Below are 286,800 nucleotides of genomic sequence, written 5' to 3'. Positions count from 1 at the left end.
AAATTGATATTTTTTCATCTTGTTTTTTTTGTGTTGTGTAATCATGCCCCAAAAACTTAAATCAACATGTTAGATTTATGATGTTAAATGTATTGTTGGCGTAGATCTAAGTGTTTCAGGTTTACGTTTTAAAGTGATTCGAAGTGGGGTTCCGTGGTTTGCTTATTTGTTTACATAGACTAAACTTAGTATTTCCTTGAAACGAATAAATATCATGTAAGAATGTGCGTTCATCACACAATATTATAAACTGTCAAAAACGTTTGTATCATAGATGAGGTGTCAGGAACAATTGGGGTGAGCCTGTTTAACAGATGGAGTCAGGAACTAGTGGGGTAAGCCTGTGTCACAGATGGAGTGTCAGGAACTAGTGGGGTAGGCCTGTGTCACAGCTGGGGTGTCAGGAACTATTGGGGTAAGCCTGTTTAACAGATGGGGTCAGGAACTAGTGGGGTAGGCCTGTGTCACAGATGGAGTGTCAGGAACTATCGGGGTAAGCCTGTTTTCAAATGGAGTCAGGAACCAGTGGGGTAGGCCTGTGTCACAGACGGAGTGTCAGGAACTATTGGGGTAAGTTTGTTTAACAGATGGAGGGTCAGGAGCTAGTGGGGTAAGCCTGTTTAACAGATGGAGTCAGGAACTAGTGGGGTAAGCCTGTGTCACAGTTGGAGTGTCAGGAACTAGTGGGGTAAGCCTGTGTCACAGATGGAGTGTCAGGAACAATTGGGATAGCTTGTGTCACGGATGGAGTGTCAGGAACTATTGGGGTAAGCCTGTTTAACAGATGGAGTCAGGAACTAGTGGGGTAAGCCTGTGTCACAGATGGAGTGTCAGGAACTATTGGGGTAAGCCTGTTTTACAGATGGAGTCAGGAAATAGTGGGGTAGGCCTGTGTCACAGATGGAGTGTCAGGAACTATTTGGGTAAGCCTGTTTTACAGATGGAGTCAGGAACTAGTGGGGTAGGCCTGTGTCACAGACGGAGTGTCAGGAACTATTGGGGTAAGTTTGTTTAACAGATGGAGGGTCAGGAACTAGTGGGGTAAGCCTGTTTAACAGATGGAATGTCAGGAACTAGTGGGGTAAGCCTGTGTCACAGATGGAGTGTCAGGAACTAGTGGGGTAAGCCTGTGTCACAGATGGAGTGTCAGGAACAATTGGGATAGCTTGTGTCACGGATGGAGTGTCAGGAACTATTGGGGTAAGCCTGTGTCACAGATGGAGGGTCAGGAACTAGTGGGGTATGCCTGTGTCACAGATGGAGTGTCAGGAACTATTGGGGTAAGCCTGTTTAACAGATGGGGTCAGGAACTAGTGGGGTAGGCCTGTGTCACAGATGGAGTGTCAGGAACTATTGGGGTAAGCCTGTTTTACAGATGGAATCAGGAACTAGTGGGGTAGGCCTGTGTCACAGATGGAGTCAGGAACTAGTGGGGTAAGCCTGTGTCACAGATGGAGTGTCAGGAACTATTGGGGTAAGCCTGTGTCACAGATGGAATGTCAGGAACTATTGGGGTAAGTCTGTGCCACAGATGGAGTGTCAGGAACTATTGGGGCTAGCCAGTGCCACACATGGAGTGTCATAAACTATTGGAGTAAGCCTGTGTCACAGATGGAGTGTCAGGAACTGTTGAGGTAAGCCTGTGTCACAGATGGAGTGTCAAGAACTGTTGGGGTAAGCTTGTGCCGCAGATGGAGTGTCAGGAACTATTGGAGTAAGCTTGTATCACAGATGGGGTGTCAGGAACTATTGGGGTAAGCCTGTGTCACAGATGGTATGTCAGGAACTGTTTTGGTAAGCCTGTATCACAGATTGGGTGTCAGGAACTATTGGAGTAAGCTTGTATCACAGATGGGGTGTCAGGAACTATTGGGGTAAACCTGTGTAACAGATGGAATGTCAGGAACTGTTGGGGGTAAGCCTTGCCGCAGATGGAGTGTCAGGAACTATTGGAGTAAGCCTGTATCACAGATGGGGTGTCAGGAACTTACTGTTTGAGTAAGTCTTTGGCACAGATGGAGTGTCAGGAACTATTGGAGTAAGCCTGTATCACAGATGGGGTGTCAGGAACTATAGGGATAAGTCTGTGTCACAGGTGGAGTGTCAGGAACTGTTGGGGTAAGCCTGTGTCACAGATGTAGTGTCAGGAACAATAAGGGTAAGCATGTGTCAAAAATGGGGTGTCAGGAACTATTGGAGTAAGCCTGTGTCACAGATGGGGGTGCCTGGAACTGTTGGGGTAGGCCTCTGTCACATATGCAGTGTCTGGAAGTATTGGGGTAAGCCTATGCCACAGATGGAGTGTCAGGAACTATTTGGGTAAGCCTGTGTCACAGATGGAGTGTCAAGGACCATTGTGTAAGTCTGTGTCACAGATTGAGTATCAGGGACCATTGGGGTAAGTCTGTGTCACAAATAGTCATGAACTTTTGGGGTAAACCTGTGTTAGAGATGGTTTATCAGGAACTAATGGGGTAAGCTTTTGCCACAGGTGGAGTGTCAGGAAATATTGGGGTAAGCCTGTGCCACAGATTAAGTGTCAGGACATATTGGGGGTAATCCTGTGCCACAGATGGAATGTCAGGAACTATTGGGGTAAGTCTGTGCCCCAGATGGAGAGTCAGGAACTATTGTGGTAAGTCTGTATCACAGATGGTGTGTCAGGAACTGTTAGGATAAGTCTGTGCCCCAGATGGAGAGTTAGGAACTGTTGGGGTAAGCCTGTGTGACAGATGGAGTGTCAGGAACTATTGGAGTAAGTCTGTGTCACAGATGAAGTGTCAGGATTTATTGGCGTAAGCCTGTATCACAGGAAGAGGGTCAGGAACTGTTGGGATAAGCCTGTGTCACAGACGGAGTGTCAGGAACTATTGGCGTAAGCCTGTATCACAGATGAAATGTCAGGAACTATTGAAGTAAGCCTGTGTCACAGATCAAGTGACTGGAACTCTTGGAGTAAGCCTGTATCACAGATGGAGTGTCAGGAACTATTGGGGTAAGTCTGTGCCACAGATGGAGTGTCAGGAACTATTGGGGCTAGTCAGTGCCACAGATGGAGTGTCATAAACTATTGTAGTAAGCCTGTGTCACAGATGGAGTGTCAGGAACTGTTGAGGTAAGCCTGTGTCACAGATGGAGTGTCAGGAACTGTTGGGGGTAAGCTTGTGCCGCAGATGGAGTGTCAGGAACTATTGGAGTAAGCTTGTATCACAGATGGGGTGTCAGGAACTATTGGGGTAAGCCTGTGCCACAGATGGAATGTCAGGAACTGTTTTTGGTAAGCCTGTATCACAGATTGGGTGTCAGGAACTATTGGGGGTAAGCTTGTATCACAGATGGAATGCCAGGAACTGTTGGGGGTAAGCCTTGCCGCAGATGGAGTGTCAGGAACTATTGGAGTAAGCCTGTGCCACAGATTAAGTGTCAGGACCTATTGGGGGTAATCCTGTGCCACAGATGGAATGTCAGGAACTATTGGGTGTAAACCTGTGTCACAGATGGAATGTCAGTAACTGTTGGGGGTAAGCCTTGCCACAGGTGGAGTGTCAGGAAATATTGGGGTAAGCCTGTGCCACAGATTAAGTGTCAGGACCTATTGGGGGTAATCCTGTGCCACAGATGGAATGTCAGGAACTATTGGGGTAAGTCTGTGCCCCAGATGGAGAGTCAGGAACTGTTGGGGTAAGTCTGTATCACAGATAGGGTGTCAGGAACTGTTAGGATAAGCCTGTGCCCCAGATGGAGAGTCAAGAACTGTTAGGGTAAGCCTGTGTGACAGATGGAGTGTCAGGAACTATTGGAGTAAGTCTGTGTCACAGATGAAGTGTCAGGATTTATTGGAGTAAGCCTGTGTCACAGGTAGAGTGTCAGGAACTGTTGGGATAAGCCTGTGTCACAGATGGAGTGTCAGGAACTATTGGCGTAAGCCTGTATCACAGATGAAATGTCAGGAACTATTGAAGTAAGCCTGTGTCACAGATCAAGTGACTGGAACTCTTGGAGTAAGCCTGTATCACAGATGGAGTGTCAGGAACTATTGGAGTAAGCCTGTATCACAGATGGAATGTCTGGAACTATTGGAGTAAGTCTGTATCACAGATATATTTATAGAAATTGTTAGAGTATGTTGAAGTAAACCTGTGTCACTGATGGTCTTTGAGAAATTGTTGTTGTTAGTCTGTTTCATTGATGACCAGAGGCCAGCTCCTTTTTCTCGATCAATATTAAGTCCCATATAACAGGGTCAAGCTCAGTGTATCAATTGCGTTTTCTCCCTTCCAAGAGGTTTTAACTCTTGAACAAAACCATTATAAACCTATTGTGATAAATTTCTTTTGATTCGTAAATTAGTTTAAGTCAAATAATTTTGGTACTCAAACGTGTAACACGGTCGCTTGAGACGTTTGGTCTAGGTTATGCCGCGTTTGCAGCCGCAGCATGAAAGCATATTGTATGTAATGTTTAATTAATAATGCCAAGTCTGGAGATATGAATGAATTCTATGATATTACGGTAGTATGTAACACAGTTAAGTTGACTGCAGTACATTTCTTTTAATTCCTTTACCATAGAGCATTACAGTAGGTTTCTTTCAGTAAGAATTCTATGTGCATCTAACGCGTTTCAAAAGGAGGCCTAAGAAGAAACCCTGCTGGGTATTTTTCTAGCTTTCGTCTTTAATCATCCACAATTATGTCCAATACAATAATCTGCAGGGTAATGTTTCGAATTTGTGTTTATCCGGATTCGTATACTTCTATGACTCTCTGGTTTTATGGCCATTTGAACTTTCATTATTCGTCAACGATGATGGCGTTGGTGCCATGGAGCTACATTGGCGGTTGTATATTAACTGAGATGATACATGTAACATTTAAATATCGAATATTTGCTAATCAGAAGTTTAATTCAGTAGACCAACGTCCATTTTCTTATATCATACATCTATGCATTTAAATATTTGAAAAATCTAAAATAGGAATGGTTTTGTTTACTTGTTAAATAAAGTCGATCAACAAACCGTCGAATTGTTTTTGTCTTGAATTCTTAGTATAATCTATATACCAGTCCGTATTTGATCGACATATCTTGACTTCCAAAACAGGAAAGGGATAATACTTTGGTTTTGTTAAAAATGACTATCTAGTAAAGATAAGGGGTGAAAATAAGGCTTTAATAAATATGATGAAAGTATAATAAACCAGTATAAAATGGTATACATCATTTATTAACATATATAAGCGTTCATTATTAACAAGCTTTTATAATACCAGTATGGGAGTAGATCTCGGACAGTAGTAAATATCTGACAATCACGATGTTTGCCTTGATTCAAATTTACATACCAAGTGCCTGTTAAAAATCATTCGGAGTTTTGTGATGTATTTTTTGTTTAGAAAAAGTAACACGTTTATCGTATTTGCTAGCATTGTTGTGTCTATTCAACAGACCACTAATGTCTGGTGTCTTGGGACGTCAAGTAAGGATTTTGTTATTTAAAATAACGTCATTTTCAGACACGATCCGAGAACCATTATTGTCAGACCGAAAAATCCATCCTATTGTTCAACCTATTTCCAAATTAAAGAAAACAAGATATGTTCCTTAATTTCAGCCTGTTGAATACGTTTCTTACCAAAAAAGGAGCTGAAGTTTTCTATTTAGAAAAAAAATGTCGAATATCTCTACAGATCAGGTAGATATCTTGAAAACTCTTCAAAAAGTGTCCGAGATCTACTCCCCAACTGGTTTATTTGTGAAAAATACAAGGTAGTGCAGTAAGATATGTAGCAGGTGTTTCCAAAGTCATAAATATTGTTCTTGAAACGAATTAAAGGGTCATGGTCATATAGTTAATGCTGATAAAACGCAAGTTTGTGCTGTTTGTAAACTGTACATACATATTTGACAGAAATGAGCACTTATATCCAGGGGCGTATCTACCTTACGGCAATGTATGCCGTGGCCTTCATATTTTCCCGAAAAATCGAGAACAAAAACGAGTATGAAGACTGTCGCATTCTTATTTATACGACATACACAAAATCCGAAGAGGGTTTGTTCCCAGAATAGCGGAATTCACGAGAACACGGCCTACACAGTGTTTTCACTCACTTTTCAGCAAAGCTACTTCCCTGATGTCTAACTGATAACATTTAACACTGAAGTATTGTATATTTCACCTTGTTTCCAATGGTATACTCCCCCCCCCACCCCTAAAAAAAACAACCTATTTGTTGAAACTGTACATTTTCAAAAGCGCCAAGTATACTAATGTAACAACATAAATTTGCATCTTCAAGCGTTTGTCTAAATTAATCTTAAGATGTACCGTGTTTGCATATGGTTGAACTTAATTATTAAACTTATCAATTAAATTCATATACAGAAACGTACTTTCTCACCGCATTAAGTATGTTCAAACACAAATAATCTGGACAGTTCTTTTTCAGAAATTATGTACAAAAACGCCGTATTTAGACATGTTCAGTTACCTTTGTTCCGCTTGGCCGGTGATCATAACAACGTCTTAAGACTTTTACTAACTTAAGTCAAATTCTTAGAAATATCATAGTCAAATTAAAATATCTTAATTAAACGTTATGCATAAACGATTCAATTTTGTGAAAATTAAATATTTTTGTCATAATCAAGAAAATTGTATCATATGACTAGTGAGAAACTTCAATTAGCATTATTTAGTTAGTATTTAACTTATTAATAAGAGTTTTCATGAAAACCGACACAGCGACTGTTTCAATAAGATCTTAGTTGATTTTAGTCGTAAATTGAAATCATCTTACAGTGTCATAGTTTTATTTCTTTGCCACATATTTGAATGATCGCAACGTTTTATCAGTGTTAAAAATGAACACAAATTTTAGACAGAGGTAAACAAAACAACATCAATGTCATGACGTTCATACCGATGTAAGAATATTGAAGTTACTAGTAAATCTTTTAAATATCTTATTGAAAAAGTGTTTATCAGGATCATTCTCCTGTTGGTTAACCCTTGACCGCGCAAGCATCGGATTGCGCGGTGATGAACGGCCAGTACTTCCGGCAACAGCAGCCGTAAGGGACGCGTATGGGGATAACGCAGGACACCCAATCAACCTTTGGAACATCATCATAGGTAATCTTCAGACATAGAGCACGAACCCGGATATATCTGAAATACAGAGAGAAAACTTGTTTGATCAGTTGCTGAAAATATCTATTATCTATTTATTTCTGTAACTTCACGTTTATTTTCATAAATAAGCAAAAAAGCAAAGTAGTTCATAACTATGATGTTGAACATGTAGCGAGAATGCTTAAACCCTTAACGCCATACGAACTGAACTGTTTACCTTAAGTTCCTCACAAAATTATTCTAAAATGACACTAGGCTTTACTGCTGTGTGTTTGTTTTGAATACTGCATTTGAATTTTTTACGGAGTATATAAATCGACCATTTCTATCACTAACTTCTTACACAAGCGGAGTAATCATGTCTGCGTTTAAAGACTTATTTGGTGAATTGTCCCCCAGTATATAGTTCGTACTTATTATTGGCTCACAAGAAAATTAACAACGTATCATCGTCTTTCTAGTGTGATATTATCCCCACTTTCTTATAATACGTTATCATAAGTTCTCACAGCTAAAAGCAAACTTAGCGCTGAATCACACCTTCATCAAAGCTGAAACGGTTGATTTGATTGATCGAAGAACTACAAACAGAATAACAAAAAATAATCTAACCTGTACTCATCGAAACATCGGAAGCGCAGATCGTTTGGAAACCAGCTGTAGCTGTTGTGGCAGTTTTTGCTACAATAAACATAAACACTATTATGACCAAAGTAGCTCTTAACCGATTAAGGGACAACGCGGTTAAGCTATTAACGAACAAGTATTGGAAGTCAAACATAAAAAAATCATCATCCGACAGGAGCATTACCCCAAATCAAAAGTTTTACGACAATACATCCCCGCATGTTCAAATGATAAAAACATCTAAAATTATTTTCACTTCCTGTTTTGGTTTTGTCTTTTTCAGTTTATTATCCTAAACAGAAATTGGTGTTTTTACGGAACTCAGAATTTAAACTTTATTTCTCAATTAACATCTCGCGTTATGATACCTACGTCGAAGGTTCTTCTGTAAATCTTGCCGTTTTTGTATATTATATTATTATATTTATAGAGCATAAACGTTCAAGCTGAGTGTAGATTTTATCATAACAAGGGATAACTAAACATTTCTTGAAGTAGCTAATGAAATACAATTAAGAACCTTGTACTTAGACCAGTTTACTGTTCTTGACGTTGATACAGCCATGTAGTAACAACTCATCCCGAATTAACTATATCAACAAATTTGATGAAGATAAATTAAGCATTCTATTAATATCTTCCGTGCAGGCAATCGTATGTCTGTTTTGCACAATGTCCGCTTACTTTTCGCCATGGTTTCCTTATCCATTTGAATATAACAGGGGTAGCTTTTCATAGAAAACTAATTAGAAATAACATTCTATAGTTTGAGCCACAGTTTTAAAACTTGCATCCCAAATGTGACAAAGTTCGGTGAAACAAAACAAATGGTGCACATCAATTATCGCTACATCAAGAATCTAAGTTAAGTATGATTTGAATGACGCAAACTCAATTAGAGTTTTGAATAAAAAAACATTGTCATAACAAACCATTAAATATATAAGTTTCGAATAGATAGTATAACTCAATTTGCAAAAAAAGCTTTAGTAAGATTTGAACGTTGACAAGATGGCATTAGTCAAGCCCAAATTTCTCAAAGCTTCTTAGGTTTAACAGGCTTATGTAGCTTATTTCATTTAGCCAACATACATACTAATTGAATTTTGTAAAATGTAAAATAGTTGATTGTAATTATCATGAGGATTATTCATATCTAAAGTATAAAATCTCTTAAAGAAGTAGATGTTAGAAAAAAGAACAACAACTTACTAATAACAGCGGGTCACCCAAACGTTGTAGTAGGGAATGCAGAACTTCAAGACTTTTGGCTTATTGGACACAACAATTCTCCAGTAGTACCAGGACCAAGACAGACTTATCCATTTATACGGACAGGTGTGACTGTAGTTGGGAAAAGCTCTGAAACAAGGTTAGGGTTATAATTAATTCTTCATATTTAGTATGCGCATGAACTCTCAACACGTCTGGGACAAATTTCTTGAACAATTTTATATTCTAGTCATAGAAGCATGGTATCGCATTTGTATGGACTAAACGATCGAAACAATTAATCTCTGTTCTGTGGATTTATATTAAAATAAGCAGTTATTCTCAATCATCGAAAGGATTTCAATTGTGACCACAAGATTTCGGAATTGTTTACCCGAAATTCAAACCAAATAAGTATTAGTTTAATTTTAAATATTGCCGGGTTGTACGTAAACGTGTATGATATATACTCACAAATCGGCCACTTGTGCATCTGCCTCCCTCTCGCCATTAACGAACTCCGCAAGCTCCCTATTCGCATCCATCTCAATCTTCATTTGATTTGCAATCGTTTCTCTAAAACCCATAATGGTTGAAAATAGTATGGAATCAATGGTGTTTCAGTACTGTTCAACATAATACTCAACATTCTACACGGACTTAGATAATGATAAGTTGTTTCGGATCTAGAATTAAAGACTAATATTTCATTATATTGCATGATTTGAAAAATCACACACGATAAACACATCAATAAATGAGCGGCATCGCACGATTATGGGCTATCGGACATATATTTGTTATTATAATGTTTGAAGGTATTTAAATTAAGTGATATTTCAGGAAGAAATTCTGAAAAATTCATAATGATATTACTTAAATTACAAAAGATATGTGATCACAAGTGAGACCATTTATTGTGCATTTTAAATACTAAATTTGACGTCAATCACATGACGTCGTTTCAAAAGCACATTATTCAAATGACGTGCAAAATTAACGTATCAATGTTATAACTAGCTTATAATTTTAATTAGTTTTTTAACACATACTCTTTAAGAAACATAAATTAAACTAAAGATGATGAATCATTTTTGTATTTTTAATACATTTGGCCGTTTTAAACACAGACTATTAAGTCAGTCAAAATAAGTCGGGACGTGATGCATCAATGACAAACCTTTAAAAAAAGAAGTTTGGAAGAAGTTGATATACATAGAAAAAAATATTATTTTTGGCATTTTTATTAATGATTATTTCAAATGTAATAATTATGTCCGAAGGCCCTAATTCGCGCGATGGGGCTCATATTGTCATTTATATAAGCATTGATAAAGAATGCAACTTAAATGTCTTCAAATTGGCTCAATTGCACCAAACCTGATTCTCTTCATTTGGTTAAAAAACATACACTGTACAAATTCACATAACTGGCAATGTTTAAACTCAGCCTTTATTTTAACTGATCAAATAGCCGTATCGAAATAAATGTTTTATTTAAAAATAATTTATAATTTCAACAAAATTATCAGCATGAGTGTGTTGTACATTATATTGTTTTTAAAACAGATCTTAACAGTGCGGAAAATGCAACTCTTATTGCATACAGCTAAAATTGCAAAATTATGTCATTATTATTTATTCTAAGAACAAGAAAACAAATTATATTTTGTATGTACATCTAAATAAAGTGATAAAACGCAGCATTTGATTTTACTTCAATTATTACATTTATTTCATTTTCTTCATTAAATGCTTTTTATGAATGTTAGATAGGATGAAATGAAATATTTCAGGGCATCCAAACGAATCATAAGACGCATGTGATAAATTACGTCATATACGCTACGTCGGAATGCAACATTATGCTTAAAATTAAGACTTGAATCGAAGACAACTTTACCTTTAACTACACCATTTTAAATAAAACAAAGGGAAGCCTATGCCGTTTAAAGAGCCCCCCTTCGTTTTATAACCGAAGCTTGATAAGGTAATTAGTTTCATCAAAGACTTCGAAAAACCTGTTTCCAAAATACATTTTTGACAGTGTTCCGTCTATATATGGGTCTACTTTTTACATATATGGGTCTACTTTTTACCCCCCCCCCATCCCCCTACCAACTTTCTTGGTCAGATGCAAAACACCAGTTAGCATTGCTGGCTAGAAAAGCAGTTTTCGCTATCAAATCTTATGAAAGACTGTTTGGTCGCTTTAATAACAAAGAACTTTTTAGACTGTTTGACTCTATGGTGGTCCCCATTCTGACATATGGAGCGGAGATCTGGGGTTGTAGTTACGCCCCTGAAATCGAACGAGCTCAAAGTTCGTTCTGTAAAAAAATTCTCGGTCTAAATATAAGTACTAATAATTGTATGACACTAGGTGAATGTGGTCGTGTTCCACTTTGCGTGATATGTTATTCAAAATGTATTAAATACTGGTGTAAAATTCTGCATATGCAAAAACATCGCTACCTTAAACATTCATACGTTATGTTAAAACGTCAAGACGATATTGGAAGAATAAATTGGGTAACAAAAGTTAGAGAAATATTATTTCAGTATGGATTTGGCTACGTCTGGCTATGGCAAGACGTAGGCGACATTAATACTTTGAACGCGCAATTTAAACTTCGCTTAAGCGACTGTATGACTCAGGGGTGGCACGACACCGTTAATATATCTTCAAGATGCGATCGTTATAAACATGCTACATCCTTACTCAATCCGGAAAAATATATGTCCATAAACTTGTCACAGAAGTTTGTTCGTGCGCTTGCGCGATTTGGGTGTTTAAATATCGAAGTTAGCCGGCATCTTAACATGGAAAGAAATGACAGAATATGTGCGTCCTGCTTTATCAACGAGAACAGGCTTTTATTAGAAGATGAATTGCATGCGTTTTGCCGGATGTTCTCTGCTGTAAGAAATCAGTTTTTATATAGCTGGTACACGGGCGATCTGACCTACATGCCTTTTACAGACTCCTACAGATAACAGTTACACAGTGGTACACACACACTGATTCTCTCCATTGTTGGACGAATAACGAATCCGTCTATCTACCTTTTTCAAGTTCAGTTTAAAGATACCATGAATATGTAATTATCTTTTAGTATCAGAAAAGTGTTACTCCGTTTTTACTTTGAACATAAATATATCAGATTGATGTTGTAAACCTAAATTATGAAAGAAAATTTTGTCACAGTTTCGTTATTGTTTAATATGAAATGCTCTTTATATCAGGAAATGAAACAAACAGGTAAACTAAGTAACGTCTATGAATTTCCTCGGCTATTCAACGACGAAATTCAGCTTGAAATATAAAGGATAAATTAACAGCAAATCAGAATTAGGTGGCACAATTATCGTAAATAAAACATTGAACAAGTACTCACTGTGTCGCCGATACTCCAAGTCTTTCTTTGACTATCTCAGCATCTTTACCATGGATTTGTTCAAACTTGTTAAGGGAGTAAATCCCTTCGGCGGCTAGACTATCCGTTTCAGCCTCAACTTCATTCGGACAGGATAGGTCAGCTGACTGCCCCTCCGACCATGCCACAAGAGCGACTAACAGCAATACGCCTGCCTGAAAACAAAATGTTCAACTTCTTAAGTTATGATTATTAAATTTTTCCGCCTCGGCAGGTTATATTTTCGTAAACATCACTATCTATATTTTATTTTCAATTTAAATTATATTTTTTATTAACACCTATATCTATATAAATACATTGTCGCTAACATCAATGTGTACACAATATTGTCTTTAAGATTAAAATTCATATTATATTGTATAAGCAAAGTAATGATATATAATTATATTTTCTATAACATAAACATTCAAAGTTGGTGTTATAAACAATCTTTATATTAATATGATTTTTTCTTAAACGCTAGTAGTAATATTATATATTTACGTAAACATTACTGTTTAATATACCTTCAACATAACGTTAAACTGTAAGAAACGTATGAAATATTTCCTTAGAACGTTAGCTTTTATATATTTTGTGTGACCCATATATATTGTAATATAAAAAAGTAGTTCGGGTACTATTTTGTTTAAACTACAGCTGATTGGCTATTCAATCGATTATCGTCAATAGGTACAGAGTCACTGTACATATCCTAGTTCTTTTATTTGATTGGCTACTTAAACTGGGTTTTTGGATGATGATTTGTTGTTGAGCCAACAAATGGTAGGACGAAAACGAAATGAAGACAAAATGACGCCTATTGCTCATAATCTTCGTTACAGCATGAAAGGTATTTCGGCAAGTTTACATTTAAGTACACCAAGATGAGCATACATAGAAAATCGAGGTCACACGAGCAGAGGCGGTGCGGTGGATGAAGCGAGATATCATCCTTCTAGCTGTTACCTACTCTGCTGCCTGAAGCTTCAAATGAACAAAAACATTATACAAGATCTAATCATATACAGAATTAAAAAAGAAATGCTATAGAGATCGACCTATTGGTGTCGTATGCATTAAGATGCGAATCCATATACAACATTAATAGTACGTTTTTTTTATAAACTCCATTTGCTTAATTGCATTGGATGTGATAAAAAATCACTTTTATCGACAACCTTAAATGCGAGACGCAAATCAACATTTGTTATTTTGAAAATATTCCAAATATATACATACGTACTATTCAGTACGGCGTATGTGCAAAATTGTGAATAGTCAAATAGTTTTTTTTATTAATGATTTCCTGCATTTTGGCAGAAAAGGGTTTCACGAGGCGCAAGTCGAGTGAAATAAAAATCTGCGAAAATCCACCAGTGTCGAACAGAACATTTAGGATCAGAACGCAGTACTAATACCACTTTTATTTCATACATTGCTGGTTAAATTACCTTAAAGCAAATGTTTTCATTAATTTTAAGGACGCGCCATTTTGTTTTATGACCTCATTTCAACATCTCGCAACGATAATTGTCATGGCGTGACGTCAGCAGAATGGAATCAGCAGAATCTTTCTTAACCCCAAATCCATGTTTGTAATTTATAATAATTTATATTATTCTGTGACTATAAATCAAAGCCTGTCGTATAAGACTAACATACTATAATTTAAACTTATTTGCTTTACAACGATTGTTTTAACAAGTTATTAAAACATTATATCAATCACTTTCATTGACACGATGTTACGCGAGAGTGTGGTCTTGTGTTGTAGGGGAAACCGGAGTACCCGGAGGAAACCCACTTGTCTGGCTTGGTGACCACAAACCAAACTCACATGCGCCCAGGCCGGGAATCGAACCCTTAGTGAGAAGCGAGTGCGCTAACAGCTGCGCTAACCGGACAAACTCATATTGGGTTACCATGATTACGCAGCTTCCTAAATTCACATAATTGTACTTCAGATACCTTAAAATAACGGAAACGACGAGGAAAAATATATTGATTTTTTTTACATTCACTGTCATTGGAACTCACTCAAAAGCATTCGAATAGTTTTTTAAGCCATGCTTTTGCGAGAATATATGACTTTGAAAAGAACACTTTTAAAACAAAACATTCGTACCGATCTGAATCCCTTGAAATGAATTAAGAGGACTGGTTAATTTTTCGATATCCTATTTACTTTGTAATTCTGAAAGATATAACAAGATGTTGACCTGTTTACCGTTGAAAACATATAATGCGTTTTAGATATTATCCAATGAAATGTTAGAATGTGTTTCAGCAAATCGTATTTGATTAAAATAACTAAATCATGTGACATAAAAACATGACCTTTAAAAGCTTTGCAACATTCTATCAGATTCAGTGATTAGTTATGTTATAGCTTTTTTCCATTAGTGTAATGATCTGTGAAGACGCGCATGCATAATAAAACCGCACAACCATACCGACAATAAAATACTCCGCAATGTATTACTACGTTTAAAATCAAAATGTAATGTGGGGTAAATCAGCAATCGAACACTATCACAGTTGTTGCGTTTGTATTGGAATAATGGTTCTGTATAAGGTAAAGTGTTAACATTATAATAACAGCATTGTTATTTATAATAAAAATAAATATAACAATAATAACAATATCAATAACAATAATACTACTACTACTAATAATAATAAAATTAATAATAATAATAATAATAGTAATAATTATGATAAAAATAATGATAATAATAATAATAATAATAATAATAATAATAATAATAATAATAATAATATAAATAATTATTATAATTATTATTATTATTATTATTATTATTATTAGAAGGTAGTAGTTGTAGTATAATAATGATAACTGTTGTTGCTTGTTTTTAGGTGCTTTTTCTTGTCCAGCTATTTGACTTGTGATTAAAGATGGTAATGATCTACTCACCCATTTTAATACATCAATAACTGTTAAGCAGCTAGTTATTATTTCAGTGATTATAAAAAAACTTTATAAGTACCGTTAATCAAAATACCATCCTCCTCCTCCTCCAACTCTACCTTCTCCTCCTCCTCCTCCTCATCATCATCGTCATCGTCATCATCATCATCATCATCATCATCAGCAGCAGCAGCAGCAGCAGCAGCAACAGCAGCAGCACTACCACAACTCAACCACCGAAAACACCCTAAATGTAAAAAACACGCCAAGTAGCGGGTGGATATGTAAAAGATTTGACGAGACAAAAAATGCTATGTGTCGGGGCGAAAATAACGAACTGATGCAACTTTGCGTATTTTCATATTTTCGCTTCCGGTAGGCATGCTTAAAAAATGTCAAGACGTTTCATGCCGTTTCATTTTCTGACATGTTTACGTGAATTGACTTTTCCGTCATTTTGGGCTCAGTTATTGATGTTCAGTCGATGGCCCATTGCCTTCCGTAAGGCGAAAATTCAAAAAGACGCCAAGGTACCATCAGTAAATAAGAAAATACGGAGCGGGGCGAAAACATGTAAACAGTCGTCAACTGGCGTATTTTTGTTCCCGCGTATTAACGCCTCGACAATTTGCGTGTCTTCTTAATGTCGCATTTTTGCTGCACAATGTCGTATTTCGCCGCAAAAATACGACTATACGACGATACGCAAAATCAACCACAATTAGAATTGGATATTTGACTATACAAGTCCAGTAATAAATGATTGTGTATTAACTATAACATCACCACTTATTTGCGCTTTATGACTTTTTTCAGTTGACATTCCTACTTTTGTTTGGATCTCTGACGGAGCGGTTACCAGGTAACCCTCTACCACGCGACAAGAGGGCGGCCTGCGAGATTCCGCCGACTTCAGAAACGCCAAAGCCCATGCTCATAGACAAAAAGGATTTCCCAAAGTAACATGAACTAAGGCTATTAAGGCGCAGTAAAACTGTCCAGCGATCAAAATAATTTGACAGCTGTTCCAAAACTGTTAAAGAAATGATAATTATATCAATATAACATTTTATAATATATAACTTTAACGGCACATAATGTAATGGTCTGTAGTTAGGAAATGCCTCAACGTCAGTGGATAGTTGTTTTATATTAGATGCAACTGCCGTTGAACTAGATTTAACTGTTATGCTTGCATTTGGAGCTCCTCGGTCATTTTTATCGAAAACAACCTCGGATGTATTTGGACGGTTTACATCCTCAGAAAATGGTATGTTTAAGTCCGCTGCAGTTATCGCGTAGTAATTTAATTTCGCAATTAAACTTAATAACTTCACTCTTGGGAATCTTAATTATGTTTGCAATAATATACTTCACTGGCAATCAATTTAAACTTAGATCAATAAATACAAGCTAAACCACTACATTTAATTAATGATATAATTAAAAAACCCGAACTACTTCAACTGATGTACCGGCATACATCCGATGTTGTTTTCGATAAAAATGGCCTAGGAGTTCCGAATGTTATGCTAGTCCGCAATTAAAGTAACAGTTTTACGCACGAGCCGGTTTTCTCAAGGCGAATAAATGTTTGTCATTGTCAACTATTTGTTTTAGGAACAACTTCAGGATGGCGTTGAAGGATAAGTGTAAAGAATTCAATCAGTTCCTCGATGAGGCTAAAAAAGAGGCCCAGGAGATTGTGAAGTAATCATAGCAAATAATTAAGAACATTAACAATATTTTATGTATTTATGTTCACAATAGAGTAAGGACTTGATATTTATTTCCAAATATTTACAGCTATGGAAAATCAGGTCTTGTGACAATTAATCCATCGTAATGATTGTTAGGGACTTGAAACCTTTCACTAATTAGTGCAATCAAAAGTCGTTGACTTATTTTTCTACGACGTCTTTAAAGTTTTTTTTTTCATCAATTTATTTTAACACGTTGAATTTAATGTACTCCTTGTTAGCTTTAACTGTACAACATAGTACCTGCAATGTACCCAACCAAATAGAATACATTTGTTATTCCATTTCGTTACACATGATAAACAATGATTTGCAGGATTGAAAATGAGGAAGAGAGGAGCGCCCGCTGTTCCGAGTGGCAGTCTGCATGCATGGTGGACAGTGAGGTCGTCAATAACATCCGGGTAGAGGGGTTGGAATGTTGGAGCGTGCAAGCGGTCATTAAAAGGACTTGTAGTAGTAACGCGTGAGTACAATATCATACTGAAATTATACGTACATTTTGGGTCTGAGACTGCCGTTCTGAAGACTGTAGTGGGGTCAATGGAAATATTGTACATTGCACTGCAATCATTGATTGAATGCAACACATCTGAGACTGCCGCTCTGAAGCATGTAGTGGGGTCATTGTAAATATTGATCGTTTCACTGCTGTCATTGAATGAACGCAACCGACTTTAGACTGCCGTTCCGACGTCAGTAAAGGGTCCATTGTCAATATTGCACGCTACACTGCTGTCAATAAATTATCGCAACCAATTGACACTGCCGTTCTGAAGTATGTAGTGGGGCCATTGGCAATATTGCACGTTACACTGAAGTCATTGAATTATCACAACCGATCTGAGACTGCCGTTCTGAAACCTGTAGAAGGGTCACTGGCAATATTGCACGTGACACTGCTGTCATTAAATTATCACAACCGATCTGAGACTGCCGTTCTGAAACCTGTAGTAGGGTCACTGGCAATATTGCACGTGACACTGCTGTCATTGAATTATCACAACCGATCTGAGACTGCCGTTCTGAAACCTGTAGTAGGGTCATTGGCAATATTGCACGCTACACTGCTGTCATTGAATTATCGCAACCAATTGACACTGCCGTTTTGCCGCCTGTAGTGGGGCCATTTGCAATATTGCACGTTACACGGCTGTCATTGAAATATCGCAACCGATCTGAGACTGCCGATCTGAAGTTTTTAGTGGGATCATTGGAAATATTGCACGTTACGCTGCTGTCATTAAATAATCTCAACCAATCCGAGACTGCTGATCTGAAGCATGTAGTGGGGCCATTGGCAATATTGCACATTAGTCTGCTTTCAAAGAGAAATCTCAACCAATCTGAGACTGCTGCTCTGAAACCTGTAGTGGGACCATTGGCAATATTGCACGTTAGTCTGCTTTCATTGAATTATCGCAACCGATCTGAGACTGTCGTTCTGAAGCCTGTAGATGGGTCATTGGCAATATTGCACGTTAGTCTGCTTTCATTGAATTATCGCAACCGATCTGAGACTGTCGTTCTGAAGCCTGTAGATGGGTCATTGGCAATATTGCACGTTAGACTGCTTTCATTGAATTATCGCAACCGATCTGAGACTGTCGTTCTGAAGCCTGTAGTGGGACCATTGGCAATATTGCACGTTAGTCTGCTTTCATTGAATTATCGCAACCGATCTGAGACTGTCATTCTGAAGCCTGTAGATGGGTCATTGGCAATATTGCACGTTAGTCTGCTTTCATTGAATTATCGCAACTGATCTGAGACTGTCGTTCTGAAGCCTGTAGATGGGTCATTGGCAATATTGCATGTTACACTGCTGTCATTTAATTATCTCAACCAATCTGAGACTGCCGTTTTGTAGCCTGTAGTGGGACCATTTGCAATATTGCACGTTACACGGCTGTCATAGAGCAATTTCAACCAAATTGAGACTGCTGCTCTGGAGCCTGAAGTGAGGCAATTGGCAGTTTTGCACGTTACACTGTTGTCATTGATTTATCGCAGCCAATCCGAGACTGCTTCTCTAAAGCCTGTAGTTGGGCCATTGGCAATATTGCGCGTCGCACTGCTTTCAAAAAGCAATATCAACCGATTTGAGACAGCTGTTATGAAGCCTGTAGTTAAGTCATTGGCATTAGTGGATCTGACACTGCTGTCATTAAATAATCTCAACCAATTCGAGACTGCTGTTCTGAAGCCTGTATTGGGTTCATTGACAATATTACACGTTACACTGCTGTCATTGAGCAATCTCAACCAAATTGAGACTGCTGCTCTGGAGCCTGTATTGGGTTCATTGGCAATATTACACGTTACGCGGCTGTCATAGAGCAATCTCAACCAAATTGAAACTGCTGCTCTGGAGCCTGTATTGGGTTCATTGACAATATTACACGTTACGCGGCTGTCATAGAGCAATCTCAACCAAATTGAAACTGCTGCTCTGGAGCCTGAAGTGAGGCAATTGGCAGTTTTGCACGTTACACTGTTGTCATTGACTTATCACAACCAATCTGACACTGCCGTTCTAAAACCTGTACTGGGGCCATTGGTAATATTGCACGTTACCATGATGTCATTGAATAATCTCAATCAATCCCAGACTGCTTCTCTAAAGCCTGTAGTGGGACCATAGGCAATAATGCACGTTACTCTGCTGTCATTAAATTATCGCAACCGATCTGAGACAATCATTCTGAAGCCTGTAGATGGGTCATTGGCAATATTGCACGTTACACTGCTGTCATTGAATTATCTCAATCAATCCGAAACTGCTTCTCTAAAGCCTGTAGTGGGACCATTGGCAATATTGCAAGTAACTTTGCTGTCATCGAATTATCGCAACCGATTCGAGATTGTCGATCTGAAGCCTGTAGATGGGTCATTGGCAATATTGCACGTTACACTGCTGTCATTGAATTATCGCAACCGATTCGAGACTGCCGTTCTGAAGCCTGTAGATGGGTCATTGGCAATATTGCACGTTACACTGCTGTCATTGAATAATCGCAACCGATCTGAGACTGCCGTTCTTAAACCTGTAGTGGGGTCATTGGCAATATTGCACGTTACACCACTGTCATTGAATAATCTCAATCAATCGGAGACTTCTGCTCTGAAGCCTGTAGTTAGGTCTTTGGCAATATTGCACGTTACAATGCTGCTTTTGAATAATATTAAACAATCCGAGACTGCTGCTCTGAAGCATGTGGTGGGTCAATTGGCAATATTGCACGTTACACTGCTGTCAGAAGATTATATCAACCGATTCGATGCTGCCGTTTTGAAGCCTGTAGTTGGGCCATTGGCAATATTGCACTCTACACTGCTGTCATTGAATAATATCAATCGATCCGAGACTGCTGTTCTGAAGCCTGTGTTGGGGCCATTGGCAATATTGCACGTTACACTGCTGTCATTGAATTATATCAACCGATTCCAGACTGTCGTTTTAAAGCCTGTAGTTGGGTCATTGGCAATATCGCAAGTTACACTGCTGGCAAAGATCAATCTCAACCGATCCGAGACCGCTGCTCTGAAGCCTGTAGTGGGGCCTTGGCAATATTGCAGGTCACTGCTGTCATTAAAAAATCTCAGCTAATTCGAGACTGCTGCTCTGAAGCCTGTAGTAGGGTCATTGGCAATATTGCAGGTTACACTGCTGTCATTAAAAAATCTCAGTTAATCCGAGACTGCTGCTCTGAAGCCTGTAGTAGGGTCATTGGCAATATTGCAGGTTACACTGCTGTCATTAAAAAATCTCAGTTAATCCGAGACTGCTGCTCTGAAGCATGTAGTAGGGTCATTGGCAATATTGCACGTTACACTGCTGTCATCGAATAATCTCAACTGATCTGAGACTGCCGTTCTGAAGACTGTAGTTTGGCCAAAGGCAATATTGCACGTTACACCGCTGTCAATTATACCAGTCCCATCCAAACCTCGAAAGCTGTTTTAAAGCCAGTGCTGGCGCAAATGACATTATTGCCCTTAACACTGATGTCAACGAACAGTCTTTTCCAATACTCGACTGCAGGTTTGAAGCCTGTGTTTGAGCCATTTGCAATAGAACACTTATAAATGCTGTCAATAAACAGTCTCATCCGAACCTTGACTACTGTTTTCATAATGGTGTATGTAAATGTTTTTGACAAACTTCGGCAATTAACGAAGGCGTGGCTCTTTAGGCGGCATAGACTGCCCGCTGTTTTATTTAAAATAGTGTAGTAAAAGAAAAGTTATCTATGATTTAAGTCTTCACTTTAATCAAAATGTTGCCCACCGACGTAGCATGTATGACGTAATTTATCACGCGGTATACAAACAATGTGATGGATCACGTTTCCTTCTAGATTTGTTTTCTATATGGTAGTTATTGTACGTTTAACATGCCACTAAATATTTGTCTAGATTGGACTTGAAGTGGTTCTGTGAGGATGCGAAGGACACCGGGTACGTGTGTGGCCAGGAGTACGTACCGGAAAGCGTGTGGATGTTCTGTAGCGACAACACGTTCAAAGTTGGGACGGTATACGTGGAGAGTGGATGCACGGGTAACTATGGGCGGCAGTGTAAAACGGTGGTAGCGAGAGAATAGGAGTGGTATCAACTTAAAAAATATTATTCACATGGGATTCATGTCATATATACCAAGCGACATTAAAATAGTACATGATGATGATTACAGATAATTTAAACTACGATATAATATTAGGTTACGTAAGGTCGCCCATTAATTAAATTATACAGACGAGCGACCCCCTACCCCTCCAATTATCTACCTAAGTATCGTTTTACAACTTAAAAGTTGTACGTATGGACGGAATATGAAAAACTTAGTATACGATACAACTTGGCAATCACATTAAATAACGATATTGATCCTTACCAAGTTCAACATACAAGAATGTTAAGGGAACATTTTCAACACAGCTTGAGGGACACATTCATATTTTCCATGTGTAGTTTGTTGCAATTATGAAATAAATATGTACGGTTTTCAGTAAGAGGTTTTCAGTAAGATATTAGAGTTTTGTTGAGTTAAGATCGACACTAAGATCTACTTTAAAACTTTTTTTTTTATGTAAAACAAGTATAAAAGTACGTCCCTTGTTGCAACCACCATTGTGACAGGAAGAATATGTTTTAGCTATTATTTTAGTCCTTCTAGCGCTTTTATATCGAACAAAACCTGACATATATATAGAGTTTATGTTTTTGTTTCAGTCTGGAAGTACCAGTGTCCTGCCTCGACGTGATCACGAATCGTCCCTACCTAGACGTGATGACAAATAGTGTTTTTTCCTATATAATAATTCATCCTTTTCTGTACTTGTTTAATACCATACCCGTAGTTGTTAATAAATACTTTGAATATACCATATTGTAGATACCATTGTTTATAGCGGTCATTGTACATCAAGGGGCCATTATTTTAAGTTTGGGTAATACACCTTGAATTCCGATTATTCTTTGATAAATAGTAAAGTTATCTTTGTTATAAGTCTTCATTTGAAGCAAAATATTTGCCTTCCGACGTAGCATTTATGACGTTATTTGTCACGGGGTATCTGCTCAGTTTGCGGAAATATATTTATTAATTTGGCGTTCTTTGAGATTAAAGTGTAAACAGACTATTTCAGTCTGTATAAAAGTGCCTTTGTCTGGATGAACAAGTAGCAGATCAATAAAATGACAGACAAAGGGATAAATGCATACAATAATGGCAAGCAGTCAAGAACGTATTGCAGAAAAAGTACAACTTCTGTATAACAAAGGGCCTTTGTCAATCAACAGAGTGTTAACAAGTATAAATTAGGGACTTACTTTTGTTTCTGTAGGAACACCTCATGAATTCTAAAACCGCCACGGTCACAAAGGCGAACAGATAGAAAAAGTATTAGCTTCTGAACTTTCTAAACGTATAAACTACCAACGGTATTAGCATATGCACCAACATTTGTGAAACATGTGATTGGCAAATGTGTTTTTGACAGTTCACATTTATCCCAAATGGATTTAAAGATATTCCACAATTGTGTGTGAATAGTGAAAAGATATGTCCACATGGCGTTTAGAACGCAAAAAGAACATTTGGAAAAAAATCACTTTTAAAATGAATGCAGCAGCCTGTTTTTAATGTCCTTATTGAGTATCCGCAAACTTTTAAGAAGTTTTGTTTTCAGGAATAAATCTACTTTTCATTTCAACCTTTCAGAACGAAGAATGTGATAGCTACAACGCGATGGGAAACTTTTGAAACTTTATTAAAGATATGCAAAGTCCTTTAAGCAATACGTGATACATAAGCAATATATATAATATATACATAAACTGTACATAAATGGATGTTTTACGGGTGTGCTAAGTCGATCGAATAGCTATACATGTGCACCTGATTTGAGATTTATAAACGCAAATAACTAGTGGATTGGGAAGAAGTTAAAGCCAATATTACTCAATGCATTAAAACATGCATTCTCAAATAGAAGTAACTTAAAAAAACAAACAAAAACATTACCACTGAAAACCTTGGTACTACAGTATATGGCCCAATCAATATATACTATAATGTTATTAATTAGGTGATTTCATATTGGCCTAGTTGTTTGTCCGAGGTTAGCTGTATTTGCCTGAGCCCGAAAGGGCGAAGGCAAATACAGCTGACCGAGGACAAATAACTGGGCTAATATGAAATCACCTAATTAATAAGTATTTTATTAATTAACTATTACCGTTTTGGTTAAAAACATTCTTATAAATTACCTTTAGTTCACATTGAAGCCGTATTTATCCCTTATTCATTCATGGTGTCTGCTTTCTAGACTTGACTTTGCTGATTTTGACATGTATCCTTATAGTGACATTGCACAAACTTATGAATAAAGCACTGTACATTGTAAGGAAGCATGTCTTTTCGTCTAAATTTTGTAAATCGTTTGCCAAAACGTAAAATGTTTCACCTTCGTCGTCCATTTTGTTGGCGTACAAAGTCGTCGTTAAATCCACCAACAGGTTAAATGCAACTGTTATATCAAACCGTACAAAGTGGTGCAATCATTCAATAGGTTCAAGTATTCCAAATAAAGTTATACGAAGCACAAAAAATTCAAAACAGTCGGAAAACGGAAAACAAAATGGCTACCTTTAAAAATAATTTCCAGCATATTTTTCATATTAGGCGAGTTTCGACAGCCAATGAAAATGGCCCATTTCTCAAATCCTATATTAGGCGAGTTTTGTGACCAATCAAAACGGAGGAACTCATATTAGGCGCGTTTTGTTGATATTGGCCGAGTTTGGTAGATATTGAGCGAATTCTGGCATATATATTGTCTTTAATTGTCTGGTATTGATACCGCAATTGTCTCTGTATCTCATCAAATACGTAATAGTTGATTAATAATATCAGATATTGGAGGTATTTTCTAGTGATCACTTCACAGAGTACAAATACCGAGTACATGCTCAGAGGTACTGCCACACACGCATTTCTTCGGCTTAAAAAAGAAATTCGTGAATCCATAGACTTAAATAACTTCATTAATTGCAACCAGTCTTGTCCTTGTAAAACTTCCAATTGGAAATTATTTTAAAATACAGTTGTATGTAGTATATTTTCAAAATGTTTATTAAAATATATAACATTTCTAATGGTGGTATTTGTTGCTTAAATGGCAACGAGGGTGTGTCCATAACACACTAGTAACTCTTGCTTAAGCTCGGTTGATGATAATAAGTTAGTTTTAAGTAACCTTTACCAAGATGCGATTGGAATATAAGAAACTTCTTAAACGAAGTAAGTATATGTCAAATATCATTTAAACAAAGGTATATAAGCAGTTGGATCTCATATCCATATAATATTATGCTAAGTATGCTATGTTCCTTCGTAAAAATTAGATGATATGTCTAATAACATCACTACAAACATTACATATTGAAAATGTCAGATAATTTCAAAGTACATGCTTTCCATTAAGAAGCAAATGAAACACGACAAGCGCCAAAAGGTTTCATTGATATGTTGATATTGTATGAAAACTTTGTTTGGGCATCATAAAAACCTTTAAAAAATATTATCTATGACTTTCATCACTTCAAACCACGAACACAACCAACTATGATGCCATTTTCAACTATTTCTCGCTCACGTCATTTTCAATATATAAGACCTATTAGTGCTTGTCGTTGTTCGTATTTAGTGCTTAACAGAGTCCTGGTGATTGATAGCGTAGGATTCTTGAGCCTTCTTGCGTTTCGCTTTCCTGATTTCGAGCAAAGACTGGGCGAGGACACACATGAGGACGGTGAAGGCCACACACAGCACCACGATAATAACGATCCCAACGGTCTCCATCTTGCTCTTCTCTGAAGAGGAAATATACAATGTCGAGTTGTTTATTGTGTTTTGGGATGCGACAAAAATGATTTAAAGTTGTTTAATTCTTGAAATGTTTTAGCACATCTTAGTTATTTCCAAATAATAATAATAAATTATATATGTATCGAAGTATCAATCAATTATGGCTATAATTGGGATATGGGCACCACATGAACACCATATATTGCGTTAAAACACTTTTGACTTCATGAGCATTTCATGACTACAACTTAATATTCACCTTTTGCCTATCCGCATTTAACCAATTACACATGATAATGCATTCATGTTTGTCTACTTCAATATCTGAACAATTCAGGCTCTACCTTCGCACATGCCTTCCTTTTCCTCGTAGTCCGGTTTACATTGGCACGTGGAGGTATCGTCACGTGCCACGCAGTACGCGTTTACGGCGCGACACGACATTCCAATACTTTCATCACACAGGCGGCCAATTGGTGCTGGGAACGAAAATGAAGGAAATAGAAGAGTCAGACTTTTTGGCAGTAGGAATATATCCAACAGCTTGCTTTGGTTCCTTGTTTAGTATTTTGAGATGGTTTACGGTTAGGTCCCTGTTCGGAGATCTGATTTCATGTATGATAATCACCGGTTATTATCATATAGTAATGCTTTATGCTTCTTAACAATGGGGTTATAGCTCTCAAGTGTCTGACAGCTACAGAACATTGCCTTTCTTTTAGAAAGCTACCAATAGCTATAATATAATACAAACTTAAATGTCACGTTTAAGACAGCCAGACATAAAAACGAAACAGTTCATGGTTAACACAGACATTCCCCGGCAAAATATACATAAATAGATAATATATTCAAACATTTAAGCCAAATACCCTTGCATCCGTCCCCCCCTGCGATATAGTCAGCCTGACATCGGCACGAAGTCTGTCCGTCCGGCCCCGCGATGCATGACGTAAACAACGTTTCACAGGTATCGCCCGACGTGCATTGTTCACCCAGCTTGGCGCCTGAAACAAGAGAGAAAACATACGGTGTATGAAATAGGACCGTGCTGATAGAATCAGAGTTAAATTATATTCTAAATACACAAGCAGTCAAGGCAGATCGAATACTTTAGTTCGATTGATTCTCGTGTACATACATGACCACGTTGTAGGAAGATGTGGCAGTGAGCGACAAAAAACCTCTGTCACGAAAACTTTTGCCTATAAAGCTACATTTATGTTACCTATTATCGAACGTACACCTTAATTGAGCGAGTTTACAAAAAGTGTTTTTTTGGAATTTGAATTGAATTCGTTAAAATACATAATTTAATAGACATATGTAATGTGAAATATCCTTACCTACGCGATAATTTTTTTTAAAGTTACTAGTTATTAATTGCAGTGTTGTGGGATATATACAGGTGGTTACCAAGACTTCACCTTCACATTCTCATAGAGACCGTTTAAGCGCATCTTAGAAACAAACTACATAGCAATAACATATGACATTATTTAGAAAACATCGAAAAATGTATATAATTAAGCTAAATAAAGTTATTTATCTGCACATACCGGACACAAGGACGTATAAACTGCAAATCCAAATAATTCGCAAAAACATGTTTAATATGAATGTTTACTGCAAACCTCTTCAAAGAGTTTAAATGAAAACCCCATTAAGATGCAATGCGCGCATCGATACACAGAGCATTCATCATTTGAATTTCATTACGGTAGTTGATTTCAATAGGACTTCTTAAAACATAATTGTAAACATTCAGTAACCCCTGTCACGTATACACGTATACTTAGATTCATAAATACTTAAAGTGACACTCTAATTTAAATTCAATACATCAACATGTATAACAAACATAGATTTTGAATGATAAACCTTTAACTACTTACTAAATAACTCATTTATGGAAAATATTTATTACCGATAACAAGATTGCAACCTCGTAATTATTAGCTGAAAAAGCATAACTATTAAATGACTGGTGGGTCCTGGGAGATTTACAGTGATCAAACTATCTTCTAATAAGGTAGAAACACCGTGTTTTCTCCATCTTTTTAAAAATTTAAATTAGATATTTATCATGCATGGTAAATCTTATTCTTTAAGGCTTCCGATGCATGGTACATCTTATTTGGGATTAAGAGTGCATCTTTAAGGCATCCGATGCATGGTACATCTTATTTGGGAGTAAGAGTGCATCTTTAAGGCATCCGATGCATGGTACATCTTATTTGGGAGAAATAGTGCATCTTTAAAGCATCCGATGCATGGTAAATCTTATTCATTAAGGCATCCGATGCATGGTACATCTTATTTGGGAGTAAGAGTGCATCTTTAAGGCATCCGATGCAAGGTACATCTTATTTGGGAGTAAGAGTGCATCTTAAAAGCATCCGATGCATGGTAAATCTTATTCATTAAGGCATCCGATGCATGGTACATCTTATTTGGGAGTAAGAGTGCATCTTTAAGGCATCCGATGCATGGTACATCTTATTTGGGATTAAGAGTGCATCTTATAGGCATCCGATGCATGGTACATCTTATTTGGGAGTAAGAGTGCATCTTTAAGGCATCCGATGCATGGTACATCTTATTTTGGAGTAAGGGTGCATCTTTAAGGCATCCGATGCATGGTACATCTTATTTGGGAGTAAGAGTGCATCTTTAAGGCATCCGCTGCATGGTACATCTTATTTGGGAGTAAGAGTGCATCTTTAAGGCATCCGATGCATGGTACATCTTATTTGGGAGAAAGAGTGCATCTTAAGGCATCCGATGCATGGTACATCTTTTTGGGGAGAAAAAGTGCATCTTTAAGGTATCCTATTCATGGTACATCTTATTTAGGAGTAAAAGTGCATCTTTAAGGTATCCGATGCATGGTACATCTTATTTGGGATTAAGAGTGCATCTTTAAGGCATCCGAGGCACAAATAAGATGGTTTATTATCGTGCAATTGGCCGTTATGTCGTCAAATATCCGTTTCTTGTGTCCACGCAGTCGCATAACCATTTATTTTGTGCAAGGACATACTAACAATCTTTAAGTTTTTATAGCGGTTTTTATCATGGTATAAACACTACCCACTTACTAAGCCAGACACTGTTTATATTTATCGCCTCACCTGAAATAAATGTATTGAAAAAGTTAGGAAATAGTGCCTTCTCATTGGACACAATATTATGTTGTCCCCTAAACACGGTTTCTGTTGGCAAACACTCTGCTGATTTATCTGGTAAACACATGCTCACAAACCTTGAACTAGCTTAGTATTTCAGATGGAATTTTATATACTCAACCAGCCTCTGTGAAGTAATGGTTAAGAATTATAACTATACGTGTGTATTTACCACACCAAGGTACGCAAGAAATATTATCAATCATTAGTACCAAACGAATAATCATATGGCAGAAATAACTAGGGGTTAAATAGGAATTACTTTCAACGTCTCTCGTAACGTCGCACCACGTGACGAAAATAGCATAACAATATGAGCAATACAATACGTATATGTGTATACATAACAGTATCCCACTTCTTTATCAAGCGTATTATTTGTTATATCACGTTTTGTTCTCCTGATATTTGTGTAACTGGTAGCGCTTTGTACTCGTTACTGTTTGTGTATATATAGTTGGTGTTTCATTTACATTCATTGGAATAATACGAATTCAATCATTTCCTTCCCAATCCTACACTTATATACTAGTAGGGATATTGCGAACTGTCTTATTATATTTAAATACATGCTCTTTAAACCAAACATCATGTTCCTTTCGCTCAATTAAGAAACAGAAAGTGTTATTTTATATACAGCCCTATTGTTATAATGATTAGTTATGAAGAGTTGTAACCGCGGCATGTCAGAGATTTTTTTTTTAGTTTTATCTCCCTTTGATGGTTGCAACAATTATTATAGAGTAATTAGTAGCAGCGTTATGTATATAGAACAGTTTAGTTTATGACTGTAGGTTTTGCCTTTCATTTCACGCTGTTAAAAAATGTAATGGATATTTAAGAGAACCATGCAAGTAAATGTCGTTCTTCTATTAAATCTCCCCTGTTAAACGTATTGGAAGCAATAAAGAACATTTCTATTATTATCGTTCCAGTGACCATAATGTTACATATTGACGCCTGGTGCCCATGTATAATTTGATATCATGTGACATTTCATCTCATACGCATTATTGATATGTACAATATATGATCGAAAACCAATAACATTTAATGAAATTGTTTTATTTTGTTCTTTATTTCAACTGAAATCGAACGTGAAATGCCTTATTTGGCAATCTTTCAGAGCCGAAGGATTAATATATGCGATTTTGGTCGGTATATCAGTTTACATATTCCATCTATAATCACAAAACTCTTTTAAATGATACCCCACTGATAGGGGATCATCAGGCATCAAACACTCAATCACAGGCGCGTAGCTATGGCCGATTTGGAATTACGCATCACCCCCCCCCCCCTTCAATTTTTATTTCAAATACGTTTTTTTTGTATGGCAACAACGTCATTTAATTTCGCTACAGCGTATTTGCGTACATTCAGCTACGCGCCTGGAATAACTGTATATAGGTAGAATACCTTTGTTTGTTGTTTCGTTACACATGATTAACTTTATGATTTGCAGGATTGAAAATGAGGAAGAGAAGAAAGCCCGCAGTTCCGACTGGAAGTCTGCATGCAAGGTCGACAGGAAGGTCGTCAATAATATCCTGGTAGAGGGGTTGGAATGTTGGAGCGTGCAAGCGGTCATTAAAAGGACTTGTAGTAGTAACGCGTGAGTACAATATCATACGGAAATTATACGTACATTTTACCTCGTAAATTTATGGTTGTTTTTCCATGATATATTTACTTTTATCATAATAAAACGAAGATCCATTGCATTCGGTGTAAGCGCATTTTGTGGAAACAAACACGTTAGCCAATTTGTAAACAGGAGCATACAAACATATACAATGTGATACAGAATTATTAATGTAAACTGCAAAAGACAACGTTTGCATTGTTTTTGGTAAAAAACGACTATTTAGACTCCATTTCAAAAAGAAAAGATTTGCAGCCAATGGTCAATAAGCAATATGTATGTTATTTACTATTTTATTGATTGATATGGCAATGGCAATATTGCATGTTACACTACTCATATTGAAGTATCTCAACCAATCGGAGACTGCTGCTCTGAAGCCTGTTATGGGGCCATTGGCAATATTGCTCGGCACAGTGCTGTCAATTATCAGTCCCTTCCAAGCCTCGACTGCTGCTATGAAGCCTGTAGTGGGGCCATTGGCAATATTGCACGTTACACTGCTGTCAATTATCAGTCCCTTCCAAGCCTCGACTGCTTTTCTGAAGCCTGTAGTGGGGCCATTGGCAATATTGCACGTTTCACTGCTGTTATTGAATTATCTCAACCAATCGGAGACTGCTGTTCTGAAGCCTGTGGTGGGGCCATTGGCAATATTGCACGTTTCACTGCTGTTATTGAATTATCTCAACCAATCGGAGACTGCTGTTCTGAAGCCTGTAGTGGGGCCATTGGCAATATTGCACGTTTCACTGCTGTTATTGAATTATCTCAACCAATCGGAGACTGCTGCTATGAAGCCTGTGGTGGGGCCATTGGCAATATTGCACGTTACACTGCTGTCAATTATCAGTCCCTTCCAAGCCTCGACTGCTTTTCTGAAGCCTGTAGTGGGGCCATTGCCAATATTGCACATTATACTGCTGTCATTGAATAATCTCAACCTATCTGAGACTGCTGTTCTGAAGACTTTTAGTGGGGTCATTGACAGTAGTACATGTTACACTTCTGTCAAAGAGCAATCTAAACCAATCTGAGACTGCTGCCCTGGAGCCTGAAGTGGGGCTACGTCGGAAAGCAATATTTTGCTTCAAATGAAGACTTTAATCAAAGATAACATCACTATTTCTACACCATTTTAAATGAAATATAGCGCAGTCTATGCAGCTTACGGAGCCCCGCCTCGGTCCATTACCGGAGTTTGATTTAGGATTAAGTTTCTTTTAACACTTCGACAAACATTTTTAAACAGAAGTAACTTAAAAAAACAACAACAACACATTTCCACTGAAATCCTTGGTGCTACAGTATATGGCCCAATCATCATACACTATCAGATATTGGAGGTATATTCTAGTGATCACTTCATAGAGTACAAATAACGAGTACATGCTCAGAGTCAATGCCACACACGCATTTCTTCGGCTTAAAAAATGAAATTCGTGAATCCATAGACTTAAATAACTTCATTAATTGCAACCAGTCTTGTCATTGTCAAACTTCCAATTGAAAATTAGTTTAAAATACAGTTGTATGTGGTATATTTACAAAATGTTAATTAAACTATATAACAATTGCTAGTTGTGGTATTTGTTGCTTAAATGGCGACGAGGGTGTGTCCATAACACACAAGTAACTCTTGCTTAAGCTTGGTTGATGATAAGAAGTTAGTTTTAAGTAACCTTTACCAAGATGCGATTGGAATATAAGAAACTTCTTAAACGAAGTAAGTATATGTCAAATATCATTTAAACAAAGGTATATAAGCAGTTGGATCTCATATCCATATAATCCATATAATATTATGCTAAGTATGCTATGTTCCTTCGTAAACACTAGATGATATGTCTAATAACATCACTACAAACATTACATATTGAAAATGTCAGATAATTTCAAAGTCCATGCTTTCCATTAAGAAGCAAATGAAACACGACAAGCGCCAAAAGGTTTCATTGATATGTTGATTTTGTTTAACAATTTTGTTTTTGTATTGGCACCATAAACAAAAAGTTTAAATTCAGCAACCTTTAAATTCTCCATGACTTTCATAAGTTCAAACCATATTAAAACACAACCAACTTTGACGTCATATTCAATTATTTATCGCTCACGTCAATTTCAATATAAGACCTATAAGTGCTTGTCGTTGTTCGTATTTATTGCTTAACAGAGTCCTGGTGATTGATAGCGTAGAATTCTTGAGCCTTCTTGCGTTTCGCTTTCCTGATTTCGAGCAAAGACTGGGCGAGGACACACATGAGGACGGTGAAGGCCACACACAGCACCACGATAATAACGATCCCAACGGTCTCCATCTTGCTCTTCTCTGAAAGGAAAGATACAATGACGGGTTGTTTATTCTGTTTTGGGATGCGACAAAAATGATTTAAAGTTTTTTAATTCTTGAAATGTTTTAGCACATCTTAGTTATTTCCACTACAAATTATATATGTATCGAAGTATCAATCAATTATGGCTATAATTGGGATATGGGCACCACATGAACACCATATATTGCGTTAAAACACTTTTGACTTCATGAGCATTTCATGACTACAACTTAATATTCACCTTTTGTCTATCCGCATTAAACCAATTACACATGATAATGTATTCAGGTTTGTCTACTTCAATATCTGAACAATTCAGGCTCTACCTTCGCACATGCCTTCCTTTTCCTCGTAGTCCGGTCTACATTGACACGTGGAGGTATCGTCACGTGCCACGCAGTACGCGTTTACGGCGCGACACGACATTCCAATACTTTCATCACACAGGCGGCCAATTGGTGCTGGGAACGAAAATAAAGAAAATAGTTCATAGAGTCAGACGTTTTGGCAGTAGGAATATATCCAAAAGCTTGCTTTGGTTCCGTGTTTAGTATATTTGAGATGGTTTACGGTTAGGTCCCTGTTCGGAAATCTGATCTCATGTATGATAAGCACTGTTTATCGTATAATTATGCTTAATGCTCTTTAACAATGGGGTTATAGCTGAATTTAAAAAAGTGTACAGTTATTAGACGTATCTCAAGTGTCTGACAGCTACAGAACATTGCCTTTCGTTTAGAAAGCTACCAATAGCTATAATATACAGTAAAATTGCGATCGCTCGAGGACGCCTGGGACCGAGCCAAAACCTCGAGGGAAACGATGTTTCGAACGACCCGAATTTCAATTTTACAGTCTGTTATGAAATATCTTTCCGTGTATTTTAAGTTTGAAGTCGTCAAACCGACTGTTTACTAAGACACCGATTATGTGTTGCGTTGTGGAATTCGCTCATATGTTCAAAGGCTGTCGTTTACTAAATGTAAAAGAAATATCAATCAATGAATAAATAAAAATGTTTTTTTTTTTTTACAAAATTGCCATATTGCAAAGCAAAGTGACAAGAAGGAATTATTTTCAGAGATTCCGATGTTGGATCGAAATGGTAGTGTTGATTTATATGTGTATTACTCATTTACATTTCTCACAACTAAGTTCTCGTCATTAACTTGCCATAATCATCTTCTCAAATGCTCTTATCAACTACTATCTGTCATGCGTAAACAGTGATAAACGGGTTTTCACACCTTATCAAATTGCCTTTTAACTGTAATTGCAGTTTTTACAATTTGCGAAAGTTTTAACACCTACCAATTGTCTGTTTATTTGGAAACACGCATTCGGGAAAAAGTGTGAAATTATGACCTCGAGGGAGCCATAAGGTTCTGTGCATGGTTTGTGTACTTGGAGCCGACTATTTTGCTCGACTCCTCGACATATTTAGGTTTCGATGCAGCGTACGTATTTTTTATATGAAAATAGAAGGAACAATGTTCGGGACCAAGCTCCGACCTCGAGGGACTGTCGGTTCTCGAACGACCGCTTGTTCGAACGACCGCAGTTTTACTGTAATACAAAGTTAAACATCACGTTTAACACAGCCAGACATAAAAACGAAACAGTTCATGGTTAACACAGACATTCCCCGGCAAAATATACATAAATATATAATATATTCAAACATTTAAGTCAAATACCCTTGCACCCGTCCCCCCCTGCGATATAGTCAGCCTGACATCGACACGAAGTCTGCCCGTCCGGCCCCGCGATGCATGACGTAAACAACGTTTCACAGGTATCGCTCGACGTGCATTGTTCATCCAGCTTGGCGCCTGAAACAAGAGAGAAAACATGCGATGTATGAAATAGGACCATGCTGATAGAATCAGAGTTAAATTATATTCTAAATACACAAGCAGTCTAGGCGGACCGAATACTTTAGTTAGATTGATTCGCATGTACATACATGACCACGTTGTAGGAAGATGTGGCAGTGAGCGACAAAAAACCGCTGTCACGAAAACTTTGCCTATAAAGCTACATTTATGTTACCTATTATCGAACGTACACCTTAATTGAGCGAGTTTACAAAAAAGCGTTTTTTGGAGTTTGAATGGAATTCATTAAAATACATAATTTAGTAGACATATGCAATGTGAAATATCAGTACATACGCGATTACGTTTTTTTTTAAACATACAAATTACTAGTTATTAATTGCAGTGTTGTGGGATATATACAGGTGGCTACCAAGACTTCACATTCACACTCTCATACAGGCCGTTTAAGCGCATCTTAGAAACAAACTACAGAGCCATAACATATGACATTATTTAGAAAACATCGAAAAATGTATATAATTAAGCTAAATAAATTATTTATCTGCACATACCGGAGACAAGGACGTATAAACTGCAAATCCAAATAATTCGCAAAAACATGTTTAATATAAATGTTTATTGCAAACTTCTTCAAAGAGTTTAAATGAAAACCCCATTAAGATGCAATGCGAGCATCGATACACAGAGCATTCATCATTTGAATTTCATTACGGTAGTTGATTTCAATAGGACTTTTTAAAACATAATTGTAAACATTCAGTAACCTCTGTCACGTATACACGTATACTTAGATTCATAAATACTTAAAGTGACACTCTAATTTAAATTCAATACATAAACATGTATAACAAACATAGATTTTGAATGATAAACCTTTAACTTCTTACTAAATAACTAATTTATGGAAAATATTTATTACTGATAACAAGATTGCAACCTCGTAATTATTAGCTGAAAAAGCATAACTATTAAATGACTGGTGGGTTCTGGGAGATTTACAGAGATCAAAGTATCTTCTAATAAGGTAGAAACACCGTGTTTTCTCCATCCTTTTAGAATTAAACACGTTATCTTTCATGAAAACCATTGTTTTCGATATTTATCCATCCTTTCGATGAATTAAAACAATTGAATTATTTGTGGTACATCTAATTTGGAAGTAAGAGTGCATCTTTTTATGTATCCGATGCATGGTACATCTTATTTGGGAGTAAGAGTGCATTTTTAAGGTATCCTATGCATGGTGCATCTTATTTGGAAGTAAGAGTGCATCTTTTTATGTATCCGATGCATGGTACATCTTATTTGGGAGTAAGAGTGCATCTTTTTATGTATCCGATGCATGGTACATCTTATTTGGGAGTAAGAGTGCATCTTTAAAGCATCCGATGCATGGCAAATCTTATTCTTTAAGGCATCCGATGCATGATTAATCTTATTTGGGAGTAAGGGTGCATCTTTAAGGCATCCGATGCATGGTACATCTTATTTGGGAGTAAGAGTGCATCTTTAAAGCATCCGATGCATGGCAAATTTTATTCTTTAAGGCATCCGATGCATGATTAATTTTATTTGGGAGTAAGGGTGCATCTTTAAGGCATCCGATGCATGGTACATCTTATTTGGGAGTAAGAGTGCATCTTTAAGGCATCCGATGCATGGTACATCTTATTTGGGAGTAAGAGTGCATCTTTAAAGCATCCGATGCATGGTAGTAAATCTTATTCTTTTAGGCATCCGATGCTTGGTACATCTTATTAGGGAGTCAGAGTGCATCTTTAAGGCATCCGATGCATGGTACATCTTATTTGGGAGTAAGGGTGCATCTTTAAGGCATCCGATGCATGGTACATCGTATTTGGGAGTAAGAGTGCATCTTTAAGGTACCCTATGCATGGTACATCTTATTTAGGAGTAAGGGTGCATCTTTAAGGTATCCGAGGCACAGATAAGATTGTTTATTTTTATCGTGCAATTGGCCGTTATGTCGTCAAATATCAGTTTCTTGTGTCCACGCAGTCGCTTAACCATTTATTTTGTGTGAGTACATACTGACAATCTTTAAGTTTTAAAGCGGTATTTATTATGGTATGAAAACTACCCACTTACTAAGCCAGACACAGTTTATATTTTCCGCTTCACCTAAAATAAATGTATTGAAAAAGTTAGGAAATAGTGCCTTCTCATTGGACACAATATTATGTTGACCACTAAACACGGTTTCTGTTGGCAGACACTATGCTGATTTATCTTGTTAACGCATGCTCACAAACCTTAAACTAGCTTAGTATTTCAGATGGAATTTTATATACTCAACCAGCCTCTGTGAAGTAATAATGGTTAAGAATTATAACTATACGTGTGTATTTACCACACCAAGGTACGCAAGAAATATTATCAATCATTAGTACCAAACATATAATCATATGACAGAAATAACTAGGGGTTAAATAGGAATTACTTTCAACGCATCTCGAAACATCGCACCACGTGACGAAAATAGCATCACAATATTATTTTGCTCTGACTATCGTAAGAGAAAGATTACTGAAATTTTCGAATGGTGGAGGAGATCCGGTCGGCCAAGCGCGCCCGGCTGAATCCTCTTGCACCACCGTATGCTCCCAGGGTTGGACTCCCGCAACCAGACCCCACGTGCTGTTCCAGTCCAGTACGAGGATCAAGCTGCCGAAACAATGAACCCCCGGGACCAGGCATCCACGCATTCTCCCCACCACGTTACAGCAACTTCCGGCCAGCGTCAGCCGCCGAAAACCAGTGCTTCGCCAACGGCCGTTCAAACGCATGCGATAGCTGAGCCAGACCATGGGCAAGGTATAATTACCCCTCCCCAGTTATGTCTTGATTTCGATGTGCCCGCTATGCTACCTAGCATACACGCGCAGTTAGGGTACTCTGTTTCTCCGTCAATACGAGATTATAAGTATGTTCCATGGCCAAAGAGTGTAAGATAGGTTCATTCCGACCCGAGCGTAGGGTGTTTTGCGGTTTACCGAGTTTCCGCAAAACACCCTGCGCGAGGGTCGGGATGAACCCGTCTTACACGAGCGGCTATGGTAGATGCTTTTTCTCCCACCTCAGTTAAACAAAATTAAGTAAAAATGTATTTTTTTGCCGGAACACTTTTGTGCTTAGTGAAAATAATTGCGTACGGATATGCAATAATTCGTGGTCGTCATGGATATTCGCGCAGTGATTCAGAGTATGTAAATGGTCTGATTGGTCTTTAAATAGTTCTAAGAAGAGTGAAGCATTATTTCTTGAAAGGTGTGTGAAAACTGTTTTCTGGTGACATTTGAAGCGAGAAATAATTAACTCGCGTTCTAATTATTGCCACCAGACAAGGTTTCCATGATGCGCTACAGACGACAGTCTTCAACAAGGGAGGTAATTACAATGTGGTGACCATTAAAAGAAGTTCCATACGGGCATTTTATCTTTGCCCGTGGGCAAGGTAAGAATTTCTAGCATGGTTAAATTAATGGATCTACTTATCTGAGGTGGGAGAAAAGATCGTCTCGGCGAATTATGTTGGAGAGACGCACACTGCGAACGAGCAAGAACTTACACTTGGTCCGAACGGGGAAATTTTAATGAAAGCAAAATCATCTCGATCAAGAATTAAAGATATCTCATCATGGACGGACGCTTTTTTATTTATGCGTCCATCTTTTTGGCTGCACATCCGCATAGAACCCAAAGGATACTTAAGTACGGCAGGGACATTCGGCTTGGGGCTAAAAATTATCCCGACCTGGGATGGCTTAAATACGATCAGCAGTTTCGTTTGCGTCTCTCCAGCGACACGACTGGCCTTTCATTTTCAAAAATTGATTATGAATTGTGGCTCCTTTGTATGTGCTCTCCCAACTCATCTGCAGATTTAACGAGAACCTTGTCCAAGAAATGCAATGATTTTAATTACAGTCAGTGCACACGATATCATTGCATCTTCTTGCATAAATGCTTTAAATGTAGCTCCATCCTTGTCATTCTTTTAGATCCTGTCCAAATAACCGACGCCTCGGCTCGTACGGAGCATCATATCAGGTCAGTGGCGCAGCCTACCACGCCCGGCCTGCCCTCCGCAGTTCGCGCCATCCCGCGCAGTTCCGACCTAGGTTCTCCGCTAGATACAATGAAAAATTCACTCGGTTAAAAGCCCCGGGATATAGTCCAATAAACGTAAATGCAATCGAACATTACCTTTTTTCATACCCAAACAAGGATCACGCCGATATACTTCTAAACGGGTTTAAGCATGGTTTCCGGTTAGGCTATTTAGGTCCGCGCCGGTATTATGAGGCGAGGAATTTACAATTGGCGGTAACAAACGCAGATGAAGTTTTAGAAAAGATATTAAAGGAACTAGATGCGGGTCGAATGACTGGTCCCTTTTCAACTCCTCCTATAAATAATTTAAGAATCTCACCTGTGGGACTAGTCCCGAAATCTGATGGGTCGTTCAGACTTATTACACATTTAAGTTTCCCAAAAAATGACAACACAAGTGTAAATGCAAATATAGACGTATAACTGAAAAGCGTATCTTATACATCATTTGACAAAGTTGCCGACATGGTATTCGAATTGGGTAAAGGTTCACTCTTGGCAAAACGCGACATTAAATCGGCTTTCGGCTTCTCCCGATTATACCAGATGATTTCAATTTACTAGGAATTAAAATAAATGGGAAAATATTCATAGATCGGAATCTCCCCTTTGGCGTGAGTTGTGCCCCATTTTATTTTGAGTGTTTTTCAAAATTTATTCACTGGTCAGTTGCGACACTATCCGGTCAAAATACACTCGATCATTACTTGGATGACTTTATTTTTTGCGGTCAACATGGAACGGGAAATTGCCAAAGCCTGGTGACAACATTTACTACCGCATGCAATGAATTAGGCGTTCCAATTAATACTGATAAAAGCGTAGGGCCGACAACAGTGATGACTTTTCTAGGAATGGAAATTGACTCGGAAAAGGTGTTGATACGCATACCTCTTGAAAAGCTCTCGGAATTAAAAGCTATTATATTACAAATTTTACCCCAGAAAAAATCACTGTCCGAAATTTGCAATCCTTTGCCGGCAAAGTTTGTTTTTTTCGGTCGAGTAACACGATCAAGCAGAGCTTTCACAAGACGCTGTTACGATGCAATGTCGGGTGCACAAGAGAGTTATTACCGAGTCAGAATAATGCAAGGCATGAAAGAAGATCTGTTGATGTGGTTAGAATTTTTGTCTAATTTTAATGGAATTTGCCCTATTCCAAACAAAGTCTGGCACGACAGCAAAACCCTGCAGCTTTTCACCGACAGCGCTGGCAATCCAGACTTGGGTTTTGCTTGCTATTTTCAAGGGAAATGGGCATATTTTCAATGGCCGGTACACTGGAAAAATGAGGACATTATGCGAGACATAACATTCTTGGAAATGGTCCCGGTATTGTTAGCTACGACCTTATGGGGTACCAAACTATCCAATAGCATAGTTCTCTTACATATTGACAATAACGCACTAGTATATGTGTTAAACAGTCAGTCGTCAAAGTCAAAAAGACTAATGCATTTAGTCAGGCAATTTGTATTGGCATGCATGCGCAAAAATATACTGTTTAAGGCTGTCCATATTACATCTAAACACAATTTTATCGCTGATTTTATTTTCCGTAAACAGTGGGACAGACTCTTCCACAGCGTGCCGCTGTCAACCTTTCCGGAAGTAATCCCAGACACTTTTCGGAAAATGATCTCCGGAATAAAGTTAAACGACTAATTAAATCGTCCTTGTCAGAAAATACTTTATCGTCTTACGCTGTAGGTGTAAGGCATATGTATGCATGTCGGCTACGCTATGCTATGTTTGCTATAGCCGTTACAACAAAGCCATTTTACTATATGCATAAAATATTTTGGCGCTTTGCAAAAAACAGCACGCTCCATTTGTAACATTTCGTGTTGCCAAGCCAAAAAAATCCAAAATATTTGAAACACTCAGTTTAGTATTTGGTATTTTTTTTGGAGGGGGGCAGATCGGCTTCTACTATCTCAGCCTCTCATTGGCGATTGGCAACTCTCAAAGAACTGTTTATGGACAATTTGTGGTATTTAAAAAGATTGGTCGGATCTGATCATAGATATACCATGAAAGAACCGTTGATATTTTATCTACTCTTCGTCCGAGCCTTGCCCATTATTTTCCAAACATAAGATAAAAACAATGAAAATTAAATAAATATTGAAAAGGCTATGTTTTCCTTGATTGAAATGATGGGTAATAGGATATCCACCACGGGCTTGCCCTAGTTGCTGCTCTACTTCCGATCATAAGTATACCAATAATTCAAGTTATCCCTTTAAGGATAGCTTTCGTTATTGGTATCTTGGTAATACATCTAATTAATAGCGCTCTACAACCATATCGCCAGCAATCGCACGAGGTAACTTAGTACACCGTTCTGATTGGCCGCGGTGCGCGCCCTCTACAAAGCACATGGTTATTCAGGCCTCTTTTGCTCTGACTATCGTAAGAGAAAGGTCAGTCTTTGGCAGTTCTTATATTAAATTCTGATTTATTTTTCCCACCCTCCCAAAATCCCAAGCTTCGCCTGCGTACATGCATATAAGTAATGAATGATACTTGTTTCGATACATGTGTTCTGCTCGCTTGCTATATATATTTTCAGTAAATTCGGAAATTGACTCGAAATTACAAACGAAATCGTACTGCACATCGGGCTGACCACTCGGCTTTCAACCTCATGCCGAATTCCAGCTGACTGATTCCAATTCAAGATGTGCTGCTCCTATTGTGTTTCCTTTGCTATTTGCCATTCCAGTAATTTGATGTTGCTTTGTTCGTTTTTTTTTGCTTTGTTTGTTTCTTCTTCTCTGGTAAGGCTCTGACGATTTAAATTTCAATCATACCTAGCAGCTGAGTATTCAGAGGGAGTAGTATACCGCTTCCTCAGCATATTCTTTTGCTCGGCGATTGGCAACTCTCAAAGAACTGTTTATGGACAATTTGTGGTATTTAAATAGATTGGTCGGATCTGATCATAGATATATCATGTCAGAACCGTTGATATTTTATCTACTCTTCGTCCGAGCTTGCCCATTATTTTCCAAACATAAGACAATGGAAATGAAATAAATACTGAAAAGGCTATGTTTTCCTTGATTGAAATGATGGGTAAAAGGATATCCACTACGGGCTTACCCTAGTTGCTGCTCCACTTCCGATCATAATTATACCAATAACAATCATTAGTACCAAACTAATAATCATATGACAGAAATAACTAGGGGTTAAATAGGAATTGCTTTCAACGCATCTCGAAACGTCGCGCCACGTGACGAAAATAGCATAACAATATGAGCAATACATTACGTATATGTGTACACAAAACAGTATCCCACTTCTTTATCATATGTAACTATATGTTATATCATGTGTTGTTTACCTGCTACTTGTGTAACTGGAAGCGTTTTCTACTCTATACTGTTTGTGTATATATAGTTTGTGTTTCATTTACATTTACTGGAATATTACGAGTTCAATCAATTCCTTACTAATCCTACACCTATATAAGTATAATATTGTGAAATGTCTTATTATATTTATTAAATACATGCTCTTTAAACCAAACAACATGTTCCTTTCGCTCAATTAGGAAACAGAACATAAAGCATTATTTAATATACATCCTTATTGTTATAATGATTAGTTATGAGGAGGTGTAACCGGGGCAAGTCAGAGAAATATTTTTGTTAATTTTATCTCCCTTTGATGGCTTGTAACAATTATTATAGAGTAATTAATAGCAGCGTTATGTATATAGAACAGTTTAGTTTATGATTGTGGTTTTTGCCTTTCATTTCACGCAGTTAAAAATGTAATGGATATTCAAGAGAACCATTTCTATCTTGTTTCAAACGAATCGAGCGAATTCAGTGCAAGTAAATGTCGTTCTTCTATTAAATCTCCCCTGTTAAACGTATTTGAAGCAAAAAAGAACATTTTTATTATTATCGTTCCAGTGGCCGTAATGTTACATATTGACGCCTGGTGTCCATGTATACTTTGATATCACGTGACATTTCATCTCTTACGCATAATTAATATGTAAAATAAATGACAGAAAACGAATAACATTTAATGAAATTGTTTTATTTTGTTCTTAAGAGATAATTGGGAATTGCTATGGTAAATGGTTAACGTTGTATGACCATTATGTTGGCAAACTTAATATGGACGTCATACTATTTCTGAAGTGAAAATGGTGTTTGTACGGTTTTGATGGAACTTATAAACACGATGTAGTTCAAAACAATAGAAGTAAGCCAAGAAGAAAGTACGTAGTACCCACAACATGTATAGCTTGTTATATGTCGAATATATTACGCCTTGGTCCATGTGCCCTTACACAGGGTCATGGTGAAATATTGGCTGATTGTTTTATAATAATTCATTTTAGCTAGATTGTAAAGAAAGTTGAAAGCTGATATAAATCACTTTCGAGATCGTCTTACTTTCAGAAACCGCATCTATTTCCTTTAGTAGAGGCTATAAGCCTGTTCCCCTGATAGTGATCAAATCCACAACCTCTTCGGTGAGAGGCGGACAAAATTAATGTTTTATGGCTAAAAGCGTTATTAACGGTTTAAAAAAAGCATAAAAATCAATTTTTGAACTTTAAAATGAAAATCCGTGATCTGATTTTTGTCAGCAGTCGTATATCACTGGTTTTCATGCATTTTCGCATAAATTGATTCGTCCCAAGAAAACAACAACAATAAAACAGTTGTCAAATCGTTCAATCTGTGACAGTGCAGCTTGAACCACTGGACGACTTTCACCTGATTGGTGGGTTTCTATTGGTTCCATTGTATTAATTATATCATTATTAAATCATAATCGCCAAAAAAGTCCTCAGTAAAATTACATACAGCAGAAATTGGTTTTACGTAATAATTTTGATACGACGGACCTCATATCTGTTCGCATCTTTGTGTGCTTTAAAATATACACAGAAAGTACTCCCAATACCACACTTATCCATGTCCCGTATACAAAGGTTTTATGCGCCGCCTTGGGCTATAACTCAATTATTTAGAACTGAATGACGGACACGATTGGAAATGCAGTCAATTGGTGGTCATTATTATTATTGCCGCCATGCAGACATAATTGAAGAGGGATTGTACTTAAGTACTTACAATACTTTGTATTTATATAATTTTTCGTCGTCTGGTATAACATTGCATCAGTGCACAAAGGGTTTTACTTAAGGATTTCGTAAGAAGCTTTTAATGGGACAAGAGAAATGCCGTCGAAAAAAGATATGTTAGTTGATTTTGTTTCTACATACCTATTAAAATATAATTTAGTTAACATAAAATATAACTTAGATGTCAATATCCATCCTTATTTTATACAATCAAACGAAAATAAAATGTAATTCTTTTCAGTTTTGCTCTGAGTAGCGATGAAGATGAAAACATTGGCTGTTGCATTACGATCTAGGGCATGTCGATGCCAACTCTTGCAATGAATACTTGGAGCCCTTTTATACCATTTTTTGTAGATATCGACTCATATGTCGATTTTAGGAGCCCGACAAATAAAAAAGCCAGTTATATAAACTATAATGTAATATGTTGATGTCTACACTGATCACGAGTAATGTTATGTTAATAATCAATATTCACAATGGGAACATGGTTGTTCTTCGTCGGAAAATTGACGTGAAAGTCATTTCTTACAAACTTGTAAGACTAAAGAAGTAAAGTTGACACATTCGTTTTTCTGCATATATAGAACCATTCTAACGATTCCGATATAATAATGGCTCACCAGATACATGCAATTTACATTTTTCTGTGTTGGAAAGATACAAAAGTTCGTCATCGATTTTAAGTTGCCACAAAGAAAACCGAAACAGCATATCCAGCACATTGGCATATAATATTAAATCGTACTCTCAGGAGAGTAGTGTAAACGTAAATGGAGTCTAGAGTGGTTTAAGTATTTTTTACGTTTCGACGATTTCGGCGAAAATATAGATTTCAAAGTGTTAATGCTATTCTCACTTTGTAATAGATGATAATTATAACATTTCAAATAAATGAACACGCAAAGTTCGGTTCCACACTCTTCAGGCAGAGCTTATCACTATTAATTACAATTAGGTCTCAAAATGTACATACACTTGCATCAGATGAACAGTATCGTGGTTTAACCAATACTTCTTTAAGATACGTGTAGGTAGCTTGAAGGCCAAATATCGAAGATCCAAATTCAATATCGAACTCGGAGCCAGCGCTTAGGTCCAATATTCGGGAGTTTGAGTGGAAGAGTGCCTTTGATGATGCCAATATGAGAACTATGTAGCTATGTAGCTAGGTGCGAATAACTAGCTGTGAGTTCGATATTCGACTATATACAGAAATCAGACTTTCAGGGGCTGGTGAGTTTTTTTTTGCTGATTGGGCTTTGTACGGGAGGCGAATTTCGAAACGGCTGCGAATACTGAGAAACTAATTAATTTGGAAGTTGTCATCACACAAGCGCGTATTTTCGTCAGCGACAGATTAGAATTTTCTGTTCTTGCATTGACGGATTTCTTTGTCACTGCGGTCTTAACGTAACGTGGGGCTTGTTCGCCTTCTAAATCGGGCCATGGTGAAGATCAAGTCTGTTCCTGAAGTGAAAAAGGTCATTACTTTCAAATAACGATACACATTACATACCAAACTGAAAGACTCGTGATCATAAGCATTTCTCAGAACTAAAAATGTACCCTCTCAGGGCTAAACAATTGTGCAGAAGTTTGTTTGCATTTTACAAAAATGTGGGTAATATGCTTGCAATAAACAAAGGGGGGATAAGGAGCAAAAAATCGACCAGGAAACGTGTCCAGTTGAGTAATAACCATGATGTTTGGAAAATAGGAATATATACATACAAAGCACAGTTACAACATGCTCAGATATGCCACACTTGCCGAGAAAATACGAAAAATTGTGGATAAAATCAACACGATTATTTGTAAACATTGCCTCCTAAACCAAAATCTGTTCAATTACTATTTTATTTTTAAAGTTATGATATCAAACTAAGATGTCGATCAAAGAATAATTATGTATTCGCCACATACTGGACGCATACATTTTTCAAAACTTATAGAAAAAGCCACTTATCGGGCTAAAGTTGGTACCTACATCGGTCCTTTTCATTCTAAATCTGCCATTTTGTTTGGTATGGAACAGTTTTCTCACTTAATGTTTGCATGAAACGAAATTATGTCCTTCCTCTTGTTTTTGATTCTTTTAAGTTTGTTTGCTGATAAGTATTTGTACCGAAGGCGAATATCGAGGGAGCTGAGAATTTTGAACTCTGAGGTCGATAATTGAAAATATACAAAAATAAAGTATCTTATGATGTGTTATGTTGTTTTGTTGGTGGAATGTTTTAAACAAGCTGAATATCGAGCCCGCTGCGATTTTCAAGCTGTGAGTTCGATATTTAAAACTGTGCTGAAATCAGATTTCCAGGAGCTTGTGATGTTGTGTACTGATGGAGATTATTACCCAAGGCGAATATCGAGACAGCTGCAAATATCTATGAAAGGGATTACCCACCAGTTTACTCATTATGCTTTATGAAATTGTAATATATTCATTTCGAATTATGTATTCATAATTGCATTTCATGTTTGCCAGCTGTGTAATGGATTACTATGATGTTATTAAATTGTTGTTATTGGTGTCACGTAGTTCGAAATCTTATTGAAAATTGGATTACTAAATTTATACTTCAGTTCTAAGGGTTCATGCATACTTAACCATGCAAAATATAATTACATGTTGCATTTGATAGCCTTTTAACAGAAGGGGTTTATCTTATACACAATTAAACAACTGGTACCAGTGAATACGGGCCAGCCTGGGGTCATGTTGACTAAAAATGACTCATATGTGTCAAGAACCACATATTTTGCTTCTATAAGCCAGTGTGTGAACTTTGGAAAGGGGGTTAATAGATGATGTGACGCCCGAAGACCAGGTACAAGTACGTAGGGTACATCTAGAGCTAACACCTGGTACCAGCGAATAAGGGCCAGCTTGAGTTGACAAATAAAAATGACACCGCGTCCAGGTTAATTCGCTTGTAGTATTGGTTAAATATTTACAAGTCAGAAAATAGGGATTGTGTTAATATGAAAATCTAGTAATGCTTCTAAAACTAATTTGAAGATGGCCATGTTTCTGATACAATATAGAGGAAACTATTATTAGTATAACATAACCTCTGCACTGGAGGTAATATTATACTTATGATAGTTTCCTCTATATTATCTGAGGTGAAATGACGTCCGTACCGGAAGGGATAAGTTAGTATTAAACAGCGACTCTGTCTTATGCAAACGCACTGCTAAACTTGGTTCCTTTCTTTTGTTCTGTTAGAAAACAACAACAAACGTTGTAATGCGGAAGATATTGTTTTAATATGCCAATGTAAAACAGCATGTTCAATGGTAGAAACGTACGTCACGAACAGCTAGTAGAAACAACACCCCGATTATGCTATGATGACTGTAGAAATAACGCCTGGAACCCTGCGTCGGCGTGAAATCATTCTAGGCAATCTGACCATTCTATACGGATCTTGACCTTAAAAAGTCTTTACAACCATTTCATAAGGTTTAGAGAGAATTTTAGCGAGATCTTGTCCCCCCCCAAAATAAATAAATAAATAAATAAATAAATAAATAAATAAATAAATAAATAAATAAATAAATAAGTAAGTAAATAAATAAATAAATAAATAAATAAATAAATAAATAAATAAATAAATAAATAAATAAATAAATAAATAAATAAATAAATAAATAAATAAATAAATAAATAAATAAATAAATAATGTTGACTTTTACTAAATTTACTAAATAAATATAATTCCGTCCACATGGAACTCTATCTTAAAAGTATACTTATTCAATTTTCAGGCTTTTACGGAGTGTCACTTTCAGAAATACACTATTATCGCGCATACAATAAATATAGAATTGTTTGATGATATACGTTCCATTGATTTCATAGCGCCAATTTTCTGTTTTTATTTTTGTATTAAGTGTTTAACATTTTAATAAAAATGCATTGACATATATTGTGTAACGTAAATAAACAAAATGCCAAATGTTGATTTAAGTGTTTAATGTTGAATTGAAATGTATTAGGCGCATTTTAAGGGGACAACAATAAAACTCTGAACTTACGAAACACAAAAACGTGCGCAAAAATAAAATTAACGTTTAACAAAGTAATGTTTCAAAATTCCTTTATTTTTATCAAGATACGAAATACACACTTTTAAGTGTTTAAAAAACCCCAAAACTTTCATCAAATTTACTTTGACAAAAGAGACATTGGAATCTCATAAAGCATGGAGTTAACAACGTAATTATCGAACCAGCTGCGAAAATAGCGCTTTGAAAGTATCGAGTTTGCTTGCTGAAATGATTATACTCGAGACAATATCTAGCGATCATTGAAATCTGTTATGAAAGATAAAGCACTAAGTCCCGTCAGCAAATAAACCCGCCAGCCCCTGAAAGTCTGATTTCTGAACATTGTCGAATATCGAGCACACAGCTATATAGTCGCAGCTTGCTCGACATTCACCTTGGGTATTAAGCCCAGTCATCAAATAAACCCGCCAGCCCCTGATAGTTTGATGTATGTATGCATTTATTGAATATTCGAAATAACAGCTTGCAGCTGGCTGGATATTCGCATTTTGTACACTTTCCTTATTTTTATGCCTTAACCCACCCCTATTGTTTGTTGCAAGCTTAACGTTAGCGCGTGTTTTCTGATTTCAAGTACTGATAATTTTTAACTACAATAACATCAGAAAGGCAAATCACTCATTACTATTTTTATACAAATGAATAGAAAGTCGTACGCCTTTAAAGACGGATTTCGATATATTTGTAATAAAAATGAAAAGTAAAAGTATTATACAACAAGTTACAGGCAGGGCTCAAAATTATCTTGAGGTGATCTAAGCTGTCAATTATGTTAGAATGCCAGAGAGGTTAACCACTTACAACACTTACTTAACAATTGAATAGGAAGTCATACACTTTTAAAGCCGGCTGTTTTGTAACACAAATGAAAAAGTAAAATAATATACAACACGCTACATTGAAGTGTGTGGCTAATAATAGAATAAGGTGATCTAAGCTGCCAAATATATTTGTTAATGTATAGCGTGTATGAATAGATTATGATTTCATTGTATATAAATAGAAAAAAGTCAAAGTCGCTTTTTAGAATGGTATTTAAGAGAAAGTAGTCATTTAATAATAATATAAAAGCAATAGAACTACTTGATGCGGGATTAAAAACATGCTAACAACAAACAATATAAGATTAAACAAACATGAACAAGTATAAGATTAATCTGAAAATGTCAAAAACATCACATGTTTTTTTTTATTTTTTTATCGTAGTCTACCGTTTGGAGAATGGTGATTATAGCATTTATGACATCTATACATTTTCTCAATAATAAGCTTTTAATTTAAGTAGAACAAATGACATATTCTTTTAACTTTGTCAAAAGTGATATTACCATGTTTGCTAATTTTTGCTTAATACATGAACGTTTTAAGTGCATTATTATATCGGCAGATTCCCACAATGGTATGACTCTATCCGGGTATAACATATCATCGGGTTTCATTCCCTTGGCGACCTCCAATAAAGCATTATGGTTAATCATAAATATAATAGCAGCTATACAGAACTACGCATTGCCAGTCTCTAAACGAATGAAAATAAAAACAAAACGTCAATATTTCTCAGGACTTAACGAGCACACGTGGATATAATTTGAATGATATTAAAACTATCCTGTTATAGGCACTATTTATAAATAAAGGACATATCAATGACACAAATGAAGGACATGTTCCTGTTGCAGGATATATCATTCCATTTATAATCTTTACTTTTGAAAAGATGCATGCAATTTTCTCTCTCTCCCCCATTGGGCTCGTTCGTTCCCCAGAATGTATTTAAATCCGTTATTGTCTCGCTAGTCTCTGACCAGACCCATGTGCCTTCATTATCTTTGTCGTTACCATCTAACCAAACCCCATAATCAGCTAGAGAAAAATAATTTCTTGAAAGCGTCTGTAAGTATTCTTGTTCAATGTCATTTTCAACAGTAGGCAGATGTCCTCTAATCTTTAAGGCATTGCACTTCCGTTTACTTTCTTCCCAAGGTTCCTCACCAGTCATGATTAAATAACATTTAAACTTAAATTCGTAATGTTTACATTTTACTTCTGCGCCGAGTGTGAGTGTCAGAAACAAACTAATTGTTTCATCAAACACTTTCCTCATAGGTTTTGTTACAGAGGTATTGTCTTGTTTCTCTGATATTACTGCGTGTATGCTGTGTAGAGCTGTCTGAATGGTTTTCAAATCGTCGCTTTCCATCTCATTGATCTGTGTTCTTATCTCATTGATACTAGTTTCTTGCGCGGACAATTTTGTCTGTGTCCTGATTTCAAGATCCCGGATTTCTTTTGACAACTCCTCATATTTGTCCATCCCAGTTCTACAATTTTCATCAATATTAGAAGTACGTGCATCCAGCTTATTTATTTTTTCAAGAATATGTTTAATATTCTTACTGTGATTTTCAAGTTGTAGATTCACACTGAGCTTAAGCTGTCTAAATCCCGATTCTAATATTCTTCGATACTTAATGAAATCATCATGTTTGTTGTACATACTACGACAGTCTTTGTCACTTATAATGGAATTTATATTCTCTATGTTCTGGTTAATGAAATCCATAGTTTTATTAAAAACTGCTTTAGTTTCTTCCAATTCCTGTCGGAATTCAAACGAATCCAGTGCAATTCTACTCTCCAGTAAATAAAGTCGTTTCTCTAATCTCCCAAGTCTGCTACACAATGATAAATTGACTAAGACGTACATCATGGTAACTGTAACAACAATATCTTTCAACGCCATATTCGTTTGATCAAACTTTTCCCTGTACAGTATAATCGCGTATGTCATGCAAATATGAAATACTTTGGCAGAGCAATTAGCACAGTCGGAAAGAAAAAAATCCTCGTTTTGATCACAACATGTCAAGTGCTTTGTCGAAATTAGTTTAAGAGCATATATTTCCCTGTGCACAATGTATAAATAGATACGTCTATAACTACATTTTCGCTGCCTGAAGCCTATATAGAACGCTTATACATAAGCTTGTAGCAAGCAGTTGGTATTGTTTTATGACGTTGTCTGACTTCTTGTGTGTACATGTAATCGACATAATACATGGACTTGCATAATAATATTTAAAGCTATAAACGTACTCAAACCATTTGTGTTGATATGTTTCTTCTCTTTAACCCCAGCACAAAATTTCCAGAATGACCCGTATTGCTACTAATGATTATGACCAGCAAACTACTTCTCAATGACCCATTACGCAGCGTGTGTTAATTCCTCCTGTCATCATAGACCATTTCTCCAGGGCTACCGATTTAGGTCATTAAATAATGATATATTAAATGATAATAAGAAATGTAACATCAATCGTTCCACCAGCCTAACTTGTCCCACGGTTAGTGTTATGATCGAAGGACCTTGAAATCAGCACAAGACAGACAAAGACCTACCAACAAGTGCTGAATGTCTCAGGTTTTAATTCGCATATTGTGAAAATCGCTGGAGCCTCTCTTTTGCAGGTTTATACGGAACATCAATGGATAGCTTGTACTGCGACAACCCACGACAAACCAGAGTTTTGGTCAATTCCAGTTCTTATTTATAGGTCCAGAAGACAGCGTGACTGTGTACAGACATTAGGTTATAGGGAGTATTGAACTTTGCTTTACGAAATAGATAAACGGTAATTGTCACAAGAGTTTATTTTGACCTTTGTCTGAAGCTTTTTTGTAATTACCTAGGGTGACCTCATAACCTCTAGCCAATATTTTTAGTGAATACCTGTAGAAGTCATCATTTCTATATGCACGTAGCTAGTAACAAAAACAAAGTGGACATAAATGCCATGGTATTTATTTTCATAGAGTTTCATAATGGTTACCGGCTGGAACAGTCAATCGCTTTAGCATCAATTTAGGATGACCAGAGGACGTCAAAAATAATATGCCAAGATCTAGCCCTTTAGTAAAATTATTACTTTTATTGATAGTATCGAATATTAAAGAACTTCGACCCAGGTCAACTGCTTATGGCTGAACAACGTGCAGTCCAGAATGTAACTTCATTACCTTGTTTACCAACATTCGGTTAAATGAGCTGAAAAAGCTGCCTTTGCTCAATATTACGTCGATGGAACTCTTGATTGACAAGTCCATTTAGTGTTGTGAAACTACTTACACAAAATGCCATTAAATAAGTCGCCCTTAAACTGTTTGGTCGCCTAGCAGGACTTGCGCTGGTAAAAAAGTAAGCTTTTGTATTTACACGGTTTCTTTTACTTATTTTTATTGTCTCATAATAAACGTTTTCTTTATCTTGAAGCTGAATCATCAGTGAATGTTCGAACATTTGCTTTCATACCAAACAAATAACAGACAAAAACAACTGCCCGAACATGAATATAATTAAATTATCGTTCACATGTATTTTGAACTGATTGTCGTTGTAATTTGTAATACGAACTTCCCGAAAATTTCACTCAATAATTTACAGATAAACTGAAATCTTTTTTTTACCCCATCCACGCCTCATAATTTTTGTCAATGTCAACAACCTAGGAAGAATACCCATGCATCATGAAACAGACTCTTAAATTAAGAATTTTGTTTTATATCCAATGATACTCCGCAATATTTGTTAGCACGTTCGACCTTTCAATTTTTCAATCAATAAATGGCGGCATAGTAATAAAGTTTTGTATTCTAACCCCGTTTGAAAAAAAGTGTTTTCGTATTTTTGGAACATAGATCAACGCCCTTATAAATCTTCATTGATTACTGTTCATAAAATCTTTGAACTAAAAACGAGCGAATAATACATTATAAAAAAGAATATCAGAGAACTCATTCTCAACAAACCGGAAATAGAAAATTGACCGCTACGTCCTCAGCTATAAGTTTGTGTGAGGGGCGTCCCACGGATAGCGCCGAAAATAAGCATGAAAGAAACAGAAAATTTGTTTATTTCAATGTTAGATCGTATTTAATTTCACTCGAGATCATAGAAAACTATATTTTCAATATCAAATATTAAATGTTTTTTCATGACACACGTGAATTAAAATACGATCTTAAACTGAAATTAACAAATATCCTCTGTATATCTCGAACATTTCACTTTGTGAAAAACAACTGCGTTTCATTTATCAAATGTTAAGTTTGTACACATTTCCGCCGGTTACTTTGCCTTTAGATCGAATATGTTAAAATCGCAAATGTTGTGAGTGTCGCCAAAGCTAAGCCTATTGTAAATGTGGGAATGTTTCTCAGAGCATATATCTGATCCCGCGAAGACGTTTATACCTTTATTTAAAGTCTTATGTTCAGCAAACAGCTTAAATATTCAGTCTCAAAGTAAAGTTTAATTTTGATATTTTTAGCCAATCCCGAAAGCAATATGATACATTGGCAACTTTAAACAAAGGCACATGTAAAAAGAAAACAGTGCCACAAATGATACTTTCGGCACGGAAATAATATTCATCATCTATTTATCATCTGAAGAGAACATATTTTCAAGTGATACATTTTGGAGACATAATAAGCTTCCTTTTAAAGTAATATTTCTATAGTTTTCGGAGAAGTGAATACAGTCACTCAATAAAAAAGTGGATGAGGAGGAGGAGCAGTTGAAGGGGTTGGAGAGGGAGGAGGAGCACCAACACGAACCAGTTATACTCTCTTGTTTCCCAGGAATACAATTTAATAATTAAACAGTAAAATGATGTTATTCAATTCTAGATGGGACATATTCTATGTCTAGAGCATTTTGTGATCGTTTGTTTGACGACTTCATATTATAAATGGTGTAAAAAGCTGTTGAGACGGAGACAGACAATGCTTATCACTCAGAATCAAAACTGATTTTAGTCTTTAAAGCATGCACTGTGATGTGGTTTATCTAATACGTCGGTATACTGCAATAATTGTTGAATAAAATAGGATAGCTTCCGTTATATCGTTTAGCGCTTGGCGGTCATCATCGGTGTTTGTGGTGCAAAACTGATATAAACAAGTTCATGGCCGGTATTAGTATTGTAACCACTGTAGCAAAGGAGCCTAACTTTAGTGTTATGTTAATGTAAGATATTTCTTGCCTGTTCTATTCATTTTAAAAGCCACATTGTGTTGAGCCCCAAGAAAGACAAGCTCTGCACTAGTCCATAAACAGCCATTGCCAGAGAAAATTATTTTTTTATATTCGAGAAAAACGCACACTGCAGAATGTGCTATAGCAAGAATATATTGATATTTATCAATGTGCTTTATATTGATTTCTAAAATATACTGCTAGGTCCGGTAGGAAAAGGGTTGTACAAGTGTCTACAAAGTACATTGGAGCGAGGATTGAAGGAAATGATATATCCCCACCAAAGCTCTGATATATAGCAAGTTTGTCCGTTTTTTGTTAAAATCCCGATCTTTGGAACCTTTGTCTGTTGAGAACAATACTGGTCATTTTGAATTTCTTTTATGCTTCATTGATAGTCGTCCGTCTATGTTTTCCAACGTTGGAATAAAACTGGTCCTGTAAACGATTTGAAGGTGTTCAACTGCCGACTGCTTTATATATTATCTTTATTGAACATGAAATTATAAGGTTATTTAATATTGCTCTGTACATTACGGAAAAATATTTGGACGAGTACACAACAAAAAACAACAACAATAGTATGGTTTAGTTTAACCAGCTGTTCTAAGCGCCATCAGAAACTAACTAACCAGGCGTTGAAATATTTTCCTGGAAATTTCCGAATATTGAACTCTATATACGTAGCCGAATCGATTCATCTTGGGTACAAGGCTCTATCAGCAACCGCAAGCCCATGGATTTCTGATTTTTGTATTTGTTCTAATATAGAACTCGTAGCTCCATATTTGTAGCTGTTTCGATATTTTCATTATGTAATAACCTTCTACGAGAACCATCCTAACACATCGCCTAATGCTTGAATATTTATATTTTCGAATATCGAACTCACAGCTCATAATAAACAGCTGGCCCCATATTTACAGCGCGATATAAACTCCATCCACACACAATTTTATTCATCTCTAAAGGATTTTTTATATTTCCATAATTAGATTTACAAGCCCATGGATGCCTGTTTTTTCTATATTTGAGAATAACGGACTCAGAGCTAGATATTCGTAGCTGGGTCGACATTCTCCTTGGGTACTTTGTACTCACAAAGTCAATGTATGTCTGATCTCTGTACAATGCCGAATGTTGAACTCACAGCTCGATATTCGCAGCCAGCTCGATAATCGAATCATTAAAGGGAATCTACCTCTCAACCTCAGGAATATCAACCCAGAGCAGCTGAGCTGGCTCTGAGTTCGATGTGAATTTCGATCTTCGTTTTCCAGCTTATTTTGCGCACCCAGTTGTTTATCATGAGGGTCTAGATCACCATGAACAGCTTCAGGAAACAAAATCAAACATTTTATCCAGATTGGATCTGAAAGCATTGCCAAATAGTATGTATTATAAAAGCTTCATTTAAAGGTCAAATTTCACGCTTTTCACATTGGTAGATACCAGTTTAGACGATGGTTTTTCGTCAAGATATTTGTTTGTTTCGCTTTTTACAAACTTGAAACAAAAAAGAGAGAAAACAAAACCTATACACAGTAAAACCGAAAAGGTGTCATCATGCATAAGGAACATGTTATTAATACCACTTACCAGGCAAACACGGTATGTATTACAACCATCCTTGAAATAAGAATGGAGAAACGGCATTTAAAGCGCCCTTAACTTACATTACCTGTAAACCTTATTATGGTTTTATGCAATGTCAATGCTTTAGGTTCTCTGCAGTTGTATTTGCCACAAAGGCTCTTGGTATATGCGTTTTTCATACTGTACTGTAATATTGTCCGACCACATTTATCTCATCCTGACCTTTATGCATAACTATATTACATTGTAGTTTCCGTAAACGATAAGTGCACTATCCAGGGGGAAAGGATGTAATATTATTTGATGCAACATTAAGAGAGACAAGTAATCGGTTGCAAACATGGCGGATTTATAGTCAAGTACTGCTTTTACCTAGTAAGTGGCATTTGTCTTTAAATTTTGAAAAAAAAATCAATGAATGGTCCAGTATGTGGCGAAAAGCATATTTATCTAAGTTTGGTTTCATATTATTAAAGATGAAATAAGTAATTGAACATATTATGAGTAACGATGCAATGTTTTCATATCAACGCAACGATTTTATCCACACTCTTCTCATGTCAAATATGGCATATTTGTATATGCTCTTACTGTGCTTGCTTATATATAAATTCATGTTTTCCAAACTCGATGGTTATCACTTGACTGTGGACGTTTCCATGAGCTTTTCTATGCCTTAACTCCCCTTTTGTTTGTTAATAGCTCAACGTTGACGAAAGTTATCTGATTATAAGTACTTATATATTTAAACTATTAGAATGCCAGAAAGGCAAACCACTTAGAACACTTACTTTACAATTGAATAGGATGTCATACGCTTTTAAAGCCGGATGTTTTGTAACAAAAATGAAAAGAAAAATAATATACAACAAGTTACATGAAAGTGTGTGACTAAAATATAATGAGGTGATCTAAGCTGCCAAGTATATTTGTTAATGTATAGCGTGTGTAAATAGATTTTGATTTCATTGTATATAAATAGAAAAAAAGTCAAAGTCGCTTTTTAGAATGGTATTTAAGAGAAAGTAGTCATTTAATAATAATATAGAAGCAATAGAACTACTTGATGCGGAATTAAAAACATGCTAACAACAAACAATATAAGATTAAACAAACATGAACAAGTACAAGATTAATCTAAAAATGTCCAAAACATCACATGTTTTTTATTATCGTAGTCTACCGTTTGGAGAATGGTGATTATAGCATTTATAACATCTATACATTTTCTCAATAATAAGCTTTTAATTTAAGTAGAACAAATGACATATTCTTTTAACTTTGTCAAAAGTGATATTACCATGTTTGCTAATTTTGGCTTAATACATGAACGTTTTAAGTGCATTATTATATCGGCAGATTCCCACAATGGTATGACTCTATCCGGGTATAACATATCATCGGGTTTCATTCCCTTGGCGACCTCCAATAAAGCATTATGGTTAATCATAAATATAATAGCAGCTATACAGAAGTACACATTGCCAGTCTCTAAACGAATGAAAATAAAAACAAAACGTCAATATTTCTCTGGACTTTACGGGCACACGCGGATATAATTTGAATGTTATTAAAACTATCCTGTTATAGGCACTATTTATAAATAAAGGACATATCAATGACACAAATGAAGGACATGTTCCTGTTGCAGGATACATCATTCCATTTATAATCTTTACTTTTGTAAAGATGCATGCAATTTTCTCTCTCTCCCCCATTGGGCTCGTTCGTTCCCCAGAATGTATTTAAATCCGTTATTGTCTCGCTAGTCTCATGACCAGACCCATGTGCCTTCATTGTCTTTGTCGTTACCATCTAACCAAACCCCATAATCAGCTAGAGAAAATAATTTCTTGAAAGCGTCTGTAAGTATTCTTGTTCAATGTCATTTTCAACAGTAGGCAGATGTCCTTTAATCTTTAAGGCATTGCACTTCCGTTTACTTTCTTTACTTTCTTTCCATGGTTCCTCACCAGTCATGATTAAATAACATTTAAACTTAAATTCGTAATGTTTACATTTTACTTCTGCGCTGAGTTTCAGAAACAAACTAATTGTTTCATCAAACACTTTCCTCATAGGTTTTGTTACAGAGGTATTGTCTTGTTTCTCTGATATAACTTTGTGTATGCTGTGTAGAGCTGTCTGAATGGTCTTCAAATCGTCGCTTTTCATCTCATTGATCTGTGTTCATATCTCATTGATGCACGGCCATTTTTGTCTGTGTCCTGATTTCAAGATCAGGGATTTCTTTTGACAACTCCTCATATTTGTCCATCCCAGTTCTACAATTTTCATCCATATTAGAAGTACGTGTATCCAGCTCATTTATTTTTTCAAGAATATGTTTAATTTTCTTACTGTGATTTTCAAGTTGTAGATTCACACTGAGCTTAAGCTGTCTAAATCCCGATTCTAATATTCTTCGATACTTAATGAAATCATCATGTTTGTTGTACATACTACGACAGTCTTTGTCACTTATAATGGAATTTATATTCTCTATGTTCTGGTTAATGAAATCCATAGTTTCATTAAAAACTGCTTTAGTTTCTTTCAATTCCTATCTTAATTCACTCGAATCTAGTGCATTTCTTCTCTCCAGTAAATAAACTCGTTCCTCTAGTGTCTCCAATGTGCTACAAAATGATAAATCGACTAAGACGTACATCATGCTAACCACAGCAAGAATATATTTCAACGCCATATTTGTTTAATCAAATTCATCCCAGTGTGATAATACCGTGTGTGTCATACACATATGAAGTAGTTTTACAGGGCGTTTAACACATTCGTAAACAAAAACTTTTTTTGATCACGACATATCAAGTGCTTTGACGAATTGACTTTAAGAGCAAATATCCTCCATGTATATTATGTATAACTAGATAAGTGCTAATAATCGCAGGACATTAGAATCAGCACGAGACGGGCAAAAACCTAATAACAAGCGCTGAAGGCCACAGGTTGTAATCCACATATTTTGAAACTCGCTGGATACTCTGATGTGCGGGGTTATACAGAACGTCAAAAGTTAGCCTTGTACTTTGACCACCCACGACATACCAGAGTTTTGGTCATTTTCAGTCTTTGTTTGAAGCTTCATGAAAATTACCTAGTGTATCACCATTATCATTTCTATTTAGCTAAATTCAAGTGGTCAAAAATGCCATTGCGTTTATTTTCAGAGAAATTCATTATGGTTACCGGCTTAAACAGTCACTCGCTTTGGCATCCAATAAGGATGTCTAGAGTGCTTGAATAATAATAAGCAAGAGTCTCGCCGCTTTTTTGTAAACTTCGAGGTTCTATGTTTCGTTCCTGGTTTTGGTATCATCATACTTGTAAGTGTCTTTCCGAATTTTAAGAAATACTTTATATAAAAAACTTTAACAAATATACCTGATGGGCCTTTAATTATCTTGTCAGTTTTCGGTCTTGTTTAGCAATCACACAAACTTCCTATATTCGATCTGATAAGCATGAAAGACGCATATTACGTTGTCCATAATATTCAGATGTATTGTCGAATTAGACATTACACTGCATAATTGAGTTTAATGAAGGAACTATCAATCAACTGTAGAGAACATATTTTTAAGTGATATTTGCGGGGGACACCATACGCTTCCTTTTCATGAAATACTCTTTAAGACTTAAGAGTAGTTAATCGAATCACATAATAAGACAAGGTGGTTAAAGAGGGGGAGGAGTTGGTGGGGGTGTCGGAGGAGAAGGAGGAGCACCAATACGTATCAGTTGTACTCTCTTCTTTCCCAGCAATAAAATCGTACGATTAATAGACTATTTCAAAGCTGTTCAATGTATCCATAGATTATGTTTGGGTTGGCAAACTTGAGAGTAATAATAAAATCAATGGTATTCCTTGCCTGTACATTGCTATACATTTGATAATATCCAAATTCTCTTAAAGCCCTTAACAGGACAAGGGTAGAAGATGTATCACTGGACTAAATCGTAAACAGCGAATGCCATAGTAAATTTACATTGTTGGTTTTCAAAAAAGAAATCACTGCAGAATGTGCTTTAGAAAGAAATTAATATTATATTTGTTATATCATTTTGCTTTGTATTCATATCTAAAATACACTGAAAGGTCTGGTAGACATAAATAGTTGAAGGAGTGATATGTGCATGTCCTGAATAATTCGTTTACCAGGGTATACAACTTACACGGGACTGGTATTCAGACTAACACTAACTGAGCAATCTGACGAGGGCAATCTGAAGATATTACATGGTCTACTAGGCAGTCTATTTGAAACATTTATCAATGGCTGTATTATCCTTTTGTTGTTTTTTTTGGAAAGAAGAAGAAAATGAAGATCCCACCCAGCTGTGTCCTAGTCCAAATATATATCGTATTGCACAGAACACTGTTAAATACCTTATTATTTATTCTTTACCTGCATTATTCCAAATATTTGAATTATAAACGCGTTAATATCCGATATTGACACATTTGACGTTTTGTCTGTAAACAAATGAGAATTGATCATGGTTATTAGAGAGGAATTACGTAACTCTAACTTCAGAGCGTCTGTCGTTCTCGATATTCATTCAGAACCTTTTCACTCGTTTCAGTCTTTATCATAGGTTTAACATGCGACCTGTGAATTGTGCAATACGGAAAACTGTAAAAGAATCCCTCTTTTTGATATCAATCTATGAGAAATTTGAGGCCGAGAGTGCTCTGGTAGTATATGTGTTCTGCCCTCACCTAAGAAAAGTGCGTCCAATCCGCACAAGGAGATATTTTATTGCCCTCCAATATGCCAGAGCATCATCATAACACCACTTAAAATTATGATTATAAATCAGTGCTTCATCAATAATGAAATCGAATCTATAATGACAAGAGCACAATCCAACCTGCTAATGAATACCCTGTTTGAGCAGAAAAGTTAGGACAAACAGACATCATCCTAGACATACAACGTACAAAATAATACAGAAAACCATATATGAGTTTCTTCCAAGAAAACGAATGTGCTCATATAACTAAAACAATCAAATAAAAGTTTCTGTTATGATGTAACGATTTTAATGTTAAGTGTTTCTCAGCGTTTAAGGAATCAATGAATTTTCATTTCGTTTTGTAGTTGTCAACCGACAAGACCTTCTGTCAATTACTCTCAAGTATATTGTTCCTTTTAAGATATTATGAGTTGCTTAAAACAAGTGTAGCTATGCTCGCACAACAGCAATGTTTCATTCAGATAATTCGCAGACTTAAGAGATTTCTATGCAAAACTATTTGAAATGTAGAACATTTACTTCAAGACCTTGATGTCGCTTGTTCAGTTAAAACCGCGTCATACCGAAGACGATAATAACAATGGGTCTTGCGATCGTATTGCATTGTCTGAGTACTAAGTCTTGTTTTTACCGTGAAAAGTTGTCTCCCGCTAATCAATGCTTTTCATCGGCACGTCATAGAACCGAACCAGACAACAATTTGGGCTTGGTACTATTTTGTTTGTTTGTTTGTTTCAATTTCAGTTGTCGCCTATATATTGCAATGTTGGAGAAGAACTGGTCCAGTGAACGATTAGAAGGTGTTCAACTGCCAACTGCTTTATAAAATACCCCTATTGAACATGAAATAATTATAGGTTAATAATACAGTATGCAGTATACAGTATGTTACTATATATAGATACATTTTACTATAGAAATTTACCGCAAAAATGATTATCGTTTCCACTCGTTAGATTAGCACGGCACGTTAGTGCAATTATGGCATATGAAAACCTGCAATATGACGTCATTTTCAAGATATAAATATGGCCGACGGATTCATGGAATACAAAAATATACACAACCTCATCACTCAAGGGAATTTATACGGAACAATCGGTGTAAGGAAAGTAAAACTAGTTAAACCGGTTATGACACTTTCCTTGTTTTAGTTACGAGTACTACTGGGAACCGCGGTGCCGGAATTTTACATTCGCTGAAGGTGAAAAAATCAATGAAACAAGAAAGTGTCAGTCTTGGTTTTACCGAGAAAAGGTGTGTCCCATCAATCAATGTTTTTCATCGGCACGTCAAAGAACCAATAAGTATAAACGAAACAAGAGCCGAATGTAAAATACATTATTTAATACTCAAAAATGTGTTTTTACCGGAAACTGTAGGTGAAAGGCAGTATATATATAAATGCACAGATCCTACTGCGCTACCCTGAAAACCCCTTTCAAAAACATCATCATTTCTGGTACACTGCTCGAAATAATTATAATCATTACAAAACAATAATGTTTTGATAAAATACAATCATTCTACTTTTTATGCTTACATTGAATATCGCTTTACCGGACGGTGCGCACTAAGTATTACGGAAAACCCGCGATAAATAGTCGTCTGGTGCGCCCTAGATAATACGGTAAACCCGCGATAAGTGGTCGTCTGGCACGCCCTGAATAACACACGCCGTGAATAATACGGAAAACCCGCGATAAGTGGTCGTCTGGTACGCCTTGAATAACACGGAAAACCCGTGAGAAGTGGTCGTCTGGCACGCCCTGAATAACACGGAAAACCCGTGAGAAGTGGTCGTCTGGCACGCCGTGAATAACACGGAAAACCCGTAAGAAGTGGTCGTCTTGCACGCCCTGAATAACACGGAAAACCCCTGAGTCGTCTGGTGAAACCTGAAAATACGAAAACCCCGCGATAGGTGGTCGTCTTGCGCGTCCTTAATAACACGGAAACCCGGGACAAGTGGTCGTCTGGCGCGAACTTAATAATACGGAAAACTCTCGAGATGTGGTCACTTTTACATATTGATAAACATCAAAATGCTATCTGCAGCAACTTAAATTCAACAAAAATTGACTGACTAAAAACTGAAATCTTATAAGAACGCTATTTTAACTACATACTTAAAAAAGTATTTCTGTATGGAATTATAATCTACAATGTATTTCGAAAATAAAAGAATTTGTTATTGAAAGGCGAACAAAACGTTCATTAATTCATTTTGTAAGGCTGACATAATATATATAAAACAAAACAAAACAGAAATTGATCTTACAAATATTTGGTTAACGCATGTCAATGAAAGAAAACACTAGATTAGAAATGTTGGCTGATAAACTTAACAAAATATCTAAAAAATGTTGTTATACGACGTATCAAATATTGTTTTTATATTAAACAATAAATGTTGTGTCAAATAACGCGTAATGTTGAGGCGTCATTGGAAGGGAAAAATAACCCAATAAAATACCACGATGACAAGTGAGTACGTATCGCATTTATTGCCAATCTGTTTTTATTGTATTTTTGTCTGGATACTTCGAAGCTGGAAATTGTAATGCACGTTTGTCCTTTTGGTGTAATTTATTGCAATTATATTTACTGTGAAGAATGATCAAAATGTTCCGACAATACGAATGAAAGTGCAAAACAGTATACACATACATAAAATTCGATTAAAACACTTATTAAATACACCTCAGTGCTTTATATCTGCTTTAGCTTCAGGTATTTCCTACAGGTAAGTTTTAATTCCATCTAAAAATCAAACATTTATCACGTACATACATTTCTAATCTTCAATAAATCGACAAAGTTATTTAAGCGATACTGAAATGCACGGAGTTGCGTTTATTAACAGTACTTAGGGTGGGTTAAGTTACTGTAAAATATGATCATCATTGATATATCAGCTCTTAACTGATACTTATGATGTGTCCATGTTTAAAATCTTTATTCTTTTAAAAAAATGTTTGCTAGTTACTAGAAGCCGATTATATGTTATATAAACAACTAATTTTTGACAATTTCCATGGTAGTGTAAAATAATATTTCCATGGTGTTTTTTTCTGATAAAAATGGAATTGAAGCGGTATATTTAATTATTTGTAAAAAAATATTGAAATATTAAATTCAAAAGATCCTAAACTAATTTGTTAACGTTTTCGTTGCCATTTTACGAAACTTATCAATATATTTCATTGTTTGATACCCCCCCCCCCCCGCAGTTTTTAGAGTAAGTACCTTTAAATGTTCGTATAAATTTCCTTTAACTATATTTTATATTTTAAATTGAAAGCTTGACATATGTCTAGTGCATCTAACTATTTTTACCTTAAACGAAAAGTAGGGAAATGTTCACAATTGAAAACAGGAAAGAGCGCTCACAATTAACAACTGAAGTAAATGCAAAGGAATAGTCACAAAATCTTTCTACGATACATTCATACTTAGACATGTCAACAGAAAACATAGCTGGCCATGAATAATCTTGTTTAGATAAGCTGAAAGGTAAAACAAATAGAAATACCCATACATTTTTTAAATAACAGAAAACACAACCATTAATACAAAATAAGTATTTTACCCCTGATTTTATTTTGTTTCTTATACACATATAATGATAAACTCCAAAATTCTATCTGCAGAAACTTAAATTCAACAAAAAATGACTGCCTGAAAACTGAAATCTTATAAGAACGCTATTTTAACTCACTTATAACAACATGTTGGAAAGATCTAAAACTATAAACACATGTACATTGAGTTTAGAGTTAATTTCAGAATACAATAGGCAATACCCATGAACACAAATAATAAAATATGTATATGCAAAAATCATAGTCTATGGTCCGTTAATCTTTAAGTTATATAATCACAAAGTCATATAACAATTACAAAACCAAAGCACAAAAGCGAGAGAAAAATAAATATCATCCGTAATAAATGCAGTCGGTCTTTCTCTATTCGAATGCTTTCAATACCCATAAAGATAATTTCCTATTTACATTGGTATTTTGAGAGGTGAATAACAGTATCTATCTATTATATTATTACATAATATAAGATTATCTAATATCAGTATACAATTTGCATTCAAGAACAGAGTGATATTCGTTGTTTAGTTAAACACATAAATGGCATTTTCTTTCCGAACAAGGTTTAACAACTAACTTATGATATCTACCAGCCTCTACTTGTAATCTATGCGCAGCAATCCTTTGACATTGACAGTGAAATTATCATTTTTATCAATATTTACATATTTTAAACAAGTTGTTACGTTGTAATCTGCAAATTACATATAGGGTTTAGCTCTTTACTCCTTGCTTAAAAACTTAAAAAAATCGATATCACCATCTCCTCGGTTTAACCATACACCATTGAAACATTGAAACCAAGTATATGTAATTATCCTCTTAAAGCGCACACACATGCACGCACGCACGCACGCACGCGCGCGCGCGCGCGCGCACGCACACGCACACGCACACACACACACACACACACAATGTGAGTCAAATATTGTAGCACAGTATTGTACATAACGACATCTAATTGAGTGGAAGTCAATTATTTATAGCCGACTGGGCTAAGTTTAGTTCACTTCCTTTAAGTTGTTGATGTTATAATATCCCATTTAGTGTCATAAGTAACATTTGAAGTAGACATTAAAGTTCATAAAAGCTGAGTGTCAATTTATATCATGGGGTCATGTTTTTTTTTCTTTATGTGTTTGACTTCGTTTTGTAGTTTTTTTCATCTTTTATATTACAAGGAGTATGCGGTGTTCAGATGAAAGCATGAACGATGTTTATTTTTTACCTCGCATTGTGAAATGTAAATGATAAAGCGAACAAAATAATAGTTTTAATAGGATTTTTTGGCTTAGAATTTAAGGCTATGTTCGAAATAACGCTACACTAAAATGTTTAAGTAGGATATTCCGTCACAAAGGTTTCGTAGAAAAAAAAAACAAGTACAAAATTCCGTGTCACACAGATGTTAAAGTATATAAATACGCCCGTAATTTGTTTACGCGTGGAACTTCCAATATTTTTAGGCCCAGAATCTTCAAGAAACGTGAAGGGATACCGTGCGGAATAATGATTCCGTCCATACTGTATGCGGAATTCACCGATTCCGTGCCAAGTCCGCCTCAAATCCGCCCGGAATCCACCCCTTTATTTCATACGGGAACGGCCATTGTTAAACCTTAAATAAAATGCTGAAAGGTCTAAAATGAATTGTGAGAAAACCCCTCTCATCATCTTGTTAATAAAATGCATCCTTAATTTGCAATCTGTTCCAGACAGACGCAATCAACTAGCGATCAAATTATGATAACCTGCAATTTCGTCGTACGGTTGAGACAGATAACTAGTGCAAAAGTAACTGCATTATATTAACAGGCCATTGCATCCGGATAAATGTTAAGGTCGTCAGATTATAAAATTGGCAATATCCCGAACAATCGGGGACTCTATAATTGTTCCGCCTAGTAATCTTTTGGAAGATTTAAAGCTTTATAGAGCACCACGTTATCGATCGAAACAACACTTGTTTGCTTCACTGTAAGTCTAGAAAATATCATTTCAACAAGAGATGTCATCGACATGTGACATATGCTCCAATTCAGGCCTCGTTAGACGGATAGAAACCTATCTTTATCATGTATTTTAAACGTTTCGAAAAACCATATTCATTGTGATGACATTTTAAAGTCATGTCTCTAAACTTTAAAATCCGACCATTAGTGTGAAGGTTATAGTTGCCAAAAGATGTATTGCTATAAAATTCATATTTTGGAACATTTTTGGATGTGTATTAATAATAATCTCAAAGTGTGACCTTCACTTTAAGAAAACAGTGTAAACATGATACTCTTCCCAATCGATGCTGCTGAAAAATGATATGAAATCTAATCGGATTTCTTTAAATAGAAAAACAGTATTGCTATGAAATACAAATTATGGAACTTTGACAAAGTGATACATTAACCTTTATGATGAGAGCACTAACGTCCACATTGTTTCTTTTTTTGAAAAATTATATTAAAATTCAATAACTTTTTAGAAGGGTTTGAGTGAGACGTATTACTCTGATATACGTTGAAACGTAGATAATAATAATTCGTTGCATGTATGGTATGTCTTTGTGTGTGGTATCTTTGTGTGTGGTTTGTCTTTGTGTGTGGTTTTATCTTTGTGTTTTATATGTCTTTGTGTGTGATATGTCTTTTTATGTGGTATGCCTTTGTTGATTTATACGTGGTATGTGTTTGTAAGTGGTGTTTTTTTATATGTGGTATGTCTCTGTGTGTGGTATGCCTTTGTGTGTGGTTTGTCCTTGTGTGTGGTATGTCTTTGTGTGTGGTATTACTTTGTGTGTGGTATGTCTTTGTGTGTGGTATGTCTTTGTGTGTGGTTTGTCCTTCTGTGATGTATGTCTTTGTGTGTGGTTTGGCTTTGTGTGTGGTATGTCTTTGTGTGTGGTTTGTCCTTGTGTGTGGTATGTCTTTGTGTGTGGTTTGTCCTTGTGTGTGGTATGTCTTTGTATGTGGTTTGTCTTTGTGTGTGGTATGTCTTTGTGTGTGGTATGTATTTGTGTGGGGTATGTCTTTGTGTGTGGTATGTCGTTGTTTGTGGAACGTCTTTGTAAGTGGTGTTTTTGTATGTGTTTTGTCTTTATATGTGGTATGCCTTTGTGTGTGGTTTGTCCTTGTGTGTGGTTTGTCTTTGTGTGTGGTATTTCTTTGTATGTAGTGTATATTTGTGTGTGGTATGTTTTTGTTTTTGGTATGTCTTTTTAAGTGGTTTGCCTTTGTTGCTGTATGTGTGGTACGTCTTTGTAAGTGGTGTTTCTTTGTATGTGTTATTTCTTTGTTGCTTCGTATGTGATGGTTGTTTGACTTTGCGGTTGTTGTTGTATGCCGTCCGTTTTCCTTTCTAATGTTTGTCCAGTGGCCCCCCTTGTAATTTTCGGAATATATTATGGGCAGGCACGAGCCTTTATCAGCGGGTCGTTTTATTATACCAGAATTTTATCGTTTAACCATTTGGTTATTTCATCTATCACTGTACATATCCAACTACTTGTTTCTATTTCGTTCTGGCGTACACCTGTTTTCCTGCTTGTATTTGAGTGTCGTTTCGGACCTTACCTTGTGGAACTAAGCAAAACTTAGTTTTCAATTGTTGACTAACGGGCATGTCCCTTAGTTTTCATTTGAATTCAATTTATATTGGCATCATAAGCAAACAATATTTTAATTGGTATTTTATTACAATTTGTTTAGTGGCACAAGGTAAGGTCCAAAACGACACTGAATAACAGAAGGAAAGCAGATTAACACCAGAACGAGGCAGAGACTTGGTTGGATATGTACATAGAAGCGGCGATATTTAATATAACGAATTGGTTAAACGATAAAATCTTGGCAAATCTGACAAAGAATGAACATGGAGCTTTGGAATCTTCCAAAAATACTCCGGTATGATGAAACGACCCGCTGGTAAAAGCCCGGACCTGCAAAGAACATATTCCGGAAATTACACTATGGAAAGAAATTCAGGAAGGAAAAACATATAACGTCACGGACGGCGCACAACAACAACCGCAAAAAAACACACACAAAAAACAAGCTTACAAAGTGTAGTATACAATGAATGGATCATTACGAAACACATGAAAGAGGTTCTTGTTTTGCGACGGCTGAGGAGAGAAATGGAATTGTTGAACAGTTGTCAAGTTTTATCAGAGACACTATTAACCTTTTGCAAAAGCTTGAAAGTAAATTAAATACACCATTACTGTATGTTACAATCATTTTCTGTATAGATGTAGTCAGGTTATATCCATCAATTCCAAGGAAACAGGGAAGATACGTATTTAAATGGAAAAAAACAACAACATGTATCTCGACATATAAAGTCATAAAAATGTAGTTCTTGTGAGATAGCCGGGAATAAACATTCTTACACAAAGGATGCGATCATAGGTCCATGGGATGTTTCATTCGCATACAATTAATGACATTCAATATACATATCGGTAAAGATGTTGCTGCTACGTGATTCACTCTATCAGCATATGTTCATTTCTTTCATAGCTTTATTTCTTCATGACAGTTGTTTCACAGTTTAACAATTGCTTTATGCACGATGTTTTAACAATGATGATTGTCCTATGTCTCTATTTTGATTATGTTCTCCATTTGTTAACATGTTTCTGTTCTTAAATACTCGAATGAGTATCATACCAAACATACACCAAATAAGAAATGTATTGTGAGTAAAAGCTTTTTCTGGCTCAGAATTGTTCAGAATGTTTACGGCAACAGCAATTCACGAATTATTATGATTAAGTAGGACTCTATGTACAGACTGCTATTACTATACGATTAACTGGCCTTTGGGATGTTGTCATACCAAAACTTTGTTAACTGTCTTCAAGTAATTGTTCCACTATAGTTATATATTCCTATAGATTTTTTGATAGTGTCCGCCATCCTTTATCTCTTGCTATATGCTGTTACGTCACCACTTCATGTGTTGACGTCTTGTTTGTTTACATCAGACGATGCATGTAGAGATAATATTATTGTAGCTGTCAACTTACTTTTTGATGATATTTATATATTTTGATCTTGTGAAAATATGCCTTTAAACAGGTAATTAATGTATTGTTGATTGATTACAATCCAGAAATCCATATGTTTAACTAAATTTAGTAAATTCCGCCAGATATTTCTGCCGTGCTTATATCTCCACTACTAGCTTCCCCAATTCTTCGCATTCATAACATTGTGTTTTTCTAATATCAGGAGTTCTGGCAATAGGCGATATTAAGTCAAGGTTATTTGGATCACAAAATAAGCAGAACTCCTATGATGTATGCATAGTAATGTAATGGGTTTACATTGGGAAATTTGCTTGACTTTGAGACATAATGTTTATTTCTAAGAATGAAATAACTGATGAAATGGTATTGCTATTTGCATACTATAAATTGCTGGAAGTAATAGCTAATGAGTTGTATGCGAATAAATTACAAATATGAACTGTAATGCCAGGCGTTGTATTAATATCTATGTGATTAGAGTCAAACACAATACGCCATGCTACCACATAATTGCTTGACCGTCACAGTATTAACAAAACAAATATGTGTAGATATAATGATGATTTCGTTTATAGATATTTAAATAAAGTTAAATGACACCTGAATTAAATTAAAGTTGACAATCAAGCGTAAGAAGATTGTCCGAGATGTTTCGATCGACAACCAAATCAAGACACATGTTCTCGTATTATTACGTCCAGTTTGCATACACATACAAATACACGGACGATAAATTTACATAAATCTGGACATGGCAATTAATCAATCAAAGAAAGGCATCAAACAAACATATTTCATTTTAAGTCAAAATTGGTAGTAATATAAAAAAGGAATACGACATTTGTTTTAAACGAAAGTGAGATTGTTAAATCCTGTTACAGTCGAATGATATTCAAGTGTTATATTTAATATTTTATGGGATATAAAAGGATTTATGTAGTTTACAATGGTATAGGCTCATTAATTTAGTTTCTTGTAGGGTGTCTTCGTCAACAGGTCAATTTCTAAACTTATCGTCACGTGGTGTAGCCAAGCAATGAAAAGCTGTTAGCCATTAAGTTTTTGTTTCCGCGATTGTGCATCGCGGGACTAATAAAATTTTCAATTATCGATTCTTTCATACTGTTATAGTTGAATGATATTCTAGATTTTATGTTAATATTCACCTTATTTAATTGTTCTGTAATAATTAATAATTTGGATGTTTGAGCATTTAAAGAATCTCATTCGGTGAATGATAACAAAAGTGTTTGAATTCGACTACTTCAGGCAAACTCGAAAAAAGTTCTTGTGTCGCGGTAAATGCCAAGCGTGATATTATGTACGAATCAAAAGATTCGCTTTATTTTTGAACGGTGGGGAACGCAACGAGGAAAGAGGTATTATTCGAATATAAATGACTTAAAACAATGATAATACAATCATTTCCGTTTTCGGTAAATATAATTTGTTTAATATTTTTCTACAATCTTTTATTTTTGATAAAAAAACTTTGTAATTGTTTAACTATAAGGAAGGGAAAGGAAGGGAGAGAAAGCAACTATTTTAAATTATAATTACCATACTTTGTTGAACTCCTAACTAATATTAACAAGTTAATTCACGTAATACTCGTATGTTACATTAATAATGTGAACTTCAACACGAATAATATTTTTCCTATGGAAATGCTGCTCATTTCAAAGAGCAGCATCTTTTCTTCATTGCAAATACAGAATTGGTTTCTTGGGAATGAAATGATTCCTTTCCTTTTTGGAGGAGATAATCTTATCAAATACACTAACGCGTATCAATTCTTATCTTTTATGGTGTAGCAATAATGATTTGTTATAATGCAATGAAATTAGGTTCTTTATTGTGGAATGCTTTTAATCCTAGATGGGACATATTTCTATGTCAATGAGATTTGCCACAACAGGCATCTGCACTTTGCGAGAACATTTTTTCTCTACAAAACAAATGGGGCCAGACAGACGCAAACTTATGCATGAAGGCCTTATCACAGTTTCGATAAAGAAATGAATGAACTAACTACAAACATGAGGCTACCAAGTTAGTGTTTCATTTATACGAGTTAGATTTATAAGACGCATGGTAACATTAAAGTTAAATGAAGAGAGTTTAAATGAAACATACGCCATTAAAACTGTTGACATCATAGAAGACAATTGTTTGGTGAAGTTCAATATATTTATTGAAATAATATTTTTTCTTTTTCTTTTTAAACTCTGCCTTATAATGATTCAATAATAATGACAGTTACTTCTACTTTCTCTGAAAAGCGCACACAATTTTATGCGAACGTGACGTCATCTTAACAAAACGTGATTGAAATGGTGCAAGTTTTGTGCACGGTGACGTTTGATTTGAACTTCATAGCGGCCAGAATTTCAAATTGATATGTTCTTTTTGTGAAACTCTTTTTATTTTACAGATACATTTGTATCAACCACTGGAAAGTATTTTATAATTAGCTCGTGAAAATATGTTTTTCTATGACACTCGTGAAATAAAATACGATCTTACACTGAAATAAATAAATTTCCTTTTTTACCTATGCTTATTTCCGGAGTTTTATAAGTATTTTCTTGATTACCCCCTTTTTTGAAAAGGGTGTTATTTACGCCACTACCCGTGGGACGCCCCTCACGCAAAATTATAGCATTTTTTTATTTCCGTATTTTTGAGAAGAAGTTCTCTGATATTCTTTGTTATAGTTTATTATTCGCTCGTTTTTTAGTGCAAATATTTCATGAATAGGAATCAATGAATTTGATAAGTGCATCTATGTTCCAATTAATAACGAAAACACTCATTTTAAACCGAGCATGAAAGCATAACCAAACTACTACGCCGCCAATTATTGAATGAACATTTGAAAGGTCGAATGCATTAGCAAAACAATTGCGGATAATCATTGGATATTGGATATTAAATAAAGTGTAAGAGTGTGTTTTTGATACATGGGTATTCAGTCATCGTACTGTCAGAGACCAGTCTGTCTTATTTGAAGATCGTTTTCCAGATAAAGACTGTTGACCACGCTAGTTTGTTGACACATTTTTAGGCGTGGTTGGAGTTAATTTAATCTGTAAATGTTGTGTGAATTTTCCGGGATGTTCGAATTACGTATTACAACGACAAACAGTTCAAAATACATTTGAACGATGATATAACATTTAATTCATGTTCGAACAGTTGTTTTCGTCTGGAATTTGTTTGGTATGAAAGCAAATGTTAAAAAAATTCAGCTTCAAGATCAAGAAAACGGTTTGTAAACGGAATAACCTTTTTTCCCATAATCGGTACGACTGAAGCTAACGAGTCCCGACTGGTAACAAAAGTGCGGTGGGTAGTTGAATCTGCAAATGCTAGACTCAAACAATGGAGGCTCTTGGACAAAACACTCCCAGCATCTTATTTGCCTTCAATAGGGGAATTTGTAAGAATAGTATGCGCGTTATGCAATAAGTATAAAGGCCAACTTTCGCATACAGAAGACCCAGTTTCGGACATTGCTTTTGGAACTCATCTTTTCCAACTTTCAAAACGGCATAACGACCTGAAATTGAAAATTGATACTTTAAATGAATCAAAACAACTTGGAAAAAAATGTACCACCGAAATTAGAGCATATGAATTTCTTGGATTCCCTAAGCTTACAGAAGAGGCCGGAAGAGAGATAACTTTAGGGATATATACAATAAAACTGGCTAAATCTTACACACAAGAGCACATGGAAACAAACAAAGATTACAAGTTATCACTATGCAAACTCGTCCCCGGTCTACTCCAGGCTCAGCTCCAAAGCCGTCACCCGTCTGCTTCGAAATACAAATGCTGGGTAGAACACGACCATAGAAACGTAACGGCATGGTATTGTTTGTGTAAGGCAGGTGCACGCGTGGTTGGGACGTGTTCTCACGTTTCCAGCGTGATTCGGTACTTGGGTGTCGGTCGTCATGAGAACGTTGTATGGCCAACAGACTTCAGCTCGTACATAAAGGATGCTGCGACACGGGGCGAAGAATAACGATTCTTACGTCGATTAAATTGTTCTTGAACCCTTTATACGACTACGCAAAAAATGTTGTTGTTTTTCATTTTATTTGATCAACCGTTTCATGGAATGATTTGTTAATATAATAATTTGTTAATCTGATGGCTTTGCTATATATATTCATACTAATGGTTTACGCAAAATAACTCATGTTTCATTGTGTTATAACTGATATGATTTGATTCGTGTGTATCGTTTATAAATGCTATAATGTGTTAACGCATTACTGCATATATATGCATGTATGTCATAATAAGATGCTATAAATATAACGAATATGCACTTTAGGTTTTTTTTACCCAAAAAGTCGAATGAAATACCACATTTAAATGACCTGCTGTTGTTGCTTTTTGACATAAAAAATCCCGCAATAGTTTTTCCCTTCTCTCGTTTAAACGTGGGAAAGTATTACGATTTATTTAAACAATCATACACATCAATGACCTTCATTTCCCTATAAATTCTTATTTTTGCAAAACTATTTGTAACACAAACGGTTAAACAAAACTGAGTGGCCGCCACCTTTGGTCTTGTAAAACTAACGACAAAGTAAAAGTAAGATCACTTAATGATAAACTTTAAAGTTATTAAAAACTAACATATTACTATAAGTAATAATACAAAGTTCTCTTGTATATCGCTAGGAAATAACCTTCAGACCGCGTTATAAACATTTTAATCGTGTTACTCGGAACATTATCTAATTTAGAGAGAACTTCTTCATGTCACGGAAATGACCGAGTAGTTACGTTCAAGTACGGAACGCGCATAAAGCATGTGGAAATGTCTACGCGCCATAGATAAACTGTCGCTCGGTGGATTGCGATATAAACTTATGCGATCAAATTATAATAACACTAATGGTTAAATTAAATACCTTTTTACTAATCTAAGTAAAAATCATAAAGTTTTTTTTCAAAAGTTGTCTTTTATACGAACGCATGTAGTATTATCTCTTTTATATTATAAGCGATTTAGAGCTCTCAATTATAATTCACGCACGTACTGCAACGAGTACGTGCGTGTTGATATTTTATTAATTTCATTAACAACAGTTTATGCACAAGCCGATGGTTGATGGTAAAATATTATATTAATCAATTATTAACTCTAGTTTATAAAAGCATTTAATACGACGTTACAACGTCAACGATAAAACAATAAGCGAAAAGACGTCGACGTCGGCTTTTTATTTGACATTTGATTGGACTTGTAATGTAATCATATCTTAATTAATAATAGTCCGATTCATTTAACAAACACATGCCCATTATGTGAAGGGAATGCACTTTCATCATGGTAAATATCGTGAAAATCTATGATAGGCCATTTTTTCAAGCTAACCGCACCAAGCCCTTTCCAAATATATCTTTATTTAAACTAATGTAACATGTTTTTTTAAATTATAAAAAAATCGATTGCCAATATTTTCTGGTTCAAAGTTAAGTGTTCTGTTTTGATCAAGGGGAAGTAACTACAATGGATTTTAAAAGAAGTTCTAAAAGTTGGTATTTTCACTCCTTATTTTGAAGTGAAAATATAAAATATCAATTTTCACTATTGTTATTTCAATGATAAAACTCCATATTTCATTGAAAAGCATAAAAGAAACTCCCTTCTGTAATGAACAACGGATGGCTACTAGATAAGCTAAAATAATGACAATCTGCAAAACAGCTTGACAAAGGTAAACTAAAACACGGCAGCAAAGTAGCAAAACAATAACTAAACAAAATAAACTCTGAAATTTAACAAGATGCTTGGTCATGGTACTTGCCGTCATGTGCAAATGCTCATTGAAACATCCGAAGTACGTTAAGTAAGCGAAAATGCTTTCTTTGATGGATTCTTCGGATCAGTAATAGACTTAAACTTCCACTCAGCCGAGGAATTCAAATTTTACATCAAATGTTATAAATGTCTTAGTAAATAACGTTTTCCAGTTGGCTGGGAACAAATGATGACGCCATGTGTATTAAGTTTTCCATTAATATTACTACTAATACTTATTAAGAACAGATATTAAAATCAAAAATGAAGAAGCATTGATTCCGCTCAAATTAGTCTCGTTTTCATATATCCTACATAGGTTTTAAAAGTTTTTCACACAATTATAGATACATCTGTTATGGTGCGCGCATAGTACACAATTATGTAACAGTTGAAATATATATTTAGTATCTCTTCAAATCGTCACATCAACATATTTAATAAAAAAAATGATAAGAAAACAGTATGTTTTTTGTGTGTACGGCTCATTTATAACATGAAGGCACTGAATTGTCTACCCAATGGTTCCCTTCTCTTTATTTTGTTAACTTCGTTCTTTTGTTTCTATTACAACGCTCTAAATATAATTGCTAGATTAATGAAGACTTATTGTCAAAACAAAATCGACATAAATCATGTTGCCATTTAACACGTTTTTATCCGAGACACATCCACAAAATACATGAAACAAAACGATAAGGCACGCTAGACAATTAGCATAGAAGATAAAAACAAATAAATCAGGCGTATCTTCAAGCAAATTCCATGTCAATTATTGTTCAAATTACTGTGAAAAAGAGTTAGCATGCTTCGGAGTGATTTTGAGAAATTGCTCCTATTCAATTACATATCCATCAATATTAACAAGAAAAAAAAGAGTTATAATTCCCTAAATGATGTAAGTGGTGAAATTAAAAGTGACATTCCATCTCACGCAAGTTCAAATAATATTGATCTTGAAAGGAAATGTCTCACATATTTTAGCCATTAAATTGTACTAGGAAGCCATACAGGAAACTTTGTTAATTAAGTGCTTCAACGCATTTTCAGCTATTTATGTGATCCAAGAACTCAGCTAATATAAATTTGTTCCCATACCATGTACGCCAGGGACGCCTTTTAAGTAGTTCCTCTGTAAAGCATTTTGAGGAAACCCAGCGTTTTCGAAATTGAATGTGATTGCATATGCTGCAATAAATTGAAACCGATTTGAGCATACAAATCTGTATTTTAAAGCAAATAAGTTGGAAGCAATGGTGTTTCACGGCATGGTGTTCAATAAGGGACCAAAGGAAGTGTCAGAGAACTCAGAAACGAAGAAAGAGAACTTTTGGTTAAGATTGCAAACTATTACTAAACGAAAGACATATAAATATTTGATATCAGTGTTAACCACTTACATTTAAGTTAATAAACGTTTCAAATAAACATAGAGTTGTGTTGCGCCATTAACACTTATAACCACCGGGAAAATATATTTTTTCATAATTCTCACTACTTGTAGTTTTAAAGGCAGGACAATCATGTTCATAATTCATTTATACACAATGCATTCTCCGTCGATCAAAAACATGAAATATTAGTGTTGTCTTTTTCTCGTTTATTCAAATGCTGCGTTTTATGTCCTGTGTAGACCATGGTAAGTGATTTGGATGATGTACATAGAACAATGCCTATCAAAAGCCTTAACAACAAAACTTTAACATTTAACTTCATGTCATCGTTATATGTTTGTTTACTGACAATGAAATTTGTTATAGACTATGTTATTGACAATGACTTAAATATCCCCCTTTTTCTCAAAAGACCACAAATGTTTGGTGTTCGGAGTTAATTGTTGGCCAATGATAGTCGGGGATTTTCCGTGGCTTTATTTCCTGTAAATAACTTATGGAGAAAGAGCCATTTCATAAGTTTTGTAGAACAAATTTTTTAATTGTTTAATATAACCTGCGAAGAAGTAAATGGTGCATGAACAAATAGCTTGAAGACGATCGAATGTAACATGTCAAATGCTACAATGAAAACTTGATGGCCATGGGACATGCCAAGTAGCCTAAAGTAAACAAAGTTACTGTTTATATGCACAAAGTTTAAACCTAACAGCCACTAAACCAGAGACACACAACACACATATAAACAACATAGAAAGGTGTTTTGGAATTAAAAATTTTTTTTAATTCATGAGTTACAAATTAAACAAATCTAATTCCCATGGGACTACAGCTACTCCGGAAAAAGTCTAATTAATTTGTCATACACATACCGGCTTTTAGTTTATCCTTTATCGCTGAAGTAGGTATATTATTAGCGCCAATGGGTAAGCCAAAGACTAGTAGGAAAATGGTGCTAGTTTGAAGGTACAAAGATTAGGATACAGAACGTTTAATAACAAGGTGGTCCGGTAAGCGCACTTGTTTCTTACCAATGTATCCCTGGGTTCGATTTCCGGCCTGTGCGCTTGTGAGTTTGTTTTGTGGTCACCAAGCCGGACAAGTGGGTTTTCTCCGGGTACTCCGATTTCGCTAACAAGACCAGACAACACTCTCGTGTAACATCGTGCAAACGAGAAAAATTATTCATATAATGTTGTGATAACTTGCGACAAAATTGTAATTAAAACTTAACATAATGGCACACAACAAACACAATTTACATAGTAATCATGATTGATCAGCGTTTTGGTAAAGGTTTTGCTGGATTTTGATATGTTTTGCGTGGACGGATATGTTATGCTTTTGCCACTATTAACTAGAATTCTGGAAGGCAATATGTTCAAGCAATTACAATCATTTAAACGATCAGTATAGTCGGTTAAGTGTAACTTGGCTGATGGGTTAGTAGTATTTTATTTTTCAAATCTAATCACTGTATTTTTTTTCGATTGATTTTTACACTTAGTTTTTATCCTCCGATCAAATAAAAAACAATAATCAGAAAACGATGTCATTGATGTATTTCAAACAATTATTTCGATATTCAATTGAATAAATACTATTAAAAAGGGTTTTACTTATTTGTCTTTTCTTTCATAAGAGATTATGTTTTACTATTATAGTGTATGCCCTATTTAATTGTGTTCGAAAATCGCACGAATGTATGTATTGCATACAATAACTAAAACAAGGACTTTCTGCACCGGACGTTCTAGGCACTGGCACCGGATTTTCAAACTCAATCATTTTTTAAAAAAATCAAAAAAGTATTATAATTTCTTACTAAAAATTATAATATTGAATATGTGAAAATATATTGAAAAATATTTTTTTTTATAAATATGCACTTTGTTCTGTATAATAATTTTATTATACTAACATAGTATTGAACGTTTCTCTACCCGGGTCACGTATTCATCTTATTACTCCGTTCAAAAGAACTTCTGCAGATTAAAAGCCATCGGAATTTAAGGATATGATATCTATGTTCCGAACACTCCACCTTAGCCCGCGAAGAAATTTGCCAATCATACGATTATTTTTACTTTATTCCCAATTTTCTGTTTTCCTAGATTTTATATCACCCTTGACTTCCGGTTTCAGAGTAAGGTTTTATTTTCATTGGTTCATGAACTCCGCGAGACGTTTCGCGTACAAGTGTCAACAACTGTAATATTTGGACCGAAAGTGTTAATCACAGAGAAGTCTTTGACATTATATGCCGCTTTGAGTGACTTGAGCGTGCTTATTTGGGGTCAGACTGGTTCTGGAATTACACATACCATCAAAGCCGAACATGAAATTTAATGAGACAACGGAAAGTGGCTTAATATACACGACAGGATTGACTTGTTTCCTTGACAGCGATCTCATCGCAAAAACGTTTAATTCACAGGTAAGAAGTGCAACATGTTTGATTTATAAAAAAGAGCTGTTTACCAATACGCCGTATTAAATAATAATCTATATAATTGTAGAAACATGCATGTCTTTTGTGTGTATACATGCGTTTGGTTCATTTACACATGTATATTTATTAAGTAACACTTATACATTTTGTAGTTTAACTTTATGCTTTGTTGTTTTTTATGCATGCTCACAGAAATGGGTGTCATCTCAATTTCCTTTGCAATTGCCAAAATGCTCTTAAAGGGACTTAGTCATGTTTTGAGACCAAAAATTTTATTTCCTGACACTGAAAATGATTAATATTATTATGCTTACATTTACCTGTATCACATTCACATATATATTGCAATGTTTGATATCATAATTGTAGAAAAATGGGGAATAAGTAACAAAAGAGATTGATCCCAAATTTGATTCGGGTCTACTTGTGGAAACAAGTAAATTATTAGGAAAATGGATAGAGCACTCAACTATACAGGCACATACCCTAGCTTTTGAATATCAATAAATATTTTCAAAACATTTATTATTATGCAGATGCGACAAGTCTATGTGCACATTGTGCATTAATTAATAGATTTAAAATGGATGTACAGTTGTAGCTACGTTAAAATAAACCTTTAAAATCAGTTTTTTTATATCTTGAGGGAAGTGATGGATGGCAACACCAGTATCCGTGACGGTCATATATTGAAGTGTAGGCTTGTGGGTTGCAGTTCCACAGAGTGAGACACACCGCCACTAGCTCCTATACCACCGCCTAGATCTGGGCTCAGTGGAGATGTTACATTGCGCTGTTAACAGTTTTAACATGATATCGCTACAACCTGGAAACAATGACTTAAATAATGACAATCTGCCGTCTTTATCTTTGCAAGAGTTGGGATTTTGTTCAAGCGTTGTGTACTTGCTCAGTAAAAGATACTTACAGTTGCTGAAGTAGTATCTTTAGAAATGCTTTTAATGTTGACGTCTAGGTATATATGTATTTCACCTCAGCTCAATATAGGGATAGTAAATGTTTAGTTTCTCAGACCATTTTGTAACATTTTAGTAGGGAGCACATAATGCTATTGTTTTTACAGGATAATTGCTTTCAATTTGTATTATCAGTTTGGCTTTAGAGCTGCACTCTCACAGTTTGACACTGATATGAAATGTTTGGGTTTTTTTGTCTCAGAATACGCTCATGTTGGCATTGAAGCCTTCAATTCAGTTATCAATATAAAGGTAACTTGCAATAGAACAAATCTCAAGTGTTAGAAAGAACGCCGAAATCTTTTAAAAAAAATAAGCGTTAATAATGCCTTTTACTATAAAACATCAATTTTATAACATATATATGAAAAACTACTTTCAAATATTACCATAAAACATCAATTTTCTGACAAAAACATGAAAAACTACATTCAAATCTTTTGTAAGCAGTCTTATATCACTGTTTACCAGTCATCCACTCTGTATGAGTGCAGCTTTAAATTACAATAGAGCAAAAGCAAAATCATTTATTGAATGCAACTTTGAAAATCCATGCTTTAAATGAGGGGCCCTCTAAAGTATCAAGCGTTACTGATGCTTTTCAGCAAAATAAAGCATTTTTTAAACTTCTTATGAATAAACTCCATTATAGAGCTCTATTGGAACTTTTAGTGATGCATTGTCTTTTAAATTAGCTATATTGGAACTTTAAGTGATTTGTTACCTTTTTAACTAGCTTTTATCAATAAGGAAATTAATTATTTTGCTCTATCTATAAATTGTGACCAAGTCAGATTTAAGTCACTATAACCAGTTCATGTTTGTTGTTAATGTAGTTGTGTTGTAATATTTCTTAAACTTATATAGCAAGATTTGTCTAATAAAATATATAAAATAATTTGCTTGACTGTGATGAAAGTTGATAACTTAACAGCCTAAGACTGTTTGGTAGGTAGAAACCAGGCGCGTAGCTGCCTATACGCGAAATACACGGCTGATTATCCACATGATTTTGACAAAAAATAAAACAGTTCAGCCAAAGCTACAGAATCACTATACTTGTTTGAGTACATGATGTAACAGACACATGGACATTGTCATCAAGTATGTAATTATACAGTTCAATGGCAAAAGGACAGAAAATTAGACTTCTGTAAGACAATCTGAGTGTTTTGTCATCAATTATGTAATTATACAGTTCAATGGCAAAAAGGACAGAAAATTAGACTTCTGTAAGACAATCTGAGTGTTTTTCACATTATCGAACCTTGTTTGTTTGCTATTTTGTAGAAAAGATCTGCCGAGAAAATAATTTTGTTGATTTATAATCCTTAAACTGTCCATTTGCAAGTACTAAAGGACCTGAGAACGCCCAGAATACGCCAGATTGCTCCATATATTGTCCCCCCAGCACAATTATGAATCCACATGAATAGAGGGCTAGCTACGCCCCTGGAAACCAGTACTGTGTACGTTCAAGAGGTCATCAGAATGTGCCATTTGTCACCAGGTTGGATATAACCAAATAACTCTTGGATTGGAGGCAGACATCTTAATCCACCAAACCGCTCTCACCCTTTTTGACTAGTACATTGGAAAAGTTATCAAAAGATGAATCTCTAGAATTTTTTTATCCTATTATAGGAATATGTATTTATTTTAATTTTATTTATTATATTTTTTATTATTATTATTATTTATTTATTTATTTATTTATTTATTTATTTATTTATTTATTTATTTATTTATTTATTTATTTATTTATTTATTTATTTATTTATTTATTTATTTATTTATTTATTTATTTACTTTTTTTGGGGGGGGGGGCGGGTGCGTTCCCCTATAGCTGTTATTGGTTAGTCACTCAAAAACCAAGAACAACAGAGTTTCTTCATTATATTTATCGATTTTACTTCGTTTCGAACAGTAAGAATTTAGCAATATATAAGAAATGTATTGTTATGTTGAGTGCAGAGTGAGCGTTGTTTTCTGTTATAAATATGCCTTAATCTGTATAACCGTTTGCATTGCATCATTGCAACTTCATATTTCATGTGGACTTTCATTCATGATTTGCTTGTTAACGGAGTAGAAGGGCCAAAATGTTAGAATTTCAATTTGTTAACGATTTGAGATTTTAAATACGCCGCCAATGAGGACTTTTCATTCGACCAATCAAATCACATGTTACAAACTGGACGAAAAACAGTACTGAAACCGGAAATCAAGGGTGATAGAAAATCTAGGAAAACAGAAAATTGGGAATAAAGTAAAAAAAATCGTATGATCGGCAAATTTCTTCGCGGGCTAAGGTGGAGTGTTTGGAAGATGGATATCATATCCTTAAATTCCGATGGCTGTTAATCTGCAGAAGTTCTTTTGAACAGAGTAATTAGATGATTACGTGACCCGGGTAGAGAAACGTTCAATACCATGTTAGTATATTATACAGAACAAAGTGCATATTTATAAATATTTTTTCACATATTCGGTATTATAATTTTTAGTAAGGAATTATAAGATTTTTTTTGATTTTTTAAAAAAATGATTGAGTTTGAAAATCCGGTGGCAGTGGTTCTAGGATCTTATAAATGCATAATTAAAAAGAAATAAGCGGTGAACTTTGAACAAAAGGGAGGGTATTTTGTTATAAATAATTGAGTGAATAAGCTGAATATTCGCATTTTGTAGGTATCGGTTGTTTATGTATTTACGAAAGTTATATTTGAATTCTTAGAGAGCAACGACCATGGCTATCACAAATGCCATCGCCACATGCAGGAATGCCATTATGCCGGTTCCGCTCTATGGAAATAAACAACTTTATGAACTAGGACTAAAACCAGCTTGATAAATAAGACTTTTATAATCAATTCTCCTAGGACCAATTGATAAATGAGCCCTTGGTGAAAGGGATTAACCAATACGGCACATTAGCGCAGAGGTGATGGATAAGAGATCGGGGTTGGCCCGGACATTTCCGGTAGAATTTTCTTACGCTTTCATAATCACCCATGGGTAACGAACAATTAGCGCAACGAATGTTGAAAACATATGCTTCAACTGTTGTACAACTTATAAACAATATACGTTTTCTTTGTTTATATCAAATTCGAGATCGCCTTTCTTTCGATGAGTATAAACAACAATTACTATTATTCCTGGGTAACAAATTTACATCCCGCTAAACCTTCTGGAGGAAAAAGGACAATAAGATTGCCATTCAACTCAACACAATTACATGCAGAATATTTTGTCGTCTGGTAACAGATTATAAATGTTCTGCGAGTGGTTTTTAGAAAGATAATTATTTCAGGAGTGTCAATATTTGGATGCGGATATTTTCGTTATAGGATTCTTGTATGGACGCGCGCGTGAGAGTTTTATGACTTATTTCTATCTGATTAATACGTTAATTGAAAAATTGCTGCGAACAAAGGCAAACATCCATTTTCCTTCCGCAAATAATTCAAACGTTTATAAAAAAAGAAAGAGATTCGAATGGATTCACTATTGGGCAAAGACTTTAAATGACAGTCACTTACACAGGAAAACATATTTTCAAAGGGGTTTGATTTAAAAGAGCAAGATACTGTTTCCAAAAGATAGCATCATATGTTGAACATTAAATAAAACGCATTAGTATTTCATTCCACTTTCTATACAATTCTTTGGTTGTACCCATACTAATTTTAAACCAAGTGACTGTAATCTCTACAAATAGAAGTGACGGATTCAGGTATTATGTAACGTCAAAACTATAAATTAGAATTTTTTTGTATTGACTTTGAACATGAAATGCAATCATCAATAACAACAAACACACACATAAGTAATCTGAATAGGCGAATATATGTCATTTTTTCTTACACTCAACTATAGTGAAACAGGGGTTGGTAACCTACCTAGTGCATACTGGAAAAACTGAGTAATCGTAGACAGGATAACCCTAAACGGATATGACGCGTCCATGATGCACAAGGAATCCACCTATAGTTCGAGAATTTATGGTCACTTCCGCAATGCGCTAGACGCTAAGCTAAACCATCCTCAGACTTAGGTTCGCACTGACACTGGGAAAGAAAGATAGATCGAGACACCAGAACAAAATCCAAACAACGGCAATTAAGGCAATGAGTGATAACAATCACAATATTGTTTTATATCATCCGTCAGCATAACAATGTCTTAGGTAATGTCCTGAAGATTTTTTGTCCAATAATGTCACCATCAGACCGACCAAAGATTGAACCACAGAACATCAGAAAGCAGTTTATCAAAACATAAAAAATTCTAGATGAGCGATCTTTTGGAAGCACGATCTTATTCAGATCAACGGTTTATACCTCAGACAGGTATAAAACAACATAATCGGTAGATTGAGACAGTCCAGCTACAGTTGATTAAATGTTAAAACGTAGACGGCCTCTGTCACCGGGTCAAGCGGTATTTTATTTAAAAATAGAGTTCGTTGACTTCAACTACCACTACTACTACTACTACTGCTACTGCTACTGCTACTGCTACTGCTGCTGCTGCTGCTGCTACTGCTACTACTACTACTACCACTACTACTACTGCTACTGCTACTGCTACTGCTACTGCTGCTACTGCTGCTGCTGCTGCTGCTACTGCTACTACTACTACTACTACTACTACTGTTTTTACTTCCCCTAGTACTAATTCTACTACTACTACTACTTCTACTACTACTACTACTTCTACTACTACTTCTACTACTACTATTACTACCTACTACTACTACTACTACTACTACTACTACTACTACTACTACTACTACTACTACTACTACTACTACTACTACTACTACTACTACTACTACCTACTACTACTACTACTACTACTACTACTACTACTACTACTACTACTACTACTACTACTTCTACTACTACTACTACTACCTACTACTACTACTACTACTACTACTACTACTACTACTACTACTACTACTACTACTACTACTACTACTACTACTACTACTACTACTACACTACTACTACTACTACTACTACTACTACTACTACTACTACTACTACTACTACTACTACTACTACTACTACTAATACTTCTAGTACTACTACTACTGCTACTACTACAAATATTAATAAATTTCTTTAAGGCAAACTTTATACCAGGAAGATCAAAGTACAAAGGAAAGATAACTTTGCAATTTGAGATAAGCTTCCTACGTTGTGACGACGTCAGGGATCGTTAGGAAGGAAAATGAATGCTTAGAATGACGGATGGAATGTCAATTTGTAAAAAGATATGCAACGGTTGCTTTACAAAAAATCGTACATCTCTTTCAATTGCAACATAAACGTTTACAGCTGTGTTGAAAGGCTTTGCAATGAAATCAGTTTTGTGATATATATTGTACGTATTCTAATTATACCATTGTTAAATAAAAACATGTCCATTCCATTTCAGTTTGATGAAGCGGTAATGTGAATTTAAGAAATGACTTTGTTATTCAACCAATGACAAAATGTAAATGCAAAATTTAATGCAGAAAAAAGAGTATTATATAAACTCTAGTACATTCAAGTGCAACGGAAACGGAGCCACTTATGTGGCAATGTGTAAAAAAGGAGGAACAGTTGTGTTGCTTAGAAAACCAGCGTGTTTCTTCAAATGACAAATGTTTGTAACAGAAAATAGGTTATAATACTTCACAGTTCGTTTGTAACATAATCATCATACTTTTGAAAGTCTTCAAAGGCGAGCGAGTTAAAATACACCATTATCAGTCGGGCCTTTGCTGAAACAGAATAATATTCACCATTTTAAACAAGAAAAAATCATGTTCGAGATTAATTAAGCTGGCTGAAATTGTGTGACGCATGTTGTTTGCATGACTTTAATTATTAAAAAAGCTTAATAGTTAATACCAAACACCTAGTTCCATCAACATAGCATTAAAAACATGCAATGAAATCCTATTTGAATGGTCCTCTTGAAGCCCCAAATCAATCAAATATGTGTGTCTACCTAGCACTACCGCTTAAATCCTGAGCAAAGGGCGCTTTGTTCAGGGGGTGGGGGTGGGGGTGGTAGTGGGCATCCGGCTTGCGAACCGTAAATTGTCTTATTTTTATGGCAATATCAGAAATAAAATATGATCAGAATACACCATTATAGAATTAGAAACCGATTAAAGTGCTCTTAAAGTACAGTTGGAAATAGATAACGAGTATGACTACTGTAGGCTCGGTTTGATTCATAGCGTTTATTGACGAAAATAGAAAGCGCGAAACTCCCACCACCACAACCTTTACTTGAGGCTGTTTTCTTTTAAAAGTTGATGATAATGATGATGATGATGACGATGATGATGATGATGATGATGATGATGATGATGATGATGATGATGATGATGATGATGATGATGATGAAAAAATGATGATGATGATGATGATGATGATGATGATGATGATGATGATGATGATGATGATGATGATGATGATGATGATGATGATGATGATGATGATGATGATGATGATAAAAATGATGATGATGATGATGATGATGATGATGATGATGATGATGATGATGATGATGATGATGATGATGATGATGAATTTCATTACCTTTGTTTTAACACGAAGATGAGGGTGATCTAGTGGTAAAGGTGTCCGCCTCTCACGAAAAGGTTGTGGGTTCGATCGCTTCCAGGGGAACTTACTCATGGCCTCTCAAATAGGACACAGTAATGTTTCTGCGCAGGGAACGGACTCGAGAGTGATCTTATAAGGTATCAGCTTTCGTCACAATTGAGCTAAAATAAATAAGTATAAACACGACTTTAATTATCTTTTTAAAACACAGTAACCATCAATGTTTGTATGGCTGTTGTTTTATGTTAAACGCGCGATTTCAACTGTTTTAAAAGCACTGCTTTAATGAACCGGAATCCAATATTTATTTTGAATTGATTGGTCGTAATAACTTGATCATTATAAATTCAGATATTCCTAAACTATGGCATTTAATGAAGTCAAAGAATCCGTTTTTCTCCGTCTTTGTACATTGTATTCTTACTAGACAATAAATAACTATTTCCCTGTCAAAATGAATGGCATAATAACAATCAAGATCCCGAGACAAATATCTGTAAATTGGTTTGGAAAGAGGATAAATGTCACGAGCTAAAATAATGGACATTGCACGTCGACTCCTAACAAATACAGTTGCATTGTATTCTTGGCATTATTGTTATAAACTATGGTAGATTTCTGCAAATACAAGTGTGTTTCAATATTACTTGCAGCATGTGCAAGCCTTATGTATGTGTACATCTAACGGCCAAATAAAAAATGGAATCAACAGCCAGATTGTATTTTATAAAAAATATTTTCGTTTAGATCTTGTGATCCATCATAACACATGCCAGTTAATTGTTGTTTTAGTGTCCAAGTCAGTTTCATGTAACAATATTAATGTGAGCAGAAAAGACCAAGACATATTTAAGGTGGTCAAAGTGAGGTACTTGTCCTTAATATATATAGTTTAATGTGCCATTTTACGTCGAACTCGTAATTGTTTTTCATTAAATAAACGTTTCATTGCAAGATCCCTCACCTGTCATACATTCCCTTCAAACGAAAATTGTCGCTACCAAAGTTTGGTCGAATCTCAAACCCATACCAAAACTCGTCGCTACCAACAACCGACGTAACAGTGCCCTATGTGAAGACCCTTAACATGGGAAACAAATTCTCACTGTGTAACAAGCCCTGAGTACTCAACGCTTCGAACTTTTGAGAGAATAATATGCTTATTAAGAGTCATATTCTTCATACTGCGGCAAGGGTTAAGAACAATATGATAATACTATTTCAATGTGTAACTGAATAAAGTTGTACCGATATCAGGATGAAGTAGGTGCACGAATGAATAAAGTACAGTTTTTATGTATTATAATCATATACTAATATCCACTTTAATGAGACATTATTTCCTTCGATATATTTTTTTGTCATCAAGTCAAATGTTTCTTAACAGAATATAACTATTATACCGTATTGAATCTGAATTTATCTTTGTCAATGGATTCGGTCATAATGCTTATTAAACGCTCCATTTACTTGAAACAGACCGTCCAATTTCACTTTCACGTGTACACACATACTAGAACGTTAAATATTAATTCATATATATCATTTTCTCCCACCTCAGATAAGTAGATCCAAAAATGTTACCATGCTAGAAATTCTTATCTTGCCCACGGGCAAAGATAAAACAAGTACCCGTATGGAACTCCTTTGTAATGGTCATCACATTAAAATTACCTCCCTTGTTGAAGACTGTCGACTGTAACATTACAGAAAACTTATCTTGTGGCAATATTTAGAATGCTTATGAATTATTTCTCGCTTCAAATGTCACCATAAAAAAGTTTTCACGCACCTTTCAAAAAAATAATGCATCTCTCTCCTCAGAAAAATTTAAAGACCGATTTGACTATTAACATCATCTAAATCACTGCACGCATATCCATGACAACCACGAATTATCACACATCCATTAGCATTTATTTTCACTACGCACAAAAGAGTTCTAGCAAAAATAAATTACATTTTTATTTAATTTTGTTTAACTGAGGTGGGAGAAAAAGCATCTACCATAGCCGCTCGTGTAAGATGGGTCCATCCCAAACCTCGCCCAGGGTGTTTTGCGGAAACGAGGTTTACCTCGTTTCCGCAAAACACCCTACGCTCGGGCCGGGATGAACCTATCTTACACTCTCAGCCATGGAAGATACTTATAATCTCATACCATTTCATTTTCTATGAGCGACAAGTTAACAAGTCCAATGTATAACATAAAAACATGGCGTATGTCGGGGCGTTTGTTTCCTTGAACAAATGATTGAATTTTCTATGACGGAAGTAATCCTTTCTTGTTTTGTAATGTTAGTGGAATGATTGACATTGCATACTCATTATATAACATCGTATTTGGTAACTACAAAGCTTTCATTTGATCAATATCTCGATCTTTTGGTCTATATCATTGAGGTGTTTTATCAAAAACATGTTTATTTTATGTTATCAACAACGCCAACAATAACCTTAAATGCATTTGGCGATATTCATTGCAACAGTATAAAGCACGCACGAGTAAACATATGATAACCACTTAATTGATGACAGTATTGTATACAATCATCGGTGTATATATATTATTTAAGGTTATTTAAATGTTAACATAGCAATAAGGAAAATTACTCTGTTATTTCTAGCTGTACTTATTTAATCTATCAAGGTTTGATCCCTTCACTGATAAATAGGTGGATAAAATAATAGTTCCGTTCTTTTCTGGCTAAATCATATGCAACAACTGTAAATTACATTCATAAACTAAATCAGGCGTCCCACGAAGGGGGCGTTTATTAACTTCTAAGTAATCATTGTTGATAGTATACTATCGTTAGATAATATGCGTTAGGTAAAACGTTCATTGCCCTTTTACAATTACGAAGTATAACGAAGAAAAGGTTATGAATTTCCATACCGTCCTTATTTGGATTTTCGTATGTCCCCCGAGGATGGGCATTTTACAACCACAAGGCCCGTCTGTAGTATGTCCATCCGTTCTTCCAACCTTATTGTATACGGCTGTAATGGAGGTTATTTAAATAAATTAGCACATGTGTTCAGTACATAGATTCGATGCGAGGCGTATAAGACCAACGTTCAAGGTCACACTTCGCGTTATCTGGTCACACTTAGAGTTGAATCATTATGGACTACTGCATATATATAAATATATTAAAGTTGGTCATAATCGGACTGTTTCTTTTGTAATGCATGGAGGAATTTGACATATTTGTTCGGGAATGACAGACGACGTATCGTTTTCAAAACCCACGACCAAACCTCAGTGGTCAAGGTCTCATTTGATTGTATTAATTACTGCATAAGACATAAACGGTATAGTTGGTTTTGTCCGGGCTATAACTTTGACTAAAACAGAGGGATAAAAAAACCTGGATATTTAAATTAGTTGGCATATGTTTTCCTTATAAAACGGCGATGTGTTTCGTACAAGACCCATGACCCTATAAAAATGTTAATGTCACATGTAACATTTATTCATTATGTATATGTTCACAAAGATAGAGAACAGTTGTTTGAATCCGATATGTTACTATGTATTTAATACAGGGAGGAATTTTAGAACCAATTTACAAATGTGTATGCTACGGGCATATGCTAAGGATGATGTAACCTCATATGTTGAATTGGATGGTACTTTGAAGACACTCGTCATTAACTATGGCAGCTTAAACAATATGGTGCAGGTGTCTTCTAACATTGATATGAGCGAACAGTTGCCTTTCACAGGGACAACTCCATATAACATAAATTAACTATAAATAGTACTCCACCACACATATTTAAGGTGACCTTACATGGCAAGTGATCAGATGATAAAACTAGATGGCGCCAGCACAAAGGCGTTTACGATAACAAAGCTATCGATAGTAAACTAGATCATGAGAATGGAAAGTAATTAAATTACAATAAATTTAAATAACTGGATTTTCCTTAAGTCAACGACCAGGAGTGATGCCTAAATGTCATGTTTTTCTACAATTTACTCTAGCAAAGTGTCATCATTTAGAGTTACAAACCACTATATGGTAAGGGATTATTAGGTATTCAAAGGTGCATTTTAAACAACGGTCGACGTCAACATTTCACGAATGTAAAGTCGGAAGTGTCTGAAAACAATTTCGTCAATAAAAATGATGCTAAGGGTCAGCAAAGGCAGATATTATTAAATAAATATGATTATCGAATCGTCATTTCTAGTGATATTCGTTTGCCATGAAATCACGTATTTCGATTTCAGAAACTAACCTTTCAATAATAAGCGAGGTTAGTACCTGACTAGTTTAAATTGATGCTCCACGATATTTAATTCAAAAGAATTTAGTGTTCCGCAAGGTTCGCAGAGAATTTCCATCAATATATGTTAATGGATTGGTAGATATTTCCGATACCATCAATGTATTTCCATTTATATCAAGATGCACAGTCTGTAGAAGTATGTTTATTCTCATGATTGTGATCATGTAAGCTCGTCTAATCCCGCAGTGAAGTATCCTTTCACTTAACCGTTCCAATGTCATATACCGGACATTTAATGACAACAATATTCAATAATATGTAAAATATGCCTGCTGTATAGTGTGGTTATTTAGCTTTGTGCCTTTAAACAAGTTTCTAGTTAACCTGAACAAGTTTCTAGTTAACCTAAACAAGTTTCTAGTTAATTGACAAGTGAACTTTCATTATTGAATCCCATCCATCCTATAGAGTCGTTTAAGACACTAGACGGAAAATTGCCACCAATCATACTAAAAGTCGTTAACAGCATTGTCGAGATGCTACTTAATGAACACTGATAGTAAAATATGTAATTGAAATCAGTATTATGCCTGTAAAAATGCAATTCAATTTATAAAAATAGTGGATGCTGCATTAAACTACTACGTTACCGTTTGTATTTTCGAAGGATATTTAAATGAGGTCCTTTCAACGTTTTTAATTTTTACTAGACCTTTCATCGTTTTTATGTACGAGAATGGGGTTCGGTCAGTTTCTTGCAAAAACAAGGAAATCGGGCTTAATAAAAAGATGGCGGCACCAACCGTTAGTTGCCGCTATATCGTTTACCTCTTGCCGGTAATCATCGATGTTTGTGGTGTAATAAATTAAACAAGTGGCTAGCCGGTATGAGTATTGTATCCCGATTTACACAGTTGTATGCCACTGAAGCAGATGAATCAAACCTTAGTGTTATTTTGTAAGTTATTTCGACTATTTCAAACCTACTCAATTCATAAAATTAGTACGTTTGGTAGTAATAAAAACATCAATGAAAATTTTTGTCTGTGCGATATAAATAATTCGATTGTATGTTAAAGACGATCGAATGAGGACACAGTTGACCTAAACATGTCTTTCATAACTTGCATTACCTGCAGTAATATGTGAGAAAGAAAACACTGCAGACTGTGCTAAACCAAGAATATATTGTTATCATGTTATATCATTGTACTATGTAAACATATCTGAAAAAGGCTGCTAGGTCTAGTAGATAAAGAGTTGTAAGAGTAGTTTGTGCATGGTCTGTATAATTACTTTTGCACGGTCCAACCAGACCAACACTTACAGAGAAGCGTACAAGGACAAGCTCTGTATTTTACTTAATCTACTCGGCAGTCTTTTTCAAACATTTATAAATAGTTGTAGTTTTCTGATTTGCTTTCAAAGAAAAGAAGAACAAGCTATATCACACATGGCTCTATAGGCAAAACTGTCCGTTTTTGGTAAACTTCCTATCCCTTGACCTCGAGATGGGAAAAAAAAACAGTTTCGGGCTAGGTATTATGTAGCAATATTTGTTTTGTATCAATTTTAGTCGTTCGCCTATATATTTCGATGCTGGATTAAAACTTGTCAGTGATAAAAATGGAACTGTTCAACTGCCACTTGCTTTATATTATACCCATATTGCACATGGAATAATTTATTTTCTCTTAAATTTAGGATTATAACATATACGGAAAGGAACCATATATATGAAGGAAATATATATAATTCCTCTTATTGGCCCGAGACCTAAATACTTACTTTATTTTTTATATTCCTTATCAATGAGAAATGTGATACCGAGAGTGCTCTAGAGGTATAAGTTTTCGCCTCTCACCTAAGAGATAGTGAGTTCGATCCCCACTAGATGCTATTGTATGGCCTCTTAAAATGGATATCCGAACTTGTTTCTACCACGGAAAAAGACTCGAGCATGGATTGTACGGATGTAAGCATTCTTGAAAATCGAGCTAAAAGAAATTAGTCTAAATTAAACTATGAGAACATCATTTTTAGGCTCATTTGTATTTGCGTCAAACAATACAACTGTACAACTGTATCGATACGGAAATGTGAACATTATGTGTTTGTGGCAAATGAGTATCTTGGAGGAAATTCTTCTCAATTAGAACGAAGCAAGTTGTTTTCTCGCATTATATTTACACTAATTTACATGCTTTTAGATACACTTGTTTATATTTCTTCGAATTCCCTGGTAAATATCTCCTGCGTTCAATCGTTTTGTTTCCTGTTTTTCAGATCTTCGACAATGTTTCTTTTGTATGAACATGCTAAATAGTATTGTGTTTTTGGTGAAGTTGCTTTGATAATAAGTCTTCATGAAAAGTCATCTGGTAATTCATGCAGTTTTGATGAGTTGTAATGTGCAAATATCAAAACAGAAAAAAATGAGTGTTATGAATCATTAATTCTTTCAATGTAATGAATGACCTTTTCACGATGTGACTTAATATTTCATTTTCGAACTGTCAGTACAGCGTCTTCAAATCCTCTTGAAGCTATAATTCGCAGTCATTGTTTATTTAATATAAGGAAGAAAATACAGGGAAAAGATCAATATTCAAATGGTTAAAGAACACCATGTTTATAGGCAAAAGTCTAAGTCCTTGTAGACACTAAACTAGACAATACCGTACTCAATATGACAAAAAGCCAAAGAGGCGTTAATTTCCTTCCCTCGCACAAATTAAATTCGCACATACAGCTTAAATGCTTATAATAAATATCATGTCTGGAGCAGGGTACCGCTCTGTCTTAGCCTTTAATGTAAAATGTTAAGTGTTTCTTAACGTTTCTCAAGGAATCAATGGCTTTTCATTTCTTTAAGTATATGTCAAATGGCAAGACATTCTGTCGATATATTCCAAGTAAATTGATCCTTTAAAAGTTTTTTTGGCTGGTTAAAAGAATTGTCGCTATACACGTACAGAAGCAATTTAAACATTATTCTTCAACGTGCGAATAAAATATAAAAAAATCGCAGATGTCTGATCACACACATATTTTTTAATCAGTTACGTTCGAGATTTCTCTGCAAAACAAGATCTGAAGGGTAAACTTCATGAACTGGTTATCGCCTGTTCAGTCACCAACCGCGTCATATCAAAGAGGAAAACAAAATAGTAATAGTGCCACCTCGTTTTAAAGGGTAGTTTTGTGAATTTGTTTCACTAAGGAAACGTGTCTCCAGTAAATAGGTTCGTTTCATCGGACTCGTCCAAGAACTAAGGGGCTTGCGATGTAAGAGCAGCTGAAAGGTAATGGATAGTGCAGGCGACATGCTGTATAACAAAACCAATAGATCCAATTGTTTTAAATTCAAAATCGCTTCCAAATGCAGCGAAACATATAAATAATACATATTTCTGGGTGGCTGTTCCAAATAACTTTTGTAATTGAATAGTAAGAAGCTGACCGTTTTAAATGATAACAAAAATCATAAAAGTATTTATATATAGTTTGGATACATACGTAAACGCTCTATTTATACCGCATGATTCGCCCTCAATAATACGGAACACCCGTTCCGAATAATGTGGCTGTCTTAGAAAAAATCGTTTTACAAAATATCGTAAGAAAGTGAGTTTCCCAAATTAAGTTATAGATTTTACATACATAATAATAAAAAGTTTGCTTTAGCCGAACGTTGAAGTAATCTGCTCTATAATATATCCAAACTACCAAGAAATATTGCACCCGAATAGCGTTTGTACACCACGTGAGTTGATCCCGCTTATCTTATCATCCGAACACTTTTGAATTTCATGCTGTTGTCGCCGATTCTAACCTAAAACCGGGAATTTGTTTTTTCCGTTTTTACATACTATTGCATTACATTGACGGAGGCCACTGAGTACACTTAAACAGACCTATGACGGATAGGAGTGGCATGAGACACAACACCAAGATGCTTATATCGAAATGCCAATAGGATAAAACCTTATTTGCATACCTTACAACTCAAATAGTCAAAAGTTATGCTTAAGCTTATTATGGATGGATATAAAGTAAAGATTGTCGCACTATCTTTATAACGTTTAAGTCGATTCTGCTAAAACGTACAAGCATGCATAGATCGCCAGAAAACATGTTTAATAACGCATGGTAAATATTGTTGTTTCTGGTTATGATAAAAAATCGTCATTTACTAGATTCGCATTGTTTGGTGTCATACTTAACACAACAGTTCAAAGTGTTACAAAATAATACGAAACCCAGTTTGTTCATGTTAATGAACAACACGTCAATAACAGTTCTTAAGTTTGTGTCATAAAATAATGCTGTGTCAAGTAAAGCTTAGAATTGAGCAGTCATCGAAATAAAAATACCTCGACTACATGCGAATAAGAAGCACATTTATTGCCAATCTGTCTTTATGTTTTTCATCTGACTGGTTTAAATGTTACTTTGGAATTGCAATGCAAGTTTGTCTTTTTTGCCCACATCTTTGTGTGTGTTACATTAACTGTAGAAAATGGACACAACTAAAGAATCATTCCAGACAATACGAACAAAAGTGCAAAACAGCAAACATAATAATCAAATAATCAAAACACTAATTAAATATATTTCGGGTGTGTACTTGTTGTCCATTCAGAAATACATCCTTTAAGTAAGTTTAAACTATTTTTAAACATCAAACATTTATCTTCTGTTATTCATTATTCTCAATAAATCGAACTATCGCGATATATGTCCACGAGCAATATTTAATTGGATGCACGACGGACAACTAACAAATGCAAACAAGAGAAGTTAGTAGCTCTCTTTGAATAATGTTTGCTTAAATGGACGGCAGAAAACTGACGTAGCAAACGAGCGATAACAATAGCGCATCAATCAATCGACTTATGACAAAAAACTAGATGTAATTTTAGCTTATGATGAGCCATTAGTGCCTAGATGGACGACGGACAACTGAAGACAGGCACCGAACGAAGATCACAACGAACAACTACAATATGACCAGGAACGATCACAATAGCTCTCTACTCCACGAGCAACTACAATATGACCAGGAACGATCACAATAGCTCTCTACTCCACGATCAACTACAATATGACCAGGAACGATCACAATAGCTCTCTACTCCACGAGCAATTACAATATGACCAGGAACGATCACAATAGCTCTCTACTCCTCGAGCAACTACAATATGACCAGGAACGATAACAATAGCTCTCTACTCCACGAGAAACTACAATATGACCAGGAACGATCACAATAGCTCTCTACTTCACGAGCAACTACAATATGACCAGGAACGATCACAATAGCTCTCTACTCCACGAGAAACTACAATATGACCAGGAACGATCACAATAGCTCTCTACTCCACGAGAAACTACAATATGACCAGGAACGATCACAATAGCTCTCTACTCCAGGAGCAACTACAATATGACCAGGAACGATCACAATAGCTCTCTACTCCAGGAGCAACCCGTGCTTTGAAATGATTACAAAGAATGAGCTTTAACAATAGCCGACAAATGAACAATCAATGCTATGATTAGATGAATAACAAGACAAAAAGCGAAACCTTTAACATGCTAGTTAACAAATCCATTGGTACAAAAAGATAAGCCGTAAGATAATGCCAACATACTAATCAATATACTCCAAATGTAACAACAATAATTCTACAAAGAAAATTAATGACTTTTTTTAAGGACGTTCTTAACAAATGTAAATGAAAAATGATTTTATTTAATTTCATTTTTTTAATTACATATTTAAAACACACATTACAGCATATGGAATAAAATGTGAAGAGGTTCATATAAAGGTCACTGAATAGTATCATCAATACAAAACTGGTGGAGAAGACAAAATTTAAAAGCATTTCAAAATTTTATTCTTTATCGTGTTTCAAGGTTCAATACTTATCCATAACTAAACATACATTATGTGCATCATTTGTGTTATGAGGAGTTAAACAAGTTTTACGAGGAACTGTTTTATCAGAGATTTGTTTAAAGCTGGTTTGTATATTTGAAAATATTCATGTTCATGTGTCAAAATATTCAAAAGTGTTTCCATTTTCTTAGTCCATCAAACATTAAACATTCAGAATTAACGGACAATGGTGTACACATGTACTAGTAAGTATAACTTACATTTACTTGTATATGCTTAATATCTGGAATAATGATTTCTCATGCCAGCGACACCGGTCGAATAAACCACACATCCATACACTCTAGTTCGCTGAGAACACGATATTAGACCTCTTGGTACAAGCATCTTTCTCCCAACTTCGATGATGTATATTAGACGTTAAAACAGCAAGAATCACTGACAGCAAAAGTCTACTCCTGAAAAGGAATCAATATTCTTTAAAGTGGTTATGCAAAATGAAGACTGCCAAAATGTTTAAAAAAACTGCACTGTCAGCGGCACAATGCTGAGGTTGCCGGCATATTCTACGCAAAGAACAACATGAATATATACACGTTAGATGGACTGTTAATCCCAATGGCACTTTCTCAGCGTTGTACAGACCCCAGTTAGTGCTAAAATGGAGAACATAATCAAATAATATTCGTTATGACTTTATAGGCATAACGACATTTATTTTTAGGAAATAACCCGATCTATTTAAGTCCTGTAAGAATTGTTTATGTAGTCGCAGTAATACACAACTTTGTAATTTTGACGCATTGTGGTCGTTTGTTTACACCTTCTGACAGCCGGAAGTGCAATTAAATTTTATAGACTGCTTTCGATTCTGGGATCGACTGTAATTAGATATCAAGATTTAAGGCTGAAATTAGTAACCAGTCTGTCATAGCTCTTTCTTTCCATTTTCGTCGTCTGTAGGATAGCATACCAAAATTGTTTTCTTCACATTATTTTAAGTTATAATTGCACAGAGATGCCTAAGGCTCGAAGGAAAAGAAAACATCAGGTGGAAGAGGACCTGGTCGAGGGAAATTTGGAAGATGTACCAGAGAAACCTGCGGGTGAGAATGTTATTGATTTTGAGAAAAATATATTGGCCTCAAAAATTATTCCGGGGGGTGGTGAGGGCACAGATTCACCAGGTCAAAGTCAAGGTCCAGAGACCACTTTGCCAATTTCAGTTGTTCGTCTTAGTGTTGACGTCTTGGCTGCACATGTCCTACAGCCATTGAGGGAACAAATTCAAAAAGGAAGTTTTATTAATTTGGCTCTTCTGTTAAAGGGTTCCACTGAATTTCAAGACTATGCTAGTAATAACATTTTGCGGCTAAATGACGCCGGGCAAATTGAGTCAAAACCACGTGAGTGTAGGAAATAATCAGAAACATCGAAAAATGGACTGACGCCTTAATTATTTTTTCGGGAGTGTATCTCGCAAGATTTCCAAGTAAGGCCAATGAATTACTACACTATATGTTTAACATCAGAGAGAGCTCTAAAAAGGGGGGGGGGGTTCGCATGGCGGGCATACGACGAACAGTTTTGGCAACGCCAGCCGATTTATCCGTCATCTTAGGCCCATATAAACACAGATCTGTGGTGGCGCTGCACACAGAAACTGTCATTGTAGCAAACCTTGTGTCAGGAATTCGTCTTAGAACTGTTAATTGGTAAACCTTGTGTCAGGAATACTTGTTAGAACTCTTAATGTGGTAAACCTTGTGTCAGGAATACGTGTTAGAACTCTAAATGTAGTAAACCTTTTGTCAGGAATACGTGTGAGAACTCTTAATGTGGTAAACCTTGTGTCAGGAATACGTGTTAACTCTTACTGTAGTAAACCTTGTGTCAGGAATACGTGTCAGAACTCTTAATGTAATAAACCTTGTGTCACGAATACGTGTCAGAACTCTTAATGCAGTAAACCTTGTGTCAGGACTACTTGTTAGAACTCTTAATGTGGTAAACCTTGTGTCACGAATACGTGTCATAACTCTTAATGTAGTAAACCTTGTATCACGAATACGTGTTAGAACTCTTAATGTAGTAAACCTTGTGTCAGGAATATATGTCAGAACTCTTAAATTATTAGCCTTGTGTCAGGAATATGTGTCAGAACTCTTTATGTTGTAAACCTTGTGTCAGGAATATGTCTTAGAATTCTTAATGTGGTAAACCTTGTGTCACGAATACGTGTCATAACTCTTAATGTAGTAAACCTTGTGTCAGGAATACGTGTTAGAACTCTTAATGTGGTAAACCTTGTGTCACGAATACGTGTCATAACTCTTAATGTGGTAAACCTTGTGTCACGAATACGTGTCATAACTCTTAATGTGGTAAACCTTGTGTCACGAATACTTGTCCTAACTCTTAATGTAGTAAACCTTGTGTCACGAATACGTGTCATAAATCTTAATGTAGTAAACCTTGTGTCAGGAATACGTATTAGAACTCTTAATGTAGTAAACCTTTTGTCAGGAATACGTGTGAGAACTCTTAATGTTGTAAACCTTGTGTCAGGAATACGTGTGAGAACACTTAATGTGGTAAACCTTGTGTCAGGAATACGTGTTAGGACTCTTAATGTAGTAAACCTTGTGTCAGGAATATGGGTCAGAACTCTAAAGGTAGTAAACCTTGTGTCAGGAATATGTGTCAGCACTCTTAAGGTTGTAAACCTTATGTCACGAATACGTGTCAGAACTCTTAATGTGGTAAACCTTGTGTCACGAATACGTGTCATAACTATTAATGTAGTAAACCTTGTGTCAAGAATACGTGTTAGAACTCTTAATGTAGTAAAAACTGTGTCAGGACTAATTGTTAGAACTCTTAATGAAGTAAACCTTGTGTCACGAATACGTGTTAGAACTCAAAATGTAGTAAACCTTTTGCCAGGAATACGTGTGAGAACTCTTAATGTAGTAAACCTTGTGTCAGGAATACGTGTTAGGACTCTTAATGTAGTAAACCTTGTGTCATGAATACGTGTTAGAACTCTTAATGTAGTAAACCTTGTGTCAGGAATACGTGTTAGAACTCTTAAGGTAGTAAACCTTGTGTCAGAAATACGTGTTAGAACTCTTAAGGTAGTAAACCTTGTGTCAGGAATACGTGTCATAACTTTTAATGTAGTCAACCTTGTGTCAGGAATACGTTTCATAACTCTTAATGTAGTAAACCTTGTGTCAGGAATACGTGTCATAACTCTTAATGTAGTAAACCTTGTGTCAGGGATATGTGTCAGAATTCTTAATGTAGTAAACCTTGTGTCAGGAATACTTCTTAGAACTCCTAATGTAGTAAATCTTGTGTCAGGAATACGTCATAGAACTCTCAAGAATGCGTGTTAGAACTCTTAATGAAGTAAATCTTATGTCAGGAATACGTGTCATAACTCTTAATAAAGTAAACCTTGTGTCAGGAATATGTGTCAGAACTGTTAATGTAGTAAACCTTGTGTCAGAAAAATGTCTTAGAACTCTTAATGTAGTAAACCTTGTGTCATGAATACGTGTCATAACTCTTAATGAAGTAAACCTTGTGTCAGAAATACGTGTCATAACTCTAAATGAAGTAAACCTTTTGTCACGAATGCGTGTCATAACTCTTAATGTAGTAAACCTTTTGTCAGGAATACGTGTGAGAACTCTTAATGTGGTAAACCTTGTGTCAGAAATACGTGTTAGAACTCTTTATGTAGTAAACCTTGTGTCAGGAATACGTGTCATAACTCTTAATGTGGTAAACCTTGTGTCAGGATTACGTGTCATAACTCTTAATGAAGTAAACCTTGTGTCAGGAATGCGTGTCATAACTCTTAATGAAGTAAACCTTGTGTCAGGAATACGTGTCATAACTCTTAATGTAGTAAACCTTGTGTCAGGAATATGTGTCAGCACCCTTAAGGTAGTAAACCTTGTGTCAGGAATATGTGTCAGAACTCTTAATGTGGTAAACCTTGTGTCAGGATTACGTGTCATAACTCTTAATAAAGTAAACCTTGTGTCAGGAATACGTGTCATAACTCTTAATGTAGTAAACCTTGTGTCAGGAATATTTGTAAGAACTCTTAAAGCAGTAAACCTTGTGTCAGGAATATGTGTCAGAACCCTTAAGGTAGTAAACCTTGTGTCAGGAATATGTGTCAGAACTCTTAATGTGGTAAACCTTGTGTCAGGAATATGTCTTAGAACTCTTAATGTAATAAACCTTGTGTCATGAATACGTGTCACAACTCTTAATAAAGTAAACCTTGTGTCAGGAATATGTGTCATAACTCTTAATGTTGATAACCTTGTGTCAGTAATATGTGTCAGATCTCTTAATGTAGTAAACCTTGTGTCAGGAATACGTGTCATAACTCTTAATGTAGTAAACCTTGTGTCAGGAATACGTCTTAGAACTGTTAATTGGTAAACCTTGTGTCAAGATACGTGTCATAACTCTTAATGTAGTAAACCTTGTGTCAAGAAATCTGAAAAGTGAAGTTACAACAACAAATGTATTACAATTGCCCAATCTTTTTTTTTAATTTATCTGAAATATTTGTATTTTCATAAATGTTCCATGCTAACTGAAGGCTATTTCTGAAACCAATTACTGTTGGAACACACTTCTTTCTTTTACACACAAATTTTTTTTTTCTTTTATTTAAATATTTAAAACATCCTTCAAGGGGCTTGTTTTTGGAGGGGTCTAGGAAATATGAAATCTATGGCTTAAACCTTTGATCTTGAACTGTGACGTGAGCTGGCTCACCTGTAATGTGTGTTCTGCACGTTGTTTCGATATAGTGAACAATTGACCTGAGTTTCATGAAAATCCTTCAAGTTGTTTAACACATGAAAACTATGGTTCAAACTTTTGACCTTGAGCATGTGGAGTGTGTGTTCTGCATGTTGCCTCGATGTGATGAACATTTGACCCATGAGGCACTAGGGAATCTAATTGAAACCAAGTTTTAAAGTGTGGGTATATTTAGTCAACTATACTATTGGTTAGTCAGATGGGTGGTCGGTTGGTGAAAGTTTATAGAACAAACTAATCCCACAATTTACTTGATTTACGTTGTACACATTACCACTTAAATGCAGATGCTGATGGGTTGTAATGTCGGGCTTCTGCCCATCTCATCTTAAAGTTGTGTGCTGTTTAAAGGCGCACAATATAGGTTGGTGCAAAATAAAAAATAAATAATTTTAATGAATTATTATGCCTTTGGTGGCACGGGCTGCGCCGAGCCATCGAAACTAAAGTAATGTTTCAAGTCCACCAAGAGCTGTTTTGATTCACCTCGGGGTAACGATCTTGTGTCAGAGTCAATTTTTAGACTCAAAAAACATAATAAATAAGGAGCTATGTTACATCAGAACCGCCTTCCCTGCCGCCACCATGGTATGGATAGATATAATTCAACGCCGCAAGTGGTTGGGTGCTAGCGATGCGAAAAGCGATCGAACACAAACGGAGGCGAATAAATAGACTGGGGAGGTCGATAGCTGCATCCGGGGGTCCGTCTGATGCAATTGCTTGCGGCATTAAGGCAGGAGATCATTTTTTTAGAATAGATGGCGTCCCTTTAAATGACGTCGGAATCAAATTTTATCACAAGTTAAAAACTTGAACTGCTAATTATGTCGGGCGAATGTTTGGGGGAAACCAAGTTTCTGTGGCGGAAAAATTCAGCCAGCTGAGAGTAGGGCAACATTTAATCTACATGATCACTCTATCAGTCAATAATCGTTTTGGTTAAATCCAATATTTTTTATGTTTGTTGCCAACTTGAAACTTGATGGCGGAGCTAAGCCCTATACCCATCGGTGAATTGTTGGTTACAGACAAACGGGCAAAAACATGTTAAGACGATAATTTAACGCAATATAATATACAAGTCCTTAGGTTGTTGCTCTTGTGTTATGATGACACCTATGTTGTGTAACCCTACAGGTTCTTGCGTGTTGTGCCTAGTAATTTGTGCGTTTAACCTTTAAACGCAGTGGAAACAGTTTGCTTTGCGTTTTGATTGCGTGTCAGCAGGTTCTTGCGTGTTGTGTCCAGTATTTTTTGCGTTTAACCTTTAAACGCTGTGGAAACAGTTTGCCTTGCGTTTTAATTGCGTGTCAGCAGGGTGTGTATTGCGAACAAACATTGCGTTAAGTATAATTTTAAATATTTAGCAAAGGGGGGTAAAATACAAATTATCTGCCCTTATCTCGGCTGGTTGTAATTTTAACGGACTGCTTGGCGCCTTAAAGCGAACCCTTGCAGTTCCGTTTTTTTTGCGGCCGCATATGTCCACTTTTTGTTTTTAAAAAAACAACAAAACAACAGTGCCTTTTTGTTTTGAATTTTATTACAATAGTACGTAGTACATTGATGTTATATATTGCGATGTCATCGACGATATTTTCTCTGTTAAAAAGTTGCAACTCAATAAAATAATATGTTATAAGAGCTGGTGTTTGTTACAGTTTATTTCACTTATAAAATAATGATAATGATAACCTGATTTTGAACTTTGTCATTGAACATGAAATGTAAAAAGGCACTACATATTTGGAGAGTTTACCAATGAAATAACTTTCTTGGACAAAAAAACAGTGAGAAGTAGCAAAATGCACTGCACTTTACCATGTCAAATCATGGTCATTTCACGTCGATTCAATTTCCCCTGCACATGTAACTTTTGTTCTAAAATGAGTTTCTACTCGACCTAGGTACCAAAAGATATGGAAAAGTGAGGAGCAGGTTCATAACTTTATTTCTGCTTCAAGTTAATTCTTAAAACGAAGAAATAGTTAAAACATACCTTTTCACATTCAATATGGTCGGTTGTTGATTACATTTGAAATGGTACCGTGCAGGTCGATTACCCGCCCTGACAAAACAAAGTGCCAAATTAATAGAGTATGAAATTTCATCTTCGTGCTACAGGAACATCTTGTTAATGGAAAACTTGGAGTGGTTTGTATAGAAGAAATGCGTTAAAATTCGGTAGTTTGGAAGTGCCATGCTAACAGCGTTCGGCATGATGTGAACTATTTTTGCTATTGTCGAAAAAGTCTCTTCTCAAATTGATTTATATTGAGAGCAACGTCTTTATGATAAGGTACAGCTAGGGTTAGTTTAAATTACAAACTACTGCAACAACAATTCAAACACATACGTCAAAGGCCATTATGAGCCACCCGTGCACCCGTAACAGACTGTCTCCGCTATGTATTAACTGTATTTATTCTGTGCATTTTTTTTTATAAATGATTCGTGATCAAAAGCCCTCCTTTTATCTCGTAAATGAAACAAGTCTTTAAATTGCGATTTGTTCCAGACAGACGCAAGCCACTAGCAAGAATGTTATGATAACCTGCACTTGTTGTGGTATAGAAAAGACAGATCCTAAGCGGAAAGAGTGACAACCTAATATTTACAGTTCTTTTCATCTGGATAACTGTCATGAACGTCAGATTATAGAATTGGCAGTATCCATAACAATCGGCCGACACTAAAACTGCTCCGCCAAGTAATCATTTACGGTTTAAGATTTATAGAAGAGCACACTATCAGTAACACACACTGTTTTATTGCTTTACCGTAAGTCTGAAAAAAAAACACTGTTAGACTTATGTTAAAGATGCCCCTAGTCCCTATCGAGCCTTATAAGACGGGAGGCCACTTATACTAACATATATTTATAAAGGTGTTTGATAAAATACATTTAAAATATTGTTCAAAGGACAATTTGTATATAAGAGCCGTGAGCACATGTGTATGTAAAATTATTCTGCATGTGGCTCTCTACAAATCTTTGAAGTTGTATTTTGAAATTACCTTGCTAATAAGGTAAATATTGCTGGGAAAGAACGTTTTTTCCATAAAATCGATAATGTGTAAAACTGATCTTGAGAGTGACATTGACTTTGCGGGAAGTTTAATGCCCGGCCGTCTTTTAATGGTGTTGTACAAGTCTGAGGAACTTTCCCATAAATAGATGCACAAAATATGTTTGCGAAACGAAGCATAGGATCAAGCATGACGTTCCACTGAGAACACATATTAAGTTTTATGCAACATATTGTGTTTTGAAATCCCATTACGAGCTGAGACAAATAATAGCCATAGTGTTGAACTTTGACCCCCAAGTGATCTTGAAGTGTAATGTTATTGCATGTCCCTGGAGTATTTCTGTTTCTGTTATTGATTTCCATTCCAATTTTTTATTCATAGAGAAAAGTTGGCTTGCACAGACACTTCAAATTCTTTCAGTTTTATTCCAGTTGAATTCCCAAATATAGGACAAAATACATTTCCAATTCTTTCGAAATTAAAGAGGAACTTTAAACTATAATGGACATGAACTTGATATGATCGCTTTTGTAAATGGGCGTATAAGTCAATTAGTCTAGCTATTGATACATGATGTATGTTGGAGGAAAACTTTAAACTCTTCATAACATAAATTAGGTATGATAGTATGCAATCGTTATGAGTCATGCGACGTTGTTGATGAACATAAGTTTTTGGTTACAAAAATATTTGTTTTTGAAACTTACCTTTAATCCGTCGTATGCCAAAGACGCAAGCTTGAGTTTGCAAATCTGATCATCGAAAGGCAGGTATGTGATGTCAATGTTGCACGTTACTTAGTTAAACGATAGGGGGCAGAGCACAGGCCGTTACTAGACTGAAGTATCTGCGTATTTACAAAGTTTCACTGCTTCTTTACTGCTAAATCGCCAATGACATAAGTATGTTCAGCTTTAATAAAGGATTCAGCCATCATATTCCAGACAAAAGATATAGATATCAATATTTTATATTCTTCCTCTAATTATTTTAACTCGCTAGTTTGACAAAAATCAGGAGAACTTCTAGCTGGCTTGCATTTCTTACAATCGTATATTTTTTTTACCTTTTGGACGAATTTGTATTTATATATTTATGCAGTTCGTCTTTAAGAATAGAAATGTGATTTAATCATAGAATTATACTTTTAAATATTGACCTTTTAACTGAAGATTTATATTTTATGTGTAGTATTTGACACATTTTATAGTCTAAAACATCCAAGCTTTATAATAATAATAATAATAATAATAATAATAATAATAATAATAATAATAAAGTTTTGGCTGTACATGCCGAGCGTGATCTGATGTTCGTATTAAACAAACCGCTCCATTTCAACCAGAGGGGTACGCAACGGGGTATGAGGTATTGTTCGACTATAAATGGCCAAAAAAAGAACATACAAAATCAGTCATTTCTGTTTAAGGTAAATATCATTTGTTCGATATATTTTGAAGCATTTGTTATAAAATTTGCATTAATTTAAAATTATCCTTACTACATTTAATTGAACTCTTAACTGTAACAAGATAATTTTGCTAAAACAAGTGTGTTACATTATCATCGTGAACTCTTTAATTTCAACACAAATATATTTTCCTATGCAAACGCTGCTCATTTTCAAAGAGCAGCATCGTTTCTCCTTTTCGAGTACAGAATTGGTTTCTTGGGTCTCGTTTTCAGAGGAGATAACCTAATCAACCAAACTAATACGTATCAATTCTCATCTTTTATGGTTTAGCAATAATGATTTGTTAAAAGCAATGAAATCAGGTTCTTGATAGGAGAAGGCTTTTAATCCTAGATGGGACATATTTCTATGTCTAGGAGATTTACCACAGCAGCCTGGCACAGCAGCCTGGCCGCACTGTTTTCTCTACACAACTAATGGAGTCACACTGGCGTCGTAAATATTAATATAGACTTTATCATAACTTTATTGAGGAATTGAATGAACTCACAACAAACTCACGGCTTCCAAGTTAGGCCTGTTCGATATCTAATATGCGTGTTTTAATAAGATTTAAATGTACAGATGTGATTTAATGAAATACATACACTCGAAAATGTATACATCGTAGAGAATAATTGTGTGTTGCAGTTTAACACGTCAATGTATTTAATGAAACAATCTTCAACACACTAACCCTATGATATGCTAATAATGATTTCATAATTTTAACATTATTGCATTTTTATTCTGAAAAGCGCGTCTAATTGTTTGCAAATGTAACGACATTTTAATTGTGCAAGCTTTATGTACGCGGACATTTAATTCGAACGTGAACGCGGATATGATATGTTCAGTGTTAAAAGCGTGAATTTTATTTCACTGATACATCTATATGGACTACTGGAAAGTATTTATTTAACTACCTTGTCATTTGAAAAAAAAGGATATGCATGATTATAACGCCATGTCTTTAAAGGTGTGAAATGATAAACAATTAAGCCTACTATTTATTGACATTTCTATTTGGTGGACCTGTAGTTTAAAATGTAAAATTGAGATGCATCGATTTCGCATAAGTTAAAATCGTTTTTATATAACACAAATGGTCTTAAAATCATTTGATACAGATGTTATCGTACGTGCATAGCTCACAATTACTCGCTTTTTACTCTGTCTACTCCTCATTTATTATAATGAAAGTCTTGAATTGTTTATCCAATGGATACCTTTTCTTTACTTTGTTAACATCGTTCTTTTGTTTCTTCAATGCTTTTCTCCTATCCATCGACACATATTTACAAAATTAATGAAGACTTATTGTCAAAACAACATCGATAGACATGTTTATATCCGAGAAACAAATGAAACAAAACGATAAAGCACGGTGCACTATTAATAAGCAAGATAGAACCAAATACATCCGGTGTATTTTCATACAGATTCCATGTTAATTATTGTACAAATAACTGTTAACAATTACTTCGCATGCTTTGGGGTGCTATTGAAAAATCGCTTCTATTCAATAACGCATCAATCAACATTTTACTGTAAAGCTTTATAAGGAGAGCGAAATTAAATGTGATTGCATATGCTGCAATGAATTGAAACATATTTATGCATAAATTCTTCATTGTAAAGCAAATACGTTTGTAGCAATGGTGTAACAACGGCATGGTGTACAATAACGGAACAACAACAAGAACTACTCAGAAATGAAGTGAGTGAAATATTGCTGAAGATTGCAAACTCTAACCAAACGAGAGAAATGTATATAGTAAGTAATGCATTTATTTACAGATGTTAACACTCTCTAAATATTTTAATCCAACAATTTGTCATATATCCAATATCATAGTCCGATGTTATAAACCTTTTAAATTCTTTTTATTTTAACTCCTTTTAATTCACTTTTTTCAACTCTTCTTAATTCTAACTCTAGTCTAAACGCCGAACAAAAGCCTTCGATACTATTATTTTACAGACAAAACAAAAGTGTAAGTTCAATGTCTAAAGTTATTTATCCTTCATTTAACACTACTTTAATTCAATTACCCAGTAACAGTAACCATCATTGTTTATATGGATGTTGTTTAATATTGAACGCCCGATTCCAACTATTTTAACTGCACTGGTTTCATGGACCGGAATCCAATATTTATTGTGAATAATTGGCCGTAATTACACGGTCATTACATATTCCGATTTTCCAACATATGGCAATAAATGATGTCAATGAATAAGCTTTTTTCCGTCTTAGTACTTTGTTATTTTACAAGACAATATAAAACCTTTACTTGTAGAAATGGATGGCATAATTACAATCAAGAACCAGAGACAAATATCTGAAAGATTGGTTTGGAAAGAGGATAAATGTCACGAGCTAGAATAATGAATATTGCACGTCAACTCCCAACAATTACAGTGAAATTGTGTTCTTGGCGTAATTGTCATATACCATGGTAGATTTCTGCAAATACAAGTGTGTTTCAACATTTTTCTAATGAGCAAATAATAAGGTCGACTCAACAGCCAGATTGTGTTTTATATAAATATGATCTTCGTTCAGATTTTGTGATCTATGAAACTCATGACAGTTAATTAGTGTGTTAATGTCTAAGTCGGTTTCATGCAGCAATGGTTATGTGATTGGAAAAACCCAAGACATGTTCGAGGTGGTCAGGGTGAGGTACTCTGTATATATTTTTTGTGCCATATTACATTGGACTTGTTTAAATTATTCTTCAAAAGTAACAAAAACGTGCAATTCTTATATCCATAATCCCTGGTGTTGCCCCTTCCAACGAAGATTGTCGCTACCAAAGTTTGGTCGGGTCTGGAATTCCCACACCAAATCGCGTCGCTGCGTATATAGCATAAACAGTATAGTTGGTCGTGTCCTGGCTGTCATGCACAGAAGGATTTTCAAATAAATTTACACATGTTTTCAGTACATAACGGCGATGTGGCACGACCCTACCTCAAAACTCATGGTCAAATTTATAGTTTATTAATTATGCATCTGTTCCCAGGGATATAGTACAGTTGGTTTGTATGTTCAGCTTGCTGTGTCCGGGATGTAACTTTGTTATTCAGAGAGGAATGTTGAAATTAATATGCACATGATTTCGGTACATAAAGACGACGTGTCGCGTACCTACCTCTTACTTCATCACATCTTCTTTTCAGGACTGGCATTAGCTCTCCCTGAATGTAGGCGAATCCGTAGTTGCATAATATATTGAACTGGATGGCCCCTTGAAGGCATTCGTCACTTACTATGACAGCATATGAGTTTGTCTATAATACTTGATTTAAAGTTTAGTTAAATTATTTATGAGCAAGTATGTGTTATAAATAGTGATCAATTAAATTCGGGCTTAGTATCACTAACTATTACATCCAAAGTAATCTGTTTATGATGCAAAGTGTTAACAATGTATATTGAAATATAATACAATAGAACTTGTATGTGCTGGAGAGATGTTACACTTGATAAAACAATATATCGAAAGACATGTGCAATACAACTATTTGAACATTAAATAATTGTAAGTGCTGGAGAGATGTTACATTTTATACTACTAAAATATATCGACAGGCAGGTGCAATACACACCATTTGACGTGTTGTAGTTATATTTTATCATTAAGACATAATCTCCATTGTGTACAGGTTTGAGTAAATGTCAGACACCTAAAACAGTTTCTTACAAGTGTCTCCTTGCATTGCTATAGGCAAGATGTTGCCTTGCAAAGGGACACCTTCATAGAATAAATAATGAACAGTTTTCCACCACACATCTTTAAATTAGCTCATTCATAGCAAATGGTTATAGATGTAATCCGTACAAATGGCATTTTAAGATTAATAATGAGATGAAATAAGCAAAAAGGCGGTTACGATTTAAATGATGTTTTCATGTTTCATATTCTGTTAAATCGTGCTAACAAGGCTATCGGAGATGAAATAGTTAGTCAGGATAATATTGTAAGGAATAAATAGGTGTTCAACTGCGCATTTCAAACAACAGTCAAAGTAAATATTTGACGGAAGTATAGTCATTTGTGTTTGGCAACAATTTCGTCGATGAAAATGGTGCTAGGGGTCGGCGAATGCAGACCAATTAATTCGATAAATCGAAATTTAACCTCATTTAAAGTACTTCAGTTAACAATTAATTGAAGGCAAAATCTTCTGAAGAAGATATAACCTTGTATCGGCCAGATCAAGCTTTTATAGACAACTTTGTCTGATGTGAGACAATTTATGAAATCTGACACACCTGCGTACATTCATTTACATCCCCTATACTTTATTTCATTTCATTGTGTGTAAATTAAGAAATCAAACCTTAATCTTAATCGTTAAGAATGTGGTTTATTTAAGATTAAACTATTAATTTTTCATTAGTAATTTGATTTTTTTAAAGATTACTTTATAGATTTATTCATTTTTGTTACTGTAACGTACTTACGGCTATACGTATTTGGAACAACCCTTCAAATCACCCAATCAATGAATGAGAATTGTCAAATGGTATATGTGGCCACATCTCTTCAACTAATTCTATTGTTTTACCCTTATTTGCAATCAAATCATAGATTTAAATGCCAACACGATGCATAAATCAGTATCCATCATTTATTTAGATATGATATTACAAATATGTATTTACAGTATTAAAATATATGCAGGATAACCACTGACCATTTCAATGTGACATCTACTGCTGCAATTAGAAAAATAGAAACGTAAACACTTAATCAGCAATGCACTACATCATCATTTCTTGACCTTTAAAACAAATCGCACTTGAGTAATTTTGAAGCAGTTCTGAAATATTAGATATAATGTTTTATATGCCTCTATCATTTTAAAGGTAACATGCTTTTTGTTCTGGCAGATAAATGTTTGTACTAAGCAGTTATTATCATTGGTTCGAGACCCGCACGATGTACATTTGTCCGTGCCTTCACAAAACAAATATCGATGAAACTAGTTTCTACAAAGCTAAATGAATCGGTCTCCAGCATCATAATGTATACTCTTATATTGTAGTTACGAGGAAAGCAGTTGACCCCATATGGGATATACGGGGCACAGGAAACCATGTAGGGTATGAGCGACAATCTGTTTACATTGATAAATGTTTCTTATATTCATTAGAAAGAGAAATCGTCTTGATATATAATTTAGTTGCCAACTGTGGAAAGTTATCGGTTCACTGCTTGACAAGTCTTGACCAATGGCGTTGCGTTATTTATTTTTCGAGACGTTATATTGATACTTATAATAGAGTTAATACAAAATTAATATGACATATGCAGCGTACCGTTGCATTCATATGATAACTGAGAAGAAGGATATGCGATGAGAAATGTGTATGGTTGTTGCAAATTAGTTCAAGACAACCAAATAAGAATACATACTAGGTGAATGTCAATTTTTTAGCTTTAGTATTGTTTACTCATAAGATCAACAATTGTGTTTTTGTTCTCGGAGAAAGCTTGTTGTAGTGGCATTTACATTAACTAAAATCTACATGCCTTAAAACTGAAAAGCCACTTAACGAGATTCATAGACTAACACAAAGCAACATACTGAAAAAAATGCACATACATATTAAAAAAAGGCAACATTTCTTTTGAATTATGATCGTTGGCAATATAGAAATATCAATTGAGTTTAACGAATAGGTGTTTCAGTTTTTAGTGAAAACGCACCAACGACACACAGACAAATGCTACTTTTGCCACTAAGGTTTTCGGGCTGCTTAAAAGAATTTTCGCTATGCACTTACAGCAGCAATTCAACAATTACCCTTCAAAATTCGGACACATTATAACAGCAGATTTCTATTAGGAAGTCTAAAAATGTAAACAAGATCTTCTTCTTTTCTCCTCTATTTTACATCTCAAATACTCTAAACTTATGCAAAAGCTTTTAACATATGGATATATAATAAAGAAATGCCATACTATCTTTTCCCCTTTAAGTCGATTCAGACACTGAACTCGCATTGTACGACTTGGTATTGAAACGATATATATGTGTATAAATAATAGTTGTGTCTGTCAAGCAAGTAAAATGTATAATTTTTTTGTAAGGCTGACATCATTTTAAACAGACATTGCATTGGTTTTACAATATGTTTTCTTACGCATGCTAATAGGAAAAGGCGCAAACGTACAGGCATGCCTAGATCGCAAAGAATACATGTATGGTATCGCATGGTAAATATTGTTATAGCTGGTTATGATGAAATACTGTGTGACTTTTTGTATTCGTATTGCAAGGTGTCATACCTACACAACAGTTCAAAGCGTTATTATACAGTGCGATAACGCAGTTTGTTGATGTGAATGAACAACGCGTCTATAACCTTTCTTCAATTTGTGTTTATGAAGTAATGTTTTATTGAGGCATCATCGAAATGGAATAAATTAAGTCAATAAAAAACAACGATGAAAAACGATTACATATTGCCAATATGTTTTTATGTTTTTCATATGAATGAATTTGATGTTACTCGAAAATTTGAACGCAAGTTTGTCTTTTTTGCTCAATTTTAAGAGACGTACATTAATGTGCAAAATGGAAAAAATCAAAGAACTTAACAAGACGTATAGAAGAGATAAAAAGCAAAGATAAGCATTGAAATGCTTTTTTTTTAAATTCTTAGTTTGACATTGACCTTAGAGCTGAGAGCAGACTTTTATATGAAAATCATATCTATGATGTTCTCTACAAGTCTGTGAAGTTTCACGCGGAAACAAGATTTATCTATAAAATCGATTATGTGTAACAGCGATCTTTAAGAGTGACCTTGATATTTTGAGACAAGTCTGAGAACTTTCCCATAAATAGATATTCAAAATAAGGCTGTGATACGAAGTATTGCTATGAACTACAAATTTTACAACAGAAATCAAGTATGACATTGAGCCGAGGGCACATATTAAGTTTTATGCGACATACGTCCACAGTGTGCTTCAATCCTTTCACGAGTTAAAATGGTTTGGCTGAGACAAATAAAATCCATAGTGTTGAACTTTGACCTCATCTTGAAATAAAATGTAATATGTCCTTTCGATGCTTTGTAAAGTTTCTGTATTATTTGTACAAATATGTTTCTTTTGGTGTTTGGTTTGACTTGTTTCTTTAAACAAGTTAATCGTATGCTATTTGGCTACTGGGTGTGTCCCTGTACTATTCATTGTATTATTGACCTTTCCTTTACAAAATGCTTGATGTTGTCCATATAATTTCTGCTATTGATTTACATTTCAATATTTCGTTCAAAAAGAAGAGAATTCTTGCTCAGACATTTCAAATTATTGCAATTTTATTCCAGTTCAATTCCCAAAATTCGAGACGAAATTCATGCTCAATTTGTTCTATAACTAAAGTGAAATTTTAAACTATAATGGACATGAACATGACATGATCACTTTTGTATATGGGCGTATAAATGGATTAGTCTAGCTTTAGATACTTGATATCTTTTGGAGGAAAACAAAATCACAAAGGAACATATTAATATCTTTTTCTTTCAAACATACTCGTTGTTCGTCTTACATTTCACAAAAAAACTATTTTTAATATATAGAGGTTAGGGTAAGTGTAAATTATGTATGATATATTGCAGCTGTTATGAGTCATGCAACGTTGTTGATTAACGGATATGACCCTGAGTTTAATTTCTTTGGCTGTTGATGGTGTTAGTATGTTACAGACAATATTTGTGTTCGACACTTATCTTCAATCCGGCGTGTGTCAAAGAGGCAAGAATGAGTTTGCAAATCCGGTTATCGAACGGGAAGTATTTGATGCCAATGTTGTTTGTTACTAAGTTAAACGATAAGGGGGCCAGAGAACGTGAACGTTGCTTGACTGAGTTATCGGCGTATTAACAATGTTCTGCTGTATCTTTACTGCTAAATCGCCAATCACGTAGAGAGATATATATATGGAGATATATGTAGAGATATATAAATAAAACAAATCATATCCAATTTAACGGTTCGGCCTAAAGGCCTTTATCAATATATTAAAACATACAAGTTCTAGTTAAAATTGAGATCTTGCAGGCTAGAATTTATACATAAAATGACGGCATACATACATGAAAAAACGTCATTATATAAATATTAGCCAAACTTAGCAGATACTGCTCTAGCTATGAAATGCAGCTGTAACTATATTTGTGAGTTGCTGTTGTGTAGACTCTTGGTAAGCCTTATTATAATATGCACTCCAAATTATAGCGTTCAAATGTCACGGTTGGTACAGTTGAGTATGAGGTGAACTATGGTTAGCACCCGTTGCTCGCGTTGGTCGGCCGTCTAATCTTTTGACCTTATAACCATAAGATATCTATCTCTACAATTGATAAGTCATATTTTGACATTATGCAAATAAAACTTAATTGGACCTTTTTCCATGTTTGTAAAATATATGTCAAATTAGAATATCAGTCATGTTAAGCAATGAATCAATGGCTAGATGCCGTATAATAAAAACATCTTAATTAGAAATATCAAAAAGTTGTTTGCAACCATTGACCAACCATTGACCTAGAATCTGTCCAATTCAAGTAATTTGTACTAATGGCATCACGTCATAACAAGTCATGAGTTACTATGTCCACCTCCGAATAAGAAAATACTAATATACACTCAAAAGTGAAACTCTGGATATCGCAAAACCATTTCAACATATACTTCAGATGTTTTGCAAAGTTTTGATTCATTATTCATTGGCACTTTTAGTTGGTTAAGTATCCTCTTCTTGAGGTTGAATGCTGTAATAACATGTTTCATGTGTTGAAATGCCGTACACGTATTCAAATACAACGCTTATTGTATCATTCAAATCTTAATGTAAAAAGGATAACATCAATCTAAACGTGTGTAAACTATTTCACTGTTGTAATCGAGAGCAACTAAGAAGTTCAGGGAAAACACAAATAAAACCATTATTCACCGTAAAAATATGTATATGATGTAAGGAAATTGTTTGTTTTTCATTGTATCAAAGAAAATTTCATTCTAATTTCTAAGTTATTGTTCCCATGTACTATATTGAATTAAAACTAAAAAAGACAGATCCTCTTGAACTGAAATTATATCTATTATCCTATAAAAACATTAAGGGCATTCACATCTGTACTAATGATGTTAAATTAATGTAGTTGTCGCAGCATTTACAATCCTTTTCATCCGGAGAGAAATGAGACGTATACTGAAGTTTTAAGAACGCCCAAAAATAGGATATCATTTAAAGAAGGAATTTATTTCAGCGATCGACATGCTCTGTCATCGCATATCTCTGAAAGGTTCCTTGATGAATCGTGTACTTTTAGGTATATGATTATACAAATAAGCTTTCCATACCATCGAGCCGAAAATAGAATGAAATTAGAGATATTCGACTGTGTATTTTGTTTCTTTATTTCAATGAAAACGAGCGATTTTGCATTATTTCAAGTATAAACAATCGTATTTTCTGTTATGGATAGAGATATAAATTGTATGCATTCTTCCTTTGCGCGTAATAATCTTATAATAGCAAATAACAGCAAATATTGGAAAGAGCTGTGCAGAACAGACAACATATAAAACTATTTCCCCTGGTAAAATTAAGTCTATACTGACTAAATTTAGTGCATACATCCGACGTAAAATTCAGTTTTTCTTGAAAGTTAGCAAAGGTTTACTATTATTATTCTAGCAAAATGGACTCAAGTGTTCCAGGCTATGAATACTGAAAACGTTTATTGGATAAGACGTTACCCTGAGACGATATAGGTTTACATTTGATGAACATAAGAAACTTATCAATTCTACAGCGTTAGTATGTTTAACTCATTTGCATCAAATGATAAAAATAAACGAGAAATATAATGTGTGTACGGATTAAATTCTTTTTAGTACATTTAAGACAAGTAATAATAAAAATAAAGGCAAACGCAATGAGACATATTCCTCAGTGCATACCAGCACACGTGTCTGTGAGTTAAGGATGAGCCTAAAATGTTAGATGATTTATATTTATAGATTATTGTACCAGACGAATTTGTATTTATATATTTATGCTATTCTTCTTTATTAATGAATGTATTCATAAAGTATTCATAAAGATAATACTTTTAAACATTGACCATCTAACTGAAGATTTTTTATTTATTGTGTAGTATTTGACTTCCTATAGTCCAAAGCACCCAAGCTATGAAAAATGATGAAAAATATACTTTTTTCAGTTGTGTAGACTTATTGTATATCGGATCGTGTTCGTCGAATGGGTATTATCCAATTACCCTCCCCGTGGTATTAAATAAACATTCCGGTGAAGTTGTCACTTGATTTACCCAATCATAATAATACAATTGTTTAAAGCTTTCAGTTTTCCTGAAAGTTAGTTTACATTGCGTTATCCACTACGTTTAATCAATGATGATTGTAAATATGTTCCTTTTTATTTTGTTCTTTATTTGTTTGATATATTTCCGATCTAAATTATTCGTATGACTTTCATCTAAAACATAAACAAAACAATAATCATACTTACAAACTATTATTGGTGAAGATATAATGATGTTTGAGTTTTGTTAAAAGAGATGTTCCATAACATTTAGGTAAGGTTTAAACACCCCACAATGTGCTATAGATTATAATCTAGGTCTAGAAGATTGGCCGGGATATTTCGATCGGTTACCAACGCGAAACAAATATCACTACGTCCAGTTTGCATACACTTACTAATACACGGACAATTGGTATATATTAGTCTGCGCATGACAATACCAATCAATCAAAGAAAGGCATCAAACAAACCTTTCGTCACCTTAGTGTAAGAATTCAATATCTGCTTCTAAAACATCAGAATGATACAGCTTTGATTTAAACGAATGAGAGACTCTTTAACACTGGTCTAGTTGAATGATATTCTAGATTCTATATAAATATAGTTGATTTAATTATTGCATATTCATGTTATTTGTATTGAAGAGCATTTTAAGAATCATTTTCGGTAAAAGGATTACGCAAGCGTAAGAATTCTACCACTTCCGGCAAGCTCGAAAGATTTAGCTCAAGATTCGCGGTAAGTGCCGTGTGTGATCTAATGTGCGTATCAAAAGATTCGCTCCATTTCTGCTTGAGGGATACGCAACGAGGGAAGAAAAATCTTTCAGTCATTCAAGTGTTCGGTAAAGTTAATTTATTTTATGTTTTTCTACAGTCCTTTGTTTATATAGACACTTTGCAAACACACAATTATATTTTAAAGGGAAGTGAGGTTACGGAGAGAAAGTTGAATCAATATTAAATTATGCTTACCATACTCATTGAACTCCTAACATTAACAAGCTGATTCAGGAAAAACAATCAATTATCATCGTGAACTCTTTAACTTCAACGGAAATAATATTTTTCCCATGCAAACGCTGCTCATTTTCAAAGAGCAGCATCTTTGCTCCTTTTCGAGTACAGAATTGGTTTCTTGGGTCTCGTTTTCAGAGTAGATAATCTAATCAAACAAAACTAACGCGTATCAATTATCCTCTTTTATGGTATAGCAATAACGATTTGTTATAACGAAATGAAATCAGGTTCTTTATAGGGAAATGCTTTTAATCCTAGATGGGACGTAAATCTATGTCGATGATTTACCACCACAGCCTGGCTGCACTTTGCGAAAACATTTTTATCTCTACAAAATTAATGGGGTCAGACTGACGTCGTAAATATTAATAAAAGCCTTATCACAGCTTTGATGAGGACATGAATGAACTCACATCAAACTCGCGGCTTCAAAGTTAGTGTATCATTTATTTGTATAAGATTTATAAGACCGTGGTATAAATAATAACAAATGCACAAAAGGTTTTTTTACTGAAATATTTTCACCACAACTTCCATTTTCCATTTGTTAAATGAACTGCCTTTTGCCATTTACATGTATTTTTCGATGAAGGCAACATCTTCGAATATGTTAGGATCGCGAATCATCGCATATTAATATATATCTAAATGGAAAATTGTTGATCTAGTTATAGTTTGTATTGTGTCAACAGGCCATGAAAACTTAATTCAACATGCTGTAAAGTGTTAATTTATGATAAATGAAATGTATTGTTGTCATTAGCGTTTCAATTTTAAGGTCGGGTTGTTCTATTTACAGCATGGATGAGAAAGAATTACGGTTTTTTAAATGAAATATATTTTAAACAATTCTGGACAGAAATAATAAACTATTGGTTTAAAAATCAGTAAAAAAGTGTGTGATTGATGTCATTACCGGGGATATGAACGCAATTGGTCTGGTTAGAGTACACATGGATTCCTTTGGACTACATATACATTTTGTACTTTAACCAGCCCATTTGCATTCTTACTCGGATAATGACACCAATCACGCAATTCTCTCCTTAAATATACACACTTGTAACTGTTCACATGAAAGAGTATAAATGTCTGTTTCAGTTTAAACCGTATATATACCTATAGAAACAAACATTTTTTTACACTTTGCCTACTAATAATTTAGTAATAATGACATTTACTAGTATTTTTTTTATGGAAAACGCTACAAAATGTATGTGAATGTAACGTCATTTAAAAAATAAGGTCATCAAAATTGTGCCAGTTTAAGCACGCTGGCGCTTTATTTGAACGTAAAAGCGGCCAGAATTAATAATAAATCAAATTGATATGTTCTTTGGGTGAAGAGTCATTTTAATTTCACTGATACATCTGTATTAACTACTGAAAAGTATTCAATAAACTTCCTCGTCCAATGAACAAAGGAGATATACGACGTTGTGACTTTATAACCGATGGCTACAAAATAATTCAAGAAGAGTCAAAATTATGACATTAACTGAAATTTCACCTCGGCAAAATCTTCAAAATAACTTGAAAAAGGTATACTACACCAGCAGTAGCTAAGTAACAAAATAATACTTCAAATAAAGTTGACTCTGAAAACTCAACACTATGCTTGGTACATCTACTTGCCGGCATGTCCAAACGATTATTGAAACATCCATAGTACGTTGAATGAGCAAAAATACATTCATCTTACGAGCCTTTGGATCAGTATTGCAAACTTTTGTAGAATTTAAATCAATTTACATATCATTACATGACGGCGGACGCAAGTAAAAAAATATATATATAACTGTTGATATATATATAACTGTTGTGTTTTATTTCTTCATTAGTTTTAAAGGTACTCGCACAGATAAAGATTCAAATGTTAATGTTATGGTACATGCATAGTTCACAATTATCCGGCAGTTTAAATCTAGTATATTATATTTCAGATCATCACATCAGCATGTTTAATAAAATGATAAGGAAGCAATATATTTTTGTGTCTACGGCTCTATTATGATGCAGAAAAATAAATTATCTAACCAACGATTCGTTTTTCTTCATTTTGTTAACTTCGTTCTATTGTTTCTATTACAACATTCCAAACAGAGTACTAGATTAATAAAGACTTATTGTAAAAACAAAACAAAATCAACATCAATCATTTTGCCATTTTACATGTTTATTCCAAGACACATGCACAAAACTTTCCAAAAATACATCAAACAGAACGAAAAGGCACGCTTGACAATTTGCATTCAAGATAAAACAAATAAATCAAGCGTATTTTCAAACAAATTCAATGTCAGATATTGTACAAATTACTGTGAAAAAAAGTTAGCATGCTTTGGGGTGATTTTGGGAAATTGCTCCTATTCAATTACATATCCATCAACATTTTACAAAAGAAAAGAAGTTCTAATTTCCTAAATGATGTAAGTCGTGAAATTAAAAGTGACATTCGAAATCACGCAAGTTCAAATGATATTGATTCTGAAAGGAAATGTCTCACAGATTAAAGCCATTAAATTGCACTGGGAAGCCAAACAGGAAACCTTGTTAATTAATTGTTTCAACGCATTTTCACCTATGCATATGCTCCAGGAACTAGGCTAATATAAGTTTGTTTCCATTTAATGTACGCCAGGACCGCTTTGAAAGTAGTTTCTCTGTAAAGCATTTTGAAGAGACCAAACGTTTTGCAATGAATTGAAACAGATTCATGCATACAAATCTATACTTTAAAGCAAATAAGTTGGTAGTAATAGTGTAGACACGACATAATGTTAAATAAGGGACCAAAGGAAGTGTCAGCGAACTCAGAAATGAAAAGAGAGAAGTGATGGTTAAGATTTCAAACTTACTTAACGAGAGCCATATAATTATTTGAGATCAGTGGAAGTAAATACATGTTTAAAATAAATATAAAAAATTGTTGAACTATTAACACTTATAACCAATGGGAAAAATATATTTTTCATAATTCGCACTACTTGTATTTTTAAAGGCAGGACAATCATGTTCATAATTCATTCGTACTCAATACATTCTCTGTCGCTCAAAAACATTAAAAATTAGGTGTTCTTTCTTTGTCTTTAATCATATGCTGCCTTGTAAGTCCTTTGCAGACCATGGTAAATGATTTGGATGTTGCACATATAACAATCAAAAACCTTAACCACAAAACTTTAACCTTTTACTTCATGCCATCGTTATATGTTTGTATACTAACAATGATATATCTCATAGACTATGTTATTGACAAATGGCTTTAATATCACCCTTTTTCTTAAAATTCCACAAATGTTTGGTGTTCGGAGTTATTTGTGGACAAATTTTAGTCGGAGATTTTCCGTGTTTTAAGAAAGAGCCATGACATAAGTTTTGAAGAATATATTTTTAAATGTTTAATATAACTAGCGAAAACAGAAAGAAATAGGTGCATGAACAAAGTGTATATTAATATAGCTTGAAGACAATTGATGGTAAAATTGTTTACCTTAATTACTTAACATATCAAATACTACAATGATAACAACAGGGACATGCCAAGTAGCCCAGAAGTAACAAAATCTTTGTCTTAATGCACAAAGTTAAGGCCTAACAGTAACTGAACATGAGCCACACAACAAACATATATACAACAACTCTGAATAAGATCTCCACATTTGAGAAGATGTTTTTGAATTTTATAATTTTAAAATTCATATGCTAAAGATTAAACAAAGTTAATCCGCTGGACTCTACAACTACCGCTAAAATAATTCCAACTGCTTTGTCATACACAAACTAGCTTTTAGTTTATCCTTTCTCGCAAGTAAGTAGATCATAAGCTCAAACGGATTAGCACAAGGCCAGTAGCGAGATTGGTGCTAGTTTTAAGGTACACAGAGTAAAGCTAAACATGCATAGATTGATTGGAAGAAGGTTACAGAACGTTTCATAATGAGGCTGTTCGGTACGCGAACTTGCTTATCACCAAGGTGTCCTGGGTTCGATGCTCGGCCGAGCGCTTTGGACGACATTCCATGTAATTTCAATTTCATAGGTTGATTATCCCATATTTAATACTACTTGTACTATTTTTCAATTAACAGCTACTATCATTGTTTATATTAATGTTGTTTTATTGTTTAATATTGAACGCGCGATTCCAACTATTTTAACTGCACTGGTTTCATGGACCGGAATCCAATATTTATTGTGAATGTATTTGCCGTAATAGCACGTTCATTAAAGATTCAGATTTTCCAACATATGGCAATAAATGATGTCAATGAATTTAGCTTTTCTCCTTCTTTGTACTATGTTTTTTTACAAGACAATATAAAAAACATTTCCTTGTCGAAATGAATATCATAAATACAATCAAGATCCAGCGACAAATACCTCCAAGATGGAAAGACCATTAAAGTCACAAGCTAGAATAATGAATATTGCACGTCGACTCCAAACAAATACAGTCGAATTGTGTTCTTGGCGTACTTGTCATATACCATGGTAGATTTCTGCAAATACAAATGTGTCTCAACATTGCAAATTGATGCCTTATGCAGGTATTTTTCTAATGACTTAATAATAGGGTCGACTCAACATCCAGATTGTATTTTTATGATTTTCGTTCAGATTTTGTGATCTATGAAACCCATGACAGTTAATTTGTGCGTTAATGTCCAAGTCGGTTTCATGCAGCAATAGTTATGTGATTGGAAAAATTCAAGACATGGTCAAGGTGGTCATGGTAAGGTACCCTTTATATGTTTTTATATGCCATGTTACATCGTATACATTTAAATTATTCTTCAAAGGTAACGAAAAACACGCAATTTTAAGATCAATAATCTCTCTTATTTTCCCTTTCCAACGAAGATTGGTTTAACTTAAGTTTGAAAAACGAAACCGCGTCGCTGCGCGTATGAATGCTATCCATAGTAAGTGATTATAGATGTGTACCGTACAAATGGAATATAAGATTTATATTGAGATGACAGAGGCACAATGGCGGCTACGATTTAAATGATATTTTTATTTTTCTTGGTCTACTTTCGTAATCTATGTTTGCTACTGAGCTTGTTTCTGTAGTTTGTTACATTCTGTAGTATTCTGTTAAATCATGATAACAAAGTTATTGGAGGTAAAATAGTTAATGAGAATGGAATTGCTTAAACTTTCAATTACTCTTCAATAACTGGATTATTCCTAAAGTCAATGACTACGAGTGATGCCTCAATGCCATGTTGTTCTACTATTTACTATGACAGGCAACATAGTATTATTATTAACAGTAGATAAGATCATATTGTAAGGTAATAGGTATTCAAATGCGCATTTCAAACAACAGTCAAAGTAAACATTTGACGAAAGTAAAGTAAGTTTTGTCTGAATACAATATTTTCGTTTACAATGGTGCTAGGATTATAAACTGATATAAAGCTGACTAACTTTGAACAATCGTAATTGAACCTCAATTAAATGATACCAGTGAACAATTGATTAAATATAAAATCATCTGAAGAAGATATATCATTGCAGCTACCAGTTCAGGCATTTTTAGACAAATTCGTTTGATATAGAAAGTGTTGAAAAAGGGCTAACACAACTTTGTACATTCATCTTCATCCCATATATGGTATTTCATTATATCAGTTTTGTGCACATTAAAGAATAACACCAACCTTTACTATCTTATAGTATCTACTGTTAAGATTGTGGTTTGTTAAGGATTTGCCTAGTTTGTTTTACAAAAGGGAATAGCCTATTTTTAAGAGAAGTTATTTATTGCTGATGCAGTTGCTTACTAACGGATATGGGAACTTAGAACATCCCTGTTGGCCTCATCTCTTTATCTATTTTAACCTTATTCATACATCAATCAAAGATTATAATCACAATACAGTGCATAAGGTATTTTCCATCAATTATAAATATATATTCTTACATAATATTATATACAGGATAGACCGATTTTTATCACAAGATAATTTCTTGATGTTTAAAACAAAATGCACTAATCAAATACATTTGATGTAGTTCTGAAATATTGAATATTATGTTTAAGGCACTTGCTGCTAGTGGTCTTTTTTATTTCATTTCATTTTTGTTATTTACCTCTTAGACCAAAAGGGTCACTTGTTTTATTTGTTCTGGCAATGGAAAGTTTGAGTGCACTTGTTATCATGGATTCGAGACCATGTTTCTACAAACCTGAATGAATTGGCCTCCAGGGTTATAATACTATAAGTTATTGAGTTAGTAGGTGACCCGAGGTGGGATATAAGAGGTACAGGAAACCATATCGGGTACGAACCTGTTTACATTGATGTTTCATTCATACATCTTGTTCAGAAAATAGACGCCATTTTAGTACACTATTATTTCATGCCTAATATGGATATTATAGGGCCACCACGTGACCAGGCTTGCTTCATTTTTGTGTGAGGCGTGACATATATGTTTACTTTTGAGTAAAACAATGGTATAATCTAAACTAAACATCGCTTTATTCATATGATATTTGTTTTGTTTCTTTGCACTTTGTTGAAAGCAACTGACCCTGTGTCTCCACGTTCTGAACCAAATATGTTTAGATATTGGATCTTAAGATGACTATGCTAAGAGAATAAAATGTTTTTGAGAACTGAAATGTGTATTGTTGTTGCAACGTTTTTAGACGACACGCTCATAAGGTTTTGATTGGCACATTTAATAAAAAATATTATGCAGGAATCTCCATTTGGGATGATATTTGTTTGACATGAAATAATGTATTTCGAATACAGAAACACACCTTCAATAATAAAGTAGATAAATGCCTGACTAGTTTAATATGACGCCCATCATTGTTTAATTCAAGAGAAGTTAGTGTTCCGCAATGTTCGCAGAAAAATTCCCACAATATATGTTGATGGATTCGTAAATTTTCAAATACTTTCGCTGTATTTTGCAACAGTATAAGGATGCGCATCAGTCTGTAGAAATGTTTTTATTCTATAAATCGTTACTTATCTTCACATGAAGATGCTTTATTGAACAATAAACTACACACATTTTGTCCAAAGAAGTCATGAAGCAACCGCTTCAAGCTTTTGAAGAATACTAAAAGATGCATCCTTACTCCCAAATAAGATTAACATACATTTATATTATTGTTTAAACATACCAAAAAGGATGAATAAATGTCAAAAATAATGGTTTCTTATGAAGGATACCGAGTTTAATTTGAAAGTAATAAGCAAAAACATGGTGTTTCTACCTTATGAGACGACTATAGTTGACCACAGTAAATCTTTTGGCAATCACCAATCATTTAATATGTTTGCGCTTTCTGATATTAAATACACGGTGTCAAACTCGTCATCAGTAATTAATATTTTCTATAAATGCATTATTTGGTAAGAAGTTAAAAGTTTATCTTGGATAAGAGATGCTTGACATAACTGTGGTTAGAATGGTTGAAAGTGCACACTTTCACAAATGTACAATCTCACAAATTATAGCAAGGTATATCATGAGATGTATATAGGTTTCAAGAATTATTTGTTAATTATTGTTTAATTATGACTGTTTCATGTGTTTTGCCAAATATAACAATAATATATCTAAAGACGAAATGACCATGACAAAAGAAACACAAAGCAAGAGGCTCAGCAATGAAAAACAACAAATATTACGCAACTATAAAAAAAAATATCATCATCGGTTAATGTTGGTAATGAGTCAAAGTCGAAGTCTCTTTAATATAATTGCAAGAATATAAACTGATACATTTGCTATGCAGGGCCTTCGTCCAATTTCAGTAAATTTCCACCATGTGACTAGTTACGTTCTAAAATAAAGTATATGCTGGATTAGATGAATGGCTCCGTCTCATGTCTTATTCAGGGATTGTCAACGACAGAGTTCTAAATCTTGAAGTAAATGTACCGCATTTTTTCAGCGTACTGCCTCCCCATTGAACAAAATATGAGAACAAGCACGAAATATTGATCGCATATCACATCATTAATTATTAATTTAAAACAAATGTAATTGTCACATGATTGACATGATTTTCTGGCCAATCAATGAGACATGAGCTGGAATTTTACGGCTAATACATACGTATACTTTTTGGACGATGCAAGGTTTCAGGGATCTTATTGCAGAGAAGAAAGAATTACACTGGTGGACCATGTGGTTTCTACGGCACCTTTCACTATGAATTCCCCAAGACATTTTATACGTTCCTTTGTTCACAATAATTGCTTTAGAAAATGACATTCAGGAATACACAACTGTAATATTTTGCGAATGTCGTTAATGTCGGGAATGGCGTGAATGAATTAACGTAGTAGCAGACTTGAAAATATCCCATGTTATGAGTGTTGCGAGTGTTGAAAAAGTCTCAGATGTTATAAATTATTAAACGTTGAATAAAACATACATCAATGACGTTCATTCCTTTATTTACCTTTATCTAAATGTCTTGTATTAAGCAAATTTAGCAAAGTTTTAACATTCAGTCTTGACATGGAAATTTGATTAAGACTTTTAACGAATCACTAGAGCAATATTAAATAGTCGCAACTTTTAACAAAGACACATGTAAAAACACTGTGCCGTTAAAATTTGAAACAATTTTATAAAAAACACTTTAACATCATAACCTTGAACGTTGGTATTTTGCAACGTTAATCATATTCATCATCATCATCTTCAGGGAACATATTTTCTTTCAAGGGATTTCTTTGTTGGTTGGGGCAATGAGCTTCCCTATAATGAATTAATGTATTCAGAGTAGTTAATAGAATCGCTTAAACCAACACGTAACAGTTGTAATCTCTTGTTTCCATGCAATAAAATATGTTATAAAACACTGAAGGATGTAGATTCAAGGCAAATGCTTTCAGTTCTAGATGGGAAATATTTCATTGTCTAGAGCGTTTACTCATCGCGGGCGCCTGCAATTTCAGAAGATATAATTTTCTGTCAACCGTTTGAGAACGCCTTTTGTTTGGACGACTTCGTACTTTACAATGCTGTTTTCTACGGTGGCTCTTGATAGGGAGAAAGATAAGAGTGAAAACCTACCATAGGCTTAGAGCATTCACCGTTTCTTAAATAAAAAGAAGCATTCTTCGGCTTATCGCCATTTAAACGCTATCTGTGTGCACAGGCGTAGAGAGGTCTTCAGGTATGTTTCTGTAGTTTTTCACATAAGTATGGGTTTTGCTGGTTTAATGCAAGAACAAGTTAATCGGGCTGAATAAAAGATAGCGGCACCAACCGATTGTTTTCGTTTAATCGTTTACCGCTTGCCAGTCATCATCGATGTTTGTGGTGTAATTAATAAAACAAGTGAGTAGCCGGTATGAGTATTGTTACACGAATTACACTGTCGTATGCCACTGTAGCAAAGGCGTCCAACCTGTGTTAGTAAACTTGAGAGTAATAAAACATCTATGATAGTTTTTGTCTGTGCTATTCATTTGATAATAGCACATTGTCTTAAAGCTCTAAACAAGACAAGAGCAGATAATTTGTGCATGGATTAGTTCATAAACACATACTGCCGGAGTGTATTAACAATTTGTGCGATCAGCCTGTATGTAAAAGAAGGTCGAATGAGGAAGACATGTTTAGGTCAGTTGTGTCAATAACTTGCATTATCGTCAGTGATACTTGAGAAAGAAAGCACTGCAGACTTTGCTAAAGCAATTATATATCATTATTTAGTTATCATTTACTATGTATACTTATCTAATAGGTTGGAAAGTCTGATAAATGCAGCATCATGTTAAGGGTTGTCAGATTATTATGTGCATGGTCTGTATAATTCATTTACCACGGTCTACAAGGTTTATTGGACACAGGATTGGTATTCAGACTAACACTAATAGTTAGATACGTACGAGGACAAGCTTTATGTTTACTGAGACTACTAGACAGTCTTTTTGAAAACATGTATCAATGTAGTGTCCTGGTTTGCTTTTAGTTGAAAGAAGAATAACACACTCATAGCTCAAAAGGCAAAGCTGTACGTTTTTTGCTAAAATCCCAATTCATTGTACTCTGTCTGTTAAAAACAGTTTTGGGCTAGGTATTGCTATTGCATTATTTGTTTTTGTATTTGTTACTAAGACTTGTCCAGTGAAAAATATCAACTTCCACTTGCTTTATGTAATACTGACTTAAAATTATATGTATAACATAAACAGAAAGGAACCATATATATGAAGTCAATACGTACACTCCCGAATTGTCTCTAGACAGATATAATTACTGTATTACTTAAGTTCTTAATCTATGAGAAATTTGAGGCCGAGAGTGCTCTGGAAGTATATATTTTCGCCTTTTCACAAGGATATGGTGGGTTCGATCCCTACAACATGATATTTTATGGCCTCTCAAAATGGACATCTGTACTGGTTTCTACTAAGAAAATGAAATACACCATGCTTTTTATTGATGTAACCTTTCGTCAAAATCGAGCTCACAGAAATAAGTCTAAATAAGTCTAAATTTAACTATGAGAACAATATTTGCAGGCTCATTTGATTTGATAGAATACATCTGTATCATTACGGAAACGTGAACTTCCTGTGACTTTGGTATAAGTTGATATGTAACTTAAGGTAATTCCTCTCAATTACAACGAACAAGTGTTTTTTTTCTCGTACTAACGTAGACTATACTTGAAGAATCGCTTGTTTATATTTCTTCGAATTTCTGGTCTTTTTCTCTCTCGTTTTAGCGTCTTGTATCTTGTTTTTCAGATCACCGACAATGTTTCTCTCAAAACACGCAAAAATGTATTGCGTTTTTATAACGTTGCTTTGATAATAAATCTTCAAGAAAAGTCGATTGCATTTTATGCAGTTTTGATATTGAATTGTAATGTCCAAATATTAAAACAGAAATAAATCATTTCATTACATGCTATTAATCATTAAATATTTCAGTGTAATGAATGAGCTATCCACGATGTGACTTAATTTTTCATTTTTGAACTGTCAGGGCAGTGGCATAAAACCTCTTGAATGTTTTATTCACTACCATTGTTTATTTAATATTTCAATGAAAAATACAGGGACAAGCCGAATACCAAATGTTAATAAATTCCCTGTTGATAGGCTGAATTCTAAGCCTTATATGATACACTTATTTAGATATACAATGTGCAATATATGAAAAAAGTTAAATACGAGTAAATTTGCTTCCCTAAAAAGTGCATTCGCACATACCGCTTAACTGATTTAAATTAAAAAAAAATGTTTCGAGCAAGGTAACGATCCGTCATAGGTTTTAGAGCGAACTGTAAAGTGTTTCTCAAGGAATCAATAAATTTTCATCGCTTTAAGTTTTTGTCAACCGGCAAGGCATTTTGTCAAAATCTTTATAGTAAATGTATCCTTTTAAAGGTTTCTGCGCTGCTTAAAGCAGTTATCGCTGTGCACTTGCAGAAGTAATTTAACAATTACACTTTAAAGTGTGGACACATTTTACAATAGATTTCTAGTAAGAAATTTAAAAGTCTAAATATAATATTCTTCTCTTCTTCTCCCCTTTGAGAAGAGTTAGATTTACATTTTAATATTTGTGTACAAATAACCCGATAAAGTTAGTCACAAGCCAAAGAAAGCCGGTCAATATCAATGGCCTGAGACATATATACACTTTCGCTCTAAAAAGCCGGTCACTTTTACATTATATTGCGTAACTTCGACAAAAGCCACGTCGTACACTCATACATTATAAAATATGAGCATTCTAAATATGCAGACTTGGGACGGAAAGGAGTAGCGTTAATTACAAGTACATGTACTATACTAAGAAGCTTATATTGAAATCCCATTTGGATAACACCATATTTGCATATCTTACAACTATAATACTCTAAAGTTGCAAAAGCCTTCAAAAGATGGATATGTAGTAAAAATTGCCACACTCAGCAACTGAAATCACATTGTACGATTGTGTATTGGACCGATATTTCTGTGTATAAATAATAGTTATGTTAGTCAAGCAAGTAAAACGTATAATGTAATTGTAAGGCTGACATTTTATTAAACAGACAATGATCCTACGATATTTTGTCGTAGGCATACTAATTAGAAAAGGCTCAAACGTACAATCTTGCCTAAAGCCTAACATTAGATACTTGATTGTGCTTTGTAAATATTGTTATAGCTGGTTATGATAAAAGAAAATGTTTCTTTCTAGATTTGTATTGTTAGGTGTCGTACTTAACACAGAAGTTCAAAGTGTAACTATATGATGCGAAATCAAATCTGTTCATGATAATGAACAACGCATCAATAAGATTTCTTAAATTTGTGTTTATAAAATAAATATAAATATTGAGGCATTATCGAAATGAAATAAACTAACTCAATAAAATATCACGATGACAGGCGAATACGAAGCACATTTATTGCCAATCTGTCTTTATGTTTTTCATTTTGACTGGATTTAATGTAACTTGGAAATTTGCAAATCTGTACATTTGCCCAAATTTATGAGAGGTACGTTTACCGTGGAATTATTTAAGAGAAACGTTTAGAAAGGAAAGCACTAGATATAAAGTTAAAAAGGAAATTTCTTTATTGATTTCTTAGTTTGACATTGACCTCAATGCTGAGAGCACACTTTTATGTTAAAATCATCTCAATGTTGTTCTCCACAAGTTTGTGAAGTTTCATATTGAAATTACCTTGCTAATAAAATAAATATAGCTGGGAAACAATCATTAATGTGTAACTGTGATCTTGAAGAAATACAACAACTGTTTGGGATGCTTTTTTATTCCCTACACTCTTTCAATGGTGCTGTGCAAGTCAGAGAACGTTTCCATAAATAGATAAACAAAGTATGGCTGTGACACGAACTATTGCTATGAAATACAAATTGTAGAACCTAAATCAAGTATGACATTGAGCTAAGAGCACACACATTTCAAATTTTATTCCAGTACAATGTTTGTGAATAACCTGTCCATTACGAAATGCTGGATGCTGTCCATATATTTTCTGCCATTGATTTCCTTTCCAATATTTCGTTCAAAGAGAAGAGTAAGCTTGCAGACATTTTAAATTCTTTCAATTTTATTCCAGTTGAATTCCCAAAAAATGACACCAAATACATTTTCAATTTGTTCGAAATTGAAGAGAATCTTCAAACTATAATGGACATGAACATGACATGTTCAATTTTGTCGGTGGGCGTATAAATGGATAAGTCTAGCTAAAGATACATGATATCATTTGGCGGAAAACAAAGTCACAAATTAACATATTAATATTTCTGTCTTTCAACATGCTCGCTGGCATCGTTCTTCTTATTTTTCACAAAAACTATTTTCTGATATATTAAAGGTAAGAATAAGGGTAAGTGTAAATTATGTATGATGATTATGAACCCGTTATGAGTCATGCAACGTTGTTGATGATCGTACAAGACCCTTAGTTACTTTCTTTGAATGCTGATGTTGTTATTTAACGCTGTTACAGAAATATTTGTTTTCGACACTTACCTTAAATTCGTCGTATGCCAAAGACGCAAGAATGACTTAGTAGTAGAAGTATGTGATGTCGATGTTGCATGTTTCTAAGTTGAACGATAGCGGGGGGGGGGGGGGGGAGAGCATGTGGCCGTTGCTAGACTTAATTATCTGCGTTCTGCTTAACAAGGCTACTGCTTAATCGCCAAAGTCGTAGGTATGCTAAGCTTAAATACAGGATGATATTCCGTTATTATATTCTAGACCAGCGATAAGATAAACCATGCAAAATATAGATCCAAGGCTTTGGCAAATAATATAAGAAAAGGCTAGAATTTATACATAAGATGACGTTATACATACATGGAATTACTTCATTATATTATTATAATTACACAAACGTAGCAAATCAGCAGGAGCAGAGATTGTTTACTAAACGAGTCTACAACTATATTAAAATATAATCAGGCATCAGAGTGTTACAATCAACATCCATTATAGGGTTGGACATTTTAAGAAGTAAGATTATGAGCAGTCTAGGGAAAACTGTTTTGTAACTGCAATGGAAATTCTGAAGTCAAGTACAAAACATTAATAGCGTACGTCATAGATTACGGACAATAAGTGAATCAACTGTATAAATTTTACCAAGAATAACATTTAGCGATGGAGATTCGAGCCGTTATATTTATTAATAGAATGGAGCACGAGGAATACATAAGTAGATTTTGAAAACACAACAACACCATTGTTTTGCAATAAACCATGATGTGCACGGACTGTATTTTAATTAAAACATTTCATTGCATGCCTTTACTTGCTGAGAAATGTCGTGATGTGGTACATGCCATTATTTTAAAACAGAACCATCTTAAAACAGTGAATTGTGTACAAGTGACATAGAGTTTTTCGTTGAACATTTAACTCTGTCAAATATGTCATGGTATCTATTCATAATTTTCAATCATTGTATCGCAATTGTTGTGTATGTGCTTAGATTGCACAGCAAAAGTTACATTCAATGCAACCAGTGTTTTCCAACAGGGTTTATTTAAGGGATGTCGGACTAAACGGGGTGGGTCAGGGACGCATATCCCCTCTTTTTTGTAAAGTATTTCATTCACCGATGGTGCAATTCGACGTATATTTCAAGATCTTTAAAGAAATATTTGTAGGTCAATCGGTAAGTAAACTTCAGGTATGCAAAGTTAATTTTAATCACTTCTAATTAGTGTTTCATTGTTAGTTAATCTGGCATAATATGTTCATATACAGGTGACACAAGGTCAATACATCATTAAACACATGGCATGGTTACACAACACGTCTAGAAGCATATGGTTACAAAATAATACAGTAGATGTACTTTCAAAAACAGCTCTAGCTTCGAAATACAGCTGTAACTATATTTGTGTCTTACAGTTGATCAGCCTTTTGATAATCCATATGAATGTATGCACTCCAAAATATATCATACACGTGTCACAGTTGCTACACATGAGTATGAGGTGAACTATGGTGAGCACACGTTGCTGGCGATCAGTCGTTGGTCGGCCGTCTATAATAGAATAGCAATGATGACTATCATAATATTTATTCAATCGATGTATCCTGTATTAACATTATGCAAATGAAACATTAAATTTGCATTATTTTAATTTTTGTTAACATAGGTCAAATTCGAATATCAGTTAGTCCAGCAATAAATAAATAAATGGCAAGATGCTGTATAAAGAATATATATTGATACATTATTATCAAAACTCTGTTTGCAATCATTGACCTAGTATCCGTTCAAGTTTCGCATTTGTTTGACAAATCATGAGTCAACAAAGATCCTTACTCAAAAGTGATAATCCTTATATCGCAAAACCATTTCAACATAGACTTAAGGGTATTTTCTCACGGTTTGTTTTTCAATAGTAATGATTCATTATTAATTGGCACCAATAGTTGGTTTAGTATCCTCTTCTAGAGGTTGAAATGGTGTAATTACAATAGTTTCATTTGTAGACATGCTGCTCACTTATTCAAACACCAAACTACTTAGTTCCATGTAAGTCTGAATGTTATAAGGATAACATAAAACAAAACGTGCGTGAGTTATTTGACTGATTTACATGAAAGTTAATAATGTACAAGTAAGATCTTTGACATTTCGGGTCTGTTCAGGAAACACACAAATACAACACTCATTCACCTATAAAACATATGATGTATGAAAATTGTTTATTTTTAATTGTTTCAAAGGAGAAAGACATTCTAATTTCTATACGTTGTTATTGCCATGTACTTAACAGTATTATAAAACTAAAGGAACCAAACTAATTATTTAATTTTTGAGACAGAGTGTCAAAACATATACAATTAATACATCCATTTCTATCTATTACACAAAAAAAGACAGCACCACTTTAGACTGGAAATATATCAATTATCCTATAAAATCATTATGGGATGAAAGGAAATCATGTATTATGCTGAGAAATAGTCAACAGAGAGAGCATGGTTTCACATATGTATTAATGCTGTTAAATTAATGTAGTTGTCATCGCATTTACAAGCCTATTATTATGCGTATAGATATAAATTTTAATGCTATTCCAGATTCAATATAAATATAATGCTTGTTCCATTTTTGCATATTTCGAGTAATTTGTATTTAAAATAGTTTTAAGAATCATATTCGGTAAATGGATTCCGGAAGCGTTAGAATTCGACCACTTCCAGCAAGCTCGAAAGATAAAGTTCTAGTTCCGTGGTTAATTCCGAGCGTGATCTGATGTACGTATCATAAGATTCGCTCCCTTTGCTAGTGGCATACGCAACGGGGTAGGAGGTATTGCTAGTGAAATGAATTAAAACAATGAACATACTATTGGTCATTTCTGTTTAAGGTAAAGACCATTTTTCAATATTTTCTATTTGTTTTTGAATTGGTATTAATTCTTAACTATCTTTATCACATTTAATTTAATTCCTTACTTTAACAAGTTGATTTATGTAAAACATAAGTGTGTTACATTTTCATCGGGAACTCTTCAATTTCTACACGAATAACAATTTTCCTATGAAAATGCTGCTCATTTTTAGAGAGCAGCATCTTTTCTCCTTTTTCGAGTACAGAATTGGTTTCTTGGGTCTCGTTTTCAGAGGAGATAATCTAATCAACCAAACTAACGCGTATCAATTATCCTCTTTTATGGTATAGCAATAATGATTTGTTATAAAGCAATGAAATCAGGTTAAATCAATTAAACCGGGTTTATGTTTAAACATTTTGCTACTGAGCTTGTTTCTGTAGCTTTTGGCATAAATATCTTTATACAATGGGAATGTTTTAAGTCCTAGTTGGGACATATTTCTATGTCTACGAGATTTACCCACAAAGCCTGGATGCACTTTGCGAAAACACATTTCTCTCTACAAAACAAATGGGGTCAGACAAACGTCGTACATAAAGGTTTTATCACAGATTTGACGGGGACATGAATGAGCTCACAACAAACTCGCGACTACCCAGCTAGTTAATCATTTAAACGTAATAGATTTCTAAGTGGTATCAATAAAGATAAACAAACAAATGTTATATGACGAAATATACACACTTTAAACTGTATACATCATAAAGGATAACTGTTTGTAGAGGTATAAAAGGTTCGTATATAATTTTTTCAAACAAATATTTTTCTTTTTTTATGAAATGCTTAAAATGATTTAATAAATATGACACTTAATTGTGTTTTCCTTCTGAAAATGCGCGCCAAATGTATGCGAATTTAATGTCATTGTAAAAACAACGTCATTGACATTTTGCCAGTTTTTTATTTGAATGTAAGAGAGCGGCCAATAGTTCCAACAAGTTTTACATTTAAATTGAGTTTGATTGAAGTGTTTTTTTATTATTTCATAGATATATTTGTATAACCAACTGGAAAGTATTAAATAAACTCCCTTGTCTTAGTGAACACAGGGGGTATATAATTATTACGCCATGTCTGTGAAGTTTTGCACTTGTAAACGATTAAGTTCACCAATTATTGACATTTACATTAGGTGAACCTGAATGTTAAAATGTAAAATTGAGCTGCATTCGTTGCGCAAAAATAAAAATCGTTTAATATATTACATAAATGGTTTTAAAACGTTTTCACACAGATATAGATAATTTGGTACAGATGTTGTATTACGTGAATGTAGTTCACACTAATCCGGCAGTAAAACCAATTTTGAAATTTATGCTTAACATCTATTCAATTGATCACATCAAAATGATTAAAACAATGAGAATGCATGATTTTCACTCCTTCTACAGCTCATTTATTATAGACATTATATTGACATATCTATCCAAAGTTTCCTTTTTCTTTACTAAGTTAGCATCGTTCTATCATTTTAACAACTATTTCCTTCTATAACATAATTACTAGATTAATGAAGACTTATTATCAAAACAAGATCTAGAGAAATCACTTTGCCATTTAACATGTTTATATCCGAGAAACATGCTCACAAGTCTCCCCGGAATCTTAAACAAAGTGATAAAGCACGGTAGACAATTAGCAGGCAAGAAAACCCCCCAAATGCGTATTTTCATACAGATTCCATGACAATTTTTGTACAAAAATACTGTGAGAAAATATTCGCATGTTTGGGGTAATTTTAAGAAATTGCTTTTATTCAATTACATATCAATCAACAATTTATCAGAAAAACGGAGTTATGGAGTTCTTATTCCCTAAATGATGTACAGTAAGTGGTGAAATCAAAAGTGGCATTCCATCTTACACAAGTTCAAATGATATCGATCCTAAAAGAAATGTCTTTTTACAGTTTTTAGCCACTAAATAGACTGGGAAAAGATTAATCTATGATTAGGGTTATTTAGGGAATGAACTGCGGGGTTGATGTCATTATCGGGGTTTGAACGTAATTGGGCTGGTCAAAGTGTGAGGAGTCCGAAGACCAGCCCAATTGCGTTCATATCCCCGATAATGACATCAACCCCGCAATTCATTCCTTATAATTACACCAAAAGTTTATTATTTCATTCAGAAAAGCTAAAAAAATACTTCATTTCATTTTAGAAAACCTTTCAGTAATCCTTTCTTACCCATTCTGTAAATAGAATGACCAAACTCTAACCGGAAGCATTTTTTTCAAATGACGTCACAAAAACGTGGGAAAAGATCAACACTTGTGTTCACCTTTAAACGTAAAATTGAAACACTTTTGGCAACGATACGTTTAAAATATAATAAATTAACACTTTCTAAAATGTTGATTTATATTTTACGGGACCTGCTGACACAATACAAAACAATATCAATAGTTTCCATGTATTTTGTTACGCGATGAATTGCTGTCCGAACATATCCGAAGATGTTGCGTTCATCGATCGATAAACGTTATAGCCGAAATGCAATGGAAGGTGTAAATATATACATTTGATTCGATGTCTTCGGATACTTTTTTTGCTTTGTTCTTAGAAAAAAGTTATTTGAATAGTTTTAAGACAATTGATGGTAAATATAATCACCTGAATTATTTAACACATTAATATAATACTACAATGAAAACTACAAGGACATGCCAAATAGCCACAATTTACAAAGTCTCTGTTTAAGCGCACACTGTAAGACTAAACAGACACTGGACAAAAATTATACAATATGCTTACAAGTACTCTCAGTCAGATCTTCTCAACATGTGACAGGTAGGTTTGACTTAAATATGTTATAATTTATATGTTGCAAATTAAACAAACCCGTTTCAAAATAGCGACATTTACCGCGGAAATTCAATTCCCGGGCTAGACGCGTGTTTAGTTTGTGGTTACCTAGCATGAAAAGTGGAATTCCTCCGGGTACTCCGGTTTCTCCTACAAGGGAAGACCACACTCTAACCTGTCAACGAGAGTGATTAATTTAATGTTGAAACTAGATAAGTTAAACTTTACATTACGGCAAAAAGAAAACACAAAGAACATACTTATTCAAACATCAACATTGATCAATGTTTAGGTTGAAATGCTGCTTGATTTGTTTTGGTGTGATTTGCATGAACGTTTATGTAATGCTAAAAATGAGGCTCTGATATTACTGTTAACTAGAGTTTTCAAATGCAATATTTATTAATCCCAATGACTTACAATCATTTAAACAAACAGTGTGATCGAATTAGTGTAACGGGGCTGGTAGGTTAGTTGCATTTTTTTCCCCTGTAATTTCTGTATAATTTGCAAAATATCTCTTATCCTCTGACCATTTTTTCCCAAATATACAAACAAACTAAGAAAATGATAAAATTGATAGGGTTTCAATTTTTTAATTCGATATTTAGATGTAGATCAGAAGTTTTGATATAAACACTTAGAAAAGCTTTAAATATTTGTCTTAACCTAACATTGGAGATTTTGTTTTTATCAATATAACTGTTGCCCTATTTAGTTGTTGATAAATGATATACTCATGTGTGTACTGCGAATGAAACAGGGACATTTTCTGAACCATATCTTCCTGAAATTCTTGCCAATGATTCAAAACAGGAACATGTGGAGTCACCGTTGAACAAAAGGAAGCGTGTTTATAATAACTTATGGAGATAATCATTCGTAAGTTCATTATTCATATTTGCCGAAGCAAGCAAAAATGTTTATTTCTAAGGTAACATTTTATTATGTCTTCACACACTTTATATTAAAGTTCTTTGAGGGCAGTGACCATGAATATCACAATGCCATCGTCACATGCAGGAGTACGAGTAAGTAGCTTCCGCTCTATGGAAATGAACAACTATATAAAAAAGAACTGAGTCGAGCTTGATGAATATTTTTAAAAACCCGATGAACCTAATGATCAACTCTCCTAAGACCAGCTGATAAATGACTTCTTGATATGGATTAAGCAATATGGCACATTAGGTCAGAGGTGATGGATAAGAGAACGGGGTTGGCTCGGACATTTCCGGTTAATTGTTCTACGCACAATGAGTAACGAGCAATTAGCGCGAAGATTGTTGAAGAAATGTGCTCCAGCTATTGACCGAAGAATATACACTACATAACGTTAATCGCCTTTTTTTCGAGGAGTAAAAACACAAATAGTATTGTTTATAAATAACAAATAAGACGTTGTTGTGTTTTGTTGTTGTTGTGTTTTTTGTGTTTTTTTGTTGTGTTTTATTTTCGGGGTGGGGGTGGGGGGCGGTGAAACAACAATAAGGGCAAACAAAATTTTGGAACTGGTTTGACATGGCGAAAAGTCTTGTTCATTTGAAAATCTGCTATAACATATTAAATGACAGTCTCTTAATAAAAGGAATATATATTTTCATTTGTTTTATTCGCTTTGTGTAAAACAACATTGTAAGAGTGTTTCCAGAAGTTGGAATCATATTTTTTATACCAAACATAACAAAACTGCATAGTGTTTCAATCCATGTATATATAAAATAATAGTTCAAAGCCTTGAAGAAAGTTCTCAATAACGGACGGCTTGAGTGTATGGACGAGCCCATCTCAAACATTAATATATAATTTTCGGTCATCAAAACACTGACTTAGAAGACAACTTGATTGGTTGACACATATTTACGCAAAACTTGACACAGGAAATTTATTTATATCGGATAAGTGGCATTAAGCTGACCTTTAAATTTTCGCGAAAGTTGAAATACATATAATGAGAAAGACTATTACTTAAACTTCATTTGTCAAAGTGAAGCTTGCATTCTTAATTGTATTCAAATAAGGATGAAACACATATTTCTGTCAGACATACATAACTCAGCAGCAGTCTGACATAAGAGTCAGACGAAAAAAGTTGAGGCAGATGATAATCTTGAGGAGTTCTTATTCTGACCATGGCATATTTATTATGTTTTTGACATCAGATATCCTTAAGAAACATATATTAAAATCTACCAAGTTCTGAGATCAAACAGTTCACTTACAGAACCTTTTAAGACGACGTCAAGGATCCTTAGGAAGGAAAATTAGGCTTAGAATGACAGATGGAATGTCAAGCTGTGAAGAGATATGTGACGGTTGCTTTGCAAACCATTTACATCTCCTAAAATTGCAACATAAACGTTTACAGTTGTGTGTTAAAACATAGCGTTGCAATGAGATATTTTTTTTGAAAGAAAATATACGTTTTCCTACTTCATGTTTACCAATGATGAATAACTGACTTTAATCAAGGTAACTGTTATAGCTTAGTGTTATAATTTTAATGTCAATTTTTTATTCTGAACGAATAGTATAAACACTTTATTTCAGGCCTATTCAATTTAAGTTCAATAAACTGGTAATATGATTTAAAAACACTGACTTGGTTATTCAACTATTTAAATGATAGTGTTAAATTTGCTAAGAAAATAATGAATATTATACTCTTAGGGAACATAACCATTAAAATTTCACTGAATCACGTACCATTTATTTGTATTCATATTGTAATTGCTTCTCCGCGTTCATTTTTCATTGCGAGTGTTTGAGACCGCATCTAACCGTTAATGTTTACCTTCGTTACCCAACTATTTTGAGCTTTCATTACCAATATAAGGATGAATTTAAAAAAAAAAAAAAAAAAACACGTTTTCTTTTGTGTACAGAAAATTGTCTCATTTATGCAATTGAAGACAAGAAAAACAAGCAAAACGTAAAGCAGTTCAACTACACGATGTATGAAAGCAATTGATATTATTCTAGTGTTGTTTTTAGCGAGATTTGTTCACTACATGTAAAAGATGTATTTCGTAAACGACTTTTGGGGTAGCTATTCTTAAAGTACAAGTGGCCGCTAGTTCGTGTACAAAACGCACAAGTTCTGTTTCGCAAGCTCTCTAATGTACAACCAAATAGCAACAAGCATTTAAACCAGAAGGCGGTTTACGGTTGGCACTTATTGCATTGACAGTCACTTCAAAACATTTTGTTGACATTGTTAGTGACTGAATCTTATTGAACAAGCGAGTACGTTCACTACAATTAATAAGTTTACTGGAATAGAAATCAAATACAAGACAACGCTAAACGTACCGTTTTACCGCAGTAGCCTTCTGTGGCTGAAATATGATATTTTGCGCTTAAAACATGTGGTCAGTTCATAAAGATGATGTTCGTCTGCCTACCCTGAATGAAGCCATATTAATAATGCAAAAATCAATTGAACCTGATGGTTCCTCAGGGGCATTCTTCACTTGCAGTGACAGCAATTGTTATTATAAATTTAATTGAAGTAAAGTTCTATCAATTCGGACTCAGTATTGCTAACAGATATATTTACAGAAAAATGTTATTGTTTTTAAGTATAACTTGGCTGTGTTTATAATATTTTTTTTAATGATACATTTTATAATACCATAAATCAAAAGACCGTTGCAATACTGTCGTAAATGACGTGTCTTCGGAAACATTGGTTTAGTTGTACATTATCAGAGAGATATAACCTTTGTTGTGTTCAAGTTAAGCTAATATCAAACAAAATAAGCTCTTATAAGGAACTCCTATATTTGCTTAGAGCAAATAGATGCCTTTTACTTAGACACATTTAAACATAAAACGTTCGCCACCGTTCAAATGTTAATTTTAACATTTATACCAAGTGATTCCGACAATTTGCTTGTTTATTTTTATTTTGTCACGATAATTAAGCTATCTGAGGTTTTGAGAATGAAAAGCATTTAGCAATCAATTACTTTTACATAATTTATTATTACTCCTGAAGTCAATGACAATGAGTGATACTTCCATGTCATTTTTCGCAACATTCCATCATAAGCGTCTTCATGGTATTAAAGAGTTCGAAACCATCATTTGTTATTTCAAATTAGCAGTGAAGTTAACAGACACAGACTGCGAAAGTAAGGTCAGTAGTGCCTGAAAACAATCTAGTAGTTGTAAACACATGCATTTAAATAGTTAAACAATTTTGCTAACTACAGTAAAACAAAAATGTTGATATTCGTTATATTGGACTTTTTAGGCAGCTTGGTCGAGTTTAGGGGTAATAAAGATTTTCGATAAAGGATGTTGACTTCATGCCGCTAGGCCATTATGCCGCTAGGCTGCTAACTTCACGCCGCTAGGCCGCTAACTTCACGTACATTTTTAAATGTCATGCTTCAAATTTGGGTTGTTTGGATACTTCTTATTATTTGTGTATGTAATTTAATGGTTTTTTTTTAAATATATGCTATCCTTTATTCTGTGTCTTGGAGTATTTCAAGGGCAGATTAATGAGTTATCGGAAAGGACAATTACAATTGCTGCATGTTTATTAAGCATTTTGGCCGATACATGGCCACAGTTTCACAAATATTTTCAAGTATTGTCTCCGTTGACTCCACTGACTTTCACAAAAAAGAAACAATGGGGGTTTGCAAACACAAAAAATGTACACAAAATTTGGCTTCACACAAACAAGCCAGAATTGAAGAATGACATTTGATGACCATTCCTGGGTTTCTTTTACAATTTGAATTGTGTTCTTGTCCCTGTACTTTTCTTCGTAATATTAAATAAACAATGACTGCGAATTATAGATTCAAGTGGAATTCAGACGCTGTCCTGACAGTTCAAAAATGAAAAATTAAGTCACATCGTGAAACACTCATCCATTACACTGAAAGAGCTCTTAATTCATAACATAAAATGACATATTTTCTTTCTGTTTTAATATTTGCACATTACAATTCAATATTGAAAATGCATGTATTGCTTGCCGACTTTTCATAAAGACTTATCAAAGCAACTTCACCAAAAAAAAACACAATGCTATATAGCATGCTTATTTTAGAGAAACATTGTTGGAGATGTGAAAAACAAGAAAAAATACGATTCAACACGAGAGATAATTACCAGAAAAATCGAAAAAATATAACCAAGCGTATCTCCAATAAAGTCTATGTAAATAAGTGTAAATATAATGCGAGAAAACAGCTTGTTTCGTTTTAATTGAGAAGAATTCCCTCCAAGTAACTCATTCAACACAAACACATAAAGTTAACATTTCAATACAATTGTATTCGGTCATACGAAAATTCAAATGAGCCTGAATGTTCTTATAGTTTAATTTAGACTAATTTATCTCAGTTCGATTTTGACGAATGGTTAAGCCCGTACAAAGCAGGCTCGAGTACGTTTCCTTGGTAGAAACAAGTTCCATTTTTGAGGCCATAAGATCTCAGTAGTGGGGCTCGAATCACCATCTCTTAGGTGAAAGGCGCACACATGTACATACAGAGCACTCTTTGTCTCACATTTCCCATAGGTAAAGAGCATAGGAATAAAGTAAGTATTTAGGTCTCGGGCCAATAAGAGACATTGTATATATTTCCTTCAAATATATGGTTCATTTCTGTTTATGATATAAACTTTGATTTAAGGGAACATACATTAGTTCAAATGTAATAAGGATATTATATAAAGCAGTGAACACTTCCATTTTTTCACTGGACACGTTTTACTCCAACATCGAAATGTGTATGCGAACGACTATAAATGAAACAAAACAATTATTGCAACAGTAATACCTAGCCCAAAACTGTTTTTACATCCAGTGGTCCATGGATCGGGATTTTAACAAATAAACGAACATTTTTGCCTCTAGAGCTATGTGTGATATATCTTGTTCTGCTTTCCATTAAAAGCAATCAGGACACTACAACCACTGATAAATGTTTAATAAACTGCCTAGTAGACTCAGTAAAATATAAAGCTTGTCCTTGTACGTTTCTCTGTTGGTCTGTATTCCACTCCCAATATACCTTGTATACCGTGGTAAACAAATTATACAGACCTTGCACAAACTACTCTTACAACCCTTTATTTACCAGACCTTTTTTGTTTTCTTTCTCAAATATTACGGAGGGTATTGCAAGTAATGGAAGACATGTTTAAGTCAGTTGTGCCCTCTTTCGATCGTCTTACATACAGGCGAATTATTGGTTTTCGCACAGACAAAATTGATGTTTTTATTACTCTCAAATGCACTTTCAAATACAGCTCTCGCTATGAAATACAAGTGTAACTATTTTTCTTTCTGGAAGTTCATGTAATTCAGCCTCTTGGTAAGCCATATGATTGTATGCACTCCAAAATATATCGTACAAGTGTCACAGTTAATACACTTGAGAATTAAGTGAACTATGGTGAGCACACGCACACTAAATATAGTTTAAAATTCGAAAATCAGTGATATTCAGCAAAAATAAATTAATGGCTAGATACCGTATAAGAAGAAAAGGTTGATAAATTATTATCGAAACTTTGGTTGAAATTATTGACCTAGTGTCCGTCCAATTTTCGCAATTTGCTAGACAAGTCAAGAGTAACTATGTCCACCTCTGTATACGAAAGTCCTAATATATACTCATAAGTGATAATCCGGATGTCGCAAATGCGTTTCAACATATTCTTTTCACCGTTTTTTTCAACAGGTATGATTCATTATTCATTGGCATCTTTAGTTGGTTTAGTTTCCTCTTCTAGACGTTGAAATGACGTAATTATAAAAGTTCTAGATGTAGACATGCTGTACACGTATTGAAACACCATTATTTTGTTTCATGCAAGTCTAAATATTATATGGATAACATAAAACAAAAGGAGTGTGAGTTATTTGACTGTTTTAACGAAAGTAAATAATGTACAAGTAAGATCATTTTGGGGTTGTTAAGGAAATACTCATATTGACCCATGATTCACTGCAGAAACATATAATGTAAGGACAGCGTGTTGCTGTTAAATAAACGATTATAAGTACATCCATTGATATAAATTACACAAAAAAGAGAGCACCATTTGAACTGAAAATATATCTATTATCCTATACAAACATTAAGGGATGTGAAGAAATCATGTCTTTTGCTGAGAAGAAATTGACAGAGAGGTGGCATGTATTCACGTCTGCATTAATGCTGTTAAAGTAATGTAGATGTCACAGCATTTACACTCTATTTCACCCGGAGAGAAATGAGTCGTGTTTCAATAACGCCCAAGTATAGGATATCATTGAGAGAAGTAATTTATTTCGGCGATTTACATGCTCTGTCATCGCATATCTCTCACACGATCCTTTATAAATCGTGTACTTTTAGGTATCCGAATATATACAAATAAGCTTTTCATATCATCGAGCCGGAAATGCATTACGAAATAAAGTAATTGGACAGCGTAGTTTTAAGTTTTGAAATGAGGGATTGTGCATGATTTCAGTCAAAAGAAGCGATTTTCTGATATGCATATGGATATGATATTTAGTTGAATGTTTTTCTAGATTCTATATAAATATAATGCTTATTCAATTATTGCATATTTCGAGTAATTTGTGTATTAATATTCGAATATTCGTTTGCATCCCTTATTTAAAAGCATTTAAAAAAATCATATTGGGCAAAAAGATTACGCAAGCGTAAGAACAAGCTCGGAAGATAAAGTTCTAGTTTTGCGATAAATGCCGAGTGTGACATGATGTACGTATCATAAGAATCGTTCTATTTCTGCTAAAGGAATACGCAACTTAATAGGAGGTATTGATCGACTATAAATGACTTAAAACAAACGAACATACAATCATTCATTTCTGTTTAAGGTCAATATCATGTCTTCATTGTTTTTCGTTTGCTTTCAAATTTGTATTCATTTTAAACCATCGTTACCACATTTAATTAAACTTCTGACTTAAAATATATGATTTATGTAAAACAAGTGAGTTACATTATCATCGTTAGCCTTTTAATTTGAAAATGAATAATATTATTTCCTATGCAAACGCTGCTCCATTTCAAAGAGCAGCATCTGTTCTCCTTTGCGAGTACCGAATTGGTTTCCAGGGAATGAAATAATAATAATTCGTCTCGATATCAGAGGAGATAATATATTAAACACACTAAAGCGTATGAATTCCCATATCTTTTGTGGTAAAGCAATAACGATTTTTAATAAAGCAATGAAATCATGTTCTTTATAGGGAATACTATTAATCCTAGATTTGATATAATTATATGTCCAGCAGATTTACCACAACAGCAATCTGGCTGCGGTTTGCGGATACATATTTTCACTGCAAAACTAATGAGGTCAGACGTCGTCAATACAAATAAAAGCCTGTCAAATACAACGTTATTGAAATGTTCCAGCTATTTTACTTGAACGTGAGATGGGCCTGAAATTTTAAATGTATTGAGTATTCATACAAAACAATCATAAAAATTTCACGTTTAAAACGTTTTCACACAAATATAGATCATTTGATACAGAGGTTATGGTACGGGAATAGCTCACACTTATCCGACAGTTAAACCTATTTTAATTTGAAATTTATGTTCAGCATCTATTGATCAATTGATCAAAATGATAAATACAATAAAAATGCATGTTTTTCACTCTGTCTACAGCTCAATCAGTATCGAGTATGTATTGAATCGTCTGTCCAACAGTCCCTTTTTCTTTAAGTTGTTAACATCGTTCTATTATTGTTATTACAACACTTTCCTTCTATACACCCAAATTATTAATGAGGACTTAAAAAGAAAGAAGTAATCCTTTTGCCATTTGAACATGTTGATATCCGAGAAACATGCTCACAAATCTCCCCCAAAGATGAAACAAAGCAATAAAGCACGGTAGACAATTATCAGGCAAGATAAAAACAAATGCTTATTTTCATACAGATTCGTTGTCATTTCTTTTAAAAAGCGCTGTGAACAAATATTTCACATGCTTTGGGGTAATTTTGAGAAATTGCTCCTATTCAATTACATATCCATCAACATTTTACATGAAAATGAGTTTTTAAATCCCTAAATGATGTAAGTGATGAAATTAAAAGTGACATTCAATCTCACGCAAGTTCAAATCCCATCCATCCTAAAATAAATGTCTTACAGATTTAAGCCATTAAATGCAATGGAAAGCCATACAAAAAACCTTCTTTATGAATGTAATATTTCAACATATGTTCATACATGACTAGGATTCAAGAATAAGGTTAATTTACATTTGAATCGATACGATGTACGCCGCATGTTCTGTTTTGCCTCGGTTTTTAGAACAAAGTGATATAAATAGCCTTAAGACGATTAATGGTAAATACATTCACCTAAAATACTTAAATGTGAAAAACAATGATGCTTATTAAGGATACCGAGTTTAATTAAAAGAAATATGCATAAACTCGGTATCGCTACCTTATCGCTACTTTGAGAACATAGTTGATTGCAGTAAATATTTTAGCAGTTACAAATCATTTACTATTTTTGCGTTTTCAGCTATTAAATACACGGTAATAATGTTGCTAATAGTAATTAATATTTTCCATAAATCCATTATTTAGTATGAAGTAGTGCATCACTCAAAATTTATGCTTGTTTTACATGTGTATGTATTGATTTTAAATAAGAGTGTCACTTTAACATATCAATACAATACTACAATGCAAACTACAGGGATATTTTAAGTAGCCACAATTTCCATACTCTATATTTAAATGCACACAATATACGGCATTACTGACAATTGACAAGACTCACACAACATGCATACAATTACTATGAATCAGATCTCCACAGCATGTGAGAGGTTGGGTTAAATTAATTTAAAAGATGTAATATTTTATGTGTTACAAATTAAACAAACTCGTTCCAAGATAGCGACATCTACAGCGGAAATTCGATTCCTTGGCTTGACGCGTGTTCAGTTTGTGGTTACCAAACAGAACAAGTGGGTTTCCTCCGGGAACTCCGGTTTCTCCTACAAGGCAAGAGCACACCCTTACCTGCCAACGAGAGTGATTTATATAATGTTGAAAGCAAGATAAGTCAAACTTTACATAACGGCACAACAACAACAGAACATACTTACCAAAACATTATTATTGAGCAAAGTTTGTTTTAGTATTGCTTGATTTGTTTTGGTGTGATTTGCATGAACGTGTATGTAATGCTAAATAAGAGGCTCTGATATTACTGTTAACTAAAATTTTCAAAGGCAATACTTATTAATCCCAATGACTTATAATCATTTAAACAACCGTTGTGGTCGAATTAGCGTCACGGGGTTGATAGGTTATTTGTATTTCATTCCCTGTAATTTCTTTATATTTTTCAAAATAACTCTTATTCTCTGACCATTTCTTCCCAAATATAAAAACAAACTCAGAAAATGATAAAATTGATAGAGTTTGATATTTTTACTTCGATATTTAGATGAATATGAAACGTTTTGATATGAACACGTTTAGAAGAGCTTTAATTATTTGCCTTAACCTAACATTGGAGATTCTGTTTTTATCAATACATCAGTTGCCCTATTTAGTTTATAAATACCCGTACTAATGTTTGTACTGCACACTGCGAATGAAACAGGTACATTTACTGAACCAGGCGTTCCTGAAATTCTTGCCAATGAATCAATACAGGAAAATGAGGGGTGACCGTTGAACAAAAAGGAGCGTGTTTATAATAACTAATTGAGAGAATCATTCGTAAGCTAAATATTCATATTTGTCGAAAAAAGCAAAAACGTTTATTTCTTAGGTAAGATTTTATTTTGCATTCACACACGATATATAAAAGTTATAAGAGAGCAGTGACCATAATGTCATAATGCCATCGCCGCATGCAGGAATACCATTAAGTAGCTTCCGCTTTATGAAAATGAACAACTTCATAAAAAAGAACTGAAACCAGCTTGATGAATATTTTTAAGAACCCGATGAACCTAATGATCAACTCTCCTAAGACCAGCTGGGTCTTGGTATAGGTTAAGCAACATGGCACATTAGATCAGATGTGATGGATAAGAGTTCGGGGTTGGCTCGGACATATCCGGTAAATTGTACTACGCTCAATGAGTAACGCGCAATTAGCGCGAACATTGTTGAAGACATGTGCAATACAAAGCTTTATTGTGTTTAATTCCATGTATATATAAAGTTATTGTTCAAAGACTTGAAGAAAGTTCTTAAGAACAGACGGAGTGAGTGCGTTGACGTGGCCATCTTAATCATTAAGATATTACTTCCGGTCATCACACAGACTTAGTAAACAACTTGATTAGTTGACACATTTTTATTAAAAAACTGACACAGGAAATTAATCTTTTTCGGATAAGTGGCATTATGCTGACCTTTAAAATTTCGCAAAAGTTGAAATACATGTAATGAGTAAGACTATAACTAAAATTTCTATTTGTCAAAATGAAGCTTATATTCCAAATATATTCAAATTAGACTGAGGCACATATTTCTATCAGACATACATAACTCAGCAGCAGTCTGACATAAGAGTCAAACAAAATAATTGAGGCAGATCATAATCTTCCCTCGTGTTCATATTCTGACCATAACATATTTATTATGTTTTTGACATGAGATCCCCTTAGTAAAAATATCTTAAATTCTACCTAGAAGCCAAGTTCTGTGATCAAACGGCTCACTCACAGCACCTTTTAAGACGACGTCAAGGATCCTTAGGAAGGAAAATTAGGCTTAGAATGACAGATGGAATGTCAAGATGTGAAGAGATATGCGACGGCTGCTTTGCTAACTATAAACATCTCTTAAAACTGCAATATAAACGTTTACAGTTGTGTATTAAAACATAGCGTTTTAATGAAAAACGTTTTGTGATAGAAATTATACACTTTCTTATTACAGGTATACTTATGATGAATACCTGACTGAAATCGAGGTAGCTGTAACAGCAAAGTGTTAAAATGTTAATGTTAATTTTTGATTATGAACGAATAGTATAAACAATTCAATTTAAGTTCAATAAACTGGTAATATGATTTTAAAAATTGACTTGGTTATGCAAACATTTAAATAATAATAGTTTTAAATTTGCTGCGAAAAAATGAATATTATATAAAATCCAGTTGTGGATGTTCCCTTTAAGACTATTAATGGTGATTGCAAGTAGTTGCAAATTTAATATCCGAAGCATATGTCACCTGCTATTTAATTTTACATATCTACTTTCCGAAGAGGCTTTAAATAACTCTAATTCGCATTTGGTACAGGTATATTGATTGAGTGGTGTACCAAATATCTCACGGAGGCCATCATAATTAAGATAGAAATAAAAAAGAACAGGGAACATTGTTTGGCAATGTTTAAAAGCAAAGGGAATAGCTCTAAAGCAGAGAGCGTTTTTTTCAGGGTGGAGGAACATCTGGCGCGCGTACCGTTAAATTGTCTTAGTTTTATGGCGATATCAAAGATACAATTTGATAAAAAAAACACCAGACTACACCACTATAGACTAAGATAGCTTTTCATGCCCTGGGGTGAACTACTCAAAGAATTATCGGTTTGATTCAAAGCGTTCATTGACGAAAACGCGAAACTGTCGATTCCCTCCAGTACAACCTTAACTAAAAAATATTTTATATTTAAGTTTTATATTATAAGAGTAGTTGAGAGATGTTTTGTATATTCTCGAATTGAGCCATAAATGTGTAATACAGACATTTTTTTTTGTTATCGAACGGCTATTTATTAAACAGATCAGTCGTGAAATATTACACATTATGAAAGTAACGTTCGTAAAGATTTATTTTGAATAACATTCCCATCTTATTTATGATACTTTTAGGGAAGACATATGTCTGAGCAATTTATTTTGTTTATCATACTGCGATTTCAACTTTTTCAATGTCACTGGTTTTACTGATCGTGATCCAATATTTATAAAAGAATAGATTGGCTGTTATTACTCGATTATTACAATTCTGATAGTATAATACAAATAAGATACACGATGTCGAAGAATAAAAATTACATTGTGTTCAAACAAGACAATATATAACCATTTCCCGTCGAAATGAATGGCATAATAACAATAAAAATTCAGAGACAAAAATTGGTTTGGAATAGGGCTCAATGTCACGAGCTAAACTACTGAATAGTGCACGATACAGCCGAATTCTGTTCTTAACTACTGAATAGTGCACGATACAGCCGAATTATGTTCTTTGCGATAATGTGACGTACCCCAGTAGATATCTGGAAATATAAATGCCTCTCAACATTGCTAGGAGAAAGATTATGCCTTGTGCAGGTATATTTCTAATGGTAAAGTGGACTCAAAAGTCAGATGCCAAATGATCATTGATAAACACCCGTATGTATTATATATATAATGTGTTGTTTGATGCGTTTTATGCTGTTGTTCCGTGTTTCCGGTTTGTGAATGTTTGGTTTTATGTTCTATGCCATTGACGTTATCCCTGAGCCATTAAACGGGGTTTAAACATAATTGTAATGAGCATTTATATCACAACATTACATAATAAGCGAAATCTTGCCGATATCAGAAGGACGCAGGTGTACAATCAATAAAACATATATAATTAAACTTCAATTTAAGTACGTGAATAAAATTTACGATATAAGCTTCAGTTTTTGCACCGACTGGATGAGGATTAGAAAACGTTTACCGACGCCGGTCAATGATAAATCAGGACGTTAAAGGGCTAAATTAGCAGCACCTCATTTCCTTTAATATAACCCATTGAATTAAGTGTTGAATCATGTACAAATTGTCAAATTATAACCAATTTTATTATCCACTTTTCAGGGACATTATTTCCTTCGATAAATTAGTATTTTTATTCAGTCAAATGTTTCTAAACATATTTTCGCATATGCCGTATCTGAATGACCTCTATCTTTGCAAACGTATCTATGGATTCACTTACAACAACTAACTATCTTCCCCATTTACTAGCAACCTGTCCAATTACGCAATCACGTGTACACACATATACCTTTATAACATATTCATTCAAAGTTCACTGAATCATGTACCATTTGTTTTTAATCATATTGTTATTGCGTCTTCCCGTTTTTTTCCATGCGAGTGTTTGCGACCGCATCTTACCGTGAATGTGTATCTTCTTTACCCAAATATTTTGAGCTTTCATTAACAATATAAGCATGGATTGGAAAAAACCCCACGTTATTTGAGTACAGAAGGTTGTCTCAGTTTTGCAATTTAAGACAAGAAAAACAAGCTAAACATACATAAAGGTAGTGCTTAATTTCAAGTTCATTACTGTACAGCAGTTCAACTACACGATGTATTAAATCAATGACTTTCATTCTAGTGTGTTTTATCACAAGTAAACGTTTTTTACAAAATTTGTTCATTACATGGGAAGGAGGTATTTCGTAATCGACTTATGTAGTAGCTATACGCAATGTTCATTACGTAATGTACATACGAAATGTATGGCTGCTAGTTCATGTACACAAGACACCAGTTTTGATTCGCACGCTCTCTTATATCTAAGGAAATAACAACATGCATTTTAATCAAGATGCGATGTACGGTTTGTACTTATTGCCTTGACAATTACTGCATTTCCAAAACCTTTTGTGGACTAAATTTTATTGAACAAGCGATTTCGTTCACTACGATTTTTAAGTTTACTGGACTAGAAATGGAATACAAGACAGCGCTACATGTACCGCTTTACGGGAGTAACCGTATGTGGCTGATATATGCTATGTGGCGTATGAAATATGTGGGCGGTTCATTAAGATGATATTTCGTCTGCCTATCTTGAATGTATGCATTTTAGTTATGCATAATTCATCACTTGCAGTGAAAGATGGGTGTTGTTTCCAAATTAAATAGAAGTAAATTACATTTATCTATCATCAAGTATGATCTAATCAGTTCTATCAATTTGGACTCAGTATTGCTGGCAGATACATCAAAAGCAAACTGTTATTGCGTTAAAGTATTTTAACAAGTATTGGGCAACCTAAATGATATTTTTTTAAATGTTTTATACATGTTTTATTTTATAATACAATAGATCAAAAGCCCGTTGCAATTCCCCCGTAATTAACGTGTTTTAAGAGTATTGGCTTAGTGTACATTATCAGGGAGATATAACCTCTGTTGTGTACAAGTTTGAGTAAATATCAAACACAACAAGCTTGTACAAGGAACTCCTATAACTGATAAGAGCAAGAAGATGGGTTTCACAGAAACACATTTAAACACCAAAAAATGAAGAGTTCTCCACCACACACATGTTAATTTAAACATTTATACCAAGTGTTTTTTTTTTTAAATTGCCAGTTTATGGAATATCATGATTATAAAGCTATCCGATGTATTGAGAATGGATAGTATTTAGCAAGCAATTACTTCTACAATATTCATTATTACTCCTGAAGTCAATGACAATGAGTGATATTTCCATATAATTATTTCTCTTCATTCCACCTTAGCGTCATCATGGTATTATTAAGAGTTCGAAACCACCATTTGTTAACTCAAATTAACAGTCAAGAAAACAGACATTTTAGACTGCAAAATGGAGCTCAGTAGTGCCTGAAAGCGATCTCGTAGTGGTAGAGACCTGAGAGAAAATGGTACTAGGGGTCGGTGAACGCTTATTCATGTAAGGATGTTGAATGTATAACAATTAATTCAATTACTCGTAATTTAACCTCACTCAAAAGACTTCAGTGAACACTTATTAAATATAAAACTATCTGTAGAAGAGTTCAAGTTCAGGCTTTTGTAGACAACTCCTTCCAATGCTAGGCAATTAAGAAAAAGACCTGACACACCTGTGTTCATTTATCTCCATTTGAACATTTTTTCTCATTATCATAATAATCTGCACATCCAAAAAGTGAAATCAACTAATTATACTAATGTTTGAAAAGGGAGCATCCTGATTTTTATCAAGATATATGTTTGAAATATTTATTTTTTATTGTTAACTATCTTAGGGCTACAATAAATATGTTTTTAAAACAGCAATCTCGCAGTCAGTGAATGAGAATCATCAAGTGGTATATGTGGCCACATCAGTCCTCTAATTTGTTTTTACAACAGTGTTATGAAATCGTATCACAGTATGATATAGTACACGATTCTATATTTATTTAAATTCAGATCACCACGTTGCATATTCACTGCATTAATAGTAAAACTCGAACATAAAAATACAAATGACTACAAAGATTGTTTTTGATATATCACATACTAGCTGTTCAGACATTCCTATCATTTAAAGTTATAGTTAGATTTAATCTCAAACCTGATTAAAAATCATTCATATCACTATGTAAGATTAAGTATTTCAGAACATTTTAGATGACTTCGTATGGATTATATAGATTTCGTTACATGTTTGACCATAAGGCGAGTCCCTGTATTTGCCAGTGTTGTATATGTATATATTTTTTTTAATACAGGATAGCCCGTCAGAGACCTGTCGCCATTTTGCAAATGGTGCTCAAATCAGAAAAAAGTAAGCGTTAAAACTTAATAATAAAAACATATGTATAACGAGACCACACTTAAAAACAAAAAGCACACAGCTATTTAATTTGAAGATTTTTAGAAATATTAGATAGTCAAGGCGTGTTCATCTGCTGGTAGTGGTCGTTTTCATTTTTGATGTACCTTTACACCCCATGATAATGACGATAAATTGATTTTAATTCCATTGATGTATGCAGTTGTTCAAGACCAAAAACGGGAATGCTACAGCAAACCTCGACAAAAATCTTTTGATGATACTGTTGCCAACCAACCTGATAATATATATATATATATCTATATATATATATATATATATATATATATATATAATATATATATATTTATATATAAATATATATATATATATATATATATATAGTTGTTCACGATCAATTAAAAATCAATTGGTATCGTGTTTTCATACGATAATTGTTGTTTCCCTTTTCCTCAGTACACTTTGATGGCTGTATCCGGAGTTTCGTCCGTTTGAACTAATTATTTTTAGATCTCCACATTGATATGCAATGAGAATAAATGGCCAATTTCTTTTCAAATGAGAGGATAAAGGTTTGTGTAAGTTGCAATTTAGGACTAGAAAAACAAATATGAATATAAACAAGATAATAGTCAATTTCTCAGAAGGAGTATTGTTTACTTATTAAGTTCATCAACTTTGTCCATACTCTCGGAAAAAAACTTGATCTAGAGGCTATGGCGATAACTTCAATGCACATGTCCGGATTCCTTGCACAATGAAAGACACAAATAGTTTAAGCAAACATACATGTTTGATTCATTATAGAAAATTAATATCTGTATGTAATATATCAAGTCTTATTTATATATCAATTTTGAAAATGTTTTTGATATTATGTTCGATTATTTCAGATTTTAATGATCTGGATCGTTACGATTTAGGCTCGATATGATTTTGACGATCGGATCCATGGTCCACATTAGGGATGATTTTCAAATGACGAAAAGTCACGCGTTTCCTTTTTTAATACACCTTTTAATAATAAATATGATAAATAGATAATGTAATCTGTGCTCCAACTTATTTATTACAAGAGAAGTTAGGGTCGCTCAATGTTGAAAGAGATGTTTCATCAAGATGTGGTTATGGATTTGTATTTATTTCTAATGAATCGCTGTATTTTCAATAACTTAAGACTGTACATCATTTTTCAGAAGTGTGTTGACTCTATAATTCGTTATCTAAATTCACAGATGCTGAATTGAGCAATGGCTAAAAAGATGTCCTCCAATTAGTGGTGCAGCAACCGCTTGAAGTGTTTGTAGAGTACTTCAGAGGATAGAAAACTAAGGATGAGAGATGGTTTCTTTATTGACACACTTGCGCGTATTCATTTCAATTTCATTAAACCATTATCTTGGTTTAAAATATTGTTACATTTTCACAAATTATAGCCAGCTTCATCATGTTCTCTGCCAAGCCTTTAAAATGTATTGGTAAATTATTATATTATTATGTTTTAAAGATAATCAATTATCTTTTGATTTGTTTTCTTGAAAACATCATTAGTTGTGAATTTCTGCCAATCAAACGAACGAACCGTCCCGCCAAGCAATAATTATTGAATGAGCAAGATGTTGTGGTATAAATGTTTTCTAATAGGCCAAAACTATGTATAAGTGGATACAAGTGCTCTAGGTCCCTCAGCAACAATACCTTTTGTTCATATCAATCATTGTTGATTGGCCTTAACTTAGTACATTCACTGTATTGATCGCACCAAACCACCGTTGCCCTTCTTAGATATACTCATAAGCAATAATATAGCCGAGATGTTTGTTGAGAAGTTATCAAACTGTCAAATGTTGCAATTATAGACAAAACGTAAAGAGCAACTTATTTGATGACCGTTAATGCATACTGCTCAACAACATAAACCAGTAAATAACAGATGGACACGGTAAATACTATGTTTCAAGTGTATTTCTTTAAATTTGAGGCTTTTTTTATTAATGTATGTCCCAGTTAATAATTATGGTTAAGTGAACTGGTCTAATCACAGAGTGAAGATGGAAACCCGGACATACATTTATATTACATTTGCTTGATGTACTAGTATTTTATATCGTGCCCTTACTGCCCAGTAGTTATATTGACATCTTGACAGGTATTCATAAAACATCTATAGTCATTACCTAACTTTAGTAATTTTCTAAAGTTAAATATCCCATTTAATGTACGATATAATGGCTTCAAATTATCTGAAATATAGTATTTTAATTGGTTCGATTCAAAATACAAATGTAAAAACCCGCCTTCGCAAGCATTTGTTTTTAAGTTGTTTTCAAAATAAGGCCTTACTTACATAAATATATATTTCCTTTTAACATCATGAAGAACAGGACTGGACTTTGACCATTACATGTGGATGGCCATATCATATGCCAGACTGCCTCATGGTGAAAGAAATGCACTTTTCCATATATATATTACTAGTAACTATTCTTTCCTAATTCATTTTAAAAAATACAAGTCAGTTATTTTGTTGAATGGTACATGAAAGCTATGAAATTGTCTTGGATTGAACTGTTTGCCCGGTCAACAGTAAGAACTGATTTCCGCTCGCTCATTAACGTCATAGAAATTTCCAATTTTTGGTTTGAGACATATCATTAGCGTTATTTTAACATGAAAACACACTGTTCAAATACTTTTGTATCAGGTAATACAAAAGTTATTTTCCTTTTTGGTTTAGATTAACTTTTGACCAAGTAATAAAACAGTAACTTCATAGTTACTTTAGTAACAGTTAAAACTATTGTACCGTCGGGAATGAGATTATAATCTGTTGAAAATCAAATAAAAGCACTGTTAACGTTTGTTAAGTGAGCTTTACTTCATTTCGAAACACTCCCAAAAGAGCTTATTTACTTTATCTGTAAACGTCGTTTTCATGGTCGAACTCATCCGAGACCAAACATGTGTCGATGTGCGTGTGTCTATAAGTGTTTTGATGCATGACAAATGAGAGCTAGAACGAATATACTGAATTGAAATGTATTGTTATTTGCAGAGAAATAATACTCTAAACCACATCATGCATGTCTTAAGAACTTTAAGCACCTTCTACATTTCTCTTCTGTACCAATTGCATTTGGATTTGCATGATATAGTCATATGCCAAGTATACCGGGTCGATATGCAGTGATAGACGTATGATTGCCATTTATGTGTTCTGAGTCAATATTTGTTATATGAAAACAAAATGGAATCAACACGGACATGCACAGCAGCTGCAAACTTAACCAAAAGTCTTTTAATAAGGGGCAAGGAACATGCCAATGAAAACACGGTAAGAGGCACAGCACTGAAAGACAACACAACTATCACTACCTATAGTCATCGGTAAATAAATGGGTGGAATCACAGTCATAGTCAAAGATCTGTTTAATAAGATGTTAGGCTATACATTAGTTTCTTTTTTGTTTATTTGCTATGCAGAGGCTTTTTCTCTTTTAACAAATGTCACACATGTGAGTTCCAAATGATAGTAGATGCTTGATTTGATAAATGCAAACTCGATAAGAGTGAGGTTTGTGCACTTAAACTGGTTTAAATCCCTAGTAAATTTACATTTTACTGACATGTCGAAGGCGTTACCTAACAATCCTTGATAAATATACCTAGTTTTTTTTATATAGTATGTATATAGTATGTATGCACTGTGGTGTTTGGGGAGTTGTGTGCTGCTCTTCCATGTTTCTTGTTTGTGATTTTTTGTTTTTGTGTTCTATGTCTTTGGCGTTTACCCAGTGCCATTAAACCAGGTTTATGTTTAAACTTTCAGTTACCGAGCTTGTTTCTGTAGATTTTCACATACGTATCGATCTCATATGTAAAGCATGACAACTGCAAGGACAGATTCCAAAGTAAGTATTTTTATCAATGGAACTAGTTCTTAGTATCGAATAATTAACTTTATGTAACGCATTTTGCAAAATGTGCAAAATGCTGCCATTGCATTGAACAAAATCTAAGTAAAAACATTAACTATAAATAATGGTTATATTAAATGTTTATCAGAAAAAAAAAACATCTTAAAGACATAATAATACTGCAATTTTCACAGGATTTACATTATTTCCTCGCAAATCAATAAGACATGAACTTAAATTATATGGCTACTACATACGTGAAAAGACTCCGCTTTTTGGTGGTGCAACGGATAATGGATGTAATTGCATAGAGGGAATAATTACAGTGGTGGTCATTGTGTTTTATTGCGGCACCTTTCATTTCGATTTCCTCAAGACTTTAAATAAGTTTCTTCCTCTACCAATATTAGTATAACCCAGAATAACACAAATGTATCAGCTTACTTGTGTACAAACTTTGACTGTGCAGTTTGCTTTTTTACCGTATATCTTTTTTAGTTTTAAGTTCTATACCCTATGTACAGTAGTGTTGAAAATGTTTAGTTGATAGAATCACACACAATATCTTATATCAATTATACGTACTTGTATTCCATAATAAAACAATAAAATCAGGTTGTTTATGGGCAAATGCTTTTAATTCGGGATGGGACTTGTTAATTCCAGGCGCATATACCACTCCCAGGCGCTCGACTTTACTTATCGAAGAAATTATTTTCTCTCAGCCATCTAAGATCATCTGATTGTTGGACGACTTTGTACTAAAGGAAGGATCAACAAGGCAGTGGCGTTCCAAGAGAGTAATCCCATTATTTAATGGTAATTTTTTTTGATGGATGTGTAGTCTGTTTGGGGTGTTTGCATTTGTATTTGTGGTGTAAACTCGTTTGTGTATCGTGTTATTGTTTATTGCCGTTTAGCCACTTGCTCCTCAATAGTTTTTTTGTTTTGAATTTTGAATACTGGGCTTGTTGGGTTATTTTTTTCATTGTTTTATTAGTACTCAAACCTTTCTTAATCTAAAGTTGCTCGTTACGGTGTTGTGAATCTGAGACAATTCTCAAAAGCTATAATCCGAGAATCCAAAGAAACCCATTTCGGTTGTAAGTCGATCTATATCGACGAACGCATGTGTAAGCAGGTCACATAATACGTGTTATATCGGTTTGACCGTTTGTCAGCAACCTTTGTATCGTTTACCACTTGCCGGTCATCATTGGTGTTATAATGCCGGTTTCCGCATGTGGTGCAACACTGATATCTTATGTTAATAATGGTATGTATTCCTTCAAAAGCTTGATACCTAAAATTTACCTTCTATTGAAAAAGTCCCGACCGATGTAACTTCTGGTTGCCTAATCAACTCGTATATGGGTTCCTTTTGGTATAACTGTTGTTAAATTAATAGTTGTATGTCTATCAATTGTAATGTTAGAGTAAAATTAATTCATTGAAATAACAAAGAAATGTTCAACAGCAACAGTGTTCTTTATGTAATACCCTTATTCAATTGAACTTAATTATTTTCCCTGTGCTAACATTTATAACATGAATTGAACCATTAGTTTACATATAGATATATATATATATATATATATATATATATATATTTGTAATAAAATCTAGGCATAAGCTGTTTTCCTGTACGTTCGGAGAATTTTCTGAGATATTTAAGGTCATGAGTGGTCCGGCTGTAAATGTGTTCGCTCCCTACTTAAGATGTAGTTGGTTCTGTCCCAAACATTGGGGCTCATGTCAACTTGTGTAAGATCGAATGCAGCCTGAAATTGCATCACTCATGAAATGAGCTTCATTTTATTTTGGTTAATAAAGATGTTAATGCAACTGAATGAAAGATTTCTTCTCAAATACAATAAAACAAGCTAGGCTCTCGCAGTTTTTCAACATGTAATTGACGCACACTCTCCTTGACTCTCCTTAAAAATACTCCTGTTCCATTGTGGAAATTTCATCGAAAATCTTGCTAATGTCTGTCTTGTGTTCCTGTCTTGTTTATTTTGTATATTTATCGGACATAAGCATGCTTAGTGACGGTGTTGATCTTAGGTGAAGTTGTTTTGAACATATGTCTGCATGGAAAGACGATTGAAAATATTTATCGATTCTTATTCATTCGTATAAACTTGTTTAACACAGACAGGTCTACTTCTTTTCAGCGTTTCTACATTCCCTATATGTTTTCATCCAGTGTTAGTAGCCTTTCTTCATTCTGAACAGACTTCCTTATATAATTGTCTATTTTTAGGTGATGGTTGAGTGCTTCTTGCACTCATTTTTTTATTCTAAGATCGACCGAATAAAGGCAAATACAATTTTCAATTAAAAAATTGCTTGGAAGAATTCGAGGGCACAATGTTAAGGACACGGTCGTTTAAAGTGCTTTTTAAATTTATGACCTTCACATTTACATTTATCCGTAAATGTGCCTGAAAGTGAGCACTTATTTCTTTTACAAAGATACTCACAAATGATAATTCTGCTTTTATCACCTAAGATATTCTAAGATCATTGTAAAACTTTACATTTTGTTTATTTCAAAATTATGTTTGCTACCTCCGCAAGTTATTGTTAAGCAAAATATATCTCACTCAATTAATTTGTTTTAATATTTCATTATGCTTCTGATATTAGCCCTTGAGTATCATAAAGCAACGCGAATAATTTTATTATTGTCTTCATGGTAATTACTACAGAAATATTTTTTTATGATTGTTCTCATTCATATCATTCGTTTGCGCGTTCACGTCATCCAAATGGTGATAAAAAGCTAGATAAATAACGTTTCAAGGAACGTGTGCATTGCAATTCAAGTTTGCCCTTTCACGATTTCTTAAAGATACATTCACTGTCGAAAATAATCCAAATTATATATTGCTATGCGACTGTATGAATTATAGTGCAACAGGTAAGGCATTAGCAGCAGTTAGCATAACACTGATTAAATCAGTTCAATTGTATAACAGCTTTAGCTTCTTGTATTTCACAGAAGTTTAAATTCTTTTTGAAAAGAAAAACGAATAAATAAAACGGAGATTTCACCATGTAGGAAAAAAACGTATGTATTGACATCAACGAAATCTCAGCGCCTATATCATAAGACAGCAATTAATGTGTTGCTAATGTATTAATATCTAGATTTGTTTATCTGTTTTTGGATAACTGTAAGACAAGTGTACAATGCATACACATCAGGCGTTTGGCAATTGTCGTTCGAAAAACATTCATGAACATAGAAATACTAAAAAGTATTTCAGTAAATGATACGAGTCCAAATGTAGTACTACTTTTTTAAATAACACTAATGAACTATCAACTAATATTAAAGTTATATCGAAATGTACGCGTTCAGTTTTCGCTTTAACAATACATTTCATTGTTTAAATATTTATTTCTGAGATTTAATACCTTAGAATTAAAGTCAAAATTTCCATTTTATGCTGCTGTAAGTTGGTTAGCTTTAGGTGTTTGCTATAGTTCATTTCCATCATCTCCTAATCTTTGATGTGGCTGGCAAATGTTGACGACGGACAACTAGGACCAAACAACGAGCTATCAGAAAAGCTCACCATATGCAAAACGTACGTAAAAATTTCTTCACACATATTTTGCACATAATTTGTTAAGCATGGTGAATTAGTTAAAGTCCGTTTTAATCATATTATAACCTTTGGCGTGGAAGGAAAATGTTGAAGACGGACAACTGACGACAAACAACAAGTGATCACATTGGCCAACCACGGGCAAAACGTATATACATAAATTCTTCAAACATATGTTGCAATGAATTAGTTCAGCTAAAAGAAGTGTCATCATCTTCTTACCTTTGGAGTGGAGGGTAAATGTTTACGAAGAACAAATGATGACAGACAACGAACATTCACAATAGCTCACCATGAGCAATCCAAGCATAGAGAATGATGGACACAGAGCGATCACAGTAGTTAACCACGAGAGATCTGTGCCTAGTTCGACGAATAACAACTCACTGTGGCCAACGAAAGATCACATTAGCTCACCATGAGCAATCAGTAGTTAGATGGACAATTGACACTTGGCGGCAGACAACGGGCGATCACAACTGCTCCTCATAGGCAATCCGTGATTTGATGGATTACGGAAAGTGAGCGATTACTACAGTTTACCATTAGAAATCCATGCTTAGGTGGAAGACTGACAATCGGAGACGGGGAAAGAGCATTTAAGATCACGCGTGTGATTAATCCGTGTTAAGGTGGATGGCACAAAACTGCAGACACGCAAACAAGCGATTACAATAGCTCACCAAGTCCAATGTTGCTTAGATTGACATCGGGCAAATGAGGACAGGCAACGAGCGATGACAATAGCTCAGTATGAGAAATCGATGCTTAAAAAGACAACGTACAAAAATCAGTCACAGTAGCCCACCTCGAGATATCCGTGCTTAGATGGATATGGGACAACTAGCGACCGGCAACGAACTATTGCAATAGTTCACTTATCCGTTCTTATATGGACGACGGACAACTGATATCGAGCGACAATTAAATCCCATCACGATCAATCAAGATGACGACATTAAATTAGCAATATAGCAAAAACCAATTCGTGCTTTAGATAAGCAAAAAGGTAAAACCTAAAGTAACTAACATAGAAAAATGTAAATGTAAATTTAGAACACCATCGAGACAGAAGAAGAAGAATTGTATTCATCAATAGCCATTTTATTCATACATAATTAATATAATAATAAATGTAATCCAAAAAACTATCTGAAACAACATGAATTCTACATCGAAAATTTAACGTCTTTTCTTAGGACACTGTTAAAACTTGCAAATAAATACTAAATGCATTCAACAATTGTGTAATCTTTAATTCTTAAATATATACTTAAAAAGATAACTCATTATTCTTTACAGATGGAAGTTTCATCTGCGGAGGTAAAGGTTATTTGATGTATATATATATATATATATATATTCATTTATATATATGTATATGTGCACATATATATATATAAACACGTTTATATCATCGAAAAAGCGGGTTCCATATACATTCAAAACCATTCAGTATATTTGATTCCTTGATGAGTTTATTTTAATGTCATTCTATATTACGAAATGGGTGGGGAAGGCCGACTTTTAAAATCGCTTCATTTTTCAGTTAGCGAATAAGTTCAATCTTTAGTATTCTATACATTCTTTTAATTATTTGCAATCGTTTTGGGGGCTTTAAGATGTTGAGGACATTTGACGAAGAACTATTTTTCTAACAGATTTACTTAAAATATATTTTGACTCTTGGGGAAACTTATTTCGGCAATATCGATTCTTTCTGTTTTGTCAAAATGTTCCAGATGATATAATTAACAATGTTTTGTGGCTTTTTGATAATATGTTTACGAAAATGAAAGATGTTCAAGAAATTAGTAAACAAAGGTGTAGTGAAATGAACTTCTGGTTTACAAACATGCAAATATAAAATATGAATTAAAGTAATCACCATGAAACTATGATACATTGCTGATTGGTTGATCACAAATGTTTTAGCAAATGAAAAAAAAATCTAATTTACTACACTTGAGCTGTTAAAACATTAACAAAGCTTGCTGAAATTCAGCACTTACAAAGACACATATTTTGACATTTTGAAGTGTATATGGTTTCGCCTGTATGCCCGCTTTTGCACTGTGAAAGTGCCCTAATGTCACTTCCGACGCATCATTAAAGCGAATGCTTCTCGTGTGTCTAATCATAATGATGTTCCATTGAAATGTCCGACACGTTCCAAAACACATTCAAAGTATTCATGCAAAGTTCACAAACATTTTATCTAAAAAACAAATGATTAAATCAGCACAGATACAGTGTCACGTTTTGGTTATTTTCATGAAATTACGTAATAACTAAACAGAATCACAAACATAATACAGGAAAAACTAACTAATAAAAAACAAGAAACAGATTGGCTAATAGTACATATATTTACATTAGATTATCATGCTTTAAAGTTGTCAACCATGGCCGTTGGCCATGTTAAAGGCATCAAAACGGCATAATCTCCATTTGCGGAGTTATTTTGGCTAATTGCCGTAAATTTGAGGTGAAGTTGCTTTGAAAAGCTACCATTCTTACCACCATTGCAGAGGATATGTCACAAATCATGTCTTATAGCAATATTTCAAGTCATTTGTCCTATTGTGCCCGGATTCTTGAACAAAGGATAAATAATTATCAAGAATAATGTTGCAAATAACGTGCTTATGACAAACAACCAGAAGAAAAAGCGATCAATAATTTCAGCAACCTCAACCCACTGTTTGATAAACACTTCGGCTCTTTCCCTATCGTCTTCTTTGGCTATTAAATCATCCAATCGTTCAAGAATCAGGGTTAAATCCTTGCTTTCATCAGCTTGTCTGTTTGGCTGGTGTGATATGTGGTTTTGGCTTTCACATGTGGTTCTGTTATGCGAATGCGCGTTTCCATTTTCATAATCCATCAAACAACCAGAATCACCGGACAAAGCTGTACTCATGCACTGATAAGTTCTGTTCACACCGTGTTGTCTTTGGTCTAAAGATCTAGAAGACTGTTTTCTATATTCACTGAAATCCCTTCCATTTGGTCGAATGAACAACATGTCCATGCACATTATTTTACTGAGAAAACATAACAAGGATATCAGCCATCTTGGTACAGCGATCTCTTTCTGGCCGCGATGATTTATATTTGACGATAAAACAGCAAGAATCACTGACAGTGAGGTCATCGACATGACAGTTGTGAGGTATATTCCTGAAAAAAGAAGAAAAATACAACGTTTTATACTTGACTTGATTAACACGTGATCTCACCCGTGTTTTACTGACCGTTCGGAGGTGGTAATCTTATTATACTTTGACGAGTGTGCGGTCTGTCTATGGTGTTTGTATTTGTGTATGTTGAGTTTATACGTTTGTGTCTCGAGTTCATTTTAGCGTGAGCCTTGCCTTATTGTTCTTAACAGTTGTTTTTCTATTTTCGACTACTGGGCTTGTCCCTGTAGTATTTATTGCATTATTTATAGCTTTAGATTCAGAATACTACAGGCGTTTATATTAGAATTCTGTAAAGTGGTAATGCAACGAAATTATCACAAAAGAAAGATAAATCTCACCTATCAGCGGCACAAAACTTGAGGTTGCCGGCATATTCTCCGCAACGAGCAACATGAAGACAGAAAACGCTAGAAGAACCGTCAATCCCAATGTCACTTTCTCGCCACTGTCCGGGCGCATCCAAAACCCTGATAGCGCCAGCATGGAGAGCATAACACAAGGAATGATCACATTGTAGGTGTAGTAGAGGGTTCGTCGCCTAATGTGGATGTGGAAGGTGATATCTGGGAAATGCTCGGGACAGCAGGGATAGGTTATCTGGTTACGTATAGCACTAACGTGAATCAGTTCCCACTCGCCATTGCTCACAAAGTTACTGAGGTCGACTGGGTGTTCGCGAGAAAACAAGTCAACCTGGAAAACAACATAAAGCACGATTAATCTTCCACCCAATTTTCAAATGATAAGTATTTAATAATATTTAATAATTTTCAATTTTTGTATCTGCACTATATGTAAGTTTAGTTTTGCTATGACTTGTCTAAGGCATGCGATGGTGATTGACCAGTAGTCGTATACTGAGATTCCGCATTGGTAGTACAATAAAAACTACTTGGCACTTTCAATGGTATTTAAAATATTAATTGATATTTAATGGCGATCAATGGAAATCAATTATCTAAGAGAGTATAAGTATCTTCCATGATCGAGAGTGTAAGACAGGTTCATCCAAACCCGAGTGTATGGTGTTTTGCGGAAACGAGGTTTACCAGGTTTCCGCAAAACACCCTGCGCGAGGGTTAGGATGAACCTATCTTACACGAGCGGCTATGTTAGATGCTTTCTTCTCCCACCTCAGTTAAACAAAATTAAGTAAAATGTATTTTTTTGCTGGAACTCTTTTGTGCGTATTAAAAATAAATGAGCATGGATATACTATATAATTCGTGGTTGTCATGGATATGCGCGCTGTGATTCAAATTATGTTAAAAGTCAAATCATCGGTCTTTAAATAGTTCTGAGGATAGTGAAGCACTATTTCTTGAAAGGTGTGTGAACACTTTTATATGGTGACAATACAAAATAAAGTAGCAACATGTTTAATTAATCTATATCTTTAAATTTTGTACACTGTAAATGACTTCTGATTTAACGAACATGAGGTGTATGATTTTTTAAAACATGAAATTTCTCTGCTTGCTTAAGGTTCATGTTGTGAAATTCGCATAAAAATATGCTGATATGGACGAGCCTTTGATTTGGTTCCTCAAGAAGTCAGTAAGTCTGAACATTAGCGAAATAAGGATATTTGATATTGTCATTTGATCTTTCTGTAAACAAACCCATCTAAATGATACGGTACAGCTAAAGTACAGGTAAACTTTATACTACTGAACTTACACTAGTATTACACGTAAAGGCAAACAAATGACTTCGTCTGGGGCAGGGTTGAGTCACTTGTGCAAATTAACACGAAACGACTGGGTATTGGCTTCTCAAAAATGTGCAGAAACATCTTAATGCTTCGTGACAACACGACCTCTAATATATCATTAATGACAAAACCCTGAATTTGGGGATTGTTCTAGACAGATGCAATCAACTAGCAAGAAAATTATGATAACCTGCAATTGTTGTGGTAAAGTAAAGACAGATAAGTAGCGCAAAAAGTAACAGCCCTATATTAACCGTTCTCTTCATCCGGATAACTGTCTTGGGCGTCAGATTATGGAATTGGCAATATCCTTTACAATTGGCCGGCTGAAATTGCTCGACAAGTCATCATTTGGACGGTTTGATCTGGATAGGGGATAACGTTATAGGGCGAAAACAACATTGGTTTGCTGTACTGGTAATCTTTAAAAAAAATTTGAACGAGAAATAATTGTGGCAAATGCGCCTAATATGGGCATGTCAGACGCAAAGAAACTTATACAGAACATATATTTTAGATTAAACGTGGATTAAACACTCATTCATTGTAAAAAAAAAAACTTCTGATATAAATGCCCAATCTGTGAAGATGGAAATCCCATGAATAGTTTTAAGATGTAGCTAAGACAAGATGCATTGATATGAAAATCCTATTAACGAGCATTGATCTCCAGGTATGACATTGACCTGTGCGCACACTTTTCTTAGAAACACATATTCCGGTGGTGGTCAACAAAACGGTGAAGTATTTGATTTTCACTTACTAGTGAAATAATTATGGCTTGGACAAGTTTATCTCTAAAATTCAAATGTTTAATGATAATTTTCAAGTATGACCTTGACTTTTTAGCACAAGTTTAATGCGCGGCACTCCTATTAATGATGCTCTTCAAGTCTTCGAACTTTGGTAGAATTCCGATAAAAAGAGAACATTTTGTATATCTTTGAAAAACAGGGTTAATTGTTAACTGTATTATTGACCACAAGTTTGGTGAACCCCTTTCACTTCCAACTACGCAGAAGTGTGTTCATTTAATTCATGCTATTGATTTCCATTCCATTAAATTGTTCCAAGAGAATAACGAGGTCAAATGTTCCAAGAGGCTTTCAGACATATCCAAGTATTTCAAATTCATTTCAATTGAATCCCCCAAAATGAATTAACATTTCCACTTTGTTTGAAACTTAAGAGATACAACGAACTTCTATCGGAAATACAAATAACATGATCACTTTTTGTAGCTATGCCTCTGAAAAGATTACTCTTGCTTATGATACATGATATACTTTGGAGGAAAACTACAAATGAATCTAAATGTTTCTTTACTGAATTCATAAGTTTATCTTTCTTTCAAGTATTATCGCTGGCAAAGTTATTCTTATATTTTGCGATAATGATAGTTGTATCTAATATACGGGGTAAGGGTTAGGGCTGGTTAAAGGGAAATTAAAGTTTGTAGTCATTATCAGGCATGCGATGTAGTTGGTTCACGTTCATAACCTCTAGTTAACTTTCTAACACTATTATTAACTTGTTACTGTCTTTGAAATATGAATATGAAATATTGTTTTCGACACTTACCTGAAATCCGTCGTACGCCCACGACCCAAGCTTGAGTTTGCAAATCTGGTCATCGAACGGGAAGTATGTGATGTCGATGTTGCACGTGCTCCTCAATTTAACAATAGGGGGCCAGAACACATGGCCATTGTTATGGACCATTGCGAGCGCCTGCATGTACCCATCGTTGTAATCATCCGCGCTAGTGAAACAAAAAAGGTCATTTACCAATTATGTTTGTGAGAGACACACACTTTTGGTTAGATTTACTAATTCCAGATATAAAACGTATTTTTAAACATGGTTCTATTGTAACATTATTGATTAATCGTCAATGACTCAAGTATGCTGAGCTTAGATAAAGGATGGTAATCGAAAATTGTGTTTAAGATGATCGATGCGAAATACCGTCTTAAATATTCAATGCTACTGCAAATTCGTAATAGTTCCATTCGAATCAGTTTTATTTTAACACGGAAGGCAAAGTACAATACATTTATCTAGTGTTTTACGTTCACTATATCGTAATATCATATTCCAGTTTCAGACCGGATCCTTATCATGGGCTGATTTATTTAAGGTTGATTCTAATAGCTTAATGGAAACTAAAGGGACATGCTAAGTAGCCATGCATTTAACAAAAAAGACACAACGCTAAGGTCTTACAGACACAGAACACGAGATACGCACACAATACCACAAATGCATCAAACATATTTAACCAGTCCATATAGTATACTTCGTCGCGATAGTAACATGGCAACATTTTGGTGTATGTCTTTAGTCTTTTGCCTTGCGACTTTAAGCCATGTGTTTTTTCAATATATTGCTTCTTGGCGTTTCTAAATAGATTCGGTGTTATTTTGAGTATATTCCTGTTGCAGTCATTATTATCACTGTCTCCTAAACCTTGATACTTTGATTATTCCATCTCAGCTCAACCTTAATATTTGGGTGCGTTTTTTGTATGCTAGAGGAGACGAAGAATCACTAAATGGTGGTATATTTTTTTTCTTATAGAGAGAGATCTAGAGAGAGACGTAGAATTTCTTCTTTACCATATGTCTTTATGCCAAACAACTCAATCATCAATGTATCTTTAGGAGGCAATGGTTAGCGAGTCATCGGTTGTCATCAAATCCGAATAATATTGTAACTTGGGTTAATGGCGTTCTTCAGTTTTAAGCTTTTGCTGTAAGCAAGGTACTCTTGCACTGCTTTGAGATTTAGCCTTTCTTTGAATTGCACGTTCATATTGTTTTAGCAAGATACTTTTTCATGGGTTTCGTAGATCATTCTTAGCTAGTTGCCCTCTTGACCGTTGTTTGTTGTGCGTTGATAATGACGTTATATGATTCACCTTCATATTTTTTCTCAATGACCCCAAGGTAATGTTCTGCATCTGTTCTGACAGTACCTAACCTGTGTTTGCGGGCCGCGGTGTTTCATACTGGAGTTATTAAGGCGTGTTTTCAAAGATTCGTGTTCTTCTTTGCTCCGATTTGCCTAGACTAACCCGTTCACCGTTTCCATGCTCATTTCTGATTACTTATCCACCAGATTTCATCGTTTAATATTTTGATACAAGCCTTAAGGACGAAACTCTAATAAAGTGAAAACTGAGGGATATTTACAGATATATTAAAGAAATATAGCACACCACTGAGGGCCATATGACATTATAAGGACCGGTCAGTCAGCCACCGAAAGTGTATATGGACCAAGGCGTAAGCCGAGGTCCATTCACCTTCGGGGGCTGACTGACCGGTCCTTTTAATGCCATAAGGCTCGAAGTGGTGTGTTATATTTCTTATATTATACCGAACAATTTTCATTACCATTCAATATTTTTAAAGCGATTTAAATGTGTTTTATTGAACAAAGCTAATCATGTTTACTTGCGACAATTTTTCGCAATGTGAAAATGGTAAGCCGCACTTACCAATTGTATGACGTCAGCGGTCAATATTCCATTTTTGGCGAGGTGCGGACCGGTTAAAAATATAATATGGACCGCTGACGTCATAAAACTGGATTTTCATCAAAATTCAGTGATATACGGACCGATCGAGTTTATATATACAAAGGGACACATTTACGTGAGGTATAGTATTCCCTGATATCTCCTAAATTGGTTTTATTGCGTTTTTCGTTGGATTGTTTACTATCTTGTATACAATAGATTATCTTGTTTATTCTGCGTAAAATTGTGTTCTTTAATAAGTATCTTAAAGGCAAAAAAGATAAACCAGTATTGTCTGCTTAATGAGATAACATTTAATATAGAAATACATTGATGAAGTCGCTTACAGCATCTCGTTCGATACGCAAAACAATCACGACTGCCTTGACGTACCGGCTGTGAACAATCACGACTGCCTTGGCGTACCGGCTGTGATTAATGTGATTTAGTCCTCTGTTTATTATTTTGGATGCACTCAAACGCGTGTCGTGTCATGTTGCATTTGCATTATCTCAGGAATACGAGAAACTATAGTTGTATTTGATGAAGGAATTAGTGGACAAAAACTACCAAGTGTATTCAATTCAATGATATAATTGATATTTCAAATGTATTTCATCCGGTAACAATGTCACCATCTGTTACAAACGAAGATGATCATATGGCGTTTGGATTTTGTTACATCTAATAGTCTGAATAAAGGACAATTCATAGTAGACAGTGTTGTTAGAGCATTTCTTAACTACGAATTAGTTAAATGTATTTATATTTAAGGGCATATACAGATTGAAAAGAGTGGAACAGTTTCTTAAACCACCAATTAGAAGTTTCGACTCGCAAGGGAGACACTAAAACAAAATTTTCAATTACAGTTATATTGCTTGTTTCTTCGTAAGTACCTTTAAATCAGTTTCGGATAATTAGTCTTCAAAAGGATAATCGATCTATACAAAGATTTTAATGAAGATAATTCCTTATGTCTATTTTGATAGCAAAATGGAATATGAGGAGGTTTCCACAATCATTTCCAATCCATCGCGTTTGTTTCTTTCATCGTGTGTTAAAATTATCTTTATTATATTTGCAATCATTTAACCTTCATGACAATTCAAATTAAACATTACTATAGTATAACATAACTATTGAAGAAACCATACCTAACGTTATGCAAGTAGTGTAATGGATAGGATAAGAGGTTATGGGCAAGATACCCATCGATGGATCATTTTAACAGCCTCTCAAAAGATGAACTCAAGAGATATCAGAACACTTGAGCTTCAAGACATTAGTTATTTGTATTTTGAGGATGTTAGCAGAAAAATAAAGAACGTGAAGTCATACTCAGTACGTTAATTACTCAGACCTGTTATAGAGCACAATGTCGGGCCTCCAGATACTGGCACATGGCATTCGGAACACTTTCAGCCCGTTATACTCGGCCGGGTCCCAGACAAGCTTTTCGTCAAACCACTCCTGAAATAACGATACATTAAGGGGTTAATATGCGTTTCGACCAGGTAGGTTGTATTCGATTCGAGTGGATAGTCGCAGATTCGGATTTGGCTAACTGAAGCGAAATTAAATACTTCAGAACTTCAGAAGATTATAAGTATCTTCCATGGCCGAGAGTGTAAGATTGGTTCATTCTGACCCGAGCGTAGGGTGTTTTGCGGAAACGAGGTTTACTGAGTTTCCGCAAAACACCCTGCGCGAGGGTCGGGATGAACCTATCTTACACGAGCGGCTATGGTAGATGCTTTTTCTCCCACCTCAGTTAAACAAAATTAAGTAAAAATGTATTTTTTGCTGGAACTCTTTTGTGCTTAATGAAAATGTTTGCGTAAGGATATGAAATAATTCGTGGTTGTCACGGATATGCGCGCAATGATTCAGATTGTGTTAATAGTCAAATCGCTCTTTAAATAATCCTAAGGAGAGTGAAGCATTATTTCTTGAAAGGTGTGTGAAAACTGTTTTATGGTGACATTTGAAGCGAGAAATAATACTGGGAGGTTACCTCTATCGGTAATGTGAATTAAGTTTTAAGAGTTATCCGACAGGCAAAAGTAATACGTCATTTAAGTGACGTCATAGACTAGTGTTTATCACGTGACCCCGTACTTCTTTTTCAATACCGATTCAAGCCGAACAAGAAGCAAAATATTTTTCTCCATTACGTGGTTGTGGTAATTATGTGTTGGTAATACGAACATAAAAAGTTATAGCAGCGAACAGTTTACTATATAATATATGGGATCAATCAGGAGCTGGTGGAATTTTCGTAGGGTTCAGATACAGCCTCAGTGGGAACTTTAAGCGGCCATTAATCTCCATGATATAAGTCTTTAGAATAGTGCTGAATAAATTTTCGTTATAATTTTAACTAACAACTGTCTTGAATAAACTTTTGATTGCAAGTTGGTGTATTTATTTTGTTTGAAGTCTAGGTTTTCTGAAGCGAGTCAATTAAATAATTAATAAGCGTTCTAAATATTGCCACAAGACAAGGTTTCCATGATGCTACAGACGACAGTCTTCAACAAGGGAGGTAATTACAATGTGAAGACCATTAAAAAGGAGTTCCATACGGGCATTTTATCTTCGCCCGTGGGCAAGATAAGAATTTCTAGCCTGGTTAAAATATTGGATCTACTTATCTGGAGTGGGAGAAATGTGTATCCTTTTCACTGCAGTAATTCGTGTTTTGTTTTATTCCACAGTCATATATATTCTAAATTGCTAGATGGAACCCATTAAAACCCCACATAAATAATCTTGTTGCTATTAAAGTTCTCCTATTTTGGAAACACGTCTAGTCTTAAAGTGGAATTTAATTCAAGATACCAAAATAATATGGAATCACCAGGTATCCACGTTTCAAATAATACCTTTAGGTTATATAATACGGAAGACATAGATTCCACATGAAGTGAAAGAAACTTGACTTTAAATGTTTATAAGAAAACGGTCAAGTTTGTTATCCAGTCATGTCAAGAGATGTCTGGCTTAATTTATGTATATCAACTTTCTGTATATGGCCAAAATGGAATACTAACATATGCATACTGTTCATAACAGAACAAGTAGCGTTCATGATGATATATATGTAAATTGGTTTATAATTGCAGCGACTTCAGAAATTGTATATCTTTTATCCACACACGGTCGTGCAGATCAGACAAAAACACTTCTTTCTTGATTAAATGAGTATATATTGTTTTATAATTTGACACGCAAATTCGTATTCTTAAATATACAAATGCATCACTTGTTAAAAATCAACATGTACGGATATTTCCAGAAAAGTTTGTGATGTTTGTTGCTTATTCAAGTTTTTTTACAGTCAGAAAATACACAGACTGTAGAAAACCGCTGACTCTATTCAGTGTATTAATCCTAGGTTTATTTCAGCGATTCTTAAATAAAAATGGTAGTTCTCATACCCATTGTTATGTGCTTTGATTAAAAATTTAACAACAGTGTAAATGGAAAAGCACTGCCCAGTAAATGATCCTAATAATTTTCTTACTCTGAAAAATATATATTAAATAAAGGCAATATCCTTAAAATGAAGATCCGACGGTTAAACTTACTTGGTCTAGCCAAACATTTGTTGATATGACCTGGTTTCTTTCATCCTGAAATTGAAGAAAAACTGGTTGTCAAAATTCTAGGATAATAATGTAAATTCCTAAATTGAGTTGAGCGTTCGTTTGTTCAATAATTTCAATATTATGAACCCATTTATTACCATAACTTCTTTTTGGGTATTCTATATTTCAAATTAATTAAACAGCTAGCTGGAAGTTTTATGCTAAATAACTGTTCTATAAACTAAAGATTTGTCTACGGTTTAAGCTAAACTTGCGATGTATTCCATAATGTTTTTGAAAGATGGAAATAAATTTAGAACATTGTTTAATAAAACGTCCAACGAGCAAAACACATGAGTGATCAATCACAGTTATGTACACACAGAAATATCTTCTTTAGCACAATTGGAATGCATTATCTACCATTGTGATAATAAACAAATGATTCGAGGATTTAAAAACATCAATACATATTATCAATTTTAATAATTACTCCAAATGGACAATTAAAGAAAACAGGACATCTCACACTACAAGCAATTCAATTTACTATTTATTAATAATTTAATAGGCAAATTCGTCAACCGGGCGTCATCAGAAAACAAGATTGTTATTGGTAATCTAGGATAATAATACAAAGGAGACAACAGGGACAAGCAGGGCTGCCAAAGTCTAACGATTACCGGATGTAAAGGCACAATGTAGATCCCCATATAACCGACAATAATACTCACAACGTCGAATATCTGCGTGAGGGTAATACCGATAGAGACGTTTACAGGATGCGCGGCGTTGTAGACGGGTCTAGTATTGTGGTCGTAGTTATACATGAGGGCTGAAAACAGACGCTGCTCGTCCGTTGATTCACGCCTTGTTCGGTTCTGACCTGAATTTGAAAGTGGTCCAAGACAGTAATGATGACTACCTTAAAACGTATATGCAGTGGCCGTTCAACCCATCAAATTTGCAAACACATGTTTTATATGGAGTTTTGTTTCAAATGTTTAGTCATGAAAACATTGTACGTTTCATAAAAGTAAAAAAATCAGTTCAGTTATAACAAAACTGCTGCTTATATTATATGCATGTATTGATGTAGTTGGTGCTTCCGAGGTATCCCCCTTGAAGGATGCAGGTACCAGTTCTACAATCATTCTCAACCTAGGCCACTGCAAGTTCTTATTTCAATATATATATGGCATTTTAATGGACATACTAGTAAACATGATTGTCTCATTTCATTACTGCTATCATGATACTAATACTTCTTTCATATTAAGTGGATTTACTGAAAGTTTGTTTGCATGCAAACGTTTTTTCATCTTATACAGCGAATCATGGTGATAAGAATTTTAATGTTTCAATGTTTGCATGATTTGGGTACGCACTTTTCTAAATTTAAATATGTATACTAGTTAAACTTCAAACGTACAAAAAACAAGAAGTATCATTAACAAGATAAAGCGTTCTAATCGCGTGATTTTACATTCTTTTACAATTCTGTTCACAAAACAAATGTTAATGTGTCCCCAAACTGTAATCGATTCGTGCCTATCATTGCCTAAGAATAGGTAAAGTAAATTTAATATTTTATGCAATGACGTGGTTTCATAACTGATACCACGTTCTTAAGCTGTTTTGTGCATTTTTTTACATTTATACTTTTTGACCGACATGTATTGTTGGCAAAAGACGGATGTTAAATCCGGTTTTAAAAGTAACTTAAGTACGGTTGCTCCAGTATTTAAACGACTATACCCCCAGCATAGCTATTGAAAAAGTGTCTTCTTACAGATGTTTGTCCCAACGAAACGGCTTCTTACGTCTGTAAGAGGGCACTTGTGAAGAAAAACTCGTACTGTATCTATTACTTATACTAAACTCTCTCATACATAGACAGGGAGACATACAAAGGCAATTTGAATACAATAACAGGATGTATATCTGTTTTGTTGACATCCGTGGAGTAAGTTTATCAAACTTGGTGTCGATGGAAAAAAAATTGGAAAGCTTTTGCACTCGTTGCGGTCGATGTATAGCAATGTTTATACATTTGTAATTGTTTTGTGTTTATAACGATTAGCTTAATATGGTGAAGTTAGATAAACATTCTGTTCTGTACTGTTCCGTCCTGATAGACCTTTATGTACTAGGATATATGAACATCTCGCAAGTTTATTGCTAGTATAAAGTTACTTAAATAAAACCCGGCCTTGGCTGAGGACGTTTTGACTATTTGCAGTAGGTAAAGAAGGAAAGGGTCATATTTCCATTTTCGGCGTAATTCTCTATAACCATCTATTCTACTCGGTTTCCCAACAATATTCATTTAAGATTCGTCGTCATTGATTCTTTTAACATGTCATGTCAAAAGTTAAATCTGACGATACTGGGTTTTGATTTGCGATACTAAACTATGTAGGTCTGCGGCCTACAGCACGCTAAAACAACACATATCAACAGAATGCTATCAACCATATGTTTATACCTTATATTGTAGTAAAGTTTAAAGACAACCAATTGCTAATTTTTTTAACCTAAGCTATACACAGAAAATCAAGCTAAAGGAGACTGACTGAGGTGATCCGATACGCTTTCGACTTAAAATACGTGTATTATCATGCCGAGTTTCCATAAATTGTAAATACATGGACGATAAAAATACATTAGGCATGTCAATGGTAATCAAGCAATGAACTGCATAAAACAAGCATGTTTCATTTAAAGAGGAAATGCGCGATAACAAAAAACACAGTATTAATAGAAGATTTATTCATACAAGAAAAAGACTTGTGAATATTGTTATCTGTAAATTTGTTCTGAATTATAGATATGAAAATTTAGCCCAAACAATAACTCTGTAATTCCAGTAATTTTTATTTTAGCGCATTTTAAGAACCGCATTTATACCATTGTACCTGCATAACAAATTGATCATCTTTGGCAAGCTCGGAAGATAAAGCTAAAGTTCGATGCACGTACCAAAAGTTTCGCCGGGATTTGCAAGAGAGTTTTGCTACGTGGTAGCCAATTTACTTAATACAACAATCTTGAAAGAAGTGATTTTCGTACAATATAATGTATCTGGAAAACATAGAGAGAGAGAGAGAGAGAGAGAGAGAGAGAGAGAGAGAGAGAGACACAGACAGACAGACAGACAGAGGGAGGGGGTGAGAGAGAGAGAGAGAGAGAGAGAGAGAGAGAGAGAGAGAGGGGTGAGATAGAGAGAAAGAGAGAGAGAGAGAGACAGAGACTAACAGAGTGGTGGTCGAGAGAGAGAGAGCGAGAGAGAGAGAGAGAGAGAGAGAGAGAGAGAGAGAGAGAGAGAGAGAGAGAGAGAGTGGGAGAGAGGCGGAGAGAGAGAGAGAGAGAGAGAGAGAGAGAGAAAGAGATAGAGTGAGGGGGGGGGCGGCGAGGGGAAGCAAAACGGTAGTAGAGAGACTGAGGGGTGGATGAGGAAGAGAGTGTGAGTATGGATGGAAAGGAGAGGGGTTTATTTAAACCAATTCTTAACCGATTAGAACCGACCCTTAACATTATTAGTTCAGCTCATGACTTTAACTAGTTGCTTCATGTTAAATCACGTTAACACGCCACGGTATCTTACATTAGCACCGTGATCTCATTTACTTCAACACGGATTATGTGCTTCCTATGCAAATGCTGCTCATTATCAGGGAGCATTATCTCTTCTTTCTTTCCTTCAGAGTAAAGAAATTGTTTCTTGGGAATGAAATAATTCGTCTCGATATTAGAGGAGATAATCTAATCAACCAAACTAACGCGTATCAATTCTCATCTTTTATGGTAGAGCAATAATGATTTGCTATAAAGCAATGAAATCATGTTCTTTATAGGGGAATGCTTTTAATCCTAGATGGGACATATTTCTATCTCTATGTGATTTACCACAACAGGGCTGGCTGCACCTTTCGAAAACATCATTCATTCCAAATAATGATGCCAGGCTGACGTCGTAAACACTATAAAAGGTTCTGTCCAAGTTTTGATGAATAAATAAATAATAAGGAGCTTTGAAAGCTACAAAATCGCGGCTTCTAAGTTAGATTATCGTTTATACGTGTTAGACGTCTACATTCTCATTTATCCGAGATTTGCTCATGATAAATCTATCATTAATCTGGTTCACGAGAATGGGCCTGATATAAATAAAATAAAATATTCATATTACTTAATGAAATATACACAATTGAACTGCATATAAGACCCCCTTCTCTTCTGAACACAGTAGATATACGGTGTTGCTAGTGCTGCAATGACGGATTGCAACAATATATGGACAGATCAAGTGGAAAATTGGCAATTAAAGACAAAAATGTCACATAAACAGGTAGCAGCACAAGATCAAAGATAATATCAACGTTAAGAATCAACACAATGTATGCTTGTCGAAAATATCAAGGAAACACGACGGTTGCCTCAGTCGGCTAAACTACCATGCAAAAGATTCTTTGTCCTCCTTTTCTAAGTTATCGAAACTGACAACATATGTTATACTGCCGTCATTATATGTCTTAGAATATTGTTTTCAGCCAGTTGGGAACAAAAACATGTTTGGTATTTTGTTCATCAGTTATTTACTGCAATTGTTCAACGTTAACTTCTTGTTGACATACGATGGAAGTTCCCATGGGTTGGAGATGTTATAACCTTAGTTATAAGAAGCAGATAGGGAAGCAGTGAATATTTCCGTTTTGAAAGGTTTGCACACATACTTAGACGGTTTGATTTATATGTGTTTAGTATATCTACCATTTTCCAGAAACAAAATATGCAGAAAAATCATTCTTTTTACATGATAGTTTAAGAACATATTTTGAACATCGCATTCAAATGTTATAAGTTCGCAAGAACGAAATGGTAAAATAAATGTTATTTAGTCCTTTAAAGCTGCACTCTCACAGATTTACCGTTTTGACGACTTTTAAAAAAAAAAATTGTCTTGGTATGAAACAATATTTGCGTAAATATCTGCAAACCATGGATATAAGAGTAATATAATAAGACTGCTGCCAAAATATCAGATCGCATATTTTCATATATCCATTCGAAAATTAATGTTTTATGGCTAGAACCGTTACTAACGGTTTACGAAAAATGGATAAAACATCATTTTTTGAACTTAGATATGAAATCCCGCGATCTGATTTCAGCAGTCTTATATTCCTGGTGTCCATGCATTTTCGCATAAATTGACACGTTCCTAGACAAAAAATGAGAAAGTTGTCAAAATGATAAATCTGTGAGAGTGCAGCTTTAATTTTTAAACATTACGGAGAAACGATTCCATTGGTGTTATCTTGATAATATTCAATTGACTTAATAGCAAGGGTTTCTTGTTATAAATCTCCACATCATTACTCGATTAATGAAGGCATTATTATCAAAACAACTTCATCATAAATTACCAAATGCCGCTTAACATGTTTTATCCGAGACACATGCTCAAATATCTCGAACAAACATGAAACAAAACAGTAAAAATAAGCAGGCGTAGCTTCAAAGGGGTTCCATATCAACTATTGTACAATTCATTGTTAAAAATAACTTTGCATCCTATTGCGCATAAGTCTATCTACCATTTTCCAATAACAACATTTGCAGATAATTCATTTTTTTTACATAAAAGTTTTAAAACATTTTTTTGAACCATTGCATTAAGTTATGTACGTAAAACAAAAAGGTAAATGAAATGGTATCCCTCCCGTTGAACGCTTAATTATTAAAAAGAAAGACTCACATTTTTATTTTAATATTTATCTTATTAATATCGTTCAATTGACTTCAAAGGAAGAGCTTCTTATTATAAATCCCAACATAGTTACTAGATTAATGAAAGCATATTATCAAAACAAAATCATCACAAATTACCAAATGCCGCTTAACATGTTTATATCCGAGACACATGCTCAAATATCTAAATAAACATGAAACACAACGATAAAGATAAGCAGGCGTAGCTTCAAATGGATTCCATGTCAGCTATTGTACAAATTACTGTGAACTGTAACTTCGAAACCTTTTCGTTGATTTTGAGAAATTGCTTCCATTCAATTAAATATCCAATGTAGCTCAAATTTGAAAATAAATATGTAAGTGGCGAAATTTAAAGTTGCATTTAACCGCACACGAGTTCTAATGCCATTGATCCTGTAATGAAATATCTCACAGGTTAAAGTCATTAACTGCGTGGCGAAGCCATTCAGGTTTGTTTCAATGATTGAAAGTGTTTCATCACACTTACAAGTATATCCAAGCTCTTGGAATATAGCTAATAGACATTTGTTTCGATACTGTGTACGCCAATGCTTCATTTTCAGTCGTTTCTGTGGCAATGTTTGAGAAAAATAAACGTTATCGAAAGTGAACGTGATTGAATAATTTAGATTGGTTACAAGAATTGAAACAGAGCTGCTAATGTATATGCGTTTGCTACTAGTAACTGAAAAAAAAGAAATTTACCGCCAGCCCGAATTGGAGAGCTTAGAGAACACGTCATTAGGTATTCACATACGTCATATTGAAATTCTTCGAGAGCAATGACCGTGCCGACAACAATACAGACCATCGCCACATGCAGGAATGACATCAAGCAGGTTCCGCTCAGAGAAAATGAACAACTTCATAAATAAGGTCTGAATTCAGCTTGATGAATAAAGATTTCTAAGAACTCTGATTAACCTAATGATCAATTCCCCTTAGACCAATTGATAAATGAGTTCTTGGTGAAATAGATTAACCAATATGGCACATTAGATCAGAGGTGATGGATAAGAGGTCGGGGTTGGCCCGGACTTGTTTGGTTGTATGTGTGTATGTTCAGACACGAGTAACGAGCAATTAGCGCGAAGATTGATAAAGAAATATGCTCGAATTGTTGTACAAGTTAAGACTATAATATTCGTGTTCTACTTAAGTAACACATTTGAGACTGCCCTTCTCTCGAGGTGTTTAACAATACATTTGAAGGTGAAATTAAGACAGAATCACTGAGTACTAAGTTGATTTCCATTTTCTATTGATGCTTGCTTTCGTCTTGATTAATTAAGGACATATAACTCTTTCTTTTGTTTGCATTTTACTGCGACTGTTCTAGAAACAATACCCTTGTGTACTCAATAAACCTATCAACTGTCTCATGGAGAAGGACAATATAAGAGCATTTCAACCCAACACAAATACGAACGGAACGTTTGTCGTCTGGCGCCCAATTATACATTTTTGTGATCGATTTTCAAAAATAGATTAGTTCGGGAATATTTAGTCTTGCATACTAATAAAGTTCAATATTGGGCAAAGACCCATCCATTTCATAGAAGTTATTAATTGGTTGTTTATTTCCTATATATATATACAGAGTATCTTGGTCAGAATGATATGACGATTATTTCCAGAAATTGGTATCAGATGTTTTACATTAAACAATACAAAACTCCAATGTCTAGCGTATCCTTCCTTCAACCCCTTTCTGTACATTCGTTGGTGCTCATTTGAGTTTCCAGTAAAGTGAAAGAAGGGTCAATGCACGTGTTATATAAGGTCAAAGATTTGAACCTAAATATTGTGTACATACTTTGTCAGTGTTAAAGCTATCACCAAAAACAACATTTTACTCAGTAAACTCTCACAAATGAACTGTTTAAAGATGTTAACAAGTTTTATATGTGTTCTAACCTTTAACAATAGAAGTACAGAGGAATATAAACCTACCTAGTGCGTACTGGAAAAACTGATTAATCGTGGTAAGAGACAGGATAACCCACAACGGATATGACGCGTCCATGATGCACGAAGAATTCCGCCTCACGATAAAATAGATCCGGTTAGTGCCTTACGATAATCTTCTTAGTTCCATAATGGCATCCTCAGACGGAGGTTCTCACTAAAAGGATTGATAGAACGAAAATCAGAATAAAAAACCCAAAGACAATCAAGGCAACAATGACCGACAACAATCAACTCATTGTGGTGTTTCTTGCAGAAAAAAAATAACAATAAAAAATAATTAAAACTAATAATAATAATAATAATAATAATAATAATAATAATAATAACAATGATAATAATGATATTAGTAATTATAATAATAATAGCAATAATGGTAACGATAACGATAATAATAATAATAATAATAATAATAATAATAATAATAATAATAATAATAATAATAATAATAATTATAGCGATAGTAATAATAATAATAATAATAAAAATATAAAAGAGATACTTTTCTACTACTACTTATAACTAAATTATAATAATAATAATAATAATAATAATAATAATAATAATAATAATAATAATAATAATAATAAAATAATGTTGTTTATGCTGGCCTGTGGTTTATTTTAAAACATTTTTAAGCGAAATCAATAGAAACATATCACTGTATCAAACAGTGTAAACTATCATTTTGATATTTGCAGTGCTTTTATTTTAATATCAGCCCGTCCTTTTGTCCAAAAAGACAAAGGGCTTAAACACAATTTAACACATATATATGCTACAATATTTAGTAACATATTTGTCCAGGGACTGCTATCAATCTCACTTCGTGAACCACAAAAGTAAATATATTTCATTCGTGGCTACAATATCGCCTTGTCAAATAATAGTTACTCTGACAATTTGGATAAGACTACAAATGGACATTCAAATTCATTTACGAATGTTTTTTATAAGTTAACTGTAATGTAAATGAATATATAGTTCTCATTTAACTACTTTCTTCGATGTTATCTTGAACATCTCTCATGGGCGATAGTGACCACGGTGTGTTTTCTTGCCATGCCCAGTATCCTCGCAATGTGTTTGTAATTGTTGATGAGAGCGGTTGTCCGGAATAAACGTTTCATTTGTTTTGATAAACTTTACGGTATGTTTGATAACGTTTTATTTGTTTTCACAATGCCAACGGTTTGTATATGCTTCCAATGCATGAATACAGACATTAGAACGGCATCCACATTTTCCTTGACCATCAATCGGCAGTGTTTGTAAACCACTTTATCAATTGCGTCATAAATGCTACGTCCGAAGACAATATTTTGCTTCGAATGAAGACTTTGAACAAAGATAACTTTCTTATTTTTTCCCAATTTTAAATGAAACATACCGCAGTCTACGCCGCTTAGGGGAGCCCCGCTATCGGTATTTTACCAGAGTTTTGTTTCTTAAAAAACCTTCGACAAACCTTTTCACAATACGGCCGTCTGACGGAGCACTATTTAAACAATATATTGGAAAATGGTTTGTCGAAGTGTTTGATGAAACTAATCACTGTATCAAACTTCGGCAATACGACGAAGGCGTCGCTCTTTAAGCGCCATAGACTGCCCTTTGTTTCATTTAAAATGGTGTTGTACTAGAAAAGTAATCTTTGATGTTAGTCTTCATTAAGCAAAATGTTGCCTTCTGATGTAGCAAATATGACGTAATTTTTCACGTGGTATAAACACACTGAAGCAGATTTCGCAACAGTCATAAACACAGTTTTGAAATGGTATCAAACGTAGATTGAAAATCAAGATAAACTAAAACCCAATTACTCACTTCCTATTTAGTTTATAATTGGCGTTCATGGCGGTCACCCCAACACTTACAAATACCATTGTATCTGATAAATGTAACAATTATAAATAGTATAAGTACTTTAACTACTCTACACAAAACGTGACAATTATTTAAAAGCATAAAAATTAGCGGCGATAAACTGTACTGATGTAGAACGAGGTGGCCAAACAGTGATGCTCCAAGACAGGTTTTAAATAATAGTATTTTGCTTATTGTCAACCTTTTTAATATGTTTGTTATGGCCGAATATCTGTAAAATATCAATGAACAAATTTCTATCAGACAAGCAGAACTCACTTTCAGTCTTATGTCTAAGGAAAAAGACGGACAATTAAGAACCCAAGTTTAGGCAGACTAGAATCTTCCCACGTGTTCCTTTAATTAATCTATAATTCTGTTTTTGACACTTAGACCATCCTTAAGAAAACCATCCTATAATCCACCTCGTAGGCAAGTTCTGATATCAAGCGGTTTATCAACGACACCAATGATCGTTAGTTAGGGAAATAAGGCTTGCATTGACAGATGAAGTGGCACCTTTCGAAGAGATATTCGACGTTTGCTCTATCGTCTTTAAATTATATGAAAGTCTTTAAATTGCAACATGGCATTTTACAGCATTGACTGCACATAAATTCGTTATGGAAAATATACCAATTTTAAATCATTAAATTTATTAAAAAAACATGATTAATCAAAGTAACTGTTAATTTAAGCGAACCTATTTTCATAAAACAAGTTTTGATTTTAATTGTTGAATTCTTATCATTTCAGATCCATTTAATTTAAGTTTATTAACATGACTATGTGAATTAAAGACATGTGTTTGACATTTAACCAACAAAAGAAAATAAATGTAAAACTTACTGCGCACAAAGATTACTATTCAGAATCCGGTAGCGGATGTTCCTGATCTGAAACTTCTTTTGTGAATGATAGTCCGGGCAAACATTCGGAGATATTTATTCGAAGCATATGTCGCCTGATCTGTTTGGCAAGTTTTTCTACATTTTTCTTTCAATTATGTTGCATATCTTATCTAGTTACAGTAATGGACTTAAGGTATTCTAATTGGCATTTTGTACGAATATACTATTTAAATGGTAGACCAAAAAAATCACAGACATTTACAATTAAGATAGGAATAAAGAAACAGAGACATTTGTTTGGCAATGTTTAGAGACAGGGGAAACAGGTCTGTTGCCGTAAAACCCAGACACCTTGTGTTTGTTCAAAGGTCACGTGTTTATGTCGTAAAATAGGTTATGATTCTTCACAGATCGTTTGCAGCGTAACGTTTATACCCCTGTGATCAATGGGGCGTTTTCTACGACAAAGGTTTTTTTTGCAGCTTTTAAACAAAATATAAAAGGCAATTCAAATTGGCAGAAATTGTGCAAGCGGATACATGTTTATATTAATGTTTAAAGTAGAATCTTATACCTGTTCATGATACTTTACATTTGATACAAAACCTTATGCCATATTAATATTATTGTGTATAAAGCAGCTCAAATGATCCTTCTGAGATCAAAATACATCCAATATGCGAGTTTAAATGAAACTGTCAAGTCACAGTTATTTAAAAATTACAAAACCAGTCGACGTTTTTTAGAAAATAAACTCCCCTTATACGGGCGAGGTCTACTGTGACAAAATACAATTAATTGAATGTGCCCGTGTTAGCCTAAGATAGTTGGCCAGTAGGTCTTCTTCTGTACCTTACATTAGGTGATGATTGAGAAGTACACCGGTCACTCCAGGCATCAGTGAAATAATTGTGAATGAAAGATTCTTCGTGAGATCGAAATAGACCGTGAGTATGAATACAGCAGCCAAAGTTTCACCGAGATTGTTCCGAAATTAGAAAGTTCAAAACAGTCGTGCTTAACTCAGTGGTATTTTATTAAAAGAAACGCTAATCTTTCAAATGATCTATAGAACAAGACATTTCAAATATAGACAGGATTTTTTTAAAGCACCGATTTATTTAGCATATCAGTCGTAACATATTGGAGAGTATGCTAGTTACGTTCCTAACGATTGCTGTTTATTGTAGAATCAAACATCCCCATCTCATGTACGATGGAACGAAATACATTTGTATGTATTTTCTAAACGATTTATTTCGTTTTCATGTCAAAATAAATTGCTAAATAAGTACAGATGTAAAGACAAATAGCTGAAAGATGGATGTCGGGAAGGAACTAAATGTCAGAAAACCAAATAAACCTAGACATTGCACCGCGACGAAGGATAAACGACATTTCTTTCGAGCCTTCGAGATATAACAATACCATTCTTTTAATTGATTGTTATGTTGAAGCTGGTGCTGCTGATGATGATGTTTTTGACGTTGCTGCTGATGATGCTGATGACGATGATGATGCTCTGCTGCTGCTGCTGCTGATTACGATTATGCTAATGATGCTAATGATAATGATGATGATAGAGATGCTGCTGCTGCTGCTGCTGCTGCTGATGATGATTTTACATTGTGCTTGCGTGTTTTTTGTGCTCTCTATTTCTGCCGTACAGAGGGAAACCTAATCTAATTATTCTATTATTGCCCTTCCGATCCGCAAGGTGAAAGGTAATTGCTTAACAAGCAGAAATCATTAAACCTTGTTATATATCGTTCTGACCTATTTTCATAATTACAAAAGCTTCTTTTTCAGAATTGCTTGACCCTATTTTTACCACGACTTGTATTTTAATATTGTGTTCAAATAACTGTAGCCGTCCATGTGTTATTATAGATCATATAATATCTGGCTTTTTTCTGAAATAACTATATACATTATTTGTACCAATAAAAAGATAATAGTAAACTTTCCGATTTACTTGATTATTTGCCATTCAGTCAGAGTCCAAAGGTACCCAAGAAACCCAAACTATTGCATAAGTAAACACTAGAGATCCCCCAATTATAATGTAAGAGACCCCTTACTATTATCCAAGAGACCCAAACTATAACGTAAGAAACCCAAACTATTATAAAAAAACCCCACAACTGTTATGTAAGTTACCCCAAGTATTATGTAGGTTACCCAAACTATTATGTAACTTACCCCAACTATTAAACAAGAGCCAACATAACTATCATTAAAGAGACCCCAATTATTATGTTAGTTACCCCAACTATTTGCAAGGGACCCTACCATAATAAGAGAGACCCTAACTATTATGCAAGAAACTCCACCTATTATGTACGAGACTCCAACTATTATGTAAGGGACTCCAACTATTATGCGAAGACCCAAACTATTATGTAAGGGACCCTTCTATTATGTATAAGAGATTCCAATTATTATTTACGAGACTCCAACTATTATGTACGAGATTCCAATTATTATGTGAGAGATTCCAACTATTATGTAAGAGACTCCAACTATTATGTGAGAGATTCCAACTATTACGTAAGAGACTCCAACTATTATGTGAGAGATTCCAACTATTATGTAAGAGACTCCAACTATTATGTGAGAGATTCCAACTATAATGTAAGAGATTCCAACTATTATGTACGAGACTCCAACTATTATGTAAGAGACTCCAACTATTATGTAAGAGACTCCAACTATTATGTGAGAGATTCCAACTATTATGTAAGAGACTCCAACTATTATGTAAGAGATTCCAACTATAATGTAAGAGATTCCAACTATTACGTAAGAGATTCCAACTATTATGTAAGAGACTCCAACTATTATGTAAGAGACTCCAACTATTATGTAAGAGACTCCAACTATTACGTAAGAGATTCCAACTATTATGTGAGAGATTCCAACTATTATGTAAGAGACTCCAACTATTATGTAAGAGATTCCAACTATAATGTAAGAGATTCCAACTATTACGTAAGAGATTCCAACTATTATGTAAGAGACTCCAACTATTATGTAAGAGACTCCAACTATTATGTAAGAGACTCCAACTATTACGTAAGAGATTCCAACTATTATGTAAGAGACTCCAACTATTATGTAAGAGACTCCAACTATTATGTAAGAGATTCCAACTATTACGTAAGAGACTCCAACTATTATGTAAGAGACTCCAACTATTATGTAAGAGACTCCAACTATTACGTAAGAGATTCCAACTATTACGTAAGAGATTCCAACTATTATGTAAGAGACTCCAACTATTATGTAAGAGATTCCAACTATTACGTAAGAGACTCCAACTATTATGTAAGAGACTCCAACTATTATGTAAGAGACTCCAACTATTATGTAAGAGACCCCAACTATTATGCAAGAGACTCCAACTATTATGTACGAGACCCCAACTATTATGTAAGAGACCCCAACTATTATGTAAGAGACCCCAACTATTATGCAAGAGACCCCAACTATTATGCAAGAGACCCCAACTATTATGCAAGAGACCCCAACTATTATGTAAGAGACTCCAACTATTATGTACGAGACTCCAACTATTATGTAAGAGACCCCAACTATTATGTAAGAGACCCCAACTATTATGTAAGAGACCCCAACTATTACGTAAGAGACTCCAACTATTATGTAAGAGACCCCAACTATTATGTAAGAGATTCCAACTATTATGTAAGAGACCCCAACTATTATGTAAGAGACCCCAACTATTACGTAAGAGACTCCAACTATTACGTAAGAGACCCCAACTATTATGTAAGAGACCCCAACTATTATGTAAGAGACCCCAACTATTATGTACGAGACCCCAACTATTATGTAAGAGACCCCAACTATTATGTAAGAGATTCCAACTATTATGTACGAGACCCCAACTATTATGTACGAGACCCCAACTATTATGTACGAGACCCCAACTATTATGTAAGAGACCCCAACTATTATGTAAGAGACCCCAACTATTATGTAAGAGATTCCAACTATTATGTACGAGACCCCAACTATTATGTAAGAGACCCCAACTATTATGTAAGAGACCCCAACTATTATGTAAGAGACCCCAACTATTATGCAAGAGACCCCAACTATTATGTAAGAGACCCCAACTATTATGCAAGAGACCCCAACTATTATGTAAGAGACTCCAACTATTATGTACGAGACTCCAACTATTATGTAAGAGACCCCAACTATTATGTAAGAGACCCCAACTATTATGTAAGAGACCCCAACTATTACGTAAGAGACTCCAACTATTATGTAAGAGACCCCAACTATTATGTAAGAGATTCCAACTATTATGTAAGAGACCCCAACTATTATGTAAGAGACCCCAACTATTATGTAAGAGACCCCAACTATTATGTAAGAGACCCCAACTATTATGTAAGAGACCCCAACTATTATGTACGAGACCCCAACTATTATGTAAGAGACTCCAACTATTATGTAAGAGACTCCAACTATTATGTAAGAGATTCCAACTATTATGTAAGAGACCCCAACTATTATGTAAGAGACCCAAACTATTATGTAAGGGACCCTTCTATTATGTAAGAGACCCCAACTATTACGTAAGAGACCCCAACTATTATGTAAGAGACCCCAACTATTATGTAAGAGACCCCAACTATTATGTAAGAGACCCCAACTATTATGTAAGAGACCCCAACTATTATGTAAGAGACCCCAACTATTATGTACGAGACCCCAACTATTATGTAAGAGACCCCAACTATTATGTAAGAGACCCCAACTATTATGTAAGAGACCCCAACTATTATGTACGAGACCCCAACTATTATGTAAGAGACCCCAACTATTATGTACGAGACCCCAACTATTATGTAAGAGACCCCAACTATTATGTAAGAGACCCCAACTATTATGTAAGAGACCCCAACTATTACGTAAGAGACTCCAACTATTATGTAAGAGACTCCAACTATTATGTACGAGACTCCAACTATTATGTAAGAGACCCCAACTATTACGTAAGAGACTCCAACTATTATGTAAGAGATTCCAACTATTATGTAAGAGACCCCAACTATTACGTAAGAGACCCCAACTATTATGCAAGAGACTCCAACTATTATGTAAGAGATTCCAACTATTATGTAAGAGACTCCAACTATTATGTACGAGACTCCAACTATTATGTAAGAGACCCCAACTATTACGTAAGAGACCCCAACTATTATGCAAGAGACTCCAACTATTATGTAAGAGATTCCAACTATTATGTAAGAGACCCCAACTATTATGTAAGAGATTCCAACTATTATGTAAGAGACCCCAACTATTATGTAAGAGATTCCAACTATTATGTAAGAGACTCCAACTATTATGTAAGAGACTCCAACTATTACGTAAGAGACTCCAACTATTATGTAAGAGATTCCAACTATTATGCAAGAGACTCCAACTATTATGTAAGGGACCTTAACTATTATGTAAGAGCCCTTCTATTATGCAGAGACCCCAACTAGTATGTAAGGGGCCCTATTATTATGCAAGAGACTACAACTATTATTTTAGGGGTCACAACTATTATGTAAGGGACCCTACTATTATGTAGAGACCCCAACTATTATGTAAGGGACCCTAACTATTATGTAGAGACCCCAACTATTATGTAAGGGACCCCGACTATCATGTAAGGGACACTACTGTTATGCACAGACCCCAGCTATTATTTAAAAGACCCCAACTATTAAATAAGGGACCCTAACTTTGATGCAGAGACCCCAAATAATATGTAAGCTACCGCAAGAAACACTTGAGAGACCACAACTTTTTATCAGTTGCACTCTCACAGATTGAAGGTTTTGACAACTTCACTACTTTTTTCTTGGAACGAGTTTAATTTTGCGAAAATCCATGGAAACCAGTTATATATGACTGCTGACAAAACATTAGTTCGCAGATTGTTATAATTAAGTAAAAAAATGATGTTTCATGCATTTTCTTAAACCGTTAGTACGGTAATGGTTTAAGCCATAAAACATTAATTTTCGAACGGAAATATGAAAAACAGCAACCTAATATCATTAGTTTGAAGATGTTCACGCAAACATTTGATCTTTCCAAGGCAAAAAAAAATTAAAAAAAAGTTATGAAAATGGTATATCTGTGAGAGTGCAGCTTTAAGGCCGATACGGAACTGGTAATATATGAAAGATCAGGCAAGTGAGCTTTTTAGACTTGGATTATCTTTTGGCTTTATCTTTCTTTTGGAGATTCGAGACTTTGGTCACTGAAATATCTCAAAATTTAAGATGCACTCAAAATACCAAAAATAATCTCAATTAAATGTTTAATGTATGGTGTGGAAACAAAGTGTTAGAAACGTTTAAAGTCTTCATTGTTGTTCCAAAAAATATCTTAAATGGTGGCAGCGATTTATTAAGTAATTAATAGAAAGGAAATACAATTCCCTAAATAATCAAAGCGGCGACACTCAGGTGGCATCGTTATAATATATAAATATTGCAATCCGGTTAACGTAAATAGCGTCGACAATATCCAACACGCGACGGCAACTGTTCCAAACACACTGTTTGTCACTGACCTGGATCCATTATTTCTTGTGAATAAATTGATCCTAATTACTGGATCGTTACAAAGTCAGATATTCCCAAAGTATGAAAATACAGTGAATGAAAATCGGCTTTCCTCTGTCTGTCTTCATTATGTTCTTACAGGACATTTTATAGCCGTTTTGCTGTCGAAATGAATGGCATAATATTAATAACAATCAAGACCAAGAGACACATTGCTGAAACTTTGATTTGGACATAACCTATATATCACAAACTTAAACAATGCATATTTCGTGCTAATCCTGCAACTTACATGTTGTTGTAGGTGTCCTTGTAACAGACCAAGGTAGGTGAGTTTACTTCTAGGTTTATACATGAAATAATATTTTAGGATTTGCGATGCGGCGCGCTAAACAACTGAACGCTTTTGACCACTGTGTCGTGTTTTAGATAACATTATGTTTTGACAACCATACAGTTTTTCAATATTATAGAATGTTTTTATTTCTGTAATTATGCTGTGTTCTTACCCTTGTGCCGTTTTTCAATATAACCGTGTGTTCTAATTTCTGTAATTATGCTTTGTTTTGACCAATGTGCCGTTTCCAGACGGTCACAGTAAGTTTGACCCATGTGCTGTTTTCAAAGATCAAAGTATGGTTTGACCCATGTGCCGTTTTCAAAGATCACAGCATAGTTTGACCCCAGTGCCGTTTTCAAAGAGCACAGTATGGTTTGACCCATGTGCCGTTTTCAAAGATCACAGTATGGTTTGACCCATGTGCCATTTTAAAAAACACCGTATGGTTTGACCCATGTGCCATTTATAAAATTCACAGTATGGTTTGACCCATGTGCCGTTTTCAAAGATCACAGTATGGTTTGACCCCAGTGCCGTTTTAAAAGATTACAATATGTTTGACCCATGTGCCGTTTTCAAAGATCACAGTATGTTTGACCAATGTGTCGTTTTCAAAGATCACAGTATGGTTTGACCCATGTGCCATTTTTAAAGATCACAGTATGGTTTGACCCATGTGCCATTTATAAAATTCACAGTATGGTTCGACCCATGTGCCGTTTTCAAAGATCACAGTATGGTTTGACCCATGTGCCGTTTTTAAAGATCACAGTATGGTTTGACCCATGTGCCATTTATAAAATTCACAGTATGGTTTGACCCCAGTGTCGTTTCAAAGAGCACAGTATGGTTTGACCCCAGTGCCGTTTTCAAAGATCACAGTATGGTTTGACCCATGTGCTGTTTTCAAAGATCACAGAATGGTTCGACCCCAGTGCCGTTTTCAAAGAGCACAGTATGGTTTGACCCATGTGCCGTTTTTAAAGATCACAGTATGGTTTGACCCAGTGCTGTTTTAAAAGATCACAGTATGGTTTGACCCATGTGCCGTTTTCAAAGAATACAGTATGGTTTGACCCATGTGCCATTTTTAAAGATCACAGTATGGTTTGACCAAAGTGCCATTTATAAAATTCAAAGTATGGTTTGACCCATGTGTCGTTTTAAAAGATCACAGTATGTTTTGACCAATGTGCCATTTTTAAAGATCACAGTATGGTTTGACCCATGTGTCATTTTTAAAGATCACAGTATGGTTTGACCCATGTGCCGTTTTTAAAGATCACAGTATGGTTTGACCCATGTGCCATTTTGAAAGATAACTGTATGGTTTGACCCATATGCCGTTTTTAAGGATCACAGTATGGTTTGACCCCAAGTATGCTATGATCATGAAAATGTATTAAAAAAAAGATCTTTCTGCCTTTGTTTAAGATCATACTGTGTTTCGACCCCGTGCCGTTTTATAATATCATAGTATGTATCGATACGGGTTCCCTATTCAAGATCATGGTATGTTTTGATTTTTGTCCCGATTTTTAATATCATAGTAAGTTTTGATCCGTGTGCCGTTTTTCGAGATCATAGAATGTGTTGCTGAACATGCCCCTCTGTATTGAAGGTTGAGCTTGATACCCTCTCCCACATTTTATAAATGAGTACCACGTTTGCTTGACTCATTTTATGCTACTTGTATTGTATTTGATAAGCAATACTAATCTATAAAGACAAAAATCAAATTGCATCGCTGAATGTTGCTCGATGTTCTTCTGAACACTGACTTATGTAAAAATGAACAGTGTTTTAAATGGATTCATTTAGTGTTTGCTTTATGTTTTAGTAATATTAATATTACACAGTAGAAATATATTCAGTAAGAAAAAAAAATGCGAAATATAATGTCGTTACAAAGCCTTACCTTTGTGAATAAAATCCTTTCAAAACAGACGCACAAATGTAAATGAACATGCAAACACTTTATTAGATATGTACGCCTGTCAACTTTTGTGATATCTTTAAAATTACCGAAGTTTATTTTTCTTTAAAAGCTATATTAAATTTCCTCGGTACTGAAAACCTTCTTCTTATCAATGCAATCTGCCTTAAACTGATAATCCTGATCTTTTAATCTTTGTTTCATGCGGTTCTTATTTTGTCAATGACGGCAAGTTTTGAAATTTGAACTATTAAGATGATACACTTAGGACAAAGCAAAATGACCATTGTGTCAAAGAGCTGATTGCGATATCGAACTAATATTGAATGGGAGAATAACTAATTAGTAGCCAACTTTGAGAGTATTATTAGTGCAAAATCTAGGACAAAGATTGTTTTCAATCAAATTCAAACTCCATTGAAAAACAGTTTTATTCAGGTTGTTATTTTCGAAGCATTTTGTTCGGTTGTTAGTCCTATGTGATAAGTTCAATGAAACAATGCTCATTTAAGGACACGAACAGGAGCCATTATCAAACAGATTTTATGTCAATATTTTTAACTTAGTAAAAAGTTTCAAAACAATAATATTTGTAACAACTAATATTTTAAATACCCTCAATTTATTCATCCAATTCATTCATAAGTCTTTATTACTCTGATCTTTTTCTTACTTACTTACTTTCTGCAAATGGTGAAGGGAAGTTACCGATGCTTGCTTTGTATTCTGTATTGAACAATCTGTTTTAAAAAGAAGAAATATTCTTCGCCCATCGCTCGCTTCGGGTTTCATGAAAACTGACGAAATAGCATATTTATTTATTTTTTCGCTCGCTCGCTCCATTGGGCAAAATCCGAGGAAACGAATCATTAATTTGGTGTGGCCTAATTTACTTTACGAATACGGCCCCTGTAGCCGAATCATAAAAAAGACCCTGCTTGAAACCACACGGGTACCTGATATGGCATAACAGAAACTAGACGGGACACGCTGATAAGTTTCCATTGATTAAAGAGTAGCGCTGCCAAATTATGAGCTTGGATTCATAGATGAATTTGATACCATGAGTTGCTTTTTTACTCGACAACGATTCTATAGTAGGCTATACCAAATCGGTTTTATGTTTAGCGTTAAGCGCAGTACGAACATCTGAATAGCTATCCTAAAAAACGAGCCCTCGAAAAACCCCGAATATTAAATGAGTGACATCCTTAGTAGAATATATACACCAGATCCCCCTTTGTCCATTAAAGGCCACTTATAAATTTCGCTGTTAAAATAAAACTTGTATTTAAGTCTGTTGATCATAGGAATCACACATGTTCTGATAGCAAATGCCAAGAATATTGGTACAAAGTATGAAGTATGTGTGTTTTAAACTTGTGTTCTGTAGAATAACATTAAAGGGAAAGGCTCGTTGATCATATAATAAAATGTGTTGTTTTTCTCCGATCTGAAATCCCAAAACCTATCCCTGCGCGGACGCTAAACATAGGAACAATTTGGTATAGCCTTAGCTATTTGCCACAAAGTGACTCAAACAGAATGTGTCATTGGCTAAACCCGTATGCTTTCGAAAGTGTTATAGGCTCTCGTTTTCATCAAACGTATGTATTCGCGTGTTGAAAAAAAATCCTCGCTATCACTTTCCCTTAAATATATGATATAAATCACGCAATATATAATACAAGGACTTCGTAAATCTCTTGAAATTGATTTAACTTCAGCAATACTATTTGAGACGAGTGTCTATATTAGTTTTGGTTAAGGCGGTGGGCTAAATATCAAGCCGCTGAGTAGTGAGCCAATTAGGGAGTTTAGAATGGATTGGACACATAATATAGGACACATTAAGTATTATGATCTATGATCTACATGTACTTCCATTGTGCGTATATACATTTTAATTGTATTTACAAACAAATACCAGGGTACATCGTATACGTCCAGTGTATCATTTTTTTTTCCGGCGGAGAGTATAAAAGTATTTATGTTATTGTGTCGGTTTTAGTGTAGTATATGTCTATCAGAAGATATGGCATTCAATCATACAGTCGAAACCCTTTGGCTCGACCTCCCAGGGACCGACTGAAATACTTCGAGCCTCGCGAATATCGAGCCAAGCGGAAATGCTTACTTAGTTTAAATTGAATGAACATTTAATGATAAAACAAAACATCAATTCATATGCTTAACACCACTGATTATACTGAATAATGAGCATTCGATTTCGACATTCGAAACCATTCACTCACTTCCGACATTTGTGGTCATACCTAGAGACTGGGGATTCCCCCAGTTTAAAACATGGTCCTTTACATCAAGTTTAAGCCGACGAGGAAATCGAGCCATGCGATTTCGAGTCAACGGGTTTCGACTGCACATTCATATGATAATTATACTGCTACCCCGGGTAGTCGTCAAGGGGTAACCCTTGTTCAATTTTTTGTACGAATGGTGACGATACCCGTATATTGATAACAGTGGTATGTGTATGACAAAGGATGATTCTTTGCGATTGCTCAAATATTTGTTTCAATCCTACATAAGCAATTTCCGTGCATACATTGCTTATATTCGTATTACCGCCGTGTTACGGTCGTCATTAATTGTAGGGTAATCGTCAGCATTCGTACGAAAATGTGAAATCAGGGCCATATCAGTGTGTGTATACCACGTGGTAAATTACGTCATATATGCTACGTCGAAAGGCAACATTTTGCTAGAAATGAAAACTTTAAACAAAGAATCTTTTCTATTTCTCCACCATTTTAAATGAAACAAAGGGCAGTCTAGGCGACTACTTCAGGCTTTTAACATTAAAGCATAGCAATGCAATTTCGAACATACTATAAGTGATATACAATGAATTGTGCTGAACAAAACAGAAATTGATATACATTTTATTCGACGAAAGCTCTCGTCACAACAATGTGTATAGAGACAAAAAGTTAATAACGCTTAAGAAGTATTCTGGTGCTAGACGATGACTATCAGGGACCCCATATGTCGTCCTAACAAACACCTGCATGCTTTCATTTCCATTTATTGAAACCTTTATCTTAATTGCTGAATAACGTACAGTTTCATAAATTATAGCCAATAAGCAACAGCGTAAAACAGATATGTTTTTATTGGTGAATTATTCTTGTTATTCTCGCATGTTAACAACCTACATCTTTGCCAAAATCCTTATCTTTTAGACTATGTTTTGCTGTCAGATTGCGACTTTTTCAAAACAAGTTCCATGTTTATTTGGATCAGACCGTCCGATTAGGAAATAACGTGTGAACATCAATACCAAAACGTGACATTCTTAATAATAAAACACATCATCACATACAAATTTGCTGTATTTATTTTGTTATTGCTTCTTCACATTCATTTTCCTTTGCAAGTTTCGATGACCGCATCTAACCTTGAATGTTTACGTACGAAACCTAAACATTTTGAGGTTTTATTAACAGCAAGGTAAGAGTATGAAAGTGCTAAGACGTTTATTTGAAAAAAAGAACCCTGTATCGTTGTAGCAATTTCAGAGAAGGAAAACAAATAAAAACAAGTCAAGGGCGCTCTCATTTTTCTAAGCTTTATTTCTGTACAGGAGTTCAACCACACGACTCATTTAAGGAATGTATTTCATGCTTAAAGTTTATCAACAAGAAATCAAAACTTGCACAATAAAGAACAAATGGCCAGTTCCGTTAACATGAAACGAACGAAGCTAATCTGCCAGAACGGTTTACGCCCAAAATCGACCAGACAATGAACACACTTTGAAAGCGATGACATTATTGAAAAAGCACCGTCCCGTTTGCCTTTATGACACATATCTGCAGTAGTTAGTGAACAACCATATCTACGATGGACCTGAATTGCTCCAATATGTCCGTTTTTAGTTAATTTGTACGAATTAAAAATACGATTTTGTCTTTTCCTGTGGAAGAGCTCTGAATAAACTTAAAAAATAAATATATACTCAAAGACTTGCTTTAACAGAACGTGCGTATAGATATCATATAATACTACGGTTGACTTTGTGACAAAGCGAAGGCATGCAAGCATGCAAGCGACATGAATGCCACTGTTTACTGTTCAAAAACATGAGACCGGCATGCGCACGTGCCCTTTGGTCGGATATTTATATCCGGACCGGAAACACATGCTATTTTGTTATTATTCTCCAACCCCAGACCTGGATATCCGGCAATTTCAGTAATGGCTGACAAACTTATCTTGATCTACGTTTTAAGATAAAACTTCTAAACTTGCGCATTTATAGAAATGTCTTTATATAAATATTGTTTCACGCGAGATATTGTCGTTTTTAAATTAAACGTGAAGTTATGGTATTGGTAGCATTAAAGATTGTATTTATGGCCTTTACTTTTAAATTCATCTTCTACACACTCCTGATTTGTGCCACTTTGCTCAACTAACTGTAATAATCTTGAAAGAACGTCAGTGATTATGTATTTTGATATGCTTTAAAGTCCTGACACAATGTTCGAGAAAGCATATCGGATTTACAATTCAAACTCATTCAACTTATTGATAAGTGGAATCGAAAGACATGGAATCATACCAAAGCTCAAGAGTATAATTTCTTATTATTATAATGTTTTAATGGTATACTAAATGATAAAACTATAAAATAACTGACTATTGAATGGTACGATATTGTTTTTATATCAATCTTCGATTTGTGCTTTTCATTTTTAAGTTTTTAATTTTGTGAATCTTTAAGACAACACTGTTCTTGGGTTTTAAGAATGTTTTTTTCGATGTCTTTTCATGGCCAATTTTAATTGCTACGCACAGCGATGCACAAGTGCCAATATAGTTTCACACACTAGCTATTCGTTTCGCTGAAGACGGGATTGGAGAAAAAGCATATACCATGGACCGTCGTAAAACCCCCAGATGTACCACGTGGCTACCCTTGTTTTGGGTTGGGATGCATCTATATTCCGCTCCGACCGACGGACGATACATTTGAACCCCGGGGTAGACATCGTTTTTGGCTGGGGTGCATCTATATTCAGCTCCGATCCATAGAAGAAATAAGTGAACCCAGGCGTATGTATCGTTTCGGGTTCGGATGCATCTATATTCCGCTCCGACCAATATAAGATACATGTGAACCCGGGTTAGCCATCGGTTCGGGTTGGGATGCATCTATATTCAGCTCCGGCCCATAGAAGATACATGTGAACCCCGGGGTTACATAGCCATCGGTTCGTGTTGAGATTCATCTATATTCCGCTCCGCCCATAGAAGATACATGTGAACCCCGGGGTTACATAGCCATCGGTTCGTGTTGGGATGCATCTATATTCCGCTCCGGCCCATAGAAGATACATGTGAACCCCGGGGTTACATAGCCATCGGTTCGGGTTGGGATGCATCTATATTCCGCTCCGGCCCATAGAAGATACATGTGAACCCCGGGGTTACATAGCCATCGGTTCGGGGTGGGATGCATCTATATTCCGCTCCGGCCCATAGAAGATACATTTGAACCCCGGGGTTACATAGCCATCGGTTCGGGTTGGGATGCATCTATATTCCGCTCCGGCCCATAGAAGATACATGTGAACCCCGGGGTTACATAGCCATCGGTTCGTGTTGGGATGCATCTATATTCCGCTCCGGCCCATAGCAGATACATGTGAACCCCGGGGTTACATAGCCATCGGTTCGGGTTGGGATGCATCTATATTCCGCTCCGGCCCATAGAAGATACATGTGAACCCCGGGGTTACATAGCCATCGGTTCGTGTTGGGATGCATCTATATTCCGCTCCGGCCCATAGAAGATACATTTGAACCCCGGGGTTACATAGCCGTCGGTTCGGGTTGGGATGCATCTATATTCCGCTCCGGCCCATAGAAGATACATGTGAACCCCGGGGTTACATAGCCATCGGTTGGGGTGGGATGCATCTATATTCCGCTCCGGCCCATAGAAGATACATGTGAACCCCGGGGTTACATAGCCATCGGTTCGTGTTGGGATGCATCTATATTCCGCTCCGGCCAATAGAAGATACATGTGAAACCCGGGGTTACATAGCCATCAGTTCGGGTTGGGATGAATCTATATTTCGCTCCGGCCCATGGAAGATACATGTGAACCCCGGGGTTACATAACCATCGGTTCGGGTTGGGATGCATCTATATTCCGCTACGGCCCATGGAAGATACATGTGAACCCCGGGGTTACATAGCCATCAGTTCGGGTTAGGATGCATCTATATTCCGCTCCGGCCCATGGAAGATACATGTGAACCCCGGGGTTACAAGCCATCGGTTCGGGTTGGGATGCATCTATATTCCGCTCCGGCCCATAGAAGATACATGTGAACCCCGGGGTTACATAGCCATCGGTTCGGGTTGGGATGCATCTATATTCCGCTCCGGCCCATGGAAGATACATGTGAACCCCGGGGTTACATAGCCATCGGTTCGGGTTGGGATGCATCTATATTCCGCTCCGGCCCATGGAAGATACATGTGAACCCCGGGGTTACAAAGCCATCGGTTCGGGTTGGGATGCATCTATATTCCGCTCCGGCCCATGGAAGATACATGTGAACCCCGGGGTTACATAGCCATCGGTTCGGGTTGGGGTGCATCTATATTCCGCTACGGCCCATGGAAGATACATGTGAACCCCGGGGTTACAAAGCCATCGGTTCGGGTTGGGATGCATCTATATTCCGCTCCGGCCCATGGAAGATACATGTGAACCCCGGGGTTACAAGCCATCGGTTCGGGTTGGGATGCATCTATATTCCGCTCCGGCCCATAGAAGATAATGTGAACCCGGGTAAGCCATCGGTTCGGGTTGGGATGCATCTATATTCTGCTCCAGCCAATGGAAGATACAGGTCTACCCCGGGGTAGCCTTCGTGTCGTGTTGGGATGCATCTATATTCCGCTCCGGTCCATGGAAGATACAGGTCTACCCCGGGGCAGCCTTCGTGTCGTGTTGGGATGTATCTATATTCCGCTCCGACCCATGCAAGATACTTATAGTCTTTGTTGTATTGTACTTATCTTTGTATTTACAATACTGTACCATTATTGTACCGATCAGATTCAATATATATGTACATTGTTTTATTCCATCTTCGTGTATGACTTGAAGCATGAGGTTTTCAGTAGTGCTTTGATTTTGTTATAAAATGGACATGGAAAAAGATTTAGCCCTCGAGGTTATCGAGCATATCGAACGGTGATTTGCTTCAAAACGGCATTTAAATTGAAGCACCGTGATTTGCACCTGATAATCAGATCGAACATTTGGACTGTTTTGTTTGCATGATGGCAAAAATCGAATACACCCTTTACCGTAAACACATTTATAACTATGCGTGCCACTACAAAAGAAAAACCATGATAATGAAATTCATAACAAACAAAATGAAGCCAAAAAAGAAGACATGGGGAATCATTTCCAGCCAGTTATAACAACAGTTAATTATTTGGTTTGGTTAATCGAAAGGTTTATTGATTGGTCAATATTTATCCAATCATGACTGTTGACCAATCAAATTGCTTGCATAATGAAACTAGCCAAAGGATAACCAGTCCTGAAAATAAGTTATCCAGTCGTTAACTTTGTCCGACTTTAATTAGAATGATATTAAAAGGAATGTGAAACTCTTGAACTACGTATACGGTAAACTATTTTTGGATTTACGTCATCCAATTTTATGTACTTTAAACAGGTCTAAAGGAAGTTCCGGTAAACGGTAACAGACGGCATTCACCACACGACGTCGACTTTACAAAATGACGAACGTTGTAACCATGGTGTCCTTGAATTAGTGTTTGAAAGATATGCTTTGTTATCGTATATAAAGAAATTTTAAACAGGCAATACACTTTAGCTCAAACCTATTCATTTTTCTATTGCTTCTACACGTTCATTTGCCTTTGCAAGTTTCGACCGCATCTAACCTTGAATGTTTACCTTTGAAACCTAAACATTAGGAGGTTTCATTAACAACATGAAAGTGCTAAGACTTTTTTTGAGAAAAAAAATGTGTATCGTTTTAGCAATTTCAGACAAGGAAAACAAATAAAAACACGTCAATGGCGCTCTCAATTTTCTTATTTTGTACTTACTGTACAGGAAGGAGGTCAACTATACGATTCATTTAAGGAATGTATTTCATGCTTAAAGTTTATCAACAAGCCATCACCATTTACACAATAAAGCACAATGTTCGCTGGTAGTAAACATGGCCAGTTCTGTTTACACGAAACGATCGTAGCTCATCTTCCAGAATTGTTTACGCCCTAAATCTACCACAAATAATTGATTATAGAGCAGTATAAAACTATTTCAGTATTTCAGTATCTCAATCTTTGATTGGTGCTTCACAACTTTACTTTTTTACTTTTGTGAATCGACAACAATGTTCTTTGGTTTTAAGGATGCTTTTTTCGATTTTGATTTTAAGGTTTAAAATAAGTTGAATCATTGAAAAGTTATAAAAAATCTATCCCGAAAAAAAGAGAAATAGTTATAAACAGTATAAAGCTGAAATCCAGCTTCATACGCTCACGGTGGCAGAGATCTATTTTGCTTCATATCAGGATAGGTCACTGCTTAGGAGATTGGTGCTTAGGTAGGATATCCCGTTTAATTCGGATACTTGTTTGATTGGAGACCATGCTTAAAAGAGAGTAAAAAATAAACAAAAATGAACATATCTATGTATGGTAATTGGTGGAAAAATAACATCTTACTTTCTGAACTGCGCATCTTGAATTCTGAGTTGTACATCTATTTTTCTTATTTGTACATCTTGCATTTTGACTAGTACAGTTTTTGACATGTACATCTTGCGATCTGATTTGTTCATCTATCTTTCTGAATTGTGAAATGTGCTTTCTGACTTGTACTTCTATCAATCTAACTTGTGTATCTTGCATTCTGACTTGTACATCTTGCAATTTGACTTACATCTTGCTTTCTGACCTGTACGTCTATTGATCTGATTTATACATCTAGCATGTTAACCTTTTTACCTATCATTCCTACTTGTACATCTTGCATTCTGACTTTCTGACTTGTTCATCTTACATTCTGACTTGAACATTTTGCATTCTGACTTGTTTATCTTGCATTCTGCCTTGTACATTATGCATTCCGACTTGTACATCTATCTTCATGACCTGTGCTTCTAGCTTTCTAACTTGTGTATCTTGCATTCTGACTTATACATCTTGCATTCTGACTTGAACATTTTGCATTCTGACCTGTTTATCTTGTATTCTGCCTTGTACATCATGCATTCCGACTTGTACATCTATCTTCATGACCTGTGCTTCTAGCATTCTAACTTGTGTATCTTGCATTCTGACTTTTATCTATCTTTCTGACTTGTACATCTATCTTCCTGACTTGTACTTCTTGCTTTATGACTTGTACTTTTTACTATCTGACATGTACATCTTGCATTCTGACTTAGATCCTGCATTCTATCTTGTACATTTTGCTTTCTGACTTGTATATCTTGCATTCAGGCTTGTTCATCTTGCATGTATCTATATTTCGCTCCGCCTCATAGAAGATACATGTCAACCCCGGGGTAGTCATCGTCTTTGGTGGGGATGTATCTATATACCGCTCCAACCTATGGAAGATACTTGTGAACCCGGGATGAGCCATCGTTTCGGGTTGGGTTGTATCTATATTGTGCAGTCCGACCGACGAAAGATACATGCGAACCCCGGGGTAGCCATTGTTTCGGGTTGGGATGCATCTATATTTCTTTCCAAGCCATGGAAGATACACGTGAACCCCGGGGTAGCCATCACTTCGGGTTGGGACGCATCTATATTTCTTTCCAAGCCATGGAAGATACACGTGAACCCCGGGGTAGCCATCGTGACGGTTGGGATGCATCTATCTTTCGCTCCAAGCCATGGAAGATACACGTGAACCACGGGGTAGCCATCGTTTCGGGTTGGGATGCATCTATATTTCGCTCCAAGCCATGGAAAATACAAATGAACCCCGGGGTAGCCATCATTTCGGGTTGGGACGCATCTATATTTCTTTCCAAGCCATGGAAGATACACGTGAACCCCGGGGTAGCCATCGTGACGGGTTGGGATGCATCTATCTTTCGCTCCAATCCATGGAAGATACACGTGAACCCCGGGGTAGCCATTGTTTCGGGTTGGGATGCATCTATATTTCGCTCCAAGCCATGGAAGATACACGTGAACCCTGGGTTAGCCATTGTGACGGGTTGGGATGCATCTATATTTCGCTCCAAGCCATGGAAGATACACGTGTACCCTGGGGTAGCCATCGTGACGGGTTGGGATGCATCTATATTTCGTTCCAAGCCATGGAAGATACACGTGAACCCCGGGGTAGCCATCGTGACGGGTTGGGATGCATCTATCTTTCGCTCCAAGCCATGGAAGATACACGTGAACCCTGGGGTAGCCATCGTGACGGGTTGGGATGCATCTATATTTCGCTCCAAGCCATGGAAGATACACGTGAACCCCGGGGTAGCCATCGTGACGGGTTGGGATGCATCTATATTTCGCTCCAAGCCATGGAAGATACACGTGAACCCCGGGGTAGCCATCGTGACGGGTTGGGATGCATCTATATTTCGCTCCAAGCCATGGAAGATACACGTGAACCCTGGGGTAGCCATTGTGACGGGTTGGGATGCATCTATATTTCGCTCCAAGCCATGGAAGATACACGTGAACCCTGGGTTAGCCATTGTAATGGGTTGGGATGCATCTATATTTCGCTCCAAGCCATGGAAGATACACGTGAACCCCAGGGTCGCCATTGTTTCGGGTTGGGATGCATCTATATTTCGCTCCAAGCCATGGAAGATACACGTGAACCCTGGGTTAGCCATTGTGACGGGTTGGGATGCATCTATATTTCGCTCCAAGCCATGGAAGATACACGTGTACCCTGGGGTAGCCATCGTGACGGGTTGGGATGCATCTATATTTCGCTCCAAGCCATGGAAGATACACGTGTACCCTGGGGTAGCCATCGTGACGGGTTGGGATGCATCTATATTTCGCTCCAAGCCATGGAAGATACACGTGAACCCTGGGGTAGCCATCGTGACGGGTTGGGATGCATCTATATTCCGCTCCGACCCAAAGAAAATTGATGTACTTATTCAGTACAGTATGAAAGTGCTAAGATTTCTTTTGAGATAAGAACTGTGTATCGTTGTAGAAATTTCAGACAAGGAAAACAAATGAAAGCAATTCAAGGGCATCCTCTTTTTTCTAAGAAGCTTTATTTATGTATAGGAGGTCAACTATACGATTCATTTAAGGAATGTATTTCGTGCTAAAAGATTATCAACACGAAATCAAAACTTGCACAATAAAGCACAACATTCGCTGATAGTAAACATGGCCAGTTCCGTTGACATGAAACGACCGTAGCTAATCTTCGAACGAGCTTTGAATAGATACAATTATTGAAAAGGCATCACTCCGGATGTTTATGGCAAACATATATGCAATAGTTAGTAAACAGCCACATCTATGGTGGACCTCAATTTTACAAATATGTCCATTTTTATTTAATATGCACGAATTAAACATCCGATTTTGTCTTCTCTTAAGGTAAAGCTCTAAACAAATAAAAAAAAAACACATTTGTAAAAAAGATTTTACTTAAACAGAAAGTGCGTATAATCATCATATCATACAACAATTGACTTTGTGACAAAGCGAAGGCATACATGCGACATGGACGTCACTGTTTCCTGTTCAAGAACATGACACCGGCATGCGCACGTGCGCTTTGGTCGGATATGTATATCAGGACCGGGAACACATGCTATTTTGTTATTATTTACCCCACGCCTGGATATCCGGCAATTCCAGTAATGGCTGACAAATTTATGTTGATAAACGTGTCTACATAAACATTCTAAAAGTGTGCATTTATAGAAATGTCTTTATATAAGTAGACTTTCACGCGCGATATTGTAGTTATGAAATTGAACGTGAAGTGAAGGTATTTGTTAGCATTATGTACATTTGGCATTTTCTTCGATATAATCTTCTACACACGACTGATTTGTGCCACTTTGCTCAACAAAGAATATTAATCTTGAAAGAACGTCAGTTATGTATTATTTTTTTTAAAGTCCTGACACAATGTTCGAAAAAGCATATCTGATTTACAATTCAAACTCAGTCATTGATAAGTGGAATCGAAAAAAAACGGAAACAATTTAAAATAATTCCTTTTCTCACCCTTCCCTTTAGGATTCTGGAAATACGTAATGTCTTTTCATGGCCAATTTTCATCCCTTAATTCATAACTGCCGAAAGAGTTTCATTAAACACTAGATATTTAGTTTCGCTGAAGACGGTATTGGAGAAAAAGCATAAACCACGAGCCCGCGTAGAAAACAGATGTACACCTTTGCTTTGGGTCGGGATGCATCTACATTCCGCTCCGACCGACGGAAGAAACATGTGTACTCCAGGGTTACCCTCGTTTTGAGTTGGGTTGTATCTATATTCCGCCCAAACCCATGGAATATACATGATAACCCGGCGTAAGCATCGTGTTGGGTTGGGATGTATTTATATTCCGCTCCAACCAATGGGATATACTTAGAGTCTTTGTTTTATTGTATTTACTATATTGTTTTAATATTGTACCGCTTGATAAACATATTCAGTTTCCATATGCATTGCTTTATTCCATTTCCGTGCATGACTTGAAGCATGCGGTTTTTGGTAGGGCTTTGCTTTTGGTACAAACTTGATAAACAGACAAGACTCACCATAAGTGGTTTTCGAGCATATCGAAAAGTGGCTTAGTTCTAAATTTCATTTAAATAGATTCTGAGGCACAATGATTTACACCTGATAATCGGATCGAACTTTTGGATTGATAAGTTCCAGTGTGTGTATACCACGTGATAAATTACGTCATAAATGCTACGTTGGAAGGCAATATTTTGATTTCAAAAAAATACTTTAAACAAAGATAACTTCACTATTTCTTCACCATTTAAAATGAAACAAAGCCGCTTACGGAGCCCCGCCTTCGGTTATTACCAGAGTTTGATTGAGAGTTTATCTCTTTAAACACTTCGACAAACTTTTTCGCAATACGGCCGTCTGACGGAGCACTGTCAAAACATGATTTTGGAAACAGGTTTGTTGAAGTGTTTGATGAAACTAATGACTTTATCAAATTTCGGTTATAAAACAAATGTGCGTCCCTTAAAGCGGCATAGACTGCACTTTGTTTCATTTAAAATAGTGTTATAAAAATGTTATCTTTGATTTAAACCATCGTTTTGAGCAAAATATTGTCTTCCGGTGTAGCATATGTGACGTAATTTATCACGTGGTATACACACACTGTGTTTTCACGATGGCAAAAATCGATTACACCCTTTACCGTAAACTAACTTGTAAACATGCTTGTCACTACAAAAGAATGAAATTCTCAAATGCTAAACCCGCGGGATGAAACCGTAAAAGAAGTTATGCTATCATCTGACTGCATCCAGTTATAACAACAGTGAATGCTTTGGATTGGTTCAAGTTAGTAGAAAAAAAATATTGATTGGTCAATATTTATCCAATCATGACTGTTGACGAATCGAATTGCTCGCATAATGAAACTAGACAAAGAATAACATGCGGATTAAATTTCAAGTTTTTAACAATTGATCCCTTTTTAAACCTTTTCCGGCAATGAAATTATAAGGAATACAAAGCTATAGAACTTGTACGGGTTAACTATTTTCGATCTACGTCATCCAAGTGTATGTATGTGTACTTTGTACAGGTCTAAAAGAAATTCCGGTAAACGATAACACACGAATCTCACCACATGACGTCGTCAGCAATGATTCAAAATGGCGAACGTTGGAACGATGGCTTTCTTTAAGGAGAATTTGAATTGAGAGAAACTGAGCGAGCAGGGCGTTCAACTTAATGCACAAAGTTATGCTTAGTCGTTTGTAAAGAAATTTAGCTAAAACCTTATTTGATTTAGAACATCTTTCTTTCTGTTGTTATGTTGAATGGGGCATAATATAACCATTAAATACCATCGTGTGTTATATAACTTTATTTCATTAATACATCGATCTGTTGTCCGAAATGGTATCTAAGTTTGTATTGGTGCATAATGTTTACATATAGCGACATGGGAACCGACTCTGTTTTCAACATTATAAATACCGGCACCAGGTAGTTCGCTTGACGTATTCAATCTCATTAGCAGTGATCCCCCTCAACGTTCTGGTTGGTAAACTTGATGTTTTTGCCTCGCTGAAACACACGCAATAAACGTGTTCAAACGCGGCGCCGGTGTGTCCTCTGTCCATAATGACGACCAGGTAGCTCGAATTACCAAACAGGTGTGTTGTAAAGGGCAAACCGGCGCCGTATAATGTTCATAACATTTAAATAGCCATTGTAACTAGTTTGATAGCGTTTTGAAGGATATGGCTTAAGACCACAGTTATCTGCCCCCGTTGACCAAGATCCGAATGTGAATACAGTAAAAAGAGTGCTTGTGTTCAAGTATCAATATTTTTTTTAAGTTGAATGAAAGAGAAGAAACAGGTGGTCTTCTTGCATAGAGCTTAACATAATTGGACACTGTATTGCAAAAACTGATAGTTTTCAGTGTAAAAAATGGAAAAATCATTGCCTGTGGAACTATGTAAATTGATTGTTTGTAGCCGTATTCTGTCTTGACCTTAGGGTCATGTATTACTACTCAATTTTGTGAGAAAACGCAATGGTCAACCCTATGTTTTCTTGTGATTAAATTTTGTGTCTTGGATTGTTCTACTGCAGCCAGTTACTTGTTTTTCAATTGGGACTGTTTTATAGTGAAAAGCCAGGTTAGTGTCTATATGAAACATATAGTAAAAATAACTGTGGTCTCACGCCTGATATATAGTATAAGTTTAACTGAAACAAAACGATTCTTACCGGTTTCCAATGACGAACGCCGGTTGTGTACAGTTTTTCCAGAAGTTACAGCCAGACAATGAACCAATGCCAATGCATGAAGTGATTCTTAATTTTGAAAATAACGTCTGCCTGAGCGTTGTGACTGGAAGGAATATCATGCCAAGGCGGTAGGCGTGTCTTATTTTAATATATGCTAGATGGTGAAGACAACTATGGGGTAATATAATAACTCATCGAGTTGGATTCGTTTTCCATGCATATTACCAGAGCTTCAAGATATGTTATTGCTACGAAGTATAACATAACAAAATTTTGTATTTAAAAATAACATTCGAGAACTATATACTTGCACTCTTATATGCACTCTTATTTTCATAATATTAATTGCTTTATGCTAGACAGATGTTACAATCCGAATACAATACTTCAAAGGACCGGTGCAATACACAGTAATTAATATGTCTTCAGCAGACCCATAACAGGTATTATCAGTGAAATATAACCCACGTTATGTATAGAATTGTGTAAATATCAAACACCACAATCTTGTACAAGTATCTCCCAACATTGCTAGGAGCAAGGAAATGCCTTTTGCAGAGACAGATGTATTGACCAAATAATGAAGAATATATGTAAATCTGTCCATTAATACCATGTGATTGTCTTCAATAAATTTTTCAGATGGCATTTCATATTTATGGTACAATGACCCCAGCGGAATGGCGTTTCACGATTTGGCATGAATATTTGATATGAATTATATGAATTTGAAGTATTTTGTTGTAATTATCATGATGATAAAGCTATCTACCGTAACACAGCTAATATGAATGGAAATTATTTCACTTCCAGGAATGTTCAAGGAGTCATTGACCATAATTGATGCTCCTATGACATTTGATTAAAAAATTTACTTAACCAGTCAACAATAGAATCATTAAAAGTAAGGGACCATCATATTTAAAGGACTTAATACGTTTTCCAATGCGCATTTCAAACAATCAGTCAAGTATATAGACAGAGTAAACATTTGGCGAGCGTAAGGTCGTCATTATAAACACAGCATGGTGCTAGATGTCAGCGAACGCAGGCCGATGCTACGGATGACGATTGTTGAACAATTTATGCCATAAGTCAAAATTTTATCTCAATTAAATACTTAAGTGAATAAAGATGTTTTCGTTTAATCTTGAATCGAACAGTTTCGGCATTTGTAGACATGTTTTATGATATACAATTTAGTAGTATGCTGACACACCTGTGTACATTCATCTTCATTGTTGACTGTTTAAAAAACATTATCTTTAATTGATAAATTGAGTTCACTTTCACGAAGTAAAACAGACTATTATCTGCTCTATATACACGTTTGCGTTTTTAGCTTGATTTATTGGCAACCCCTTGTCTAGCGATGTTTCAAAAGAGAATAAACCGATTTCTTTCCAGTTAAAACCCTGCAAAAAGCACAGTATTTATGTATTTCTGTCATGTAAACAAACTAACGACCATGTTAGAAAAGCACTACCAACCAAACATCAGCAAATGAGAATGTTCAAGTGTTTTTTTTGTCTTACATTGTATATGTATTTAAACATTATATCTCAGATTCAAATGTTGTCTTAATACAGCTCATAATTTAAACTCATTCATTAAGATTTAATCTCACAACAAGTTATGCAGCCAGCCTTAAAAATCTCAAAAGGACCTTAACAATTTAAAGTGATTTTTTTTCTTTTTAACGTATGACATAGTTGCTGTTGAGACATTCTGATTTCTTTAAATGATCGTTTAATTTATCGCAAGTCAACGAAAAATCAGTCGTACTACTATGTTGGATTATGTATTACAGAAACCGTCACGGTAATATATTACAAAGTATAAGTGACAGGTCTCATGACCGTTGATAGATATCACGTGATACATAGACAAAGATTGTAAATAAGCTTTGATTTTGAAAGTTTTTTCGCATTTCAACCTCCATTCCCCTTGAATCATTGAAATGTTATAAAACCTATCAAAAAAAAAAGAGAAAATAGTTATAAAGAGTATATAGCTGAAATCCAGGTATACACGCTCACGGTGGCAGAGATCTATTTTGCTTCATGTCAAGGGAGGTCACTGCTTAGGATAGGAGATTGGTGCGTAATATCCGGTTTAATTCTGATACCTGTTTGATTGGAGACCGTGCTTAAAAGAGAATAAAAAAAATAAAAATGAACATATCTATGTATGGTAATTGGTGGAAAAATAACATCTTACTTTCTGAACTGTGCATCTTGAATTCTGAGTTGCACATCTATTTTCATTATTTGTATATCTTGCATTTTGACTAGTACAGTTTTTGACATGTACATCTTGCGATCTGATTTGTTCATCTATCTTTCTGACTTGTGTAATGTGCTTTCTGACTTGTACTTCTATCAATCTAACTTGTGTATCTTGCATTCTGACTTACACATCTTCCATTTTGACTTAAATCTTGCTTTCTGACCTGTACGTCTATTGATCTGATTTATACATCTAGTATGTTAACCTTTTCACCTATCATTCCTACTTGTACATCTTGCATTCTGACTTTCTGACTTGTTAATCTTACATTCTGACTTGAACATCTTGCATTCTGACTTGTTAATCTTGCATTCTGCCTTGTGCATCATGCATTCTGACTTGTACATCCATCTTCATGACCTGTGCTTCTAGCTTTCTAACTTGTGTATCTTGCATTCTGACTTATACATCGTGCATTCTGACTTGTACTTCTTGCTTTCTGACTTGTACATCTATCTTCCTGACTTGTACCTCTGGCTTTCTGACTAGTACTTTTTACTATCTGACTTGTACATATTGCATTCTGACTTAGATCTTGCAGTCTAACTTGCACATTTTGCTTTCTGACTTGTACATCTTGCATTCAGACTTGTTAATCTTGCATTTTGTCTTGTGCATCTATATTTCTGACATCTACATTTATCTTTGTGACTTGTACATCTATCTTTCTGACTTGTTCATCTTGCATTTTGCTTGAATATCTTGCTTTCTTGCATACTTAATTTGTCTTTGAGTATCTGTTGATATACTTCTGCTCTTTACACCAGAGGACACAAGTTCGGCTGCAAATTATACGGGAATTGTAAGCGAAGCGAACTTGAATAGGCAGGAATATCGAAATACAGCACTTAATATGATGATATGCAAGAGATAAACGACTGAATAATAATTCCCGTCCAAGTGTTTCAGAAAGCATATGCATGCACATTTATGCATATGCAAACAATATTTGTTTTTTTTATACCGACCAAGATACTCGAAAGCAATTTCTGGAAGCCATCTATAGATTTGTTCAAATAACGAATTCATGCCGTAATAAAACAAGAATGAGAAGGCAGAAAGCAAGATTTAAGTTTTGCTTAAATATCTTTCCATACCATTTACTTCTACTTTATTTTTTAATATTATTGTTTATGGCCATTGCTTGCGTACACTTTGGTTACTGCATCCAACCATTTGTGTTTACGTTCTCTCTCTCTCTCTCTATCTCTATCTCTCTCTCAAAATTTCCATTTCTTTCTCCCTCTATTTCTTCTCTTTATCCTTCATGCGTGCCGTATAGGTAGCTACGCACTTGTCGTATTGGGTAGCTACGCACGTGCTGTACGGGTAGCTATGTGCGTGTCGTACAGGCTGCTACGCGCGCATGTCGCATAGGTAGCTTCGCCCGTGTCGTATAGGTAGCCCGCGCGTGCCGTATTGGTAGCTCCGCGCGTGCCGTATAAGTAGGTACGTACGTGCCGTAAAGGTAGCTACGCGCATGCCGTATAGATAGCCCCTTGCGTGCCGTATAGTTAGCTACGGGAATGCCGTGAAAGTAGCTACGTGCGTGCTTTCGTCCGATCTCAATCCATTACACAATACTCACCTGTAAATGCGCTCGTTTATTTCACTGTCAGTAAGTGCATGTTGTATAATTTCAATCATTGTCTATTTGTTTTTACTAGTATATCTTATCAATCCCTCACAGTAAGCTGCAAACAAACATTGATTGAACACATGTTCCCAAGGGTTCGAGCGGTGATGTTTTAATTTAATTATATATCTGCCAACTGACCAAAGCTTTTTTGCTATTCTTGCTCGGTGCACATTTACAAATTTGTGTTTGCACGTTGTTGTATTTTATCTTTTATAGCAGTTGTTTTAACATTTCCTTAAATAAAAACCGCACAATGTCTATAATATTTGAATATACGGAATAACCCTCGAAATCGTGATTTGTACATCAGTGAGACAGGGGTATAATTCCGTTCCTATGCTGCTGCCTGCAAGTCGATGCAATTATTCATTTTATCGCCAACATAACATTTGCGATCGAGGACTTTAAATGGGAAAACGCTTTTTACATGGTTGTAAAGAAATTTCATTTAAGATACTGCCTTACTTTCACATGTGTATCGACAATGCAATGTATATATTAAAGTTATTATCTTGGTCCATATCAGTTTGAGTTCAATTGATATGCGAAATAATGTGATCGTTACCAACTGATCGGAATATGGTCAATGGAGTCTAGCAGAATAAACAAAACAGACACACACACTTTCAGGAACCGCTCTCGTGCCATAGTTTATACTGTTATGTAAGAGGCTGTCAGCAATGTAATAAAAACGTTCGCACTTTTCTCTCTCCAAGATCAGTTTCGTTAAAATTGCGTTTCCACTTGCCGGTAAACAGAAAAAGTGAAATTTGCAATTCCGTAAGTCAACAAGTTTAATGTTTTTTTGTTGCAATACATGTATTTAAAATACCGACAGCCTTTCACTGCATAATAAACTTGTCTACTTTGAAATAACATAAAAACGTCACTTTGCACTGAAACTCGGCTCCTATTTCATTTCTTGTTCGTATTTGGTGCAAAACAAGTTGGAAAGTCGAACGAAACTGGGAGTTGGAATATGGTGGCTTTGATAGCAATTTCAGCATCCGATATTTATAGGTTGTGGGGCGGATATAAATGCCAAAAATGCCGTTTAACCGTTGATTTTAGCGATTTTTACTTTTATCTCAGCTTAGCCTGAAACGAGTTTCGTTTGAATGCATAGTCAAACTGACTTTTTAATCATACATTTATAGATCGCTCCAATGATAGTCACTACTTTATATACGAGTGTATATCATAGCAACTTTGCTTCCCACGTTCGTGTTTATTACCATCATTTCATTTTAAAAGATGAGAAGCAATGAAAGGCATGCGTTTCAAGGGTTATATTACATTTTATTTTTGTTTGTGCTAAATAGAGTTTCCAGATGAGAAACGATCCGGAAAATTGTATGTAGTCATCTGCAGTGAGGCTAGATCCGCATAACAAACACACCGTTTAATACTCAGAGGGCCGACATAGGACTCTTTGATCATCGGCCACAGTTTGTATCAATACATATTGGGTATCGAGCAATGAGATATATGAGATAGGCCATATCATCACTTTGTGCATCTCTTGTGCCTTGAAATGTAACAGATTGAACGTCAATTCATTGTTATGGTTTCTCAATACTAGTACATACATATATCCTAGGAAGAGATATTTTGGGAAGGTCAAAATAACTTTGAAAATTTGAAGACAGCATCAAGAAGGTCAATGGTTGGAAGGTGGAAGATTATTATAGATTAATTATCTTGACCACTAAAAAGACATTAGAACTAGAATGATATTCAATAAGACAATCTTATGGCCATACATCATTGACTTCATTCCCGGAATAGGAACGTTAACTATATTACGCGGTACGATTATCTGCATCGTCCTTAGACCCAATTAAGAGAAATTTTGAATACCAGCTATGCTTTAAACTTCCTATAACCAAATAATTTAATTTGTATGAAACAATATGTTTTGACTTATTATTAAGTCGCATTTGTTTTAAACAATTTGTATCGACTTACTATTACTTACTATTTAGACACAATTGATTGGAACAGTACGTTTTGACTTACTATTTAGACACAATTGATTGGAACAGTACGTTTTGACTTACTATTTAGACACACTTGATTGGAAAAATACGTTTTGACTTACTATTAAGATGCTACAACGCCAATTATTTGCAATAATTTACTTGTAGCATTTTAGTCACTGAATTTTATTTTATAAGAATACATATATATTTTGCAATATTCAAATGTACATTGCATATTAATTTTACAATGTTCTTTTGTTCGTTACGTATCCACCACGTTACAAGTACATGCTTTAGATATTTATCTTTAATGCATATCGCCCTAAGCGCATTTTGTTGTTAAAACGTCTTATTTCTAAATGCGGCGGTCCAGCATGGAAAAAGGTTATGTAATATTAACTTATTAATAGCCTTGTGACAGTCACGTGGTAGATACTGACCAAAAGATACTGATATTTATTCTGGTTTTGACAAGCGTCGAGGATACACCTCTGTTAGGATTTCCTATCAAAATTACAAAATATATGAACATTTTAAACTAGTGAAAAGGAATTGTTACCACTGTTATTCATTATGATCACAATCAAATAAAACACTTAAAACTTGTATGCTGTTTTACTTGGATACTTTCGAAGTGAGCGTTGGACAACTAATAGTTATAACAACATTGCTTCATAGTCGACTAAGACTTCGTGACTAACCGTGTATTCCGGACATTACTTTTACTACTACTACTTTTAAAACCCGTGACACGACCAGTTTTTCATCCTGTCATCAAAGACACATTTGATTGGAACAATACGTTTTGACTTACTATTTAGACACAATTGATTGGAACACTACGTTTTGACTTACTATTTAGACACAATTGATTGGAACACTACGTTTTGACATACTATTTAGACACAATTGATTGGAACACTACGTTTTGACTTACTATTTAGACACAATTGATTGGAACAATACGTTTTGACTTACTATTTAGACACATTTAATTGGAACAATACGTTTTGACTTACTATTTAGACACAATTGATTGGAACAATACGTTTTGACTTACTATTTAGACACATTTGATTGGAACAATACGTTTTGACTTACTATTTAGACACAATTGATTGGAACACATTTGTTTGAAACAATACGTTTTGAGTTATTATCAAGACAAATTTGTTTTATAGCAATCGTTTTTTACGCAAGGCAATAAGGGATGGAAAAATCATATACTATTGTTTATGTCCTCTTGAAATCACTTCCTCCCACCTGTTTGCAATAATTTTGCTCAGTATAAATCATGGAATTAAGAGGTAAATCATAAAAGCCTATATGTTTCTTAAAAGTGATGGTTATTTAAAGAAGTTACCGCCTGCACATATTTTAAAGAGACGTTTATCTTATTTATGTATTTTATGCCTGGTCCTTCATTTTCAGTTTCATTGATTTATGTTTCAAACGCAGAAATATTACCTTTCCCCATTGCAGAGGTTGAAAGCATTATAAATCAATTCAACCGAATTACTGTTAATATATATGACAAATCCTGATTTGATAGGAAAGCGTATTAGACATGCAGGATTCAGTGTCGCGCGAAAACTTAATGACAACTGACATGTAATTTTCGGGGAAAGATTAACACCGAGAAATTCAATAAAACTTAACAGAAAAGCACAACATCCACTGGTTTAAAGGTTTCTAGAGTATATGTCGAAACATATTTCTAAAATTGCATACAAAAGTATAATCAAAATATCTCAAGACGGTACTGAGCTGCGTTGCGTAAGCATTAGCAATCAATTCGCTAATTGGTGAAAGAAGGTCATTCTAACTTACTTCCAGTCATTTCCCCTTTATCACATATAATCCATGCTTCTGCGGAACATGAAGTTTGCTTATTTACAATATGATGTATTTGTTTTTATAGCTCACCAACGAACTCAGAACATTCTTCATCCAGGAGTTGAGAGCCACTCAGCGTATTAGACATGCAGGATTCAGAGTTGTGTAGCTCTGTATTCGGGTAATGTATCAATGTAGTTTTAGTTTAAAAGGTTAAGACACGAAACCTGTTTTAAGAGTATACCGATGTATTGTTGTTTGTTTTTACTTATATGTTCGATTGTTCGTATTGTATTGTATTGTATTGTATTGTATTGTATTAACTATTTAGTCGCACCAGGCATTTTATAGATCATTGTAATATCAATGAGTTCGTGTATCTCAAGTCGACAATATAATTTGTACATAGTCATATAAGTCAGCTATGATAGACATGAATTGTTAACCACTCAGAATATCTCATAATTATTTATAACAGTTGAATCCCGTTTGCTCGAACTCCCTGAGACCGGTGAAAATACCTCGAGCCACGAAAAAGCCAAGCGGGAATGCTCACCTTCAGTTTAAAGAAATCACCTTCAGTTTAAAGAAATCGGTTCTTTACATCCAGTTCGAGCCAACGAGGAATTCGAGCCAAGCGATTTCGAGCCAACGGGGCTCGACTGTATATACTATACATAGTTTATATCTTCTTTAAAGAGAAAACAAAACTATTTAATTGAATTAAATTGAAAGATGCAAAACTCTGGGTTAGATCGGCCCGCTCAAATATCAATTTGTGGTTGCATTTTAAATTATGAGTCTTTACAGCTGCATGTTGTTATTCCTCTGTTAAATATCAGTCACACAAGCAACTAGAGTCTTTGCTATTTAGACATCAGGCCAAATCTGCGGTTTGATGTGTTTTGATATGGAAAGGTTTTCTAAAAGCAACCAAAACGTCGTTTATTAGAGTATTCATTTATTCAAAGATGTTCTGTAGATACATACTGCTTTATTTGCATAGAATTGGCGATTTATGTAATACTGAATAAGAGCCCTAATTAGGCTGACGTTCAAATTTGGCTTGACGCGAAGTAATCTTGAGAATCATATATGAGTGGCGTAGCTACATATAGGCCTTGTAGGCCTGGGCCTTCAATTGTTTTTGTAAAAAGACAAAATTTAAATAACCCAAAAATGCAATAAAAATAGCTATTCAAACACTTTTAACAACACAAAAAGTTCGTTTTATTTCAACGAAAGCAAATGTGTTGCTTGTTTAAACTACGTGCAGGGTGTATTGCTTGATTGTATTGTAATCATTGCAAATATAATCGAGAGTATGTTATGTGCATATAAAAGTCCCCAGACTCAAATGGAATAATGTGGCCTACAAGTTTTATAGGACCTAGCTACGCCCCAGTATATTATAATGTGGCTTGTTACTTTCTATCATTGTCGCCACAGGTATAACCCGCAAGTATGGTGTTTACATTGTCTGTATATTAAACAATATATATGTATTTGTTATCGTTATATTTTGAATTGTATGGAATATATCACAAGTGAGAGTAGCGAGCGCCTTGATATTTTCACTTAAATTTCGAATATGAACGATAACAGTTACACTTTGACTCTTATGTAATTGAGTTTGGTCATGTAGATTGCATACAGGAAAAATAACTAACTTATTCACTCCATATCAAGGCAAGTGTGATTTAACGTTATTATAATGCAGTTCACAGGCAATAACAATCGAATCCATAAATATTATGCGTAGCCTCAAGCTGTAAGCGATAAGTGTCTGTTATTACCTGAAGATTTTAATTGATGATATTTTATTACAATTAGCTAGTTTCATAACAATAAGTGTTTAAAGTTTATGAACTAGAATATATTAAAATTTATTTCATTTCGCAAGTTTATTGCTAGTCTAGTGGTTAAGGTAAGGCTGGTTTCTAGTCAACACATATCCATTTTCCACATTTAAGTAAATGTATATAATTGTGTATTCCCCAAAATTAATTCAAGATTCTTCAGCTCGTTTGAAAATTTATATTAACGTTGCAATCTTGTGAACGTTATTAAAAAAAAAAACGGTCTTTTAATTCGCAATATTTTCAAACCGCATACAACTGTATGTCCCATTTTGTCATGCCGGCGCATTAATCATTATTTAACATATCATGTCAAAAAGTAGATCTGGGTTGGTAGTCCATGTAGATTATGCTAGTCTTATGGTCATACATCATTGACTTTATACACACTATTGGTCAGTTTTTTTTACAAGTAATCCGATATGCTACATCGTTCTTAGATCCGAATAAGACCAATATTGGATACCAGGCCAGACTATTTCTGTTTTTTATTTGCAGTACTAGCGTGCGACCTACAGCCTAAAAAGAATGTGTCCGAAAAACAATTTGAATCATAAATACATATAAATACACAGCTCATGATATTTATTTTGACATGATCTTTTGAAATGAATTAAATGCACGCGTATATAGTCATAATATTTTGCTGTTGTTTGTACTTTAATATAATTTAATATTCTGGCAGACTTTTAAACCTCACATGAATTCGTCTCTTTTGGGGGGAAACGGGGAAATTTGAGAAATAGGATTACGTAGGTTTATATCCGTCTGCTTCATATTGATAGCGAACGGAGTAAAGTGAATTGACATTTGTCACTTTATTCCTATTGTTTTCAGATATTCCGCATTTAACGGCCGTATAGAATAAAGATACCAGCAATAAAAACGTATCTTGTACTTTTCTGCCTACATAAATGTCTGTATTACTCTGTGGTCAAAAAACGATAAAGAACACAGAATCCTAAGATATATGCGTAATCAAAGTGTACACGATTTCGTGACTCTCTTGTAGATTGGCCCGAAAAGCCATTAGATCAAAATTAAAGCACTTAAAATAATAAACTGAACCTCTCTCTCTCCCTCTCTCTCTCTCTCTTCCTCTCTCTGTTTTAGTACTAATAAGGGCTGCCCGCGCCCATTTAAGTATATTTGGTGTCTCTAGTTCATTGCCGCTTTAACCCTTGCCTTGTGCCTCAGACATGGGTTTAGTTTAATGGTTTGACTACCGGGCTTGTCCCTGTAATATTTCCTGTATTATTGACCACCCTTACACACCACCCTTGGGGTGTTTAAAAGAAATCTTGTGGCCTTAAGGGGAATAAAAAGTGAATACGTGTTTAGCCGTAATTTTTTTTCCGTACGACATGGAACACACTGAACGGCACAAAAAACTGTGAAAATGACGGTTGTATTTATTTATAAGTGATCATAAACTAGCAATGTTTAAATGCATGGTGGCAGAATTTTGATGTAACATTCCCATGACTTGTGCACTGAGAAATTTGATTACACCTGACAAAATAAGTCAGAAAAGCAAGACATTAATTTTAACAATTCAAACCCAAAGCCAGATCTGTTTAACTCAAAGCCGCCAAATATCATGTAGAAGACATTGTCAAACAGTTAATTGATCGTAAAGTTTATACATACCGTTTTGATTGCATACAATGGAAAATTGTGCCAATATTTTAACTAATATCAGCTGAGAGCAAAACTAAATACAGTATCCACAGAATGCTTTCAAATTAATGACGTTAAGTAAATATATATTTTATAGGGCTTCTTTTGAAAACTACAGATCTTTAATTGAAGATGGTATATTAGATTAACAATGATCGTCAATTCCATCACTGTATCGTTAACGATAGCTACGAACAAACCGGACTATAGAATATGATTTCCGCTGCCAGGTCAAAGGGCATGACGCCTCTATCAAATAAATTAATTGCTTTAATGCACGCAAGCCTTGTTGCAGGCTCTCGTCTATCATGTTAATTCATTAGTACGAGTGTTTTATCAAATCCTAATAGCAAACCCCTTGAAAAACTTTTAAAGAGGCGTTCAGTACAAAAGCGGTACACATGAACATTTTGCTTTCTGATATGATAAACAAACAAACAAATAAAAGACCTTGATTCATGTTAACGGTTAAGATTACTTACAATACAAATAACTTGTAAATACGTTAAACAATGTCTAAGAGTACGAAGGTTGGTCTTAACTACAAGCACTTACTTAGTATGCAGGCAATAATCATCTTCAGTAAAAAAACAATTCAAAACGTTATAATTTCATAATAATTATGAAAACAAAAGATTCAGACAAAAGCCTTTTGGAAGTTGTGTGCTTATGACCTATTTTGTCAATTAGTTTTACCCCTCTTTTGTATATCAGTGCATGGGAATCATTTTCAATTATCTTTGATAGCGTTTTCTCTGGTACCAGTTTGCTGTAAACAATTTTCCTTTTTCATTTTAATCAAATTGTTTGTACCGAATTAAAAAAAAAAAACAACAACAACAAGTCAAACTAAATGGTGGTTGTTTGTACAGCTAGCAGATCAGTTCCTACCTACTAGCCCACACTCAACGCATCAATGAACTTGGTCACCTGTAAAGGAAAATAAATTAATCATAGGAGAAAATTTCAGAAATTGCATTACGAAATTCTATATCCATCTAATTCCAACGGAAAACGGATAGAGTGAATTGACATGAGTCACTTAATTCCTATTGTTTATATATACACCATGTCTTACTGCCACATTAAAGAAAGATATATAAGTAATTTCCTTTGACGGGAGTGAAAGATAGGTTCATCTCAAACCCGAGAGTATGTTTTTGCGGAAACGGAGTTTACCGAGTCTCATCAGAACTACCTGCGCGAGGGTTAGGATGAAGCTATCGTACACGAGCGGTCAGTGCATATGCTTTTTTTCACATATCAGTTTACTTAAACAAAATGAATTTTAAAATGTATTTTTCGCTGGAACTCTTTTGTGCGTCGTGAAACTAATTTGCATATAGATATGTGATCAAATTCAATTCTCAGGCGCATAGAAACCATTGATGAGATCTGGATTAGTCTATACGAGCCAAAAACAAATAAACATTCAACTATGTGTTTACAGCAGGTTCACCGTCACTCAAAAAGTTGAAAGTAAGTCCGTCTGCTAAAAAACAGTGTTCATCATGTTATTTGATGTCAACGGAGTGATGTTGAGTCACACATAACCAAAAGGGAAAACACTGACAACGCAGTATTATTGATTCATTTTATGGGTTGTATACTACCTTAAGTAGTTCAGGTAATGTGTCATTGATAAAATCCCTTAAAACGTTTAGAACATCACTTAAGGAGTTTTGGTACCTATAATATGCCATGGAAAATTCCTTAAGAGTTCAGGTAATATGCCATGGACCACCCCTTAAGGATTTCAGGCAATATGCCTTGGACCACCCCTTAAGGAGTTCAGGTAAAATGCCATGGGCCACCCATTAAGGGTAATATGTCATGGATCATCCCTCAAGGAGTTCAGGTAATATGCCATGGATCATCCCTCAAGGAGTTCAGGTAATATGTCATGGATCATCTCTCAAGGAGTTCAGGTAATATGCCATGGGCCATCCCTCAAGGAGTTCAGGTAATATGCCATGGACCACACCTTAATGAGTTCGGGTAATATGTCATGGATCTTCCCTCAAGGAGTTCAGGTATTATGCAATGGACCATCCCTCAAGGAGTTCAGGTAATATGTCATGGACCACACCTTAATGAGTTCGGGTAATATGTCATGGACCACCCCTCAAGGAGTTCAGGTAATATGTCATGGACCACACCTTAATGAGTTCGGGTAATATGCCATGGACCACACCCCAAGGAGTTCAGGTAATATGCCATGGATCATCCCTCAAGGAGTTCAGGTAATATGCCATGGACCATCCCTCAAGAAGTTCAGGTAATATGCCATGGATCATCCCTCAAGGAGATCAGGTATTATGCAATGGACGATCCCTCAAGGAGTTCAGGTAGTATGCCATGGACCACACCTTAATGAGTTCGGGCAATATGTCATGGATCTTCCCTCAAGGAGTTCAGGTATTATGCAATGGACCATCCCTCAAGGAGTTCAGGTAATATGTCATGGACCACACCTTAATGAGTTCGGGTAATATGCCATGGACCACACCCCAAGGAGTTCAGGTAATATGCCATGGATCATCCCTCAAGGAGTTCAGGTAATATGCCATGGACCATCCCTCAAGAAGTTCAGGTAATATGCCATGGATCATCCCTCAAGGAGTTCAGGTATTATGCAATGGACGATCCCTCAAGGAGTTCAGGTAGTATGCCATGGACCATCCCTTAAGGAGTTCAGGTAATATATCATGGACCACACCTTAATGAGTTCGGGTAATATGTCATGGATCTTCCCTCAAGGAGTTCAGGTATTATGCAATGGACCATCCCTCAAGGAGTTCAGGTAATATGTCATGGACCACACCTTAATGAGTTCAGGTAATATGCCATGGACCATCCCTCAAGGAGTTCAGGTAATATGCCATGGACCACACTTTAATGAGTTCGGGTAATATGCCATGGACCACACCCCAAGGAGTTCAGGTAATATGCCATGGATCATCCCTCAAGGAGTTCAGGTAATATGCCATGTACCATCCCTCAAGGAGTTCAGGTAATATGCCATGGATCACCCCTCAAGGAGTTCAGGTATTATGCAATGGACCATCCCTCAAGGAGTTCGGGTAATATGTCATGGACCATCCCTCAAGGAGTTCAGGTAATATGCCATGGACCACACCTTAATGAGTTCGGGTAATATGTCATGGACCACCCCTCAAGGAGTTCGGGTAATATGTCATGGACCATCCCTCAAGGAGTTCAGGTAATATGCCATGGACCACCCCTTAAGGAGTTCAGGTAATATGCTGTGGGCAATCCCTCAAGGAGTTTAGGTAATATGTCATGGACCACCCCTGAAGGAGTTCAGATAATATGCCATGGACCACCCCTCAAGGAGTTCAGGTAGTATGCCATGGACCACCCCTTAAGGAGTTCAGGTAATATGCCATGGACTAACCCCTGAAGGAGTTCAGGTAATATGTCATGGATCACCCCTTAAGGAGTTCAGGTAATATGCCCTGGACCACCCCTTAAGGAGTTCAGGTAAAATGCCATGGGCCACCCCTTAAGGGTAATATGTCATGGATCATCCCTTAAGGAGTTCAGGTATTATGTCATGGACCATCCCTCAAGGGGTTCAGGTAATATGCCATGGACCACCCCTTAAGGAGTTCAGGTAAGATGCCATGGGCCATCCCACAAGGAGTTCAGGTAATATGCCATGGATCACCCCTTAAGGAGTTCAGGTAATATGCCATGGATCACCCCTTAAGGAGTTCAGGTAATATGCCATGGACCACCCCTTAAGGAGTTCAGGTAAGATGCCATGGGCCATCCCACAAGGAGTTCAGGTAATATGCCATGGATCACCCCTTAAGGAGTTCAGGTAATATGCCATGGATCACCCCTTAAGGAGTTCAGGTAATATGCCATGGACCACCCCTTAAGGAGTTCAGGTAAGATGCCATGGGCCATCCCTAAAGGAGTTCAGGTAATATGCTACTGGACATCCCTTAACGAGTTCATGCAATATCTTTATGAGACATTCCTTAAGGAGTTCATGTAGTATGTCATTTAAAAAATCCCATAAAGCGTTTAGAATATCACTTAAGGAGCTCATGTAATTATAATATGCCATGGAAAATCCCTTGAGGTGTTGAGGTAATAACACATGGCGGTAATTCAGGACAGGAAACTAGGTATGTTGCCTCTGGTCAGACTATGATTATAATCAGTATTATTATCTATTGTGCTTTCGGAGTCTTTTCCTAGACAGACTAATGAATTATTAAAATAGATACAAATAAATAGTGTATCTTTTACAAGACTACAGTCAACCTTTTTGCAACACCACGTATAGTTGTGTAAGATCCACGAAAAAAACAACCCTGTTCTTACTTACGAATACTATCGCGGTAAATTGGAGGAGCTAATTCTCCCATTTAGATGAACCTGCTTGATATTTAAGAATATTTATGAGCATTAAAACGCTAGTAATAATTCATCGTTACGTGAATAACTCGCTGTACAGCATGTACATTGCATAACTGTTTTTAAAAATGGAGATGTTATATTCTAAGGTTGTATTTCGCATGATGTTTCTTACATGTACGTGTACGAGAAACAGATTGTTGCAGTCAAAGAACGTTCGTCGTCATCCAGTCCATAACACAATTGCTGCCTATTATCAAAGTTCTGTCGGAGAACAGTAATATCTGCCTGCTTACATGAAAACCTATGTATTTGTTATTGTAACTAATCATCTTTGATCTGTTACCTGGCCATGCAAAACCTGACAAGAAACAATGATACTTAGTACTATGTCAATATTGTTGTTGTAATAAACTTGTTATTTCGTCAGTGTTTCTATATGTAAGCAGAATACTAAATTGGTCTATCAGTAAATAACTATATGTAAGCAGAATACTATATTGGTCTATCAGTAAATAATGGTCTACACACATGTATATTAAATTCAGTATTAGAATTAGAATGTTATCTTATCCATATTTTGGTTACCCAGTTTAAGATAAAAATATATTGTGTCTAAACCTGATTCCTAAACCTGCTGTTTCCTTTATAACCTAGGGTGTTGGTTATGTTTCGAATGCAGTACATTCGACATACGTAGTTCCTTATTCCAAGTCATTTAGTAGTTAAAGATTTATGTACGTTTAGATGAACGATCTGAAGCGGTAAATATTTATTTTGGCCTTGTAATTGCTATTTAATTGTTTTTTAAAAAAAAACCCACATACTGACATTTCGGTCGTCTGCTTTTCACACATATACAAAAAAATATAACAAATGTTTTTTTTAATTATACTTGAACGCAATGAAAGATAGAAACGGGTTTCAAGTTCCTTAAATACGTCCAAAGTTGATCGACTGCTTCGAATGTTAAGGGTTTAATGCCGTCCAAGATACGTCGTTGTCAGTAATCTACTTAGAGGAAGTGACTACCGAATGGTCATTATTGCTTGGACATTCCCAGCAAAAGAAACATGAAGTTTAAGCTAAAATTAAAGATATTACATGTAGCAATAAGACATTAATGCTTCACATTATCTTTTCCCTCAACATTCGTGCTTTCGGCATGTTTTCGTTCATATGTTTCCGTTACATAACCGAATACTTTAGCAATAAAAGCTTATCTGTTGCAACCCTTCCCAGACGAATGTCCCAATGACTCTGTGTACAGATACCGACAGAGGCAATGGCATCTTTAATTACATCAGTCGATACGTTTATTTAATTTCGTCACGTAATATATCTACTGTATTCACTCCCATGTTTATTGTTACATGGGTGAAACATATGTATTGTAACTCAAAACGTATAAATACAATGCCACGATGTAACAGCCGCAGACATGACGACATCGCAACCTTAATATAATCAAACTCACGATCATGTGGGATTAACATGCAGATGTGTCGTGTTTGTGCATCTAGACTCTACAAATGCATAAATGTGTTTTGTTTTACTCGAAAAGTTAAGGTTTATTGGGCAACGGAATTTGTTTTTTTTACTATCTAAACAATTTATTTTCTGACCAAAACTGCCACTTCTGAGTACACCGACCAAGATCTCCCGACTGTGTGAACTCTACCATCATCATGACCGGTCCCAGTGTCAAATGTTTTGCCTTGTTCTCTCTGCTTACATCCAGACTTACACATATAACAAACACTTCAGTAGTAAAGTAAGTATCACTCATTCGTATTTCTTTATTTCACAAATGTGAAGGCTAATTTGAGAAATAGGATAATGCAGTGCCATATTCATAACATTATCTTTAATCTTAACAACCTTTAAAGCGTGTGTCAAGCATTCCCAAATCTCTCAAATAAACCCCATATAAGCGGTGATATTAGGTTTAATAACGAGTCATACTTCCTTTCTATCATTATCTCTGCTAGAAACGCTCTGAAATGTCTTGGGCTCTCTTTGCAGCTCCTAACAGAGAAGGAGCCACTTTTTCGCATCAGTGTTATGATGTCAACTGTTTCCCAATGCCAGTTATTGTCCTAACGTTTCTTTGTTTTAGAAGATCCTACTTATTTCTTTTCTAAAAAAATAATAATTTTTTTGTGACTTGACGGATATTGCCATCAGCCGACGAAAAAGAATGAGTGTGCAAAACAGAAATCTAGGTGAAATATATGAGAAGGCGAAACAGAAACATTTTTACCCATCTAATTAAAATTGAAATGAAAATCCTGAACATTCATTACTTAATTGTCTCAGCTAAACGTATTTTTAAGAAATACGAGGTACTCATTAATGTAATTGTGTCAGTTTTCCTAATATAGTCACGTGACAACATTTGACCGTTTTTTTAGCAACATTGTTTCTCAAGAGAGCTTTTATGGAATTTAAGTTAGGCAATATAATTGAAATGATATTTTTGAATTTTCGGAAAATAGGTTAACTCTATCCGCAAAACGCATACTTGGGATGTGAACATTGTATTAACGTACATTACTAAGATGGATATTAAATCTTTGTTATCATAATCGTGTAAACTGTGCATGCTGTTTTTGTTAGTAACGGCACAGAGGTGTCAAACATTACTTGTTATGAAGATAACAGACTTAATGTTTCAAGAGGATCAAGTGGTAATTAATGTATCAAGCATTTTGAAACAAACTAAACCAGGAAACCATCAAAAGCCGATAATAGTGAAGAAATACAGAGATTAAACAATATACATTGTAAAAACTTAAATAGAATATGTGGAAAGGACAAAGAACTTAAGATCTGGTGAATATCTTCTCATATCTACAACAAAACCGCATAAACGCACTTTAAAATAGACTGTTGTACGTTGGGTGAAGAAAGTCATGATCGATGCAGGAATTCCAGACAGTTATAAAGCACACAGCACAAGAGCTGCATCAGCATCGTTTGCGTGTAGTAAGGATATCCCTTTAAAAGACATCATAAAAACAGCGGGGTGGAGTAATGTGAAAACCTTTGACAAATATTATAACCGGCCTTTAGATTGTGATAAAGACACCTGGAACATTGTACTACCATAATAACATGACTGTATAATAACACGTTTGTGTTTCATATAATGGAAATTTGTTTCATAAACAATTAACATGCATTGGTTGTTTTATAAGTTTTTGGTCAACTTCATCATTTACATTTGCCAGAAATCAATCCTGAACAAATCTGTGGGCCCATGACGGGAGTTTATGTGTTGGATGAAATTGTATGATTAAGCTAGACTTACCTTCGGAGAATTAAGGCGAAGGTTGATCATAATTTCATCCGACACAAAACTCCGTCAGGGCTCACACACCCAACCACATCCACCCGACTTATGTAATGATTTCTTTCCAAATGTTTGCGAAAATTTGTCTTTGACATATTTTCGTCTTTAATTAAGGAATGAATTGCGGGGATAATGACATCAACCCCGCAATTCATTCCTTATATTTACACCAATAGTTCATTATTTTATTCAAGAAACTTTAAAAAAATACTTCGTTTCATTTCGGATTACCTTTCAGTAATCCATTCTTACCCATTCTGTAAATAGGACGACCCGACTGTTAGAGGAAACATTTTTTTTCAAATGACGTCACAATAACGCGGGAAAAGATCAACCACTTGAAATCACTTTTAAACGTAAAATTGAAACACTTTTGGCAACAAAACGTTTAAAATATAATTACTTAGCACTTTCTAAAATGTTGATTTATATTTTACGGGACCTGCTGACACAATACAAACAATAACAAGATCAATAGTTTTCATGTATATTGTTATGCGATGAATTGCGATCCGAACATATCCGAAGATGTGCCGAAAGGCAGTTCATTTAAGGAATGGAAGTTGAGGTGTAAATATAATATTAATGTACTTGATTCGCTGAATACTGCGTCCGAAACCTTTTACAGAATGTCATCTGGATCTCAGTTTGAATCAATTTATTGAACGGAGCACGCAAGGGTGGAGCTTTGATATGAAGAATTTACTAGATTGAATTTCTTTATTCATGTTTTTCTACGTGAGGAATTCTTATTTGACCATGTTCTTTTGTAAAATTAAAAAAAACACACAACATATTCCATTGTTCCATTAGACTTTGCTAGTGTTTGCTTTACTATAAATTACAACGCATTCTGAATAGACATTCACTAGGATCCTTAATGTAGGCGTAATAAAATCGCTTATAGCTCTATAAATAAAATACCTACATTATATTGTTCATTGCTGCAACAGCTGCATGTGAGATATTCTGCATTGTATAATTCATGTTCAAAGTACAATGCTTTGATATTTCTAAAGTCCTGAATTCAAAACAAGTCCGAAAACTTAAATTAAGGAATGAATTGCGGGGTTGATGTCATTTTCTAGCACACCGGATAGGCATTTCCGATGAATTCAGCCGTGCTGGAAAACTCCATCTGGCATCCCCCATGCCAGATGAGTCACGCGCTGTGACGTAATAATTTCAATTTCTTTTATAATACACTTTATTTAATCATAATTATGAGATTTAAATAGATAAGTTCCATTAACTTTAACTTTACAAAATATACTTAAAAAAAATAAAAATAAAATAACCCTTAAAAGACGTGATACTGAAAGAACTTCTTGACGTATGCAGTGAATTCAAATTACTGCGCGTCATGACGTCAGTAAACATCATCGCACGCGCATTTTGGTGATACGTACAAAAATGCGCTTTTTTATGTATTTTCTCCATAAAAAATGTAATTTATGTATGCTAGAAAAAATATCTATCATGTGTGTCCGTTCCGGATAGAAAAATCCGACCCTCGGGCACGCTGCGTGGCCGGTAACTCGGCAAGCCTCGTTACCTGGCAACGCAGGTGCCCTCGGGTCGGGTTTTTCTATCCGGAACGGGAACACATGACAGATATTATCAATCGGGGTATGAACGCCATTGGGCTGGTCAAAGTGTGTGAAGTCCGAAGGACTCAACGCGTAATTTGACTAGCCCAATTGCGATCATATCCCCGATAATGACATCAACCCCGCAATTCATTCCTTATATTTACACCAATAAATCATTATTTTATTCAAGAATTGTTAAAAAAGAATTCATTTCATTTAAGAAAACCATTCATTAATCCTTTCTTACCCATTCTGTAAATAGAACGACCCGACCGTAACCGGAATTTTTTTTCAAATGACGTCACAATAACGCGGGAAAAGATCAACCACTTAAAATCACTTTTAAACGTAAAATTGAAACACTTTTGGCAACAACACATTTAAAATATAATAAATTAACACTTTCTAAACTGTTGATTTATAATTTACGGGACATTCTGACACAATATAAACAATAAAAAGATCAATAGTTTACATGTATATTGTTATGCGATGAATTGCGATCCGAGCATATCCGAAGATGTTGCGTTCATCGATTGATAAACACAATTGCCGAAAGGCAGTTCATTTATAGAATGGAAGTTGAGGTGTAAATATTAAAAGGTATTAGAGACACACCGGCTCAATGTATCAGATACGCTAGCCTGTTTTTTGGTGGCATTGGAAGGGGAAACAGTGTCCAAGCCTGTAACACCGGCTCAATGTATCAGATACGCAAGCTTGTTTATTGATGGCAATGGAATGAGACACAGTGTCAACGCCTGTGGGGTCAGCTCAGTTTATCAGATACGCAAGCTTGTTTATTGATGGCAATGAAAGGGAAAACAGTGTCCAAGCCTGTAACACCGGCTCAATGTATCAGATACGCAAGCTTGTTTATTGATGGCAAAGGAAGGAGAAACTGTGTCAACGCCTGTGGTGTCGGCTAAATGTATCAGATACGGAAGCCTGTTTATTGATGGCAGTGGAAGGAGAAACAGTGCCAACGCCTGTAACACCGGCTAAATGTATCAGATACACAAGTATGTTTATTGATGGTAATGGAAGGGGAAACAGTGTCCAAGCCTGTAACACCGGCTCAATGTATCAGATACGGAAGCCTGTTTATTGATGGCAATGGAAGGAGAAACAGTGTCCAAGCCTGTAACACGGAAGCCTGTTTATTGATGGCAATGGAAGGAGAAACAGTGTCCGAGCCTGTAACACCGGCTCAATGTATCAGATACGGAAGCCTGTTTATTGATGGCAATGGATGGAGAAACAGTGGCAATGGAAGGAGAAACAGTGTCCAAGCCTGTAACACCGGCTCAATGTATCAGATACGGAAGCCTGTTTATTGATGGCAATGGAAGGGGAAACAGTGTCCAAGCCTGTAACACCGGCTCAATGTATCAGATACGGAAGCCTGTTTATTGATGGCAATGGAAGGAGAAACAGTGTCCAAGCCTGTAACACCGGCTCAATGTATCAGATACGCAAGCCTGTTTATTGATAGCAATGGCATGAGAAACAGTGTCAACGCCTGTGGGGTCAGCTCAGTGTATCAGATACGCAAGCTTGTTTATTGATGGCAGTGGAAGGGGAAACAGTGTCAAAGCCTGTAACATCGGCTCAACGTATCAGATACGCATGCTTGTTTATTGATTGCAATGGAATGAGAAAGAGTGTCAACGCCTGTGGCCTCGGCTCAATGTATCAGATACGGAAGCCTGTTTATTGACGGCAATGGAAGGAGAAACAGTGTCAACGCCTGTGACACCAGCTAAATGTATCAGATACGTAAGCCTGTTAATTGGTCAGTGAAAAGAGAACTGTGCCAACGCCCCAAGAACCGTCTCAAACTCTCTGGTAAGTTCCCATATTAAGTTGAACGCAGCAAAAAAGATTAATATTAGACTGTAGAAAATCAAGATAAGCTCATAAACATATCGGAATCACAGTCTTTGGTGTAGGTATGGAACTTATACAGTGATACATAAATGATATACATTTCAATGTAAACAAGTGACATATTCTCATTTCAGGTTTTGTTAGTTGACAGTTCATTTCAAAGGCTAAGTCCAAGTGATCTCGAAGGCCGTAAAATAAGGAACTACGTGTTGACCATGGCAAATAGAAATTGATTTTTAATGATGAGCTAGACGCCCCATAGACCCGTTTGTATAACCCATTATACAAGAATAATGTTCAATGTGACAACGTCCCCAGACTACCACCAGCTGTTTCAAATGACAGTAGCTAAGTAATGAATCAGATTAATATATCAAGTCCATAATAGCGATGGTACATAGGCAAAAAAAGGTTAAGTAGGTCTATTACCTCTGGTCAAGTTATGAGTCGAACACAATGAATTTTCGATTGTTGGTTTTGATAATGTACCTTTATGCCTCAGTGCAATTCCAAGAAGCTAATACATTGAAAATTATCGAGGACAATTTTACAACTGTTTCAGATTTTTTTCTCTATTCGATAGTTCCTAATGATGAAAAGCCTTGTAGTTGTGTTTTACATTTCGTATTTTACAAGGGAATTCAAGATCAATTAGTCCCTGATTCGTGTCATAGTAAACCGCTGACAACCAACTAATCTCAACAAACTGAAATGTTGACACCTTCTATTTAATTAAGGTTGCTTAAATGATAGAAATCACGTCTGGCGATATATCATAACACAGACTCAGACGCCAGACAGTACAATTGGATCATAGAAGTCTTATATTGGCATTGACGATGACATTTAATCCGAAATTCCGCCAACAACATGGCAGGTAATTTTCATTAGACTAGGCGAATAATAATGCAGACTGTGCAATGCAGAAACACTTTATTAGGTTATGATGCAACGTGTTCACATTCTGTACATTGTTTGGAAGAGCTCCTTTCCCAAAAATGGTTAAATACCACATCTATGAAAGAGATATTTTAGTAATGTTATTGCGAAAACTGTTTTATTTTTTTCTTACTTTATGTTAACTTGTGGAGTAAGGCAATGCCATATATATAATCTGAGGTCAGTGTCACATGGCAGGTAGTTTTTTGGCCATCGCAACTAAAACATATTTTAAGTTTACAATATATGAATGATGAAGATATATGAATAATTGATATGAAACAAATACTGGTGTATACCATAAACCATACAAAACATTTTGCAATACTTTGACGTTAATGTGTCACTTAGTATTGTTTTAGATCTAACACATTGCGTACGCCTGTTGTATAATTATTAGGAACACATAAAAATAAATTTTCGAAATATATATCTGATTTTGCCAAAATAATTGGCTGCCAGACTGAAAATGATATCAAAAGAAACGTCCGAACCGCAGTAAAACTAAAGCACGAGTACGGAAAGCGCCAAATGAAGAAGGGCGAATAGTTTGAACCTACTTCAGTGAGAAATAGTTCCCTCCCCTAATAATTATTAAAATGCCACACAAGGTAATATATCCGGTTGAATTAAGGATAAATTTAAATGCTCATTCTCGTCTTAAGGTAGGATTCTGAAATCTGACGCTAAACCTTGAAACAATTAAATGATCTATGTTTTTTTTATTACTTTAACATAGTGAACGCCAGTAAGTATGTTCAATCTTATTCCAGTCAAATCGTATTTTACTTTAGTTGGAAGACTTTACTGCACACGTCTAATGTAAAATAATAGAACAAGCTAGACATTGGGACCTGAGGTAATTTTTTGTGTTCATATTTACATAACACAATTTGAAGTACAACACTTAATCAACTTAATCTTTATCAGAATATTCTGTTAATGCACTCATTTCAGATGGACTCAATACATGGTTGCAATAGAACGGTGCTAATGGTCCTATCATATTTGTAAACAGTGTTCCATTATCAGTTACATTTAAATAGTTATATATATTTACACATTAATTAACATAATATAGGAACCCAATCAAATAAACCGTTCAAGTGTCGACCTAAATAAAGTTATAAAAATATAAATGTAGGGTTCTTAGTAAAGATTTAAATCTTTGTTAGTTCTGTTTTTATTCATCACGTCAGAAACTCATTTGCCATTTGACTTGTATGTGAACAATTAAAATTTAGATTTGCAGTATTTATTTTTTTAAAACGCAATTGTCATAATAAGCATATTTCATATCTTTACTGCTGGATTAGTTTAATTCAAAATGTCATTCATTTCATAACCTGCTAACCTCTTCATACTCAAGATCGATGCGCATGGTTTTTGATCGTATACATACAATTGACTTTTAAACTTTGTTACCAATACATCTGTAATAAAGCTACAAATCAATCCAAGCAGTTGGAATGGGATTTTGATTAATAGTAGTAATATTACTATTTATTAAGATCGTACAAGCCCAGTCCCCGTATTCACTAGCGTCCTGAGTCTGAATTTGAGACTTAGACTCAGAAAAGCTGATTTTTAATTTTGTTTTAAAAAGCTGTCAAAGGAGCAAATATGGTAAAACTAATGTACGTGTTTCATATAAACTGTCCGACCATCAAGCACACATCTTTTGTGGAATTAGTTACATTATTGATATTTTGAAACATTTAAGTATTCAGTTTTAGTAGAAGGCCAGACAACACCATACAAGAGCGACGACGCAACAATACAACACGTATTAAATATTTTTAAATATGTACTTTTATGTAAAATTTATTAATATTATGAAAATTTATAGTATTTTGGAAATTTTAAGTTTATATTTGAGAAAAGTGTTCCTACCTTGAGGATTATCCCTTTAGAATGCTGTTGACACAATACCTTTATAATCCATACAGGTGAAAACAAATACAACAAAGACCTAATTATTATAAGAAAAGGCAACACGCTTATAATAACAAATATTATTAGTAATATACTAAGCTAAAACCACTCATATGTCCATCTGAAGAATCCCGTATATTACCAATCATCATTTACAAAACGAGAGCGCCGATAGTTGTATTGGACACTCGTGCATACAAACACAGCAGTTGGATTGACTGGTCTATAGAACTTCTGAATAGCAGTGGTACTGATTTTCCGCTCTTTTGTCTTTCTGCTTTATAAATATATAGATAGATAATACATATTTTTTTTTTTATTTATTCATTGATTCATTCAATGATTCACTCATTGATTCACTTTCTCACTTACTTACTCGCTCGCTCACTCTTTCGATCTCCCGGTCTATCGCTCACTCGCTCACTCGCTCTCTATCTCTCTATCTCACTCACTCACTCAGTCCCTCCCTAACTAACTCGCTCACTTGCTCAATCACTCATTCCCTCGCTCCCTGCCTCACTCACTCACTCACTCACTCCCTCCCTCCCTCCCTCCCTCCCTCCCTCACACTCACTCACTCACTCACTCACTCACTCACTCACTCACTCACTCACTCACTCACTCACTCACTCACTCACTCACTCACTCACTCAATCAATCAATCAATCAATCACTCAATCAATCACTCAATCACTCATTCACTCAGATATATTACAGAGCATTAATGGAATAATAAGTAAAATATGTACGCACAACGTCAGGTCCATGAAAGCATATTAAGGATACCATGGTACAAATTTACATCATAATAAAGTCCAAAATAATTACAGACAGTGCATGAGTACAAACAGTCTTTCACACAATACCAAAAAAGCACACCCAAAATAAGAAAAAAATACACAGACTAAACATGCAAGACAAAGTCACACAATTAATAAATAAACTTAACATCATATAAATATTGACTGCCTTGAGGGTGACAGTGCATATTGTCAACCTTAATACTGTCGACCGAGGCGAAGTCGATGTTGACAGTATTTTCCGAATAAGTATTATTCATCAATTAGTTAGAATTAATTGATTAGAATTAACTAATTAAGCAGAAACTGCTCATTCTATAATTAACATGATTAAAATAACATGCTACTAAACACAGATTCGGATTCTGAAATTAATGATCATCCCGATCAGATCGTAGATGCACTGATAAACCGCAGCATCATAGAGTGCTGCATTTAACATGGGTGTGGTATGTCAGGCGTAGTCTATAATGCCTCTTGTCTGCATCAGACACAGGAGGCAAACCAGTGTATGTAGCAAACATTGAGATTGAAGATACAGATATATTGAACATTGTCATTACGTACAAGGAGAACATAAAAATTCAGAATATAGGATATACAGTATAATTTATATTATTTTAAACAGAAAAGCAACAGACAAATTAATCTCTTAACAATAGGAAAAATGATCAGCTCTCTCTGTCTCAGGAGTTGATCAAGGTTTTAGAATGCTCGTTCTTAAAGTTTTCTCTAATATATGCCCGAAGTTCGGGAGGAATGGATGGGAAAGAGCTGCTGCTGTAATAAGTTGTCCTTATTATCAATAATCCCGTGTCTGGGGTGAATAAGGGAGTTAATCGCAGACAAAATAGCTATCATAGACAAAGCGGAGTGCTCTCCCTTGGATGATTTTAAGTTATTGAACGTTTCACCCTGGGACAGTCGAAGTTGGATGTAATAAACAAGTAATATATTTTCATTTAACGATTTAAAAAAAAATGCCTTTCTTATGTTATAAAAAACAGTTGAACTTAAATTGAACATTAAATGCAACCGCACTCAAAGACGTATTGTCTCCTTCAAGGTACCTCATCGATTATGTAAAAGAAGACATAATTAGGTTTGTCACCAAAACAATCTATAATTTGTGAAAAAGTTAGAAATATAATTTATAGAAACGTTAAAGATTATCAATTCAATAATTGCTTTTTGAGGAACACACTGAATATGCTCACATTATTATCAAGTTTCACTGTTGGATAGTATATATATATTGAAGATACGTCATACGTTAGAAGTTTTATTCAAAAGAAATCGTGATTATAGCCGCCTAATATTTTTTTATGTTCGTTTGTTCGTCCGTTCATTCGTTCATTTCTGCATTGATCGATTATTTGATTGATTATTTGCTCGTTCGTACGTTTTTTTGCCCTTTCATTTATGAATTAATGTATGCGTTGATTTGTTGATTTATTCTTTCATTGATTGATTGATTGATTAATTAATTACTTAACACATAAATTTATTTTTTCCTTCATTTATGTATTGAAATAATGATGTTCTTTTTTAATTGAAGATATTTAGGTATGCAGATATCGTATGTACAAAATACATGAAAAAAATGTAGAGCTTTTTTGACACATTCTAATTAACAGGTAACAACGGAGTAATATATATATATAAATAAACAAGTAACAATGAGTTCTAAAGCAGCTATGCTATGATATATTACGAAGCATCATTAACTAATTTGGTAACACATGTACACACAAGATCATACTCATTAGAAAGCAACAGGATATACAGGAAAAAGAGCAGCTCTCTCTCTGTTCCCGGATTAAAGCTTTTTCAATGCTCATTGTTATTATCTTAACCCTAAATGATGCTGGAAGTCAGTTCTTTAGTTTGCTAGCAATGGAACAGAAAAAGTTACTGCTGTAAATAGTAATCCTAACCTTTTGTAACTATAATGATTGAGAAGATGAATGCTATTATACCATAATAAGTCCTGAGTATAACAACCTCGGAAAAGAGTTGATTAGACCATATCATATTAGAAACTCAAGAACTTACAAGTTTATCGTACTAAATGGCCTCCCAGATATTTTATTATTCAATATTAAGTGTATGTTCATGTCGCTGCTTGATTTTGATATGTATCTCTTTTTTCTCTTGTCCTTGTATTATTTCATGCATCGTTGTGACCATACTGAATATATATGTAAGAAAATTTGAGTTGAAAATTAGGTGTGCCCCAAACAGTTTAACCTAATCTTCGCACGAAATGAAACTGAACTTTAATATGAATGATATGTTCTGACTTTCGTCTTTTAACTGATAGTTATGGCCTAAAACTTATCAGGACTGGCTTTCATTTATTTGTAAGGGGACTACTGGATCAAAGACTTGCTATCAAGACCACTCTCATTTCTTCTATTACAACCTCACACATTCCAGCTATCAGAACATCACTTATTCATGTTATCAAACAGTCTCTCATTCCATCAATCACATCCTCCCTCATTCCACCTATTACATCCTCCCTCATTTCACCTATCACATCCTCCCTAATTCCACATATCACAACCTCCCTCATTCCCCCTATCTCACCCTCCCTCATTCCACATATCACACCCTCCCTCATTCCACCTATCACAACCTCCCACATTCCCCCATCACACCCTCTCTCATTCCACATATCACACCCTCCCTCATTCCCCCTATCACACCCTCCCTCATTACCCCTACCACATTCTCTCTTATTCCCCCTATCACACCCTCCCTCATTCCCCCTACCACACCCTCCCTCATTCCCCCTACCAAACCCCCTGCCATTCCATATATCACAGGCTCTCTCATTTCTGCTATCACACCCTCTTTCATTCCCCCTATAACACCCTCTCCCATTTCATCTATCACACGCTCTCTCATTTCTGCTATCACGTCATTTCTTATTCCACCTATCACATATTCCATATCTCATTTCATTTCCCGCACCCTCCCTCATTTCACCTATCACAACCTATCTCATTTTCACATGTTACTACCTCTCTCATTCCTGCTACTACATCCTCTCTCATTCAACCTATGACACCCTATCTCATTTTCACATTTTACTACCTTTCTCATTCCGTATATCACACTTTCTTCCATTCCACCTATCACAATCTCTCTTATTACACCTAACACACCCTCTCCGATTCCACCTATCACATCCTCTCTTATTTCACCTATCACACCCTCACTCAATCCATCTATCACACCCGCTCTCATTCCATCTATAACACTCTCTTTCATTCCAGCAATCACACTCCCTTCCATTCCACCTATCACATTTTCCCTCTTATTCCACTTATCACACACTTACATTTTCAACCTATTAAACCCTCTCTCATTCCACCGTTACTACCTCTCTCATTCAACCGTTCACACTCTCTTCCATTCCACCAATCAAACCCTCCAAATCATTCCATCTATCACACTCTCTCTAATTCCAGATATCAGACCCTCTCTCATTCCACATATCACACTCTCTTTAATTCCACCTATCACATTATCTCTAATTCCACCTTTCACATCCTTGCTCATTCCATCAATCACACTCCCTTTAATTCCACCTATCACACCATCTCTTATTCCACCTTTCACATCCTTTCTTATTCCACCAATCACACTCTCTTTCATTTCACCTAGCACAACCTCTCTTATATCACCTATCACATCCTTTTTCATCCACATATTACACCCACCCTCATTACAACTATCACATCCTCGCTAATTCAACCTATCACATCTTTTTCCATTCCACCTATCACACGTTATCTTATTCCACCTATCAGATCCTCTTTCAATCCACCTATCACACCCTCTCCAATTCCACCTAACACACCCTCTCTTATTCCACCTATCACATCCTCTTTCAATCCACCTATCACACCCTTTCCCATTTCACTTGTCACAACCTCTCTTATTCCACCTATTACATTCTCTTTCTTTCCACCTATCACATCCTCTTTCATTCCACCTATCACACCCTTTCCCATTTCTCCTATCACATTCTCTCTTATTGCACCTATCACATTCTCTTCCATTTCACCTATTACCTCTTCTCTCTTTCCACATTTCACTCCCTCTCTCATTCCATTTAGTTCACTCCCTTTCTCATTCCACTTAACACACTCTTGTTCATTCACACCTACCACTCTCTCTCTCTCTCTCTCTCTCTCTCTCTCTCTCTCTCTCTCTCTCTCTCTCTCTCTCTCTCTCATTTCTCTGTCATTTTCCACCTAACACATTCTCTCCCTCATTTCTGCTATCAAACCCTCTCTCGGTCCACCTATCACAACCTCTCTCATTCATTCTATAACACCCCCTCTCTCATTCCACCTAACACACCCTCTCATTTCACCTATAACACCCCCTCTCTCATTCCACCTATCACACCATCTCTCATTCCACCTATCACACCCCCTCTCATTCCACCTTTCACACCCTCTCTCATTCCATTTAGTTCACTCCCTCTCTCATTCCACTTAACACACTCTTGTTCATTCACACCTACCACTCACCTATCACACCATCTCTCATTCCACCTAGCAAACCCTCTCTCATTCAACCTATCACACCCAATCATTCCACCTATCACACCCTCTCTCATTCAACCTCTCTCAAGCCTTTCTCATTCCGTCTTAGAAGGTTACCCAGCTCCGTTTATTTAATCTATCTCTACCCCTTTTTCACGTATCTCAAAAACGCATCTCTCATTCAATCTATCTTATGAATCTCTCTCTCTCTCTCTCTCTCTCTCTCTCTCTCTCTCATTCAACCTATCGTACTCTGTCATATTCCACCTAACACACTCTCTCTCTCATTTATGCTATCACACCCTCTCTCGTTCCACCTATCACACCCTCTCTCATTCCACCTATTACACCCCCTCTCTCATTCCACCTATTACAATCCCTCTTTCATTCCACCTAACACACCCTCTCTCATTACACCTATTACACGCCCTCTCTCATTCCACCTAACACACCCTCTCTCATTCCACCTATTACACCCCCTCTCTCATTCCACCTAACACACCCTCTCTCATTCCACCTATTACACCCTCTCTCATTCCACCTATCACACCCTCTCTCATTCCACCTAACACACCCTCTCTCATTCCACCTATCACACCCTCTCTCATTCCACCTATCACACACTCTCTCATTCCACCTATTACACCCCCTCTCTCATTCAACCTAACACACCCTCTCTTATTCCACCTATTACAACCCCTCTCTCATTCAACCTATCACACCCTCTCTCATTCCACCTATTACACCCCCTCTCTCATTCCACCTAGCAAACCCTCTCTCATTCAACCTATCACACCCTCTCTCATTCCACCTATTACAACCCCTCTCTCATTCCACCTATTACAACCCCTCTCTCATTCCACCTATTACAACCCCTCTCTCATTCCACCTATTACAACCCCTCTCTCATTCAACCTATCACACCCTCTCTCATTCCACCTATTACACCCCCTCTCTCATTCCACCTAGCAAACCCTCTCTCATTCAACCTATCACACCCACTCATTCCACCTATCACACCCTCTCTCATTCAACTTCTCTCAAGCCTTTCTCATTCCGTCTTAGAAGGTTACCCAGCTCCTCTTATTTAATCTATCTCATCCCCTTTTTCACCTATCAAACAGTTTGTCATTCAATCTATCTTATCAATCTTTCTTTCAACCTTTTCACTCATTCACTCAATATCATGCCGTTTCTCTCAACCTGCACTGTAAGAGAACGGGATTGGATATACACTATGTGTGCAGGAAGAGATAGCGTGCCGATGTTAAAAGTGAAAAATAGTTTGCCTCTTCTTTAAAGGTATTTGTTAATTTAAAGGTAATCGTTCATGTTTTTATAAACAAAATGAGCTTTCTGCTCACCCGATAAATTCCTCCGCCTTGCCAGATAATCTATAAACATCCACTGCACTAACCTAGTGTCACGTAACAGCCACATACTAGTACTCCCAACAGACTCCCAACCCGAATGAGAAACGTTCCAAATAGAAACTTAAAATGTGCGTCAAATCGAGACAATCAAGATGGTGCAGCTTATGTTTTTGACAAGACTTTACAATAATTATAGCCAAAACGTGCATTTAATGATACATTTCATAAATAAATGACATATATATATATATATATATATATATATATATATCAACCCTTTGCATTCATGCAATTTTGCAACTATTTCAACCCATTATATCCAGTTAATATCTCCCCATGAAGATGCTTCTTCCATTAAAACTTTGATTGTATTGTATGTATTGAGAGACCATTGCTATTTTAATGCTAGAATCAATAAATAAAACTTAAACTTTAGAAAGATACTGTTGTTCTATCAATTTAAAAATCAATACTGAGTCGCAATATGATATAATATCAATATCTCGATTTACACATGACTTTTGTGTGTGTTAATTCAAAATTGAACACTGACAGCATGCCAACAAACACAACACAGACAGCACGCCAACACATATACCACTTACAGTACAATAACACACACACTACAGACAGTACGCCAACACACACACCACTTACAGTACAATAACACACACACCACAGACAGTACGCCAACACACACACCACTTACAGTACAATAACACACACACCACAGACAGTACGCCAACACACACACCATTGACAGCACGCCAACACATACACCACAGACAGCACGCCAACATACACACCATTGAAAGCACGCCAACACATATACCAATTACAGTACAATAACACACACACCACAGACAGTACGCCAACACACACACTATTGACATCACGCCAACACACTCACACCACAGACAGTACGCCAACACACACACCATTGACAACACGCCAACACACACACCACTGACAGTACGCCAACACACACACCCCTGACAGTACACTAACACACACACTACTGACAGTACGCTAATACACACACCACTGACAGAACGCCAAAACACACACCACTGACAGTACGCTAACTCACACACCACTGACAGCACGCTAACACACACACCACTGACAGTACGCTAACACTCACACACCACTGAGAGTACGCTTACACACACACCGCTGACAGTACGCTAACACACACACACACACACACACACTCACACACACACCACTGACAGCACGCCAACACACACACCACTGACAGCACGCCAACACACACACACACACACCTGACAGCACGCCAACAAACACACACCACTGACATTACGCAAACACACATACCCCTGACAGCACACCAAGAAACACACCACTGACAGCACACCAACACACACACAACACTGACAGCACGCCAACAAACATACCCCTGGGCAGCATGCAAACAAACACACTGACACCACTGACAGCACGCTAACACACACATCCCTGACAGCACGCCAACAAACACACCACTGACAGCACGGCAACACACATATCCCTGGCAGCACGCAAACAAACACACAGACACCCCTGACAGCACGCCAACACATATACACCACTGACAGCACGCCAACACACATACTACTGACAGCACGCCAACACACGAACACCACTGACAGCATGCCAACACACACACACACACCTGACAGCACGCCAACAAACACACACCACTGACAGCACGCCAACACACACACACACACCACTGACAGCACGCCAACAAACACACACACACACCACTGACAGCGCGCCAACACACACACACACACACACCTGACAGCACGCCAACAAACACACACCACTGACAACACGCCAACAAACACACACACACACCACTTACAGCGCGCCAAAAGAACACACACCACTGACAGCACGCCAACACACACACACACACACACACCTGTCAACACGCCAGTAAACACACACCACTTAAAGCACGCCAACAAACATACACCACTGACAGCACGCCAACACACACACACATAACAGCACGCCAACAAACACACAACACTGACAGCACGCCAACACACACACACCACTGACAGCACGCTCACTAGCACACCACTGACAGCACGCCAACAAACACACACACACCACTGACAGCACGTCAGCACACACACACCACTGACAGCACGCCAACACACACACACCACTGACAGCACGCCCACAAACAAACACCACTCACAGCACGCCAACAAACACACACACACACCTGACAGCACGCCAAAAAACACATACCACTGACAGCACGCCAACACACACACACACACCTGACAGCAAGCCAACACACACACACCACTGACAGCACGCCAACACACACACACCACTGACAGCACGCCCACACACACACACCACTGACAGCACGCCAACAAACACACACACACACACACACCTGACAGCACGCCAAAAACACACACCACTGACAGCACGCCAACACACACACACACACACCTGACAGCAGGCCAACAAACACACACCACTGACAGCACGCCAACACACACATACCTGACAGCACGCCAACACACACACACACACACACACACACACACACACACACACATGACGGCACGCCAAAAAACACACACCCCTGACAGCACGCCAACACATATACACCACTGACAGCACGCCAACACACATACCACTGACAGCACGCCAACACACGAACACCACCGACAGTGCGCCAACAAACACACACCACTGACAGCACGCTCACTAACACAACACTGACAGCACGCCAACAAACACACACACCACTGACAGCACGCCAACAAACACACACCACTGACAGCACGCCAACACACACACACACACCACTGACAGCACGCCCACAAACACACACCACTGACAGCACGCCAACAAACACACACACACACCTGACAGCACGCCAAAAAACACACACCACTGACAGCACGGCAACACACATATCCCTGGCAGCACGCCAACACACACACACCACTGACAGCACGCCCACAAACACACACCACTGACAGCACGCCAACAAACACACACACACACACCTGACAGCACGCCAAAAACACACACCACTGACAGCACGCCAACAAACACACACACACCTGACAGCAGGCCAACACACACACACACACCACTGACAGCACGACAACAAACACACACCACTGACAGCAAGCCAATACACACATACCTGACAGCACGCCAACACACACACCACTGACAGCACGCCGACAAACACACACCTGACAGCACGCCAACACACACACACCACTGACAGCACGCCAACAAACACACCCCACTGACAGCACGCCAACAAACACACACACCTGACAGCACGCCAACAAACACACACCACTGACAGCACGCCAACAAACACACACCACTGACAGCGCGCCAACACACACCTGACAGCACGCCAACAAACACACACACCTGACAGCACGCCAACAAACACACACCACTGACAGCACGCCAACACACACACACATACCTTACAGCACGCCAACAAACACACCCCACTGACAGCACGCCAACACACACACACACACCTGACAGCAGGCCAACACACACACACCACTGACAGCACGCCAACACACACACACACCACTGACAGCACGCCCACACACACACACCACTGACACCACGCCAACAAACAAACACACACACCTGACAGCACGCCAACAAACACACACCACTGACAGCACGCCAACACACACACACACACACACACCCACACACACACACACACACACCCACCAATGACAGCGCGCAAACACACACAAACACACCTGGCAGCACGCCAACAAACACACACCACTGAGAACACGCCAACAAACACACACCACTGGCAGCACGCCAACAAACACACACCAATGACAGCACGCCAACAAACACACACACATCTGACAGCACGCCAACAAACACACACCACTGACAGCACGCCAACAAACACACACACATCTGACAGCACGCCAACAAACACACACCACTGACAGCACGCCAACGAACACACACCACTGACAGCACGCCAACTAACACACCACTGACAGCACGCCAACACACGCACACCACTAACAGCACGCTAAAACACATACCACTGACAGCACACCAACACACGAACACCATTGACAGCACGCCAACACACACAAATCACTTACCGCACGCCAACACACATACCCCTAACAGCACGCCAACTAACACACAACTGACAGCAGGCAAACACACATACCACTGATAGCACGCCAACACACACACACCACTGACAGCACGCTCACTAACACACCACTGCCAGCACGCCAACAAACACACACACACACCACTTACAGCACGCCAACTCACATACCACAGACAGAACGTCAACACACACACCACTGATAGCACGCCAACACACACACCACTGATAGCACCCCAACACATACACACCACTGACAACACGCCAACACACACACACACACACACACACACACACACACACACACACACCACTGACTGCACGCCAACACATACACACCACTGACAGCACGCCAACACACACACCACTGATAGCACGCCAACACATACACACCACTGACAACACGCCAACACACACACACACACACACACACACACCACTGACTGCACGCCAACACATACACACCACTGACAGCACGCCAACACATACACACCCCTAACAGCACGCCAACACACACACACACACACACACACCACTGACAGCACGCTAACACACACACACCGCTGACAGCACGCCAACACACACCACTGACAGCACGCCAACACACACACCACTGACAGCACGCAAACACATACACACCACTGACTGTACGCCAACACATACACACCACTGACGGCACGCCAGCACACGAACACTCCTGGCAACAAGCCAACACACGAACACCCCTGGCAGCACACCAACAAACACACACACACCACTGACAGCACGCTAATATACACACCCCTGGCAGCACGCCAACAAACATGCACTACTGACAACACGCCAACACACACACACCTGACAGCACGCCAACAAACACACACCTGACAGCACGCAAACAAACACACACCACTGATAGCACGCCAACAAACACACCCCTTTCAGCACGCCGACACACACACACCTGACAGCACGCCAACAAACACACCCCTGACACCACGCCAACAAACACACACCTGACAGCACGCCAACACACACACACCACTGATAGCACGCCAACAAACACACCCCTTACAGCACGCCAACACACACACACCTGACAGCACGCCAACAAACACACCCCTGACACCACGCAAATAAACACACAGACACCACTGACAGCACGCTAACACACACACACACACACACCGACAGCACGCCAACAAACACACCACTGACAGCACGCTGACACACGCACACCACTGACAGCAAGCTAACACACACACCCCTGACAGCATGAAAACACATACACACCCCTTACAGCAAGCTAACATACACACCCCTGACAACACGTCAACAAACACACCACTGACACCACGCCAACACACACCCCACTGACAGCACACTCATGTGTAGTAAAGAAAATGGTACACATATATATTTACCTTTAAATTGTCATGCATCATTAATGCGTAAAGCCCGACATTTCTTTTAATGTCGGTTGAAGATACATTTCTACAGGAAAATCATTTTAAATACGTAATTTACTCTTTAAAACGCATTTCTTAGCGTCAACGTTGCACTAACGTCAGTAAACAATCTCGCACGTGGATGTTTGTATATAATTTCGAGTTTGTACTTCAAGGTTTACATGAATGTATAATAAAGGTATGTTATACATTAAGATGCAACAAAAATATAAATAATGAATTCCTGTCTGGATAGAAAATCCTACCCTTGGGCACGCTCAGCAAGACTGCATGGTAACAAGCTAACGCACGTGCCTTGTTCGGATTTTGTTTCTATTCGGACCGGAAGCACATGATAGATCCATTTAATCCGCTGAGCATGGTTCCAATGGCGTAGAGTTGGTAGAAGTATTACAGCGACGAGCAGAAAGTACCGTCCATGAATCAGTAGCTGCTGTAGAAAGGTAGGTCAGATTGTCGGCAGTGGTGAATCCCTACATCATTATTAGTGGTGAGGTGTCACTCCCCTGCTAAAGTCTCTATCCACTTTCCAACCATATTGACATCCTCCCTTCCCTTTGGCAGTACCTACCTAGTCTTAGATTTCTGTCTGATTGCCCTTTTGGGTGGCTTACAACTGTAGTGAGTGGGAAGAGGGGTATTCGTACTCCACTTCGCCATCGGATAAGACCCATTCGGTGAGTACACTACATTCTTCTTTGCAGAAATATAGAATTAAATGTTTAATCTTAAAGCATATTATACAAATGTACACGTTCTACACAAGCATAACGATACTCAAGGTTTAACTTTGTTATAAAATACATTAAACGTTATTAGGCATATCCAATTGGTAAATATATAATGTTCTTGTCATAATACCTACAGGTCGACCTAAAATGAAATGAAACATATTCTAAACCATTTGTTTCCTAAAACCTAAAAAATACTTTAAACGGATAAAGAAGTAGACAGTTTGAGAAGTTTTCATTTTTAGATAGCAATTGTGTGAGCACATCAGATACCTGAAATGCCAAGTACATGATGATGTGTAAGTTTATTTATACCCGCACTCGGGCAAGGTCTATTCGGCGAGTGCTCTAAACACTAAGAGTGTTAGTTATATTAGGCTTTTGCAGCATAGTGCACAGACAGATTGTAAACCTGGTCAGAATTACCCTGGTTCTATCACGTGCACTAGTGTAGAGCCTCCATTTCACGTCCCTCCCGGAATACTATGAGTACTTTTTAGTGGTGCGGCTGGAATCGAACCTGCAACCTCTGGATTAACAGTCAAGTGTTACACAAGACCACAGATCCGCCACGCCAGAGGGGTATCGTTGGTAATATACTCGATTGGTGGGTGTGCGAGAGGGGAAGATTTCATTTGCCGTTCAGGGAGACCGTGATTCCTTCACCGAAAACATTTTGTGAAAAAAGGACACCATGACTTCTTTGAATATCGGTTTAAACGAATTGTTTTTAAATTCATTTCAATTCTGTTTAGGATCAATACTGCTAATTCAATCCAATTAATATTGTACTGGCCTTAACTTTCATCGAAAAGTGAAAGCAACACTATTTTAAGAGCGGAGATTGAAATAGTATGTAGTGAGGCGAGCGCGAAATGAATTGAACATATGTATCTTGTAACTTTTAAGGTGATTAATTAGTATGCAAAAACATTCGGCACACATTAGGCAGTGAGGACATGTCAGGGCTCGTATTAACATAACATCTTAGACTTTCTTTTTAAAAACTTCTTATTTAAAATGCTTCTTTCTTCCTTTTAAACTACCAATTTTCATGATGATAAAGTTCGGACACTGAATACGGGCTTTTTTCATTTAAATCGAATGTGGCCTACTCCGCGCCTGAATGAGCTTGGATATCAGGTCATCAGCACAAGATAACATGTGTCTTGGGTTTATAAACCACGATACAGTTTAACAAAACACATCGTAGTGACAGCTATATGGATAGTATTTAAAGGATAATACCATGATGGCGACTAAGATGGACTCGCTCGTATTGTTTGCCAACGGACAAAAGGTAGTGTACCTTTTATAAGAACATTATTTATCTCGGTAACATTATTTTGTTGTAACGTCCATCCAACTAATAATGCATTTTAGTACATATACGCTTAGACTATAGAATGCGCGAGCAATTCAATTTGCGAAGGCTATTCCAAGAAGCATTTAAACGAGACGGCCACTCTAGGAAGTAGATTAAGAAATATTATCTGCAAAAGTTAATCCAGCTAACAAGCTAACTCATTACTCATTCAATGCCATTGCTCCTAAATCATTTCAGAATTATTCAATTGAGAAGAAGAGTTTTTACAATGTTTAATTTCTTATCTATGACTTTTTCACCTTCGATATGCAACTGTACGTTTAAAACTGATTTATCAAAGTTGCGTGTTTGTAAACTTAACAGGCACTGCGCTATAAACCATACACTGATACCCAACTGACAATCTAACCTAAATTTGGACATAAAGTACACCATATCGGTATAATGACCTACTACGTTTCACCCCCAGGTTGTCGATTCAGCACCGGACCCGACCGAGACCCTACTGGCCTACCTGCGGCGGAAACGTATCCTTTAATATAATATTCGCTAATGTAATAGCGAAGTGGTGTTAAAATATATATCAATTGTCACTTTTCTAATAAAATGTCGCACATGGGTCTATTGGATTATATCTTAGTAGTGTTTTGATGTCCAGAAAAATAAAAAATATGCATAAAACTGCTAATGGATATTCAAACACACGGCATGTGAACAAAACCCAACCTTGACACTGTTCATAGTCGGCCTACCGGGAACCAAGGAGGGATGTGGCGTCGGCGGCTGCGGCGCATGCACCGTGATGATCTCATCTCATGACGTCATGACCAAACGTGTAAAGTATCCTTTTAGAGACGAGGAGTCCACCACGCTCGGGATTTCATTGGATTATGAAAAGTCGCTCGAACTATGATTTAAAATATTTTAATCACCATTAAAACTTAATGCGTCAACTATATTTTTCCAACAAACGCGAATTAAAGTTTCAGTATGCTTACTTGTCCGATATATATATAAGCACTTTAACTAGTAACCATGCACGTGGCACTTGACTCGTGTCTGTTTCCAGTGTGCGCGGCGCACGGAAAATCGGTAGTTACGGTAGAAGGCGTCGGCAACACGGACAAGGGGCTGCATATCGTACAGGTAACTTTCTTACGGGATATTGGGAATTGTAATAAATTCCATACTAAATAATTTAAACCATATCGGTCGGAAGAGCTGTCTGTTCTACGGGAAAACAACAAACATGGTATTGTTACGTGATAGTTGGTGCCGGACTGGTAGGCCAAGAGGTGAAAACTATTTTGAACATGCTGATATAGATTTTTGTCGGCGGCTACTTAGAAATCTTACACACTTTCCGTTCCATTCAGCATAACATGGCTATACTCACAAATTGTAGCAGTACGAAAGCCTGTCAACCCCTACGCGCTTTGATTTTTAATTTCATAAGCGTATATAAAATATTCATTTAGTAATGGTTAAAGGTTGTTAGTATGTACTTACTCAAATAAATGGTTTGATGAGACACGGTCGCATAATAATTTATTTTGTGTAAGAACACACAATCAATCTTATTCAAAAATCGTCAAGTAAGAGCCGCTTTAGGCTTTTTTAAACATAGGAAATTTACTTATAAATGACCTACAATCACGCACAACACTGATTATCAGATAAAATTATATCTTATTATTTCATTTAATACATTTTCGTTTTAAATCTTACTCCAAATGAGCATTTAATTGCATCTTCAAAACCTGTCCGAATCCGATGATCCATGTCAGATCCTATTTTTAATCTTTATTATCTAGTTCCCCGGCCGCACATATATATACATGCACTTATTTTGATTCAGTACGCGTTCATTTTAAAACTATTTGCGTATTCTTCTTTTATTGCGTTTTGTAGCTCGTCGATATTAAAATTATTGCGATTTCTATCATCGCGTAGTTAGCAAAAACGCAGCTTATTCGCACTATATTGATCGCACAACATATTACGAATACTCATTACAGCGCAACTTCCTTCCAGCTTCTTAATTTGCAAAATGCAGCCCGTAGCTATTGTAGCAGATTGGTAACTAAGTAATTGAGATGTAAATTTTAATGTATATTAGGTCGTTGATCGCCGCAGCAACAGCGGTGGGGTTGATACGCCCCGTGCGAAATTAATTCGTCAAAGTTAAAAATGTAAAGTCGATCTGCCGATGGTTAAGTTCGAGTTACGGTTATAACAGTCCACAGGTCTTACGGTCTATAGTTTAAAAGTGCAACATAATTTGGAAACCCTATCTTGTCTTCAACATACTGAAATCCACTCACTGAAAGTGACACTATCATTCAAAATCAATATATACACATGTATAACAAATTTTTGCAGTGATACACCTTTAACTACTTCCCAAATATTGAATTTATGAAAATATTGCTACCGTGTATTTTATAGCTGGAAACGCAAAAATATAAAATGATTGGTGAATGCTAAAATATTTACTGTGATCTGTCTCATTAGGTAGAAATAACGCGTTTTCTGCGACTTTCTTTCAATTAAACTTAATCCTTCAAAAGAACCATTTCGACACTTATTCATCCCTTTTGGTATGATAAAACATTTGTATTAATTGGGACTATGAGTGCATCTTTAAATGTTCCTCCTGTTTCTCTTTAGCGGCGTCTGCTTGAGAATCACGGCCTTCAATGCGGGTTCTGCACCCCGGGTTTCGTCATGTCGGCGTTCACGCTGCTACGGAACTTCCCGGCACCGTCCCGTCGACAAGTGGAGAGAGCCATTGAAGGTACTACTAATATTATGCATCATTATAGTCTGCTTATGATATTAAGAATGACCCTATGCCAGTAGTGCACGGGCTGTTTTTGTCAGCAATTTAGCCCGCGACCGGAGAGAAACATTGCAGGTCTAGTTTTTGGAATTGTATTCTCACCATTCATAACTGCGATGTTTAACCTTTTAATGGTAGATATAACTTGTACCCCGTATAAAGCCCTAATCATGATCAGCATACCTTAGTCAGACCCGTTCGTCATATTGCAGGAAACTTGTGCCGGTGTACCGGTTACCGGCCCATCATTGAGGCATTATCGTCCTTCTCACCGGAAGTATGTCCAATGGGGAGTCAGTGCTGCCGGAACCGCGACCGAATAGAGACGACTCCAAGCGTTGAAAAAAGGGTTAGTGCACAGACATTAATATCATGATAATGGAATAAAAGCTTAGGGCTCAACGAAGGGTCGTATATGACTGAACAAAAATCAACCATACCTTTAATACAGGTGCAAATAAAAAAAGTGTTGTCAATATGAATTTATCATTTAGTATTTACCTAGTTTCCATCACGTTATTTTTTTTTTTTAAGAAATTCAAAAAATAAGGAACTATATGAACATATTTATTTGTGTTCTTGATTACAAATGCAAAACCCGTACGAAAATTATAAAAATACTTTCGATAAAGTAAAACCTTTTGTCCAGTTTGAATATGGTGTTTATTTGTTTCGTCGGATAAAGCGATGATGAAAGAAAGGGTTTAAAATAATGTATTTTATACCGTTTTGCTTCAAAATTAGGACTGTCCAGATTGCTTTCAATGAAAATAGAAACAAACAAGTAAATTTCAAAAGCAGCTTCAGTTTAATACTGTATTTCAGTTGATTCCCGAGAAGGAGGACCAAGTTCCGATATTTCCACCAGAGCTGCAGGTTTGATCGTCATTTTAGCTTCTTTGTTGTTCGAATTAGTTTTGTCATAATTTATGTGTCGTCGACGCCTACGTCATAGGCGTTGTACCGAAACTATACCATAAGTCAAATGACCTTGAGATATTTATGTGAAACATGTTAGTAATAACAATACGCCTTATTATGTGGAAAGGGCAATCATTCAAACTAAAATGATTCCGATACAACGTCTATTGACAAGTTAGCGTTGTAAAGTAAGGTCACTGGACTGGACTTTTGTTTTAATGAAGTCAATGATAATGGTTCTTAGTTCACTTTTTTCTTGTAATTGGAAACTAATGTTTATAGAATTATGTATCTTTTATGCTCTTGTTCTACTGTAATTTTTTCTGTTTAATGCTCATGTGTACTGTATCATGTTTGTGTTTATCCCTATGGCAACCGCGTTTGATTGTTGACGTTATTAAGTAGTTAATTATGGGATCTGACTTATGTTCTTATAGGATTGCCATAGGGTTGTTTAATGCACGTAGAACTTCCAAAATATGTTCACTGAGCATATATCCATTAACAGTCTTAATCGCGGGAATATACTTTTTATTACGACTCTATTCAATATCACTACGGGGCCTATTGACAGTTAATGACATAATATTATGAAGCCATCTTACGCAGCTTTGACAGTTTACAAATTATGCATTGAATGTTTTTTTTGCTGTGATGTTTGGTTCTTCAGAGAGTAACAATGATCTTTTTTATTTTTATAAGTTTATGCCAATATTACTAATTTTGTCCGGTGACGTTGAATGTAATCCTGGACCTGACTCCGAATCATGCTTTTCAATATTACACCAAAACATTCAAAGTATCCGATCTAAAATGGACTTCATAAAGGACAGATTCGTTGACTTTGACATCTTGTGTTTCACTGAAACACATCTTTCTGGTGAAGTTAGCGACAGTTTTCTTTTTATCGATAATCACGAATTCATGTTCAGAAAAGATAACTCGCCCCATTTTGGAGGATTTTTAATGTATATATCGGCATACTTCCGACCGATACGTAGGAACGAGTTAGAAAATTATCTACCTGAATCATTATGGGTCGGATTAAAATACAAAAATGAATGTTATCTACTAGGGACTATATATCGCAATCCTCATTTAACAGTTGATTTTTGGGATAGAGTCAACATTTGCCTAGACAAGGCACGTGATTTCTGTGGCATTATCATTGTTGTTGGAGATATCAACGAAGACCAACTCAATTCTCTAAACCGAAAGTTTCGAGATATCATGGCGTTAAACAATTTACGTAATGTCATAGATACTCCAACTAGAATAACGACCTCTACGCAGACTTTATTAGATCCAATTGCAGTTTCTCACCACATTAATGTGGTAAATTCAGGCGTTTTTGAAACTCCCCAACACATGAGCGACCATTATTGTGCCCATGCCTATATAAAAAGCAGTTATTCTACTAGAAATAGTATCACCAGAAAGGTATGGAACTATAAACAAGCCGATTTTAATAAAATGAATGGACTTATAAGAACCACAGGCTGGACCTATTTGAATAACGGACATATCGATGACGCTACAAATAATTTTACAAACACATTTATAGATATCGCAGAGAAATGTATTCCTACATACTTTGCAACAATTCGATATTCAGATAAACCGTGGTATAACTCCGAAATAAGAAGATTATCCAATACACGTGATAAATTAAAAAGCAAAGCTACTCGATCAGGTCATTTGCGTGACTGGATCGAATATAAAAGGGTTAGAAATAAAGTTTCAAATATGACCAAACACGCAAAAGAACTCTTCTTTAGTAACCTTGAGGGTAAACTTACGGAGTTTAATTCATCAAATCCACGTCTTTACTGGAAAACTGTCAGAATGCTAGTTAAACAAAACAGTGGTAAAGAAAATGCAATACCGCCACTGAAAAACTTAGACAATTCTTACTCATTTAAAGATTCTGAAAAGGCAAGTTCTCTTAACGACTATTTTGTTTCCATTTCGAATAAAGACGACGTTAATGTACAATTACCCAATTTTCGAATGAAGGCGAATAGCGAATTAAGTCATATTAAGTCAGTTGATATTACTGACACTGAAATAAAAGACGTCCTTGACAACTTAGATATAAATTAGGCAAGTGGTCCCGACGAAATAAGTCATAGAATGCTTAAAAATACTTCATCCACTATTTGTATATATCCCACAAGATGGAAACTTGCAAATGTTATGCCTCTTTATAAAAAGGGTGACCGTACTTTGGTGTCTTACTATAGACCTATTTCGTTGATAAGTTGTGTGGGAAAGGTAATGGAACGAAGTATTTTTAAACACATGTACAATTATATGCACCATAACAACCTCATTTACAAGTATCAGTCGGGTTTTATTCCTGGTCACTCAACGGTGTATCAACTTATTGATATATATCACCAAATTTGCAAATCATTCAATGACAAACAGTCAACAAGCATTGTATTTTGTGGCATATCTATTTTGGTTTATTATTTGTTAAAGGCAGATATAATATATTAACAAAACAATCACTGTAAGATATACAGTGAGTTCGGAATTACGCTGTATGTACATAACATGGTAGTTAAAAAGCGAATAACGGGTCTATATTTCGTGGGATCTTGATTTCGTGGATCACACAACCCACGAAAAAACACGAACATTAATGTCCCACGAACATTTATGAATTCACAGTAAATGATGTCCTGGAACTTGCTTTGATGACCCCCGGACTTTCCGACGTTTCCCCTTATGTATTAACTATGTACACTTCATTCCAGTTGTCGGATGCGTACCGCTCGAACCAAGCGGTGTTTGGGAACGGCAAGATCACGTGGTACCGGCCAGTGAATGTCCATCAGCTGCTGCAGCTCCGTGACTCCTTCCCGTACGCCCTTCTCGTTATGGGAAACACGGCTACAGGTCTGTGGTATTTCAGAGTGCAGCTCGATCAGTTTTCAAATTAAGAATTTTAAATGTTAACCGCACATCTTCGCCGTAGAAATGAAATTGACACTTTAATTTATTTATGCATTTTTTTAATTGATTTGAAAGAAAATGCATGTGTGCTTATTTTGATGGTATACTTTTTAAAATAGTATATGATTATTTGTTGTCCTTTAGCGTTCGCCATTAAGAAGCACGATTTTGAAGGCCCCCTGATATACGGAGGTGATGTCGCCGACTTGAAGCGTTGTGAGGTCAGTGACAGCGGCGTCACCGTGGGAAGCGGCTGTACCATCAATGAGCTCGAGGAACAACTTCCAATACTGGAGGCAAAGATTGACGAAGGTGCGATTCTATCGGCCACCAAGACAAATGAATTTAAAAAAAATGATTTGTTATAAACTATACCTGAGTGTATACCAAGCATATTTCTCTTTTGGTGGCTTTATGTGCGACAACGTTTGAACTATATGCTGTTGTAGTTTTTGTTGCTTTGTTCTTGTTTTTTATTGGAGTGCTTTTGTTTTGGTGGTTTGGTTTTGGTTTTACTTGTGGGAAATGAATTATTATGTTTCGTTATTGTTGTCGTTTCGGTTTTGTTAATAAAACAAATTTACCTGTGAACAAGCTTAAAACGAGCTTTCTTTTTTCAGAATGGAAAAAGAGACATATCAAGGCACTCTATGAGATGTTGTCGAATTATGCAGTGCAGCAAATAAGAAACTGTGCCGTAAGTTCATGATATCGTTACAACAGTGTTTGCTCTCAAGTCCTTATTATTTTATATTACTTATTGTCACTGGTTGGTGAAAGTGTGAAGCCAAACCGGGGCTCGAGCCCAAAGCCTCCCGCTAACAAGGCGAGTGGTCTACTCGCTGAGCTTCCTGGCGGTTTACTCACCTTCTCAATTCATGTAGAGGTAACGGTCCGGTGACATACTGCACTCTTACGAATGTCCAACATAAAGAACAAGGTTAACATGATCTCGACGAAACTATTGAGTACATACGTGTACAGTCATGTTGGACGTTCTTTGTGACAACTGGGAGTTTCTTGCTGAGTTTTTGAGTATTTTAAATGTCAGGGATTCTTTAAGTTTTGAATTTATATAGTCCTCGTTCTTTATTTGGTTGTAGAACATAAACACGTCTTACAACAAATGCACATTCAAATAGATATAAAACAACTACTCGGACTGAATTCACAAAAGAGAACCGAAAAATACGAAATTTACAATTGAACGAAAAGCCTAAGTTGATAGTGGCTGGTTGACAGTGACAGCCGGGAACAGTAATCTGATAAAACAGCGTATCGAATAGTTTATTAAAGCTAAAAGTACATCTCATTTAAAACATGTTGCTTATTAAATCAACGAAAATGCCGACTTCGATGATACCACACATCACCTATCATATAAAATGCATTCTGCAATACGTTCAGTAGGGCGAGCGTTCACAAAACGTTATCAAACTTGATTGTTTTGTATCCCTGTTGCAACTCAGCGCATACACTCTACGCGGGGAACCAAACAGCAAATGTTCACAGCAAACGCATGTACTGAAAACATGCCAGTTCTGAGTGAACGATACATAATATGGTTTGACTAGAAGATGAAAGGGTACAAAATATTAAATGACAAAATGAAAACCATGTTATATTCATTATAAAACGAAATACCGTAAATATTGAAACTACATGGCCGGTGTTTTCCCCGAACCTACGATTTGTATGTATAGGTCTTCTTGAAATGAAGATGGTAATAGCATTACAGATTTCTGGTATTATTTCGAAAGGATCGGCCATGTTGTTTCAGACGGTCGGTGGAAGTTTGTTATGTGGCAGGAACGACTCGGACATTTCCACGCTGTTACACACACTGTCAACTGTTGTCACCATAGCTTCCGGTAAGTCAAGCAGTAAGGGTACGTGTTTGCAATTTGTATACTGTATAATGGTCGAGATGTATCATTTGAAAAGAAACAATACAAAAAAAAGTATAGTTATATAATGGTGTTGAATTAACACTAATCTTTAAGACAGTGGATGGGATAGAGTATTAACAGCATCATTTATAGCACACTAGAATATAATCACGACAATGTTTCTTGTATATGTGTAGTTAATATGGAATGTGCGATCTTTGGTGATTTCGTTGCTGTGTTTTCAGTTGGCGGTGAAAGAACTGCGGCCATTCAGAACATGAAACTAGAGAAGGGAGAAATCATAACTAAAGTCTTCATTCCACATAGTGAACGGGTAAGGTTGGGCGAACGTTTGAAATATTATAATGACGTTGCTATTGTCGTAAAATGTTGACATTAACGGCAATTCATAGATTCAACAAAAGTTTAACACATGCTGTATATATCTACTGTTTAGCACGAGTACAGTTGGTACTGGAAAGTTGCAGAGCGACGATCTTTTTCCTTCGCGATCGTGAACGGAGCAGCAGCTGCTACCATTGGAGAGGACAACACTCTTACATGCCTAAGGTATAATTACAGCGGGAAAAATACGAACGCATTTCGTAGCGCTATTTATTCAAAGCTCAAAAAATGGTTTGGTCAGGGTTACATCCTTTTTCTAATATAAGTAGGGTAGGTAGGCTTTTTAACCAGATTTTCAACGAAAACCGGGTTATTAGAATGAGGTTGTCGTTGGGCGGGCGGGCGGGCTTCGTCAAACATTGGTTTCTGTTCAATAACTTTAGTTAGCATTGATAGATATTGATGAAACTTGGTGTGTAGATAGCTTATGTGAAGAGCTAGCTTAGGATTGCTTTTGAGGGGGGTGGGGCTAAGGTCAAGGTCGCCTTTTACTAAAAATTGAAAAATGGTTTCTGCCCAATAACTTTAGTTAGGATTGATAGATATTGACGAAACTTGGTGTGTAGGTAGCTTATGTGAAGAGCTAGCTTGGAATTGCTATTGAGGGGGATGGGGCTAAGGTCAAGGTCACTGTTACTTAAAATAGAAAAATGGTTTCTGCCCAATAACTTTAGTCTGCATTGACCGATATTGATGAAACTTGGTGTGTAAGTTGCTTATGTGAAGAGCTTGCTTGGGATTGCTTTTGAGTGGGAAGGGGCTAAGGTCAAGGTCACTTTTAGTTAAAATAGAAAAATGGTCAAGGTCACTGTTACTTAAAATAGAAAAATGGTTTCTGCCCAATAACTTTAGTTAGCATTGACCGATATTGATGAAACTTGCTGTGTAGGTAGCTTATGTACAGAGCTAGCTTGGGATTGCTTTTGAGGGTTTGATGAAACTTAGTGTGTAGGTAGCTTATGTACAGAGCTAGCTTGGGATTGCTTTTGAGGGTGGTGGGGCTAAGGTCAAGGTCGCTTGTTACTAAAAATAGAAAAAAAGGTTCCTGCCCAATAACATAAGTTAGCATTGATAGATATTGATGAAACTTAGTGTGTTGGTAGCTTATGTGAAGAGCTAGCTTGGAATTGCTTTTGAGTGGGGAGGGGCTATGGTCAAGGTCACTTTTACTAAAAAATAGAAAAATGGTTTCCGCCCAATAACTTTAGTTAGGATTGACAGATATTGATGAAACTTGGTGTGTAAGTAGCATGTGAAGAGCTAGCTTGGGATTGCTTTTGAGTGGGGTGGGGCTACGGTCAATGTTACTGTTACTTGAAATAGAAAAATGTTTTTTGCCAAATGACTTTTGATAGCATTGATAGATATTGATTAAACTTGGTGTGTGGGTAGCTTATGTAAAGAGCTAGCTTGGGATTGCTTTTGATGGGGGTGGGGCTAAGGTCAAGGTCACTGTTACTAAAAATTTAAAAATGGTGTCCGTCCAATAACTTTAGTTAGCATTGATAGATATTGATAAATCTTGGTGTGTAGGTAGCTTATGCACAGAGCTAGCCTGGGATTGCTTTTGAGGGGGGGGGGGGTGGAGCTAAGGTCAAGGTCACTGTTACTAAAAATAGAAAAATGGTTTCTGCCTAATAACTTAAGTTAGGATTGATAGATATTGACGAAATTTTGTGTGTAGGTACTAGTAGCTTATGTGAAGAGCAAGCTTGGAATTTCTTTTGAGGGGTGGGGTCAAGGTCGCTGTTACCTAAAAATAGAAAAATGGTTTCTGCCCAATAACTTTAGTTAGCATTGATAGATATTGATGAAACTTAGAGCGAAGGTAGCTTTTGTGAAGAGCTAGCTTGGGAGGTGGGGTCAAGGTTACCTATCCCTAAAAATAGAAAACTATTTTTCTGCCCAACAACTTAGTTAGAATTGATGGATATGTTAGCCATTTTCTCAAATATTGCTCAGCAAACAGTGAATTTACATTGAAATTGACATTTGCATTTTATAAAAGTGTTAATAATCAGATTAAACATTTTGCTTTGTAAAAATAAATTGTCATTGGTACTTAATGATGTTGGCTTGCAGAAAGTTAAATCATTGTCATATGCAAAAATAGGTAAAAGATATTCACATGAGACTTAGTATGAATGTTGCTGCGAAACTAAACACATAAGATACTTAATTAGAGTAATTTTCAGTTACGTCTCTTTACACATAAGAAACTGAATTAGAGTAATTTTCAGTTACGTCTCTTTTTGATAAAAGTAAAGATAAAGTCATACAACAAATTAATTGGCTATAATTTCTGATTGCCCATAACAAAAACCTGGTTTCGTCGCATTGCGGCGCTTCTAGTGTTTCTTTTTATAAGGCTTTATATGAGCAAGTAATCTTCCGTTTTAAACTACATAAAATATCAACTGACTAAAAAAACGGTAGGGTCGGCGCCTAGTCCGTAGGTAGGGTCGGGTAACCCGAACAGAATGTATTTTTTAGGCCCAAGTCATGTTTACACAATGTCATCCTCAGCAATATTCATCTATTGGAGGCTACTTATATTTTCATAGTAGTCATTGTAGTAATACATCATTGGTGACCATAGATGTTATTTTTTGCGCCTTTTTTATCAGTATTGATTTAATAAATTGCACACTTATATTTGTTTGATTACACATGTGTTACAAATCCTTTCTCACTTTGCACTCATATTATCTTTATTTTTACAGGATGTGTTTTGGTGGAATCGCAAAAGCAAAGGTTTTCTCCGTAGATCTTTCTTCTTTTAATACAAGGTATGTATAGATTTACACATCTAATGTAATAGAGGATAAAAGGTAAAAGGTAATATGGTAGTTTGTGTAAAATCGCTATCTATTTCATTGAGTAGGTGTTTAAAACTATATTTCATTTTTATTTTGGTGTTCACGACGTGATTTGTATTGCAATCTGACACTGAAGCAAACAATTCCTCGTTTTCTATTGTATGTCTTTACACAATGGTCGTTGAAATTGTGTCCACGTCCTGTGTGTCCTATGTTTGATTAGGACGTGATTTGGACGTGAGGTTGGGCTAAAAAATAGTTAAAACTAAAACAAACAAGTCTTCAATATTAACAACCGTCTCATAAGAAGTGCTGGTGTCACAGACAGAAAAGAGTTCGATATTTAAACTAACCATAATATACTTCTTGGCTCTCCTGCTTTTTAAAGCAAATACATGAGGTACTTTCAAAAACACTCGATAAGCTTTACACCGAGTACCTTAAAGAACACAAGGGTATGTAAGAAGAGAGCTTGGGTACATGATCCGGACTCCACTCTAGTTTATCTATAGAACCAAAAAAGGACTTCATTTAAAATATTCAATGATACAATGAAAAATATAGGGACAGGCCAAGTAGTCAAAAATGCAAAAATAAACCATGTTTAGAGCAAGGGCCCAAACGGCAATAAACGATAGACACATGCATATTAACATCACATACCCAAATACAAACACCAAACACAAACTTACACCACAAACACTGGTATGACTGTTATGGGTTATCCTAGATCGCAAGATCAAAATGGTATGCGCGTATAAAATTCAATCCTGGCTTCATCTTAGCCTTTTCCGTAGTTTGAAGCAAAGCTTAGTCCTTCGTCTCTTTGACCACAGTGGATCTTATTTCTCCAGGAAATGGAACGACGATCTACTGCATGGGGTTCTTGAACGGCTCACGGTGGCCCTGGAAGCCGTCTTCGACAACCAACCGGACAAATATCGCGTGGCTTTGGCGTCCTCTTTCTGGTTCAAGTTTTACGCAAAGGTCACAACTGACCTGCAGGTATATCTAAGAAAGGAGGAAAACACATAAATATAGAATAATTTTATTATATTTGAAACATATGAAATGCATTCAAAATAATATTTACTGCATTTCAGTCGCGATGTCGTCTATTTTGTTGCTTAAATTCTGCGTGAATGTTATAAAATAAAAGATTCAGCGAAGGAAATTTAGGGTAAATCATTTAGTTTTTTGATTGTTTATTAAAAAGTGTATGGACAAAACTAAAAATAGTTCAGGTCAATGTGAAAAAGGTCATGTTGCGGAATGACATGGTATACAAACGCCCGTAAAGATTTTCATTTTTTTGCATGTACGTGAAGTTAGCGGCCTAGCGGCCTAGCGGCGTGAAGTTAGCGGCCTAGCGGCCTAGCGGCGTGAAGTTAGCGGCCTAGCGGCCTAGCGGCCTAGCGGCGTGAAGTTAGCGGCCTAGCGGCCTAGCGGAGTGAAGTTAGCGGCCTAGCGGCGTGAAGTTAGCGGCCTAGCGGCCTAGCGGCCTAGCGGCGTGAAGTTAGCGGTCTAGCGGCCTAGCGGCCTAGCGGCGTGAAGTTAGCGGCCTAGCGGCGTGAAGTTGGCGGCCTAGCGGCCTAGCGGCCTGGCGGCCTAATTATTTTTTCTATTTCCAAGCAATTGTTAATGCGTTTTTTTTTAAAACAATGATAAATCAAGGTTTTTTATTCATATAGTTACATAGCGGCCTTAAATTTGTATATATTCAGACTATTTTTCTTTACCTTTTATTCTAAAACAATTTTAAATTAACTGTTTTATGCACAAATTATCACTCTGAAGCGTTTTTCAAACTTTTTTCAAAAAAGTCGATCAAGCACTTCAGCGTGAATTTAGCGGCCTAGCGGCCTAGCGGCGTGAAGTTAGCGGCCTAGCGGCCTAGCGACGTGAAGTTAGCGGCCTAGCGGCCTAGCGGCATAGCGGCCTGAAATTAGCGGCCTAGCGGCCTAAATTGAATCCTATTTCAAAGCATGTATACATGCATTTTCTTCTAAAACAATAACATTTTAACTGTTTTTATGCACAAATTAACACATTGAAGCGATTATCAACAGTTTTTTTTCCAAAAACGTCGATAAAGCAGTCAGCTATTTCAAAGCATTAAACATGCCTGTTCTTCTAAAACAATGATGTATTTACTGTTTTTATGCACAAATTATCACTCTGAAGCGTTTTTCAAACTTTTTTCAAAAAAGTCGATCGAGCACTTCAGCGACCTAGCGGCCTGAAATTAGCGGCCTAGCGGCCTAGCGGTTATATATGTATACATGTATACATGCTTTGAAATAGGAAACCATTTTAGGCCGCCAGGCCGCTAACTTCACGCCGCTAGGCCGCTAGGCCGCCAGGCCGCTGAAGTGCTTGATCGACTTTTTTTTTTAAAGTTGAAAAACGGTTCAGAGTGATAATTTGTGCATAAAAACAATAAATATATCATTGTTTTAGAAGAACATGCATGTTTAATGCTTTGAAATAGCTGACTGCTTTATCGACGCTTTTGAAAAAAACCTGTTGATAATCGCTAATAGCTTCAAAGTGTTAATTTGTGCATAAAAACAGTTAAAATGTTATTGTTTTAGAAGAAAATGCATGTATACATGCTTTAAAATAGGATTCAATTTAGGCCGCTAGGCCGCTAATTTCAGGCCGCTATGCCGCTAGGTCTCTGAAGTGCTTGATCGACTTTTTTGAAAAAAGTTTGAAAAACGCTTCAGAGTGATAATTTGTGCATAAAACAGTTAATTTAAAATTGTTTTAGAATAAAAGGTAAAGAAAAATAGTCTGAATATATACAAATTTAAGGCCGCTATGTAACTATATGAATAAAAAACCTTGATTTATCATTGTTTTAAAAAAAAACGCATTAACAATTGCTTGGAAATAGAAAAAATAATTAGGCCGCCAGGCCGCTAGGCCGCTAGGCCGCCAACTTCACGCCGCTAGGCCGCTAGGCCGCCAGGCCGCTAACTTCACGCCGCTAGGCCGCTAGGCCGCTAGGCCGCTAACTTCACGCCGCTAGGCCGCTAGGCCGCTAACTTCACGTACATTTTTTTTGCAAGGAATTATTTTGACATTTATTTATAACGTGCTATATTCTTGTGTATCTGTTGTATTTTGTATACGGTAAAATATATAAGGAAGATGGAGGTGGTCCATGTATACTTTGGCCTAAAGTGTAGTTGTAGCCAACAAATACAAATTACTACACACTTACACTATAGTAGAAACATTGAACCCAAAATATATTTATTAGCATTCAAAAACTATAATAAACAATAGTTACCATAGTTATATAAATCATTGTAAATTTGTTTCAACTCAGAACTTTTGAATGTCATGGTAAAATGAGTACTTGAAGTTACAAGTTGTATTAAGTGTTGTGACCGGCTCCTGTTTCAGATTGCCACAGACAACGACTACCAGAGCCTTTTGACGCCCCTGTATAACCAGGAAGGCTATCACAGCAGGCAGACACACGAACAGACTTCCACTGACGCCGTGGGTCGCGAAGCACGTATCAAACACGGTGACGTCGCTGTCTGTGGCCAGGCAGTATTCGCAGATGATATTCCAGAGGGAAAAGGTTTGAAATTCGTGTTTTAGCATGCGCCAGGGAAAAATACATAACCCATTCATTTAAAGTACTGCACTTTTCAAAATAGTTCCCAGGTCAGAAAGCCGCATGTAGGAGTAGTAATTTTTGTTCCGTCCCATGATTCTTCTTTATCAACTAAACTATTTTTTCAGAGGGAACGGCATTTTCCTAGTTTTTGATATGACACATTGGCATGAAAATAATGGAAATTATAAATATTACACTAGGAGCATGAGGGAGAGGTATAAAGTGTGAGGATAGGGAGAGTGGTAGGGAGGGGGAGGGAGTTGTAGGTTAGGGAGTGTGAGGAGAGGTAGAGAGATGGGCAGGGGAGGGGAGGGGATAAGGAAGGGAACGGTTAGGGAGTGTGAGGACAGGGATAGAGGTAAGGAGAGGAGGGGTAGTAGAAGCGGAGGTAAGGGAGTGTGAAAAGAGGAAAAGAGGTAGGGAGGGGAGGGGTAGGCTAGGGTAGTGGAATGTAAAGGAGTGTGTGGTAAGGGAGAGAGGTAGTGAGGGGGTAGGGGAGGGAAGAGTAAGGGAGTGCAAGGAGAGGAGAGAGGTATGGAGGGGGTAGGCAAGGGGAGGGCAAGTGAGTGTGAGGAGAGGGCGATAGGTAGGGAGGGAAGGGGTAGGGGAGGGAAATGGAGTGTTAGGAGGGATGTAGAGGAAGGGAGGGGAGGGGGTAGGGAAGAGGAAGGTAAGGGAGTGTGAGGAGAGGGAGAGAGATAGGGAGGGGAGGGGAATGGAGTGTGGGAAGGAAAAAAAGAGGAAGGGAGGGGAGTGGGTAGGGAAGGGGTAGGTAAGGGAGTGTGAGGAGAGGAGAGAGGTGTGTGGGGGGGTAGGCAAGGGGAGGGTAAGTTAGTGTAAGGAGAGGGCGATAGGTAGGGACGGAAGGGGTAGGGGAGGGGAACGTTAGGGAGTGTGAGGAGCGGGAGAGAGGTAGGAAAGGGAGGGGTAGTGGAGGGGAATGGAGTGTGAGGAGTGATATTAAGGAAGGGAGGGGAGGGGTAGGGTAGGAAAGGTAAGGGAGTTTGAGAGAGATAGGCAGGGAAAGGGTAGGAAAGATGAAAGTCAGGGATGTGAGGAGAGACCGAGATGAAGGGCGGAAAAGGGGTAGGGAAGTGGAAGGCAAGGAAGTTCGAGGAGAGGGAGAGAAGCGGGAGATTTTTTAGAGAGTGAACGCGGATCAGCAAGTGAGGAAGCTGACATTCCTATCAAACATTATTATATTCTTTTTAAAATATGTTACTCTACAATAAACTTTAAGACTATATTTACACACAACAAAGCAATATATGGTTGAATAAATTTATCACAGGAGCTCATTCCTTATCCATCACGTGTAATGTAAGTTCAGTTTTTGAAAATACAATAGCCTATGACATCAAGCAAATAGTTTGCATTGGCAAAATAAAATTCTTTATTCGGGTGTACGTTTGCACAAAGGCCGACAATTAAGATTATTATTTTTTTTAGACAAAAAACATTCCGCATGGACACCGTTTCAATAATTAAAAAGTGTATTTTGTCAAATGTCTTATTTACTTGACAGGTGAACTGTTTGTTGCTCTGGTATTGAGCACGAAGGCTCATGCCAAGATTCTCAATGTGGATACTTCCGGTGCGATGATGATGGAGGGCGTGCGGGCGTATCTGGACCACAGGGACCAAGCGACACCGGGAGGCTATGGGCCTATTGTGAAGGACCTGCTTGTATTCGCCACAGATAAGGTAGTTTTCTTACGGATTGTCAGTGTATATCTCCTAATTTGTCTAATGTTCCTATTTTAATTTGGGGCAGCATCCTTTACAGTCCAGTAATCACTGCCACCATGCAAATCACGTAAACATATAACATATCAGTATATATTTAAATTATCTTTATTTTTTAGTATTTTAACCTTTAGTAAATGCACATTGAATAATAGATATTTGATAAAAAAAACTATCTAACAATGAGAAATTTAATAATATTAAAAAAAAGGTTAAATAGCTGAAGTCCAGCTTTACTCGCTCATGGTGGTAGAGATCTATCAGGGGAGATGACTATAGATACCTTTTAGCTAGTGTTACTTCAGAGGAGCAAGATTAGTTTGTTTTGCCAGATAAAGGTTATAAAGTGCGTCCGTTAATGAAAGAGAATACATTAAAATTAAGTATACCACGTGATAAATTACATTTATGTTACGTCGGAAGTTTTACTTCAAATGAAGACTTAAAACAATGATAGTTTATGCCGCTTAAAAAGCCACGCATTCGTTTTATTACCTGAGGTTGGTTATGTGATTAGTTTCTTCAAACAATTCGACAAACCTGCTTGCAAAATAAAGTTTTGACAGTGATCTATCAGGCAGCGGTTTATCGAAGTGTTTTTACGAAACTAAACTCTCAATCAAACTTGTAAAATATAAAACGCTTGGCTCTGTAAGTGGCACAGACTGCGTTAGGTTTCATTTAAAAAGGTAAATAAATAGTAAAGTTATCTTTGTTTAAAGTCTTCATTCAAAGCAAAATATTGCTTTCTGACGTAGCATTTATGACGCAATTGATCACGTGGTATACACACAGGCCTTGGGGTCATCATTGTTATTGATTAAGCCGCCATTGGCATCAGCGATTAAGACATGCATGGCTTCATTTGTTGGCAAACATGCGCGTTTAAGGTGGGTTCCCACTGCCGATCAGATCAACTCGATCATCCCGATCACCCAAATTCCCCGATCAGGCCCGACCATGCTCGACTAAAGGCGAATACACGACTTCTTCTCGACCTCTTGTCGATCACACACGATTTCCACACGATTATTCACGACTCCTTCACGACGTCAACCCGACCACCTTTCCGATTTCCGCTCGATCATCCCGACCTTTACACGATCCCTACACGATCTCAACTCGACCTACTGGATCTCTGCTCGATCGGTGTCAGATCTTTCCCCGACCCGATCGTCATAGTCGTACTCGAGTCGTAGAAGGTCGTGAACAGTCGTGTACCAAAACTTTTAGAATAAAAACTTCAAACAGTGTTGATCATTATCACTTCATCCTGAAACTTCATGGTATATGTTGTGTCCAGCATAGTATACATATTTATGGAGATTGAGCAGTTGCAGATGTGGGCCAGATGGTTAGAGCTCCAGAGAGACAGGGCCATTGCAGTGCTAGAGTTGGAACAAGAGGAAGAGGCTGAGGGTCGTAGGCATAGACGTAGGCGACAAATGCGCAGGAAAATATGGATGAAGCAGTGGCTTGCACGACGACCCCTGTATGGGCATTATGAGCAACTGCTACAGGAGCTAAACAGGGAAGACCCAAAAGGATACAAAAATTTCCTAAGGGTAGACGCTGATATGTTTGGGGAGCTTGTTGATCGCATATCACCCAGAATTCAGAAAAAGAACACCAACTTCAGGTAAATCATGGGTTTGATCCCCATCATTTTCACGTATTTCTGAAATAATTAGTCATCTAGTTACTTTTCCAACCAATTGACATCAACAGCTCTGTGCAATTGTCACTAATATTTAAGAAATTTTAATACGTTGTATAATAGCAGGCTAGTTATTACTTATCATTGTTCAATCTCTATTTCAGGGAAGCCCTGGAGCCTGGATTGAAGTTGGCGGTCACTCTTCGTCATCTCGCAACTGGAGCCTCGTATTCAGACTTGATGTACTCATTCCGAGTGGGAAGTAACACAATAAGTAAATTCGTCCCTGAAGTTTTGGATGCTATAATACAGGAGTACTCTGAAGAGGTTTTGCCAGACGTCGTCACTGCTGAACAATGGCAGCAGATTGCAGATGACTTCCGAACCAAGTGGAATTTTCCTCATGTCTGCGGGGCTCTTGATGGTAAGCACGTGAGGATAAAGAACCCGAAGAACTCTGGATCTCTGTTCTATAACTATAAAGGCTTCTTTTCCATAATACTACTCGCACTCGTAGACGCAAACTACAAATTCATCTGGGTAAGCGTTGGTGCTAATGGCAGTGCATCCGATGCCCAGCTATTCAATAACACTGAACTCAGAACCATGCTAGAAGAAAACAACCTTGGTTTGCCTGACCCTGATCCACTGCCTGGCGATGACATGAACACCCCATACTTCCTCATTGGAGATGACGCCTTCCCGTTGAGAACTTGGATGATGAAGCCATACTCCAGACGCAACTTGACCAACGAGGAGCGCATATTCAATTACAGGTTAGACAATCTTTTGAATTACTATTGGCAAAATAGCTATGCATTTAATCAGAAATTTGTTCTTATAAACCATCACCATCCTTTCATTTTAGGTTGTCCAGGGCTAGACGAGTGGTAGAAAACGCCTTCGGTCTTCTCGCTATGCGGTTTCAGTGCCTACTTGGCTGCTTGAACCAGATGCCCGAAACCGTTGACTTGATTATTCTTGCATGTGTCACACTGCATAACCTTATCAGCATACGGTACCCTGCCATTGCAAGACTGGCCGTCGACCAAGAGGACGAGCATAACCAATTAGTACCTGGTGAATGGCGCCAAGGAAGACAGTTGGCTGATGGTGATCGGACCCATGGAAGAAATGTGGTGACATCCGCTGGGGTCAGTCAGAGGAACTACATTAAACACTACTTCAACTCCCGAGCTGGTTCAGTTGAGTGGCAACAGAATATGATTTAGTGTGTTAGTTACTTTGGAAAGATATTTTGATGAAGTGTATAACCTATATGATGCGAGTATGCACAAGTTATGTAGTTATTAAAGTGATTTCCGATATGTTTAAGTATATTATAGTAAGTCATCTTCTATTTGGATATGATAGTTTCCATGATATGTTTGTTAATGGAGGAAATAAGCTTCAAGTATACATGTATATACAATAGAGTTGATTGTTTGTTTCTTGATTTTATGCCCTTTTTCGAAGTATTTCAATCATATCACGGTGGTGAGTTAACTTAGAACATGACCTAAGTCGGCAACAAGAAATAGCCACATACCAGTAATTTACAACTTTCATTTATAGTTCACCCTAGTTTCTGAGCCAATCACCGTCCAGAGATTTTTCAAATTTCTGCTCGAATATGTTCCATATAAGAACACTTCTGCACAAATAAGTTCGTATTATAACTAGGTCAGCAGACATGGCGCGCGCCAAATAGCAAGCCCAGCCTACTGTCTGGAACGACAGAAGTGTCGATTCAAAATGACGTCACTTCTGCTTTATCAAGCGGTAGTTACGTCATTTTGAATCGATAACGACTTATCCAAGTTACCGTTCAACCAATTGGCGCGCTGTATACGGATGGCGTGATTTTCCCCCGATCACATGACTTTAATTGAAGGCACAGGAATGATAGTGGGCGGGGTTAACTATAAGTCGGTCATAGTTCATATAATGGAAAAATAAACAAACTTAATACGGCGCTTCGCTTCGCTCGCTTGTATTAAATTTGGTTATTTTTCCATTATATGAACTATAACCTACACGTATAGGACAAGTTGCGGTAGCAGACATCTCTTCATAAGGTCGAACGTTTTAACTACCAGAACACAACGCTCACTTTTAATTGATTGATTAATTGTTTAGGGGCTGAAGAAAAATATTAAATTTTAGAATACATGTATTCTTAAGTAATTGCTACCAGCATGACCAGCCTTGTTTTGTTATAACAATACACATTTAAGTTCAACTTTTAATACTGACAGAAACCTACATAATAACAGGGTTATTTTGCCTTATGCCAAAAGTAAGCTAATTAAGTTTCTAAGTAAGATAAATTGCTATCCAAACAAATTTTACGAACAGTTTACATTGATTTACTTAAGAAGACTCAACAGTCAACAGTAATATTTATCAAGAATGAGGCTATTTAACCTTTATTCAAAGTAAAAACCAAAACGTCGAAAAACTAAATTCACAATGCACATAAACTTGAGTAAAATCACATCATCAAATCACTTGGCTGGTTCAACCATTTTCCAGTTACTTTGTTCAGTCCTTGGGTGCGTCATGCATCTCCTGGGTTAGGATGGGGGAACTATTTGGTGTCGAGACCATATCCATAGCCTGGCGGATGATAGATGCAGTCGTGGTTGGGGTTTCTATGGCGGGTGTAATGGACCTGTAAGCACATGTAGGCTGTTGCAAGATTGCCTGCACATTTGGTGGTTGCAGGTGAGTAAAACTTTTCAGCAGTGGTGTAAGATGGGCTGGTGGTGCAGATGCAGCTATATTGGTAGCTAGCTGAAAATCCTGCTGCATGTGATCCTGTTGCTGAAACTGATTCTGCTGCCATGCTGAGCCGAACGCCGCTGATATGGGAGCCTGTCTTCTGTATATAGATGATGTAGGAGCGGGAGGGACAGGCATGGCAAAAACTGGATCTGCTATCTGTTGACCTACATGCCCTGCTGCCTCTTGGGTGGCTAGTCGTCTCTTCTCCTCTTGGCTTTCCTCCGCAAGGTCCAGAGCCAGCCTTGTTGCACGTGTGACAAACACATTCATTCTCTGCTGGTCCATTTGGCGCATCAAATACACCAAAAACTGGCCAGTGTGTGCTGCTGGATCTTGCGCAACTGTGATGGCACCACGCACGGACTCCAACTCGGACGTCAATGAGGACAGTACACGCGCTGCTTTGGGACGGCAACCAGATACTGCTGATGTAGAGGGTGCTGACGAATCGGAGGCGGCGACATCATCCTCTGTCTCCTCCAAGACAAGTTCCTTTCTCTTCTCCGCAAACTGCAAATATAGAAAGTACACAGAATAAATACAGACTTTTAAGAAGGTGCCCCGATGGCAGAGAGGTTAACGCCTTGGACTGCGAATCCTGTGTCATGTGTTGGCTTGAGTTTGAATCCCGGCTCTGAAATGAACTTTTCAGAAATGTTGTATGGTATTTCTCTTGCACAAGACTTAAAACATAGGTCCACATATGGCCTTGTATAATAGAGATATGGCCTTAGCTGTCGTTAAATCCGAGTCAAACTTAGGCAAAAAAACTGAACTCCCTTTTATACCATTAAAATTTAGAAATAATTTAATGCTTGATTACGTATATTTCTTTTAAGTGTATACACATGATTTATACAGGATTTTTATTACTACATGTACTTACTTTGGATCCCCTCTGAGTTCGCAGCTGTACCAGATAAGGGCGCAGGAATTCAAAGTTGTCCAAAATCCACTGTTGCCTTGCTGTGCGCTCTCCAGCACCAGATCCAGATTTGTTGGTAAGCTTAATTAGTTTCGAATACTGTGTTCTCATATTCGTGTACCAGATTGACGACAGGTCTCCAGGTTTGAGGCCCAACTCTGCCTCTTTCGCGGCCCATGTACTGTTCTTCTTCTCCTTATACTTGAATCCTGCGGATGATTTGTCGAAGAGGAACGAGTTCTCTCTTAACCACGCTACAAGGTCATCTTCTTCATCTTGCGTGAGTGTACGATGTAGTGTCTTCCGGGGCCTGATATCAGTCTGTAAACATTAAAAGTATACTTATGAATAACAAGGAAACTTCCAATTATGTTTGTTATTTTGCGCCTAAAATATTGCCGAAAAAAACATATACATGTAGAGTACTAATTGTAAAAATACATGACAAACATAGCAGTGTGTTATGATAAAATAAACAAATTATGCATTATATCCTTATAAACACTTGACACACAAAATATAAGTCTAATGACAGTTGTTTGTTCGTATTCGAAGGGAAAGCAAAATCAAAAGCTTAGTACCTCTATCTCAGGAGAAGTCGGACGTTCTTCTACTTGCTCTTTTCTGGTTTGCTCGGCAGAAGAGTCAGTAGGGGGTATAGGCGACTCATTACTCTCTTCCTGGGTGGGTTCCACGATTTCAGGCTGAGGCGCAGCAACTGCACATTTACTCGCAATTGTACTGCCTATCGGCCTTTTGCCTTTTCTCGGCATCTTTAGTTTGTAGTAGAAATGGCTTGGCTGAAGATGTTTTAACAGATATTGGTTTGCTAAAGATGTTATATCTTCAGCGTCCAAACAACTTATGAGACACTGGTCAGCACGCTTTTCTTGCTTTAGTCACGTGAGCTCGTGTATGGTCGAACAGTGATCGGGGTTTGATCGTGTGCGGTCGTGTGTGGTCGTGGAGTAGTCGGGTAGCAGTCTTGATAATCTGGACAAGAGATCGAACAGAGATCTACTTAATCGGGATGCGATCGTATATTACTCGAGTAGAAGTCGAGAAGATCGGTTACAGATCGGGTAAAAGATGTCAATCCGACCAAACAAGATCGCTACACGATTGTTTCTCGATTAACTCGATCTTCAACTCGATCAATACACGATCGCTTCCCGAGCTCTTCTCGACCGCTTGGCTACACGATCGCTACACGAATTTTTTTGACATGTCAAAAAAATTCGGGTAGAAAGCCCGAGCGATGCCGACCAAGGTAGACCTCCCCGACCACTCCCGATCAATCATGCCGACCTACCCAGACAAGTACCCGATCGCTTGATCGGGCTTGATCGAGTTGATCTGATCGGCAGTGGGAGCCCAGCTTAACGCCACGCGTAGCACCTAATTGGAGGGTAAACTGTACATCGTTTATCATAAGCTTATTGAAATGGTCATATTTCTTAAATGCAAAGCTATACACGAATATAATGCGCATTTTGCAATAGTACCCTTATATATATTTTCATTGGAGGTGGTTCACTTTAAATCATTATTATATAAGTGGTTGAATTTTGTAGATATTATTAGAGTGACACCCGTATTTAAAATCAATACATACACGTGCACAACAAACAAATATTTTGAATGATAAAGCTTTAACTACTTACTAAATAAAACATTTATCAAAATTATTAATAATCGACAACAAGATTGTAACCGTGAATTAAATAGCTGAAAACGCACTAATATATAATGACTGGTGGATCCTAAAAGATTTACAGTGATCAACTATTTTTCAAAAGGTAGACTTATTTTCTGCACCTTTCTTTCAAATTAAAAACGGTATCCTTCATAAGGACTTTGTTTTCGATATTTATTTATCTTTTTCTGTAAATTAAAACAATTGTATTAATTGCGGTACATCCTATTTGGGACTAAGAGACACATTCAAACAAATTATGTTTTTCAAAATTGAAGACTGTGACATGTATTTGCTTAGTTCAGAGTTCGTTTAAAATTCAACTCAACTTATGCAACGTTGAACTCATTGAGGGTTACAAAATAGGTACACATTGGGTGCTGTGGATTAAATGCAAATGGTGTGCTTTGATTCAATCGAAAAATAATAAATGTGATTGAGACATCAACTAAAGTACATCCAATGCGTTTGTGTGCGCGCGTAACATCATGGCTAGACATTTAGTGAACTCTAAAATTGATCGCGTTATTACGTTGATATCAACCTTACCTAATATGTCAATTTACATGTAACATTTGAAACAAATAAGAACTCTGATGAAAATACATGGTATTTTATACATATTCTTATGTAAAAAACGTGGGTGTTTATCAAATAGCTTCGTTACTGCGAAGACTAATATATCTAAATGTTTAAGACGTATTTTTATTATGTCTTTTAAAATGTTCATTTTTTCTTCATGATATGAAATTCGGTATTCTCAGCCTAACATATTATATCTATCTATTATATCTATCAAAAACTCGGAATCAATACCTTTCCGGTCATTTCCGGTATTATCTTTTGGTTTATTATCTTAATTTTGCATTTTAAACGCATAAAAATATAACCAACTGGCATATCGTCCATGTGTTCTGATGATTGTTTATCTAAAGGTTCAGTTTTGGGGCCAACCGTTGGGAGCCGTGGTTGCCGAAAGCCGGGAGATGGCGGTCAGAGCGGCCGCCAAGGTCACAGTGCTCTATGAAGACCTGGAACCAATCATCACTGTACAGGTAAAGTAATTGGACGACAGTAGGCGAAAACAAATTTAAGGGAATAACTGTGTAGAAGGGAAGATGTTTTGGGTGTGAAGGGGAACTAACTGTGTGTTATGTTGTGGATGTGAAATGAGTTAGTGGTAAGGGTACGGTAAGGATAGAGTTATGGGTTACAGTGATAAGTAAACAACAAGGTGTTTTGGGGTAGGACGTGGTAAGAAATGACGTTAGAGTTAGCAGCACAATGTCTTAGTAGCACAAATGCAAATATGTGACAGGCAAACATTTATTGATACTCAACGAGCCTTAACCAACACTTATTGTATTTTAAGGACGCCATAAAGAAAGAGAGCTATATTGGGCAGCCGATGGAGATGGTAGAAGGTGACGTTGTCGCAGCCCTTGCCAAAAGTGACATTGTGTTTCAGGGAGAGTACGCCACGGGGCTTCAGGTAGGAAATGGCGTCGATCAATTTACAGCAAGGCACCAGTGGGGGTCGGGGGGTCGTAGGGGTTTATATAGTATCAGTTCAATAGTATATAGGGTTTTATATAAGGGGGCGAACGAAGGGACAAAGGCATTAATCTTGGCGTGTTTATATGTAAAGGTATTTCGGGGACGGCATCCTTACAGCATAAACCCATCTGACAGGTTATTGCGCGAGATCGATATAGGAAGCCATCAATCAGCCAATTTTTTAACACGGTTCCGACAGCAATGCACCATTCATATAGGTTTCAGTACATCGATCAGAGTGGTAATTTAGCGAGGTCAATATAGCCATGTCAAGGGGATTGGCTCGATATTGCATGACATCGATCCCACATGTAATGGTCAATCAAGCAAGGCATCAACTAATCAGCCATGTTTCAGGGACAGTGTCGATATATCAAATCACCTATCGGACATGTTATGTAGCGAGATCGATATTATCGGCAAATAATTGTTAGATAATTGGGCATGCTGATATTAAGCTGGAAAACAAAAAATAGGAAATTGGACAGGTTAAAAGTGTTGAACCATTTAATCGAGATCGAGTTTATTTATTTGGCCAAAATGAAAAAAACATTTACTCTTAAAAAAAACTTATTGATTCCATAGAAAAATTCTAAAGTATTTTAGTAAATCACGAATTTAACCTTCACATTTTAGGACCATATGTACTTGGAGACACATGTGGCTGTGGCTCGAGTCCAGGAGGGCGGAGAGGTAGAGGTAACTGCAACCGGTCAGAGCCTTCGACACCATCAGGAGGCCATCGCTGACCTGCTGTCCATACCTAGACACAAGGTCACCGTAAAGTCTAAACGGATTGGTGAGTAGACGTCCTGCTTTCAATACATATGATTGACTCAAGGTGACCGTCAAGGCAAACCGTACTGGGGAATCGACACCCTGCTGTCCATACCTAGACACAAGGTCACCGTAAAGTCTAAACGGATTGGTGAGTAGACGTCCTGCTTTCAATACATATGATTGACTCAAGGTCACCGTCAAGGCAAACCGTACTGGGGAATCGACAACCTGCAGTACTCTGCTGGATAAAAGGTCACAGGAAAGGCTAAACGTATTGGTGAGTCGTCTACCTGCTGTCCATACCTATACACAAGGTCACCGTCAAGTCTAAACGTACTTGGGAGTCGACAACCTGAACTCTGCTGGAAAAAAAGTCGCAGGAAAGGCTAAACGTACTGGTGATTCGATAACCTGCTGTGCACAGCTGAACAATAGGTCACAGCTATGGCTTAATGTATGTGTGAGTCGACAACCGGCTGAACACATCGAGACACAATGTCACAGTTACGGATAATTTTGTTTGTAAGTGGACGACCTGCATTACACAGATGGACAAAAGGTCACAGTCAAGGCCAAACGTATTGGTGAGTCGACAACCTGATGTGCACAGCTGAACAATAGGTCACAGCTATGGCTTAATGTATGTGTGAGTCGACAACCGGCTGAACACGCCAAGACACAAGGTCACAGTTACGGATAAATTTGTTGGTAAGTAGACGACCTGCATTACACAGATGAACAAAAGGTCACAGTCAAGGCCAAACGTATTGTTAAGGAGACCTGCTGTCCATACGGTATAAAAGGTCACCGTCGAGTCTCAACGTAATGGTGAGTAGAGAACCTATTTTCTATACCTTGACACATGGTCACCTGCTATTTATACATCACCGTTACCGTCAAAGCTAAATGTATAGGTAAGTAGACGACCTACAGTAAAGCACTTAATACAATGACATATAACGAATTGTCCGACCTCTTGGGTACTGACCTCAATGTAGGAGTTAAAAAAACAAGTAGCATCATTGTCACGCAAATGCGATGTTAACCCACATATTATCCCAAGAGACCAAGGTCACTGTCAAGGTCACACAAAAATGAATACATATGATCGGTAGGAATAGTAAGCTCACCAGCAGTGATAGAGAAGAAATGGTGAAAGGTCGCAGAAAACAAACGAGAAAATGAATTTAAAATTGATTTACTTTCAGGTGGCGGATTTGGCGGGAAGGAGGTTTTTTCACCTGGAATTTCAGTCATTGCCGCCCTTGCAGCAAAAAAGTGCGTATAATAAACAGGAGCTTCTCCGCCATTTTTTGCAGCTGTCTTAAAAAGACCCGATTTCTGACATTGTCAACCGTTCAAATACATCCGAGGTTGTTTTCGATACAAATGGCCGAGGAGTGAATGAAAAACATCAGTTACTCTACACTTCTCCTGTTTTATCTACTTAGTGAGTTCTTTATCTTTGATAACCGCATTCAAATTCAGGACAGGACGAGTGGCCCGCTGCGTGCTGCCGAGGGACGTTGACATGAAGGTCAACGGGAAAAGGCATCCATTCCTAGGGGTATATAAGGTATCGAATATTTGGATTGTTAATGGCATAAACAGCCTACATAAGTTAACATATTTCTTGGTAAAATTTCATGAATAAAAATGTTTTAACAGATCACAAGTGTTTTAGAGAAAACGATATGTGAAGTGATTGAAAAAGGAATTTGTGTAGAATTGAATCAATGTATTTCAAAAAAGATTTGATGAACAAAATTTCAAGAAGTAAAAAAAGTATACACATTTTACAAATAATAAAAGTCACGTTCAGAACTTTATAACAAGTAAGATTACTTAAACTTTTGATCAAAAATTGGAGATTGGTTTTATGAAAAAAAAATGTTGACCAGGTTGGTGTGTCTAATGACGGGACGCTGGAGGCCATTGACGTCCAGCTGTACAGTAACGGCGGATATGCGTCCGACCTCTCCATCCCGGTATTTTGAGGAATGATTACCACTGTCTGTCTGCATTAACGAAACAAGAGCTTGTAGTGATTATTGCTTACTTATGCTCTTCAATTGAAACATTGTGAACTATATTTTAAGCTAAAGAAAACAAAGAAAATGTAGATAAAAAGGCATAAGCGTTATTCAAACCAACCACCTCAGATCCCAGTTTTGAAAAGTCTTGATTCCCTTATAAAAAGATAAAGTTAAGCTCAATCAATTGTTTTATTATATTTTTAAATTATATGTTTAACCTTTAAAGCTAGTTATAATAATGTAAGAACTTTTGATGTATGCTATTTGGTAATGTGATTATCAAATCAATACTTCCACAAAAGAGCTTTTGCTTGATTACATGATGCAGACTTTTTCATTGAATAGTTGCAACTTAACACATGATAATACAAACCTTGTATTAATAAGATGCATGACGCTCGAATACAGCAGGACTTGTCAGGCGATTAAAAATACTTATAGCAAAGAACAACGATTCACTACTTTAAGTTAAAAAATCACTTAATTATCTTGTGTTTTGATAATTCAGTAGGGCATTGGCTGAAAAATAATTATGACAACACGCCTTTTGATAAAATGTTGAAAACTCATTTATTCGAAATTTTGCTCGACTTATATTGAAATTTAACGTACTAAACGACATTAGTATACTTGTCATGATACCATATCTTCATTAAAATTTGCCGTGGGAAGGAGAGATAACTAAGTCGTGGCCACGATGTAATTAATTAAGTCGTTGCCTACAAATAACTTTGTCGTGGGAAGCAGTAAGTAATTCGTGGCCACGTGAAAACTTGGTCGTGGCCACGATATAACTCAGTCGTTGCCACGAGATAACTAAGTTGTGACCACGAGATAACTAAGTCCTGGCCGCGAGATAACTAAGTCCTGTCGAGGAGAAAGTTAGTCTAGATCACGACATATTTAGTCGTGGAATCGGGTTAGTTTGTCGTGGCCGCGAAATCACATATGTCACCTTTTTGCCACCATAAGCTTGAGATTTTCTAGGAATTTCTTCCACCTCCAATTTGGCCATGCTAGAAATTCTTATCTTGCCCACGTGCAAAGATAAAACAAGTACCCGTATGGAACTCCTTTTCTTTTGTCATCATACAATTACCTCCCTTGTTGAAGACCGTCGTCTGTTACAACATGGACACTTTGTCTTTTACTCTCGATAATTGAGGATACATATAATCTAATAATTCTATTTGTCTAAAACCTACTTAAGATCATTGAGAACGCGGTGACGTCATTTGAGTCCGGCTACAAGGTGCGTGCTCTGCGAGTGGTTGGGCGTGCATGTAGGACCAACACAGCCTCCAACACCGCCTTCCGGGGGTTTGGCCATCCGCAGGGCGTCCTTGTTATGGAGGACATCGTTTCGAGGGTCGCAGCTTTAACCGGTCTCACGGCGGAAGTGGTAGGTCTAAAGTAAAGGTGTATGGGTTAGGAAAAGGAGAGTTTCCAAGATATGTGACTAAGCCTTTGTACGTCCTAAGTATTTTGAAAGGACATAATGACAAAAAAGGAGAGTATCATAGAAATCATAAGATTTAATCTTCTAATGAGCATCATTTGATATCATTTGTCAACGCAAGCTGATTACAATCATATCCTAAATACTAGCTCCGTCAGTAAGATCGTGGACTGAAGTCAGATTGTTTGGCCACGCTACATTGCCACTGCTTCACGTAAAACCAGTAACTCTAAGAACACACAGGACTTGCGACGGGTGTTGATGGCCATTTGTACCATTCTTTGGAAAAGAACAGAAGTATTTTTATTTAGCAATTGCACATTTCATCGTCATGAACAGTAGCTTTCAATGGTATCGCGACCGCTATGTGTTCCTGTAAATGTGCATTCATATTACAGCACAAACACTCTGGCATACTACTTATGTACATATATTTTTGCATCATTGTTGAAGATTCGGGAACGAAACCTGTACAAGGACGGAGACGTGACGCCGTGTGGGACGCTCATGAAGAACGTCACGTTAACGTCACTCTGGCGTCAATGCCACCAGGGCAGCCAGTATGAACAAAGGCTCAAGAAAGTTGAAGAGTTCAACAAGTAAGCCTTCTATGTTAATCACATGTTAGAATATGCAAATGCAATCTTCACTGAAAGCTAAAAACTTTTATTGAAGGATTTTGATTCAAGTTCAATTTTCAAAATAGCGCTTGTATCTGACTGTTATGTTCGTTCTCTGTTAACTGAATTTGGGTAAACCCTTAACAAATAGCTTTTAGGGCTGATGTTAGAAACGGTATAAAAGTCAACACAGCATCGTTATAACTGGTATTGCATGTAGTTCCATGTCATTCTACCTTGCTGCCTATCTGTCCTATCATGATTGTGCATTCTGACACCTGGATATGTATCGTTATACGACAATAATATTTGTTAACATGGCAACGCTTCTTACTGATTGATGGTTGTGTGCCTGTTTCTACATTAATTGAACTGTCGGGGTGTGACATGCAGGCAAAACAAATGGAAGAAGCGGGGGATCGCCATGACTGCGTCCAAATACGGCGTCGGGCACGGCATTCAATTCTTCAATCAGGTAGACTAGTGGACAAAAAAGTTTTTTGATCAGACCAAAAATCAATTTCTTCGATATGTACGTCTCGTAAATGTATCTTTACAAAACTAATGTTGGAATGTATCAATGTTTATGTAGAAAGATCTTTATTCTATATCAATAATACATTTCTCCGTTCGCATTTAAGTTTTGACCACTCAAAGAACATTAATTAAATGTAGTACATTAACATATTTTTCAAGGATATATACATCAGCAGTATTCACTGGAGAAACGCGACGTACTTATTTGAGCGTCTTTATAGGGTGCGGCTCTGGTGAATATTTACCTTGATGGAAGCGTTTTGGTGGAGCACGGAGGAATCGAAATGGGACAGGGCCTGAATACGAAATGCATACAGGTCAGGCATAAAACCATAACTCACCAGGCAAATTAAGTGTTTAATGATCTGTCAGAAGCGTTTTTAAGCACACGAAATGTTTCCCATATTCAATGGAACCCCGTTGGCTCGAGCTCGCTTGGCTCGATTATCTCGTTTGCTGGAACTGGATGGAAAATACTGATTTTTTTTCTACTGAAGTTAAGCATTCCCGCTTGGATCGACTTTCCTGAGGCTCGAGATTATTCGTCGGCCCAACGGAGTTCGAGCCAACGGGGTTCGACTGTTTATACAACGCTCATTGGAATATGACATCAATTTAAAAGAAAGTAATTCAATGCACAAATTTTCGAAAAATAAAATTTCAAGCCTAAAACCTTCAATACATTGATGCATGAATTATTGTCTCTAGTCTACGAGTTTATCTATTAGGTCTCAATTATTTAGGTCGCCTCTCGTGCACTTGGTATCCCGGAAGAGAAGATCTACACGTGGGAGACGTCAACCCGCGAGGTCCCAAACACCATGGCAACTGTTGGAAGCATGGGTTTTGACCTCTACGGACCTGCCGTGAAGGTTGGTTGTGTAACGGCTTACATTATAAGGTATCCGATTACAATATAGCTTGTCATTTCACCAAGTCATCGACGAAAATGGTAAATTTTAATAACTGGTGTCCCAATATTATTTCAGTATTCTTTAAAAGGGTACCTTCCTGTTTCATAATATGTTATTATAATAACTAAATGATCGATAAAACACTTGATTGCAGTTGCGGTTTTAAATAAATTATCTTATCCGTTATAATTATCATGGAAACACTTTGATATTTAGTAATTGTTCTACACATTAACATCTTTCAAATGGAACCACTATAATATAAAACCAAATAATTGTACATTGGATACCTTATTATTGACGCCAAATTTCTTGATATTTAATATCTTCCGCCACGCCTTAATTGATAATATTCGAATCAATGGTGTTGCAAATATGTATTTTTGGATTTTAACGGACCACGGAAAAACAATAAGTAGCAATGTCCCAGAGTTTGTTTTCAGCGTTTGTCCTTTTACTTACTTTCTTCTTACTTTTGTTAAGAATTATTTATGGTATCCATTTCCAATAATTATTATTAATTTGACTCTTGTCACATTGGACTTTAACTAGTTGACTGATTTAAGTGATATGATTGAATAGTGGTGTTACTTTTGAATAAAAATTGAAAACTCGGTGAACATTTTGGAAAGATTTGACCCAACCAAAATCTAACTGCCTACTGCAGTACAAACGAATTATAACTGAATAATTCGGCTGTTTAATCTGTCAATAAGGGCATCGGTATAATTTCATTAGTTACGCTTCATATATACCTTTAACATGACTAGAATAGTTTATTTGGATTTAAACAAGTACGTATTTAGGGTAGCAATCGCGAGAATAATATTTTAATTGTTGTAAAAGAATTATTCAAATTTTGTTAATTTGTTGCAGATCGCTTGTGAGACCCTGATCGAACGGTTGAAGCCGGTACGTGAGACGATGACGGACGCTCCGTGGGAGAAACTGGTTAGTGTTACTTAAACGAGTAGATTACCTCTTTGTTGTACAATTCGAGGTTTCAGTTTCACAAAAATATCAACTCCATTGTTACAAGACCAAGCTAAGCACACTATGTTCAGGTGTAATTTGTAGGCTATTCGATTTTTGGGGAGTTCTGAGACTTGAAGGGAGTTAATGCAATAATAATTTATTATAAACTATTTTCCAGTTGTAAAATCAAGTCAATGAAAATAATAATGTTGCTGAATAAAAGGGCCGGAATGGTCGCATTTTTTTAAATGTATTATATCGTCTGTTCGTTTCGAAGAGATGTTCAGCATTCATCGAGTGAGATAACAACGCTATGACTTGATTTATTTCTTTTACATTTCAGAGTAAATATTGCGTTACATGCCAATTTACTTCAACAGCCGGAAAAGGATACAAAATATTCCTAGCGTCCTATCCTCGATCACAAAAAGTTAACATTGTTGGTTTTATTATATTTATTTGCACAATATGGATCCTTTCTAGATACAAGCAGCCTTTGTGAAGAGGGTGCCATTATCAGCTACCGGATTTAACATGTAAATAAATATTCTTAACTAATTAAGAAACCTGTCGCTTACAAAGTCGGTGTATGACCTGTTTTTTTCTTGATGACTGTTGACAATGTAAATATAATGATACCCTATCAAATAGACAATTGAAATAAAGTTTGTGCAATTTCGTGCATGTTTGTAAAATTGTATCTCACTTTCTAGAAAAAATGTTAACCAATCTTGCTCTCCTAGTTAACCAGGTTTTCAACGAAAACCGGGTTATTAGAATGAGGTTGTCGTTGGGCGGACGGGCGGGCGGGCGTCAAACATTGGTTTCTGTTCAATAACTTTAGTTAGCATTGATAGATATTGGTGAAACTTGGTGTGTAGGTAGCTAATGGGAAGAGATAGCTTGGGATTGCTTTTGAGCGGGGTGGGGCTAAAGACAAGGTCACTGTAACTAAAAATAGAAAAATGGTTTCAGCCCAATAACATTAGTTAGGATTGATAGATATTGACGAAACTTGGTGTGTAAGTTGCTTATGTGAAGAGCTAGCTTGGAATTGCTTTTGAGTGGGGAGAGGCTTGGGTCAAGGTCACTATTACTTAAAAAAGAAAAATGGTCAAGGTCACTGTTACTTAAAATAGAAAAATGGTTTCTGCCCAATAACTTTAGTTAGCATTGACAGATATTGACGAAACTTAGTGTGTAGGTAGCTAATGGGAAGAGATAGCTTGGGATTGCTTTTGAGCGGGGTGGGGCTAAAGACAAGGTCACTGTTACTAAAAATAGAAAAATGGTTTCTGCCCAATAACATTAGTTAGGATTGATAGATATTGACGAAACTTGGTGTGTAAGTTGCTTATGTGAAGAGCTAGCTTGGGATTGCTTTTGAGTGGGGAGGGGCTTGGGTCAAGGTCACTATTACTTAAAATAGAAAAATGGTCAAGGTCACTGTTACTTAAAATAGAAAAATGGTTTCTGCCCAATAACTTTAGTTAGCATTGACAGATATTGATGACACTTGGTGTGTAGGTAGCTTATGTGAAGAGCTAGCTTTTGAGGGGGGTGAGGCTAAGGTCAAGGTCGCCTGTTACTAAAAATAGAAAAATGGTTTCTGCCCAATAACTTTAGTTAGGATTGATAGATATTGACGAAAGTTGGTGTGTAGGTAGCCTATGTGAAGAGCTAGCTTGGGATTGCTATTGAGGGGAAAGGGGCTAAGGTCAAGGTCACTGTTACTTAAAATAGAAAAATGGTTTCTGCCCAATAACTTTAGTTAGCATTGACCGATTTTGATGAAACTTGGTGTGTAAGTTGCTTATGTGAAGAGCTAGCTTGGGATTGCTTTTGAGTGGGGAGGGGCTAAGGTCAAGGTCACTTTTACTTAAAATAGAAAAATGGTCAAGGTCACTATTACTTAAAATAGAAAAATGGTTTCTGTCCAATAACTTTAGTTAGCATTGACCGATATTGATGAAACTTGGCATGTAGGTAGCTTATGTACAGAGCTAGCTTGGGATTGCTTTTGAGGGGGGTGAGGCTAAGGTCAAGGTCGCCTGTTACTAAAATTAAAAAAATGGTTTCTGCCCAATAACATAAGTTAGCATTGATAGATATTGATGAAACTTAGTGTGTAGGTAGCTTATGTGAAGAGCTAGCTTGGAATTGCTTTTGAGTGGGGAGGGGCTAAGGTCAAGGTCACTATTACTAAAAATAGAAAAATGGTTTCCGCCAACAGTAATTTTCAGTTACGTCTCTTTTTGATAAAAGTAAAGATAAAGTCATACAACAAATTAATTGGCTATAATTTCTGATTGCCCATAACAAAAATCTGGTTTCGTCGCATTGCGGCGCTTATAGTTTTACTTTTGGATTTCCCGATTGAAATATGATTATGGGAATGTCGTTGAAAGGGTTGACAAAAAAGAGAGCTTCAACATAACAAGGAAGACCGGAAACAAGCAGGACTATTTTACGTACGGGACCGCTTGTACCGAGGTTGAAATAGACGTCCTCACAGGAGAAAACCAGGTAACCCCCCATGCCTATTAATGGCAATTAAAGCGCCTGAACAACAAATGAAATAGTTCTCTGATAGCTTAATTGAAAATGTTTATCATTTTAATGCCTTGTTACCTCAGATAAATCTGGAATCAATAGAAAGCTTGCTGACTACTAACAACTGTAAATACTTGACTTTGCATCCTTATACTCAGTTCTTAAAGTTTGTATATTTGCTTTTATTAAATCTTAAATCGGACATAAATGACGTATTTCTGCAAATTTTCAAGGCCAATATGCTTGCTTTTTTATCATATTTTGGGTTAAGATTAGTATATGCCTATTCTGCGCATAAAACCCTTTTAAATGATACCCTAAAATTATGGGGTCACCACGCACCCCGAAGTCTTATTTGTATATGTATCGGACACATTAAAGTGCACGATGCGCATAAAACGTAACGTCACATTCATAAATATAGAGGCAAATTATCGGCAAACCTTGGTCATATCGATGTGGCTATCTTAAACATTCCCGCTTGGTGCTAATTGCAGTCGGACGGCTCTTAAAATTAGGCAGAGCTTATCTGTTTTTATATTTTTAGGGTTTTATCTTAAAGTTTAAAACATTTCCATTTGCTATAACAGGTGGTTCGTAGCGACATATTCGTAGACCTGGGAACAAGCGTAAATCCCGCCGTGGACATCGGGCAGATAGAAGGCGCTTTTGTGCAGGTACTACGCATATAAAGGGTAGAACATAACCCATTGTAAACGCTCTATCTAGTGTCTAAATACACATAATATTATGTAAGCATAATCCGTTGTGTATTTAGAGCCTAGTGGTTATCTAATTATCTTGGAGTACTGGAAGGTTATATCGGCCTTTTTTCCCCAAATGATGCACTCTTACTCCCAAATAAGAGTTACTACAATTGTTTTAATATACCAAAATGGTTAATAAATGTCGAAAACAATGGTTCTTATGAAGGATACCGAGTTTAATTTGAAAGAAAGGTGCAGATAAAAAGGGTACTTCTACCTTATGAGAGGATAGTTGATCAACGTAAATATTTTAGCACTCACCAATCATTGAACATCTTTGCGATTTCAGCTATTGAATACACGGTTAAAATCTTGATATCAGTAATTAATAATTTCCATAAATGCAATATTTAGTTAAGTAGTTAAAGGTTGATTTCTCAAAATTATGATTGTTATACAAGTGTATTTATTGATTTTATTGACTATAACCTATAGGTTCTAACTACTGTAAAAAAATAAAATATATACACACCAAATATGTACCTGTTTATCAGGGTATTGGTATGGTAACAAGTGAGGACATGCGTGTTAATGTGGACGGGAAGAATATGCATTGTGGCCAACTTCTCTACAAGATCCCTAGCGTCACAAGTACGCCTCGGACATTCAATGTCACCCTCATGAAAAACCCAGATATCAAGACTACTATCTACTCATCCAAGGTATGTCCCCTAAAGCAAACCCAGATATTAAAGGGTAAGGTTCTATGCGATTAAACACGTTTACTATAGCAATGGTATAATAGTATACCATATGAAAAACATGATTGTACCTTTCTTATATGGAAACCGATAAACGGACATTTACTATGCCTTGTAATTGTTCAGGAAATATACAATTATTCTCAAAATCATCGCAAAACATTACATTGAAATCGTCAAGTTTCGTTTTTATACATTTTCAGAGTGTTGGAGAGCCTCCATTGATCCTATCCATGTCGGTGATCGCTGCAATTAAGCACGCGGTTGAAGCTGCGCGCGCACAAAATGGTCAAGTTGGCTATTTCCGGATGGATTCCCCTTCCACTGTGCAGCGAATAGCGGAACTTTGTGGGGAGCAGATTAGATAAAATGTTTAAAGTTACGAAATTTTATTTTAAACAGCTCGTTGTTAGTATGAATGTTAATGCACACCGTGATAAACTGACAGTATAAACGATTTCCCCATGCTTAATATCATGTAAAATAATTAAGCATGATATTAACTGTGATTATATGTTTTTATCTAGCAAATCAAAGCAATGATAAACTGAATATGAGCATACCTCCTCATTGTCTTAACACATACGATTACGCTCTTAGAATTTCGAAATAATTTCAACAATGATAATATATAATTATTCAATCGGAATAAAAATGTGCTTAAATATTTCAAATATATAATATCCAAAGAAATAGCAAATTTTAAAACCTACTGTATTTTGCCACAAGCTTTGAAGAAGTACCTCTCTGTGTTACTGTTACATTTATGTCTTAAACAGTTAAGGTAAATCTCCGACGGACTTTAGCTGGGACTTTACAGGAGCATTTGTAGTTAGTGCCAACAATTAATGACTCGGCATTCTGAGCGATTGGTGCGTTAAATGTATCATTGTTATGTTAACGTACAGAGTTACATTACTTTCTAGATAAACACTTGTTAGACGGGAGGAACCCTCAGTCTTTAGGTACTACACGAATGTCCGAAGTGAGTGTGTGTTGTCAAAAGTCAAAATCGAATGATCATTATTCAGTAAAACTGAAACTCAAACTCCGTCAAATTGTGGAAGTTTGGGTCCCGGGATGTGATCGAACTTTAATGGAGATTTCAGTGTTTTATATTTGTTTACGAATTTGACATTGAGTTGTAATGGACATATCTAATACTCTTTAATCTTATGAACATTAAGGCACGTGATAAGCAATATTGAAGTGGATTAAAGTGTAAATAAGCAACGAATGCCTATAAATGCTGTTGAAATTGATGTACGGTAATCGCTGATGTCAATGCCAACTCCTTCCAATCTAAGTTTTCGCGACTGTTCTGAAATCAAAGTGCTTAGAGAATGGGGATAATAGTATATTGGTTGTCGAGGCTCCTTCGAGCCTATACATATATTTATACCGTTGCTGAAATTGCTGAAACAGGCCATCTAATCATGCCCCAGTTTAAACAAAATTTGCCTAACCTTGAAACCTGACCCAACACGAAAATCGAACCCGTCCAGGGTTTTCCGCGAGCCCGCATGCGCATAAATGTTTGAACAAGGTTTCTTTACGCATATATAGCATTAGGCGTGAAGGAGATGACTCTGACAACCGGTGACTGCAAACGAATTTTATATCTGAACCAAAACGAGAAATAACCACAGAAGAAGCATTTTAAAGCAATTTTTAAAAGAGGGCTTCATTATAAAATTGATGTAAGCGTTGGTTTAGTATCTGTCTGTATTACAATCACAGTTACATTAATGTCCAAAATAGTTTGAGTAAACATGTTATCATCTAGGGGGTCTGCGTTAGTTTAGAAAATATTGTATAATACAAAGCTGGGTCGTGATTTATTTCTTTATCAGCGCACCGTAGGGCGAATGTTGTTTTCTCGTACTCATGGTAGGAAATGTTCAAGTTTGATATCGGCTTTGGTCGGTTATGTTCGCATCGAAGGTCAGATTAACTACGAAAAAACACACGTTTGGCATGGGACTGCTAATTGTTGATGTGCAATTAGCGGCCAAAATTGTCTTTATGATCTCCAAGGAATAATTGTATTTTTATTCAGGTACGAACGTCTTAGTATGAGATTTACTTTGGGGCGGATTTGTTTGTGTAATGGGTCACACATCGTAATTCGGTCATTTTCACGAAGCGCTTACAAATGACTATATGAGCGCCACGTAAGGTGTTTGTTGTGAACACGTACCCATCATAGGCTTTCGACATGATATGTTATCGTATATTACATTTCTATGACGTAGTTAGGTCCCTCAAAGAAATCGCCTAAAGTGGCACTGCGAGCGCTTTGATAGGCTTGTTGCTTTTACATACTCGACTCATGACACAAACGGAACAGATCGGGAACCGTAATTTCTGCGCAAATGTCCCTCGATATATATTTATAGAGTATACAGCTGACGAGCAGAACAGGTGGCCATATTATATAAAAGCTCTAAGTTTGAATACCCTCTACATTCAACCAAGCACTTGGACGGAAGCGGTCCGGTCTACCTAAGAAATGTTGCCTAGCCTTGACACTCGACACTTCTCGCGAATGTTAATGGTCCGAGCCCTCGCGGGTTCGCACATGGTCAGACAGATATGCATCAAAATTCATATAAATACACATGCCGGAAGCGCGGACGCTGAAAACTGATGAAATAATTACATCCTATGTCAAATCAAAATTGCATACCGTGTCTCCCAGGTATCCGTATGTGCGAAAACAAGCGTACCGACATTCCTGTATATACACATAAAGTGGGCTTTCTTGACACTCGACAAGCTCGTAAACCGTAACGGCCCGAGCCCATCTGGGCGCACACATGCATACAAACACAGTCAGCAGAATTAACAGGAGAAGCACCTCATTAAATGAGAGGGAAATATGCAAAAATCTCAATTTTGGTCAAAATGTCAGATAGGCCCTTTTAATCCTACGATTCTACAGTAGTATGCATAGGGTAAAAGAGGGTGGTATGATTGCTAATAAATAGCGTTTACATGGCAATTTGCTCACGAAACACGGTCACCACTCAGGCGAACATATTATGATGTTGTAATGGCACATAATCAGTGTATATTATTTAGT

General features: G+C 35.9%; 9 protein-coding genes across 13 annotated transcripts; 4 read left to right on the top strand and 5 right to left on the bottom strand.

The window, feature by feature from the left end:
* Window positions 1-5,208: 5,208 nt before the first annotated feature.
* Window positions 5,209-27,173, bottom strand: LOC128229178 (uncharacterized). Of its 3 annotated transcripts, XM_052940904.1 has the most exons (10): window positions 27,022-27,173; window positions 26,335-26,469; window positions 25,807-25,941; window positions 22,924-25,467; window positions 15,448-15,575; window positions 12,376-12,569; window positions 9,452-9,553; window positions 8,978-9,127; window positions 7,751-7,819; window positions 5,209-7,174 (listed from the first exon to the last, which is right to left on the bottom strand). In XM_052940904.1, exons 4-10 carry the CDS (start codon window positions 22,946-22,948, stop codon window positions 7,009-7,011), a joined length of 834 nt encoding a protein of 277 aa, XP_052796864.1. In that variant the 5' UTR covers window positions 22,949-25,467; window positions 25,807-25,941; window positions 26,335-26,469; window positions 27,022-27,173; the 3' UTR covers window positions 5,209-7,008. The 3 variants fall into 3 exon arrangements, with proteins under 3 accessions (XP_052796864.1, XP_052796865.1, XP_052796866.1); XM_052940905.1 differs by lacking the exons at window positions 15,448-15,575; window positions 22,924-25,467; window positions 25,807-25,941; window positions 26,335-26,469; window positions 27,022-27,173 and adding exons at window positions 13,294-13,377; window positions 15,408-15,419; XM_052940906.1 differs by lacking the exons at window positions 15,448-15,575; window positions 22,924-25,467; window positions 25,807-25,941; window positions 26,335-26,469; window positions 27,022-27,173 and adding an exon at window positions 12,924-12,962.
* On the top strand, window positions 14,411-22,907 carry LOC128229179 (uncharacterized). Its single transcript, XM_052940907.1, has 6 exons — window positions 14,411-14,974; window positions 16,145-16,287; window positions 16,949-17,038; window positions 17,405-17,554; window positions 21,508-21,650; window positions 22,324-22,907. Exons 1-6 carry the CDS (start codon window positions 14,903-14,905, stop codon window positions 22,353-22,355), a joined length of 630 nt encoding a protein of 209 aa, XP_052796867.1. The 5' UTR covers window positions 14,411-14,902; the 3' UTR covers window positions 22,356-22,907.
* Window positions 27,174-32,091: 4,918 nt separating the features above from the next.
* LOC128229274 (uncharacterized) lies at window positions 32,092-35,070 on the bottom strand. The gene is made up of 4 exons (XM_052941100.1): window positions 35,021-35,070; window positions 34,326-34,460; window positions 32,955-33,089; window positions 32,092-32,624 (listed from the first exon to the last, which is right to left on the bottom strand). The coding sequence occupies exons 1-4, from the start codon at window positions 35,067-35,069 to the stop codon at window positions 32,455-32,457; spliced, it is 489 nt and encodes a 162-aa protein (XP_052797060.1). The 5' UTR covers window position 35,070; the 3' UTR covers window positions 32,092-32,454.
* A 12,726-nt stretch (window positions 35,071-47,796) lies between these two features.
* On the bottom strand, window positions 47,797-50,564 carry LOC128228713 (C-type lectin domain family 4 member M-like). The gene has a single exon (XM_052940184.1). It carries the CDS (start codon window positions 50,548-50,550, stop codon window positions 49,429-49,431), a length of 1,122 nt encoding a protein of 373 aa, XP_052796144.1. The 5' UTR covers window positions 50,551-50,564; the 3' UTR covers window positions 47,797-49,428.
* Window positions 50,565-161,435: 110,871 nt separating this feature from the next.
* On the bottom strand, window positions 161,436-232,299 carry LOC128226489 (neuronal acetylcholine receptor subunit alpha-10-like). Of its 2 annotated transcripts, none has more exons than XM_052936382.1 (8): window positions 232,075-232,299; window positions 180,098-180,269; window positions 173,101-173,252; window positions 172,367-172,411; window positions 170,137-170,246; window positions 166,832-167,012; window positions 163,875-164,229; window positions 161,436-163,513 (listed from the first exon to the last, which is right to left on the bottom strand). In XM_052936382.1, exons 2-8 carry the CDS (start codon window positions 180,168-180,170, stop codon window positions 162,897-162,899), a joined length of 1,533 nt encoding a protein of 510 aa, XP_052792342.1. In that variant the 5' UTR covers window positions 180,171-180,269; window positions 232,075-232,299; the 3' UTR covers window positions 161,436-162,896. The 2 variants fall into 2 exon arrangements, with proteins under 2 accessions (XP_052792342.1, XP_052792341.1); XM_052936381.1 differs by lacking the exon at window positions 232,075-232,299 and adding an exon at window positions 191,687-191,994.
* A 14,151-nt stretch (window positions 232,300-246,450) lies between these two features.
* On the top strand, window positions 246,451-247,444 carry LOC128228854 (xanthine dehydrogenase/oxidase-like). The gene is made up of 3 exons (XM_052940380.1): window positions 246,451-246,504; window positions 247,001-247,058; window positions 247,275-247,444. The coding sequence occupies exons 1-3, from the start codon at window positions 246,454-246,456 to the stop codon at window positions 247,442-247,444; spliced, it is 279 nt and encodes a 92-aa protein (XP_052796340.1). The 5' UTR covers window positions 246,451-246,453.
* Window positions 247,445-247,566: 122 nt separating this feature from the next.
* On the top strand, window positions 247,567-284,290 carry LOC128229155 (xanthine dehydrogenase/oxidase-like). Of its 2 annotated transcripts, XM_052940874.1 has the most exons (31): window positions 247,567-247,677; window positions 249,202-249,328; window positions 249,586-249,722; window positions 250,199-250,249; window positions 253,057-253,198; window positions 253,400-253,567; window positions 253,876-253,952; window positions 255,036-255,126; window positions 255,390-255,478; window positions 255,602-255,714; window positions 258,273-258,338; window positions 259,223-259,373; window positions 261,783-261,966; window positions 263,531-263,709; window positions 271,752-271,871; window positions 272,189-272,308; window positions 273,010-273,172; window positions 274,362-274,431; window positions 274,642-274,729; window positions 275,055-275,141; window positions 276,400-276,591; window positions 277,102-277,247; window positions 277,662-277,743; window positions 278,027-278,122; window positions 278,549-278,677; window positions 279,596-279,670; window positions 280,178-280,230; window positions 282,103-282,220; window positions 282,838-282,924; window positions 283,509-283,676; window positions 283,919-284,290. In XM_052940874.1, the coding sequence occupies exons 1-31, from the start codon at window positions 247,567-247,569 to the stop codon at window positions 284,081-284,083; spliced, it is 3,645 nt and encodes a 1,214-aa protein (XP_052796834.1). In that variant the 3' UTR covers window positions 284,084-284,290. The 2 variants fall into 2 exon arrangements, with proteins under 2 accessions (XP_052796834.1, XP_052796835.1); XM_052940875.1 differs by lacking the exon at window positions 275,055-275,141.
* Window positions 264,670-266,996, top strand: LOC128229156 (putative nuclease HARBI1). Its single transcript, XM_052940877.1, has 3 exons — window positions 264,670-265,390; window positions 265,573-266,184; window positions 266,277-266,996. The coding sequence occupies exons 1-3, from the start codon at window positions 265,035-265,037 to the stop codon at window positions 266,638-266,640; spliced, it is 1,332 nt and encodes a 443-aa protein (XP_052796837.1). The 5' UTR covers window positions 264,670-265,034; the 3' UTR covers window positions 266,641-266,996.
* LOC128229158 (uncharacterized) lies at window positions 267,450-270,487 on the bottom strand. The gene is made up of 3 exons (XM_052940878.1): window positions 269,702-270,487; window positions 269,082-269,441; window positions 267,450-268,705 (listed from the first exon to the last, which is right to left on the bottom strand). Exons 1-3 carry the CDS (start codon window positions 269,891-269,893, stop codon window positions 267,953-267,955), a joined length of 1,305 nt encoding a protein of 434 aa, XP_052796838.1. The 5' UTR covers window positions 269,894-270,487; the 3' UTR covers window positions 267,450-267,952.
* Window positions 284,291-286,800: the final 2,510 nt, after the last annotated feature.

This window comes from Mya arenaria, chromosome 3, assembly GCF_026914265.1.
Source record: "Mya arenaria isolate MELC-2E11 chromosome 3, ASM2691426v1".
Taxonomy (NCBI): domain Eukaryota; kingdom Metazoa; phylum Mollusca; class Bivalvia; order Myida; family Myidae; genus Mya; species Mya arenaria.
The sequence above is the reverse complement of the archived record's forward strand: the minus strand, read 5'-3'. Positions and strand labels throughout refer to the sequence as shown.

Excerpts from the sequence above, each read along its gene's own strand:
- LOC128229179 (XM_052940907.1), top strand. The coding sequence starts at position 14,903 with ATGTGGGGTAAATCAGCAATCGAACACTATCACAGTTGTTGCGTTTGT. Across the intron at positions 16,288-16,948 it reads GACAAAAAGGATTTCCCAAA|GAACAACTTCAGGATGGCGT; the intron begins GTAACATGAACT and ends TATTTGTTTTAG. Across the intron at positions 17,555-21,507 it reads AGGACTTGTAGTAGTAACGC|ATTGGACTTGAAGTGGTTCT; the intron begins GTGAGTACAATA and ends ATATTTGTCTAG.
- LOC128229178 (XM_052940904.1), bottom strand. The coding sequence starts at position 22,948 with ATGAGGTGTTCCTACAGAAACAAAA. Across the intron at positions 12,570-15,447 it reads AGGAGGAGGAGGAGGAGAAG|GCAGGCGTATTGCTGTTAGT; the intron begins GTAGAGTTGGAG and ends TTTTGTTTTCAG. Across the intron at positions 9,554-12,375 it reads CTTGGAGTATCGGCGACACA|AGAAACGATTGCAAATCAAA; the intron begins GTGAGTACTTGT and ends TATGGGTTTTAG.
- LOC128229274 (XM_052941100.1), bottom strand. The coding sequence starts at position 35,069 with ATGTTTTTGCGAATTATTTGGATTTGCAGTTTATACGTCCTTGTCTCC. Across the intron at positions 33,090-34,325 it reads AGGGGGGGACGGGTGCAAGG|CACCAATTGGCCGCCTGTGT; the intron begins GTATTTGACTTA and ends TTTCGTTCCCAG. Across the intron at positions 32,625-32,954 it reads AAAGGAAGGCATGTGCGAAG|AGAAGAGCAAGATGGAGACC; the intron begins GTAGAGCCTGAA and ends CTTTCCTTTCAG.
- LOC128228713 (XM_052940184.1), bottom strand. The coding sequence starts at position 50,550 with ATGGCGTTGAAAGATATTGTTGTTACAGTTACCATGATGTACGTCTTA.
- LOC128226489 (XM_052936382.1), bottom strand. The coding sequence starts at position 180,170 with ATGGACGCGTCATATCCGTTGTGGGTTATCCTGTCTCTTACCACGATT. Across the intron at positions 170,247-172,366 it reads CAAATGTTTGGCTAGACCAA|GAGTGGTTTGACGAAAAGCT; the intron begins GTAAGTTTAACC and ends TCGTTATTTCAG. Across the intron at positions 163,514-163,874 it reads AAGTTTTGTGCCGCTGATAG|GAATATACCTCACAACTGTC; the intron begins GTGAGATTTATC and ends TTCTTTTTTCAG.
- LOC128228854 (XM_052940380.1), top strand. The coding sequence starts at position 246,454 with ATGATGGCGACTAAGATGGACTCGCTCGTATTGTTTGCCAACGGACAA. Across the intron at positions 246,505-247,000 it reads TGTTTGCCAACGGACAAAAG|GTTGTCGATTCAGCACCGGA; the intron begins GTAGTGTACCTT and ends TTTCACCCCCAG. Across the intron at positions 247,059-247,274 it reads GGCCTACCTGCGGCGGAAAC|TCGGCCTACCGGGAACCAAG; the intron begins GTATCCTTTAAT and ends CACTGTTCATAG.
- LOC128229155 (XM_052940874.1), top strand. The coding sequence starts at position 247,567 with ATGCACGTGGCACTTGACTCGTGTCTGTTTCCAGTGTGCGCGGCGCAC. Across the intron at positions 250,250-253,056 it reads TATTTCCACCAGAGCTGCAG|TTGTCGGATGCGTACCGCTC; the intron begins GTTTGATCGTCA and ends ACTTCATTCCAG. Across the intron at positions 255,127-255,389 it reads TGTTGTCACCATAGCTTCCG|TTGGCGGTGAAAGAACTGCG; the intron begins GTAAGTCAAGCA and ends CTGTGTTTTCAG.
- LOC128229156 (XM_052940877.1), top strand. The coding sequence starts at position 265,035 with ATGGTATATGTTGTGTCCAGCATAGTATACATATTTATGGAGATTGAG. Across the intron at positions 265,391-265,572 it reads AAAAAGAACACCAACTTCAG|GGAAGCCCTGGAGCCTGGAT; the intron begins GTAAATCATGGG and ends TCTCTATTTCAG. Across the intron at positions 266,185-266,276 it reads GAGCGCATATTCAATTACAG|GTTGTCCAGGGCTAGACGAG; the intron begins GTTAGACAATCT and ends CTTTCATTTTAG.
- LOC128229158 (XM_052940878.1), bottom strand. The coding sequence starts at position 269,893 with ATGCCGAGAAAAGGCAAAAGGCCGATAGGCAGTACAATTGCGAGTAAA. Across the intron at positions 269,442-269,701 it reads CGACTTCTCCTGAGATAGAG|ACTGATATCAGGCCCCGGAA; the intron begins GTACTAAGCTTT and ends TAATGTTTACAG. Across the intron at positions 268,706-269,081 it reads GAACTCAGAGGGGATCCAAA|TTTGCGGAGAAGAGAAAGGA; the intron begins GTAAGTACATGT and ends CTATATTTGCAG.